We start from the raw sequence: 288358 nt of genomic DNA, 5'->3' as shown, positions 1-288358 counted from the left end.
CTCTTGCCCGACAGCAGCCCACACTGTCAAAGCTGCCAGACTGTTCATTTTGCTTCTGCCTCCCCCGCAGAGCAAAAAATTGCAGCAGAGGTGAATAAGGCCCTTAAGTGGTGGGTAGGCTGCCTGACTCCTTAACTGTCCATCGTAATACGGGAGAAAGGTAAAGGGGGGTGGCGGGGGGAGGTAAGGTGTCTGTCTGGCCACCCGCCGGTTCCCCAGAGGTGGAGAGTGTGCACAACAGGAAACCCCATTGACAACTCCCAAAGCAGAATATTCCACTGCCAGGCAATGGGGGATCTCCCCCATCGCTGCAAAACCCATCGCAGCAGGGGTGGAAAATCCCACCAATCCTTTTGGTTTCAGAAATAGGTTTTACGTTTGCAGCCATCTGATACAGCTGAAACAATAAATTATTCTGAATCTGACGTGTTTTTATCAAAAGAATCAAAAGCTGGAAATATTGTCTTAATTCCACGCACATATTCTACATGCGGGATTTTCCGGCTGTACTCACTCCAAGATCGGAAAATTCCACCCGGGATCAATGGAACATTACATGATCCTATCCCGAGTGCTACGGTTTCCGCGGTGGGTGGGACGGGGAAAATTCCGCCCTACATATTTGGATCAGAAATGCCACATTTTTATCTTGCGCCTCAGAATAGTGTTTATTTTGGACAACTTTAAACAAAAGTACCCTCAGGTAAAATAAAAGTTTGCCAGCCCCATCTAGGCCTTTTGCATTTGCAATTTGCTCTATTACTGGTTAATGTCGGATGTTTATTTGCCAAAAGATGGTGAAATGTTTAACATTCACTTTCAACTCTTTTTCAATCGAATTTTACTCTTGTGGTTCATTTTGCTCTCTCCTGTCTCTCAAACTACTACTTGAATGTTCATTTTGGCCTGCAAACAGTTGGTATGCATGCCAAATTCCACTTTAAAATTATGCATGTTGATGTTACAGATCTAATTGCTTTATTGTCCCTCTGATAGTTCAATTTCCGGGTTGAATGAGCCACAGGAGAGAATTATTTGTCTCTCCCACATGAAGTATTCTTGGCTTAATTAACAAATGAATTCCATTTGGAAGCTGAAGACAAACATAAACCTTCTGGTTGGCAGCAGTATGAGAGACTTTCTTCATTCTCTAATTTGCTTTAGCACACTGCACATTATGCTCATTTTTGTATCTGCACAATATAGTTCTGCCTTGACCTGACTAGCTGCAAAGACACTACAACGGAATAGGCGAGACATTCCTCTCCTGAAAATGCTAATGCTCAGTAGACTATAGTATACAATACCAGCAGTTCTCCTGTAGCTCCTTCAAATGCTCCTCCCAGTGTAACAATGAAATTGACGGATTTTTCAGTGAAAGGGCATCACAGCTTATCCTGCTCACTTCTCACCTATAGAGGGTGATTTTATCAGCTCACCCTGCCCATCGAGCATGTAAAATCGCGCGAGAGCCGAGAAATCAGGTTTGCATCCAATTTTTCACCCATCGCGATCTTACCAGCATCAGATATCCGACGCATTCAGCTTCCCGCCCATTTCCAGCAAGAGGCTGAATAAAAGATTTAAATTTATTTTAAATGGCATATACATGGATTTAATGAGCCCGGAATGGAATTGCCCGGGCTTACTTGCCTTTGTGGACTCACCGGGAGAGGTTCTCTCCGGCGAGGATCATGTATGGTCCCCACGAACGGGCCATGATGGCCTTGCCAGTAGAACCGGAGGCCATTGAGCCCCCTCGGGGAGGTCATGGGCAAGGGGGGGTGCCCCTTGGACAGTGCCAACTTTGCACCCTGGACACCTTTGCAATGCCTTCCAGGCACCTTGGCAATGCTCACTGGGCAGTGATGGGGCAGGGCCTATGGGGGTGGGGCTTGAAGGGATGGGTCCTACAGGGGTCTTATGGGTGTGAGGCCTCAAGGGGGTGGGGCCTGAAGGGAGCTGGGCCAGACAGGGGAGGCCAATTGGGTTGGGGGGGGGGGGGGGGGGTGGCCAGCTGTGACTCTGCATCACGATCGGTGGGGGCATGGTGGAAATTGGTCTGGGCGGCGGGGGTGCCATGTTTCCAGGTGGTGTGGGGCTCATTATTGGCTGGGGGCCGCTGCAATAGCTGGGTTTGGGGGCCTGGATCGAGGCTGGCTGCTGCAGCAGAGGCCTGACAGGTCCCTCTCTCAGACCTGTTAGTCCCCTGCTGGTTGCAATTTTGCATTTGCAGCCACAGAGGTCTGCACATGTGCAATAGCTCCCTCTGCTGCTACAGCAGGCGGGCTGGTGATTCAAGCTCTGCCCACTCCCTCTAGTGGAAAGAAATGGTCTAGTCCAATTTTTACTCCTTTTTTCACGCGAGCTCGGCACTTCTCATAAAATTCTGCCCATAGTCTATTTTTTTCAAGTTGTTCATGGGATACAAGTGTGATTATCTAGTCCAGCATTTATTGCCCATCTCTACTTGACCTGTGGGGTGGTGAATAGCCTTCCTGAATTGTTGCAGACCATGTAGGGTAGGTACACTAAACGTGCTGTGTGGGAGGGTGTTCCAAGTCTTTGACCCAGTGACAATGAAGTAACAGCAATATAGTTCCAAGTTTGGATGGTGTGTGGCTTGGAGGGGAACTTGCAGGTCATTTTGTTCCCATGTGTCTCCTGTCTTTGTCCTGCTAGGTGGTAGAGGCCATGGTTTTGGAAGGTGCTATCGAAGGAGCTTTGTCAATTTTCTGCAGTGCATCTGGTAGATGGTGCATACTGCTGTCCCTGTGAACTGCTGGTGGAGGGAATGAATGTTTAAGCTGGTGGATGGGTGCTAGTCAACTGGGCTACTTTGTCCTGGATAGTGTCAAGCTTCTTGAGTGTTGTTGGAACTGCACTCATAGAGGTAAGTGGGACATATTCCATCATACTCCTGACTTGTGATTTATTGATGGTGGATAGGCTTTGGAGAGCCAGGAGGTGAGTTACTCACCACAGAATTCCAAATTTCAGACTTGATTTGAAACTACAGTATTTATAAGGTTTGTTTGGTTATGTTTCTGGTCAATGGTAACCTATAAGATGTGTGGTGGAGATATTGAAAGGGGAATTAGACTGTTACTCGAAAAGTAAAAATATACAGGGTTATGGCAAGAAGGGAGAGAAGGGCAGAAAGTTAATTTCCCATTTGAAGAGCCAGTGTAGACGTGATGGGCCAAATGGCCTCCTTCTGTGCTGTAATGATTCTATGATTCTGTGACAGCAGGGATTGAGCGATGGAGATGGCCACTGCCTGTCAACAGAGATGAACCAGCAAAAGTCATTGGATAGACATTAAGAGTAGGAATTATAACTGGCTTTTCCTGCCTCCAGACCAGCAGCACTATATCCAATGGTAAAGTCCAAACTAATGCCATTGCTGAAGTCAACAAACTCAGACTAGCAATCAAATATATATAATTTTGACAATATGACAGATGACCAAACTGAACACTGCCCATCCCCTTCTATGACTCAAACTTAACAGAGTGTGTGCAGTCGCTTCTGACTGATTTTTTTTGTCCAAATCACTAACATAAATCTGTTCCATATTTATCACTTCTGCTCTATCCTATTTCAGCTGGTTAGCAGGAATTAGCAGACCGCCAAACCTTCAAAGTCTCTGTTTGCAATGGATAAGCTAATGAGTTTTACAGTCCTGATCCTAGAATACGACATATCCATTTTACAGGTGAAAAATTAGCTCTGAAGTGTCCAATGTGGAGGGCGCTGTATATTTGCTCATTTTGCACTCAGTATGCGGTGGACACCCTATTGGTTAAAGCATCCTAAGATACCCACCTGAAGCAGTTATCCAAAGATCCAATATCCATGCAGATTGAACACCTATACCAGGCCCATTCCCGAAATTCTTTGGTACCTAACCTCAACATGCAACCACTATCACCTGGATTCACAAATGATCCAGCGTTGGTATTCCTGACAGCCAGTTCTCATTTACTTTGCGATAAGCGCAGTGCCTCTTGGTGCTGACGGTGTTCCCCACATGTTGGGTTCATATAGATGATACAGAAAGAGCATTTTTGCATTATCCTTTTGCTCATCAGTCTTGGTTTCCTGTTTGTCACTAGGTTTCTGCCTGAAGAAAGATGTGAACCAATTCCTAGGCCATTTAGTAGCTTTGTATCAGTTCCACCATTACCAGTCATAGAAATCATAGAAACCCAACAGTACAGAAAGAGGCCATTCGGCCCATCGATTCTGCACCGATCACAATCCCACCCAGGCCCTACCCCATATCCCTACATATTTACCCACTAATCCCTCTAACCTATGCATCTCAAGACGCTAAGGGCAATTTTTTTTTAGCATGGCCAATCAACCTAACCCGCACATCTTTGGACTGTGGGAGAAAACCGGAGCACCCGGAGGAAACCCACACAGATTCGAGGAGAATGTGCAAACTCCACACAGACAGTGACCCAAGCCAGGAATCAAACCCAGGTCCCTGGAGCTGTGAAGCAGCAGTGCTAACCACTGTGCTACCGTGCCGCCCACCACTGTGCTACCGTGCCGCCCAAATGCGGTCCTATGCAGATAGCATCTCCTTTGCCAGGAAATGGTAGGATCCACTTCCGTTTCGACTTTGTTGGATCAGATTGTCTCTAAATTGTTGGCAAAATATCAAAATCCTTGATTTTTGGACTGTTGAAAACAAAATCATTAACGGTGACGTATATCATTTATAAAACTTATTTTTAAAATGACATTGCGGTCATTGGCATTTACTGGGCACTGGAAGAGTGGAGAATGTACAAACAGACATAAGTGTGATGTAAACCAGGTTAATACTGTTGTGGGAAAAGTACCACTGGGTCAGGCTTGAAGGTTTCAAGAATACAGTTTTATTTTAACGAAGCTTTGTGGAGAAAAGGCACTAACAAGCAGCAAACCTTCTCTCAATGAGACAATAGGAGCAGTCCATCTTTATACCCTTTACACAATAGATGGACCGGACATCGAGCCATTATCACATCGTTGTAATCAAGTAGGTGATCGATCGTTAGCACATCGTTATAGACAAATACAGACAGATACAGACATGAACATGTTAACATCGCATTGTCTTATGAATGGGTACATTTCCTACGTCAGTGGCTATCAATGGTTTTTAGTTTCGGCCTATTCATATAGTAACTTACAGTAATTGGTTTTCCTGCAGTTATGTATTCCCACCTGTAGCTAATCTCATTATCTACCCCTATTGTCCTTATCCTTAAGCCCTGGCTGGCTTCCTGTTGGATTTGATTCCTGCATGTTTAACTTTGAATAGCTGTCTGTCCTTTATGTTTCAATCTCAGGTGGCTGTCTGTGCTGAAAGTCAGTGCCCGTTTAATGTCTCTTTCCCAGGTGACTGTTTGTGTGCCAGGCAACCATCTTATGTGTACCCATCTGTATATTTTTCCCACTTCAATACATAAGAACATAAGAGGGCGAATGTTACCGCCCCGCCCGCAACGAGAATCAGAGCAGGTGAGGGACGGACCATGGAAAGGTCCGTTAACCTCGAAAACCGGGATTTTCCGGTTTTGGGGCAAGCTCAGCCAGAAAATTCTCCCCAAGAACTAGGAGCAGGAGTAGGCAATTTAGCCCCTCAAACCTGCTCTGCCATTTAATACAATCATGGCTGACTTCATCTCGGCCTCAAGTTCACTTTCCTGTCTGCTCCCCATAATAGATTGGAGAATAATTGATTTTGATGGGCCGAGACCAGAGCATGGGAAAATAAAATGGGAAACTATACTGGCAAACAGCAATGTAGAACAACAACAGGAAATATTTAAAATTGTATTGAACAGAGTGCTGGGAAAATGTATTCCATTGAAATAAAAGAACAAACAAAATACTTATGAGACTCCACAGATGAATAAAGGCATGAGAGTACAAGTGAGGGTAAGAGAAATGGCATACATTATGTATATAGACAGGGGAGAAGAAATGACGAAAAAAATATGAAGAGATTAGAAGAAAATGCAAGAACAAAAATAATTAGGAAGGCAAATGGAAATAATGAAATTATATTATTAAGGAGCATAAACCAAAATCGTAAAACATTTTACTGGCACAACAAAGCTGGGATGGGAATTGGGACCATTAAGGGACAGACAGCATAATACGCCAAATACACAGAGATTTGGCAGGAATATTCAATAATTATTTTGCTTTGATATTCACTGGGAAGATTGAACAGATAAAAATAATATTGGATGATGAGATAAGTGCATTTTAAATTTAAAAAGGCAAGTGGGTAGCTATCATAATGTGTTTATTTAATTTTTTTATATTTATATCTAAAAAGGGCTGGAACATTTCCTGGGAATTATTGTGTGGTCAACTTAACATCGATGGGTAGAAAAAAAAAAGAGTCCCTCCTAATGAAGGGAGTAAAAGAATATTTGGAAACAAAGGGTAGAATTTTCCACTTCAGAGTATATGTGGTAGCAGACAGGGTACACAGTGCATATCTTGCTGGACAGCAGCTCACAATACTGCACCCGATTTTATGCTTGAAAATTCATTATTTATGCATTGGTGAGCAGGTCTCTGAATCACATGGTTGGACATGGCACTGATTTGTCTTCCCCGCTGTTACCTAATGGATTGAAGGTTCTGACACCATGTTTAAACACCACCCAATCATGCATGTTAATGTACTGCAGCCCAGCTGTGTTCACCACCAACCTTGAGGTGCGCCTCCCCCTCCCCCACTCCCCCCTCCCTCACCAACCTCCAGGACAAAGAGGGCTGTGGCACTGAGGTTTAGCCATGAGTCTCTGGAGGCTTTGATGCTCTAGCTGTGGCTGGGATCCATCAGTGGTTAGGCAAGATGCGGGGTGGAGTACCTTGACCTCGCTCCATGAGCCCCTTTTCCACAAAGTATCAGAAAGGGGGCCTTGGGCACCCACAAGGAGGAGGACTATCAGTTTGACACTCTGGGGCCATCCATCTAGGGGTTTCTGAAAATGTCCAGCTGCTTCTAATCCCTCTGCCTGTGACCCTATCATCTCCAGCTCCACAGGCTGGGGAGAGTGCACAGCAGGAGACCCAAAGTAGGTCTCAGGCCTGTAGAGGATACTCACCAAGGTCACTACAGACAACAGGGCATAGTAGTCAGCAGGCTGCCTCCACCTCTGCTCAGATGTCAGGGCTGCACCAAGATTAAACAGTATATCATAGATCATAGAAACCCTACAGTGCAGAAAGAGGCCATTCGGCCCATCGAGTCTGCACCGAACACAATCCCACCCAGGCCCTACCCCATATCCCCACATATTTATCCGCTAATCTACGCATCCCGGGACACTAAGGGGCAATTTAGCATGGCCAATTAACCTAACCCGCACATCTTTGGACTGTGGGAGGAAACCGGAGCACCCGGAGGAAACCCACGCAGACACAGGAAGAATGTGCAAACTCCACACAGACAGTGAACCGAGCCGGGAATCAAACCCAGGTCCCTGGAGATGTGAAGCAGCAGTGCTGACCACTGTGCTACTGTGCCGCCCCGTATAGTTAGATACAGTAATAAACTCTGCAATCACAATGGGGGAATGGGTGTTCACTCACTGCATGTATAATGCAACTTTGTAAGTACATTTGCTGTTCATGACATTGGTCTAATGATTTGATTACATTGTTCAGGCATATCTATATTCCCTCTGATTGTGAATGGGTCCCAAGCTCCCAGTCCATGATTGCCTCCCTTTGTGAGACTCAGATTCATGTTAGTTACTCACCCCTTGTGTAATGTCAGGGAGATTTGTCAAACTTTTTCCTGAAGGAGTTTGCACCTCTAATTTGGAAACTTTAGGACTTACAACATATATAGAGTTGTGTGAGCACTTGTGTCTTGGCAAGTTGCAAGTTACGTTGTTTCACAGAGCCACAGGGTTGCCTTTAATCGTCCAATGAGATCTTTTGGTCTCAGTCCCAAGACGAGAATCATCTGAGACTCTTGAGGACATTGGAGGGTAGCTAATGTAACCCCACTTTTTAAAAAAGGAAGGAGAGAAAACCGGGAATTATAGACTGGTTAGCCTGACATTGGTGGTGGGGAAAACGCTGGAGTCAATTATTAAGGATGCAATAACTGAGCATTTGGAAAGCGGTGACAGATTGTAATTCCATTATTTTAGAAGTTCTAAAAAGTAATACTGAGTAATAAATCTCTCAAAGGTAAACAAAACTGTTTGAAAATAAATTTATTTTCAAAACTAGTTTTGTTATAAACGCACAAAAATTCAAAGAACAGAAAACATACAATAGACAAACACAATACTTCGGCCAAAGGGGGATCTGGTAATGCGACAGCACCTTGAGCTGCCTCCGCAGATCTCCACTTTCATGCTAGAAACTTGAGCAATTGTACAATTTAGTAATCTTAGATACAACCCAGCTTTTAACTTAAGTTTAAAGTTTTTTTTTCAAGTTGATTTATTAGTGTCACAAGTTAGCTTACATTAACACTGCAATGAAGTTACTGTGAAAATCCCCTAATCACCACACTCTGGCGCCTGTTTGGGTACACTGAGGAAATATTTAGCATGGCCAATCCACCTAACCTGCACATCTTTGGACTGTGGGAGGAAACCGGAACACCTGGAGGAAACCCACGCCGACACGGGGAGAACATGCAGACTCCGCACAGACAGTGACCCAAGCTGGGAATGAAACCCAGGTCCCTGGCACTGGGAGGCAGCAGTGCTAACCACTATGCCACCGTGCCGCCCTAACATGATCTCATTTAATATTCAACTTGTCAATCTATTCATGACAGTATTCTTAAATCGAATTACAATCTGACACCTTAAATAGTAGTTGCCATTTGTTCAAATCAACTCCTCAAACAAAATGGCTTCCTGGTTGCTTAGCAATACAAAACTATAATTTCAACTTGTTCAGCGTTTTGTGGAGCAGTCAAAACTGGCTCATTTGCTGGATGAGGGCCCAGTCATCTGGCAGAATTCCCAGGTTGGACTCCCTGTTCCCAAATACAAAATTATATTATTTGTTCCTTTAAACACTGCATGATTTCATAACTATACCAAATTCAAGTTACATTGTAGCAGAGTTTCATGTTTTAGCTAATTTACTGACACAATCAGTTCTTGAGTTTTACAATTTAATATTGGCAGGCTTATTAGCTTCACATTTATTTTGAAAATATCATTTATATATTATTTAAATGCCCATTTCATTCTTAAACCTTATGTTAAAATATTAACTGTATATATCCTTATGTTGGGTATTATATGATAAAATATTCCCTTCATCACTATGTTTCTATGTTTCCCTCGTCCTTAAGTCTCTGTGTAACCGTTCCCTCTCAAGTTTTAACACCCCACCTCGGTCATGAATGTGTGTGCAATCCCTCCCTCTTGTGCTACACTAACCTCCCTCCCCCCCGAGTCTCTGCGCATCCCTTACTGAAGGAATCCCACCCACCCCTCCAGCTGTGTCTGCCTTCACCCCTTCCAAGTCAGTCTCCAGCTCTCCCACTCCTCATCATCTCTGTCTGCCATCTTACCCGCACTCCATCACCACTTCTCCCAACAGCATGGACAGCCCCTCCCTCCTCAACACCCAGCCCCAAACCCCAGTCCCCTTGCTGGTTTATGTTGGCAGAGTGCAGCTCTATCAGAAACCCGCAGCAAACACTGAGTGCAATTCTCCCAGCGAAGGTCAGCACCTCCGTGAGCAGCTGTGACACTCGCTCAGCATGAAGAGCTCCACTAGATAACCGAGGCACAAACTGTGAGCAGCACTACAAGACACCGTCACCATGAGCAGATCTACCACACCATGCAAACCTGTTTCGGCATCACTACCGACTCGATGCAGCCCTGTTGCAGGGAGGCTTTGAATGTTGCGCTCACCTTGAAGTCACAAGCAAAGTGAAAGTGGACAGCTAAGGGAAAGATAAACTTAACAAACTTAGGGCAATGATTTAATAGCTTCAGTTGATTGAACTATGAGTGACAAGGTACAACCTCTCGATCTTTAAAAATGGCAGAACACATTTGGGATCTTTGTTCTGCGGAGACGGGCTGGATTAGAAGTCAAGCTTTGAACACTAAGGGACTTAACATAACCTCAATGTGTGGAATTTTGGGCTGGAATTATCCTGCCGTTTACAACCCCCGCAGTTACCAGAGCGAACAGCGAATTTGGCGCTCAGCCAAATCTTCGTTCGCTGCGATGAGACAGGAGAATCCCGCTGGCCAGAACGGCCGCAGAATTACCCCCCCCCCCGTGGTGTCTACAAGAGCATGTAGCATTTAGTGCTCAACATCACATCATTAGCTCAATAATGCTCCTTCTGCTCTCACCCAAAACTCTTCTGTTCCTTACTCACATTAAGTCCCATTCGTCCACCACCCTTGAGTACACTGACCTTACATCCTGGTTAAACAATGATTTGATTTTAATATCCTTGTTTTCAAATCCCTTAATGTCTTCATCCTTCCGTACCTTTGTAATCTGCTGCAATCCATGATCCTCTGAGCTATCTATGCTTCTTTCATTCCTAAATGTTGGCATTCCCAATTTTCTTACTTCAGTGACTATTCCTTCTGCTGCCAAAGCCCTAAGCTCTGGAATTCCCTCCCGAAACCTCTGCACCTCTCTCTACTCTTTTAAGACACTCTTTAAAATCTACCTCTAAGGCCGTTTCAGTCATGTGTCCAAATAATGTCTTATGTGTTTCACTGTCAAATTTTGGACTTATTATTTTGAAAATGCTACATGAATACAAATTGTTGGTTACATGGAAAAGAGAATTGAATGAACATTGACTTCAAAGGAAAATTAATTGGGTAGACTGTTGATTCACTATTGCTGTATGTGCTATGGTCCATGGTAAATTTTACCCCCATTATTCTTTGTTGCTATTATTAATAGTGAGAGGGAAAGAGTGGCAAATGTGACATTTAGCCAATAATTCACAAAACTGAGGTCAATCTGATAGCCTGCTAATTTGATTGTGCAACTCAAAACAAAACATTAATTATTCACTTTAGTTTGTCAGAATTAATAAATACTTTATAAAATTATGATTTTTTCGTATTAGCAATCAACAGCTCAGGATCATCATGACTGATGATCAAGAAAAGACCTCATTGAGATATATAAATACCAAAAGATTAAATCAAGTGACCCCAAATATTGCATTAGAAAATGAGAATAGGATCAGACAACATAGGGCATATATTTTTCTACTGAGAGAAGTTTGTGGAAAATTAGGTTATGATAGATTACCACTTGAATTGTTCGTTGGCAGATTTTAACTCATTTAAAAGAAAGTCTGAATGTGTTAAGTATTTGTGTGTGGTTTGCCAACCAGAAAACCAATGAGCTCAAATTAGTCAAAGGTAAAATTATGACAGGCATTATTAGGAACTTTAATTCATCAGAGTTCATGCTTGGAATAATCTACTGGGCAAAGAGTAGAGGCACAAAATAATAAGAAAACTCAAAAATGTACCTGAATGCTCAAATGGAAAGGTAAGAAGGGTAGATTTTACGGTGCCTGCTGTCTTTATAGATTCAGGTACCAAAAATGAGGGATTTCAATAAAGTGAAGAGACTAGAGAAACTTGGATTGTTCTCCTTGGAGCAGAGAAGGTTAAAGGGACATTTCAAAGACATTCTCAAAATCAAGAAAGACTTTATTATAATATAAAGAAAAAATGTTTCCACTGGCAAAATGGTCAGTAAGAGTTTTAACAACACCAGGTTAAAGTCCAACAGGTTTATTTGGTAGCAAATACCATTAGCTTTCGGAGTGCTGCTCCTTCGTCAGATGGAGTGGAAATATGCTCTCAAACAGGGCACAGAGACACAAAAATCAAGTTACAGAATACTGATTAGAATGCGAATCCCTACAACCAGCCAGATCTTAAAGATACAGACAATGTGGGTGGAGGGAGCATTAAGCACAGGTTAAAGAGATGTGTATTGTCTCCAGACAGGACAGCCTGCAAGTCCAGGAGGCAAGCTGTGGGGGTTACTGATAATGTGACATAAATCCAACATCCCGGTTTAGGCCGTCCACATTTCCACTCCATCTGACGAAGGAGCAGCGCTCCGAAAGCTAATGGTATTTGCTACCAAATAAACCTGTTGGACTTTAACCTGGTGTTGTTAAAACTCTTACTGTGTTCACCCCAGTCCAACGCCGGCATCTCCACAAAATGGTCAGTAACCAGTGGACACAGATTTAAAATAATTGCAAAGGAGCCAGAGGGGTATTAAAGAGAAATTGTTTTGTGCAATGAGTTGTAAAAGGTGATGGAAGCAGGTTCAATAGTAACTTTCGAAAAGGAATTGGGTAAAATCTTGAAGGGGAGAAAATTCAGGGCTATGGGAAAAGGGAAAGTAAATATGAAGAGTATTTTGCAAGGGTATAATCTAAATGGATGCCTCTTAATGGAATCTGCACAAGCACAGTGGGCCGAATGGCTTCCTCGGTACTATTAATATTTTATATAGCACAAGTGGATAAATGTGAGGTTATCCACTTTGGTGGCAAAAACAGGAATGCAGATTATTATCTGAATGGCTATAAATTGAGAGAGGGAAATGTGCAACAAAACCTGGGTGTCCTCATACACCAGTTGCTGAAGGTAAGCATGCAAGTGCCGCACGTGGTAAAGAAGGCAAATGGTATGTTGGCCTTCATAGTGAGAGAATTCGAGTACAGAAGCAGGGATGCCTTCCTACAATTGTATAGGGCTTTGGTGAGATCACGCCTGGAATACTGTGTGCACTTTTGGTCTTCTTACCTGAGAAAAGATGTTCTTGTATAGCGGGAGTGCAGTGAAGGTTTAACAGACTGATTCCTGGAATGGTGGGATTGATGTATGAGAAGAGGCACGGTGGCACAGTGGTTAGCACTGCTGCCTCACAGCGCCAGGGACCCAGTTCAATTCCGGCCTCGAGTGAGTGTCTGTGCGGAGTTTGCACGATCTCCCCATGTCTGTGTGGGTTTCCTCCTACTCTCCAAAGATGTGCGGATTAGCTGGATTGGTATGCTAAATTGCCCTTAGTGTCAGGGGGTCTAGTTAGGGTAAATGCATGGGATTATGGGGATAGGGTCTGGATGGGATTTTGGTTGGTGCAGGCTCGATGGGCCAAATGGCCTCCTTCTGCACTGTAGGATTCTATGAGAGACTGAATCGGTTAGGATTATATTCATGGATTTCAGAAGAATAAGGGGGATCTTATAGAAACTTACAAAATTCTAACAGGACTAGATGCAGGAAGGATGTTTCCGATGGCAGGGGAGTCCAGAACCAGGGGTCATAGTCTAAGGATACAGGGTAAATTGTAGAACCATAGAATCCCTACAGTGCAGAAGGAAGCCATTTGGCCCAAACTCCACACAGACAGTTACCCAAGACTGGAATTGAACCTGGGTCCCTGACACTGTGAGACAGCAGCGCTAACCACTGTGCCACCGTACTGCCCTTTAAGGACTGAGATGAGGAGAAATTCCATCACCCAAAGAGTGGTAAGCCTGGGGAATTTGCTATAGAAAGCAGGTAAAAGCAAAACAATGTTTTCAAAAAGGAGTTGAATATAGCTCGTAGGATGAAGACAGGATCAGGATATTGAGTTGAATGGTCAGCCATGATCAAAATGAATAGTGGAGCAGACCTGAAGGGCTGAATGGCCTGATTCTGCTCCTATTTGTCCATCATGCCTGTGCCAGCTCTTTGAAAGAGCTGTCCAATTAGTCTCATTTCCTTTCCCTTCATGCCTGACTTATCTCTGTTCCTGTCAACCACTAAGTCTTCAGATCAAGTTGGATGAATAATGAGCATATTAGAGCCACTCACTTTCAGTATGCTTGGATTCCTGTTGACCAGCATTCAGCTGGAACTATACCACAATCTAAGTGCTTTACATTTTTGCCTTCATTTGTCATAAGGCCTGCCACTCATAATTTTCTCACACATAGTACAATAATAAATAAGCAGAATGGCATCTTAGGCTAATTTTCTTGCATCTATCGTAGAGTGGAAGAAGAGGTGATGAAAATAAAAGAAAAAACAGCTGGAAATGTTGGACGTATAAGACGGTCTCTCTACAAAGAGAAAAGGACAGAACAATGTCACAAGTCAGAATTAGAAACTAAGTGAAAAGCTAGATTTTTAATAAGCTTGGGAATAGGAAAGGAAAGATGGAGTGGGGAAACAAATGATCTGGAAAACTACTTAATCCTGTTCAAACTATTTTATAAAGTATGGAAAATTAATTCCCATTTTCCACCAGTTCTTGGACATCTATTTGTTCACACACATTGCACTAAATTTAATTCCTAAAGGGAAAAGTAGTCCTTAAATATACAAATATGGAAGTTATGTCACAAAATGCCCGTAAATAAGGATTGTGGATATGACTTTAGTTTCAACGAAGTGTTTTGTTTCATAACTGATATTACATTGGTATTCTCAACACGAATAAAGTTTAATGAGAAACTTTGGAAGTTATCTTGCCAAAGTCAATACATTTAAAATGGTTTAATTGGGAGAATTCTCACATCTTGTGCTTGTAGAATTTTCTTGGCTGGTTATAATCATCAGTGTTTCCTGTATCAGTGGCATGATCACACTAATTTATATTTTGCTGATGTTCTCCCGTCCTTTCACCAATACCCTGATCTGATGGCTCTAATGCTAAACTGCACCTCTCTGTTGCTCTATCCAAGCAGGAACCTTTCATGTGTGAGATTAAACACTAAATCTTTCCAGGTTATTAAAAAATGTATTCCTTTCTCAGAGTTACAAAGCCGATGTGTAGAGTGGATACGGCAAGTCCCTAATTCATCTCCTCACTTCAAAAAACAATTCATTCATGGTCCCCAAACAAGGGATGCACCAGATCCAAGCTGACAAGAACAGGTAAATGTTTGCAGCCTAATTTAAAAAAATACTCCATTCTTAAAGTTGCAAAGCTAACGCACAGCCCTTAATCCATCTCTTTGCTTGTGCCAAAAACCAATTTAAATTCAAATTGAATCCAATTCATTGTTCCCACAAGAGACAGAGAAGATCCAAGCTGATAAGAAAAGGCATCCGATCTTGGGCTTGATTTGACACTTGAACTTAGCCAAAAAGCTGAGAAATGATGTTTGCAAGCTTTTTAAAAAAATTTTACTCCATCCTTAAAGTTCCAAAGCCAATGGTCAGAATGGGCCAGGCAAACCCAAGTCCATTTCCTTACTCCAAAAACCAAATTCAAATTCCAATTGAATTCAATTCATGGTCCCCACAAGAGAGACAAACAAGATCCAAGCTGACAAGATGAGGCATTGCCCCTATCTTGTGCTTGATCTGATGCTTGATCTTAGTCAAAAGGCCGAGAAATGATGTTTGCAGGTTTTACAATTGTGGAGGGCATCAGAAGCCCAAACCCGTTGAATGTTTCCCATTCAAGACCAGGATACCAATGTCAATTGTAGCATGTTAAATACTGCCCAGCTAAAATCAGCTAACACTGCACATACCAGTCATTGGAGGTGGGACCTTCTGGTGGAAATAGCTTTCTGAGCACGGGGGAGACTTTTAGTCATTAGATTGTCTGGGAAATTAATTTTACAAATTTCTGAAATAGCACAATTGAGGTTGTAACAGTCAAAAAAAAAATACAGTGCCATACAGAGTTTTATTCAAGAAGCTGCTGTGGTTGCAATTTTGAATGTAGCTTTATTGCTGTGCTTTGAAATGACAGAGGTACAATTATTTATTTCAAACAACAGTCTGTCGTACTAACGTGGTAGAATTCCATGGTTGCTGTAGGGTATAAAGATCTTGAGATCGCTTCATTTTGGCTTCAAATAAATCACTTTGGAACTATACTGAGGCCCACAAACATCAAAGAAACATAAATTCCTGTCAACTTTAATGTTAGTCACAATGTTGACAATTGTAAAAAGTGATAGAATTTAAGCAGACAGTGGTAATGGATTATTTATCCATGTTTAGTTGATTCTTTCCTCTCTGAAAAAAGGATTAAGAAAGATTAGCAAACAAAACTGTTTGTGCTTGTTAAACACATAATCAAGGAACATGTTCTTAGAATTTCTGCCCACTGGAAACTTTGCAACGGTTCAGTTTTTGGGCTGGTTTTCACATGCTAGTGGGGGCAGGAATGAAGGCTGGCACAATTTTAAACTACTTTTCTGGAAGGTGGAAATTAATCCTGCTGCCTTCAAAACACAATGTGATTTTCAAAGGTAGGGAGTGCTTCTTTTGGGTAACCAAATAAATTAAGTCAACAATGTGAGGGATAAATCATAAGGCAGCCCCTTGAAGGGACACTGCGTTATAGTAAATGGAATCTCAAAGGAAACTTAACATGTCAAGACAAAATGTGCTTGAAGGGGTTGATAAAAAATTCCAGTCCCCCTGGTGCCAACCGGGCATGGAAGGTCAGGTGAGGGTATGTGTCTGGAACCTGCTACCCTCCAATTAAGTTGACTATTGAGCTAATTAAAAGGTTTCACTTTAAAAGAACCAGTTTTGGATTTTCAATTGGTAGGTGTAGGGAACATGCGTGTTTGGAACGCATCAGAGTTTAGCTAGTATAGACATAGCAGGGAACAGTGAGGAATAATGTATACATAGTTAACTTATTCGAAAAAAGATCTCAGTGCCCAGGCATTTGAGAGGTACTGCTGAAACCACCCCAGGCCTGTGTGTTGGTGGTGGAGTGGAGTGAAAGTTTAAGGTGCTGGATAGTGTGCCAATCAAGTGGCATCTTTGCCCAGGATTGGATTGAGCTTCTTGATATTGTTGGAGCTGCACTCTACTAGTGGAGAGTATTCCACCACACTCCCGATATTGCCTTACAGATGGTGGAGAGGCTTTGGGGAATCAGGAGGTGAGTTGCTAACTGCAAAATTCCGAGCATGTGGCCTGATCTTGTTGTCTCTGTATGTCTGTGGCTAATCCAGTTCAATTTCTGGTCAATGATAAGCCCCCAGGATGTTGATAGTGGTGAATTCATCAATGTTAACACCTTGGATATCAAGTGGTGAAGATTATAGGTGGTCATTGCCTGGCACATGTGTGGTATGAATGCTGCTTGCCACTTATAATTCAGCAGCGTTTCACTTGGGCGCAGGTAATCATGGGCGTCTCAGATGCAAGCAGGTACATTGGAGCAGGTCGCCTCAACCTCATTTTCAGCTACAGGGGGAGTGCCTCATAGGCGTGTATATGAGCACAGGTCAGTCCACAACTCACCTTTCATCACAGAGAGAAATTCTCCAGCTTTCAGACAGATCTGAAACTTTCCATTGCCGCTCAAAGTGGGGTCTCCTCCACTTCCATTTCCTCACATCACAGATCATACAACTACACCAAGCTCAGGTATTCCACCGACATAACCTTCATTTAACCTTTCTCAGTAAGTTTTAAAAACATACAAGGCTGATTGAAAACATCAAGAATGATCATAAATTCAAGATAAATCAATGGAAAAACAGAGAAAACATCATCCAGGTTACCCGTCAAGTGCAATGAATGGTGATGTGCCTCATGCTGATGCGCAAATCCCCTCCAAGCATCTCTGTGCCATCAATAACACTGCGATGAACAGTTTCACTTATTCTGTTAGCATGCTACTCCTGCATCCACTCAGACCAATGTTGTATATGGCTTTCCAAAGGAGTGACTACTCTCTCAATAGAGGTGCTCATGCTGTTAAAACCCTGAGACATGATGTAGCACATGCATTGCATGGACTCTTTCACTCTCTGCCCATTTGCCGCAATGCCTCAAGGATCTCTGACATTCTGGAACTTGTCTGCCCTGATGTTCCAGGAAGACCTTTTTTGTTCTAGACAGCCAAGGTCCAGCATCTTGACTCAGCACAGAATAGTACTCTCCATCCTCTGAGAGGTACTGCCTGGAGCTGAACCAGCCTCACACTTCTCCTCCTGCTCAGTTGTGATGTGCTGCTCACCCTTTGAACCCTGTTCTAACCTTGATAAAGGCCCAACAAATGTGAGTGTGTCTGTGCTAGTGGATGCAGTAGAGAAATTAAGCAATGGTGCAGTCATCATGAAGTCCACCTATCCCCCACTCAACAGGTACGGGAGACCTGTGCAGATCACTCTGCCCTGCCTCCGATACAGGCCTGTGGATGATAGGACAAGGTGAGAACTTGGGCAACTCAGCAGGTGCATTAGCACATTCAACCCTACAGAAGACTGCAGCCAAAGAGCCACAGCGCAGTGGGCAGGGATTTCCTCCATGCCCTTCACCTGGGGCTCAAGTTACCAAATTAGCCTGCTTTCCACAACTTCCAGTCTCTTCATTGCTGATGCCTTGATGACACTTGTGCATTACCATATGCTGCTTCCTCCATCTGTGTGAGCTCATGAAGATCAGTAACTTCACCAACCATTCAAACCATCCTGTGCTTGTTGTGCAGGATAAGAAGAGGGCTTGGCTTCCCTTGCCTATTCACTATGACACTGATGTGAGCTGTTGTGTCTTCAGTGATGCCTCAATTGTGAGGGTGGTTGGCCTCTCAATGATGCACAGAACTACTTACCCTAACAATACTAGATAGAATTAGACTTAATCTGCTCAGCTCATATGCATGCTGCTGCGTATGGAGTTTGAGACTTGTCACCCAAATGCCATCCTTAACATGAACCTTTGGTGACACTGAACCCATGGCCTCCATGTGATGCCTCCATTGCTGATCTCATAGAATCAGAGAACCATAGGATCCCTGCAGTACAGAAGGATTCCATTCGGCCTATCGAGTCTGCACCGACCACAATCCCACCCAGGCCCTATTCCCATAACCCCATACGTTTACGCTGCTCATCCCCCTGACACTAAAGAGCAATTTAACATAGCCAATTAACCTAACCCACACATCTTTGGACTCTGGGAGGAAACCCAAGCACCCGAATGAAACCCACACAGACACGGAGAGAACATGCAAACTCCACACAGGCAGTGACCCAAGCCGGAATCAAACCCAGGTCCCAGCGTTGTGAGGCATCGGTGCTAACCACTGTGCCACCGTGCCACCCTGTGGTGCTTCCCTCCAGGTCAAGAACAAAGAACAATACAGCACAGGTACAGGCCCTTCGCCCCTCCAAGCCCGCGCCGCTCCCTGGTCCAAACTAGACCATTCTTTTGTATCCCTCCATTTCCACTCCGTTCATGTGGCTATCTAGATAAGTCTTAAACGTTCCCAGCGTGTCCGCCTCCACCACCTTCCCCGGCAGCACATTCCAGGCCCCACCACCCTCTGTGTAAAATACGTCCTTCTGATATCCGTGTTAAACCTCCCCCCCCTTCACCTTGAACCTATGACCCCTCGTGAACATCACCACCGACCTGGGAAAAAGCTTCCCACCGTTCACCCTATCTATGCCTTTCATAATTTTATACATCTCTATTAGGTCACCCCTCATCCTCTGTCTTTCCAGGGAGAACAACCCCAGTTTACCCAATCTCTCCTCATAACTAAGCCCTTCCAAACCAGGCAACATCCTGGTAAACCTCCTCTGCACTCTCTCTAAAGCCTCCACGTCCTTCTGGTAGTGTGGCGACCAGAACTGGACGCAGTATTCCAAACGTGGCCGAACCAACGTTCTATACAACTGCAACATCAGACCCCAACTTTTATACTCTATGTCACGTCCTATAAAGGCAAGCATGCCATATGCCTTATTCACTACCTTCTCCACCTGTGACATCACCTTCAAGGATCTGTGGACTTGCACACCCAGGTCCCTCTGCATATCTACACCCTTTATGGTTCTGCCATTTATCGTAGTCCAAAGATGTGCGGGTTAGGTTGATTGGCCAGGTTAAAAATTGTCCCTGAGATGTGTAGTTAGCGGGTAAATATGTGGGGGTAGGGCCTGGGTGGGGCTGTGGTCGGTGCAGACTCGATGGGCCGAATGGCCTCCTTCTGCACTGTAGGGTTTCTATGTATAGCTCCCCCCGACGTTAGTTCTACCAAAATGCATCACTTCGCATTTATCTGGATTGAACTCCATCTGCCATTTCTTTGCCCAAATTTCCAGCCTATCTATCTCCGTCTGTAGCCTCTGACAATGTTCCTCACTATCTGCAAGTTCAGCCATTTTCGTGTCATCCGCAAACTTACTGATCACCCCAGTTACACCTTCTTCCAGATCGTTTATATAAATCACAAACAGCAGAGGTCCCAATACAGAGCCCTGCGGAACACCACTAGTCACAGGCATCCAGCCGGAAAAAGACCCTTCCACTACCACCCTCTGTCTTCTGTAATCAAGCCAGTTCTCCACCCATCTAGCCACCTCCCCCTCTATCCCATGAGATCCAACCTTTTGCACCAACCTACCATGAAGGACTTTGTCAAACGCTTTACCAAAGTCCATATAGACGACATCCACGGCCCTTCCCTCATCAACCATTCTAGTCACTTCTTCAAAAAACTCCACCAGGTTAGTGAGGCATGACCTCTCTCTCACAAAACCATGCTGACTATCGTTAATGAGTTTATTCCTTTCTAAATGCGCATACATCCTATCTCTAAGAATCTTCTCCAACAACTTCCCTACCACGGACATCGAGCTCACCGGCCTATAATTTCCCGGGTTATCCTTCCTACCCTTCTTAAATAACGGGACCACATTAGCTATCCTCCAATCCCCTGGGACCTCACCTGTGTCCAGAGACGAGACAAAGATTTGCGTCAGAGGCCCAGCAATTTCATCTCTCGTCTCCCTGAACAGCCTTGGATAGATTTCATCAGGCCCTGGGGATTTGTCAGTCTTTATATTCCCTAAAAAACCTAACACTTACTCCCTTGTAATGGATATTTTCGCTAACGGATCAACACTCCCCTCCGAGACACTCCCAGTCAACACATCCCTCTCCTTTGTGAATACTGACACAAAGTATTCATTTAGGATCTCCCCTACTTCTTTGGGCTCTAAGCATAATTCCCCACTTTTGTCCCTGAGGGGTCCGATTTTTTCCCTGACAACCCTTTTGTTCCTAATGTATGAATAAAATGCCTTGGGATTCTCCTTAATCCTGTCTGCCAAGGACATTTCGTGACCCCTTTTTGCCCTTCTAATTCCTCGTTTGAGTTCTTTCCTACTTTCTTTGTATTCCTCCAGAGCTCCCTCCGTTTTTAGCTGCCTGGACCTAATGTACGCCTCTCTTTTCTTTTTGACCAATCCCTCAATTTCCCTGGTTATCCACGGTTCTCAAATCCTACCCTTCCTATCCTTCTTTTTTACAGGCACATGCCTATCCTGCAGCCCTAACAACTGTTCCTTAAAAGACTCCCACATGCCAGATGTGGATTTACCCTCAAACAGCCTCTTCCAATCAACAGCTTCTGCCTAATCCCACTAAAGTTAGCCTTCCCCCAATCCAACACCTTACCCTTGGGACACCACTCATCCTTTTCCATCACTATCCTAAAGCTAACAGAATTGTGGTCACTATTTGCCACATGTTCCCCTACCGAAACTTTGAAGACCTGACCGGGCTCATTCCCCAGTATTAGGTCCAATATAGACCCCTCTCTAATCGGACTATCTACATATTGTTCCAAAAAACCTTCCTGTACGCATTTTACAAATTCCTCCCCATTCAGACTCCCAGCCCTACGCGATTTCCAGCCTATACCAGGGAAATTGAAGTCTCCCACTACAACAACCCTATTTTTCCTGCACCTATCCATTATCTCCTGACATATCCGTTCTTCCACTTCCCTTGGGCTGTTGGGGGGCCTGTAGTATACCCCCAACATAGTGACTGCGCCCTTCTTGTTTCTGAGCTCCACCCACAGTGACTCGTTACACGACCCCTCTGAATTGTCCTCCCTCTGCAGCGCTGTAATATGCTCTCTAACTAATACTGCTAACTGACAGGTCCTCCTGTTTCATGAGAAAACTTTCTTCTGCTGGAAGCCAGGAAGAGAATTTGTTATCCCTCAGCAACTGCCTCCATCAATGTCCCATGGGAAAGGCTTGATTCTGCACATGGATGCTGCCCGTACTACTGCTGGCCTGATCAGTACCTTCCTGTGACATGTCCTTAATAAGCACCTAGCCCAGTCATGGCTGCCACCCTCCTTTTCAAAGGCCCACCTACACCTGGATTTATGTCCCAACTCCAGGCCATTGCTAGTGCTGCTAATTGGCCACCAAACTCATCCCTGGTCCAATTAGGAAAGTTACATTTGAAAATAGCATCACGCTACTAACATTGATGGCACAAGGTCAGCACCTGTGCATTATCTAGGCGTTGTGTTCTCAACACTGATATGAAAATCTGGCCCATTATTTGCGATCAGATCTTGGGTAGAAAAGATTTCACACTGTAGAATACTCAAGCCAAGGAAGAGAATAGCTCACAGATCTAATCTGCTGATCAAAAAAATTGGACTTCATGCATACTGTAGGAGGAAAGGAGCAGTAAAGTAAATAAACGTATACATATTTGATTATAGTGGCAAATGAATGGCTATACCATTCCACTTTAAAACAACTAAACTGGCTTGCATAATGTAAGTGTGAGGAAAGATAGATATTCTGCATATTTATCTGATAATGTCGGTATAGATTTTAACATATAGATTACTGCAAATTGGCACACACTCAGTGTACAAATTGAATTAACCCCCCCCCCCCACCCACCCCCACCCCATACACACCTTTCCAGCTACAGTACTCGCATTAATATAAAGTTGAACTTTTTTAAATTAATGTGATTATCACACAAATGATCTGTTCATCATATCTGGATAACATAGCTAATTATGGAATATGCTCAGTTTCAACCATACACTCAATCTGATAAGTAACTATTATATCTTGTCTGTATTTCTTTCCTTCTCGTCTTTCATGAACCTCAAAAGTATTGTTTGATGATCAAGTTGCATGCTTCAAGATTGTCTGCAATATTGCAATGTCGAGATGATAATTCACATTTCAAAATTGATAAGCATGTATAATAGATTGTAATCAATATAAATTCCCTATTCTCTGATATTGTATATCCAGTAGGTATCTATCTGCCTGGTATTGAGAAAACACATTTTTAAAATTCATTTTTGAGATGTGGGCTTTGCTGGCTCGGCCAGCATTTATTGCCCTTCCCTTATTGCCCTTGAGAAGGTGATGGTGAGCTGCCTTCTTGAACCGCTGCACTCCTGTTAAGGAGGAAATTCCAGGATTTTGACCCAGTGACAGTGGAAGAACAGCAATGTACTTCCAAGTCAGGATGATGAGTGACTTGGAGGGGAAGCTCCAGGAGGTGGTGTTCACAGGTATCACTGCTCCTGTCCTTCCAGTTGGTAGTGGTTGTGGGTTTGGAAGATGCTGTCTAAGTAGGCTTGGTGAGTTCCTACAGTGCATCTTGTAGACAGTACACACAGTTGCCACTGTGCTTCAGTGGTGGAGGAAGTAAATACAATAGCAGTTTGATTCAGTGGTATGTTCTTGCATCTGAACCACAAGGTTCTGGGTTCAAACCTGGTATTGAGCACATTAGTGCTGACACATGAGAGAGGGTTGTCTTGCTAAATATGCGGTCTCTCAGTTCTGATGTTAAGTTGCTGCACCATCTGCCATTTTCAGGTAAATTTAAAAGATTCCAAAGCTTTATTTGAAGAAATGCAAGTGTTTTTTTTCCCCTCGCTATCCTGATCCCTTAACCAATTGTCCCAAAAATGTCTTGAGTGTGAAGTACTTTAGCATGTCCCGGGGATGATAAAATAAATGAAATTCTATTTTTCAGAAGCATGTCCATTCAACATGATTTAAGATGAACATTCTAGTGATGATAAGCATTGAAGTTGACTGCCTGGAATTTAAAGCCAGGCTTTTTTTCTACAGAGGTGGGGCCACGTAAAATATGAGGGGTGCCCAGCCCACCCCCTTCATGCCCACTGCCAAGTTATCCCCTAAAATATGGTGGGTGGGCTGTTGCCAAAATTGGCAAACCATCTGCCACATTTAAATAAATAATTAAAGGTCAAGTGAGCTGGTTAATAAGCCAATTGATAAGGATATTGCGCTGTTCATGCCATAATGTAATTGGCATGAGCTGGCAGGCAGGAGTGGAAAGTCCAGTTCTTAAGGGAAAGTTGTAAAAATAAAGTAAGGAAGGGAGGCACATCATTCAGGGGGTTGTCCAGTATGCATCGGGGACAACCTGCCCCCTGCCCTCCTCTACCCTGAGTTGTCACCTGTTGTCATTCCTTGCCGCCTGACCTTCAAAACCCAACCCACATCCCCACCTTCCCTCTCCCTGGGCTCTCGGACCCCTTCCTGTATTAAAAGCCCGGGTATTTCCGATCTGCCACGCCACAGCGATTGCTCTTCTTCCTGCCGTTTCTTGGAGTCCAGGCAGGGTTACTACTGAGCTCTGGCATTACTGGGACTGCTAGAGCTCTTGAGAGTGGGACTTCCTGTCCACTGAGGGATGCAAATCTCCCTGTGAGGGTGTTTGGCCTGCTGGCAGTGTGTTATGGCTGCTTCTTCCACCTGCCAGCCAACTTTCCTTCCAGGGTAGGTGGGTTGGGGTTGGGTCGAGATGCACAGGTGCGAGAAGTCCACATCCTCCGCATCCCAAATACCCACCCACCCACTCCTATACAATCGAGCCCAACATTAACATAATTAGTGTTCAGGCAATATGCTAATAGGGGCTTATCGTGGATAAGATTCCCTGCTGAGAGAATGCTTTCTAAAACTAGTGCTCAGGGAAGAGGGAAATGCCTTGTTGATTAAACTGGATATGATTTTCCAAACACCTAGTGCATCTTGCAGTGTTCCTGTAAGAAAATATCTCATTGGGTGTTCTCATAAGTGTTAAGTGTGCTTTCTTTGCTATTCATATCTGTAGGTTGGAGTTCACTGACCTCGTCCACAGCTGGGATTCTCCAGTCTCGCTGCAGTGAATGGAGTTTTGGCTGAGGGCCAAATTCTCCATTCTCGTTGGCAGCGGTGGTGGGGTGTAGGACATCGGAGAATTCTGGCCAAAAACTTTAAAAATCTGAAGCATCGCCTCTTAATCTAGAGCTGAGCTAATGATTTAAAAATTAACTGAACATTTAAAATTGATGTTCTGAGGCTGGAGGCGTGGGGAGGGGTCATTAATATTGCATTTTTATTTAGCTGAGAAATAAGTAAGCGTAAAAATGTAACAATTAATATTTTTCATTAAAATTCTTCAATCAAACTGCTAATGTAGGCAATGGTTCCAGTGTTCCCAATTAAAAGGAGTGAAATCGATTTACACAGAAGTGGGAAGTGGGCTCAGGGGGAATCAGCGTCCGATTTTTCACTGTGCTAGTTTTATTCTTCATGACTTGGAAAATGTTGTTCAGACTTTTAATTTCAAATCAACAGTGAGAGTAGGAAGCAAGTCTCAAAAACATGTTTAAGCTATCTCTGTGAACTCCAGTGGAAAGATCAGATTGGGTACAAAATCTGTCACCAAATCACTGCAGGCGCGGCACATTGGCACAGTGGTTAGCGCTGCTGCCTCAAAGCTCCAGGGACCCAGATTCGATTCCCGGCTTGGGTCACTGTCTGTGGGGAGTCTGCATGCTCTCCCCATGTCTACGTGGGTTTCCTCTGGGTGCTCCAGTTTCCTCCCACATCCCGAAAGACGTGCTGGTTAGGTGCATTGGCCATGCTAAATTCTCCCTTAGTGTACCCGAACAGGCACCAGGGTGTGGCAACTAGGGGATTTTCACAGTAACTTCATTGCAGTGTTAATGTAAGCCTACTTGTGACAAATAAATAAACTTTTCCTTTTCCTTGGTGCTGGAGTTGGCCGATTTCACCCCCAAGTGTTTATCTCTGCTCTACTTTAGAGTACTTGAATAGAAAAGTTAGCATTGCCATGGGAGACTCAGCACATCAACTAGTAAATTAAAAGGGAATTTATTTTTCTGTCAGCAGCCAGTGTTTGCCCCCATAATTCTTCATTCCAGAGCAGCATGAATGGGTAATTTCGGCTATTTACTTGACTAGTGTCTTCATTTCTTTCTTGACGTTTCTCTCTGCAAATTTCCTTGCAGAATAGAATTATACAATCCCTACAGTGCAGAAGGAGGCTGATTGGCCTGCACTGGCCTCCATTGAGCCTGCACCAACAACAATCCCATCCAGGCCCTGTCCCCATAAATCCATGTATTCACCTTGCTATCCCCCTGAAACAAAGGGCCAATTTACCATGGCCAATCTACCTAACCTGCACATCTTTGGACTGTGGGAGGAAACCGGAACACCCCAAAGAAATAAGCGCAGACACGGAGAGAACGTGCAAACTCCATACAGAGAGTCACCCGAGGCCAGAATCGAACCCGTGTCCTTGGCGCTGTGAGGCAGCAGTGCTACCCACTGTGCCATCATACCGCCCAAATAGATTAATTGACATCTCGCAACTTGCTCCATTCAACAACCATACACGCACACTTAGATTAGTTGCAATGAAAAATGGAAACGGTAACAATGTTTGCCTTCCCTGGTCTAGAACACTGCAGCCTAATCAACACAGATTGGCAATCAAACTCAAATCCTTTCCGGTTTGTATTGTTGAGCGAAATTGCCTCTTAGACATGAAGATAAGCTAATGCTTGACATTTGCTAAATCCTAATGAATGTTGATGCATCAAAATTAGTAGATCCTTTGGTGATACAATAATCTTCTCTGGAATGGCAGAGTGGAGGCTGACACTTTTGAGCATGTCCATTGGAGTTTATTTGCTACAAAAAAACATTGCTATTGCTGAATGAAAGTGAAATTTTTCCATCAAGGACTGGTGAAGAATTGAAAATTCTCAAGTAAGCCCTAACCCAATTTTGTTACTTTAACAGGTTTTACTGAGTCAGCACATAGCCACATGATGGAATATTCTGCTCTTTTGGCAGCTTGCAGCGAAACCCATGAGGGTATGACTCAGCAATGGTAGAATGTCTATCTGCAAAAAGTTAATATTTTAAGTTGTAGAGGTGGAGAAAAATTGGCAGAGAAGTTGCAAACAAATCACTTTTCAACTAAGATTTGAAGAACTTAACTGCTAGAATTTTTCGTAACATCATTCATGTCGCTATGAAGTGAGAAATGATTGGAAGCAGCAACAACCCCGGGCTCCAAACACGGCAGAGCTACGTGTGAGCAAAAACACACATTTATATTGTGTCCTTAGTGTAAAAATAGCCCAAGGGTCTTCAAGCATATGGAAAACGAATCCTAAATCAGAGAACCTTTGCACGGGATGACTAATAACTTCATGGAGGAGGTGGGTTTTGAGGAGGAGAGAAAGAGAAAGCAGAGGTGATTAGGGAGGGAAATTCAGAGAGCTGTACTCCAGCAACAGAAGCAATAATGTGGTGAAGGGAAAAAAAAATAAATAGATAAAAGAATTAAAGTAAGACATGCGAAGAAAAGTTGAAAGAGTTAGAAGGGATGTCTGAAATCGTAACTTTAGAAGTGTTCAGGAATTATTGAAGTTGGAAAGAGAAGTGGGCATGGAGGGAATTACAGAAACTATAATTGGGATGGATGAAACTCTGTTTTCAGTAGGCATGTGGTACATAGAACAGCATCAGAGAGCTAGAAATATTGTAGAACTGGAGGAGATTGCAAAGATAACATGACCTTGAAGGGTTTGAAAATGGGATTGAGGATATTAATGCTTCGGGTAATGAGAGCCACATACATTAACATTATTTGGAATGATGGGCAACAGGGATTTATAGTGTGGGACAAAATATGAGCTGCTAAAATTTAAGCAATTCCAAGTTCGTGGCAAGCAGAATTTTGGAGAAATTGAGCCTAGAATTGACAAAAGCATGGCTAAGGAGAAATACTTTTTGCATTTCCGATCACTGGAAGGAAGTAACACACATTTCAAACATGTAAGAAAGATCTCAGTGTGAAGCTATGGAGGGAGTTTATGACCAGCCGTCAGTGTATCTGAAGGCGGTGGAGGAGGGTTCCATGGAAAATGAAACGGGTGGCCTAACCACCTCTTCCCAACCACCCTCAACCTGTCTCCCATTTTGTGGCAGGTAATAAGGTGTCAGCCAGTCCATCCATCCTTAGGCCTATTGAGGCCCGTAATGTTGCCAATTAAAGGCCTCTTAAGAGGTGGGAGGGAATCAGGAGTACCTCACTTGAGAGGAACCCTATACCCATCAGGGGCACCCACCTACCCTTTGCGCCTCCCCTGTCTTCATTATCCCACTCCCCTCCCATCCCTCTCTAGGGTCCCTGATCCTTCCCAGAACAAAATCTCCGGACTTACCTCGAAGGCCAGTATCCGTGTTGGACTCAAAATGTAAACTCCATTTCTCTCTCCACAGATGCTGACCTTTTTCAGCACTTCCTGTTTTTATTTCAGACCTCCAACATCCACTGGTCTTCTCTTTCTGGCAGGGACTCACCTGTTGTCCCTGTCATAGCTACTACTGTGTTCTGGCACTGCTCGGATGACTCAGTTGCCGGCCAGTCAGATTGGCTGGTAGCTTTCGAGAGTGGGACTTCCTTCCTCTGAGGGGCAGAAGTCTCATTCTGACCTTGTTTCGGCCGCCCAGCGTGTTGTCACCAAAGGGCAGCATTAAGTCAGAAAACTGATTTTCCTACCAGGATGGGGCCAAGCAATAAGCCCCCCTATAAAATTCACCTCTATATGAGTTAGGATTAGTAGTCTAGACAGCGGGAGTTTGAAGGCAGTGGAAAGTATTCAATGGCACACGTAAGACAGCCACAAATATTTGACGGAATTCTCCCAAAAAAATTCTAAGTGTCGAATTCACATGAAAACTAAGTAATTCAAGGTGATTTTTTTCAGTGTGAGTTCAGAGAAGAATCTCCCACACTCTGTGCACTGCCGAGGCCACCAGCGTGAATATCATTAAATTTCAGGGAGCAGGGCCAGTTCCTGCCTGGGAGGCTGATATCAGCGCACTGAATGGGCCACTGCACATGCTCCGATCTGTCAGTGCTGAGATCGGCGCATATGCAATGGCCAGCCCTGCGACCCCCACAACAACGGATCTCCGCACCCCCCACGGCCCGATTGATGACCCCCCAACCATTCCTGGGCCCAGCCTCAACTCCCCTCCTCCCAGCCCGTTGTGATATACAGCACCACCCGCCCCTGCCCCCCCGGACAGTAACCACGCCTCCTTCCCCCACCGATCCCAACTGCAGAGTGGCAGCTAACCCCGCCAATCGGTTGCCACGGGATTCTCCCGGTCCGCTGCACTAGTTTTTTAGCGCAGCAGGATGGGAGAATCACGGCCATTACCTTTGGAAAGTCAGACCAATGCAAAATTTACAACCAATTTTTAAAAAAGCGTCTTTTGTCAAAATTAGACAAATATTTGAAATGACCTTCCAGGTAGTTCTGTGGTACTAAAGAAATTTGAGCAATTGTATTTGGATTCCAGGAACACACTTGCTGGGCTTAAATGAATCTTTTTGGCATTGACTATTTTTTTATGTTCTGAGTTTTACTGTTTTACTATTTCAGATTTCCACCATTTGTGAGTGTAATAATTCCGAATTGTTACAACAAGGTTTCGTTTTCTTTCAATTGTTGGGTGTATTTGTCATTAATAATGAAAAGAAAAAGCAGGGGGGAGATTGCACTTTTGTCAGGAATGTTATACGTTGGAAGTGAAGGGGGGATTGCTTTAACAGTCCGACAAATGATCAGTTGTTAAGCTTGTGCTTTGCCAGTGACATTTCTCTCCTGCACTCGAAAACAATCCAGGCCTGGGGATCCTCAGAGATGTCTCGTGTTGCTCAGCTGGAGCCCAGTCTGCCAGAGACGTGAAATCAGACTGAGACACGATAGATGGCACTTTTGCTTTTGATTGTAATGGTGGGTTTATTTCAGCATCTCGTTACTTAAGGCAAGCACATTCATTTCATAAAACCAAGATGATTGGGTTGGGGGGGATGGTGGCATGATTTACAGGTAACAGTACCATCTTAAATAAAAGGGTATGCATGAGCTTAGATTGTTTCCCGATGACAAAACAGATCAAGATTATTGTCTGAAGTACTGAAAATATTTTACTCAGGTAAAATAGTAGTCTTTATCTGAATTTTGTAAATGAATAATAACATTGAAGCTTAATGACAGCCTATGAATTCTTCTGTATATGCCGAAAACATTCTGTCCGAGAACAAAGAACAGTACAGCACAGGACATGCCCCTCTAATCTTTTCTAATCTAATATTTTCTTGCCTTGACATGGTCCATATCCCTCTATTCCCTGCCTATTCATGCATCTATCTAGATAGATGCCCCTTGAATGTTGTCATAGAATCTGCTTCCACCACCTCCTCTGGCAGCGCATTCCAAAACTTACCCTTTACATCTCTTTTAAACTTTCCCCCTCTGACTTTCGACCTATGCCCCCGAGTAATTGACCCTTCGACTCTGGGAAAAAGACTCCGACTATCTACTCTATCCAAGCCTGTCATAATCTTGTAAACCTCTATCAGGTTCCCCTTCATCCTCCGAAGCTCCAATGAAAACAATCCAAGTTTGTTCAATCTTTCTTCATAGTCCATATCCTCCAAACCAGACAAAATCCTGGTAAATCTCTTCTGCGGCTTTTCCAATGCATCAACATCCTTCTGGTGGTGTGGCAACCAGAATTGTACACCAGACTCCAAATGCGGCCTAACCAAAGTCTTTTACAGCTGCAACATGATTTTCCAATTCCAATACTCACCGCCTTCTTGGCCACCTTGTCCACCTGAGTTGCCACCTTCAGGGAACTGTGGATCTGCATGCCTGGATCTCTCTGTATGCTAATATTTCTAAGGGTTCTACCATTTCCTTCTGCAGTAGACCTTCCAAATCGCATCACCTCACATTTGTCCAGGTTAAATTCCATCTGCCATCTTTTGGCCCAGGTCTCCAGCCGATTTATATCCTGCTATATCCTCTGACACTCCTCCTCATTATCCACTACCCCCCCCAATTTTTGTATCATCTGCAAATTTATTTATCAGACCACCTGCATTTTCCTCCAAACATTTATATATATTACAAACAACAGAAGTCCCAGCACTGATCCTTGTGGAACACCGCTTGTCACAGACCTCCTGTTAGAAAAGTACCCTTCCAGTGCTACTCTCTGCTTTCTATGCCCAAGCCAATTTTGTATCCATCTTTCCAGCTCACCTTGGATCCCATGTGACATCACCTTCTGTATTAGCCTGCCATGAGGAACCTTATCGAAGGCTTTACTAAAGTCCATGTATACAACATCCACTGCCCTGCCCTGGTCAATTTTTCTTGTCACTTCCTCAAAGAACTCAATTAAGTTTGTGAGACACAGCCTGCCCTTCACAAAACCATGCTGCCTATCGCTAATTAGCCTATTCTCTTCCAGATCTGAGTACATCCTGCCCCTAAGAATTTTCTCCAATAATTCCCCCACCACTGATGTAAGGTTCACAGGCCTGCAATTTCCTGGATTGTCTCTTCTGCCCTTCCTAAACAGAGGAACAATGTTAGCTCCTCTCCAATCCTCTGGTACCTCACCCGTGGCTAAAGAGAATACAAAGATTTTGACCAAGGCCTCAGTAATTTCTCCCCTTGCCTCTCTCAGTATTCTGGGATAGACCCTATCTGACCCTGGAGACCTGTCCACCTTAATGTTTTTCAAAACCTCCAATACCTCCTCCCTTTATATTTCAACATTTCCTAGAACATCAACATCCTCCTTTCTACAATCTGACAATCCATCACATCCTTCTCCTTTGTGAATACTGATGCAAAGTACCTATTAAGGACCTTACCCACCTCATCTGGCTCTACATACAAATTCGCTGCACTGTCCTTGAATGGACCTACCCTTTGCTTAGCTATTATCTTCCTCCTTATATACACATAAAAAGCCTTGGCATTCTCCTTAATCCTGCCTGCCAAGGACATTTCATCGCCCCTTTTGCTCTCCTAAGTCCTGTTCTATAGCTTTTCATTTAAATTCTGGAATGTAGAAAATTTAGTCAGTCAACTGCATGTTTTTCAACAGTGAGAAGAGCTTAAAAACATCCATTAATTGGAAATCAATTGGTAATTGGCTGGATATTTAAGAGAAATAAACGTTAGGATTATAGTCATAGACGGGGATTGGGACTGACTGAATTTCTCTACAGAGAACTGGCATAGACACGATAGGCTCAATGAGCTCTGTCAGTGCCATAATGATTCTATGGCTCAGATATTCTGGCTCTGTAGTGGATGGCCTTGGAGGCTGGGAGAAGTGGGCGATTGAGGGTCAGGGTTAGGTGGGGGTGTAAAAGCATTTTGGGTGTAAAGTAGCTTTGGTACAGACCTCCAATGTAGGTGGGGTGGGGAAAGGGCTTGTATAAGATGCTCAGTCAGAGTCAATGCAGACTCAATAGGCCAAATGGCCTCTTTCTGCACTGTAGGGATTCTATGAATTATATTCTATTAATTTTATGAATCATCATGCTGGTTCCATATCTTATGATCATCGGTTGGCAAATCAAGTGTAAACAAGCTGTGCTTGTGGAGAAACAGCAAATGAAAGCTTGTTAAGCTGATTAAACATCAAATGGAATGGGAAGTTTATGGACCAGTTTACGGGGTACATGGGGCATCAGAGCCCCGGCAAGCATTTTAAAGGTGGCAGCTGAAGTCATCGCTGCACTTGCAGCCATGGAATGATGCAGGTTTTCTTCACAGGAAGCTGACCACAGCAATTTTCATTGAGGATGGCGAGTTAATATGCTGGGGATTTCAGGCTGAACTTCCATCTGCTACTGGCATATGTGTCCAGTGAGAGTGGGCTGAGAAGAGAGAGACAATTGAGGATGCAGCTGGCAGAGTAGCCCCTCGGACTAGCAATGCCCAGGTGCCATCGGCATCATCCACTCAGGGTCCTCCAGCAAGAAGGAGATCGAGAGAGAGAGGGAAGAGCGGACACAAGGATCGTGAAAGCAGTAACTTCATGTCCATCTGCAAACTTCGCAATGGGAAATGGAAGAAGATGGTGGAGAGTACAGTGAGCAGGTCTAGCATGGGGAAGAAACATCTTTGTAGTAAGGGTGTACAGACAGAGGACAAGCTACTTCCAGGTGATAAAGTGGGAGTCTCGTTCATTGCATCAAGGTGATGATTGATGCCCCCTTGTGATCTCCTGAGAGATCATCACAAATCTTTATGTAACAATGATGCACAAGCTGAGTTTTATTAACATTGATCATCACCCGATGGTGGTGATGGTCACCACAGCCTTTTGATCTTACACCTCTGGTTCATTTCAGTGGCTCATTGAGACATCATAGAAGAAGCATAGAATGCCTACAGTGCAAAAAGAGCACATTTGGCTGTTGAGTCTGTACTGACTCTCTGACAGAGCATCCTACCCAGATCCAGCCCCTGTCCTATCCCTATAACCCCACACACTTACCCCAATAATCCCCTTAATCTACACATCTTGGGACACAAAGGGGCAATTTATCATGGCCAATACACTAACTTGCACATCTTTGGATTATGGGAAGAAACCAGAGCACCCTGAGGAAACCCACACAGCCACAAGCAGACTCTAGTCACTCAAGGTCCCTGGTGCTGTGAGGCAGCAATGCTAACCACTGTGCAACCGTGCCATCCGCTACCAAAAGAATAGTATGTGTGGCATTGTTCATTGCATCAAGGTGATGATTGATGCCCCCTTTAGGCAGACAATCCAAACATCCAATATCTCACTGGTCTGGACAGTCAGTTTGAGAGAACTAGAGGAGCTGTCACTGGATTCTCTCTGGTTCAAAATGTGACTGACATGTGGCCAGCAATAGGCTGACCAGTAGCCTTCACCAACATGCAACTAGTCAGTGACCACTGGCAACAGCCCTGCAGGTGTGTGTTCAATACTCGGAAGCAGCACAATGGTCTATGTACTCAGGCACTCACAGCTGCCCCAGGATTTCCACTCCCACCATAAGCCTCCAAGGTTGAATTTTTGGCTACAAATGTATCAAAGAGATGGCTACTGACACTGTTGAGGAACCCTCAATGGAATCAGAGGAGAGATATACCAGCCATCATCAAGCAGATCATAAGTCCCCTGAAGCCTGACTCGTTCCATTTAAATACGGCCCAATTCATAGGATCTCCACTGCAGGGGAGGCCCTGGCCCTGAGAAATTAGTGGAGGGAAAGGTCCACAAACCAGGAGGATGCTGCGGAAGCTGATGGGTGGATGCAGCAATCGGAAAGACATGAGGGACCACATGGGGGTGATATGGCTGCAAGAGCGCCTCAGGAGATGCTCATACAAACACCATTCAGGTGGCCCTTCACTATTCCAGTCAAATAAGAGTTCACCTTCCTCATCCACTGTGGCAATTCATCTGACTTTCAAGCACAGGCTCCCTCACCAGGGTCACCTAGTGCTTCTGCACAATCAAGAAGACAACCGTACTCAGTGTGGCCCCTCATAATCAGCTCCTGAGATGTGGTCCAAGATCATCCAATGTGTTTCTTGATTCTTTTATATGCACTCCTAATGATTCTCCCACTTCACTGTCAGCTGGGAGGTGGAGCTGTGCCTTGAGAGGGAGGAGAAGCTACTGCGACGAAAGAGGAGGCACCTGCACCTGTAGAGGAGCACGTCAGCATACTGGGGTCCTTCAGGACTGAGGAGCCAGAGAACCCCTGCCGAAGCCATCCTCTGACATTGTGGTAACTTGAGGCAGTGGCATGATTGGCAGAGGGACTGATGAGCCTCTGTGCACATTCAGAATCCATCCTAGGAGTAGCCCTCAGTGCAGAAGGCAGCCGCTCTTCCTCATTCACAAGGCACACTTGCAACTCCTTGCTAACATGAGATGGACAAGGAGGTGTTGCAGATTCCAGGTGCCTTGTCCCCCTCTTGCCTTGCCACTGCTACATTGAGCACAGGGGCCATGGAATGACATAGGTGTTGCCACACATCTCCAGCAGCCGCTGACTGGTCTGTTGATGTAACTGTTCAAGAGGGTCACCAATCTCTTCAGAGAGGAGGCCATATGCTCAAATGAGAGAGAAATCGCAGTGCCCAGACAAACGTATAAACATACAGACTAGGAACAGGAGTAGGCCACTCGTCCCCTCGAGCCATTCAATAACATCATGCTGACTGAATTGTTACTCAACTTAACATTTTCTTTTACCACCAATAATCTTTTACCACGTTGCTTATCATGAATCTATCCAACTCTGCCTTAAAAATATTCAGAGACTCTGTTTCCACCGCCTTTTGAGGAACAGAGTTCTCCCTCTGAGAAGCACAATTTCTCCTCATTTCTCTCTTAAATGGGTGACCCCTTACTTTTAAAAAGTGGCCTCTAGTTCGAGATTCTTCTACAAGGGAAAACGTCCTCCCTAAACCTACCCGGTCAATACTTCTCAGGATTTTATTTGGTTCAATCAATTTGTTTCTTACTCTTCTAAACTCAAGTGGAAACAAGTCCAGCCTTTCCAACTTTCCTCACAAGACAAATCACCGATTCCAGGCATTAGTCTGGTAAACCTCCTCTGAACTGTTTCTAATGCATTTACACCTATTCTGAAATAAGGAGACCAATGCTGTAGACCATACTCCAGATGTGGTCTCACAAATGCCCTGCATAACCTCCCTACTTTTGCATTCAGTGTCAGGAGAATAGCAGGGCAAATATGTGGGGTTAATGGGATAGGGCTTGGGTGGGACTGTGGTTGGTGCTGACTCAATGGGCTGAATGGCTTCCTTCTGCACTCTAGGGATTCTATGATTCTATTAGCATTGCTAATTACTTGCTGCTCATGGCCCATATGGACTCCTCCACTCTCTGAGCCAGAGGGCGGATATCTATAACCTCCACCAAATCTTCATATTGAACTGTCACCTTGCTGTAGAAGCTGAAGACACACCATCATCCCAGGGCTCTGCATGAACCCGGCATCTCACACTCTTACAAGTGTCTGTGAGTGACCAGAGCTGTCACAGCCTCAGGAGTGTGTGTGCTGCACTCAGCTGGTTATAACCCCAAACCAACACGCAAATACATAGCAACCAAGGGGAACGTATCTGCATTGGTGGAGGTTACGAGGAAAATGTGACGCTACCCCCTCTCGGGTCCCAGATGTAAATGACTTTCACTGCCGTCTGAAACTCTCTGTTTTTAAACGTGACCTGCATGAGAAAACAGAAAAATCATTGGGTTTTGCTCTTCTAAACATGTGTCTCCAGAATTGGCTGCTGTTCAGATTAATGTTTGTAGAGTGGAGGACACGGACATCATCGCTCGTGTTTGCCTAAGGCTCCCTCATGCCCAATCATGAGGTTACTCACCCTTTTGTCTGCACACTCCAGCTTTATTGGTGATGCTGAAGCAGCTGCCATGCTGCCCTGCCAGCTCAAGAATCATCTCTTCCATGGGCATCAGAATGGCTGGAAGTGGGCCAGTCCGGGACCTTTCCTTGGCATTGTGGGCTCTCTTCTTTTCTAGAAACACAGTAGGAATGTTAATCACTCTACAAGAGTATGTATAACTCCAAAGTAGTCAGCACCCTAGCTGCTGACTTTGAGGTCATTGGACTGCATGTGGCTTTGGACCACTGTGGAGAACCTTGTGAGATTGGGCAGTGCCAGGCTTACATCCAAACTACGTCCACTATATTTTTGATTTGATTTATTATTGTCACATGTATTACTATACAGTGAAAAATATTACTTCTTGCCCACTATACAGACAAAGCATATCGTTCATAGAGAAGGTAACGAGAGAGTGCAGAATGTAATGTTACGGTCATTGCAGGGTCCCGGGAGATACTGCAGCCCCATCTCACTGCTATCAATGTGGTTGGGTCATCACCCCCTGCAGCCTCACAGATGTCCATTTACTGACTGAGTAATGGAAGTGAGGTATAGCACTCAGCCTTGTGGCGTGGAGTAGATCATTGCTGTGCTTGCAGCACGACAACCAGGTTACCTAAGCAACCAACGGTTCCGAACCTCCTCTGCAATGTCTGTCCAGGTTTGTTTGGTAAGATAGGAGGTCTCCTTCTTCTATCTGTGGGGAAAAGGTCCTCCTACCTCACTCAAGTAGTCTGGAGGAGAACATATAGAGAATTCCCAATTGGAAAAATCAGTTACGACCAGAATTCTGATTTCCCAGTTTTTACTGGCGTTTGTTTTAAGAATACTGGTTCAGGGCAGTATTCTTATTTGCCCATTTTTACTGTTTTTCTTTCTGGATTTCACAGAATCTTGATGTCACCCGGTATCTTCTGGTTGTCATGCTGACAAGCCCTTCATTTCTCAGGCCTTCGCTATGCCTGACTCGTTGACCTCTTGGCTTTCCCCCACTGGCCAGGCCTGCACTGCTGGCTGAAAGTCTTGAAAGGAAAGGTCTGCAGTAGGTTTGGGGCTGGACAGGTGAATACAAAGGCCTGGATCAGTGTTTCAGTGTCGGCAACGCTCTATAAGTAGCACCACAATCTGGCGGCGTCAGCTGACGATGTGGCCACTGCCTCAGTCCTTGCCTCCGATGAACAAACAGCCACCCTGATTGCTAGCCCTTAATTGGTCGGCCTTACAAGATTCAGCCAAGGATGTGAATCGAAGACCCACCCGCTTTCAGTCCAACTCCCCTTCTTCCTGATTCACAGAAAATTCCACTCTTTAGCCACAGTTTCGAGGTTGCACTAACAACAGGCGGAAAATCCTGTAATGGCTGCTAAATCTCACAAGAAGCAGAAAACGGAATTTGCGCTGACAAGATTTCAGTTCAAGAGCTTCTCCACCCTTGTTGGGGGAGTCAGCATGCCTTTGCAGCGGCGGTGGGGAGGGTGAGGTTGCGTGGGGGGGGGGGGGGGGATGGGGGGGATGGGGGGGGGGGGGGTCGCCCTGGTGCTTATGGGGAGTCCTTCCCATCCTTTGGGGGGGATGGAGGGGAGTTAATTGTTTGTGCACATGCCTGGATGATTGCAGCTCCAACAACATTCAACAAACTGAACACCATCCAGGACCAAACAGCCTACTTGATTGGCACCACATTCACATCCATAAACATTCACTCCCTCAACCATAGACGCACGGTGGCAGCAGTGTGCACCGTATTCAAGATTCACTGAAGCAACTCGGCAAGCCTCCATCGACACCACACTACTCACATTCTGACTTGGAAATATATCACTGTTACTTCATTGTTGATGGATCAAAACCCTGCAAGTCCCTACTCATTATGGAAGTGCCTTCACCACATCGACTGCAGCAGTTCGAGAAGGTGGCTCATAGCTCAAGGGCGGCAAGGGATGAGCAACTAATCCGGCCTTGCCAGCAATGTTTCACTGTGAGAATAGATTAAAAGAAATTTTTAAAAATAAGCAAATAGGTATAATTCCTGAATTTTAATTTCCTTTAGTCATCATCCCAATATGACATGCTTTTTATATAATTGAACTGAGTCATTTTTCAGCTACTGTTCAACATTAGGACAGAAGGACTGCTTACAAAATGACAACTTTGTTTGAGTGCTGTACTGTATCAAATGCTCTTTACATCAGCACTAACTGCAATTCAATATTTAAAATGAAGCAAAGTGCTATCTTCTAACCAAATTGTTTTGGCAGATGTAAAGAATATTTAATTGTATCTGATGATAAATGTGAATGCGACTGACGATGTTGTGTTGACAACAAATAACCAAAATGTTTACATGTCAACCCAGTTCCAGCATTCAGACACACCACTACTCTTTCTGTTTGTTGTAGCGTTTCCCAATTATTACTTGAACACTTCATTGCGATGAAGCACCTCTCCTTGGGAAACAAAATCTGGCATTCTCTGATACCTCACCCAGTGATCATACTTCCCGCTGCCTGATCTCGGTTTAATATGAGCCTCAGCATTCTGAGTAAGTGTCCAAATCGAGTTAATTCTGTACTGCGGCTAAGGAAGCTACGTGAAGAGATTGTAGCAAGAAGAAATATCGGGTGAAACAAAATGTTAATTACTTAGACTATGAAAGATTGGCTGAGCAAAGTTTTCATTTTAATTTGACATCGAAACAAAGTTAATTAAGGTGATCCAATAATTCTACTTGTGAAAAACTGGCAATTAAATTCCTCAGGCTGTGAAGCTGGCAGTGAAGTTAGAACTGTACCTGCCACTTCCAGCACTGATGAATATGAATGTGAGGCATGCACTACAAATGTCACCACATGCTGCCCATCCCATGCAACCAAACAATCAGACACTTTGCAGGAAGAAGGATAGCGCCTCTGGGCATGATCGCTTCAGGCTTCTGTGTAAAGGGGCTAAATTGGTTATATTTTAAGTCAACCTTTTCATCCTCCATTAAGGCCCCTCTTTTACCCAGGTTCACCTCAACTGACCCAGTGTAACAGCATCCGGAATTATATCAAGTCCGATTGAAGCAGGTGGGTGTACTTTCCACTCCTTTTGCCTTACTTCTCCCTCTGGTGATATTTGCTTTAAAGTTGTGAGTGGATTGGGGAGAGATTTCCTTCCTTAGATACATGCCTGTAGTGTAGCTTCCATAGATTTTCAATCCCTCAAACATTATTTGAACTTGTCATCTCTTATTTGGCAAATTTTAGCAAGTTTCAGATAGCATATTGGATGGGAAGTTATACAGTTGCACATTGCTCCAGATTACAAGGGAAAAGGACCTTGTAATCACCTTCTTATTGAATGATCACATCTGCCTCGCTAAGAGTCAGGACATCACATTGTCAATGTCAAAGATGGCTAAGTTGCAGATCTGATGGGATACAATTCTCCCAATAGTTCAGCTGATAAAAGAACATGTGGATGACTAGAGACCAGATTCAATTTCTCATATAAAATTAGGGAAGTTTTGCTACAGTTGTACATGACATAGGTGAGACCACATCTCAGCAATCACAGACCACAATCAGTAAGGGTAGGCAACAATACCACCTCCATGATCATCCTCAACACTAGTGCCCCACAAGGCTGTGTTCTCAGCCCCTACTACTCCTTATCCACCTATGACTGGCCAAATTCCCCTCCAACTTGATTTTCAAGTTTGCTGACGACACCACCACATTGGGTTGGATCTCAAACAATGACAAGACAGAGTACAGGAATGCGATAGAGAATCTGGTGAACTGGTGCAGCGACAATAATCTCTCCCTCAATGTCAACAAAACAAAGATGATTGTCTTCAAATTCAGGAAGCGTAGAGGAGAACATGCCCCTGTCGACATCAACGGGGGCAAAGTAGAAAAGGTCGAGAGCTTCAAATCTTTAGGTGTCCAGATCAGTAACAACCTGTCCTGATCCCCCCATGCCGACACTATAGTTATGAAAGCCCACCAACGCCTCTACTTTCTCAGAAGACTAAAGAAATTTGACATGTCATTGACATGTCAAATTTCTCATCACTTTCTCTCACCAGCTTTTACAGATGCATCATAGAAAGCATTCTTTCTGGTTTGATCACAGCTTGGTATGGCTCCTGCTCTGCCCAAGACCGCAAGCAACTACAAAAGGTTATGAATGTAGCCCAATCCATCACGCAAACCAGCCTCCCATCCATTGACTCTGTCTACACTTCCCGCTGCCTTGGCAAAACAGCCAGCATAATTAAGGACCCCGCACATCCTGGAATTTCTCTCTTCCACCTTCTTCCGTCAGGAAAAAGATACAAAAGTCTGAGGTGATGTACCAACCGACACAAGAACAAGCTTCTTCCCTGCTGCCATCAGACTTTTGAATGGACTTACCTTGTATTAAGTTGATCTTTCCCTAAACCCTAGCTATGACTGTAACACTACATTCTGCACTCTCTCGTTTTCTTCTCTATCAACGGTATACTTTTTCTGTAAAGCGCACAAGAAACAATACTTTCACTGTGTACTAATATATGTGACAATAATAAATCAAATCAAATCAAAAAATGTGCCAGGCACAAATAAAACATCAGTGAGAGTATTACCAAAACCTGCAAAAGGAAAGGAAACAACATGGGGAACGGGATTAAGGTGTGAAATTGTTGAACTTCACTGGGTGGGTTTGTTGTTGGTGCAGACTCAATGGGCTGAATGGTCTCCTTCTGCACTGTAGGGATTCTATGATTCAATGTTGAGTCGGAAGGCTGTAAAGTGCCTAATCAAAAGATGAGATGCTGCTGCTCAAGCTTATATTGAACTTCATTAGAACACTGCAGCAAGACAAGGACAGAGGTCTCAATGTGAGAGCAAGGTGGAGAATTAGAATGATAGGCGACAGGAAGCTCAGAGTCATGCTTGCCTGCTCAATTTTACACTCTCTAAAAATGACACCTGACATGCTGAGACTTTACAACATTTTTTATTTTGATTACAGATTTCCAGCATGCGTGGCAGTTTTTGAAAAGAAATCAGACCATTCTAACCAAGAATAAAGAAGTCAGGCCCATAACCAGGAAGCAGTGATCCTTAATTTTAATTTTACATTGTGTGTGTATATGTGTGTGTATATATGTTTCTGTATATGTGTGTATATGCGTGTGTGTGTGAGTATATATGTTTCTGTATATGTGTGTATATGTGTGTGTGTCTGCATATGTGTGTGTATATATGTATTTATGTGTGTGTGTGTGTGTGTGTATTTGTGTGTGTGTGTGCGTGTGTGTGTGTCTCTGTTTGCAAGACAGCAAGTATTTTGAGATCTCTGCCAAAATAAAGAGGGCGATTTGTGATGATCTGTAACCATGCATGACAACAATGGTCGCTGTCTGCACTATTATCTGCTGACATTTGCAAGGAAGATTAAAGTTCTGGAAAAAAGCAAATGAAAAGCCCTTGACAAAAATTTCTAAAATATTAAATGAGATATACTTTTTATAAGTTATAGGTTCACCATTCTATGTGTATATATGTCAAGAATCATCAGCTACTCCGTTCATGTTCGTTATCCCTTCTGACTTTTTGATTTTGACCTTGGGCGGAATTTTACGAGAGTTTATCTAAGTGTCCAGCTAGCGTGAAAACAGGAAAGTTCCTGATCTGTTTTTCGGGTGAGTTTTCACGCCCAATCTTATGCACTCAGACTTTGAAAATATGGGCTAGACCATTTCTAGCCACTAGAGGCAGTGGGCGGGGCTTAACTCGCCAGACAGCCACCAGCTCAGATCGGAGCCACAAACTGCACATGCTCAGGAAAAGCTAAAAAAAAGCAGCTGTCCTAACAGAAAACACCCTGGCCAGATACAGCCTCTCCCTTCCCCCCCCCCCCCCCCCCCCCCATGGACATCGGAGACAGTTGCGCTCCCACCCCCAGATCACTTGCACATGGCCGCCTCATCACCCCCCTGGCCCCGCCGGCTGACTGACATGACCCTCCCTCTCCCTGTTCCCGATAATGACAGGGGCAAAAATCCCCCTTGGCCTCCATCAGCACACCTGCAAGTTCTGGATTGGCTTCCCCTCCATGGTAACAAGGCAAACTGCATTAAACTCACTGGAATGTTCTAACGGGCACGTGACTCACTCAAACTGCCTGCAGCTGATCTGCCCTAACAAGGGAGAGCTCCACAAAAACCCCAAGGATGGGCAGACAGACAGGCAGCGCAGGAAGAAATGGCCTTCAGGAAGACAGCACCCCGATTTTCTGATACTGATCTGGTCAGGCTTCTGGAGGCGATGGAGGCAAGGTGGGTCACCCTCCTCCCCCCAGCAGGACGCCAGCCCAGGGGAATGGGTGGAAATGTAACCTGGGAGGTGTTGGCAGCCTGCGTTAGTGCCAGGGCACTGGACAGGAGGACTGGAAACAGTGCCGCAAAAAAACTGAATGATCTAATCCTGGCAGCGAGGGTGAGTGTTTCACCTCATCTAGCATCTTCCCCCTAAACGACTCCCAGATCTCCCCACCCCCAGCATCCTGCATGCTTCCAGTCCCTGACCCCCAAGCACCCGCCTCCTCCCCCCGCAAGAGTAGTACAACCCTTACCCTCTGAGGGCCACCTGCTGAGACCCTGCAGACTCGTGCCATCAGATTTGACATGGCTCCTTCTTTCTCCACAGGAGAAGAATGCCATAATTGCTGGGAGAGGGTGAAGACGGGGTGGTGTGCCTGAGATTCAGGTCCTCACCCTCCTTTGATGAGTGGGTGCTGGAGCTTACAGGAGAGGAGGGGATGTGAACCATTTGTGACAGCATGGTCAAGCTGGAGCATAGAAGTGAGCACTTGCCTCCACACATTGGAGATATCTCAAGTAAGTTGCATGCAGTCTAGATTTCTGCCCTTCCCTTGCACTTAACCTTGTGTCCTGTGTTGCAGGAAGGGACCCCAATGCCCCTGGACCATCTGGCATCGTGGCCCCCACTACTGCTCCCACCCATCCTGCCCCTGACAGCTCGGAGGACTCCTTGGAGGAAGCCGATGAAGGGACCCCGAGACCGGCACCAGTTTTGCGTCAGCTTCCACCTCACAATTCACCATCCTGGAGAATCTCACATCAGTGGGTCAAGCTATGGGTCAAGTGGCGAGGCATCTGGGTCACTCCCTGATGCGCACGACACATCTGCTCATGTACATCGGGTGGAGGAGGGAATGTCCGAGGCCCCTGGCACATGGGGGCCTGCCGGAGGCAAGGACTCAGCTGGCCCCAGGCTACATGCTGGCCCTTTGAGATGCAGCAACAGAGCCAGGGAATGCAGAAGGGGCGGAAAGCCACACTGGACCACTGTGAGGCTGTTGGGAGGAGGCCCAAAGCTTTCAGGCGGACTAGCTATTGCCTGTCTTGCGTGGTTCCCAGGCCAACACTGCAAGGGTGGCATCCGCGATGGAAAGCCTGGGGCAGAAAATCCTCATATGAGTTGCAGGCTCCAAGCGATGGCCGAGTCACAACGGGTCACAGCTGAGGGACTCAACAGGCTTCTTGAGATTCTGCAGCCCATGGCTGAAAGGCTCGAGAACTTGCAGGAGACCCAATGGGACAGCGCCTAGACACAGCGGGCTGTGGCTACAGTCTTTGAGAATGTGCCTCACTCACAAAGGGTCATGGCTAAGAGGCGGCAGAGCTTGCAGGAGACCCAACAGGACAGTATCGTGACACAGCGGGCTATGGCAGCAGCCTTTGAGAATATGGCCCATTCACAGAGGGTCATGGCTGCGGGGCTGCAGAGTGTGGCCCAGTCTCAGAGGGCACTTGCTGCGGTCATTGACACGTGGCCCCCGACTCAGAGGGCTATCGCAGATGGCTCGGCCACCATGGCAAGAATGCAGGTGGCCCTCCAGGAACGGCTGGGCCAAGTGACGTCAGAGCTTCTGGAGTTCACTGCAGAAGAACCGCCATCCCATGGAGTGACCCAGGGACCCACAGGTACCCCAAGGGAAGAGGAAGGGCTCGAGTCCATGCCGTGGCCTTCCACCCAGGAGGCTGTGGCTGTGGCTACACCTTCTGACTCCCCCTCCCTGACACAGGGGCATCTCAGAGTCAGCGGGATGAAGAGGGTGTCATGGATACGTCCCTGATACCTGGAAGTTGGCCAGGGCCCTCAAGGTTCAGGCCCTCCAGAGGACAATTGCCAAGGGAATCACAAGCCATGGGGCATGGATAGCAGCTGGCCACCTCCACCTCCGATGTACATCCTGGGAAAACACTGCAACATTGTGGTAGGTGTTGTAAAGTTAAGAAGTTGTAGCAGCCCTAAGATGCCACGAGTGAAGGGCAACACTAGTTAGATAGAATATTTAGGCACTTAACATGTTCACATTTTTATATTATCATTTATTTTGAAGGCACTTTTATTGGCACCAATAAATGGTATTTCACCCCATGCCTGTGACTAATTTGTCGCTTGTTGGCCTCTAACAGGAATGTACTTACCCGAATGATCGCTGGAGGGACCCTGCATGTTGATGTCAGTGGGGGGAGGCCCCTCAGAGCACTGCTACTGTCAAAATCAAGGTCTTCACATCATTCACTGGCTACAGAGGATGGCATGCATTGGTAGCGACTTACAGTATCTGCCAGGGCACCCCCAGAACCCAGGAGAGATTACCTCCCACCCTACCCCACCTGCCCCGAGGGCCTGCATGGGTGTTTAGGTCTCCCTTACCCACCACCGATGTTGGTCCAGGTGCCATCATGCATGCAGAGTTCAGGTATGAGTCAAACTAATTTGCACCAGGGCATCATGACAATGGTGCATAGGAAGTCGTCATTATCCTCCTGCCTGCCACAGAAACTCACTGGTACAGCATATCCAGGCCCACTACTCTGGTGTTACAATGTTGCAGGAGATTATAGGACTGCATGGAGTGGGGGAGATTTGGGGGTCGGGGGGGGATGGACCCCACGTGTGGCACCACAGGCCCCTAGTGACCAAAGCGCGTGGTGGTCAGGGCCTCCCTCACCTCCCTCGCATGCCTGACCCTTGTTGCTGTCAGCCCTCCAGTGCCTGGTGGGGTCTTGCTCGTCATCATCATCCTCCTCCTCCTCTTCCTCTTCCCCCTCCTCTTTCTCCTCCTGCTGTCCAGCCTCCTCTCCAGCGACCTCCATGTCCTCCTTCTCCAAAAGGTCTCCTCGCTGCTGCGCCAGGTTGTGTAGGGCACAGCACACCACCACAATGCAGGATGATATCAGAAGGCTGTATTGTAAGATCCTGCCAGAGTGGTCCAGGCACCTGAACTGCCTTTTGAGGACCCCTATGCACTGCTCCACTATTGAATCGGTGGCAACATGGGCCGTCCCATGGAGTGACCCAGGGTCTCCGCCTCAGACTCAGACCCCTGCACAGGCGTCATCAGCCAAGTCCAAAGCGGGTACCCCATGTCCTCCACGAGCCATCCATGCACCTTGGGCTCCTCCTTAAAGTCCTCCGGGACATCAGAACTCCTCAATATGAAGCTGTCATGTATGCTGCCAGGTTGTCTGGCACCAATATGCATAATGTTGAGCTGATTGTCACACACACCAATTGCACATTTATTGAATGGAAGTTGTTTCTATTCATGAATCTACCTGGGTTCCTGACCGGGGCCTTGAGGGTGATGTGGGTAAAGTCTATAGCCCCCTGCACATTTGGCATCCCCACGATGGCTGCAAATCTTGCAACCCCGGCTTCCTGCTGGGCCTGGTCCAGGTCAAGTTTGATATACTGGCCAGCCCGGGCATTCAGGGCATCTGTGACCACCTTCACATACTTGTGGATGGATGATTGTGAAATGCCACAAAGGTCTCCACTGGCAGTCTGGAACAACCCGATGGCATAAAAGTTTAAGGCAGCTGTCACTTTCACAGCCACCGAGAATGGGTGCCCCCCACCCTGGCCCTGAGATGCAAGGTCCTGCAACAAATGGCACAGGTGTCGCACTGTCTCCTTTCAGAGCCAGAGCTATCGGCGGCACACGATGTCTGACATTGCTCCGAAGGACAGTTGTGTGTGGAACTGCCAGTGTGTCCACTCCCTCCTTCGCCTGCCTCCCCCGCCTTGGGATGAATGGTGACCATGTCCTACCTCCAGCAGCCATCTCCCTCTCCTCCTGTGAGTGTTAAGGCCTGGGCCGTCTCTGCCCAAAATTCACCCTCCTGCTCCTCCTCCTCAGCTCCAGCAGCAAACATTAGAACAGCAAAATCAATGGCTTGTACTGCAAAAGCCATCTCATCAATCTGAAGGGAGGCAGGGGTGGTTGGGGAAGGAGAGAGGCAGATGAAGAGGTTAAAGAACTCTGCTCCCAGCCCAGCAGCACACAGTCCCCATACCCTCTCCAGCCTCAGCAACACACATCCCCATACCCCCCACATCCCCCCAGCAACACACACTCTGCACATACCCCCCAACAGCCACCCAAAATGGCAGCGCAGCAACCCTCTATCCCCCCCCCCCCCCCACTCATAAACACACATCCAGAACTCGTATAATAATGGCCCCAGATAGTGCTACTTGATAAGTCCTGAAGTTGCAGCACTGCCACTTCAGAGGGTTTCCAGCCCATCCCACACCAGCAACAGTGCTTGTTGCTGCCAGCACTAGGACCCAGAGTCAGCATTAAGACCTGAGGTCAGTGCTCAGATCCAGGTCTGTGCAAAGAGCGCGAAGTCGGAACCCATGAGCAACAACAGCCCCCCACGACCCCCCCCCTCCCCCCCCCACACACACTGGCAGGTCCCCCTAACCCAAAACACAACATGGCGCCACGAAACAACCCCACTCCACCACCACCCCCCCCCTTCCACCCCTCCCACCCCCCGGGGCACAGAGCAATTTGAAACCAAAGACTTACCTCCTCACTCACCCTCACTGTTCCAGCGCCCGAATGCAACTTTTATAGAGGAGGTGTTTTCCTCACCGGTTCCAGCTGCAGCGAGTGAGGTGGTTAAGGCAGGTGAACTGGGACAACTGGGAGTGAAGCTTGCTTATTACATTGTGATAAATGCAAAATAAATTAAAATTGATGTTTCGCCCGTCTTGGGCGGTGTCCCAATTACGCCAATGTTTTTTTTTATTGGTAAAATGGGAATGGGCACGAAAATGGGCGCCACTCCTGCTGGTCACATCACACCCGATTTTACGACATTTCCCACCATAAAATAGATGTGATGAGGTTGTAAAATTCTGCCCCTTATCTCCAATGCAAAACCCATTTGCTCATGGTTCTAGGTATGCTCTATGGGCTTTCTGTATTATGCTCAAGAAGAAAGTAGATTGAATTGTTTGATAAAGATACAACATTTAATAAATGCTTGAATCTATTAAAAATCATCAACCATTCCTTGTAAGTAGTTCTCATTTTTTTTTACATTGATTCCATTCTTCAGTTTGACATAAAAGATCCAAATGTTTCTGTTCAAGGTGAACAGGGGAGTTTTCCCAGAGTTCACATCATTTTTTATCCCTGTGAAAACATCAAGTAATGAATTAATTATCCACTCTTCTGATTGATTTTTGTGTGGTGTTATCTGCAAAGGAACAGTGACTACATTTCAGAAGTAATTAGTTCGCTGTATTGGAACATCCTGAGGAACTATATAAATGTTAGTCCTATATTTCTTCATACTAGTTTAGTATACTCACGAAGGTGAGTATCATTTTCTAGACAATTATCAGTCTTCAAACGATTGAGGCAGTTTTGTACAAGCCCAAAGGCAACACTTTTGGTCTCCCTGGTTGTACTTACAGTCAAAGGGCACAGACATGGGACTGACCAAGGGGTTCAGGTTGGGTAATGGTGGAGGGGGTGGGCAGAATGTTTATGGGGGAGGGAGCATTGACCTGGCTTCTTTGAATAAAAAAGGACCATAAGTGGGGTCATCCAGATTGTACTTCTGATAGGGCAGGATATAGGATATGTCGGGGTTGCTAAATACAATTTTTTATGGGGCTTTGGCTATGGATGGAGTGTATGTTTGGAATGGGAGTCACAGTTGTATTCCTACATCATTGAAGACCCCAAAGCCCATCCTTGCAAATTTTGGTAGAGCCAGCAGCATCTCCTGGCAGTCACACTTGCACATTTACACCTGAAAATAATGCATTCTCAGGTCCTTAGCTTACCAGTCATAATGGAGATAATTATTTTATGAGACTACCATCAAGGGTCAAAAATATTGAAAGGAACAATAATAGGTACTTAAAGAGATCAATAAATCAAAGATCAATATCAGAAACAAATGATATTTAGGTAGTATGCAAATAGATAAGTAGGTAATTAACTTGAAATTGCATACAAAGAAACAAGAAAAATTTTGCATTTATATATTTTTCACAGCCTAATATATTCACATGTGTTCATGGTAAAGAAAGTACGATTGGAGTTCAGTTATTGTTCTAATGTGATGAAACATACTGCCAAATTGTGTACACAGAGGTCCCAAAGCAGAAATGAAATAGAGGACCAGATAAACTCTTTATTGGTGTTGTTGATTGAGGGATGAAAGAAACGATTCTACTTCTATTTTGAGTGGTGCTGGAAATCTTTTACATCCATTTGAATAGGCAGATGTGGCCCCAGTTTAATACCACATTCATGACGGGCAATTCTGACAATACATCCCATGATGGGCAATTCTGACAGCACAGATGATGTGCTCATGATTCTAATGATGGGTTTGAATCCACACCTGACATTATATTTTATGGTTTTAACTCAAAAGGGCAAAATCTTATCACCATTCACACTCATGGGATTTTCCCATCCCGCTGCAGTGAACAGAGATTTAGCCAGCTGCCAAATTCTCCGACCTCGCTGCACCAGCAGCGTGGCGGGAACAGCAGGTAAGGTCTCGCCCAAAGAATGACAGCTGAAATGCATGTTCTTAATCATGAATGAAACTGTTCTATACACCTAGAACCAATTGACCTATGTTAGAGACCAGCACCAGGACTCTCCACCTCGCCTGCCACGGAATCAAGGCAACGGAAATCTCCATTGACCTCTGGCGGGAATTTCCAGCCTCGCCCGAGCAAGGCTGTAAAATCTCACTCTAGATATTAAAAAAGTGTAGAAAGAATTTGAAGAAAACATATTGTCCAGAAACTAGTTGACTAATAAAGACTGTGACATGTTACTTGGGTGAGTATCGTTTTGTAGACAATTATCATTTGGAATATATAGGCTTAACAGGAATTAAGCAAAGGAATCTAAGAACAAATTTGAGGACCCAATATCATTTCTAATTATACCTTGGGATTTTGCAAATCTGCCTTAACCAGTTATAAGTTGTATCTTTTTAAACACTAAAGTTCAATGTTCTAACAGAATTTTTATTTACAGAGTGCTCCATCCACCTGATCCAGTCTTTGCATATCAGTCAGATGATGTGAAATTCGGTAGACATTAGACATCTGTTGATCTGGAAGTTTGAGGAATCTGGGAAAGCTGCACAAAAACATTAGAATTGCCACTAAACTACAGTGCCAACCATGAAGAACAGACCAAGCCACATTTAAAGGAATCACAACAAATAATATTATACACTTATTATTTAAAGGCATATTCAGGATCTAAAAACAAATCGCTGCTCACTGCTGAAAAGTCAATCGTGCATGCACATTTTTTACGACCAACATTGAAATTATTTCACAAATTTAATCTACTATAACAAGCATTAATTATAGAAAACCTATGGCTATTGTTTGTTTTGTTACAAATTCAACAAAAACCATGCATCCCAAGTATAATCTGTAAGGAATATTTTTTAATATGCTTGTATTTCGTTATTTGCACATAGTGTAGCATTGTGATACATTCCTTTCATTTAGCAATATGTTCATAGTTAATTGGAAACTAAAATTCAATAGAGTGAAAAGCCAGCCAATTAACTGTAAAAAAAACACTTTTATCATTCTTGGAGAAGCTAAGAAAAAAAATCACCTTGCGTTTTAATTGACTTAAATGCCACCTTAGCTCTTAATGAGTTAAGCATGTGATTGTCTTAAAGACCTTTCCAATTGACATCTTACCTTTAGGGTTTAATAATGTCATGTGTCACCAAACTGTATTTTAACCAGGCATGTGTTGAGGATTGCATCTCAAGGGTATAATTAAGACAATTTGCCACAGTAATAGCTGTCAGGATGACCTTGTTTCTTCACAGGTGGGAAAATGCAACCAGCAAATTTAATAAAACAAATAGGAGCTTGGATAGAAGAGTGAACTCTTAATTAACAAAAAATTCCATCAGCCTTTGACATTAGGATCTGTCATACATTGAATGTTTAATTTATCTGCAGCCTCTGTTAAAATATTCTAGCCCTATTGGATCCGATTGAATAATTGCCAACTACATGTGGATTCTTAATAGTTTTATAGATTATTAAAACTGCAAACTATCAGTATATCAAAAAGCTTCTATCATTATAGCAAAGACCATTTAATAACATTTACCCTAAATATGCAACTTATCTTTCATTATCAAATATAACAGAAAATCAAGGGGCAAAATTGTCCGCCATCCCGCAACCTATGGTGTGATTTGCGATGAGGGTGGTGACCCACCATTGGCCAGTGGGGTACGATCTTCTAATCCTGCTGTTGACTACAGGGTTTTGGTATCGTTTGCATCCTTCATCTCAGAGGAACCTGTGGTAGGTGGGGTGGGGAGGGGTCAGGAGGGGGCGGGAGGGGATACAATACAGTCACTGTCAGTGGGACTGGAAAATCCCACCGGCAGAATGGCCAGAAAAGCTCACCCAAGGATGCTGCATTTACATTTCATAAAACAATTGCTGTAAATAGAGTGAATTAGATATAAATTATTTTCTTTAAAATGTTTGTATTTTGACATTACGAGATACATGAGCACAAACTTATCATTTGACTTTCTGCTTCTCTAGTTTCATAATTGCCTCATTCACAATGTTAATACAAGAGCAAGAATCAGATTACAGTTATTACCAATTCAAATAGCTTTTTAAGCCATAGCCTGATTTATTGGCTTTGCTGTATCACCATGCTTAGTTTGAATTCAATTCGGATTTTACAAGCACCTCTGGAACAATAGCTCCAAAATCAATTTGATGCTCATTTCACTCTAGATCTTGTCGCAATGGGGACAAAACATCTAACTGTTTATCAAATAGCTTAGCAGATTTGATCAGCCAACAAACTCTCCATTAATGCTGTATCTGGTGATTAGCACAAAGATAGAAGGTGAACTATATGCACTGTGGTCATTTTCCATCAAGGATTTCTAATGACCCTATATTCTTTAATCAAAATAATTGGTTTGTTAGAATTATTAAAACACTCGTTTTTTTAACTCCCAGGAAAGAAGTACATGACGATATTAAGAAAAACATTTCCTCTTCCTGCTCCGATGGAGAAACTGGGCCCCTATTCTGCGCTCACAGAGCCTGACACTTAGGGCGGGATGCTCTGGCCGTGTTCGCTCCAGGCCAGACATTCTCGCCCGAGGTCAACAGATCTTTGCATGATCTGCCCACGTGAGTACGATTCCTGTGGCAGGTGGGACAGGAACATTCCACCCTCAGTATCTGCTCACACACAGCCTGACTCTCAGTATCTGCTCACACACGCAGCCTGACTCTCAGTATCTGTGCACAGAGCCTGACTCTCAGTATCTGCTCACACATAGCCTGACTCTCAGTATCTGCTCACACAGCCTGACTCTCAGTATCTGCTCACACAGCCTGACTCTCAGTATTCGCTCACACACGCAGCCTGACTCTCAGTATCTGTGCACAGAGCCTGACTCTCAGTATCTGCTCACACATAGCCTGACTCTCAGTATCTGCTCACAGAGCCTGACTCTCAGTGTCTGTGCACACGTAGCCTGACTCTCAGTATCTGCTCACAGAGCCTGACTCACAGTATTTGCTCATAGAGCCTGACTCTCAGTATCTGCTCACACACAGCCTGACTCACAGTATCTGCTCACACACAGCCTGACTCTCAGTATCTGCTCACACAGCCTGACTCTCAGTATCTGCTCACACAGCCTGACTCTCAGTATATGCTCACAGAGCCTGACTCTCAATATCTGCGCATACACAGCCTGACTCTCAGTATCTGCGCACAGAGCCTAACTCTCAGTATCTGCTCAGAGCCTGACTCTCAGTATTTGCTTACAGAGCCTGACTCTCAGTATCTGCTCACACACAGCCTGACTCTCAATATCTGTGCACATGTAGCCTCACTCTCAGTATCTGCTCATACAACCTGACTCTCTGTATCTGCTCACATATAGTCTGACTCTCAGTATTTGCTCACAGAGCCTGACTCTCAATATCTGCTCACATATAGTCTGACTCTCAGTATCTGCGCATACACAGCCTGACTCTCAGTACCTGCACATACACAGCCTGACTCAGTATCTGCTCACACAGCCTGACTCTCAATATCTGCTCACATATAGTCTGACTCTCAGTATCTGCACATACACAGCCTGACTCTCAGTATCTGCTCACAGAGCCTGACTCTCAGTATCTGCTCACAGAGCCTGACTCTCAGTATCTGCTCACACACAGCCTGACTCTCAGTATCTGCGCATCCACAGCCTGACTCTCAGTATCTGCTCACACATAGCCTGACTCTCAGTATCTGCTCACACATAGCCTGACTCTCAATATCTATGCACACATAGCCTGACCCTCAGTACCTCTCACACAGCCTGACTCTCAGTATCTGCTCACATATAGCCTGACTCTCAATATTTGCTCACAGAGCCTGACTCTCAGTATCTGTTCACAGAGCCTGACTCTCAGTATCTGCTCACAGAGACTGACTCTCAGTATTTGTTCACAGAGCCTGACTCTCAATATCTGCGCATACACAGCCTGACTCTCAGTATCTGCTCACACATAGCCTGACACTCAGTATCTGCTCATATATAACCTGACTCCCAGTATCTGCTCGCATATAGCCTGTCTCTCAGTATCTTCTCACTCACAACCTGGTTCCCAGTATCTGTTCACACACAACCTGTCTCTCAATATCTGCCTACACAGCTCGACTCTCAGGGAGGCGATCTTACCAAAGAAATTCCATGTGCCGAATGAGCATGAAAACAGGAGGGAATCACACCCATTTCTTGGGCAAGCTCCCAGGCGCCATCTTATGTCACTTCGAGAAAAAAAATTAGGCAAAGTGTGATTCTCGCCAGTAGAGGGAGTTGACACTGCGGGGCCGGCTGCCGACTGCTCGAGGGCGCTATTGCACATGCACTCTCTTCTCACAGCCTCGCCCTGAGCACCGGAGGGGGAGGGCTTCAATGGCCTTCAGTCCCATCAGCGAGGTATCATGTCAGGTTCCTGTTGCTGGGGACCATACATGGTCCTAGCTGGTGAAAATAAGCTCATAGGAAGGACGCTGGCAGAACAGGGCCGGTAATATCGCGAGAGGTGGGAAACGGAGTGTGAACCCGATTTTTCACCTCTCGAGGGGAGTTTACTGGCTCGCCACGCCGATCGACCGGTATGAAAAGTCAGTAAGATCTCCCTGTTAGTATCTGCTCACACACAGCCTGGTTCTCTTCCCTGAACAATCTGTGCCTGAAATTCCTTTCATATTCACCATTATTTTCCCTTGCCTGGTCCTTCATCCTTAAATACTACTCTTCTCATCTCATCGGAAAGGATTCTTCTGTTCATGAGAAGACACAAAATTCAACTTGCATTCAGAAGGAGGTAGTCAGCACCAGTCTGAGGGTCAAGACAAATTCAGCTTCGGGTTTGGTTTACATTGAAAACAGTGAGCAAAAAATTAAACCACATGAAGCAATAAAAAGCATTTCCTCACATTTTGTTAAATGTTCTAATCACCTTTGATTAAATACATTAAAATGTCCGTGTCTGTGTTGCCAGAAATGCAAGGCCAATTTCATTATACCAGTTTTCCAGGTAACAAACAGATACAAATCTTTAGCTCCACATCAGTGCTTTTGATTTTTAAATTTCCCCTGAGGTGGCTTAGCAAACTATTCTGTTGCATTAAATCTCTACCAAGGCCAAACAGCATCTTCTTTGTGTAATAGTTTTAGTTTGTTTATTAATATCACAAGTAGACTTACATTGACACTGCAATAAAGTTACTGTGAAAATCCCCTAGTCGCCACACTCTGGCGTCTGTTCGGGTACACTGAGGGCGAATTTTGCATGGCTAATACACCTAACCATCATGTCTTTCGGACTGTGGGAGGAAACCGGAGCACCTGGAGGAAACCCATGTAGACACGAGGAGAACGCGCAGACTCCACACAGACAGTGACCCAAGCCAGGAGTTGAACCCAGTTCCCTAGTGCTATGAGGCAGTAGTGCTAACCACTGTGTCACCATGCCGCCCCATAGGGATGGGTGATAAATGTCTGCCTTGCCAATGACACATGTCCTCAGACTAAATTTAAAATAAAACCTCCTTTCTCCCTCATGCCTTGCATCCACTCATTAGAACTACTTTTCTGACTCTGACAGTCACAGTGTAACCTTGTTTGCCAGCAGCATATGCCAGAAATTCTAATGCACATTGACCACAATTGTCTGATCATTAACTTTAGTGCCCACAAAATCTCAGGGAGTACATGTCTGAATTTCCAATTGTGCACTTCTTTAATTCATTCATGGGATGTGATCATCGCTGGCTGGGCAAGCATGAATTGCTCATCCCTAATTGCCCTTGAGAAGGTGCTGGTGAGCTGATTTTTTGAACCGATGCTGTAGGTAAACCCTCAGTGCTGCTAGGGAGGGGGTTCCAGAATCTTAACCCAGCGACAGTGAAGGAACTTCTTATAATTGATGCTCCCCACTAGAAGTTTGAAGTTGCAAAATTACCCCTCTAATCCCATGGCCCTTTAAAGCACTTTGAGCATCTCTATGTAGGTGAAGAGAGCTGTGGACGCATTGATCACTGTTGATGTCAAAGATGGGCATTTGTTCTATGTATTCAGAATAATTTTGTGAATAGAATATGAACATAAAGACACTTAATTTGTTGAACCGTACCCCCAAATAATTTGTGGAAAAACAACATTCACATGCACTCCATGTATATGTGAATATAAAGTACAATTTAGTTAACTTAAAGTTCAAATCTTGAGTGAGAAGTGATTACATCCTAAAATTAAATTATGGCTGAAATATTCCAGCCATTCGCTGCCAACGAGGATGGAGCCGTCAGCCGGGATCCAGTAGGATGGGAGAATCCCAGCTCCAAGCAAGGTCAATAAAGACTCATGGCTCTAAGGTCAGAATTTTCCAGACCCCCTCGACAAAGGTTTCACCACAGCAGGGTTGGCGAGCCATTGAAATCTCAGCTGACATTGGTGGGATAGGAAGATCCTGCCAGCATGAAGGGCTGGAAAACAATGGGACAGTGGCACAAAGGTTAGCACTGCTACCTCACAGCACCAGAGACCCAGGTTCAATTCCCAGCTTGGGTCACTGTCTGTGTGGAGTTTGCACAGTGTCCCCATATCTGCGTGGGTTTCCTCTGGATGCTCTGATTTCTTCTAACAATCCAAAGAGGGATTTGCCATGGTAAATGAGCGGGGTTACAGGGATAGGGCGGAGTGGAGGGCCTGGGTGGGATGCTTTTTCAGAGAGTTGGTGCAGACTTGACGGCCCGAATGGCCCCTTTTCTGCACTGTGGGGAGTCCATGTATTCTATGTAAAATTCTGGCCTCAGTTCCCACTCTTGCCATCATCATCCAGCATTCACAGGAAGCAGTGTTTGATATTGTGTGAAATACACTGTAACATGTGGAGAACAAAACATTTCCCAGCCCACGTGGGTATGTTCCGAGCATTTACGAGTCACAACTGAATTTGTTTAGCACTCTCAAAATCTACTCGCTGAGGGTTAATATCATGCACTCTGCATTAAGAACTGGTAAAATGAAAACAGTAACTTATAATTGAATTCACAAAGCCAGAGTATTATTTAATATTTCATAAATAAGTGTGTGATGAAATTAAGTTCTACCAGCTCTTCTTTGCCTGATTGTTGCTGGGAGATGCATCCATTGCCACATTTATATTTGCACTCAGTTTGCACCAGTGTTAACCCATCATAACATAATAATCATAAATGCAACAGACCAGAAGCAGAGAATATATCCCGGCATGTACTTACAGAGAAGGTCTGACACAGCAAGTCAGAGAAATGTAGTTAGCTGACACTGATGATTGTTTTAATATAATTTTCAGTAGATTCGCCCCATAACATCCTGTTTTTATTCTTAAGATAAAGGCAAAATACTGCGGATGCTGAGATCTGAAACAAAAACAGAAAATGCTGGAAAATCTCAGCAAGTCTGTGAAGAGAGAATAGTGCCAACGTTTTGAGTCTGAATGACCTTTCGTCAAAGCTGAAGAGAAGGAAAATCGGACAAGAGTATTACTATGAGGATGAGGGGGGCAGGGGGTGCGGTTTGGGGAGGGGTTGTAATTAATAGGACTGGTATAGACAAAAAGACAAAGGCAATCTAAATGGTGATGATAAAGGCTGAGATCTGAAGTGGGAAACTAAAAATATTCTTAGTTCATATATATAAATTATTACTTGAAGGAAAATTGATGAGAATGTTCCAATGCTAAGCACTTACCCAAGGGCATCTCAGTGTGGCTGAAGCAAACCAGAACAAAAAGTTAATTTTATGGAATCATAGAAACCCTACAGTGCAGAAGGAGGCCATCTGGCCCATCGAGTCTGCACCAACCACAATCTCACCTCGGCCCCACCACCCTCAACCCCACATATAAACCCCGCTAATCCCTCTAACCTATGTATCCTGGCACACTGATAGGCAATTTAGCATGGCCGATGCACCTGACCCACACATCTTTGGACTGTGGGAGGAAACCAGAGCATCTGGAGGAAACCCACACAAACGCGGGGAGAACATGCAAATTCCACACAGACAGTGACCCAAGCCAGGAATCAAACCCATGTCCCTGGAGCTGTGAGGCAACCATGCTAACAATTGTGCCACTGTGCTGCCCAGCATATGAATGATTTGCTACCTTTATTATTCTGGATAGTTGTGGGGGGGCAGAGGGAGGGCGGGGTCGGTGGGAAAGGGGGGGGGGGTGGTGGAAGTCTCCAGGCCCACTTATTCCCACCCGGAATCACATTGGCCCGGAGAATCAGGTGTCAGGGGAAAAATGGGTTTTGTGCCAGACTCCAAACCCATCACGATGCTCCCAGCCCACCCCAACGGCCAAATCAGGCTCCCACCCAAAGCGGGAGGGAACCTGATAATTATACAAAAGGCATGTTTGAAATGGAATCATAGAATCCCTACTGTGCAGGAGGCTATTCGGCCCATCAAGGGGGGATGCATGGTGGTACTACATTCAACAGTGAAGGGAAAGATTAACAAAGATAACTACATGCTGTCTAAAAACCATTAAGCTGTCAAAGAAAGGAGAATTATAAGGAAATGAATGGAACCAAGACTTTTCGAAAGGTTTGAAGGTATTTCAAAGGGTTTCAGCTTTCTATGAAGGCTCGAGTCCAACACACCAGGCCAGGCTGTCAGTGCCAGGTGCCAGGGTGCAGCGCACCATTGGCACTGCCCAGAGGGGTTGGTCTGAGGGGCAGGCCTGAGGGAGGTCTAGGGGGCTGAGGGGGCCTGCAGCCATTGGTTTGAGGGGGGGGGGGAGATCTGATTGGGGAGGGGGCAATCACCCTCATGTCTACGTGGTTCAGTGCAGGGTGACCCATTATTTTAGTGGTGTGGGGCCGGATGCTCCTCTCTCCTGAGGGGTTGGTAGTGTTCCCGTTGTCTGTGGAGGATCACCATTTCCATGTTAGGGGGAGGGGAACCTCTCTCTGAGGCCTCATCCTTTAACAATGGCGCCCCAATCTCGGTGAAGGTGGGCCTGCTAGTGTGCATATTTTCACACGCTAAAGGTTGGTGAATCCCACCTGGATTTTCCCGTTGGCGGCAGCTCTTGGTATTTTTTTCTGGATAATCGTGGCCTGTAAGTTTAGTCCTAATATTTTATTCCCCATTTATTTACCTCAGGCTGCATGGGATCAATATTGCTTCGAGAAGGGGTGTTTCACATAATCTTGCAAATGTCACTCAAAATACCTTGTCAACAATGACAATCTTGAGGGAACTATTCACGTACATACACACCCTTTGAACCCTTTAAATTAGAGAAAGGTTGCTGTTACTGAACTTTTTTGCAAAGTCAAACCCACTAAAGTTCTGATGTTGATGAAGTAATGCAATTGCAATCTTCAATTGTATCGACACAAAATAGAAGAAATTAAAAATGTCAGAGATTGAGTGCTTTAATAATGAATATTTTCACACTGATTTGTTCAGTATGTTAAGAGTAATCATTCCACAAATGGTTATTGGTTCAGCAACCATTGGCATGAGAACAAGACTGCTTCACATAAATGCACAGCTGTGTTTAGAGAATTAAAAAAATACAACTTGAGGCCTTGAGAAGCAAACCTATTTAATTTGATCAAGTATGCATGGTCTTGATTCAGTGCTTATTCCTATTTGGCAACAAGTCGAAGGAGGATAGGTTCATGCAAGAGTGGATGATATACTGCTCCAATTTAAACCCAGTGCAGCAACACCCTTAACAAAAGCTTGCTTTCCCAACATAATTGATGACGAGATGGGTCTGACATCCAGTTAGACAACAACTGGTGGGAACAGGGGCAAGTCGATGCCGGAGTGGGCAATTTAAAAGCTCTGCCTGGGTGCCATTCCTGTGCCTGCTGAGCCGATTGCTGTTCAGAGTTCAGGCAAGCATGTTTAAGGTACACTACAAAATTGTCCTGTATTGTCCTGCCGCCCTATATTGTATTCCATTTGAAACACCCTTTTGAATGAACCAGAAATTCTCAGTGAAAACTTTGCACAGTCCATTGGTTTGAATCTTCACTTTTCTTTGAGCTTCCTTCCAGATAAAGTGAGTGAGTGAAGACTTTCTCTCTTCTGTCTTGCACATGTGCACAAACTTTGGGGGTGATCCTGAGTCTGCATTCTCCATCGACACAAATACCGGCGGGGCCTCCAGATCTGGAAATTGCAGTTTTGGCTGACGACATTATCAGGTTCATGCCCTTAATGGATGTGAATCTGCTTTACATTCATTTGAATATATTTAAATGTTATTTACCTGCCCCCTCGCCAGATGTCAACATGCCCACCATATATTGACACGAACCATATATTGAAACAGACGTAGCGGTCTCCCTGGGGGAGTAAAGGTAAGTAAGGTTTAGTTTTCTTAAAGTTTATTTATTAGTGTCTCAAGTAGACTCACATTAACACTGCAATGAAGTTACTGTGAAAACCCCCTAGTCGCCACACTCCAGTGGTCTGTTCGGGTGAGGGAGAATTTGGCATGGCCAATGCACCTAACCAGCACGTCTTTTGGACTGTGGGAGGAAACCGACACAGACACTCCACACAGACAGTGACCCAAGCCAGGAATCGAACCCAGTTTCCTGGCTGTGTGAGGCAGCAATGCTAAGCACTATGCCACTATGCCACCCCTGGGGGAGAGGGACTTGGCCGGGCAGTGTCTTGGCCATGTTCCCTAGCACTGCCACTTGGCACAGGTTAGCACTGTTAGGATGGCACCATGCCAATGCTAACCTGGCAGTGTCATCCTGTGCCAAGGGACAGGCCCCAGTGGAAGCCTCATGGGTGAGGGAGGTGATTCATTTAGATGTGATGGTGGCCAGGAGCAGACAGAGGAGCTGTGGATGGCTGGCTGTTGGTGGGAGGAGTGGGGGGTAGGGGTGGGGAGGAGAGGAGCAGAGGGAGAGGAAATGGGTGCCTGCTCAGACTGTTAGGGGGTGGTGATGATCATGGGGGTGAAAGAATGGGCTAACTCTGATTGGGGGTACGGAGGGGAGCCCCTGAGACCTCCATGGTGGGCTAGGGGGAGAGGTGCCCCTTCAAGATGGTGCCCTTATCTCTGTGCAGCTGGGTTTAGCTGGCATATTTTTATCCCGCCCTCCTGTATAGCAGTGTGAAACATGCCCCCTTGATTATTTTTGGCAGAGTGTTGTAAGGTCTGGAGAGAAAACATGTTGGGCTTCTTGTCGGAAACAGCACACTGCCATTTCTTGGTAAGACTTAGCCCTATAATTTGCAGATAACACAAGTGCCAGAAAAGTGTTGCAATTGAACAAACCATCTACTTGAGGGGTTCACTCCACATTTTTTATTCATTCATGGATGTGTGCATTGCTGGCTAAGCCAGTATTACTGCCCATCCCTAATTGTCCTAGAGGAGATGGTGGTGAGGGGTCTTCTTGAACCTCTGCATTTAATTTTGATTAGATTTGATTTGATTTATTATTGTCACATGTATTAACATACAGTGAAAAGTATTGTTTCTTGCGCGCTATACGGACAAAACAAACCGTTCATAGAGAAGGAAAGGAGAGAGTGCAGAATGTAGTGTCACAGCCATAGCTAGGGTGTAGAGAAAAATCAACTTAATGCAAGATAAGTCCATTCAAAAGTCTGCCAGCAGCAGGGAAGAAGCATGTGGTGTAGATACACAAACAGTTCTATGAGGAAGGGAGTTCCAGAATTTTAACCCAATAAGAGTGGTGGAATGGTGATATATTTCCAAGTCAGGATGTGAATGGCTTGGAGGGGATCTTCCAGGTGTTGGTATTCCAATGTGTCTGTTGCCCTTGTGCTTCTAGATAATAGTGGTCGTGGGTTTGGAAGGTGCTGACTATAAACATTGATGATTTCATGCATTGCATCTTGTAAATGGTACACACTGATCTTCAATGGTGGAGCGAGTGAAGGGGCACTAATGAAGAAATGCCTGGACCTGGAGAGCAGAAACATGAGTGCCAGGGCCTCATGTCGGAGGAGGGGTGAGTGGAGAAGAGGCGCATGTGTGTGTGTGTGTGTGCATATGTGTGCGTGTGAGCGTGCGTGCATGTGTGTGTGTATCTGTGCACTTGTGTGCGCTGTACTCAGTCTCAGGTTTCGTGCACTCACTCGCACCATCATACACTCAAGAACAGCTTCTTCCCTGCTGTCATCAGACATTGAATGGTCCTATCATTTATTAATTGGATCATTCTCTTCACCCTTCCTGTAAATTCAACACAATATTCTGCACCCTTTCCTTTCCCTCACCCCTATGTACTTTATGAATGGTATGTTTTACCTGTATAGCATGCGAGAAACAATACTTTTTAATGTATCCCAGTACATGTGACAATAAGAGATTGTGGTGAACCATAGATGGTTACCACTATGGGTACTGAACCATAGATGGTTATCACTCTGGGTACTTGTACATATGTTACTCTTGTTACTGTTGGGGTTAGGGTTGGGGTGTTCCACCTGTTGGTATTGTTCTGTGGTACACTCCGGTTGGCTCCGCCTACCTATAGGAGTATAAAGGTCACTGCACTGCCTAGTGACCCTTTAGTCTGGGATTGTATTGTTAAGCAGTATGCTCCATTCTTGTTGCTAATAAAAGCCTTTATTTCCCGGGTACGATCCAGCTTCCCGAGTGAATTAATCGCGCATCAATTTTATTAGCAACAATTTTGGTTGAAGAAAAAACAACCATGGAGCAAATGTTAAAACCCGATCGGCTTACCTTAGATCCGCGTGCCACTGGAGCGTCGAACACTTTCGACCATTGGTTGAAGTGTTTCCAGGATTATATCGACGCCTCAACAGCAATTCAAAACGACGCCGATAGATTGCGGGTCCTCCACGCAAGGGTAAGCAACACTGTGTATGCAACAATCCGTGATGCCCAAGACTACAAAAGGGCCATCGAACTACTTAAGAAGCTGTACAACAAACCGCCGAACAAGATTCATGCTCGGCACCTACTAGCCAATTGACGGTGGCAGCCCGGCGAAACGACGGCACAGTACCTGCGCGAACTTCGGCAGCTAGCCAGAGCCTGCAATTGCAAGCCAGTGTCGGCTACTCAATATACTAACGATCTGATCCGAGATGCATTCGTGGCGGGAATCGGCTCATCCTATATTCGCCTGCGGCTGCTAGAGCAAGGTAACTTAGAACTAGCTAAGACGGTGGAATTGGCTGATGCGATGGAAACGGCCTCCAGAAGTCTTGAAACTTATCCCACCGACCACGTGGGAACATCGTGGCAAGTACAGCCACCGACTCAACTCTACCCAGCGGCTCCTAGGAACTGCGCGATCGTGCTTTCAACCTCGGACCTGACGGCGGCGGCAGCTCCAGGTGGCCCGCGGTGCTATTTCTGTGGATTGGCAAAGCACCCTCGTCAGCGATGTCCGGCCAGAATGGTATTTTGCTGCGCGTGTGGGAAGAAAGGGCACTATGCTAAAGTGTGCCGAGCTAAACCACCTTCGAAGCCAAGCAGTGCGGCGTGTGACACTCCAGGATCTGTCTCCTCGTCTCCGGCTTCGTCGAGGTCTTCAACCACGTGCGATTCACGAGCGCCGCCATTCCTGAGGACGACGACGCAAGACACGTGCGACCTGCGAGTGCCGCCACTTTCAGTGCCATCGACCACGTGCGATCCATGGGCGCAGCCATTTTGGTCGACACCGACCGCAGACGACCATCAGGGGTCATCATCATCGACCATCTCAGCTGCCTGCAGTTGCACTCAAGATTCAACGGTGGCGTCAATCATCCTGGACCAGGCCAAGCCTCACAGACTCAACAAGTCCATGATGGACATAGAGGTAAACGGACGCCTGATACATTGTCTGTTTGACAGCGGGAGCACGGAGAGTTTCATTCATCCTGACACCGTGAAACGGTGCGGTCTCCGAGTACAGACTGTCAGACAGACAATTTCTATGGTGTCGAGGTCTCGATCTGTTACCGTTCTTGGGAGCTGCGTGGTAAACCTAACGGTGCGGGGCACAGTTTATGAGAACTTCAGGCTCCTCGTGTTACCGCACCTTTGCGCTCCGATACTCCTGGGGCGAGACTTTATGGTCCACCTGAGGAGTGTGACCCTGCAGTACGATGCGCCACTCCCTCCACTTTCAGTGGGAGAACAGTAGCCTCCAAATTTCCCAGCGCGCTCCACGTGCAGTCTCTCGACACTCAGAATCACCCCGCCATCTTTATTTGAAAATCTCGTGCCAGGCTGCAAGCCCATCGCAACTAAGAGCAGGCGTTACAGCGCTGAGGATCGGATCTTTATTCGATCTGAGGTTCAGCGGCTCCTCAGGGAAGGGATCATTCAACCTAGCACTAGCCCATGGACAGCACAAGTCGTGGTGGTTAAGACTGGAGACAAGCCCCGGATGGTCATAGACTATAGTCAGACCATTAATAGGTACACGCAGCTGGACGAGTACCCTCTCCCGTGCATATCTGACATGGTCAACCAGATTGCGCAGTACCGGGTGTTCTCCACCATTGACTTGAAGTCAGCCTATCACCAGCTCCCCATTCACCCAGAGGACCAAAAATATACGGCCTTTGAGGCGGATGGTCGTCTCTACCACTTCTTAAGGGTCCCCTTTGGCGTCACTAATGGGGTCTCGGTCTTCCAGCGTGCAATGGACCGAATGGTGGACCAAAACGGGCTACGGGCTACCTTCCCGTACCTGGACAACGTCACTATCTGCGGCCATGACCAGCAGGACCACGATGCCAACCTCCTAAAGTTTTTACGCACTGCGTCTCGCCTGAATCTGACCTATAACAGGGAGAAGTGTGTATTCAGCAAGCGCCGCCTAGCAATTCTAGATACGTAGTGGAAAACGGGGTCCTTGGCCCTGATCCAGACCGTATGCGTCCCCTCCTTGAACTTCCCCTACCCACTAGCGTCAAAGCACTGAGAAGATGCTTAGGCTTCTTTTCATATTACGCACAGTGGGTTTCCAATTATGCGGACAAAGCCCGTCCGCTCATAAAGTCTACCTCTTTTCCCCTGGCAGCAGAGGCTCACTGAGCCTTTGAAGGGATAAAAGCTGACATCGCGAAAGCCACGATGCACGCTGTCGATAAGTCCATCCCCTTCCAGGTGGAGAGTGATGCATCTGATTTCGCCCTGGCCGCCACACTTAACCAGGCGGGCAGGCCCGTCGCCTTTTTCTCTCGCACCCTCCAAGGCCCTGAAATTCGGCACTCTGCTGTGGAAAAAGAGGCTCAGGCCATTGTGGAGGCCGTCCGGCATTGGCGCCATTACTTGGCTGGAAAACGATTTACCCTGCTCACGGACCAGCGGTCCATGGCATTCATGTTCAACAACACGTTAAGGGGTAAGATCAAAAATGATAAAATCTTGAGGTGGAGAATCGAACTCTCCACCTACAACTATGATATCATGTACCGTCCGGGGAAGCTCAATGAGCCCTCAGATGCCCTGTCGCGTGGAACATGTGCCAGTGTGCAGGAGGACTGGCTACAGGCCCTCCACAATGATCTCTGCCATCCGGGGATCACTCGGCTCTTCCATTTTGTAAAGGCCCGGAATCTACCCTACTCCGTAGAGGATGTCAGGTCGATAACTCGAAGCTGCCAGGTATGTGCTGAATGCAAGCTGCACTTCTACCGACCTGACAGGGCACACCTCATTAAGGCCACTCGCCCTTTTGAAAGACTGAGTCTTGATTTCAAGGGCCCCCTTCCTTCGACAGACCGGAATGTGTACTTCCTCAACGTGGTTGACGAGTACTCCCGATTCCCTTTTGCCATTCCCTGTTCAGACATGACCGCTTCCACAGTTATCAAAGCTTTGCGGGATCTTTTCACCCTGTTTGGTTACCCCAGTTATATCCACAGCGATAGGGGTTCGTCGTTTATGAGTGACGACTTGAGGCAATACCTGCTCTCTAAAGGGATTGCCTCAAGTAGGACTACGAGTTACAACCCCAGGGGTAACGGGCAGGTCGAAAGAGAAAATGCTACAGTCTGGAAGGCTGTCTTACTGGCGTTGAGGTCTAAGGGTCTTCCAGTCTCCCGTTGGCAAGAGATACTTTCTGATGCGCTCCATTCAATCCGGTCCTTCCTGTGTACGGCAACCTACGCTACCCCACATGAGCGGATGTTTACCTTCCCTAGGAAGTCTTCCTCTGGGACCTCACTGCCATCTTGGTTGACATACTCAGGACCTGTCCTCCTGCGGCGGCATGTTAGGACCTGCAAGTCCGACCCTTTGGTTGAACAGGTCCATCTCCTCCACGCCAACCCTCAATATGCCTATATCCCCAAATAAAGCATATCCTGACGGGTGAGAGGACACGATCTCTATTCGAGATCTGGCGCCTGCAGGGGACCTGGAAACACCCGTCGCTCCCGCACCCCTGGTTAGGGACCCCTTCCCCTATATTTCCCCCCCTGACATGGCGCGGGCAGTATCGGGACCACCACTTAATCCTCTTTCTCCCGTGTACAGCTTGCCTGAGTCCAGGAGATTGTCGCCACCTCGGGGCTTTCCTGAGTCCAGGAGATTGTCGCCACCTCGTGGTCCACCCGTCCGTGAGGAACTGGAAGAGTCACTGGACACCACCTTGGAGAGAGGGTCATCACGGTCACCAGAACCGGCGCTACTGCCAGTGTTGAGGAGGTCGCAGAGACGGTGCGGCCCTCCGATACGACTGAACTTGTGAATATATGGACAGTTCGTACTGTTTTTTTGTCCCACCGGCCTTTGTTTTTAAAGGAGGGGTGAATGTGGTGAACCATAGATGGTTACCACTATGGGTACTGAACCATAGATGGTTACCACTATGGGTACTGAACCATAGATGGTTACCACTATGGGTACTGAACCATAGATGGTTATCACTCTGGGTACTTGTACATATGTTACTCTTGTTACTGTTGGGGTTAGGGTTGGGGTGTTCCACCTGTTGGTATTGTTCTGTGGTACACTCCGGTTGGCTCCGCCTACCTATAGGAGTATAAAGGTCACTGCACTGCCTAGTGACCCTTTAGTCTGGGATTGTATTGTTAAGCAGTAAGCTCCATTCTTGTTGCAAATAAAAGCCTTTATTTCCCGGGTACGATCCAGCCTCCCGAGTGAATTAATCGCGCATCAGAGATCAAATCAAATCAAATTTGCAGTGGGTGTGAGAGCACCCTAAGACTGGGAGTGAGCCTGGTATACACACACAAACACACACTCTGCCCCCTTCACACTCAAGTCATTTTTTATGAATTATTCTTTTTTTAACTTAACCAATTCATTGTTCTGACATTCTCAGCAATTGTTTCTTTTCTGAAAATGCTTTTTTGAAATTCATTTCAAAGTTGTACTAAAGCTTACCTTTCCAAAATTAGCAAAAAGAGAGAAAATGTGCCCCACCCCACCCCCTCAATCCTCAGCCCCTGAATCCCCATCCCCTCAATCCCCACCCCTTCAATCCCCACCCCCTCAATCCCCACTCTCCCAATCCCCACCCCCTCAATACCCCCTCAATCCCCACCCCCTCAATCCCCCCCAATCCCCACCCCCTCAATCCACACCCCCTCAATCCCCCACCCCCTCAATCCCCCCTCAATCCCCACCCCCTCAATCCCCCCAATCCCCACCCCCTCAATCCCCCCATTCTCCACCCCCTCAATCCCCCCAATCCCCACCCCCTCAATCCCCCCAATCCCCACCCCCTCAATCCCCCCAATCCCCACCCCCTCAATCCCCCCTCAATCCCCACCCCCTCAATCCCCCCAATCCCCACCCCCTCAATCCCCCCAATCCCCACCCCCTCAATCCCCACTCCCTCAATCCCCACCCCCTCAATCCCCACCCCCTCAATCCCCCCCAAATCCCCACCCCCTCAATCCCCCACCCCCTCAATCCCTCACCCCCTCAATCCCCCCTCAATCCCACCCCACCATCCCCCAAGTGAAAAGGTTGTGTCAGCTTGATCTAAATATGCTCAATCAGTCCTGACAAAGTAGCACAGATAGAGGAAACATCTCATCACAGTGATCTTCTGATATTTCACCATTGACTAGTGATAGCCAAAACTACATGGGATTCTTCATTGAATCTGTGGTTGTCATTTGGGAACAGTGAAATGTGGAGCTTGTGTACACCAGTTTGTGTGGTAGTCGTGCATTTTAAAGGCAATTGAAGACTTTGTATTGTCATGCAATTAATAACCAAATATCCCCATAACCTCCAATAGTGTCCAGTTTCCCAGACAGGCTTTAGAACAGATTGGGATTCGATCACTTTGACTTTTGAGGAAAAACGTACCTTATCACAGCGTATTATTATTATTACTATTTAAGGTGGTTAGAAGCTACCAGACCACATTACAATGGCTGAGACTGTGATAAGAGCATTAAAGGATATTTTTTCAATGCATGGTTTTTCAGACAAAATTGTTTTGGACAATGGCCCACAGTTCACGAGCGAATACTTCAACAGATTTGCAGAAGACTATGGAATCAATCATGTTTCTACTTCTCCTCTTCACCCACAGGCCAATGGAGAGGCTGAGAGTGCAGTGAAAACCATTAAAATGCTAATGACTAAGAACAGCAATTGGCATTTAGCCTCACTGAATTATAGAGTGACACCCTTAAGAAACGACTTTTCACCGGCAGAGTTGCTTATGGGCTGAAGGTTAAAAAACAAATCCCATTGCTGAAGCATAACCGAAAACCGAATATTACATCGGACTCCCATAAATGGAAGAAATACAGAGAACGATCAAAGAGAAAAACAGAAGAATAGGTATAACACCAGCCAGAGAGTGAAAGCTTCAGCAATCTTAGTGCCATGTCAGAAAGTAGGGCGGAATTTTACAAGATTTTTTTCTAAGTGTCAGCGGGCGTGAAACTGGGAGAGTTCTGTTTTCTGGGTGTGTTTTCAGGCACAATCTTATGCACTCTATCTTTAAAATTTTGAGCGAGTCCATTTCTCACGACAGAAGGCAGTAGGTGGGGCTTAACGCACCTGAAAACCTGCAGCTCCGATCGGAGCCTCAAACTGTGCATGCACAGCAAAAAAAAGCAACTCCCCTGCAGATCCATCCCAGGCCAGATACAGCGTCCCCCTGGACCCCCCAATATTACTGAACCCCTTACCCTCCCTTACCCTACCCACTTTCACATGGTCCCCATCACTCCCTGGCCCCAATGGCTGTCCGACACCACCCTCTCTCTCTCCCCTGCCCCCTCCTCATCATAGAGCCACAAATTCCACCCCCCCCCCCCCCCCACCCCGCCTCTCTGCCCCCCACCTGCAAGTGCTCACTTGCCTTCCCCTCAATGCTAATAAGCAAATTGCATGCAACTTGTTGGAATGCTCTGCCAAACTGCCTGCAGCTGATCTGCCCTAACAAGGGGCAGCTCATAAAAGCACCAAGGATGGACAGGCAGGCAGGCAGTACAGGAAGAAAGGCAGCTCCCAGATTTTCGGAATCTGACCTAGCCAGGCAGCTGGAGGCATTGGAGGTAAGTCGGGATACCCTCTTCCCCCCAGCAGGAAGTCGTCCCGAGGAAGCGACGGAATAACAGCCTGGCAGGCAATGGCCGCATTTGTGAGTGCCATGGCACTGGCCAGGAGAACTGGCAAGCAATACCACAAGAAAATAAATGACCTCATCCGGGCAGCAAGGGTGAGTATTTAACCCTATCTAGCATCTTCCCCCAAATCATCCCCAGATCCCCCCCACCCCCTGCACCCTGCATGCTTCCAGTCCCTGACCCCCAAGCACCTCCTTCTCCTCCCCTCCCCCACGCCACCGCCCCAAGAGTATCACAGCACTTCCCTCTAAGGGCCACTTCCTGGTACTCTGCAGCAGTCATGCCATCAGATTTTACCTGGCTCTTTCTGTCCCCACAGGAGAAGAATGCCCATAACTGCTGGGAAAGGGTGAAGACAGGGATGGTGAGCCTGACATCCAAGTCCTCACCCACGTTGAGGAGCAGGCACCGGAGCTTCTGGGAGGACTGGAGTATAGAAGTGAACACCTGGCAATTCTCCAGTCGATGGAGAAATATCAAGTAAGTTGCCTGCATCCCAGATTCCTCTCCCTCCCTTGCACTTAATCTTGTGTCCTGTGTTGCAGGAAGGGACACCAATGTGTCCAGGCCATCTGGCATCTCAACCCGCAGTGCTGCTGCCACCCATCCTGCCCCTGACAGCTCGGGAGACTCCTCGGAGGAAGCTAATGAAGGGACCTCCAAGGCCGGACCAGTTTGGTGTCTGCTTCCATCTCGCAAATCACCATCCCAAAAACTCTCACATCGGTTGGTGAAGTTAGCGGCAAGGCACCTGGGACGTTCTCTGGTGCGCACAAAACATGTGCTGATGTACATCGGGTGGAGAAGGGAACGGCCGAGGCCTCTGGCATGCGTGTGACAATGATAAATCCAATCAAACATCAATCATCTCGCAGAAAGGCGATCCAGTCAGTGAACTGATTAAAATTATCACCCTCAGTCAAAGGAGAAAGGAATAAAATCAGGGAGAGTCGTGAAGGCACTGCAAAGGCTCAACCTGTAAAGTTCAGACTTTGGGGAAGATGTTGGTAATGTATAAAGTTTAGGAAAATAGTTTAGGATTGTTACTTAAAAAGTTGATGGAATACTTGGGTGGGAGATGTAGATGAATAGCAATGACATAGCGATGTGTATCATGATGTAACAGTGACTTCAGCAGTCATGTACAAAAGATTAAGAGGAGAAATGGAATAATCATTATAAGAGAGAGATGTACCTACTCAGAAGTTAAATATCTGCCACAGTAAATGAAGGAGTTTTTGAAGAAACTTACCGGAGTTCGGCCTAAGTAACTCATAAGAAGTGGCAAAACTTCTTAAACCGGAAAAGGCCACAAGTTACTCGAAGAGAAAATCAAATACTATTAAAAGTGGAAAACAAACCATTAATTCACAGAATGAAGGGGCTTTGTGGATCAGTCAGTTCAGTATCTGAGCACTAAAGGCCATGCAACATGTAAACCATGCAACGGCGGCACGGTAGCACAGTGGTTAGCACTGCTGCTTCACAGTTCCAGGGTCCCGGGTTCGATTCCCAGGTCGGGTCACTGTCTGTGTGGAGTTTGCACATTCTCTTCGTGTCTGCATGGGTTTCCTCCGGGTGCTCTGGTTTCCTCCCACAGTCCAAAGATGTGCACGTTAGGTTGATTGGCCAGGTTAAAAATTGCCCCTTAGTGTCCTGGGATGCGTAGGTTAGAGGGATTAGCGGGTAAATATGTGGGGGTAGGGCCTGGGTGGGATTGTGGTCGGTGCAGACTTGATGGGCCGAATGGCCTCCTTCTGCACTGTAGGGTTTCTATGATTTCTATGATAAAGCGCTATGCAGGTTGGATAAGTCAATTTTGCGGGTGGCTGGGGGAAATGCCAGTTGCGTTCCAGTGCAGGCTCCCTCAAGCCAGCTAGAGCGCCATAAAGGGCTGAGGTTGTGGCAGGAGAGAATGAGGGCACCACACCTCTTCTTTCCCCCTACAAGTTCAATCCTCCCGTCAGCCAAAAAATGGAGGCTAGGTAGGAAATGGCCCTTAGGTGGCCAACAATTGGTCACTTAAAAGCCTCAACTGGAGCAAGGGTAGGCTTCCCATTTGAGGCCTTGACAACCTCAATGTAAAATCAATATGTGGGCAGGTGGGAGCCGAGAGGGAATCCCTTCCCTTCAATTTTACACTCTATCCGCCCCAATCCCACCTCCCCCACCCCCCATACCCACCCCTCCCCTCCCTCACCCCAGAAGCCACCAATAAGGAAATGTAAAATTCTGGCCCATGCCTCTTTTTCCAGGAATATTTGCCAATTCTAATAGAACTTGTATTCCAGATGCCTGATTCACTACCAATCCTCATTTCTGTTATATCTGTTACATCTTGGTGATGCTGAGAAACAGAAAGAGAGTTTTTAGATCAATGCTATGATTTGGATAAGGGTGCTGACCACTTGCTGGAAGTTAGATTAAGGAAATGTTATGAACTCAGGAAATTAATTTTTAAGTGTTGGCTCTCAAAGAACCACAGTGACATGGTGGCACAGAGGTTACCACTGTTGCCTCACAGCTCTAGGGACCTGGGTTTGATTCCCGCTTGGGTCACTGTGTGGAGTCTGCGTGGGTTTCCTCTGGGTGCTTCGGTTTCCATCCACACTCCAAAGATTGTGGGTTAGGTTGATTGGCCAGGCTAAATTGCCCCTCAGTGTCCCGGGATGTGTAGGTTAGAGGGATTAGTAGGGTAAATATGTGGGCTGATGGGGATAGGGCCTGGGTGGGACTGTTGTCAGTGCAGACTCGATGGGCCAAATGACCTCCTTCTGCAGTGCAAGTTTTCTATGATTCTAAGATTCTCTTCTACCCTTTCTGTCTTCTTGACATAGAGTTACCTAGGGTTGGATTTCCCCTCTGAATGCAGGGCAAATGCACATTGCAAATCCCAAACTGGAGGCACTGAGGCCCACAAATTCGTATTCATCCCGCTATTCCAAAGGACACCGTTTTTCCTGGGGTGGAGAATGTGATGGGTTATGGCCTGGCATATACAGGGGCTCACTTTGAAAATGCCTGCTGCAAAGCCAATTCTCCTTGGCATTGGTAGCTTTGGTTGATGGGTTCCTGAAGGCTGTGTGAAACAGGTCAGCTCAGTCACTTCATGAACATTGGGTGGAGGGGGGTGAGGGTGCGGGGTGCCTGCTGCAGATCCACAAACCTTTTAACATTGTAGGTTTAAAAGCTCTTAGCAATTTCAGATGTCATAATTAGATGCAAAGTCAAATATGTTTTAAAATGCAATGTTTGATCATAAGGCTTTCACTTTAAATGGTAAGTTAACATTAAACTGTCCAGATTGTGTAAGCGTTCACATGCATTACAATATTTCATCTTGGGAGAGTGGATGGGATTTTCCTCCCACTTTGCAGTGTCTTTCACAGTGGCGGGAGACGGAGCATGCTCGCTGGCGGCGGGATCTTATGGTCCCACTGTTGTCAACAGGGTTTCCCATTGAGCGTTCCCCTCACCACTTGGAAACTCATGGTAGATGTGCAACATCAGTGGGACTGTAAATCATAGAAACCTTACAGTACAGAAAGAGGCCATTCGGCCCATCGAGTCTGCACCACCGCAATCCCACCCAGGCCCTACCCTCTTATCCCTACATATTTTACCCGCTAATCCCTCTAACCTACGCATCTCAGGACACTAAGGGGCAATTTTAGCATGGCCAATCAACCTAACCCGCACATCTTTGGACTGTGGGAGGAAACCGGAGCACCTGGAGGAAACCCACGCAGACACGAGGAGAATGTGCAAACTCCACACAGACAGTGACCCAAGCCGGGAATCGAACCCAGGTCCCTGGAGCTGTGAAGCAGCAGTGCTAACCACTGTGCTACCGTGCCGCCCACCACTGTGCTACCGTGCCGCCACTGGCGGACGCCAGTGATCCCACTGGCATGAACAGGAGCAAGATTTCAGTGCAAGTGTCTTATTCATTTAATAATACTGAGAATCTGGTTTAAATGCACCATCTGGACTGTGCTTTGTTTTTTTTAAGTCTAGACATCTGTAGATGCCTGGCTTCTTTGATTGAAACTCCATCTGGTGAGCCTTTGAAATGAAGGAACAGGTGGCTCCATTTTGGTAACTTCAAATACATTATTGAACTGAGCTTTGTAGAATTTGTTTCTTCAGTTGTGCTATGGAATCCCATCATGAATGCATGACTGAGTTCCAAACCTCACTAATCAACTTAACTCAGCAGGAGTCATTGACATAGTAGCGAAGGGGACTGCCTGTTTTGTTTAATTAACAGGTTTTTGAGAGGATAATAGGAATAAATATTTTGAAACTGATTTTGAATGGCTGTTTATTTTAACAGGTTGATGAACACTTAAGATGAAAAAGTATTTTTTCAAGGAAGGTTTCCATGACAGTTTTATGAACTTCTAAGATGGACAATTTTTTCAACTGGACTTTGATGGCATGGCAGTTCATTATTACTATTATTTCATGAGCATTTCAAATACTTCCCAGTTTATAATATGGTTCACAAGTTCTGTACATAGTGGACACTGGGTGAGTGGATATGGAACATGGAGTAAGCAGTATGGATATGGAGATGCAGGGAGCATGGAGCTTGGGGTGGGGATCCTGCCTCTGCAAAATATTCCAGCCCACATTTATATTAGAACACAGTAATATATGTTTTGTGTTCTGTATCTGTGTTCAGTAGAAGGATGAATTTGTACAAACTACTTATTGGTGTCACTGGAAGTGTGGAGAGGTTTCACCCTGTCAGTGAGGGTTATACTTGAATTCAGGTCCCCCTAGAGCATAATAGTACTTGGATCCTCAAAACATACCAATTCCCTTGAAAATTATACTTTTTTTTGCGTTCTCCAATTAAAAATTTTAAAAACTTGCTGCTCATTTTTGCCCATTTAAAGGTTACATCTCAATCAAGAAATAGTTTTGGCAAGCTTTCCATTTAATCATTCCAATTTAACTCCTCTGAGGTAAACGTTTTGGAAAAATAAAAGAGTTTCGGAAAAGTAACACAATCCAAAATGAATGTGTGTTTTGAAAGCTGCTGTGGGCATTCGGTTCCCATCAGATTAAATCAATGTTACCAACACATAATGGTGACTCTTATTAAGAAAAGAAAATAAAATAAACAAAACATAGTCTAGCTGGAGCAGATTACAATTTATAATACGCCCTGAAGAAAATTGGATGTAAAGTAGCTACATCAGTCCACAGAGGTGTAAAGAGCTAATGAGAAGTTCAGCCATTGCAATGAGTACATATTCTCACTAATCCATTTGGGTGACTAAATTTCCATTGGATATATTAGGAAGCGAACATCTGGCAGATGAAAATACTCCAGGTGCGAACCAGTTTTGACAGACTGAAGATGTATCATCACGTAGCTGGATCCTCATTTAGACATTTATTACTGAATGCAGGTGTTTAAAGTCTCATTGCATCCAACATACTCTGCCAAAGTCACAGAATGACAGGAAATGCAGGACTCTTTTTTATGTAAAAAAACCATAATGGCAAAATTAATGAATTTTAATTAGAAACCCATCAGTTTGCAGCCACTCATCACAGCTCCATTAAAGAAAATGCATTTATTTCTGTTGCTGTCACTTGCAATGAAGTCACCAGCTGTTTAGATTTATTTTATGTGGCACCCTACCTTTAAAATAACGTTAATTAAATGTATCTTCTTGTGGAGGTGGAATCATTAGGATCATTATATGATGCTACTGGGAATACCATGATTAGCAGACTGGAAAGACAGTGCAAAATTTGACGGCTGGGTGATTGGAAAAATGAATTGTTCTCATTATTATGTTTCTATTTTCTTCATCTCCCTCCACCACTAAAAAACTATGACTCCCCCACCCCCACAGCACATGCAAATACAAAAGAATTGTCCAGCATTCATCTCTCTCTCCTTTCTCTTGCATTGTTCCCAGACAAAACTACGCTGCAATTGCTTGATTGCAGTGTAGAGTTCCTGATATTGGTGATCTCAGTCACTCTTGCAGGCAAGGACAGAAGGTGGTTGAACTAAGCAATGGGAGACAAGATGTGGAAATTAAGTTACAATAACAATGTCAGGCAACTCTGTCAGCAAGGATGGAGAAAGCTTATTATCAAACAAGGCCTCATTGAAGTCAGCGGTTGCATATTCAGGAAAGAGACTAGTCTAACCTTGTGTCAGTTTCATCAACACTGCATTCCTGGCCTTGGCCACAGGATGAAACAAAGACAAGTTATCATGAGAAATACAAAAAAAATAAGATATGTTTATTACACTAATGAAGGAAATGGTTTTCTATTGGATAAGAAAGGGCAAAAAGTTGTGCTATGACTGGTGGACTATCTTTGCAAATGAAGGATTAGAAAGTTGCTTGTTTATCATTTGCTGTAATTAACTATAACTGCTAATTATCTGGATGAATCAACGGAACACTTAGCAGTGCAATGCGCTGAATGTGTGTTCTTCTTGCTAGCAAGTAATAAAGCTTGGAAAGATTAAGTACTCACTGTGCATTGTCTGGTTAATCCTCAACAAAGACACCTCCAGCCATGGCATGGACTGTCAGCCTCAGGTTGATAGGTGGACGGCAGTAGTTAGAAGATTAGTTGTGTGATTAGCAGACAAGGATCATGTTTAACTTTCTAGACACTACTGCCTTGGCATCTGGACCCCGGGCATTTGCAGAATCCCTAGGAGCAAGCCTTATTGCTAGTTTCTTCAGAGGCCCTTAAAATCAAGACTTCAGGTGCAGGAGTTGGCCATTTAGTCCCTCATAGCTACTCCACTATGTAATAAGATCATGGCTGATAATTTTATAACCTCAACCCCACATTTCCACCTACCCCCAATAACCTTTTACCCTCTTTCTTATCAAGAATACATCTAGCTCTTCCTTAAATATTTTCAAAATCTCTGCTTTCACTGCCTTTTCAGGAATAGAATTCCAAAACCTTCACAACCTTCGAAAATTGCGATTTTCCCACACTTTGTCATTTTTTTGGGGTAGGGTGAGTTTTGCATCAGTTCTCAGAGGAGCAGGTCCTAAACATGCCAGCAAGCCTGACTTCATAGGGAATCCTGATCTCAAAGTAAAATTAAACCCCCCACCCCCGCCATTGAAAGCATGTTTTCCCATTCTCCTCCCCGACATAGGGCAGTGAGGTCCTCCCAATGGGTTCCACCTTCATGCCCCCTTCATGACCCCCCCACTTGCCCCCACCTCATGAACTCCAAGCCTCCCCCATCCCCCAGCTTGGCCATCATGCCTGGTTTCCGTTTGTGGAGACCAGTAAGGATTCTCGCCGGGTTCTTGCTGCACCCAAGTGTTGGAGAATCCTGTGAGAAGGGAGAATCCAGTTTGAAACAGGCTAGGGGTATTTAAATGGGTGGGAACCAGACTATGTCTGGGCTTGGGACTGGGAGGATTCCAATGCGGTTCTATGTCTACGCTAAATACACTAAACCTCTCACACGCAATTCTTCCAACTGCCCAGCTGACTAAATTTAAAAATCACTTAAAGTCTGTTCATCATAGAAACCCCAGTGCAGAAGGAGGTCATTCAGCCTATCGAGTCTGCACCGACAACAATCCCACCCCAGGCCCTGGCCCCACAAATTCATCTCGCTAATCCCTCTAACCCACACATCCCAGGACACTAAGGGGCAATTTAACATGGCCAATCAACCTAACCCGCACATCTTTGGTCTGTGGGAGGAAACTGGAGCACCCGGAGGAAACCTACGCAGACATGGGGAGAATGTGCAAACTCCACACAGACCCAAGCAGGAAATCAAACCCAAGTCCCTGGTGCTGTGAGGCAGCAGTGCTAACCACTGTGTGACTGTGCTGCCCTGTTGGATCATTTGACGTTTTATTTTCATTAGATTAGGACTCTTGGATGGAATGTTAGCACCGTTCACACTGGTGGGATTTTCCCATCCCGCTGCAGTGGGTGGAGATTTGGCTGGGCATCAAATTCTCCAACCTCGCTGCAGCGGGAGTGTGGAGTGACTGACCTGTAAGATCGTGCCCAAATATTCTGAACCAATCGCAGTGAAAAGGTCACTTAAAGTTCTCACATTCTTAATGTCCATATTCGCATTGTAACTCTCACATGCACATCTTCATGCTTGGTTCCCTCAGGCATGCAGATGCCCTGTTGTTGTTGACTGACTAAGATTTAGTGGGGTTACTTCAACACATCTGTCCCTTGTTGCAGTTTAATGGTGTCTGACTTCAATATGTACCACGCAATTCTGCTGATCCCACAGTAACACAAGATTTGCCCTTGGTTGTCAGCAGGCCTTTCCCTGGAGGATAAATATCAGTTAATGTTCCTGTTTTGTTTTTAGCTTATAGTTCAATGTCATTTAGCAATCATTAAAATTCTTATAATAATAATGTGTTATTCATATTTCCAGCATCCATAGTATTTTCTTTTTGTATCTGTGTTTCTCCTGTTGTTCAGGCTGTTTAAATTAGATCTTTGCGTGAATCCATTCTCTTGTGTGCCCAACGGCCTCGTCACACTTTCCAGCTCCAGTACAAACCTCAAAAAAGCAGTATGCAAAATACGGATTTCTTGTATATTCACAGCTCATCGCATTGTCAATCATATTAATGAGGAATCCCACTCAGGCCATGGAGGCAGTAACATACGGTTAAAGCAAATTACTGCGGATGCTGGGATCTGAAACAAAAACAGAAAATGCTGGAAAATCTCAGCAGGTCTGACAGCCTCTGCGGAGAAAGATTGGAGCTCACATTTCAAGTCTGGATGACCCTTGGTCAGGGCTGAAGACAACAGAAGATAGGGTGATATTTATACTGTCAGAGTGAGAGGGGAAGGATTGACAGATATGTCATGGACAAAAAGACAAAGGGACTGTAAATAGTGGTGATCATGGCTAAGAAGTGTGCTAATAGCGACACATGTTGCTGCCTGCACCTGGGAAATCAACTGAAGTCCATGGAGTACTGCTGGAAGCAGCGCTAAGCAAACAAGTTTCTTCCCACTCCCCCTCAGGAAATTGAAATGAAATTCAAAAAAGCCATTTCTCTGTGGGATAGTCTCATGTCTGAAAAAAGAATACTGGCTCACAAGTTCCAAGTATCAGAATTTTATCCTGGTCCAAGGAAAATTAGATTTTGACAATGTAATTGGTTAGTTAACCTCAACAATTTAATCCAGACAAATACTGTGTTAACAAAACATAACACAGAAAAGACAAGATAATTAAACTGCACATACTTACAAATAAAAAATAATAATTGGATCATTGTTCCTTGTTGCTCCTCAAAGTATCTTCACAAATGACTGTAGGAATCTTGAATTTAACTGTAGGGAAATAAGAAAAAGGACAGAGGCAGGATTTTTTGGTCCAACTGCAGTGAATGGAGATTTGGCTGAGTGTCAAATTCTCCATCCTCACTTGCAACAGCGGCGGGGCATAATCAGCCGGAAAATTTGTTCAATATTCTTGCGCCAAAGGGAAGGTGAAGTTCCCCACAACATTTGGACTCTGACCAAATTCACATAGGCTTCTTCAGAGACATACATTGGAATTCTACTGCCCTGCCTGCCACAGGATTCGGAACAGGTGAGGGGTGGACAATGGGAGGATTCAGTGACCTCAAGCGGGTTTTCCGGTCTCGGGTTGAGCAAGGCCGTAAAATCCCGCCCATGGATTGAAAACAAATTAGAATTTGAAACTTAAGTAGAGAAGGGACAGAATTCTCTGGCCATCCCCCGTCCTGCACTTCTCCCCTCCCCCCCCCCCCCCCCTCCCCACCCCCCCTCCCGCCACTCTGACCCCCTGGCACCGCTGTCAGCAGGAATGGAGAATGTGGCACTCAGCCAAATCTCCATTCACTGCAGTGGGATCAGAGAATCCCAGCTGCGGGCAAGGTCGAAGGATTCCAGTCAAGGGACCGAATCTTTCCCTTTTCTTCTTCCTTATTTTATCAAAGATCAATTTAGACTCCAGCTCTTCACACCCCACACCTTACGTCCTGTAAGGACTCCATCCCATTCTCTCAGTTCCTTCGCCTCCGTCGCATCTGTTCTGATGATGTCACTCACCAAAACAGCACTGCCAATATGTCTTCCTTATTCCTTAATCATGGTTTCCACCCACTGTGGTTGACAAGGTTCTCAACCGTGTCCGACCCATCTCTTGTGCCATTGCTCTCATCCCTTCTCCTCCCTTCCAGAACCAAGATAGCGTCCCCCTTGTCCTCACTTTTCACCTCACCAGCCTCCACATTCAAAGACTCATCCTCTGCTATTTCCGCTAACCCCAGCATGATACCAGCAACAAACATATCTTCCCCTCACTCCCCCATCAACATCCTCAGGGACCATTCCATTGGGATACCCTGGTCCACTCCTCCATCACACCCAATACCTCAATCTTTCACACAGCACCTTCCTATGCAATCGCAGAAGGAGGCAACACCTGTCCCTTTGCTTCCTCCCTGCTCAATTTCCAAGGCATAAACACTCTATTCTGCGCTTCTTTTAATCTGGTCTTTTTCAGTTGCTGCTCCCAAAGAGGTCTACTCTACATCGGAGAGACCAAACACAGACTGAGTGACCACTTTGAAGAACACCCTTGGCCCACCTGCAAGTATGACCCAGACCTTCCTGCCGCTTGCCATTTGAACACACAATCCTGCTCTCATGTCCACATGTCCATCCCTGGCCTGTTGCAATTTAAGTAAGAAGTCTCACAACACCAGGTTAAGGTCCAACAGGTTTATTTGGTAGCACAAGCCACTAGCTTTCAGAGCACTGCTCCTTCATCAGGTTGCAATTTTCCAGTGAAGCCTAACACAAACTGGGGAAACAGCACTTCATCTTCCAGTTAGGCACTTAGGACTTAACATTGAGTTCAATAACTTCAGATCATGAACTCTCTCCTCCACCTTCGCCCTATTTCCATCATTTTATAAAATTTATTATGTTTTTACGAAGTTATTTTAAATATTTCAATCTATTATTTATTTTCATTTCTTCCATTAATTCTTTTTTCAAAATTCCACCCCCTTTTTTTATCCCAATTTCCATTTTCTTTGCATTACCACTCTCTCTTGTCCCCCTACCTGTCTCCAGTTGTCCTTTGTCACACTGCTTTCCTTTGTTCTACCATTTACATATTCTGATCTCTTAATGTGCCTCTGTCAGCACCCTTCTTATGATCAGCACCATTTAACAAAGAACAAAGAACAATACAGCACAGGAACAGGCCCTTCGGCCCTCCAAGCCTGCGCCGCTCATGTGCCCACTCGACCATTCTTTTGTATCCCTCTATTCCCAATGCTTCTGGCTTGAGCACAGGACATTGGTCAGAAGGTCAGTAATGATTGTTTTTCCTTAACATTATCTCATGGTCCTTGTCTTTTTGTTCATGACATCTTTACCAATCTCTCCCTTGTCTCCACCTATTGCTGATTCTCCATACAACCCCCACAATGCCCCCTTCCCCTCTCCACTAATCCCACCCCATCCCCCCCCCCCGCCCCCACCACCACTACAGCGATATAAATCTCATCCTATTTTCTACTGTCTTCAGCTCTGATGAAGAGTCATCCAGACTCAAAGAGAGTGATTCTCCCAAAAAGATACTAAATGCCCAGCGGGCAGGAAAACGGGAGATATTCCCACCTGTTTTTTGGGCATATTTTGTTTTATGAATCTCCAGCACTCTATCCTCCACAGAGTGCCTAAGGGGGACTTATACCAGTGGGGCCTCATCCTGCTCGAGAGGCCGGCAGCATGGCGCTCAGCGAGCCACTGCACATGCGCTGATCTGTCAGTGGGGAGAACGGCGCATGCATATTGGACCCCCGCCATCACGGCCTTCCAATCGCTGGTCTTCCTGACCCTCCCTCCGATCACTGGCTTCCCAATCACCCTGTCCCCATGGCCTGGGAGGTTCACGATCAGAAAGTCGCGAGTCCCGCTAGAGGCCCCCTGCTGGTGTCTCCCCACCTGCTGCACTGCCCGAGCAGCGCAAAGGGCCAGAAGAATCGCCCCCAAAATGTTAGCAGTGTTTTCTCTCTCCACAGATGCTGTCAGACCTGCTGAGATTTTTCAGCATTTTCTGTTTTTGTTTCAGATTCCAGCACCCGCAGTAATTTTAATTTAGAGTTTGTTCTTCTTAACTCAAGTTACAATTTCTGATCAATTCTAAATTATCGAGACATTAGAGCGTTGGGGAGGAATCAATTGCAAAGCTCAGACTTGCAGGAACAGTGCTTTGTAAATAATCAAATTAATTTGAAATGAAACCACACATTTTTAATTTAAGCTGCATAAATCAGTGGCACTTTTTTCAGCTGCAATCCAATTAAAACAAAATGTTTTGTTGAGTTGAAATTAATCAAATCATAGTGCACTGGTAAGCTTTAGTCAAAATAAATCCACAGCAGTATCCTTAATTTAAAAAGTAATTCAAGCTTTTTACTTTCTGCCTCCCAAGGTTATCCAGAGCCTAGTTCACCAATATTGCTTTGATCTGTCCAAATGCCCAAGCCCCTGTGTGAGTACCTTTTTGTTAGGAATTATTGACCTTCACACTGGGTATGAGTGGTGTTCAATGAAATTGAACATGCAATAACAGAAACATGGAATTGCTGGCTGGAATTTCGAACTGAAAGTCTCAGCTGACATGATGGATAAAAGTGGTTAAAAAACCCTGCTGTGATCTGCAGTGAGCTTTTTCTTGTTCTTTGGAATGAACATCGCTGGAAAGGCCAATGGAGGCACAGTGGTTAGCACTGCTGCCTCACAGCGCCAGAGACCATGGTTCAATTCCCGGCTTGGGTCATTGCCTGGGTGGAGTTTCCACATTCTCACCATGTCTGCATGGGTTTCCCCCGGGTGCTCCAGTTTCCTCCCATGGTCTAAAGATGTGCGAGTTAGGTGGATTGGCCATGATAAGTTGTCCATTGATGTCAGGAGGATTAGCAGGGTAAATATATGGGGTTGCAGGGTCTGGGGTGGGATCATTGTTGGTGCAGGCTTGATGGGCTGAATGGCCTCCTTCTGCACTGTAGGGATTCTATGATTATTTATTATGTCCATTTTTGCCCTTAAGAAGTTTGTGGTGAGCCACCGTATTTATCTGCTGCTGTCCATGTGATGTAGGCACACTCGCAATGTTCTGAAAGGAGTTGCATAATGTTGACTGAATGACAGTGACAGAATGGTGATATAGTTCCAAGTCAGGATGATGTGTGGCTTGGAAGGAAATTTTCAGATGGTCATACTCCCATGCATTTACTTCCCTTGCCTTTGAAGTGTCAGAGGTCGTGGGTTTTTAAATGACCCTTTGCAAATTGCTGCAGTGCATCTTGCGTGTGGTACACACTCCTGTCACTGTTCAACGGTGGTGGAGGAGGTGAATTTTTAATGTGGGATGTCAGTAAAACAGGTTGGTTTTTTTCCTGGATAATGTCAAGTTTCCTGAGTGTTGTTACCTGGAGAATCAAGAGGTGAGTCATTATTTTTTTCATTCCATTACAGGATGTGGGTGTTACTAGGCCAGCAAATATTACCCATCCCTAATAGTGCTTGAGAAGGTAATGATGAGCTGCCTCCTTAAAATGCTGTGGTCCTTGTGATGTAGGCACACCCACAGTGCTATAGGGGAGGGAGTTCCAGGATTTTCATCTGGCGACAGAGAAGGAACGGCAATATATTTCCAAGTCAAGATCATGATTGGCTTGGGGGAAACTTCCAGGTGGTGGTGTTCCCATGTATCTGTCACTTGTCAGCCCAAGCCTGTATACTGTAAAGGTCTTGCTCCATTTGGACATAGACTACTTCAGTATGTGAGGAGTTGTGAATGCTGTTGAACATTGTTCAGTTAACAGCAAACATTCCCACTTCTGACCATATGATGAGAGCAGTCATTTATGAGGTAGCTGAAGATGGTTGGGCCTAGGGCACCACCCAGATTAACTCCTGCAGCGATGTCCTAGAACTGAAATGATTGACCGCCAACAACCAGAAGCATTTTCCTTTGTATCAGGTATAACTCCAACCAGCGGAGAGTTTTCCCCCGATTCCCATTGACTCCAGTTTTGCTAGGGCTTTTCAATGACGTACTCGGTTACATATTGCCTCAATGTCAAGGACAGTCACTCTCACCTCACCTCTGGAGTTCAGCTCTGTTGACCATGTTTGAACCGAGGCTGTGGTGAGGTAGTGATCCTGGTGGAACCCAAACGGAGCGTCAATGGGCAAGTTATTGTGAAGCAAGAAGAGCTTGATAGCATTGTTGATGACCCCTTGCATAACTTTACTGATGGTCAACAGTAGACTGATGGTGTGGTAATTGGCTGGATTGGATTTGTCCTGTTTTCTCAGTTTGAAACTTCCAGTGCCCTTTGACAGTATTCCATTCTTTTGGTGTTTTTCCAGATATGATTATTATTAGCGAAGCATACCTTGACAAAACCCCTCTCCTTCAGGTCATGACAATCTTAACAATTCAGAATTTCAGAGTTTTATATCCAACCCCTTTAAATGGTTTACTTGCCTGTGGTAAAGTTCTTTCTTCTGTAGAAAGTTTTACTTCTGTCTCCAACATTTCCTACAGAACAGAGAAAGCCTGGTGCTGGGAGAGCTTCATTTCTCTTTTACCTGTTTCTCAGGTACAGCTTTTCCCTCTTTTCTGTGAGAGGCACTAAAAACTGCAACTCTAAAGCTCAATGGGGTTCTATTTGACTTTCTGTCCCTTCTCAACTCTCATCCCCATGCAACCAGAAGTCACATGGTCACTTTTCCAAACTGAGATGTTTACCAGGAATTCACCACCTCCCTTTTGGAACTTTCTGTTTTACTTTGAATTAAAGGGGCATTATCAGACATAATCAGACATAATTTTCTTACTATACATGTTAACTATATTTTTAACTAAGCTTTGTTTGATAAAAGTTCCCGAGTGGGTTTTTTGAATCATACCTGAAGTGAAACATCTCGTGTTTATCCTAGCCAAATTCAAGATGCAAAACTTATGATTCAGGCAGACTTCATAAAACACTGTGGAGTTTCTGACCTGAACCATAACAAACTGAGGAATTGTGAATGGTACTAATTATGCAATCATCAGCGAACATCCCCACTTACCATGGAGGGAAGGTTGTTGATGAAGCAGCTGAAGGTGCTTGGGCATAGGACACTGAGGAATTCCTCCAGCAAAGTCTTTCGGCTGAGATGATTGGCCTCCAATAACCATAACCATTTTTCCTTATGCTAAATATGACCCAAACCTGTGGAGAGTATCACCTTGATTCCCACTGCCTTCAATATTGTTAGGGCTCTTTGATGCCACACTGAGTCAAAATGTGCCTTGATGCCAAGGGTAGGCATTCGCATTTCAGTTCTCGAGTCCAGCTCTTTTGTTCATGTTTGGACTGAGGCTGTGGTAATGCCTGGAGCCTTGGCAGGAATGAACCTGAGCATTGGTGAGCAGATGCCATTTGATAGCATTGTCAATGACAATTTCCATCACTTTGCTGATGTCTCAGAGTAAACCAACAGGGCAGTAATTGGCCAGATTGCATTTGTCCTGCTTTCTATGGGATAGAATATATCTGGGCAATTTTCCATATCTTCAAGCAGATGCCAGTGTTGTAGCAGTACTGGAACAGCTTGGCTAGGACCACAGCTAGCCTGTGACACAAGTCTTCAGTACCACTGCCAGGATATTGTTAGGGCCCTTGGCTTTTTCAGTACCTAGTACCTTCAACTGTTTCATAATTCATGTGGAGTGAATCGAAATAGCTGAAGAGTGGTGTCCGTAATACTGGAAACCTCCAGAACAAGGCAAGGTGGACCATCCATTCGACATAAAAACAGAAAATGCTGGAAAATCTCAGCAGGTCTGATAGCATCTGTGGAGAAAGAATGAAACCAATGTTTTGAGTCTGGATGACTTTTTGTCAGAATTTCCTCATCCATTCAACACTTCTGGCTGAAGGTGATTGAAAATTCTTCAGCTTTGTCTTTTGCACTGATGTGCTTAGTCCCTCCATCATGGAGGCTGGGGATATTTGTTGAGCTTATTCTCTGAATTGTCCACCATCATTCATGACTAAATGTGACAGGACTGCAGAGCTTCGATCTGAGTCTGTTTCTTGTCAGATCACCTGGATCTGTCTTTCACATGCTGCTTCTGTTGTTTATAGTCCTGTGCTGTAGGAATGCTAATGTTGTTGAATGTCAAGGGGAAATAATTAGGTTCTCTCTTGCTGGAGATGGCCATTTCTTGGCACCTGTGTGGTTTGAATGTTACTTGCCACTTATCAGTCCAAGTCTAAATATTTTTTACTTTCTGTTGCATGCAGGCACAGAATACTTCAGTATCTGAGGAATTACAAATGGTGCTGAACATTAGCATCAGCGAACATCCCCACTTCGGACCTTTTGATGGAGCTACGGTCATTATGAGGCATCTGAAGATGGTTGAGACTGGGACACTGCCCAGCGGAACTCCTGCAGTGATGTCGTGGAACTGAGGTGATCGACCTCAGTGCCTTCAGCCATTTCTTGATATCACATGGAGTGAATCGAATTAGCTGAAGACTGACATCTGTGATAACGGGACCTCTAGAAGAGGCTAAGATGAATCATCCACTTGGCACTTCTGGCTGAAGATTGTTGAAAATGCAGCTGCCTTGTTTTTTGTATTGATGTGCTCATCCATCATTGAGGATAGGGATATTTGTGGAGCCTCCTCCTCCAATGAGTTGTTAAATTGTCCACCACCATTCACGACTGGATATGGCAGGACTAAATAACCTAGATTTGAGCCATTGGTTGTGTACCCTGTCACATCCTCCTATGCTGTTTGGCATGCAAGGAGCCTTGTGTTTTAGCTTCACCAGTTTGACAACTTTTTTTTAAGCATGCCCTCCTGTACTCTCCATTGTACCAGGATTGATGCCCTGGCTTGGTGTTAATGGTAGCGTGGGGATATGACAGGCTATGAGGTTGCAAGTTCTGATGGAGTGCAATTATGCTGATGACCTAGAGCATGGTTCCCCAGAATTTCTGGCTCTGTACAAATTCTATCTCATTTAGCACGGTGGCAGTGAGACATTGCTTCCAGCAGGACTATACGGTGGTCACTCCTACCGATACTGTCATGGACAGATGCATCTATAGCAGTCAGGTTGGTGAGGATACGATGAGGTATATCTTCTTGTTGGTTCCTTCTCATCGCACACAGAAACTAACATCTATATCTTTTAGGGCTTCATCTGTAATGGTGCTACCCAGCCACTCTTGGTGATAGACGTTGAAGTCCCCCACCCAGATTACATTTTGTATCCTTTCTACACTCAGTGCTTCCTCAAAGTGTTCAACATGGAGGAGTATTGATCCATCAGCTGAGGGAGAGTGCTACATGGTAATCAGCTGGACTTTTCCTTGCCCATTTTTGAATCTAAAGGGATTCCCTGGAATGCCATGGAACTCAAAGGCAGTGGAGGAGGAGGGGTATGGGAGGTGTGAGGGCAGGGGGGGGTGGTGGTGTTGCGGAGTGACCCGATATAACAGACAGATCGTTTCCTTTTGATGTTCAGGTAAAGTGGGATGTCAATAGTACTCACAATGGATTCAGTCGGGAGAAACTCCTGGCAGCCTGGCTCCTTTGCTCTCAGACCTCCAGGATTGCGATCTCCTGATCCTTCACCAAAGAGTTTAGCACAGAGAAACTGGAGGCAACATATCCTGCTGCAGAGTTTACTGAAAACAGTCTCTTTTCGGATGATAGCCAAAATCTATCTCCTGCTCAGCACTTGAACTTGCTCTAGTGCTTCAAGATTAGCTTTAAAGGAGAAATTAACATGATGTAGGAATTAAGCAAACCCTCAATAAATTGAAATGCTCCTTGTCAATTGCTGCTAACATCTTTGAAAAGAAAAAAATGGATTTAATAGGCATCAGAAATTATTTAATCTCAAACACAATTTTAGGCACATGGATGAAAACTAATGTTCACTTCATTTTTGATAGCATGGAGAACTATTACTCCTTAACATAGCTGTCATGAAAACATAGTTATAAATGTTATAATCTTATAGATCTTAAGAACAAGTGTTTTAAAGGTACCGTTTTTGCTTTCAAGCCTTTAAATTGAGTTTAAAAGCCCTTTACTAAATGGACAGACATTCGGTGTTTGTTCAGACCTTGTCAGACTCTATTCGTTTTAGAGCCGGCTACAAAGAATCATTTAAATGCAATGGAGTGTCCACTGAAGCTTCCAAAGGGATGAAGACTCCTTGTTTCTGAGAGAACAGGAGACAGGAAGGAACTTCAAAGAACCCCCACATCATTAATTGCTTTGCCTGTTGGAACAATGAATCATTTGAAATTAGCATTGCAGACATTTTGCTTGGGTTATAATAAAAAAAACAGGCTGCAAAACTATTTTGTGCAGAATCCCCAGGAAGAACTCTGGGGGAAATCATCAGAGAGGGTTCTTGGGGGGGGTTGTGGTCAAAGGATAATAAAGTGGTGGGTATCAATGAAGCAACCATTGTTCTGTTGAAAAGAGTCTAAGCAATTTTCAAGTGTTGTAACCATAGAACCCCTTTCCCAAAACCTGCTTGATCTATTGATTTCAGCTGAAAAGGTAAAGTCATAAGTCATCACAGCTGCTGAACACAATTTTTCATTCCAGGCAACCAACACTTTAAATTGCAAACGGGGGATCTGCAATGATATTTGAAAGGACTGAACTAAACTTCATATTTAAAAGTATCTCTTATCCTTATCCTTATTATCATTTAAACTTTGTAAGTGTTCAGTAGTAACTTTATTACTTGACTTAAGAAGCTGACAACAGTAGTCTGTAATAAACAAACATTTCTCTTTTCCAAGCCTAATGCTTTGCTGCTGGTTATTTTTCACACTGTAACTCTTGCCAATACAAGATGGTCCTTGGCTGGTCTCCTGTTGATCGGATCATGCTGTTAACAACTGGGACAGGAGGGGCTTTTCCAGCAAAGTCTCTGGATGTCTTTTGACACAGGAACGTGATCAGTAAGGGAATTAGGGGTTATAGGGATCAGGCGGGTAAGTGGAACTGATCCACTTCAGATCAGCCATGATCTTATTGAATGGCGGGGCAGGCTCGAGGGGCTAGATGGCCTACTCCTGCTCCTATTTCTTATGTTCTTATGTTCTTAACGTGCAGACATCCAAAGTTGTCACAATGCTGCGCCCAAGCTGCCAGAACTACTTTGCGTATGCACTAATGACATCACCGTGCACAAATGCAGCGTGCACGATTGCGGCTGTCCTGAAACTGGGAGCACATCCATTGATGATGTCACTGACCACACAAGTGGTCAGCGACATGGCCGGGCAGTGCTCATCGGACACTCCGGCAGTGGCCAACAGGTACCCCTGCAATGGCCACCAGGCATCCAGGCATTGTCAGTTGGGTACTGCCAGTGTGCCAGGGCAGCACCAAGGGCTGGGGTTATGATGGTGGTGGGGGGAGAGGGGGCTATGCAGGGGGGCCATGCAGGGGTGGATCATTTTGGGGGTCATGATGGGGGGCATGTTGGGGGCCAGAGGGTGGGTACATTTCAGGGGGTCAGGGAAGAAGTGAGGGAACATGCCACTGATGAGGCACGGCCCCCAATGTTCGTGGGGAGAGGGAGGGGGTCTCCCAGTGCACTGCGAGATCAAGGCGCCCTTGCGAAACGACTCCTGAGCACTCTGAAGCTGGGCTCACTGGCATATTTAGGGCACAAAGCCAATGTCAGCACTCATGACATGCTTTACCTGGCATTAGTGAGTGCCAGGCACTATTGTCTGGGCTCATTTGAATTTATCTCCTCACTAGCTGAGGTCCTCACTGGTCCCCACCAATGGGACCAGGCATGATAGCCTTGCCAGAGAGATTGGAGGCCATTGAAGCTCCCCGGGTGGATGGTGGCAGGGCCAGGAAGTCCCCCATGAGCAGTGCCAGCCTGGCAATGCCCAACAGGCCTGCTGGCATGCCCATAGGGCATCCTGACACTGCCCACCAGGTACCCAGGCAATGCCAGCAGCAGTGCCAAGGGGGCAGGGCCTGATTAGCTGTTTCTTGACTAGGACCATTAATGAATGGCTTAAAGGTGATTATGGAACGAGATGGGTCTTTACAAAAATCTTAAATAGTTCCATGTTCATTATTATCCAGAATCACTTTTAAATTCCAGATTTCTTAACTGAATTTAAATTCCACCAACTGCCATGGTGGGACTCGAACCTATGCCCAAGAGCATTTGCCTAGACCTTTGATTACTAGTGTGGTGATATCACCAGTGCCCCCCCCTTCAACGCAGTTCCTTAATGCAAGTCATTTGCCAGGGCCGGAGGTTGCGTCAGCTTTGCAGGTGATGGTCGCAGTCAGAATGAGCAGATGTTGAGGACAGTAGACACAGGGTATTGTCAATTGGCAATCCAGGCACCCTGAAATATTTACCAGCTGCAAGGGCTTCCACTTCATCGGCGTGTAGCAAGTGTCCAACCACCAGAGGTATTTGTACAGAGATGCACCAGACTCTCAATGAACTGCCATCATTCTTTTCTCTTGCAGCAATTTAAGCTTCCCGCTTTTAAATTAATCTCCACTGTAAATGAAATGTAATGCTTTGTGCGCTTTATGTATGACTTTAGTAACCTGCATCTCTACAATTAGAGGCCTGTTCATCTGTATCCCATGATCTCGTTGCTCCTCTCCTGAGTAGAGTATATTCCATTTAGATGACAATTTTCTGATAAATATGTGGCCTTTTTTATTCTATTTGTGGCCTTTTTATTCCATTAAAATGCACAATCTCATACTCATCTCTATTACAAATTACCCCCATCTGCAAGTTTATTAGCCTTCTCGTATTTTGTCACAACTTTCCTCTGTGTTAATTACACCAACCAATTTGGCTAAAGTTCTGAGCTATTTACATCATTTGTAGAATATTTTAAAACATATTAACATATTTCAGAAGACCACTGACAATAATCATAAGCATTATGGAGATGTTTGAGTAAAGCTAGGAAGAGTTAAAATGAGTTCTTTTAGTTGATAACTTCTTTCAGTTTATTCTATGACGAAAGGTCTGCTAAATTGCAGAATTTAACAAAGTTTAAAGTTTTTATTTATTAGTCACAAGTAAGGCTTACGTTAACACTGCAATGAAGTTACTGTGAAATTCCCCTAGCCGCCACACTCCAGCACCTGTTCGGATCAATGCACCTGATGCGCTATCAATCAGGCAAAGGACTACTTGTGTGCCAATACAACTGTAGGCTTTTATTCATTACAGAACCAGGAGCACATCCCAACAGATAACCGACCCGAACTGAACAAGGGGGAGGAAACAGCCACCTTTATACTAGGTGACAAGGGGAGGAGCCGAGCCGGCAGAGGATGTGTCCAGGCATGACAAACACACAATGGTGGGCCAGGCGGGACAAAGGCACAACTGAAGTCCACCACAGCACCTAACCAGCATTGAGAAACTGCAGCCTCTGTGGGAGCAGGGTTGGAACTGCAGCCCCTGGGGAGCAGGGCAGGAACTGAGGCCCCGGAGGAGCAGAGCTTGGACTGCAGCCCCTGGGGGAGCAGGGCTGGAACTGAGGCAGATTTGTGCTGCTCAAGGTGTATGGCAATAGGTGTATGGTTGGAACCTGACCTGGATCTGCTGGAATTCTACAAAGTCAAGACCTGAAAGTGGATTTGGGATGGGAATGTGCATATTCTGCCCATGAGATTTGCATCCCAAAATCAATTTACATGCTACCTGTGAGGCCTTTAGGAGTTCCATCCACCTCAATATATTTCTTCCCAGCTGAGCCCAAACCTGAGAATTGTGTCACGCTCAGTCTGTCCCATCCATAACTTTAAAACTCTAATCAGTATGGAATCTTCTGAACTAACTTTTCTGCTACAAATGGATATCAAATATACTTCACAAAATGGCCACCGAGAGCCACCTGACTTGTTCTGTGAATTCTGTCTCTACAGCATATATTTTTTTTGCTTTTATCTTCAGCCCAATAAGCACAGGAGAACTAGGAGCAGGAGCAATCAAGCCCCTCAAGCCCGCTCCGCTATTCAATATGATCATGTCTGATCTTGCCTCAGCCTCAACTCCACTTTCCTGCCTGTTCTCCATAGTCACTCAACCTATTACTAATTAAAAATCTACCTATCTCCTCCTCAAATTTATTCAATGCCCTTGCATTTGCCACACGTTGGGGTAGTGAATTCCACAGATTCACCACCCTTTGAGAGAAGTAATTTCTCTTCATCTCTCTTTTAAATCTGCTGCCCCTTATCTTAAAACTAAAACACATTTTTCTAGATTGCCCCACAAGAGGAACCATCTGCTCTAAGTCTACTTTGTCAATAGCTTTTATCATCCTATATACCTCAATTAGATCTCCCCTCATTCTTCTAAACTCGAGAGAATATAGGCCTAAACTGCTCAATCTCTCTTCATAAGACAAATCCCTCATCTCTGGAATCAATCTAGTGAACCTCCTCTGAACTGCCTCTAATGTCACTACATCCTTCCTCAAATACGGGAACCAAAACCACACACTGTACTCCAGGTGCTCTTCCTAACAGTTGACTGAGTATCGCCTGAGGTTGCAGGGTCATAGAAGCAGTGGTGCCTCTGTTGCATCTCTGGAAATGCAAATTGTATATCTCAACCATTCTCATGATCCCTTCCCAGCATATGAGGGATGGGATCATGACATGGTAGTGGGTGAAAGTCTTGCTCCACCATACATTCAGCCCCCTGTGGAGACTTCTCATATCTTTGTGCAGTGAAGAGAAAGACTTCAAGAATGGTGCATTTGAAACTTCAGAAGTCAAGGGACAAGTTCAGAGGAACAATGATTTTTAGTGTTGTTAGAGAAATTTCAAATAATCAGAGATTTAAGACACTGATAAAACTGTTAGCACTAAGTGAAATGACTCCAGGTCAGACTTATAGACTAATAGGGTACTGTCTGCATAAAGACACATATAATCACAGTAACAGATTTAAACATGTAAGAGATTTGAACAAGTATTTGTGATTCAAACGTGTATTTTGAATTTTAAAAGGTATTTTTAAAGTAATCTGTACATTTGAGCCAAAAGCAGGCTGCTCCAGAGCATGATGGGATGAAGACTGAGTGAGACGAATCACATTCTTTGGAACAATGAAACCACAGAATGTGTATATTCTTAGCAGCATAAGTTACAGATAGTATGGGTTCCCAAAGCCATAGTATGAATAGAGCTGTTCAATTTGTACTGATAAACAGTGTTTTTCTCAGACATGGGAATACCAACAGTCTGACTCGACCATTGACGTAATTAAGTTTTGATGAGAACAGGACCATTGAACTCTATAGCTAAGTGTCAGGGGTTGCTAAGCAACAGGGGGAAGAAGCATCCAGATTCTACGGACCAATGAAATCCCATGATGTCAGAGGGTAGAATAAAATTGGCTATGGTATATGACAACTATTAACAATGGTTGATTTGTACTAATGATGACTGGTTCATAAGTAACAGAAAGGCAGGAAAAGTAAATTGAAAATGTATAATTGTCCTGTTGGATGTATTGCAACTTCAGAGTGATATTGGAATGCTCAGGGACTTCTCTTCAGAGAGGTGTTGGACTGCCCAATGCTATCTCTTCCATCGATCGTTGGTCAAATAAAGATACGCCTTTAACCAGGATACTGACTTTGCGAGTCTTTGTATTGGCTGAGTTTTGGCAATACCCAGTCTCAGAAAAAGCCCCGCAACAGGTATTATCACCAATAGTAAAAAAGAAAGTGAAGAGATAGCAGGAGAAAGCCACATATCAAATGACAAATTAAAGAACAGTTCATGCTGAGGAGTATGAGGGGGACATTTCAAAAATCATCATTGATATGGGGGCCAGATTCAACTTTGGACAGACTTAAGTTTCCGACTTATAAAATTTCTTGATGTGACACAAATCAGGAAACTGAATATTTTTGAAATCACCTTTGGCACTGAACTCTTAACCTGATGTAAAACTGAAAGAGGCCATTTAGCTCATCAGCAGGACTGTAATTTTAAAGTAGCTATCAAATTAGTCTCATTCCCTTTCTCCATAGTCCTGCAAGTTTACTCACTTCAAGGTTTTATCCAATTCACTTTGTAAAGTTAATCTTGAATCTTTCAGGCGGTGAAAATTACAAAACATAGCAAGTCACTGCATAATTCTTCCCCCCCCCCGCCCCCTCCCCCACCCCCGGTTCTTTTTGCCAATTGCATTCCATCTGTTTTCAAACCTGGTTCCCTTAGAAGAAATTGTTTCTCCATACTCACTCTACTGAAACCCTTCATGATTTTGAACAGTTTATTTCAATCTCCCCTTAGCCTTTTCTGCCAACTACAGTTTCTTGAGTTTCTCCACAAGTATTTTATCACTTGCACAATTCTGGTAAATGACTTCTGCACCCACCCTCAAGCTTCAATATCCTTCCTCAAATGTGAGGGGGAATTTTCCATCTCGCCCACCATGGGAATCGTAGCAAGTGGGGGGCGGGGGGGGGGGGGGGGCAGAATGTGCAAAGGTCTGTTGACCTCGAGTGGGATTTTCCGTTTTGGGGCGAACACAGCCGGAAAATCCCGCCTTGGTGTCCAAAATGGGACACATTACTCAGTGTGGTGTCTAAACAGTGTTTGGAAAAATGGTTAACAAAACTTCCATGTATTTAGAAACCATAGAAACCCTACAGTGCAAAAGGAGGCCATTTGGCCCATCAAGTCTACGTCAACAACAATACTACCCAGGCCCTATCCCCGTAACCTCACATATTTACCCCACTAATCCTTCTAACCTACATATCCCGGGACACTAAGGGGTAATTTAGCATGGCCAATCAACCTAACCCGCACATCTTTGGACTGTGGGAGGAAACCGGAGCACCCGAGGAAACCCATGCAGACACGGGGAGAACATGCTAACTCCACACAGACAGTGACCCAAGCCAGAAATCGAATCCCGATCCCTGGTGCCATGAGGTAACAGTGCTAACCACTGTTTCTAAGCCTTCTGTTTATAAAACCAAGAATCCCATTTTTTAAAGCGGTTTTCTCATCTTGTCCTGTCGCCTTCAAAGATTTGGTACATGTGTCCCCAGGTCGCTTTGACTCGACACTCCTTTAAATGTATACCATTCAGTTTGTTGTGGGGGGGGGGGGTGCGGTGGGTGGAAATGGACAAATGCCAGTTCCGATTAAGGGGGGAATGGGGGGGAATTATTCCAACACAGATCAAGGGGGGATGGGGGGGGGGGGGTGTAAATGCTGACTCTGATCAGGAGGGAATGAGAGGTAAATGCTGACACTGATAAGTGGGGGATAGGGAGTAAATGCTGACTCTGATTGATGGATGCTAGGGGATAAATGCCAGCTCTGATTGGATGGGAGGGTAAATGCCGACTCTGATAAGTGGGGATATGGGGTAAATGTTGGCTCTGATTATAGGGACGGAGGGAGAGCCACTTGAGACATCCGTGGTGGGGGGGGGGGGGAGAAGCGGAAGCAGGAGGGGGGTTACTTTTTGCTTTGATCATGGTACCCTTTAAACATGGCGCCCCGATCTCAGTGCAGCTGGGCTTTGCTGGTGTGTTGATGCCTCATCCGCTACATGATGACGTGAAACACACACAGCTAATTTTTTGTGATAGAGTGTGGTAAGATCTGAAGTGAAAACCGGTGTGTTTCTCTGCATGGCATTATTCTAGCTGGAACTAACATTCTGCAATTTCTTTGGTAAGACTTCCCCCCACTTCATATCAAAAAGAGTAATGGCGCCCAATTACCTCAAGGAAACACTCCCCTCCCTACCAGTGTGAAGAACCAGCTCTCACCACTACTCTCTGTTTCCTTTCCTTTAGCTTTTTTCATGTCCACACATTCACTGCTTCTTCAATCCCATGGTTTTTAATTTTGCTACATGTGTGATACTTTATCTGTTATTTCATCAAGGAATTCAAATCTAGCTAGTCAAATGTAATTTAGCCTTAACAATTCTGGGTTAGCTGTGGTTTATTACCCAAGTTTATCAAATTGCCCTCAAAAGTTTCCACCCCACGGACTTCTGATTGACTGCCCTGGAGTTGTTGGGTTTATGCCTCATCTCTTTATTGAACGGAGGTATATCATCTCCAGTCCTCTGGCACCACCTGTCTAAGGAGGATTGGAGATTGTGACCAGATTCTCAGTAATTTCCACTCTTACACCAAGGATGCATCCTGGATGACCTTTCTACATTGGGTGTTGTCAATTGTTCCTTTACCACCTCTTGATCTATTTTTTATCCAATCCAACTTCTTTACTACCTCCTGTTTACTGAGAGATTGGTACCACCCTCTCCTTTAGTAAAATTAGATGCAGAATACTTTTACAGTAGTTCTCAGCTTTCACAATGCTATCGTTATTTTTACTGCAAATCAGACTCTTCCTTTGACTACGCTTTTACCATATATATTTTTATAAAAGACCTTTGTGTTACTTTTTATGTTACCCATTAATCTATTCTCACTCTTTGCCCTCCTTGTCCCTTCTTCCATTTCTCCCCACATATTGTCTGTATTCAGCTTGCTTCTCAACTGAATGATAGACTCAATGGGGGCCATTTTACCATTTTGATTCTAAGTGCTGAATCTGGGCACAATTCAGATCCAACTTGTAAACCTGTTCTCAGGTGCCCCCATACGCACTTAGCCTGAAAAAAAAGTCGCGACTCTGAGTCACATTGTGGGTGGGGCTTATCGCACCCGAAATGCTGCTGCTCCAATCGGAGCCTTCAACTGTGCATGCGCAGTGAAAAAGAAATTTGAAAAACGCTCCCCTGTCACATCGCTCCCGGCCTGCAAAAAGCAGATAAAGCGGCCCAGGGGTGCTGGCCCCCACAGATATCTCCCCACCCCCACAACATAACTGTCCCCCTTACCCACCCCACCCCCTGCTACCCAAACCGATCGCGACCCCCTGCCTCCTTTCCCCCCCACCGATCACCTGCAGAGTGGCAGCAGACACCCCCTGCACTTGCTCCTTTGCCCCCCCATCAGAGATCCATCTGGCCCGCCTACCACCTCCTCCTCCTCATCCCCCCATCAGAGAGTGATCTGGGCTCCCTCCCCCGCCCCCCCCACCAGAGAATGATCGGGCCTCTCTCCTCCCCCCCACCCCACCAGAGAATGATCTGGCCCTCCCTCCTCCCCCCACCACCAGAGATCCATCTGGCCTCCCTCCTCCTCCCCCCCCCCTCCCCCACCAGAGCATGATCGGGCCTGCCTTCTACCCTCCCACCAGAGAATGATCTGGCCTCCTTCCCCCCCCATCAGACAATGATCGGGTCTCCCTCCAACCACCCCCCCACCCCCTCACCAGAGAAAGATCGGGCCCTCCCTCCTCCCCCCACCAGAAAATGATCTGGCCCATCTCCTCCACCACCCCCCCCCCCCCCCCCCCAACCCCCACCACCGACGTGAGTCAGAGCCGTTGGATGTTCTGAACTTACCTCTTCAGAAGCTGGAGCGCCCGAAACAGACCTTTGCCGAGCGTGTCCGTTTCGCGCCGAATCTGGACGGGCGAATGCAATGGTAAAGGGGGAAAAGCAGGTAAGATTGGGTGTCCAGCTCACTAAGTCGCGCCCGTTTCGGGCACGGTTCTGATCGCGGCCATTTTCAGGCCTTGGTAAAATGGGAATCTGCGCAGACGTTGGCGCGGATCGCGCTAATCGCCTCACTTTACCATGACTTTACCAAGTTTTTACGGGCTCGTGCAATGGTAAAATTGGGCCCAACGTTTATCATAAATCTAATTTTCTGTTGTGCTTAAATTTCTATATCATTCGACATCCAAAGTATCTCTTTCGTTCATTAATTGCTTTACCTGGGAATTTTGATTTGAATCTATCTATTCACCTATTTCCAATTCACTGAAGTCACCCATGTCCATTTGAAATGCAGATGAGATAATGTGGTCAAGAACATTAATAAATGAAGGTAGGCTAAGAGATGCGCCATCAAAGGCCCAGATGGATAACTGCTGCAAAGCAAGTTAGAAACAAAGAAAGCTAATGGAACAATTATGTCAATAGTTACTCACGACAGTACTATAGAAAAATTCTCCAGATATTTTGCAAGTCTGTTCATTCCTTAGATATTTTGTTAAATTCTAATTATGATAATAGGCTATTTAACTTTTCGAATGTGCAAATAAACATTCTTGCCCCAAATAAAAAACTTCTAACTCTTCCTTTCCATGTGCTGTCCTGCAAATTGAACTACACCACCACAATACTGCAGGTTCGCCATTCCTATTTGTCTCGTAGAAACAAACAAAAAGAACCAAAACAAAATTGAAACTGCTCCTTCTTATAAACTTGATTGGGTTTGACAAAAATGTGGAATATATCATCATTATGTGTTTTATCCTGTTGCATTCCAAATAAAATTGAAGGCATATCTAGGGGTTTGACTTTCAATACTCTGTTGTAAATGAAGTCTCAACGTGCTGTGCATTTTTATTAATAATTCTGACATGAACTTTCTTTCTAGTAATCAAAGATTACTCTAAACCTTAGACTGAGTTACTGTAGTCACATTCTTCTCTTAGGAACATATTTCACTCCGGGCTCCCAGAGAAACTCAGTCTGACAACAGCAGATATCTTTATAAAGCATCAAGACTCGAATTAGACAGCTCTCTGCTCTCTGTTGCTGTGATCCTGGAAGAATGTCAAATAACAAGCCTTTTTTTTGGTTACAAATGTTTGCATGTGCCATAAAAATGTAGCACATAGTGGTAAACAAAAAAACACTATGTCCCACTTCTGTGGTACATGTAAACACTAGTTGGTTATCTTTAACACACAGAATAAAGTCGGATGAACTGGGTAATGTATCCTCCTCATTACTGGATCGTGATTTATGCTGGATATTTACAGTGGAGTTCAATTACATGCAGCAAACAGACACAAATATTTCATGGAAGCATATATGAACAGTGACAAATCCAGTACCTCGCAATTGCGCACTTGGTTAATTTCAGAGCATGAGATCCTGATTTCTACTCTTATGATCTCCATAGAGACTGAAAACCTTTAGAAAGAAATGTTAATAGCTGACGTCAAAAAGTCGTGTTTTAGGACTTTTACTATAACAAAGGATTGAAAGCCCTATTAAAGCATTGGGCAGGATTTTCCATGTAATCTGCTGCATGTTTTGTGGCATTGGAGGCGGCCCACCATTGGGCAGTGGCTAGATCTTCTGGTCCTGCCTTTGTCAATGTGGTTTCCCATTCCTCCACGAGGAAACACATGGTGGGGGTGCACCATCAGTGGGACCGGAAGATCCCACCAGTGAGAACAGCCAGAAAGTTCGAGCCTTGAGCCAGGATTCCCCAATCTCGTATGTCACATAACTGCTGCCAGCGAGAATGGAGAATTTGGCCCTCAGCCAAAACTCCATTCACTGCGGCAGCACTGGAGAATCCCAGGCACGGATGAGGTCGGAGAATTCCGCTCGTTGGCTGAAATTCTCCCACCTTGCCCATAGCGGGCGAGACAAAATTTGGCGGACATTTAAAGGTGAACAAAGAACAAAGAACAATACAGCACAGGAACAGGCCCTTTGGCCCTCCAAGCCCGCACCGCTCCCTGGTCCAAACTAGACCATTCTTTTGTATCCCTCCATTCCCACTCCGTTCATGTGGCTATCTAGATAAGTCTTAAACGTTCCCAGTGTGTCTGCCTCCACCACCTTGCCTGGCAGCACATTCCAGGCCCCCACCACCCTCTGTGTAAAATACGTCCTTCTGACATCCGTGTTAAACCTCCCCCCCCCTCACCTTTAACCTATGACCTCTCGTGAACGTCACCACCGACCTGGGAAAAAGCTTCCCACCGTTCACCCTGTCTATGCCTTTCATAACACACAGTTGAGTTGAGCTCAGGCAGGAATTTCTGGTCTTGGGTTGCATGTGGGCAATTCTGCCCACTCGCTTTACAGCCAACGTATGCTTTAAACAACAAAACAGAAGATTGCCATTTTTCTTTTAGCACAATCAAAAACACACTTTACAGATATCATTGCACTGGCCTCTAAGAGAATATTCAATTCTCCTGAAGCCAGTCCAAAAAGACTTTACACTCCCAAGGGTTTACTTATGTTCTTCTTCTTTCTCAGTCGAGGAATGTTTAATCTCAGAATTGTCCTTCATAGTGAAGTGTTCTCCCCAGATATTCTTCCTCTAGCACACCCCAGGCAAACGTCCCATGATGTTGGTCTTTTCAATCTGATTGCAAACCTCCACCATATTTGTGTGATGAGCCAGAGCATCTTTTCTGCCTATAGCTGCCCTTCCTCTCCCCCATCCTGCCATCAAACTGCTCTGTGAGTTTTCAGGGATATCCTAGATGTTTCCTCTCTCAAAGCCCATCTCTATGGCAAAATGAATCACATGGGTCTTGTATCCAGGTAAAAATACAGATTAGTTATCCTTTATTAGTTAACTCTATTCTGTATTGAAATCAACACGGCACGGTAGCACAGTGGTTAGCACTGCTGCTTCACAGCTCCAGGGACCTGGGCTTAAATCCCGGCTCGGGTCACTGTCTGTGTGGAGTTTGCACATTCTCCCTGTGTCTGCGTGGGTTTCCTCCGGGTGCTCTGGTTTCCTCCCATAGTTCAAAGATGTGCAGGCTAGGTTGATTGGCTATTCTAAATTGCTCCTTATTGTCCCAGGATGCATAAGTTAGAGGGATTAGTGGGTAAATACGTAGGGATATGGGGACAGGGCCTGGGTGGGATTGTGGTTGGTGCAGACTCGATGGGCCGAATGGCCTCTTTCTGCACTGTAGGATTTTTTTTAAATGGATAGTTTCAAGCATGATTGTATACAAGCTGGCATTCTTAACATATTTCTGTGTCTTCAGAGATTCACAGTCTATCCACCGTTAGCATACAGGCTGTTGCCATGTTTCCAACTGTAAATATCTTGCACCTTCTCCCCATTAAAGTCCTTAAATCTCTAACAATAAAACCAGCCAGGCTTTCTGTCAGGCAGACTCCAGAACCGATCACATGACCTCCTTCATTTTTACCCATTCTTATGTTCGCATTTACCTGAAATTAAAGACACTTAAAGCATTAAACAAATCTTAATGACTTCATAATTGTAAAACTCCCAAATTATGGGTAAGATTGTACCATCAGGCTACATATGCAAGTCATTAGTTTAGACTAAATGTAAGCTAAGCTATAAAGGAGACTTCCATTTTATTAGTTTGGGGAAGAAAACAAGAACCAAACACTTCAATGGCCTAAGAAACAATAGGTTTGACTACAGTTTTGTTTTATAGATGTTGAGTGGAAAAAGAAGTGGAAGGTGACATGTGAGACCTGGAGCAAGGGGGGACAAGGCCTGGTGCATGCAAAAAGTGGGACTGTAGTGGGGACAGGACGGTATGGTCCGAAAACATTCAAGTGATAGCAAAAGTGAATGCATGAATACTTTGACCATGTTTCAAGAGTGCAATTCATTGTTAATTACATTTTCATTATAAAGCAACAACGAAGTAATCAGAGTTACAGTTGACTATTTGAATAAGTATATGCCAAACCTGAGGCTAAATGAGAAGACATTTCATTTTCAGTGACTGAGTTCTCAAATTAAAGTTTCTACTAAATTTGTCAACTGGTGCTGAATCACTGAGAGGAATTTTCCTTCAAAAACACTAAAGCCACGATTCTTCTGAATTGGGACTAAGTGCCCACACCAGCAGGAAAACTGGAGAGTTTCCCACGGGTGTTAGCAGCATCTATCAGCTGGGATTCGCCCACCTGATAGATGCTAATTTATTCATATTGGGCAGCCCACCGGCCAGCCCCGCTATTCTGAGGCTGGGCCGCCAGTTTTAAATGGTGACCCGACCTCCTCGCTCATTTATTGGCCACCCATCCGGCCAAAAAATAAAATGCTGCCCCACTCCCAACCAGAGGAGCACCACCAACCCCTCACCAAGAAGGGGCATCCTCCCCCACCACTCACAAATAACCAGTACCTCTTCCTCACATAACACAGGCATGAATGACCCGATCACCCCCCCCCACCACCCCCCCCACCCCCACCAACCCCCCACCACTCAGGCACCCTTCCTCCTCATACACCCCACCATCCCCTCTCAGACAACCACTCAGCCATCCCACTAGAGATGGCAAATTCTCCAGGGGGTGTGGGGGCAGGCGGGGAGTTGTTTCAGTCTGCCCAGCTGTGCACTCAATCCCATTGTATGGACACAGCTTTGATTTGAAATTGCTGTGGCTTTTCAGCAAGCAGAAATTGATTGAAAACCATTTGGCGCCAGGCGCAAAACTGATGTTTAGGCACGCACACCATCTCCCGGGATTGGCGTGATACGTACCAGGAGTGACAAGATCTGAAAATCGCCCCCACTGAGATATCCAGACAATTAGCCAAACTACAATTCCTATAGGACTGATTTGAACTCTCAGGTGTGACTGAAAATGGGCAGTTGTGTATCATCTGCCCAACAAACACCCGACTCATTTTTTTCTTTTAATTAACTGCAAAAAGATGTTTGACTTAAGAGAAAAATATATCTGCCTGTACCTTGTAGGTCCAATCTTCTATTTGAATGCAATAGGCTGAATTTTTTGACTTTTCAGGTACTGCCTCTGTGCTTCTCTAGTCTGCAATCGATGAATGATGCTTCAAAAATCATACGAAGGGGGTCTTTGATGTATACATTCATGCCATTCCAGTCTTTGTATACACATCCTTCAATTCCAATGTGGCTGGAGCAGATGTTACTAAACATTCTGAGTTCCCACATCTCTCAGGCTAATGATTCTGTTTTCATTGATGGAAGTCAAGTCTTGAACAGATACTTTGTCCTAAATATTAAAATAATCTTTAATCTCAGGAGAGAATCCTGGTCATTCCCCTTTTTTATTTGCAGCTTGACCATGCAGTAAAGAATGTTTCACTTTTAGTATAGCTTGATCTTTGAGTTATCAGCTGCTTGGAAAGATAAAGGGACAATGGGCCCGATTTTACCATTACTTCAAACGTGGTAAAGTGGGCGTGAGGCCATTAATGCGATCCGTGCCCATGTCCGCGCAGATGGCCACTTTACCGAGGCCCGGGAATGGCCGCAATCCGATTCACGCCCGAAACAGGCGCAATTAATGAACTGCCCGCCCAACTTTATTCACATTTCCCACTTTACCACTGCGTTTGCTGATCCGGAATCGCGCCGAAATAGACATGCTAAATAAAAGTCTGTTTCGGGTGTTCCAGCTGCTGAAGAGGTGAATTCAGAACTTCCAATGGCTCTCTGACTCAGATCGGTGGTTGGGGAGGGGGGAGGGGGAGGCCTGATCATTCTCTCCTCCTCTCTCCCCATCCCCTCTGGTGAGGGGATGGGGAGAGAGGAGGAGGCGGGTCAGATGTACCTTGGGGGCGTGTGGGGGAATGAGACCAGGTCATTCTCTGGGAAGGGGGGGAGGGAGGCCCGATCGTCTTCTGGGGGGGGGGGTGGTGGGGAGTGAGGCCAGATCATTCTCTGGGGGGGAGAGTGGCCCGATAATTCCCTGGTAGGGAGGGGGGGGGGAGTGAGGCCAGATCATTCTCTGTGGCGGGGGAGGGGGTAGTGAGGCCAGTTCATTCTCTGGTTCGGGGCGGGGAGGAGGGAGGCGGGTAAGATATATCTCTGGTGGGGAGGGGGGAGCTCGATCGCTCACTGGTGGGAGGGGTCAGGGGGGTCCGCTGCCACTCTGCAGGTGATCATGGGGGGGCAGGGGGTCTTAATTAGTCTCAGTAGCGGGGGGTGGGTGGATAAGGGGGACAGTGATGTCTGTGGGGGCTGTGGTGTCGCTCCCGCTTTTCGCTCCTGGGCCGCTTTATCCGCTTTTTGCGGCCAGGGAGCAATCTGACACGGGCGCGCTTTTTCAAATTGTTTTCCAACTGCGCATGCGCAGTTCAGAGCTCCGATCATTTCGGGTGTGCTAAGGCCCACCCACAGCGCGATTCAGACCCATGATTTTTTTTTCAGGCTGAGTGTGTATGGGGGCACCTGAAAGCAGATTTCCAAGTCGGATCTGAATTGCGCCCAGATTCAGCACTTAGAATGAAAATGGTAAAATCAGGCCCAATGTCCTTCATCCCTTCGATGTATTCATCTTCTCCTGTAGGCTTGAGTATTTCTTAATCATAGGATTCCTTTTTATCAATGCCAGCAATTTATAAAGCACCAGCAGTATACATATTCTTTCCTAGTGTCAAAGTGGATATGTATGTAATTATCATTTCTTCAATTGCCTCAATGAGGAGCAGTTGTTCCCTTCTGTCCCATTTTTTCCTGCAGCTGGTAGCAGGCTGATATTTTAAATCTCACTACTACAGAGCTACCTCAATGCTGGAACCTGATTCATATTCTCAGGATGTTTCTCTCCACAGAACTGGTAGTCAATCAATTTATGTCCAGATTTGGCTTCTGTTTCCTGGATTTCCGATCACAGGGTGTTTTCTTGCCATTTTGTATGATATGAGAAGCTCAATGACATCAAGGAGACACGGTCATGTAAGCTTCTAAAACATAATTGCAGCAATCATCAGATACCCTAATCTTTACCTTAACCCCTTTGATTTCTTACATTTAATACATTTCTCTGATGTAAACTGTTCTTCTTCAGATGAAAAATATTCTAACTTCTATCAAAAATTTCTGTATTGTCTTTTCATCATCCTCGGTATAAATATATTTCCCACATCAGCAGCTTCATCATTAATCATGTTAAGGAATGCAGAGAACAATCTTTTGCTTCCTCAGCAACACCTGCAGCTAGATCAAAATGCATCCACCTTTGCTTGAACATTTTCCAGTGCCGCAATGGGCTTCGAGTGGGTAGCACAGTGGCTAGCACTGCTGCCTCACAGCGCCAGAGACCCAGGTTCAATTCCAGCCTCGGGTCATTGTCTGTGTGGAGTTTGCACATTCTCCCCATGTCTGCGTGGGTTTCCTCCGGGTGCTCCGGTTTCCTTCCACAGCCCAATGATGTGTGGGTTAGGTTGATTGGCCATGCTAAATTCCCTTAGTGTCAGGGGATTAGTGGGGTAAATATGTGGGGTTGTGGGAATAGGGCCTGGGTGGGATTGCGGTCGGTGCAGACTTGATGAGCTGAATAGCCTCCTTCTGCACTGTAGGGATTCTATGATTAACGGCTGCAATTATTCAGATGTTGGAAACTCTCGCAGCCATTTTGATAGTTGTTTGTATCTTCCCTTTCAGCTTTAGTTAATACAGCTGACGCTTATATTGAGAAAGGAAAGCAAAACAAAAAAGCAATGAAAGCAGGATTGAATTCAGTGAGCGAGAAGAAGAGAGATTGCAAGAAAAAAATTAAACAACCCATTTAAATTTTATTTTAACAACACTTAAGATCTGAAGGAGTGAAAGTGCACAATTTCCAGAGCCAGAGAGATTGTTTGACAGTCGTTATATTACTTATCACTTCATTAAACGCAGATGTAGTCCTGAAATCAGAGTTTAGGTAGAAAACATATGGGCGGGATTCTCCGGCCTTGTCTGTGGCCAGACCCCTTGTGAGCGAGTATGGATAATTTGATGTTCCAGTCAAAGCTCCATTCACTGTCAGTGCACTGGAAAATCCCAGCCCAAATGAGATTTCAGCCCAGATATCATAGGGGAAGAAATCAGGCATGTCCAGGCTTGACATGTACAAGAGATGACAGAGGTATGTGTGTGTGTAGGACCTGGGAGAAAAACTCTTGCTTTTCCTAATCCACAAGCAGTGATGTAAAGACACTTACCTCACGGATCCAGTTCTTTCAATCTCTTCTCAGCTGTTGGGTTCACATTCTGTTAAATGGAGGCATACATCCTTAGAAACATAGAAACATAGAAAACTACAGCACAAAACAGGCCCTTCGGCCCCACAAGTTGTGCCGAACACATCCCTACCTTTTAGGCCTACCTATAACCCTCCATCCTATTAAGTCCCATGTACTCATCCAGGAGTCTCTTAAAAGACCCTATTGAGTTTGCCTCCACCACCACTGACGGCAGCCGATTCCACTCGCCCACCACCCTCTGAGTGAAAAACTTCCCCCTAACATTTCCCCTGTACCTACCCCCCAGCACCTTAAACCTGTGTCCTCTCATAGCAGCCATTTCCACCCTGGGAAAAAGCCTCCAAGGGTCCACCCGATCCATGCCTCTCAACATCTTATACACCTCTATTAGGTCTCCCCTCATCCTACGTCTCTCCAAGGAGAAAAGACCGAGCTCCCTCAGCCTATCCTCATAAGGCATGCCACTCAATCCAGGCAACATCCTTGTAAATCTCCTCTGCACCCTTTCAATCTTTTCCACATCCTTCCTGTAATGAGGTGACCAGAACTGAGCACAGTACTCCAAGTGGGGTCTGACAAGGGTCTTATATAGCTTGACGAGGGTCTTATATAGCTTCTTGAAAGAGTTCTTGAAAGAGTTCTAAAGACAGACACACTGTGTCTGAGAGTTTCTTGGTCACATATTTGTTGCACACCACCCACAACTGCCGCTCCCCCCATTCAGTCCTTGTTAACACTGACCCTGAGTGGGATATCCATTTACACTCTCGGAGTTAAAATTATTTCCATATGCTCTTTCATAAACTCAAAATGATCTTTATTGTTCAGTGGATTCATTTCTGTTACACAAAACACACATCTTCAGAATTATTTCTAATAAGTAGTTCAGTTTGGTTAGTTGGTTAATTAAATAGAGTTATAGAGGTTTACAGCATCGAAACAGGCCCTTTGGTCCAACTTGTCCATGCCGCTCCTTTTTTTTAACCACTAAGCTAGTCCCAATTGCTCGCGTTTGGCCCATATCCCAGTTGCCTTCCTGGTTTCTCCTGATTAAATTCAGTGGGAAATGGTTGAGAATGGCCTTCCTGCCACAGGCCAACTGAGGTCCTTGAGTGGCCAATTGAAGGCCACTTAAGGGACTCAGATTGCTGCCACTGTTATTCAACTATTGGCATGATGCCACATAGGCAGATCGCAAGATATGCCCTGACCGGGCTGTCTGCAGGCTGCTGTAGGGGGGTGGGGTTCCTTCCTGTTCAGAAGTTTATTTTCCAATGGATGGACTTGCTGGCAACAAGTGTCACTGCGGTGAGAAGAACCCCCTCCTGCCCTTTAAACCAACCCCCTTCCTCCCCTCGCTGCGGCTTACCTGACTGGCCACTGAAAGCCCCCCTAGTTAGCTGAGTTCCAGGGCACCAAATCTGCTCTTTCTCCTGAGCCCACTGTACTACTTGCATGGGCGGCATGGTGGCATAGTTGTTAGCACTGCTGCCTCACAGCGCCAGGGACCCAGGTTCGATTCCCGGCTTGGGTCGCTGACTGTGTGGAGTTTGCACATTCCCCCCGTGTCTGCATGGGTCTCCTCCGGGTGCTCAAGTTTCCTCCCATAGTCTGAAAGTGCTGGTTAGGTGCATTGACCCGAATAGGCCCCAGAGTGTGGCGACAAGGGAAATTTCACAGTAACTTCATTGCAGTGTTAATGTAAGCCTTACTTGTGACTAATAAATAAACTTTACTTTTTACCGCTCCCAGTAACGCTGCTGGTACTGAAGACCTTCCAGCCTTTAATTGTCCAGCTGCTCTCAAGGGCTCAACACTTATCCTGCAGGACTCAGGAACCCCGCCACTGACCAGGTTGGTGCCCACTGGGATGTGCAGGAATGGCTGTGGCAAGGTTGGCTTTCCAGCTGCTGAGCAGGCCCATTGCCATCACCATTTAATCAAGCCCCTATAGTGAGGGCAAATTGTAATGAAACATTTTCCTGAAATGGGATATTTGACCTTGTAGATATTCATAGCTGATTTTGTGACCTGTTAGATTGTTAACTAAGATAAATAACATCAATTACAATACATGTGCTCCTATATTTTGGATAATTATTTTAAACAGAACTTGGTTAATTATGTTTTCCATGTACAGCTCTGTAAATGAAAGAAAGACCAGTACTTATTCAATTATACCACTATACATGGTAATTTGATATTTAAAAATGATTCCAGATACATAACCATGCGCATTTTAATGCAGTTCCAAATTAAATAGACGATAAGAAAATGGGAGAATTCCAACTTAATAGGAAATTTAATATTAGGTTTCAAATTAAACACTATCACATTGGTGAGAAAAAATGAATAACTTCTTCGTAAAGTTCTTAGTTTTACATCAATCATTCTTAATTTAAAAGAAACAATTTTAGAAGCATTGAAACCATACTGAGGCAGTATTCCTGTAGCGTATTATACCTGCTGTAACACCATCCCTTTACAAAAATATGTCCGGTGTTCCACGCCTACTGCTGCTCAATACTTAAATCATTACAACTGTAGAAAGAGCATCTCTTTATCAATAATACATACCCGCGATGGGTCCCAGAGCCTAGTCATTCTTTTCTCCAATTGTTCTTCTCGTTCACTGATTAAGAAGTTCTATTGTGTGTAACTGAGATGGGATTATGCCTTGCTTCCTCAGCCTAGGATAAATGAGGGGAAGTATGATAATAGTGGAAGTGAACAGAAGGGTAAGGGAAAAGATATGAGGTGGACTTTTCCCACCAACGACTGTCATTTTGGGTGAACAAAACTGGTACATACCCACGCGAATTCGATCGCAATCTTCCCACACTTAGTCATTTTTTGGGAGAGGATCGAGTTTTGCACCAGTTCTGAGAGGGGTGGGGCCTAAACATGCCAGCAAGCTCGGCTTCACAGTGACCGGGCGCCATATATAAAGGGCACCCGGTTTCAAAGTGAAATTGAAGACCCCCTTCCCTCCCTCCACAGACATAGAATCGAATTATAGAATCCTGTAGTGCAGAAGGAGGCCATTCGGCCCATCAAGTCTGCACAGACCACAATCCTACCCAGGCCCCAACCCCATAACCCCATGCATTTAGCCTAGCTAGTCCCCCTGACAAGGTGCAATTTAGCATGGCCAATCCACCTAACCTGTGCATCATTGGACTGTGGGAGGAAACCGGAGCACCTGGAAGAAACCCACACAGACACGGGGAGAATGTGCAAACTCCACATGGACAGTGACCTAAGTCAGGAATCAAATCCAGGTCCCTGGCACTGTGAGGCAACAGTGCTAACCACTGTGCCACCGTGCTGCCCCAAACATCAGGAACCTCCCCACACCTCCTCCCCATTGAAGGGGTATTTCCACTCTTCCCTTCTCAACAAGGATCGCTGGTACTGGGGCAATGGGACCCTGCAAATAGATCTTCATGACTCCCTTCATGAACCCCCTTTCATGAACTCCACTTCATGGCCTCCCACTTCATGGCCATCTTCATACCCCACACCCTCAGACCCCCCTCAGGCTCCCCCTTCTTAGCACTGCCCCCAGCACCCTGGCAGTGCCCATCTAATGGTGCCAGTTGGCACTGCCAGGTGGGGACTGCCCAGCCTTCGATACCTCCAACTACTAGGGGCTTCAATGGCCTCCAATTCACTATCCCCCCCTCCCCCATGGGCATCATGTCTGGCCTCTGTTTGTGGAGACCAGTAGTGATTCTTGCTGAGTTCCTGCTGTGCCTGAGGGTCAGGGAGAATCCAGCCTCAAATGGCCTCCGCATATTTAAGTACACATTTAAATATGCCAATGGGTGGGAGCCGGTTTACGCCTGGGAGCAGTGGCTGGGAGAATTCCAACAGAGTTTTGCATTGGCGCTGTACGGACTAAATCCCACACCCTCGATTCTCCAGCCCCACTCTGCTCTAACGCGATCAGCGCCAGGCACAACATAAAAAATCACAGCCATAATGTAAAAGGTTCACCATTATCAAAGTGTTTATGCCCTCAATTGCACCTGAGAGAGAGAAAGAGCAACACACAAACCCCAAAGCTAATTTGCTCAGGCAAATAAATAAATCCTCCCCATTCAGTATTTTGAAAAAGGGAGCTTTCAAAATACAATTATAAGGAAACCTGTAGGAATCTATCAGATAATTAGAGCATGAATATAGCTATCAGTATAAAATAGAATTAGTCCCATGGAAGTCATGGCCCCTATTATTAGAATCAATTAAAGCTAAAACAAACCTCCAATTAGTTTCATTTCTTACATCTTTTCTTTGCAGTCTTCAGGTCAAACAATGGTCAAGTACTAATTCACATTGATTTCTTAATCTAGTTCCACGTATCTAGTATATAGGGAAAGATATTGAGCGGAATTCGCCCAAAGAATTTCTAAGTTGGATTTGTGGGAAAACTGGGATAATTCACGCTGTTTTCTTCAGTAGGAATTCAGGGAAGACTCTCCCACACTGCAGAGGCCACCAGCATGAATATAATTAAATTTCAGGGTGGGGCCTATTCGCATCCTGGAGGCTGAAACCAGCAGGCCTCTGCGCATAGGCAGTGGCCCCGAACTGCGCACCCCCCAATTGCTGGCAAGCTTAATCACTGGTCAGCCCTGGACCACAGGGCTGCCCCTCCAATCCTTCCATAGCCCAATCGCGGGCCCCTCGACCATTCCAGGGCCAGTCCCAACCCCCACCTCCCTGGTCTCAGCCCACCCCGTTTTCCAGCCCCCAGTGCAGCCCCCTCCCCACCCGGCAAACCCCCACCCCATGCTCCCTGGCTGACCCACCGCCAGCCCACCTCAATCTATGGCCCCCCTCCTGCCCCCATCGAACCCTAGGCAGGGTGGCAGCAGGACCCCCCCACCCCCACCGATCATCCCCTAGACCCCATCAGGCCTTGCCCTTATGCCACACCCCATCAGGCGCTGCCCCTGGCACTCTTTGGGCAGTGCCCATGCCCAATGCCTGATCCTCTGGGGGGTCCCGATTGCCCCCCCCCCCCCCTTCACTCTAGCGGGGTCAAGCTGCTAGCTCCCAAAAGTGGAGTGAAACATTCTGGCGGGGGGGGGGGCGGGGGGAGAGGCTAGCGGGCCTGGAGAATCCTAATAGCATCAAAATTAGATGTAAATAAATATTTAAATAACTTATCTGTCTTCCCGCTGGTTTCCAGCACGTATCTGATGGTGCCAGAAATCCGGCGCTGGCAGTTGCGCGAGCAGCAGGAACATATACACGAATCCCACACATCCTCGCCCACAGGATTCGCCCACCTTGCTGCACCAGAAAATTAGCACGGCGGGGTGGAAGAATCCCCCCCCACTGTTTCTGTCCATATGTCTAATCCTGTACATGACAGAAAGACCACTGTAGCTTCCAACCCTCATTCTCCTTGGACTCCTTTCACCTGGTCAGGTTGGGGACAGGATATTGTCTGAAGTGCAAATAGGCTAAACTCTGATTGCAGAGTTTTGAAGTCATCGTAGAATAGATTGAAAATAAATCCTGGTTTGTTGTTGAAGGTTGCAATTTTGATATTCTGTATAATTAAGTAGCTTGATGTTGCAGTGGAGGAGTAGTGTTTTGCTCATCTTTAAATTCATGCTAGATTATAATGGTTACCTTTTTATGCCTTTTCTGTTCTTCTTTACATAATTCATTTTGATGCCTCTCACAGTCAAGCCATGGCTCCTTAAGATTGCAAGAACCTCTTCATTCTATCCTCTAATATCCAGGTAAGTTTTGAAAACATGCACAGGTTAATGAAGGCAAATGCTCCTTTTAGATTCTGTTAGGTCTATCCCATGCTGCGCAATCATTTTCTCACTTTATGACAACCATGGGCATCCAGTCCTGAAGGTCCTCCACTTCATCCTCAAATGGACCCCATCTACCATCACCACCACCCGCCTCCAACTGACTGAACTTGTGTTCTTACATTTAATAATATTGCCTGTAACTCTACAGTACCCAGTTCCTCCAAATAAAAGGTATTCCTATGGGAACCAGGATGGATCCCATCTCTATGCCTTTCCTTGGGCTATGTGGAGCCTTCTTTGTCTCAATCTTATTGGGGTCTCCTCCTCACCTTTATTTATGGTGCATTATTAACTGTATTGGTGGCATTTCCTGCTCTCATCCCACACTTGCATATTTTTTTAATTGACTCCCGGTTAGCGCTCTTCCCTCACATTGTTCATCATCAACTCTTTTCTTTCATGACTTTGCTATTTCCATTGCTGGGGATGGACTATCAATCAAGGTCCACCCCACAAGGCAACTGACTACAGTTGTTTTAATACAGTCTATTACATTCGCCAACTTCTACATTTCCATTGCAGCTGTTCTGATGCTGCCATCTACCATGCTAGTGTTTTCAATATACTTTATTTTTCCTCAAAATGAATTCTCCCCCATTATCGTTGACGTGGATAACTATATTATTTTAATTTCCTGCACTGTCGTTCTCACCCCTACCTGTCCCTCCCAAAATCATAATAGTGTTCCAATTGTCCTCACCTTCCAATTCATCAATCTCCACATTCAATGGATCATCTTCCACCATTTCCATTAACTCCAGTATGATTGCATAACCAAACACCCCTGCCCACTGGTCCATTTCTTAATCACCCGTTATGAGGTTTTTTAAAAAATACACTTTTTATGGATTAATAAAAACAATAAACTGTAATTCTATTAAGACAACCACAATATGCAACTTGCCTTCCACCCAAATGGGATGAACAGACACCCAGACCTACCTCCCTCCCACCCTCTGGGGAGCAGGGATCACACATGGTCCCCAGCAATGGAGAGCAGGCATAATGGCATTGCTGGTGGGATTGGAGGCCATTGAGGCTCTCTGGGAGGTCGGGGGCAGGAAGGTGCCCCTTGGGCACTGCCAGCCTGGCACACTAGCAGTGCCCAGTGGGCATCGGGCAGTGCCAAGGGGGGTGGGGCCTCATGGAGATGGCCAGATAGGGGTGGAACCAGATGGGAGCAAAGGGGAGGGTACAAAGGGAAGGAAGGGGAGAACTCAGCATGGGGGGGTGGGGATTGGTGGTGGGGCCGGCGATCGGAGGCCGGGCACCAGGGGGGGGGGTTCAGTACTGGTGATTGTGGGGGGCGGGGGGGGCGGCATTGATGGGGCCAGCAATGTCTGGGATGGGGGGATAGGTTGGCTGGCAAAGGGGGAGAGGGGATGTGGGGTGGGGGAGGGGGGGAAGGCATGTCAACTGATCTCACAATATACTGGGAGATTGGCACATGCACAGTGGCCTCCTCAGCAGTCTGATACTGGCCTTTTGAGCGCGATTACGCCCCCTTCCCCCATACCAGTGTGAATCACGTGACAGCACAGAGTGCCATAAATTCATTTCAGTAAGCTCGCCCAATAAACAGATGGGTAAACCCTCCATTTCCCCATCCATAGGACACTTATGGCAGAATTTTCCCATCCCACCCACCACGATTGCCATGGCGGGGAGGGGGCAGGGGGGAGGGATCATTGACCTCAAGTGGAATTTTCCGGTCTTGGGGCAAGCATGGCCGGAAAATGCCACCCTAGTTTTTTTTAGGGGAAATTGGCACCCCAGTTCATTGAGACCCACCGAAGGACAGTTAACCACATGTTTGCTTTGGTTGTTTAGCTTCTTCATGATGTCTATCCTCTTATTCTGTACTAGTGTATATGGGGCCCAGAAAATGTGTATGATGTGTTAATGATGGTTGTGATTTACCTGTTTTTAAAAATTCAGAAATAGTTTCAAGAAACACATATTAATCTCTATTAGAATTAGAAAACCTGTCTGACTAATTCTTTATAATCTGAGACTATACAGAGGTGATTCCTGCAGTATTGGCAAAGTACACCTTCTCTAAATGCATAAAAATCATTGTGACGGTCAGACATGGAGTGGTAGGATTCCACTTTTTACCCCTCCTTGCGTGGTCGTAACACCCCAACACTCCCAATTCTTTCCACAGCCAGTTCCCATGCAAGCCCCAGGAGATGGAAAATCTGCTCTTTTACTGCCTCCTTCCTCACTATCCCTGGCCCAAAACGTCCTTCCAGGTGCAAGAGCTGTTTACTTGGACTTCTTTGGAGTTAATATAATGTATTCGCTATTTATGATGTGGTTGGCCCTTAAATTGAGGAAAATAAAATTGGATTGGGTGACTGCCTTGCTGAATAGTTCAATTCAATCCTCAAGAAGGAGCCTGAGCTTTTGGTCTAATATGATTCTTTATCAGAACTTCATCAACTTCATCAATTCTGATGAACAGTCACATTGGACTTCAAAGTTAACTCTGTTTCTCTCTCCACAGATACTGCCAGACCTGCTGAAGTTCTACAACATTCTCTGTTGTTATTTCAGATTTCCAGCATCCAGGGTATTTTGCTTTTATTATCCTGCGCATCCTTTTAATTATCCACCCTGTCCCCTCATTGACCTCTCTATCCCCAGCCTCCTGCATTGTTCGAATGACACAGCACCTCATACTTCATTAAGGCACTTTAAAGCCTTAACATGGAGTTAACGATTTCAGATCATAACAGCTGCCTCTTTTTTTTAAGACAGCAGCTGTTGGGAATGATTTTGCTGTTCCTATTTACACCTCCACTTGACCCAACTTCTGCTTCTTTATCTATGCCATTACCACTTAATTTTGTCTTACATCATCACTACAGTGGTTAGCACTACTGCCTCACAGCACCAGGGATCCGGGTTTGATTCCCGGCTTGGGTGGAGCTTGCACATTCTCACCATGTCTGCGTGGGTTTCCTCCGGGTGCTCCGGTTTCCTCCTACAGTCTGAAAGACGTGCTGGTTAGATACATTGACCCGAACAGGTGCCGGAATGTGGCGACTAGGGGAATTTCACAGTAACTTCATTACAGTGTTAATGTAAGCCTTACTTGTGACTAATACATAAACTGTAACTAATTTCTTTCCTCAGTTAATCAATCCTACCTTTCTGTCACAGATCTTTCCTTTTGCTCTTTGCTTACTATCTTTCCTTTCCTGTCTCTGTGCTTCCTTAAAACCTGTTACATTTCAAATTTAATCCAATGAAAGGTCATTGACCTGTAGCATTGTACAAATGTAATGAGGGTGGTGGGTGGGTGGGTGGGGGAGGGGGATGACAATGTCTACCACTAAAACTGGTGGCAAACCCACTGATCCAATCTCCAGGAGCCCCAAGAGAATTAAGTCCTTAATTGGTGAACAAAACTCCCAGACCCCTCGGAGGATATTAAATTCCAGGGGTCACTATAGTTGAGTGGAAATTGCAAGTGTATTCTGTTTTGATTTGGGAAGTCTCAACCTAGCTTCTAGTGTGAGCCAAGAGCTTCTGGCCAATCAGAGGCAGGCAGCTCTCCTTCACTGGGAGCAGTGGCTGCTATCGGTTATGAACTTGGGTCTTCACCAGTGATTGGCGCTAGATCCCTGGAGAAAGGTAACGAAAGACAGGCAAAATGGGGATCATCAGGAGAGAATTGACTGTGAGAGGTGTGCAGTGATTAAAAAGGAAGTGTGTGCTTGGCTCTCTGATGGAGCCTCCTTCCCATTGCTGAATCCCTCAATCATTGCCTTTGAAAGAGGGACCTCCCCTATTCCTAAATGGACAGCCTTTGCTTCTCTGTCTCCCCACTTGGCGAGTCCTTTATCTGCCACAGGCTAAGTACCAGTGGAGACTGGATGAGAGCCTTGTGTGGGCATAATTGCCCATTTACGGGCAGCATTTGGTGTTTGGGCAGGAAGACTGCCTATATGTCTTCAGAGGGAGACAGAAAGGCAGCTGGATCCTCACTCCACATCCTCCGACCTAATCAAAAATTCCCTCACCTCAGAACTCGCTTCCAGAAAGGTCATTAAATTCTGACTGGTTAAGAAGGCGTATGGTGTGCTGGCCTTTATCAATCGAGGGATTGAGTTTAGGAGTCCGGGAATAATGATGCAGCTATATAAGACCCTCGTCAGACCCCACTTGGAGTACTGTGCTCAGTTCTGGTCGCCTCACTATAGGAATGATGTGGAAAAGATTGAAAGGGTGCAGAGGAGATTTACAAGGATGTTGCCTGGACTGAGTGGCATGCCTTATGAGGATAGGCTGAGGGAGCTCGGTCTTTTCTCCTTGGAGAGACGAAGGATGAGAGGAGACCTAATAGAGGTGTATAAGATGTTGAGAGGCATAGATCGGGTGGACTCTCAGAGGCTTTTTCCCAGGGTGGAAATGTCTGCTACGAGAGGACACAGGTTTAGGGTGCTCGGGGGTAGGTACAGGGGAGATGTTAGGGGTACGTTTTTCACACAGAGGGTGGTGGGCAAGTGGTATCGGCTGCCGTCAGTGGTGGTGGAGGCGAACTCAATAGGGTCTTTTAAGAGACTCCTGGATGAGTACATGGAGCTTAATAGGATGGAGGGTTATAGGTAGGTCTAGAAGGTAGGGATGTGTTCGGCACAACTTGTGGGCCAAAGGGCCTGTTTGTGCTGTAGTTTTTCTATGTTTCTATGTAACTCCATATTTCTTCCTCCATTAATGCCATCTGACCAGCTAAGTATTTTAAATATCTTCGATTTTTATTTGAGAAGTCTCAATCTGGTTTCTAGTGTAAGCAAGTCTACAGTAACAATCTACCTCTGATTTAATCACCTATCAACTATCTATCAACAAATAGTGTTGGAGATTTACAGCAGGGCAGCAACATATGGAAAGGGAACAAGAAACCTTCAGAAGGCAGCATGGTGGCACAGTGGTTAGCACTGCTGCCTCACAGCTCCAGGGACCGGGGTTTGATCCCCGGCTTGGGTGAATGTCTGTGTGGAGTTTGCATGTTCTCCCCATGTCTGCGTGAGTTTTCTCCGGATGCTCCGGTTTCCTCCCACAGTCCAAATATGTGCAGGTTAAGTGCATTGGCCATGCTAAATTGTCCCTTAATGTCCTGGGATGTGTAGGTTAGAGGATTAGTGGGTAAATATGTGGGGTCACGGGTCTAGGTGGGATTGTTGTCAGTGTAGACACGATGGGCCGAATGGCCTCCTTCTGCATCTAGGGTTTCTAGGGTTCGATGATTCTAAAGGCAAAACCCTCATTAGAATTAGTTGGCAACAAGAAAATCTGGTCATGGAAAGTTAACAGCTTGGAAAGCGCTTCTGAAGCTACAGCTAAGGCTGATTGTTGGTGTTGGGGGCTCGACATTGAAGCAAGGATATACAAATAACCTGGGAACCCTTTCTGACAATGCTCAAATGGAAGTGCCTTCTTTCTTAGTGCGAATATCCTTTCTCTTTGTGAGTACAAAACGGTATCAATTTTTCTAATATAAAGTTATTAATCTGTCCTGTTGGACATGACCTAATATTAGATTGTGGTAGATGTTAAATTTAGTGTGGTCAATTGAGTAGTTCACCATGTAGCTGCCAGAAGCAAAGAGGCCAGAACTATATCATGGGACTGGCTTTATTTAAATAGATCCAGTGAGTGTTGTACAAGTGTTTTAACAATGCTGTGGCCTCATTTACACAAGGTACCCCAGGTTATGGCCATGTTTCTCCTGATGAGAAACTAAATGCTGCTGTTGTGTTTCCCGTTGGCTCTGGCAGTGCTAACCAGGTGGGATTCAACCACACTTTGGTCGCAAAAGAATCCCCAATGGGAAACACACTGGCAAGCCCTGCTTCTGATCTCAGAGTACAGTGCTAGGCCCTCTTCCCTCCACGAGCATTGCAACTACCCACAGATGGGGAAAGCACCCCCAATCCCTCACCATAGAAGGACAACTTCCCCGCCCCAACCCTAAATGCTCAAGTCACCACTCCCCCTACACACCATGCAGGTATGAGGATAACACAAACCCCCAGTCATTCAGAGGCATCACCTCTAGCTGCCCCTGCTCAAATCCGAGGCCTCAAACCTCTTTGAGAATCCCTTTGGAGGATAATCCCAGAGTTGTGCCAGCTTCTTCTGTGGTTGAAAACAACCAGTGCAGACATGCTATTCTGGAATTAGAGTTTGAAGATGATCCATTTTGTAAACAAAAACAGCCAGAGTGTGTACCTGCTCTTTCTAGGAAGGTCGTCAGATCAAAGATATAGCCTGTTTTAAAAGAAAACTGCGGGAAGAAACCACAGCAGCTCAAAAGAGGAAGTACTTCAAGTTTAATGGCATGAAATGATCGTAGCAACAATAAAGTCATCCACCTGCTGTGAAGCTGTCCATCAAAACAGTTCAAAGGAGTCAGATGGCACCCGTAGCTTATTCAGGCTACAAAGGGGTTTCCCCCCGGTGAAACTGACATCTTTTGTCCATCAAAATACTTCAAAGAGATCTGGAAACACCTGGAGCTTCTGAAATCAAGCAGGGGCAATCCCTACTGTTGAATGGAGTGCTGCTGTGATTTTGAAGGCTTCCAGGGAGCATGGATTTAAACTGACCAGGCTAATTGATTTACAGAACACAGATGTTAATAAAAAATTTAACCTGAAAATTGGCTGAAATCACCATCCTAAGAGTGCTTTCCACATTTCCCAGGGCAAGAGGGGGAAATGCAACCATGAGACCACCATTCCAGGGGAGAGATCTAACGTCAACTCCTTTCCCCAGCCTGAGTTCCCCCCAACCGCCAGGGCCCTTGAGGAATCCACCCTTTGCAGCTTGGGAGCGACAGAGGGGCACATGTGCACAGTACTTACCTCCTTGTGCACCCCCCACCTCAAGAGTCCACAGCGCCTGGTCCACACGTGCCAGGACCAGGAGAGATTGGTGCCCACTTGTCTTCCCACTGGGAGGTAAATACATGTAGATGAATTTAAATTCGAATTGATCAGGTTCCCTCCAGCCCACCCTAGTTGAAAGCCTGATTGGAGCAGGTACAGCAGGCCAGGAGGCTTGCAACTGGTTTGATGACAAGCGAGAATTCAAATTTTGCCCTCACAAGTTCGTAACATCGTAACACTTGAACAAGCCATCGGGAATCCTGACTGCTGCTTGTGACCCTGGTGAATTGCGCCCTATAACTGACCCCACTGTGTTCATTCAACTATATGAGCATTAATAAAGGGACAACATAATACGGAGACAGCGCCATCTGGCTTGATAGTTAACCTTGGGTTTTATGTTCAAGATAGATTTGTATAAATTACCTAAATTCCCCTCCAGTCTTTGTTCCAAGTCTATCTCCCTTTACATTCAATAATTTGTCCATTATCTTTTTGAACAGTTCAGCTAAATAATGATTTACTTCCTAGATTGCAGTTCATTTTTTAAAAATCATGAAGAAACAGAAGTAAACAATCTCTAAATTTGGTTTAGCCTGTAGTTTTCTTGGCTTTTTTAAACAGTAAACTGTTAGATCTGCTCACTCAACATTCTCGCCCTGATTCTCTGATTCACAATCCCAGTCAGTTCAGTCTCCTGCCTGCAGCATTTAACGCTGGTATTTTTCTAATTCATCACAGCAACACTTTTAAGGATGTTACGATATGAAGACGGGAACGGGTTAATGAACTTTGTAATACTTAGAGATTTGTAAAAAGCATTGTCGAACTTGTTTTTGTGTATCCAAAACAGATAAGAGAAGCAGCTGTCCCTGCTGTTGTACCACAAGCTTATGATTTTCCCAGCTAATTGTGTTCAGGGATGTGGCTAACCCAGCTAGTATCTATTTTGTGTTCTTTTATATTATGTACTTCTGTTTAACACGGTGGAGCTTACATGCATGCCTTCTGTGATCATATAATAATAGATTCATATATATTTATTATATACTATTTATCCTTACCGATATAAATTGTTATATGGGCCCCTGTACTTCAGTTAACTTGTTGTGCAAACTGATAATCTTGTATGCTGGATAAACAAACCACAGATGTCCGCCACATAGAGGTGACAGAACAGACAGTCGCAGCCTTGAGATAGCTACGATTATACAGACTACATGAAGGACGGAACGGCCGAGGCAGCAATAATCATGAGAAAATGCAGACGTGACCAGGGGCGAAAATATATGTATAAATATCTGCTCTTAACTTGTATTCGGGGAGAAGTCTGGAGAACTGCTTTAGGAATCGGACTTCTCCCACAAGCTTGTGAAAATAAACCACTGTACTTTGACTCATGACTAGTCTCAGAGGTATTATTTACCTACAGCACAATAAAACTGTTTTAGGTGCTTAAATGTTCCTGTGTTATATTGAAATATGAATCGGTTGTAATATGTTGATTATATATTGTTTCCTATGGAGAAAGGACATCTTATGGTACTCATCAAGCCGAGGGAGTTCCCTGTAGGAAAACAAAACCTTTTCCTGCACTGTGGACCCTCAATTTCAGCATGAAACATAGCAGCCCATCCAAACTTACTACTCGCATTTAACTGCAGTCCTATGAAATGAAAATGAAGCATTCACTGAAATCTCATCAAATTAGCTATATTCCATCTGTATGTTGAGCAACAGCATGAATTCCCCAAATGGCCAGATGGATGATGTGTGTCTCCAGAAATATAGCTTTTCATTGCTAATTTGATACAATTTTAGTGAACCTTTCACTTTTATTTTCTATGTTCTTCCTGCTCATCTCTTAATGTAAATCCATAATGTGGCATCAGAATGAAATATTGCTATTATACATAATGCTGAGTTATTTGAGGAAAATGAAGTGACATCACAAATTCCCCAAATGGCCAGATGGAAGATGCAGGTCTCCAAATATTTAGTGATTTCCACTAAAATAACATGGAGTCGAACATGAACAGAAGCCCCGTACATTCTAATTATCATAATTAAAAACAAACATCATTACCATAAAGGGAACATATTCAGTGTCATTTATGGCAACTTGAAAACATTGGGAAGAATTACATATGGTCTTCCTGCATTAAGCCAGATAAAGTTCTTAGCTCTGTCTTCTTTAACAGGCACTGAACTCTGCAGCAAATTAGAAAAAAGAATAGGTGTGCATTGATCAGATGAATGCAAATGGTGTAGACAAGGCTTGAAAATTTTAACATCAGCAGTAAACAACAAAAGTTTCATTCTTTTTTTTAATTAATTTGTGGGACGTGGGCACCACTGGCTAGTTAAACTTTTATTGGGCAATGCCATCAAAGTGATTAAAATGTACCTTAGAACAAGCTAGATTTCAATGTTTTCATCGATTGTTTCTGTGTATTTGAATAATTGAAGCACTGAGTTTTTTTTAAACTTGTTTGAATGAATTGGCATTGCTTTGAGCCAATCCATTTGCCATTCTGCATCAATGAAACATAGCTAACACAGAAGTAGCCTGGCACAAACAAATTGTTACCAAATTCCAACTGTGCACCTGCAAAAGGAAAAGAAAAGGTGTTTACATCAAGCTGTTCACTTTCTCAGATTATCCCAGTGCTTTACAACAAATGAAGCCCAGTCACTGTTGTTATGTCAGCAGACACAGCAACATCCCACAAACATCAAATGAATGAAGGTTTGGGTAACCGGTTTTTGGTGGTGTACATCGATGGACAATTGGTGGGCAGGATACTCAGTGAATTGCTTCCTCTCCTTCAAATAGTACCAAATTTTTTGCATCCTCCCGCACAGAAAGATATGCCTTTAATTTAAAAAGCCACTTATAACCATCCTCCCCCCGCCCCACCCCAGGAATGGAATACTACAACCTCAGTCAATCCTGCACTGAAACACTCAACCTAAATATTGTGCTCAGCTGGGGCTCGAACCTGTGCCTGCCAATTGAAAGGCAGCAGTATTATCAGCTGAACCAAGCTGATGCACAGGTGATTTATCCTATATCCAAAAAAACCTTTTCCTGACCATCCGGACCTCTTTCAAGGAAGCTCCCATTCTTTTTACCTTGCATCTGACCAGTAGCCTGCTATGTTGCACCTCAACAGATCCTTTTTTTTATGATTCGTTCATGGGATGTGGGCGTCACTGGCTGGACCAGCAGTCACTGCTCATCCCTGAGGGCATTTAAGAGTCAATCACATTGCTGTGGATCTGGAGTCACATGTAGGCCAGACCAGGTAAGGATGGCAGATTTTCCTTCCCTAAAGGACATTAGTGAACCAGATGGGTTTTTCTAGCAATCGGCAATGGTGTCATTATTATCATTAGATGTTTAATTCCAAATTAAAAGTTGAGATCAATAGCTCTGTATTCCTGTCTCTGAAATCAATGTATTAATTATCATAACCATGCTATCTTTAATCATTGATGTTGCTAAACAATCAGAAATTAAGAGACAATCCATCTTTAACCATATAGATTTTTATTTACTGTTAAGCAAGCTAGAAAACATTATGCACCGGATATGTAATAAACAGACAAATTAGAATACACCATGAATTTGAGAGGACTTATAAAACTAACATTGCAGTTGATATATATTGTACAGTGCTAAAATGATAATGATACATTTTCACTGTGAATAGATGTGATGATTTACTGGAGTGAAAAATAAAACAGGGAACAAGAACCACATCATTTCCAGAATTAGATTTGAATTGAATACAATAATGAAGAAGGTCTCATCCCTCTGATATCTATTAAAAGTGTGAAATGATTTTTTTTTGAAATTGGTCTCAATCCATATACCCATCTGGCACAAGTTCTTAACATACACTCCTCCACATTTAAAATTTAAGCACACTTATTTTCAAAGTAACAATCGCAGCAAATTATCGTTTAATAATACCTTTTTTATGTGTTGCATTGCAAAACGTCTTTAAAAAGTGTATCAAAAATGCCATACCAATGATCATATATAACAGCATTCTCTCATGCATAATAAAGATCTGAAATCTCTCACACCTGTAGTGATTGTAAATTACAGGTCTTACACACTTACAGTAGAACTGGCAGATTAACCTCCACTTATTTCACAGATAAACACTTCTGATTTGGAGAAATTCTCTAACCTGCCATGTCTGATAATTCTTTCACTTATCCCATGATTATAATTGAACAGCAGTAACAACTGTGAGGCAGTAATAAAATTGCAATGGCAGCTGTTGATGGAGTTTGTGTTTATACAGGAAGGTGACTCAATGTTATTCTATCTGTCATAATTGTATCATGCAGCTAGGTTTTTGATTAAAAAAAGGGTCAAGATCATTATATGGCTTAACAGCAATTAAGATTGGTTTTCTTTTTGAGTTTGGCAAGTGATACAAAGTGGTAAGCACTTTGACAGCCCTCAGTGGAACTGAAAGTCCTGGCAATCCGAAAAGGCAACAAAAAAATCATTACTATTCAGAAACATATTAGGCGCCTATCAGAGGGTTTAATTCAATTCTCAGCTTTAAGTTTGGTGCTTTTCTTACTCATGGGATCAGCTGGCGTAACACAAATTAAGAAGGCAGATAAGTATAATGCTGGTCGGAAGGAGGTACAACCATCACGCTGAATTCAGAATCCATTTGTCCAGCCTTTGTGTTAATAAAGGCTACGTCACTTTAAAGAAAAGGTTTGACAATGTGATCAAATAACCAAGCAGGAAAGGAGACATGTTACACATGGTCACAAGTCAAAGCTTCTCCCTCTGATTTTTTACCCCAAGTTTTTTTTTAAATTTCAGTAGACTTCTTTAAAAAAAGAAAAGTAAGTTGCAAAAATAATATCAACAGAGCATTTGTCAGGGAATGGCTTTCTTACATTGAGATGGTGAAAGAGTGAATTGGTTTGTGCCAAACCTGAGTGGCAATTAGACTGAACTACAATTTCATTCTAAGTGTTATCACACTGGACTGGGAGCTCAGGGCTGTTATGTAAGTGTTGCTAAGTCAGAATGTATTCATTGATTACACTTTCAGCATGAGGGTAAAGATAATTTCACAGTTTAGCTTGGGTTACATTTCACACTTTGCACACATCACATTTTGTGGGGTGTGGGCTGGGAAATGGGGTGGGGGGCATAGATTTAGAAGACAAGGTGGGGCGGATAGTCCACTACCTTCCCAACTCCCTGCAATTCACACAGGGAAGATTGTGGATGACCGTCCCACACAGAAGCCAATTAAAATCCAATGATCCACTCATCCTGCCGCTGCTAGTATTCTACCGTGACACTGTTGCCCCTAGCTTTCCAACACACCACCAGGGTCACTGCTGCGGCCATTGAATTCAGCTGAGCCTCTTTCTGCTTTTGATAGGCTATGATTACAGAAACAGGGGCAAGGCAACAGTGATGATTAAGAATACAAATCAGGTTGTATCCTCGATTCTGATTAAGTTCTGCTCCTGGAGCTGGAGTGGAAGACAACCCAAAAGGGATTAAAAATGTTCTCAGGAAACTGTTCATTAGAGGGATTCTTTAACAAGTTTCAACAGTTCCATATTTATCTCCACCTAAACAGAGATGGATGGAAAATGTTATCTTTCTTTTTGAGACACATTATTGAAAATGTAATTGAATTTTTTTATAGAGTTCAAAAGACACAGAGATAATTTATTTTTCAAATTCTAAATGTCAGACTCTATGAATATTTCAATCTTGTGATCAAGTACTACCTGCACACACACATATACACACACACACACCTTACTGGAATCCTTCTATTAGAACATTCTGAGAAGTACACAAAAGGGGCACTATAGTGAAAAGCATATTTGGCTTAAGATGCTTTATGTAGCTTTGATGTTAGAGAGGCAAACACCCCTTACAATTGGCCTCAGTGCCTCTAGGTTAGAAGTGTAAAATCAGGTTTCCTGCTCCCCATCACTATCCAGCCAGAACTTTATGCATGTCACTATTGGCTCAGGACAAGACTGATTTGGACTGTGATGATCAAATAGTCTTCCAATTCCTGCCCAAGGTCAACGGACCTTTGCATGGTCCGCCTCCACCCATTACAATTCCTGTGGCGGGGCAGGACAGGAAAATTCCGCCCATGGTCTACTAACATTTATGAATCTCTACCTTCTCCCTCAACAAGGGGACAATATATTCAGGAGAAGGAGGTGGGAAAGGAGGTGGGAACATTGGGGACAGGAAAATTGGGGACAGGAACTTTATTGTAAAAGAGGGGAACACATAAAGAATGTATTTGGTATCCACAGGGCAACACAATAGTTCGGTAGAAATGTGAGTCACCTGTGGCAGAGCCATTATCTGTGGGCTGTTCAATGATTCATTGTTTTCTTTTACAAAAAACATTGTGCATTTGTATTTCCCTCTATAGTCTGTGTGCTTTGAGCACATTGCACAACGGTATGTAATTTAGGGCCTTCTCACTCTGATTTATAAGACCATCCATCCTTACATGTACTTTACTGGCACATGGGAAAGCATCAAAGCAGAGGAAAGTTGAAGGGGGGAACTAGGTGAAAGAAAGCATTAAGGTGACATGAAAAACAATGATAAAAGAGAGACCCAGGAATAAAAGAAAGCAACATCATATATTTATGGGAAAACATAGAAATCTGTGTGGAAGTTAAAAAAAATGATGAGTCTATCAGAAGTGGACTCCCTGTTTGTCCATTATTTATTTCATATATATTTTGTGTAAACTCGTCTGTTGTTGATCTAATGTGGAAACCACAAACTGCCAAATAAAACCTTATTATCGGCCTGTAACTGTCAAGACTAATTCTAAGCAGAACTGTTTTAAAAAACTGAAACATCTCAGAATTGAGAGACTTAAAACTAACAGAACTGGAACAAAATGTTTATAAAAATCTCTTGTCTTGTGTAACTTCATAGAATCCCTACAGTGCAGAAAGAGGCCATTTGGCCCATTGAGCCTGCACCAACAAAAATCCCACCCAGATCCCATCCCCGGAACCCTGCGAATCTCCCTGACTCTAAGGGGCAATTTAGCATAGCCAATCAACCTAACCAGCACATCTTTGACAGTGGGAGGAAACCAGAGTACCCGAGGAAGCCCACGCAGACATGGGGAGAACATGCAAACTCTGCACAGACAGTGACCCAAGGCCGGAATTGAACCCGGTTCCATGGCACTTTGAGGCAGCAGTGCTGACCCTGTGTCATCGTGCCGCCCTGCAAAGGGAAAGGAGAAAACCACACATCTTTAGACAAATTGGAAGGATTTTGTAATGAATAATTGATTATATTTTGCTATGAATATTACATAGGCTTCAACAAAGGCCTTATTCTCCATCAGAATCAAAGTGGGGTCACTTGCTGTATAGATTGTTAGTTCAGAACTCTCAGTCATCTGAGTGAGTTAAAAATATTCATTTAACTAATGGGGCATGGAAGAAGCTTACCCAATCTGCGATTGTTTTCTGCTGTTATCAACTTACCTTTGTTGGAAATTGAAGAGCAGTAATTAAAATGTATCTGCCATATATTGGATGTAAACTACTGGTTACAGACTTGCAAGATTAGCCTATCCATCAGCCTGCACATGCACACACACATACACAGACACACACAAGGTCTTTCTGTAAGCCTTTTGACAGTAAAATATATTGATGTACAGAATAAGTCACAGGCTAATTTAAACAACAACATGTTTTCTTCAAAGACCACTATTACTGTCAGGCTACACAAGAAGCATATTCTCACAACAAGGATGGCACTGTAATAATATTGTCAAGGCTTTAAACTAAAAGACAGTTAAGCAACGAGATGAGACAAAAGTTGAACTTGTCTCCTTTTTTTGTAATGGGCTTTCTTGAATTCACAGTAAAATGATGAAATTCACTTGAAGTTTGAACTTTCCTTCACCATCCCGCCTACCTCCATTGATTTCCATAAATGACAGGATTATAAAGTAGGCATATTTTAGGAGAAAATAATAAAACAGTGAGAAATCGTTCTCCCTCTTGACCTAGCCTGCATACAGACCAGGAATGAAGTAGCCAATCTCAATGTCGGTGACAGTTGTGGTGCTGTCACTGATCATATCACCAGAAGCAAAAACAAAATCTTAGAATCCCTACAGTGCAGAAGGAGGCCATTCGGCCCATCGAGTCAGCACCGACCACAGTCCCACCCAGGCCCTATTCCCGTAACTCCACATACTTACCCTGCTAATCCCCTTGGCACTAGGGTCGATCTAGCATGGCCAATCAACCTAACCCGCACATCTTTGGACTGTGGGAGGAAACCGGAGCACCCGGAGGAAACCCACGCAGACACAGGGAGAATGTGCAAACTCCACACAGACAGTGACCCGAGGCTGGAATTGAACCCGGGTCCCTGGCGCTGTGAGGCAGCAGTGCTAACCACTGTGCCACCGTGCCACCCTAAAGATCCTTAATGCTCCCACTTTTTAACACTGTCAACTAACTTGTACTGGAAAGCGTGTAGATGTGATGATTGAGAAGGGCTAATAACCTCAATAATTCCATAGCTTGCTCACATGGTCTACAGTCGCAAATAAAAAAATGGGCACTGGACTGAGGTACCACAAGTCAGCCAAAAGCATGGGACTAGAGCTGAGCGTGAATCACTGTCATGTCACAAGTGCTCTGCTTAAAAGGCAGGTCCTTGCTTCAGTTTAGTTTAGTTTATTTATTAGTGTCACAAGTCGGTTACATTAACACTGCAATGAAGTTGCTGTTAAAATCCCCTCATGGCCACACTCCGGCAGCTGTTCGGGTACACTGAGAGAGAATTTAGCCTGGCCAAAGCACCTAACCAGCACATCTTTCGGACTGTGGGAGGAAACTGGAGCACCAGGAGGAAACCCACGCAGTCATAAGGAAAACGTGCAGACTCCACACCAACAGTGGCCCAAGCTGGGAATTGAAACCAGGTCCCTGGCGCTGTGAGACAGCAGTGCTAACCACAGTGCCACCATGCCGATGCTTCATTCTGGGCTGCTTGCTTGGCAGATTTTTTGCCAGTGGTGGTTTGCTATTAACTTTCACTTTCAGGGGCAGGGTGAGATGGCAGATTGCAAGTCTACATCAACCAGAGTGGGAATTCACTCCATGCTATTGGTGTTGTTCTGAACCATATGCTAACTATTTGGACAACCAAGCTAACTGCACCCCCCCCCCCCCCACCCCCCCCCCCCCCCTCCTCCCACGCTATATGCCAATAACTCCAGTCAAGCCATGAGAAGGAAACTGGAAAAATGAAACATCCCATAATTTTGCAATTTCTGTCCTTAGATTTTGTGATCCAGGCCGCCCAAATATCAATTTGAAGTTATGTTGCGTTAGGATCCACTACCAAAAATATCTAAGCGGATGGCCTGACCATATTATCCTTGAACATTAAGTTGGTATTAATTGTGAAAATGGAGCATGAGTGGAATACATTTACCATTTAGTATACCACCACAGATCATATACATAATTTTACCTGATTTCATTCTCACTGGCCAACACTAAGAATGTTCACCTGCAATAAAATTAATTCCTGAACCATGGATATTGTGTTGACATGAAACCATAATTGTACTTCACAAGGTCAAACTGGTCCATTTTCACTATGTTCTATTCAAAAGATGTTTATTCATGAAAACTAGATCTGTAATTGCAATGAAGTTTACCAAAATAAAACATTGGTGACCCATGAGAAAATAGTATTCATACATTTTTTTAAATCAAGTGAATGATTTACAGGCTTGGCTTTTCAACCATACCAAAACTTTTATTTGTTTTTGATTTGCTTCTACAAGAGAGTGGAAGTCTAATGGATATGTTTGGGAATATGGTTTAAAACAAGATTGCATTATGGAATACTGTCAAGCCTGTTACATTTAGATAAAGGTATTTCACGGGCACATAGGCAGCTTCATGTTAGCTGGAGGAATGTTATTCAATAAGACAAGACCAGTGCCTAGCATAAAACTAAATCTGTCATGAGTCTTAGTAACCAGCAAAATGTGGCAAGCTCTTTGAATTTTACCATCTTGGACTCAAGTCTGTAATTTCAGTGATTAACAAATTGAGTTTTCAGTCTGATGCCATGTTGGATTGTCTCACACAGGGAGTCTGCCTGTAAAAATTAAAGCATCAACTACAAAGGGATTAAACACAACTTTAGAATATAAATTATATGTTACTCGGGGTAACACATTTATGTCACATAGAGTCACACTCCAAAACTCATTGTTCTGTTTTTGCATCAGAGCTTGGTTCACTGTTCAGGAACGATGGCATTGTGAGAAATGGTCCATATCAATGAACCGATTTCTGTCAGATTAGAAAGTGCAAAATGATATAAAACATGTTGACCACAATTACCATACCTTGGTTCATACCCATTCAGTTAGAAATTGACCGGATTGGAAGTTATAATAATTGAATGCTGCCCTGAAATTTCTGAATTCAACTCCCAGCAAAGTCAGCTTTGAATTTCTTGAATTCTCACTATTAAAATGGTCAATGTATAAATTCCAAGCCCATGCCACAAATTTCAATTTCAGATCACCAAGACACAGATAATAAAATTAAATTAAACAAAGTCACAGATTAAAATATGTTACAAAATCTAATCACAAACATTGTAGCTTTGATAAGAATTGGGTCAAACCTCTCAGTTCTCGTTAACTGACAAATTGAAAGGAAGGTGAAACAATAAACAGATTTGGGACAGCGTCAACACTTTCCCAAGTGTCGCTGCTCCAAGAATGCATGCAGGTATCAGAAACAATGCCACCCTTTGTGGCTACTATTCAGACCAACATCCGTTATACCAAACATGTTGGTATAAAGTCAACTTTGACAATATGGCGCCTGAAGGCAACATGACATCACCAGCAGCACGCAAAGAACACAGTTCAACAGCTTCCTTCCCATAACTTGAAGCTCATTTGGTTTGAAATTATCACATTAAAAAAAGAGAATATTCAGATAAAGTGCATTGAAAACCTAAAGCAACGTCCAGTTTTCAATATGAAAGTTAAATAATGACAAGAGTAGAGTTGTACATCTATTTCTAAGCATTTTAAGGCAATGTAAGCATATGTAGTATGGTCATGAACATACACACTTATTCCAAATCCACTATGCATTTGTAAATTAATATGTTTTACTCCTTGGTATGATATATCAATTAAAGGAACTAAACTTTAAGCCATTTTTAAATGCATTTAACCTCATTGACAGGTTTGTTAAAGGCAAAACTTATTTGTGAATGTACACACATGTATCCAGTCCAGACAATTTATCACTAATGTTGCAGGCAAACTGTTCCATCTTAACATCAATTGCAGTTAGGGTGTCTTCCTTTAGTTTACAATTTGCCACTTTAAGTCCTGTCTCACTTTGCGCAGAACAGATAAGATGTTGATAACTTTTCTTTCCCTCCAGAGGTCTTTAAAGTGGTTCAAATAAACCAGACAACTCGCATCCAGTATTTGCTTCATACGACCAGGTATAGTCCAGATTAATGCTTGGGACAATGATCCACAATTTTTAAATGATCCTCAAAAACAACATGTAGAACAATCGGTTTATATCAAGAAACTTATGCACGTGGATTCAAAGGTGTGTTGCTGGGATCTACAGAGGGAAAACCAAGAAGCCAGAAAACGTTGAATATTGCCATCCGCCAACCAAGTTACCTTTCTCCAGTTTCAGGTATGCCTTGTCTTCTTTGTCTAAATAGAGCAGGACTCCATTAGTGGCAGCTTCACGAGTCACATCTTTGTCCCCAGCAAAAGCAGAAATTACCGGTTTACCATTAAGCATAAGATTGACCTATGATTTAAAAAGAAACAATTGTTATATTTTAAGTGGATGAAAAAGTTATCACTGCAAGCAAGACACAGCCAAAGGATATGACGATTTGTTTTGAAACTCCAATCCAAGAGGATCTGAGCCAGATCATGGTGCTGTAGTCACATCGGAAGACATGAGGTAGAGAATCCATTGCCTTCCAGACTCACTCCAAGTAAGTTAGGATGGAGAAAGTCAAATTAGACCTTCCTGCCTATGGGTTGATTTAGTGGCCAATTACTAGCTACTTAAAGGCATTATTTTGCTGTTACCGGTTTCCTACGAGGTGCTGGTGGGAACGAGGGTGGGAGGGCAATAGAAGGGAGGAGGGGAAGGAGAGTTGAGGATGGTGGGAAGGGGGAGGTGTGTGGATGGAACACCACCTTCTGTACACTGGTGGCCTCCCTATGTGTTTGGGGGATGGCTCATAAGGCATCCTCTTTACCCATGGGACAACCCCCCCACTCCTCCCCAACCCCAACAGCAAATGCTGCTCCTGCTGTAAGAGTTCTCTCTGCCCAGCAAACCACTAATGGTCCTCCCTGACTTGCCCAGGCAAGCCCACCCCACTTACCTCTCCTCTAGTGGCACCATTGATGCTTCTGATCCAGGACACACTGCAGTCCCACCAGTGACCACCACTTCTGATAACGCTGCTGGAACTGGACAACTGCCAGCCCACTAATTGGCTGGTGGCTTTCAGATGCGGGCTCTTCGCCCTCAAAGGCAGGGGGGGGGACACTTACAGCAGGCAGCAGATTCCCCAGCGGCCTTTCAATCCCATTGGGGCTCATGGAACTGGTTGTGACGGGGTTGCCAGCATCTTTCAGGCAGGTTAAAGGGCATACTGCTGCAACCAGGCCATGTTCCAGCAAAACATTGACTTAACAAACTGTTTGATGGTTAAATGCTGTTTTAATTCTTCTTAATGTCTTGGCATTTTTGTAGGAGATATTTTTCATTTTTAAGCAAATGCTAAAGAATTAATGTAAATTTAAATGTTGCTTTTTGTATTACAAGACAGTGACACAAAGCATCTCATCATTGTGTTTTGTTAAACTGGTGGGGCAATGTCAAATCACTATTACTTTCTTGGATTCATACAATGCACAGTGATGTTCTCTTGGTGAGGTACTTCCAAGTAGCACTTCCTGAAGAATGTTACCTGCTGAAGTATTTTATTACTTGATTTCCTCTTGTTGTATTGGCTTGAACTGTAAGAGACCAACATATATATTGGCACAGATAAAATCAACCTTGAGTTAATCTTATTCAAGCGATTCTGGATAATTTGGATAATGACATTACGTCCAAGACCACTTCACTTATTGAAGAAGTGGATATGATTATATGGGTAGAATTTTATGACCTTAGTCCCTAACCATATGGTGGGACCATTTGCAGGTCAGAACCTGAAGAATTGGCTTTGATAAGGTTTTTTTCCCAGAGCCTTGAGTCCCTGACCAATCAGGGAGGGTGGGCAGGATGATATGGCCATTCTACCAAAATAATTTCTTCTTGCAGATTTGAGGTTATTATCAAGTCAGCCATGGTCTCATCAAATGGCGGCGCAGGCTCAAGGGGTTGAATGGCCTATTCTTGCTCCTTGTTCTTATGTTTGTGTGTACTTATTGGATTTGTGTTCTTAGTTACAGGCGTTTACCAGCATCCGAATGTCTGAGGTTGCAGCAACCACAAAAATGGACAGGACACCTAGCAAGGCTGCTACCCAGATCTCTAACTCTTACCTGGAGTTCCTGCTGTGAGATCTGAGGGGCTGCAGTGAGGTGAACTCTTCGAAGGATGGGAGAAAGAGGACAATCTCCTCACCTAAGTAGTGTGGATGCAAGTGACTGAGGAAATCAGTAGTTGAGGTGCATCTGCAGACAGTGCACCAAGAGAATCCCACATCTCGAGACACGATGGCAGTTAAATGGTTGGCAATGTGACCCCTTTAAGAGGGCGATTCTTGAGGGCCACGTGATTGGAATGGACTTTATGGAGAGGCCATGCGGGCTTGCTGAGAAAGCCAAAACTGAATGCCAGAAAAGTTCATGATTGGCTTCTTTCATACCATAATAGCTTACTTGATAGATCCAAGGGGTGGGATTCCTCCCCTCACTCTCCTGAGGCGTGTTTTCTAGTGATGGAGATGGCTCGCCGGTATCTATGGCATTTTGCATGGCTCACCTGCCGCAAGAGTTGCCTTTGACAGGACCAGAAGATCCCGCTGGTGAGAAGGGCCAGAAAATCGCACTAAGGTATTCGCCCGCTTGCCTTCAGTCCCACTCTTCAAAGACCAGGCTTGGGAATAATGATCTCAAACAAAAGTTAATTTCAGGAGATATTTTTGCCCCAAAATTCACACAAACCTGTCTCCTCTCACCTGGGAAATTTCCCTCCCCCAACTGTTCCCTATCTCAGATATATATTCGCTTCCATGTGTAATACTTAACTGTAAAGGGTTTAATTAATAAACCACTTATGAGTTAATATATATGAATTATGAGATAATTCCTCTAAAACATTTACATTGATAGTTTACTGCACCCTAGGAAATGTAGGATATATCGTTAAACTTGCCAAAAATATGGCAGACAAAATCATATTTGTCAATAAGATAGTTTGTTTGCCTGTGCATGTAAATTAAGGTGGAGAGGATGATGGAGAGTGTGGCAATCAAAGATGACTTTCCTTAGCAAAAATGATAAAAGACCATTTTTTATGGAACTAATTAATGTTATTTTTACCATCTTCACTGTCATTACAATGCAACAGTGAAATTAAAAATAATAATATACACAAATCACACTGACAGCAGCTCTTATGCACTGTCCGCTCCATAAGTTATCCGTCTGCTGTGAAAGGTACTGATTGATTACGAGAAATTCAAACCTAACAATGTTACTGGAAATTATATGAGACCAGTTCTTGTCCATGCTTATGGATAGAAATGAGGAGTAGCACTACAAAAATCAGAGCGCATTCTGTTCCTGATCCGGAACTATCCACTGCCATTTCCATCAACACCTCGACACTGGCAGCCAGTGTGACTAAAATAACCTCCTTAATGTGTATAAATCAGGCTCCTATGGCATCAATATAACTTTCGCCCGATGCACACTCAATACAGGAGCCGCCCAGGTGGTACAGGTTAGAACTAGTCATTTTCAATAGTATTTAAAGAGAGGCTCAACCATAGACACCATCCTGACTTGGAACAATATCAAAGCAGCCAGCACACTGGACTTACTCTCTTCCACCTTCTTCCGTCAGAAAAAAGAAAGTCTGAAAACGTGTACCAACCGACTCAAGAACAGTTTCTTCCCTGCTGCCATCTGACTTTTGAATGATCCTATCACATATTAAGCTGATCTTTCTCTTCACCCTATCTGTATCTGCAACATTATATTCTGCACCCTCTCCATTCCTTCTCCCCGATGTACTCTATGAATTGTATGTTTTGTCTGTATAGCTCATAAGAAACAATACTTTTCACAGTATCCCAACACATGTGACAATAATCAATCAATTCAATTCAATTCATTGCTCCACTGTCACTGGGTCAGAATCATCGAACCCCCTCCCTAGCAGCACTGTGGATATACCTACACCACATTGACTGCAGCGGTTCAAGAAGGCAGTTCACCACCAACGGATGTTGGCAGTGATGTTCACATCCCAAGAACTGCCTTCAGTCAGCAGTCTGCTGGTCTGTGCAGGACACACTCACCTGCTCCAGCTCAGCAGCGCTAATGGATTAACCATTAACAGATGGCTCCAACCCACCCTCTATGTTAACTGGGAACATATATCCAGTTCTAAAGGAGCAAATGATGTTGCATCTTCACAAGTCTGATCCTCCATAACTTGTGTCATGTCGAGAAAGCACAAAGCAAAAGAAATCTAAAACACATTTAGTTTCTCTTCCATATTTTCTTGCTTATTTTTTTTAAATGGACAATTGCTGGATGGATAAAATGGCCAAGTTGGTCACATGCTGATAGTTCTAAGATTCCAAGCTGTTCCAATGGACAAAGGCTAACTCATCATCCTCCTGAAATAAGGCAACCTTTTGCATTAAATAACATCACAGCCAAGCAAACACAAAGCACTAGTAGATGAGACGTCGACACCAGCCAATGTTGGACAAAGGATGAGTTATTGTGATTCCCCACCTCCAATGTTGTGGTAATGGTTCCACAGTTATTTGCTCAAAATACAATCGGTTTTCATGGGGGACCTTAAAGTACATCATTAGCTGAATGTATCGACCCAAAACCATCCTCTCATGAAGATGGAGCTGGAGCTCTTTGAATTGCTTTAATTATGTAGCTCTTGAGTCCTATCTTCAATTGCTGTTTAACCTCAAAAGAGAAAACAGGACTCTCGGTTATGGCAGCCTGCTTCTGACCTCCATCCTCCTCAAAGCCCGGTCTCCAGAAAACAGCCTCTTTTTTGCCTACAATTTGAATTAATTCCCAGAATACAAGAATACTTTGCTGCATTTTCAAATGCCTTAGTCTTCAACCCAGCGCCCAGGAGAAAGACCAGGAGTTCTGCCAAGCAAAGACAACTGAAAGAGCCTTCCTTGGCACTGAACTCTGAACTCATGTGAAATAATAATTCTTATTTTCTCTGTGGTCTTTGCCCCGTACCTCCTTCCTTCTCTTATCCCCCTTTTATTGTTTGAGTGCATGCAAATAAACTAACCCTTTTAGTTCATCCTATTTCAAGTTTGCTCTGGAATTATTAACAGAGAATTGGATGACACCAAAACAGAGGGGTTGGAAAAAAGCATCACCACATGTAAAGAGGGGAATCAAAAATCAAAAACACCTTTCTGTTTATGGACAGGTGGTGAGAGGAGAAATCGGGGCTGTTTAAATTGATCACCCCTCCTCTCCCTAACACTTGTGTAGTCAGATCCAACTCATAGACTTGAGAAAAAGGTAGGAGGCACATTCATGCCAAGTAATTGCTCATATGATACCACATAGTAATGGCACTCCACTACCAGGTTGCCATATTAGCTGAAGGTGCAATTTTTTTTCAAGAAAGAGACGAGAGAAGGGAGAAAAAGCAGAGGTACCCTGCACTGCTTGGCCCATCTCCAAAGCTCCTGCTGCCTAGCTCAATGATCTGGCAGTAACCCCTTTGTAAAAAAATGCTTTGCCTGGTTCTAGACCTCTCCTTTTGAGTTGCAAACTTGTTCTGCAGGAGGATTGGGAGTAAGTTAGTTTGCGATTTTTGCAAGAGTTCTTCTAGATGTTTGAGATAGCTTGTGTTCATACTGAAATAGATAAACAGCATGCTGTGAGCAAAGTGGGGATGTAATATCATGACAGGAAGTTGCTCAAATAGTGGGCAGAAAATTAAAATACTTTCCAGTTATTATCATACAAAAGCAGAATGCTTGTGTCTGCTCTGACGGCAGCAGGGGAGCAGACGAGTAAAATGAGAAGGAAAGTTGGTACAATGTTCCATTGTGTTTGGAGGAGAAGCATGTTACTCAGGATGGAAAGGAAAGTGTTATGGCGTGGTTTGGTGCTGGGAAAAGGAGGTAGTAGCATATCATTCATACATCAGCTGTTGAAGAAAGATCAGAAGTTTCTGATACTGCTCATGGCTTTGGCATGATGTTTCTGCTGTCGACATTCTCAAGCATCTGCTTCCAGCCCTGATGCAGCATCAACTTAGACATCCTCATTCCATTTGTGGAGAAGAGAATTTGTCATCTCTGCTTGATCCATCAAGATTTCCACTGCTGCTTCATCAAACCTGGGACAAATATCATCACTCTCTGTACCCCTTTACACCTTAGATCCAAATGTTCAACACTAGAGACACAAAACATGCTCCCAATTTTTAAAAATTTAATATTTGCTTCACTCTAAGTGGTTTAAGCTCGCTTTAAGTAGACATCAGTCACATTGGAAATCTTGCCTACTAAAGGGTTGGCTTCTAATCAACGCTACTAGTGCAAGGTGGCAATCAAAAAGGTTTGGACCTCTCACTGCGTGAAAGTTGGAACCAGCCATTATCAGGTGAAGAGTCTGAATTTGTTTTGCAGCATGAGTGGATCCTTGAGAAAACACAAAATGTTCCAAGTGCTGATTGTAGTTAAAGGAAATCAGGATGTTTACTGAACATTGCCTGTTAAAATTAACAAGAATTCTGTACAGCTGCATGTATAAATGTAAGGACGCAAATGAAGGATTGAAATTATGCTAAATTCTATTGGTTGAAAGTACACACCAAACTGTAAGCTATTGGTGCTTTAACTGGCATGTTCTCTCTCATTGGTTAAAAAGTGCTATAACTGACATTGTTTTGCGGAACTCTGTTAAAACATCATTGTGAGATCACTGTGTTTGTTCTCCTTGCTAGCAAGTAATAAAGCTTGGAAGGTTGAGTACTCAGCGTGCATTGTCTGGTTAATACTCAACAACTGCAGATAGTGATGGATGGATGTCCTGATTATCAAGTCGGATTTACACCCCATGAAGAAGATTCCTATGTCTCACAAGCTCTCGCTCCATAAAATTCAGAAACAGAAAATAATTAATTATTCTAAAAAATACAGAATAAACTAGCTGAACAACTTCTGATACCCCGGTATCAGACACTTCCATATTTGCACTTATTATTTGCATTCACTAATATCCATAAGCCTGCTGCTGACCACAGCTAATTAATCATTCCTCAACATGATTACAAGATCAAAGGAACACTTTTGCCAAAACATGGTAAAGTGTTAAAATGGTGGGGCAAAAATTGGTGTGTGGATCGTTGGCCTGGGTGGCACAATCCACACAGCAATTTTTAGGTACTTGAGAAAAAAAAATGCCCATGTGAAAATGCCATGGCTGAGACATGAAGCATCTGATTCACTCACCCCAGGGGTAATCTGAGCGCTGCACTTAAATAGCTCCCCAGTACTTGCTCTCATTAATCCAGGATGATGGCAGCGAGGAAGCTTGTTCCTCGATTCACGGAGGGGACCCTCACCCATCTGCTTGATGTCATGGAGCAGCAACCGGCAGCAATATATCTTCAGGCTGGCATTGGCCCTCCAGCAAAACGAATCCTCCTGGAAGGCAGTGGCAGCACTGGTCAATGCCAGCAATCTGACCAAGAGCACAAGGGTGCAATGCCACAAGAAGATGAATGACTGACTCTGTTCTGGCAGGATAAGTTCTCTCTGTCTCCTCACTATATTCCACCTTGTTGTCACCCCACAGAATGACACCATAATCTCACACGCTGCTGCCTAGCAAGAGCAGGATCCCAGCACACAACCTCCCACAAGCTTCCTTTCATCCCCTGGTAATCCTCTTCGCACAGTGCCAACATATGCCAGGTATCATCGACATCTGACCTGCCAGGCATCCAGCTCACATTATCCCCATGTGTGTTCCTGCAGGATAGGCTTGCCCACGAACACCGTGAGTGAGAGATGTGTGGTGGATGCCCGAGGTGAAGATCCTGACTCCATTTGAGGAGAGAGTCCCAAAACTCATAGGGGAGGAGCAGGAGTGGGCCTGCGCTGAGAGAAGAGCGATGAACCATGAAACATTCATCCACATGACCAACCCCAAGGGAGTTCTGTCTATCCCTGGCCATGTACTAATACCACATTCCTTTCCTTGCAGGAACATCACCTGATCAGACTGACCTCTCTACCAGCTGTGTCCCACCAGCCACTCTCGACACCACCTCGGAGAAGATCTCGGAGGAGGACAGCAGTGAAGCATCACAGCTGTCACCTGCATCATCCACCAGCTCACAGACACAAACCTCAGTGCGTGGAGTTAGCAAGCAGGTTCCTGGGTCACTATCTGATGAGCACCATACTGCTTCTGATGCACATCAGGTGGAGGCAGCAACGCCTCAGGAATTGGACAGTCTGCTGGATCCCAGGACAGCTCTCCCCCCAGCCAGATGTCATGCCTCTGGACACATTCATCTCTCAGCGGCTTGGGATGCAAAGGCAGAGCTGGGAATACCAGGAGGCGTTGACAGTGAAATTTCTGCAACATACAAAGGGCTGAAAAATGGGAAATGGAGTTTAACCCTGATAAATGTGAGGTGATTCATTTTGGTAGGACTAATTTAAATGTGGATTACAGGGTCAAAGGTAGGGTTCTGAAGACTGTGGAGGAACAGAGAGATCTTGGGGTCCATATCCACAGATCTCTAAGGGTTGCCACTCAAGTGGATAGAGCTGTGAAGAAGGCCTATAGTGTGTTAGCTTACATTAACAGGGGGTTGGAGTTTAAGAGCCATGGGGTTATGCTGCAACTGTACAGGACCTTGGTGAGACCACATTTGGAATATTGTGTGCAGTTCTGGTCACCTCACTATAAGAAGGATGTGGAAGCGCTGGAAAGAGTGCAGAGGAGATTTACCAGGATGCTGCCTGGTTTGGAGGATAGGTCTTATGAGGAAAGGTTGAGGGAGCTAGGGCTGTTCTCTCTGGAATGGAGGAGGCTGAGGAGAGACTTAATAGAGGTTTATAAAATGATGAAGGGGATAGATAGAGTGAACATTCAAAGACTATTTCCTCGGGTGGATGGAGCTATTACAAGGGGGCATAACTATAGTGTTCATGGTGGGAGATATAGGAAGGATATCAGAGGTAGGTTCTTTACGCAGAGAGTGGTTGGGGTGTGGAATGGACTGCCTGCAGTGATAGTGGAGTCAGACACTTTAGGAACATTTAAGCGGTTATTGGATAGTCACATGGAGCACACCAGGATGATAGGGAGTGGGATAGCTTGATCTTGGTTTCAGATAAAGCTCGGCACAACATCGTGGGCCGAAGGGCCTGTTCTGTGCTGTACTGTTCTATGTTCTATGTTCTAACATACAAGCCCAAATGGAAGAGTCCCACAGCCTTTTGTTGCAGGTGCCAGAAATGCGTGGCACCCAAGCCAACACTGCAGGCATGGCGTCCGCAGTGGGAAGCCTGAGGCAAGAGGTCAGATCCATGACAGGAGCACTCTGAAGCATGGCTGAGTCCCTGTGGACCAAGGCTGAAGGCTTCAACTGCATGGTTCAGACAATGGTGGGCCTCCAGGACTGGCAGCGCTAGGTGAAGTTGAGGCTTCTGGAGTTCACTCCAGCTGCCATTGCACCCCATGGGCCCAGGTTCCCATGAGCACCCACAGGGAAGAGGATCCACTGGAGCACATCCCGCGTCCTTCCACCCTGGAGACCCCTGGGAGTGATCAGCCAATCTGAAGCCCACTTTCCTGAGATCGGTGCAACCCTACCACTGTTGGCAGAACTGGGTGAGGCGACAACACCAGTGACACCCAAAGGTAGGCCGGGACCCTCTAGTTTCGGAGCTCCAGAGGGCTATCATCAAGAGCATTATAGGAACAGGGCATGGACAGTAGCAGGCCACCTCTACCTCTGATGTGCACCCTGAGAACTCTCCCAAGCATAGTGAGAGGGTACAGAAGGCTCAGGAATTGTCGAGGCACAGTGTAGGTATGGGTGAATTTAGGCACTATTAGTTGGGGAACATTGCAACTTGGAACATTGGGAAATGTCACTAAATTAAATATTATTGTTGCTCCGCCACTTTAATGCCTCAGAATCTTTAACCCACCTCCCAATGACATGGAGTTTCTCTCCATCGGGATACAGTTGTTTTCACTGGTCCACCAGACTGTTAGGCCCTCTCAGTGTGAATGTTTCACTCGCAGTGATGGGACTCAGGCATGTTTCAGTGAGTCCTAGACCCTCTCCCCTAATCCCCCTCTAGAGCAAAGGGACAGAGGAATATAGCTCCTCAGACATGAGCCGGGGAGTCAGCGTGCTAGCAACAGACAGACAGGAATCAGACATTAGCACTGTCTGTGAGGAGAACCACATACTATTCCTCACTGTGAGTCATCATCACCGTTCTGCACAGCCAGGGCAACAATAGGTACTCTCGGACACCTCAGCCCAGCAAGCTGATGATCAATATCTCGATCACCTTCGCCCCATCCCCCCATGGCCTCAGAGGGATCAAAGGGTTCCTGGGGAGATGGTGCGGGGTGAGGGGAGGGGCAGAGCCCATTGAGTCTCAGGAATGTCAGAGGGCACAATTGCTTTCTGCCTCAGGCAGACGCAAAGTTAATTGGTGCCCTTTTTACTCAGGTTGCATCATTCAGAGGTCTCATTGCTATCATGCTTCAACAGTTAAGCCTCCTGAGCAGCTACTTCATAGGTTGAACCCATCCCCTCCCCCAACATCACCTAGCCCATTAGGCCTGGCTCCTTGACTCTCATCATTCCCTCCCCACTCCACCCCACCCCCCACCATCCCATGAGCCCTGCACCACCAGCCTCCACTTCCAGCCTGATGCCACAGACAGCAGACTCACACAGCACTAAAAGCAGGCACCAGGACCACTGACACCAACCATGACCCCCCCACTTTGCAAGCGCAGCCTTATGCCCCCAATAGCTGCCCTCCCCTTTCTATCATACCCCCCAACTGCTCGAACCCCCCACACACTCTCGACGTCTTCCCACCTCCCCCCCAACCCCGGAGCCGGCCAGCAGGCTCTGTCCCTTTGGACTCCTTAGTGTTGAGTGGAGACAGCGGTGTTCACCTCCTTCCTCCCTTTCAGAGGCATGCGGCCTGGTTTCTGTTTTTAAAGGGCAGCAGTAACATCATCCTGGGTTGGTGGGAAGATTCAATGATAGTTGAAGATGCGCCATTAAGCTCGCTAAGTAGATGCTAATAGCTTCAGATTCATGCAAAATGGGTTTGCAACCCTTCCTGGGTGTGAACTTGATCATGTCACTGGGGGGAGAGCTCTGGCAGGTCATGTTCTGAAATCGCACTGGTGCAAATCCCGTTTTTGGCCTCTGGTGGTATTTAGTGACCATTACGGGATTTGTGCCTGTGGCTAATGGGCCCGCTACATCGTGCCCTAGATGTCTCAGTGCCATGGGAATCATTGTTATTATCAGTAAATATGTTGAACACCATTTGCCAATTCAAAATACTGAGTTTACCTTTCCAGTGAACATGAGAAGCATGAAAAGTGTTATGCTAAGTTGAACACTGCAGCAGTGTAGGCTGCTTTCTATATAGAGGAGGATCCCATGATACATGACACAGTCCTGCCATTGTGAAATTAACTCTTGACATATCTTGCATTAGTAATTTGGGTGCATTTTAAACCCGGAACTCATGTTGAACATTCCCTCAGAAGTTAGGATGGAAGGGGTTACAGAAGATGATAATAACTGTCTCCTCATGGACACCTGTCTGCCATGGAACCAGAAATTCCCACCTGGAGTCAATGGATAATTTGCTGGTCCGTCAAATCTTCCATCCTGCCCATGACAATCCCTGCAGTGGACAGGACCAGAAATTCCCACCCACACAAAGTGGAGGCGATGGCCTAGTGGTATTATCGCGAGACTATTGATCCAGAAACTCAGCTAATGGTCTGGGGGCTCAAGTTCAAATCCCATCATGACAGATGATAGAATTTGAATTCAATAAAAAATAAATATCTGGAATTAAGAATCTTGATGATTGTGAAACAATTGTCATAAAATCCGATCTGATCCCCTAATATCCTTTAGGGAAGGAAATCTGCCATCCTTATCTGGCCTGGCTTACATGTTACTCCAAAACCACAGCAATGTGGTTGACTGTCAACTATCCTCCGGCAACTAGGGATGGGCAATAAATGCTGATGTGGCGATGCCGCGTTGGACTGGGGTAAACACAGTAAGGAGTCTAACAACACCAGGTTAAAGTCCAACAGGTTTATTTGGTAGCAAACGCCACTAGCTTTCGGAGCGCAGGCTACCAAAAGCTAGTGGCGTTTGCTACCAAATAAACCTGTTGGACTTTAACCTGGTGTTGTTAGACTCCTTAATAAATGCTGGCCAGCCAGCGACACCCATGTCCCACAAAATTAATTTAAAAAAAATTATTTTAATGAGTCTCACCCTTAGTTCCCACTGATCCCACAATCGATTGCAGCCACAAAAAATATTTAATTAGTTTCAGTTCTTAATAAGGCTGATGAAAATTGAGAATGCTGTAAGGAGGGTCCAACGCTGAGGACTGTTTTGCCTCTAACAATATTCAAACAGCTCAATATTGCTATAACCACAACTGTTTAATATGATCAATAATATTGAAATAACCACAACTCTTTAATGTGATCAATAAAATTATTTATCACCACTGCCCTGCACACCAAAGATAAAAATAAAATAATATTTTATTTGGATATACCTCCTCAGTAATGTCTTGGCATTTACTTCAAGGCACCTAATATTGAACTATTTATGGATTATATACATTATTAGACTTTGACATTTATATTTTATTCTTAGTCCTTAAAGCTGCAAGGAATTTGTTTGTTTTGCTTCATATTTCTTTTGTATGCACAAATATTAATAGCTTCTCCCATTGCATAGAGGGCTTCAATTTCAATATTAGTCATCTCCATCAAGGGCTCTTGCCTACTTTTTACAATTTATTTTGATCCAATTACTCTCCCTCTTTATAATATGACTGATAAAATGTCAGATGAGCAATAATTCAGCAGGAAAATAATGTCAGGACATTTTGATGATTACTTAAATAAGCAACTGATATTCTGGAGAAATAAATTTTGTTTTATTTATTTTATACTCTAGATTTGTCCATTAACAAATATTCATAATACTGTATGAATCATGTTTAGCACAATCGGGACTTTATTATTACAAATACTGCACTTAACTAAAATTTATGCTCACAATCAGAGAGAAATGTCTATGCCAAATGATCCCAGCATTTGAGACTTCCCAACAAAAAGGGCTTTTATCAATTATTAAAAACAGGCTAACAATTTATTTGTTCTATTTAGTCTTGGGGAGTGCCTGGCCCCTTATTTTTCTTATCTTTTGTATCAGTGCTTTTTTTTGTGTAAATCCACTTTGTTTAAAGGCTAAACAATTAAATGTAACCCCTTTGCAGTTCCTTTATGTAGAAAATGATGAAAATACCAAAAATGTAACAAACAATTCATGGCAATGATATCAAGTCATTGATATCAATCCACTAATTTATTTTCTGCCATTCTTATGCTAAAAATAAACAGCAATAGGATGGATTTCCTGCAGGCCTTAAAAATGCTGAACCAGAATTGTACCGCCTTGCCTGCCCCAGAATCAGGGCGGGTGAGGCGGTAAAATTCCGGTAGCTGTCTCCAAAGTTCTAGCCATCTAGGAGTGGATTTCTTCTTTCCAATATTAATTTGAATCTCGGAGGAAAGTCAAAGGTTTCTCTCGGAGTCCAGCAACAACCCAGGAAGGTAAGCAGCCAGACACATTTAAGTGCTATCACAGACTTCAAACCAGGAAGTTAAAAGTATTGATTATCTTAAATTAAATTTTACAGACAGTAAAATAAATGAAATGGGATAAAAGTTAAAAACTGAAATCTTCCTCCTCCTTTAGGTACCACGTTCTTTGAGGCCTTTGGTGACCATGGACCTCCATTGGATTGGTCCATGATTATGGTTGGCAAAGTATGGTAGAGGTTTGCTGATGTCTTTTGCAGTATGGCCGACTGGGAAACTCTCCACTCTCACTGCCTGTCATCAGATATAATAAGAAGTCTCACAACACCAGGTTAAAGTCCAACAGGTTTATTTGGTAGCAATGGTACTTGCTACCAAATAAACCTGTTGGACTTTAACCTGGTGTTGTGAGACTTCTTACTGTGCTTACCCCAGTCCAACGCCGGCATCTCCACATCATCAGATATAATGGCAGGATTTACAAGCTGACAAGCAACCTGTTTGGCCACATTATGAATGCACCTTCCATGGCCATCAAGCCTGAAATGGGAATTGAACCCAGAGCTTCTGGCCCAGAGCTAGGGGCCTTACCACTATGCCACAAGGCCTCCTGAAACCTGAAATATTATAATCAATGTTGTTTTTTAATAAAGCACATTGAATTAATTAATTAAAATGGAAAAAATTTACATCCTACAAATGTAGAGAAACATTGAATCACCCAATTGTGTAAAAATGTGAAACTAAGTGGGTGCAAAAAACAGGAGGGGTGGAGAATCTCCCATTTTCCCACCTGTTGGGCTCTTAGTTTTTTTTGGGGAGAATCGCCCCATTAATCTTTCCTGTTTTTTGACTCTGCGGTAAATGGGAATCTCCCATTTTCCCACCCACCATGGGAATCGTGGCGGGCGAGGCAAAAGATTTGGCAGACAATTTAAAAGTTTGATGACCTCAGGCAGGAATTTCCGGTCTTGGGGCATGTGCAGTCAGAAAATCCCACCCATTATCTCAAACCTTGTCTTTTGTTCTCTGTCCTTGCTAAAAACCTATTGCATCTCTAACAGTAGCCAACTCTGACGAAAGATAATGACCTCAATCATCAACTCTTGTTTTTCTCTCTCTGCAAATGCTGTCTGACCAACTGAGTATTTCCAGCAGTGTCTGTTTTTGTTTATAGTTCATTTTTGTTCAAAAATTGACATTTTTAAATCTCCCTTCTTAAATATATTTGTTAACTAACCGCCAGTCTTCTGACACTACACTGCATTCCAGCAAATTACTAACTATGTATGATAGCATCTCTGCTATCTCTTCCCTCTATTCTTTTAAAATGTAACCTGTTGAGACCTGTTTTATCCACTTTAAAGCTGGCATTTTTCAGCCCTGTCATGGCAGGACCCATTGTGGGAGATCCAGCAGCCATGCCAAAGTCCATTGACTTCCGGCAGGACTGGACGATCCCAGCAGGGGGCAGGGCTGGAAAATGTCATCCTGAGTTGATTTTGTTTACAGAGTGTCTTCACTGAAAGTGATGGTTGCATTCTGGAAGATCATCATCTAAAGTGAATCCCTGTAAAGGAGCATGGTTTCCCACAGGGATTAATGTTAAAACCAGAGTTAGGCTCCTGTGGACATTTTTTCTCAGAAAAGTCAATATAAAAATAGAAACACTGCATCATACAATCTGGAATACTGTACAATACAGTTCAGTAAGTGACTTTATCATTGCTGCCTTGCCTGCAGGCTTCATCCTAGCAGAAACCTCTGTAAAACATCAAGTCCATAATTCTCCTATGTTGGATGCCCCTCCCCCACTGCCAGCGAGAACAGATAATTTGGCACTCAGCCAAATTTCCATTCATAGCAGCGGGACCAAGTGAGGTCAGAGAATCTGGCCCCAAGTTTACAACAGGTTCCTCAAACACAGGTACTATACTATACTGGAGAGGGCAGTACTCCTGTACAGCGAAGAATACTTTTAAAAATAGAATCCACAGCAGATCCTCAGGTATGTTGTGTGTAGCAGTACAAAGGTTTGAAAAACAAGGTTTACAGTACATTACAGCAGAGAATTCTTTCATAACAAAAAAGTTAATTGAGCTCCTCAACACGTACAGGATACAGGAAAAAAAATGTTTAAGCATGAAGTTTGGTTTAGTTTGGGGGCAGTGGGGGTGGGGGGAGGGGGGGTTGGTACCTGAAAAGGCAGCAAAATTAACAATGTTTCTGGAATGTACAGAAAGGACAAAATGGAGTCGATCACAAGCCTGACTCGGGAACTGATGTCATCACACTGCCCGCACACTTTAAAACGGGGAATACTGCACTTGAAATGGGACCCAGAGACAAAATATAAAACCCTTTAAACTGAGTCCTCTTTAAAGGGGGACACTTAAAATGGGGATTTGCTGAATTCAATCATAGAATCTTCACAGCGCAGGAGAGGTCATTCGGCCCATCAAGTCTGCACCGACTCTCTAACAGAGCATCTTACCGAGGCCCTTTCCCCCAGCCTGTCCCCATAACCCCATACATTTACCATGGCTGATCCGTCTAACCAACACCTTGGGACACGAAAGGAATTTAGCATGGCCAATCAAACTAACCTGCACATCTTTGGACTGTGGGAGGAAACCGGAGCACCCAGAGGAAACCCATGCAGACACGGGAGAATGTGCAAGCTCCACACAGACGGCCACCCAAAACCAGAAGTGAACCCGGGTCACTGGCGCTGTGAGGCAGCATTGTTAACCATTGTGTCACCGTGCTGTCTTTCCCTTCTTTTCACCACTTTTTATTTTTAATATATAATTTCTAAGCTCATCTCTCAATAATTAACACAATTGCATTAACACAATTCCAATAATTACAGATGATGAAATAATGCATTTATTGCATTAATAATGCAAATAAAGATGCAGCATGTTGGACTTGCTAGGATGCTGTGTCAAATTATCCTCTTTGGGGCAGATAGGACAGCTGTGTGAGCTACGTTTGGTTCTGCACCTGCTGGAAGCTATGTTGTTGAACATAATTTGTATGTTTACTTCAAATATATGATTGAACGTCCAAACATTTAGAAAAATAATTAATCCGTGAACATATCTCATTGCTTGGTTGCTCATTTGAATTTGAAAGTAAGTAGCAGATATATATTACTGCAAATTCAGTTGTCCTGTTTCATGGTTCATGGACTTGTTAAGATCTGGAATGCTGATGCTGAGGTGAGTAATTCCAAAACAAATTTCCATTCTAATTATTAAGGATGCCTTCAGCAGAACTGATATCAGTAACAAAAATATTTGATTCCAAAAAACATTGATGATGCAAATGCCGCGTCAGGAAGTTTGATTCAATGTTAAATTCAAAGGGATCTGAACTTACACAACTATAGACTAAAATTATATACCTTATCTTACAATCTGTGCTGACCAGGGTAATCCCGACTTATTATTTTGGGAAGACAAGTGCCACTGTTTATCCTTCAGCTTGCCATTTGTATCATAGAATCCCTACAGTGCAGAAGGAGGCCATTTGGCCCATCGAGCCAATACCAACAACAATCCCACCCAGGCCCTATCCCCATAACCCCACGTATTTACTTTGCTAATACCCCTGACACTAAGGAGCAATTTAACATGGCCAATCCAGCTAACTGGCACATCTTTGGACTGTGGGAAGAAACTGGAGAACCTGGAGGAAACCGACGCAGACACAGGGAGAGCGTGCATACTTCACACAGACAGTGATCCAAGGCCAGAATTGAACCCGGTGCTGTGAGGCAGCAGTGCTAACCACTGTGCCGGCGTGCTACCCTTGTAGAAAGCTCATTTCCAACATAGTTTTCATGCTTTTCTTGAGTTGCTATTATAATGAACCATCCCCATTTTTAAGCATAACTGCAGCTCAAGCAATGCACCTTGCTTTGTGCCCACACTTTGCATATAGTAAAGTATGTGTGCAGCCATTGATATATCATTGCAAGGTCTAATTTATTTTCCAAACCATTTTCTAGTTCAGTTATCACAAGCATTGTGCATTATTCTATTTTGCCGCACCACTAACGTATAATTAGGAAACGGTACACATTTACTTTTCAATTTGAAATTAAAATTTACCTCCGATTGCACAGGCCACCTGCTCTTTCTATTCTTGTTACTGAAAATGTACCATAGGAAATCCAGCAATACACAACAGCAGACACTTGCAATCATTACTTCCAAGAATGTAGACACTGGAGACACCATCGTGCCATTTTTTACTCAGTCGTACAGAAAAAAACAAGGAGCTGCATTTTACATGCCTCCGCTTGGCATGTTTTCAGGGAGTTGGGGGGGGGGAAATGTTGTATGTAAAGTAGAATGGGTGAATAGGTCGGTACGCACTCCACTACCTTCTCACCCTGCACCAAGTTTAGTTGGTGGGCGTGCACCACAGTCAGCTGGTTGACTGCCACATTTCAATCGGGAATCAAGAGTCAATTAGACTTTTTTCCAAGTCAATTGACATTGAAAATATGCTGCTCACACTTGGTGTGGGCAGTCAAACAGGAGCGGGCAGTTTGATTTTCTAAATACATTCTTCAAAGGGTAGGACAGAAGGTGGGAGGGGTGGGGTTTCTAACCTCAGTGGGGGAGGAGGTGTACCCAAAGATAGAAGCAGTCTGAGAACCACCACCCTGTCCCCATGCCCAAAACCTTCCTGACCAGGAGCCCACACTTGCCGGTTTCTGGGATCCACTGCTTTCTCTTCCCTTTATCAGTCCTGGCAGTGCCTAGTAATGTGCACTTGGCATTGCTGGGGTTGCTGGAGCTGCCAGCCTGCTCCCAAGGGAGGCAGGGGGTGGAGAGGGGAATTTCTGTGCAGTGAGGGATGGAAATGAGCCCCTGTTTAGCACCCCCACACAGCATGATTCAGCTTTGGGTGGGCCGGATTAGAGCGGGTCAGCTCCATGCTGACCTTGCTTCCGGGGAGGGGTGGGGTGGATGGAGTAAGCCCTCTGTCACCCCACCCCGTAATGTTCAGCCCAAGGCATTTTCTGACATCCCTTCACCTTCAACAAGTCATTGATTTGAGTGTAGTTATGCCAACACTATGTACAACAAAAGTTTTGTCAGGTCGTAAAAGGCATTGATTGTTACCAATAAAGGACATATATATTGATTTAACAAGATTAATGCACAAAATGAGAATTAAAGGAAACAAAATTTACTATAAGTCTGGATTATTCTCGTCGAGAAGTACTTCAGTTCAAAAGACTTGGAATGCCTTTGATTTCAAAACTTGCCTGAAGAAAGTTGACAACCCAATCTACTACATTCTGTGGCTTTATTTCAGGAAAAGAGACCATAATCAAGGATAAATATGGCCTTACTTACTGCTTGCTCCATAAATAGTAACGCACAATTACTTGCAGAAATCCTGGAATGCAAGCAACACTAGGTTGCCCAAAAGATGCCCCAAGCTGCTTGCAAGCTGCCAAAGGATATTATCCACGAACATCTTTCATTAGCATTTTGATCATTTCAAGGATTTGAGAAGGGCTTGGTCTCAGAACACTCCATATAAAATATTTAGACCCTATCCTTCACGACATTCTTCACAGTGGCACAGTGGTTAGCACTGCTACCTCACAGCGCCAGAGAACTGGGTTTGGTTCCTGGCTTGGGTCACTATCTGCGGAGTCTGCACAGTCTCCCTGTGTCTGCATGGGTCTCCTCCGGGTGCTCCTGTTTCCTCCCACAGTCCAAAGATGTGCTGGTTAGGTGCATCGGCCATGCTAAATTCTCCCTCAGTGTACCAGAACAGGCGCCGGAGTGTGGCGACTAGGGGAGTTTCATCGTAACTTCATTGCAGCATTAATGTAAGCCTACTTGTGACTAATAAATAATCTTTAAACTTTAAGCATTGAAGCTATTGGCTGCAAATGGCTTTGGAAGATGACTTTCAGCAGCTGTGGGCCGAGAAGGGCCAGTTCTGGAGTGTAATCTCTCAGTGTCAGGCAGAGCTGGCAACCTGATGGGTAACAGCAAGGGCATTGGTGAAGTGGTAGATGTATGAAGATGAGTGCAGTCATCCTCAGAGAGGGCACCAATCATACGCTCCATAAAGGTGCTTCCACTCCCTCAGGGCAGTACCACGGCACTCGTTGCAATTGGAGGATGGATTGCTGTTCTGCTGTGGCACCCTGAAAGGTCATTTCCACATTCAGCCATAGTCACAAAGAGCTCGCACGGCATCGGTCTGAGCTTCCACTGCAGCACTCAGTCATTGAGTGGCTGCCGCTTGTGCTGCAATGGAAGCTGCGACATCAGCCATTGGCCAATGCATCATGGTTGGGTCTACAAAGGTGCTGTTCGCCACTACACCCTTGCTGAAAAGGATGTGCTTAAACTCTGTGCGAAGTCTTGCACCATATTGGTGCTGGATATCTTCATGCTCCTTAACACTGTCATGAAGTTACAGATATTTATTTTTTGAAAAAAATTACTTCTCCTAATCTTGAACTGAAATTCTGCAATTTGAAATCATAGAAACCCTACAGTACAGAAAGAGGCCATTCAGCCCATCGAGTCTGCACCGACCACAATCCCACCCAGGCCCTACTCCCATATCCCTACATATTTACCCACTAATCCCTCTAACGTACACATCTCAGGACACTAAGGGCAATTTTTTTTAGCATGGCCAATCAACCTAACCCACACATCTTTGGACTGTGGGAGGAAACCGGAGCACCCGGAGGAAACCCACGCAGACACGAGGAGAATGTGCAAACTCCACACAGACAGTGACCCAAGCCGGGAATCGAACCCAGGTCCCTGGAGCTGTGAAGCAGCAGTGCTAACCACTGTGCTACCGTGCCGCCCGAAATGAGACAGCGCAAACTGATTTGAAATGCAAGACCACCTTCCAAGGTGAAGGTGAGAAGGCAAACACGGACTGCCTGAAGGGAGTGTGAAGGGAGCCATTTCACACCTCAGCAGACATCCAAAGCCCATTTCCTGCTGATCGATATCTCAGAATGTGGAAATGGTCCGACTTCAAAGAAAAGTGACACTGGAGCAAGAGAGACATGTTGTTAATTCCATTCCAGAATATACAGGGAACTGGAATAAGGAAAAGAACCTCGGCCTGATCAGTGCATACTGGTGCAGGGATGTCTGAGTGTGTGACACAGGAACAAGAAGCGACAGCAGTCAATCATTGCTGCAAAAAAAACTACAGGATAAAGAGATCTCTCTCTCTTTCTGTTGATGGAAGAAAGCTCAGCAAAAGTCACAAGCTAAAGGACAGTTCTTCAGCCACCCAGTGTCTCCAAACTAACGGGTAACCTGCCAAAATTAGCTCTACTGGAATCACCCAACTTAACGGCCACAACATACTCCCATTATACTCATTGACAAGCCAAACTCTGATTGGTATAACTTTTTTACTTTTATCTAGAATTTCAACTTCTCATCTGATCATTGTATGAAAATATATATTGCATTCTTTATTATTTTCTTGGAGTTTAATTTGTAACTAATAAACGGCACGGTAGCACAGTGGTTAGCACTGCTGCTTCACAGCTCCAGGGACGTGGGTTCGATTCCCGGCTTGGGTCACTGTCTGTGTGGAGTTTGCACATTCTCCTCGTGTCTGCGTGGGTTTCCTCCAGGTGCTCCGGTTTCCTCCCACAGTCCAAAGATGTGCGGGTTAGGTTGATTGGCCATGCTAAAATTGCCCCTTAGTGTCCTGAGATGTGTAGGTTAGAGGGATTAGCGGGTAAATATGTAGGGATATGGGCGTAGGGCCTGGGTGGGATTGTGGTCGGTGCAGACTCGATGGGCCGAATGGCCTCCTTCTGCACTGTAGGGTTTCTATGATTTCTATGAAACTTACTCCTTATTTGACTCAAGAAAGCATGGTTAAATTGGCTCCTAAAAATTAAATACATTTGGATTGGGAAAAGGTATCTATGGATGAAGGAGTTCCTTTTGTTTCGAACAACTGAGGGGGGGCGGGGGGGGGGTTAAATAAAGAAGGGAGCCAGCTAATTCCTCCTCACCCGAGAGCCTAACAAATTTGGGGTTCAATTCAGGAAGTTAATCTACTAGGGGACTTCGCCTGGAGACCGGTCGTAATGACATTGGATGCAGTTTTTTCTGGCAAGCATTCCAATGCACCAAGCATTTAACTGTGCATATTTCTTCTTCTTATAGACTGCCCCCATCAAAGTGTTCATCTGAGTCCTCTCCAGCTGAACTCATGTCAACCTCATCCTCCAGTGAAATTGCATTTACAATACCTTTTTCTCCAGTGCTGGCTGCAGGCTACTCCTCTGATACCTCACCATGTGCAGACCCCATCCCAATCTATCTTCTGAATGGCCTGCTGTATCAGCTTCTGAACTGGTTATAGGGGAGAAATTGAGTGAAAGCCTGTGTTTGCCCCTTCTTCATCATTGTTTCCTTGCTGTTACTTACTGGCTGGTGGCATTTGAATATCTGAAAGGAGAAAGGCACAAAGGTAGGGATGTGGTGCAGGAAGCCAGGAGTGAAGAGTTGCATGCTTACCCCATCTGCAGCTGAGAGTGTTTCTATTTATTCATTAGTGGGACATGAAAATCAGTGACAAGTCATTCATTGCCCATCCCTAATTACTCATAAAAAGGTTGTGGCAAGTTGTCTTCATGAACAGCTGCAGTATGTGTAGTACAGGTACACTCATCATACTATTAGGGATGGATGTAAGATTTTGACCCAGTGACAGTAAAGGAACAGCGATGTAGCTCCAAGTCAAAATGGCAAGTGGCTTAGAGGTGAAGTAGTGTTCCCATTGCATCTTCTGTGTTTGCCCTTCTCTAGGGTAAAGGTTACAGGTGTGGAAGGTGTTGCTGAAGGAACCTTGGTGAGTTGTTGCAGAACATCTATCTGACGATACACAGATTGTAGACACTGCCACTACTGTGCGCAGGTTTTAGAGGGAGTGAATGTTTAAAGTGATGGGTGGGGGGTGCTTATCAGGTTGTTTTGTCCTGGATGCTGTCAAGCTTTGTAAATGTTACTGAAGCTACATTCATTCAGGAAAGTAGAGAGTATGTCATCACATTCTTGACTTAAAAGCATAGAAAATAGGAACAGAAGTAGGCCAGTTGGCCCCTCAAGCCTGCTCTGCCATTTAATAAGATCATGGCAGATCTAACACTCATTAAGCTCTCTTTCCTGCCTTTTCTCTGTAACCCTTAATTCCACTACTGATTAAAAACCTATCAATGTCAGGCTTGAAAATATTCAAGGACTCAGCCTCCACAGCTTTCCGGAGTAAAGGATTCCAAAGATTCACCACTCTTTGAGAGAAAAGGTTATTCCTCAAATCCATCTTAAATGAGCAGCCCCTTATTCTGCGACTAGCCCTCTGGTCCTACACTCTCCCATGAGTGGAAATTTCCTCCCAACATTTGCCCTATCTACCCCCCCCCCCCCCCAAGTATCTGACATGTTTCAATCATATCACCTCTCATTCCTCTGAACTCCAAGGAGTATAGACCCAATCTGCTTAATCTTTCCTCATATGGAAATTCCTCCATACCTGGGGTCATCCTAATAAATACTTGTATCTTGTAGATGGTGGACAGACTCTGGGAAGTCAGGAGATGCATTGCTCACCATAGAATTCCCAGCTTCTGACCTGTTCTTGTAGCCGCCAGTGTTTATATGGCAGGTCCTGTAAAGGTTCTGATCAATGGTAACTCCAGAATGTTGATGGTCAGAAATTCAGGGATGAAAGTCAAGGGGATTATAGTTATGTTGTCTCCAATTGGAGTTGGTTATTGTCTGTATTATCGCTGGGATAGCATATCTTATTGAGCCCCACTGGTCCGCAGGCTGCACCATGAGCTTAAAAGTTTAATACACTCATCAAAATGGCCAATTATTTACCTTTGGTGCTGTTAGACCCAAAATAAAAGAAACTTTAACCAGGCTTCTTTCAGTAAATTTAGAATGACTGACAAGTTGCAAGAACTGGTACACACACAATTGTACTCTGGCAGCATAACTATCTTCTTTAAAAAGTACTCCAGTATATGCGATCATGATACATACATACATGTACACGTACACACAAGCAACAAACAGCAGGGTCTCTGCAGAATTGGGCTTTGGAAAATAGACTTCATAAAATAAAGGATAAAGGTTGTAAGGTTTTGACACTGTCGATCTGGAACTTCCTTGTATGGTCCAAGTAAATCTCAGGAGGTTCTCACCAATAGAGCTTTGGCATGAAGGAGTAAATAGAGCTGGGTCAATTCCTCTTGTCTCAGCAGGGTTCCCAAGACAAGTTATACTCAGATGAGGATTCTGTGGATGTAGGTCAATAACCACACAGAATTTCAGGCTAGGCAGGGAGAGAGTGAGAGAGGGTAACCTTCCTTCTTGGCTTATTCCCCAAAATTAAGTTCACAAACAACAAGCTTGAAAGATGCTCTGTCAGGTCATTTCCAATAAACCACCAGCCATCTGCCTTCAAACCAACCTTTTCTCCACCAATTAAAATAATTGCAGTTCAAACAAACAAACAGCTTTTTCCCTTCGAAGGCCATGTTGATCAGAGAGCTGAAATTATTTGATTTCCTTGAAAAGGCGTACTTGTTGACAGTCCAAGCTACACTGACAGCTTTCTTTAAAAATCCAAGTGTCCAAATAATGCATTGTCCTCCTAAATGTTAAAAGAAAAATACAGTTCATGAAGATATGATGTCCCAATATTTGACACTTCGAAGGTGCGAATGCCACTTTGCACACAGTCCAAGCATAAATATTGTCCTGGTCTTTCTGCATGCAGACATGCTCTTCTTTTTTTTTATACTTTTCCAATTCAATCAAATCAAATCCAATTCAGAGTCTCAACAAGTTGAGACATTTCAGATCCAGGCTGACAAGACAGGACGGGAGACCAAAACCACCCTGTCCTGGGCCTGATCCACATGAGTCAAGCTGATTGGAGAAGGGGGAGGATCCTCCTCCAAGACTTGCGCTCATTTGCATCTTAGCCAAAAGGCCGAGATGCCGCTTTTAAAAATTGCTTCATATGAAACACATGAAGCCTCAGTGTAACCTAATGACCTCAACCAAGTGCAGGCGATCCATACTACACTTGATCTTAGCCAAAAGGCCGAGAAGCTCTTATTCAGTATCTGAGGAGCTAAAAATCACATGAACACTGTGCCATCATTGTTAGAATGTAACCAATGATAACATTGGATCTGTTGTTGTGTGAGTAATGATAACAAGCTGTAAGGTCAGCTGATCCAGTAAACTATGTAACCAATGACAAAATTATGTGATGGTCGGCTGCCCAGCTGACACAGTATAAATAAGAATCTGTTGGGAATTGTTGGAGCTTGGAATGGCCCAGGATGAGGCCTCAGTGTTGGAGTAATTACGTTTCTTTATTAAACCTTTTTCTTTGATTTATCTGTTTGAGTAAGTTTTGTTTCATTTTGTTGTCTATAACTGAAGAGTGCTTTCTGCTGGATGAACAATCATCAGTGAATACCCCCACTTCTGACCTTGTGTTGGAGGGTAGTGTGGGATGACAGGGAGCTAGGATAACAGCGATGTGGGAAGGATTAGTTTTAGGATAATGTCATATTTGATCATTTTAGCCCCATTGCTGACCAACAAAGGAGAGAACTATCTCCTCTATGTGGGTTTGCATGTGATGTAGGCTTGTCCCCTTCGAGTAACTTCTGCTGTATCAAGCTGTGTGCCGTCTTTACCTACAAGAGAGAGGAAAGTGCGTCAGTGAGTGTCGTCCAATGTTTTTAGATGATGTGGCTGTCATGATTGTATAAATGTGAACGTATAAGAGCTGTGGGATGTGGGTGTGAAGTTCGGAGCTAAACATGTTAAGATACAATGGAGCATAATAATGTCAGACAAAAGTGGTGACTGATAAAAGCTTGTTGCTAGATGAGTGATGGAGGCATTGTAATTTGAACAGTGTCTGAGGCTTCTGGTACAGTTGGGAGGATATGGCATTCAAGATACATCCCCTGACCTTCATCACTCATGCGAGGTCACTGAACTTCTTGTTGCACGCCATCAAGGTCCTTGCAGCTCAACTCCTGACATTGAGTTACATGGTTATTTGCTTTCACTGCCTTCTGAACATGTGTCTACAGAGCTTCTTGGCTCCTATGGATACTGAACATCTTTCTTTCTTTCCATCTCCTCCACCAAGGCCTCCAGTGCAGTGAAAACCTTGGACTCATTCATTAACTCATGTTGTGCCATTTTTTAGTATTCTCAGATCTTTGCCAACATGAATGCCAGTGTCCGCTCCAGACACAGTGTGCCTCCCTTTTAAGAGTCGCAAGTGGTGTTTAAACAGCACAGTTGATTTTAAGTGGTGTTAGCCATTTGCAATATTGACCCCCTCCACTGACGTGCCCAGCCAATTAACAGCACACTTATTGCTGGCAGAACACTGAAATCATTCCAATCTGCATAGGCAGCATGAAGTTCACCTGCTGCCTGCATTGCAATGAATGGCACGGGATAATTGTGCAGCACTTTCCCTGCAGCCATTTTCAAGGCTATCCAATTTAGCTCCTCAATCTTCACTGAAATGGTCCAGCAAATGAAAAAATAAATATTCCAAGCTTATCAGAAGATATGAGGAGATGTTATTTGTCTCCCTCGGGGAGAGATCATTTTCCCTCGTAAAGTTTGTCCTGCATTAAATCTTTCAGAGCCAGCCCTAATCCTCATTGAGTTACAAGGCATGAATTAAGCCTTGTGGTGACATTTTAAAGAAATACACAAAGCTTCTGTTGTAAGACACGCTGCCTATCAACTTGACGTGATAGACAGCAAAGATCTTTACATGGAAATCCGAAGTAGTAAAACAAAAAAAAAAGAAAAACCACATAATGCATGTTGGAATGAGTTTCTGCTAATAGTCGATCTCTTGTGCCATTTCCCAGGAGAATCGCAGAATTTACTGTTTTACTGCATAAGCCCATTAAGCTGTAACAGCACTCTCCTGGTCCAGAAATTCCCTATGCCCACAATAAGGATTTTCCCATCTGTCTTTGCACCACTCCCGCACCAATCCATTCAATATGATATTGATCTCCCGGTTCTCCAACAGGATTATCCATTCATTGGCTTTTAACTCTCCACCTACAACATATTTTCTACAGTTACTCTATCTTCCAATCTTCTTTTACTGCTTCCAGTTTCTGTTTTTTCTTTCCTTCAATCAGTATATATCTGCCTGTGATTTATGTAATATTTCTTTCCCTCTTTCTCCGTGCTTTCTGTAACGTTCTCTCCTTCCTTTATTTTGTATTAAGACTCAGGCCAGAAATTCCAAGGTGTTTTATGAAGTTAGCCGAGACCCTAGGTTTTACATTTGATTTTGGCGTGAGTGAGCATAAGACAGGGATTTTTCCTGTCCCTCCTGCCACTGGAATCGTAGCGGGTGGGGTGGGGGGAGGGGGGTGGGGAGGGAGGGGGGTCTGGTCGGGGGGGTGGGGGGGCAGGCCATGCAAAAGTCCATTGACCTTGGGTGGCATTTTCCAGTTTTGTGGCAGCCGGAAAATCCCGTCCAAGGTGTTTCACTCCATATATGATTCAAATGACCCACTAGGAAGCTTTTATCAAAAAAAGTTTATTTAAGAACACAGTTGAAACAGAACAAAAATAATTAGCATTTTCTTTTACCAATTATAAGAATTAAATACAACACAGAATGACTTCTCATAGCTAGCTATCTCTGTTGTTCCAAGTCAAACACCATCCCACAGACATACACCCTTCTGCAGACTTAGCATAGAAGCAAGTATGCTTATGTGATGCTGGATTTGTAGCTTCCAAAACCTGCTGTGAATTGATCCTTTGAATGTTGGATCGATTCTCAGAGGCCCCCAGACTTGGATCTTTCAGAAAGTCTGTGGAGAGAGAGCGAGAGAGACAGAAAAACATTGCCTTCTCCCACCAGCTCCTGGCAGCAACTAAAACAATACTAAAAATCTTGGCATGCTCTGATTTAATAAAAAGCTGCTCCCAGGTATATCACCTGACCTGTCAATCATCCTCAGTCAGGCTCCACTCAACAATCCTAAGGGACATTAAAAGCAACAGGGCCCTGCATCAGTTCAGATTAAAATCAGCATAATGTCCATTATATTGCTTCAGTAACAATCAGAGGACACCAGCTGCAGACAACATGGTGCTGACAAAATCCTACAGAGAAACATAATTAAAATACATTTCTTAAAGGCACAGTACCATCACATTTGTCTCTTGCCTTTTCTCTTTCTCTCTTGTAGCTATACTAATATTTTATTCAGGAGATTCTATTTTTATTTGTCTTTCAACAACTTGTGTTATTTTCTCTAACTCCTCTCTACTTCCTTCTCTTGTTTGTTGCAGTTTTTGTGAAATCTTGCTATTTACCTTCTGTTTCTGTCACTATCTCTTTTCTTCTGTCTCTGCTTCTTTCATTTAATTCCAATCACTTGATGTATTCAGAACAGCTTCCCCCCCCCCCTCCACTAGGCTTCTCTGCATCCAAAACTATCTGATGTTCTCCTTTCTTCTCTGCCCTGTCAGGCCCATTGTTCAAATATAATTAAATTAAAAATAAAACTTAAATAGACTTTTTGGTATCTTTGACTCAGCAATAAATGTGCACATTTCAATTAAGTCAGTCTAATATTTCTGGTCTTGAGTCAAGCATGAGTCAAGCAACAGTCTGACATAACCATGGAATCATGCCGAACAGATGTCCCAGACACCCCCATCACCATGCCTACCAGAGGTGCCAGTGCACTGGTATACAGTCAAGAGGTATTTACCCTGAGAGGTCTCATGGCATCAAGTCAAACATGGCCAAGGAAACCTCCTGCTTACCATATACACCAACCAGCGCCCATGTCAGCTCCCCTCCCCCCAACTCAGCTGATCAATCAATACACCTCCATGTTGAACACCACTTAAAGTTTAATGTTTATTTATTAGTCACAAGTAAGGCTTACATTAACACTGCAATGAAGTTACTGTGAAATTCTCCTAGTCGCCACAGTCCGGCACCTGTTTGGGTCAATGTACCTTGGAGTGAACTCTGGGAAGGTGGCAAGGACACAGAATGTACTCTCAGTGGGGAAACTCAATGTCCATCACCAAGAGTGGCTCAGTAGCACTATTACTGACTAAATTGGCTGCGATCTAAAGTACACAACTGCTACGCTGGGTCTGCAATAGGTGGCGAAGTAACCAAAATGAAGAAAAAACATACTTGAGCTCATTCTCACCAGATGCATCTCTCCATGAAAGTATCAGTAGGAGTGACTATTGCGCAGCCCTTCTGCAGACAAAGTCCAGTCTTTATGTTGAGGATACCCTCCATCGTGTTGTGTGGCACGACCATCATGCTACATACAAATCAAGCCACTCAAGACTGGGCATCCATGAGGTGCTGTGGTCCATCAGCAACAGCAGAATTGTCCTCGACCACAATCTGTAACCTCATGGCCCGGCAGATCCTCCACTCAACATTACTACCAAGCCAGGGAATCAACCCTGGTTCAATGGAGAGTGCAGGAAGTGCAGGAGGGCAAGAAAATTGCTCTGGTGTGTTCTGTACACAGGAAACAGGACAAATCAAACCCGGCCCCATCAGTCTATTCTCAACCATTAGTAAAGTGATGGAAGTGGTGGAAGGGCTCATCAACAGTGCTATCAAGCGGCACTCACTTAGCAATAACGTCAGTGATGCCCAGTTTGGGTTCTGCCAGAGTCACCCAACTCCTGACTGCATTAAACCATGGATGAAAGACCTGAACTCCATCCACAAACATTTACTCACTCCACTACTGACGCACTGGCAGCAATACATATCATCTACCTTGCATTGCAGGAACTCACCAAGATTCTTCAGACCACCTTTCAAACCCAGAACCACTACCATCTATAAGGATAAGGGCAGTAGTCATATGGGAAGACCACCACCTGGATGTTCCCCTCCAAGGGGCAGCACGGTGGCACAGTGGTTTGATTCCCGGCTTGGGACACTGTCTGTGCGGAGTTTGCATATTCTCTCCGTGTCTGCGTGAGTTTCCTCCGGGTGCTCCGGTTTCCTCCCACAGTCTGAAAGACATGCTGGTTAGGTGCATCAGCCATGCTAAATTCTCCCTCAGTGTACCTCAACAGGCGCCGGAGTGTTGTGACTCGGGGATTTTCAGAGTAACTTCATTGCAGTGTTAATGTAAACCTACTTGTGACACTAATTAATAAACTTAAACTTAAAAACTTAAAATCACTCATCACCCTGACTTAGAAATATATCACTGTTCCTTTACTGTTGCTGGGTCAAAATACTCAAACTCCCCTCCTTAACAGGACTGTGCATGTACATACACCACATGGATTGCAATGGTTCAAGAAGGCGGCTCACCACCAACTTCTCCAAGGCATGATGTGGAGTTGCCGGTGTTGGACTGGAGTGGCACAGTAAGAAGTCTCACAACACCAGGTTAAAGTCCAACAGGTTTATTTGGTAGCACGAGCTTTCGGAGTGTTGCTCCTTCATCAGGTGAGTGGAGACTTGGGTTCACAAACACGGCATATATAAACACAGACTCAATTGCAAGATAATGGTTGAAATGTGAGTCTTAACAGGTAATCAAGTCTTTACAGGTACAGACAATGTGAGTGGAGCGAGGGATAATGACAGGTTAAAGAGATGTGAATTGTCTCAAGCCAGGCCAGTTAGTAGGATTTTGCAAGCCCAGGCCAAATGGTGGGGGCTACACATAGTGTGACATGAATCCAAGATCCCGGTTGAGGTCATCCTAACATGTGCGGAACTTGGCTATAAGTTTCTACTCGGCGATTCTGCATTGGTGATCATTTTCCAGCCTTCTATCGACTCTGGAAGAGTTCCAGTGGATTGGATGGTAGCTAATGTAACCCCCCTTTTTAAAAAAGGAGGGAGAGAGAAAACCAGGAATTATAGACCGGTTAGCCTGACATCGGTGGTGGGGAAAATGTTGGAGTCAATTATTAAGATGTAATAATTGAGCACTTGGAAAGCGGCAACAGGATTGGTCCAAGTGGATTCACTGATGGGAAATCGTGCTTGACAAATTTTCTGGAATTTTTGAGGATGTGACCAGTAGAGTGGACAAGGGTGAACCAGTGGATATTGTGTATCGGGACTTTCAAAAGGTTTTTGATAAGGTCCCACACAAGAGATTAGTGAGCAAAATTAAAGTTCATGCTATTGGAGGTAATGTATTGACATGGATAACAAACTGGTTGGCAGGCAGGAAGCAGAGAGTTGGAATAGACAGGCCCTTTTCAGAATGGCAGGCAGTGACTAGTAGGGTACTGCAGGATTCAGTGCTGGGACACCAGCTGTTCACAATATACATTAATGATTTGGATGAAGGAATTGAATGCAATATCTCCAAATTTGCAGACAACACTAAGTTCTGTGGCAATGTGTGCTGTGAGGAGGATGCTAAGAGGCTGCAGAGTGACTTGGATAGGCTGGCTGAGTGGGTAAATACTTGGCAAATGCAATATAACGTGGATAAATGTGAGGTTATCCACTTAGGTGGCAAAAACAGGAAGGAATATTATTAGCTGAATAGTGGCAGTATAGGAAAAGGGGAAGTGCAACGTGTCCTGGGTGTCATGGTGGAACAGTTGCTGAAGGTCAGCGTGCAGGTACCGCAGGTGGTGGGGAAAGCTAATGGCATGCTGGCCATCATAGCAAGAACATTTGAGTATACGAGTAAAGATGTTTTGCTGCATTTATACAGGGCTTTGGTGAGGCCACACCTTGAGTATTGTGTGCAGTTTTGGTCTCCTAGTCTGAGGAAGGACATTCTTGCTATTCAAGGAGTCCAGCAAAGGTTCACCAGACTGATTCCTGGAATAGCAGGGCTGACATATGAAGAGAGATTGGATCAACTGGGCTTGTACTCACTGGAATTTAGAAGCATGAGAGGGGATCTCATAGAAACATATAAAATCCTGATGGACTGGACAGGCTAGATGCGGCAAGAATGTTTCCAATGTTGGGGAAGTGCAGAACTAGGGAGCACAGTCTAAGAATAAGGGGTAAGCCATTCAGGACTGAGATGAGGAAGAACCTCTTCACTTAGAGAGTTGTGAGCCCGTAGAATTCTCTACCACAGAAAGCTGTTGGGGCCAGTTTGTTAAATATGTCCAAGAGGGAGCTGAACGTGGCTCTTGTGGCTAAAGGGATCAAGGGATATGGAGAAAAAGTGAGAGTGGGATGCTGAAAATGCATGATCAGCCATGATCATATTGAATGGCAGTGCAGGCACAAAGGGCCGAATGGCCTACTCCTGCACCTATTTTCTATGTTTCCATGTTTAGCACCTCTAAAGATACAAACAAAGAAAGGATATTTCAGAGATTGGGGGAAAACAGGATAAAAAGATAAAGCCGTGCATGGTGCATACCCTCACTTACAAGATACTAGAGACAGAGCCACATAAGCTGGCAATGATTCTATGAAAATAAACCAACTACTGGGTGGGGTCAGGAGGGGCGCAACTTAATTGGGGAGGGGGCATGAAGTCATTAATGGGGGAGCAGATTTGAAGGAGAGCAAGACCCCACAAAGTGTAAATCCACCACTGGGCCAAGTACCCTCATGCTCATACCCCTCACCCCCCCTTACCTACCATGCACTCCCAATGTCACATCATGCTCCCATGCCAGGCTACGCACATCCACCTCCCATTGCCGCCGTGTCTCTTATGCCAAGTAAAACACCCCATGGACATTTCCATGGCTCCTCATTCCCCCATGTCAATCCATTGCCATCCACCTACCCCCATGGCCCCTCATACCCCCAATGCCAAGTTGTGTCTATAAACTCCCTCATGGCTCATCATGCCCCTTAGCCAAACTATGGCACTCCAACCACCCCACATGAGGGACCACTGGGAATGGGTGGAGTACCATAGCTTGGCATGGGGTTAAGAGGTTCCATGGAGGCTGGGTAGCATGCCATGACTTTACATAGAGGTATGAGTAGGAACCTTTGGTACTCTCCTTTTAAATGTCTCCTCTTGCAGATTAGGGTTCATTGCCCCTTTGAGGGTTGTGAACCATGATTCTTTAAGTACCTGGCCCACTCATGAAAATTGCAGAGGAGTAGGACTTGCCTATCCCCACAAAGCTGCTGGCAAAATCAGGAATACCAAGTTGGGATTTTGACAGAAACCAACCATCACCCTTCAAAGTAGCTCCTGAAAATCAAACAGCCCGGGAATGAAAACGGGAATTCCGGAATCGAGACCTACCCGCTATTTATAAAGTTTGATGCTGATGGGAAAGATAGATGCTAAAAGAGATTGAGGTAGACAAAGAATTATTTTTCTGAAGACCCTCACAAATTGGGTGTATGTATCTTCAACAAAGATAATCCACACCTCTAGCATTGGAAGCAATACCCACCTAGGGCATGGTACCTGAAGAGAGCTATTTATAAAGGGCTTCCAAATCATCCCAACTTGATGAAAATTCAGCCCATTGTCTCCAAATGTTTCCCATCATCAACATCAAATAAGATAGACCATAGTTGCTGGCTTTATCTTGCTCCCATTTTTATATCCTGCTGTAAAATTTGCAATCACCCAGTTCTCGAGGAGCACTCCTACATCTAAGGAGGGTTGAAAGGATTGTGGCCCAAATTTTCATCCTTGCTTTTCTTAGCATCCTATGGTGCATCATATCCAGACTGGGTGTTTTTTATACTTTGAATGCTGCCCAAATTTTAAGTACCACCAACTCATATTTTTTTAATCATTCTTTGTCTACCTCAATCCCTTTTAGCATCCATTTTTCCCATCAGCATCAGACTTTCTATATCATGATTTCTTATTGCGTTCCCAATAAATTCCAACCGTTTCTTCTTGATCTTGGTCAGCAGAATTCTTTGATCTCAGATTTTATTCACCCTTCTTCATTGGTAGTGCAACTTGTCCAAGATATATTCATTATTCACCTCAAAGCCACAACTCTGCAGCCTCAATTATTCTCTGTATTGCTTTACTGAGTGTCCAACATTCACTTCCATGTGTCAAAATTGGTGTGATGTAGCATTCCAGGATTCTCAGCTCTGTTTTCATGGCTAACTTTGAGTTGATAATAACCTTTCTCATGTTTTTAAATGCATCTTTGGCCATTCCAATCATTTGCCTTATTTCTTGGTTGCACTTTCCATCCGAGTTAACATACTTCCTGAATAAAACATTTATCTGCCTGTGTGATCTTTTCATTCTTCACTCTGATCTTACATTCTGGTATGATTTTCCTTTGGGACACTACTAGGCATTTTGCGTCCTTAAAATTTAATGTTCAGCTCTTTCTTCTCACTTTCACTATCCAAAATCCTTTACAGTTTCTCTTCATGATGTGGAGATGCCGGCGTTGGACTGAGGTGGGCACAGTAAGAAGTCTCACAATACCAGGTTAAAGCCCAGCAGGTTTATTTGGTATCACGAGCTTTTGGAGCATTGCTCCTTCATCAGGGTGACTCTCTTCAGTCAGCAATAAGAGTGGTGGCATTGGCATTTCTCATACCATAACAGTTGTAACCACCAACTCATAATCCAAGAAGGCCTTCAACCTGGAGAGAAAACACACCCATGCCTGACTTCTATTTTAATCCTCACAAAATCACTTTGATCTTTCTCAACTTTAATGGCTGTAGTTGGTTCCCAATGAAGATTTCTTATCACTCTAAGATCTTTGCCATCAAGGCATTCAAACATTCTCAACACTTATTCATGTTTCATCTTATTAAATATCTTACAATAATCCTCAAAACACAGGAATATATATTTTTTCATCTCAATGGCTCTTTCTGCTAACATGCGTACCATAAAAATAAAATTTCTCGTTCCTCCATCTTCCTTCAAACCACATTAATAAACTGAATTTTCTGTCTTTATCTTGCTTCTGGCCTTATTCATCAGTACTCAAAGAAGGATCTTAGTAATGTGACTCATCAGACTGATAGTGCGACTGGAGTTCACTTTCAATTTACTCTTTGCATGTACACTAAAGACCTGAGGATTCTGCTTCATACTACCCATTAATTTATTCTCCACTGTTTATTTCCGGTTTTAGTTTTCCTCTATACATTCTGTATTCTGTTTAGTGTGAGCTGACAGACATGATTAACCAACTTTTGAATAACATCAAAGTTAAGCCCACTTTTGCTGTCACTCTTTATCAAGATATCTGCATATTACTCCTGAAATCACACAGGGGAACACACAGATGCAAAACACTTTTGGTGATATTTCTTCATCTTCACGCACAGCTAACTCAGCAAAGACAGTACATTTCAAACATGGATCAGCCTGAATGCCTGTCTTTACACTAGACAGTACCTTTAGAGATAAGGGATGGGACTTTCCGGTCTCACGCGTCCCCAAGACTGGAAATTCCTGCCCAACGTCAACTTGGTCTGTCGAACTTTCTGTTCCACCTGTTACAATTCCAGCGGCGGACGGGAGCGGAAAATCATAGTTTGAGGATAAGGAGTAAACCTTTTAGGACTGAGGTGAGGAGAAATTTCTTCACCCAGAGAGTGGTGAATGTGTGGAATTCACTACCACAGAAAGTAGTTGAGGCCAAAATATTGTGTGATTTCAAGGAAGGATTAGATATAGCTCATGGGGCTAGTGGGATCAACAGATATGGGCGGAAGGCCGGGATCAGGATATTGAATTTGACGATGAGTCATGATCAAAATGAATGGCAGAGCAGGCTCGAAGGGCCAAATGGCCTACTCCTTTTTCTAGTTTCCATGTTTCTATGTATTGATGATGTGGCGATGCCGGCGGTGGGCAGTGGAAGTCTCACAACACCAGGTTAAAGTCCAATAGGTTTATTTGGTATCACAAGCTCTCAGAGCGCTGCTCCTTCTCTCCTTCACTCACCTGATGAAGGAGCAGTGCTCTGAAAGCTCATTATACATAATAAACCTGTTGGACTTCAATCTGGTATTTTGAGGCTTCTATGTATTGAGAGGAGGGGGAGAAGGGGGATAAAGAGCCTAATTGACAGAGATTGATTGCTATAACTCGTCAACGATGGTAATCACATGATGTAACAATATTAACAGAATAGTAGAAGGAAAAGAGAATGGAAATTTGGCGATAATTCATCTGGAAATTCCTATGTAAGTTCCAATGAAGTAGACTCTAATTGCAATATTTTCTATAAGTGACATGAGTGTGTAATCCTTCAACCAAAATAGATAGGGTGAGGCATCCAAAGTAGTTCCATTGGACCCAATGATGTAATTTTAATTATGCATCAATGCAAGCGGTAGAATATCTCTGCAATTAAGTTAGCCAGTTGAAATCAAGCTGAAAGGGGAATATCTGAAACTGCATTTTTATGCAAGATATCCATGATAACGTCAGCAGGAATGTACTTTGAGATTTGAATGTCTGTTAGACTACTCTGAAGTTTTCAAATTCCATTTTAAACAATATAATAATAGTCAAAGTGACAACTGTCCTACTGGTTCTTTGTTAACAAAAATGATTACCATGTGGAGGTGGCAGCCTTGACGTGCTTGCACTCATATCTATGAGTCAGGAGGTTCTGGGTCAATAATAATAGGAGTGTTATTCCAGTGTCATGGTTGTGATTTATCCTTCAACTAAAATCTATTTGACATTGGAAGTATGAGGGGCTATGGTGGCACATGGAGAATATGGGGGTTGACATAGGTTGGCCTGGATAGTGTGAGTGTGGGGGTGAGGGAATCAGGACTGAATCAATGTTTTCTCTATTTAAACACAGTGCCTTGCACTGAGGCCTTGCACTCAGCCCACCTCCATTGTGGGCCTTCTCTGCATGCATTTCAGGATCATTTGTCCTGCCTCTTATTCCAGTTTACCACCACACCCCCGAATTTCCAGGTGTGGAGAGGAACCAGCTTCCAGGCAGTACTTTAAATGATGATGTATACTTGGGGACATGGTGGCACAGTGGTATTGTCACTGGACAAGCAATTCAGAGATGTGGGGAAATGCTCTGGGGACCCAGGTTCAAATCTTACCACAGCAAATGGGTAAATTGTAATTCAGTAAAAATCTGGAATTAAAAGTCTAATGATGACTATGAAAGAATTGTCATAAAAGTATATCTGGTTCACTAATCTCCTTTAGGGAAGGAAATCTGCCACACTCACCTGATTTAGCCTATATGTGAGTCCGGACTCACAGCATGTGGTTGACTCTTAAATGGCCTAACAAGTTTGCAACACACTCTGGTGGAGAGTAGTTAGAGATTGGCAATAAATGCTGGCCCAGTCAGCAATGCCCTCAGATAAAAAAAATAAGCAAATACAATCTTGCTTCAGTATTTGGCTTATCAATGCTGTGAACATATAAAGATTTGGGAGAAAATTAAAATGGTGAACTTCATTGGAGAGATATTCAGTGTAATTGCTGCAATGTGTTTTTTCTTGTGAACCAGAAAACAGCTTGAAAGTTATGAAAGTAAAATATTTACAAAGTCCCTCCTGTATGGCAAGTATCCAGGAAGATTTTCTACCAGAGAAAATCATTAATAAAGGAAGCACTTTCATTTATATTACAGACCGAAGAGGCAGAAGCATTTGTTAACTCAAAGTTACCATTATAAATCAAGACAGGTGTATCCTTCAAATCAATGTAGGCATCCATTTATTGATATGGGATCAAAGTCGTTGCATAATGGAGGTCATTTCTTCTAAACCTTACAAATGGACCATATCCATTATGAAATGTAACTGCACGTAAAGTCACTGATATATATATAACTTTCATTAATGCACATAATATAATTAATGTTCTGCATCTTGAAGTGCACTCTTTCCATTAAAGGAGGTTGATATGAGAAGGATGCACCATTTATGGCTAACTAAAGAATTTAAAGATGGTATCAAATTGAAAGAAAAAGCAAACAAAGCTGCAAGGATTAGTGGTAAGCCAAAAGATTGGGAACATTTTGGAAACCTGCAAATGATGACTTAAAAAATGGAGTGAGAAATTATAATGCAATAGTAGGCTACCAAGAAATATAAAAACAGAAAGTAAGAGATTTTACACGTATACAAAAAAGGGGGAGAGTAACTAAAGCAGCACTGGTCCCTTAGAGGATGAGACTGGGAAATTAATATCAGCAAAGAAGGAATTGGCAGAACCTTGAACTAGTGTTTTTTATCTGTCTTCAGGAAAGAAGACATAAATAAGACATGAAAGGGAAAAGAGATGGAAGAACTTAAAACAATCACTGTCACCAGAGAAAAGGAAAACTAATAGAATGAAAAGTTGACAAATCTCATGGACCCGATCACTTACATCCTAAGGTCATATGGACACATCCATTTAGGGGAGGCGATGGCCTAGTGATATTATTGCTAGACTATTAATCCATAAACTCAGCTAATGTTCTGGGGACCCGGGTTTGAATCCCACCATGGCAGATGGTGAAATTTGATTTCAACAAAAAATACCTGGAATTAAGAATCTACTGATGACCATGAAACCATTGTCGATTGTCGGGAAAAATCCCATCTGGTTCTCTAATGGGAAGGAAATCTGCTGTCTTTACCTGGTCTGGCCTACATGCGACTTCAGGGCCACAGCAATGTGGTTGACTCTCAACTGCCCCCAAGGGCAACTAGGGATGGGCAATAAATGCTGGCCAACCAGTGACACCCATATCCCACGAATGAATAAGAAAAAATAAAAGAAGTAGCTTTAGATAGTGGATACATTGCTTGTAAAGTTCCAAAATCACATAGATTCTAGAAAGGTCCCAATAGATTGGAAAAGGTCAAATATACCTTTATTTGCGAGAGGGAAACAGAAAGCAGGAAGCTGTGAGTTAGTTAGTCTAACATCTTAAAAAATGATTGTACAATAAGGCAATGTGAACATGTTTTCATGAAAGGGATGTGGTGAGTAGGCGTGACTTGAGGTCTTGGTGGATGGGAGGTCAAAGTTGCTGCTGATATGAATAACTCTCTGCGAGCGAGGGGCAATATTTAACAGGACTGGTGACCACTGAACTGGAGTTGATCTCAGAGTTCCAGAGATTATCCTCATTATTGAATGAAGTTGTGTGTCAATTAGTTTGGTGCGATGACTTGAGCTCCATATTGGTGCACAGTACTCAGCTGTGGTAGGAGTATGAAGGGTGATGGTTTTTGTACCCTAGCTTATGCAGGTGAGCTTGTGGACAATTTTACTTATGTTTCTGTCTTTTCAACAGCCTCTCAGAGATGGCATTGGGAAGTTAGGGAATGGTCAATGATCACTCCACGATAGGTGGTAATTAGGTCATGCCGCAAAAGGTGATGCCTGAGGTGTTGTGTGGCTTGCAATTTTCAAGATGGAGTTCAGAGAAGGTGAACTTGGCTGTGTTTTGTTGCAGCATTCACTTATAGAAATATTCAGCCATTTTTGAGTTTAGCATGGCTTTCATATCCTGGAAAGATTTTGTCACAGTTGTCTCCCAATGTCACCAGTGTAGATAGGTTTTCATGATGGTGTTATGGGCATACCGCCTATGTAGATATTAAAACATACCTTGGCTAGTTAGGGAACTTTACATGAAAACTGTGATGACAGCCTCTGCTCCGAATTCAATATGAAAGAAGACTGCTGATCTGACTGTGGAGTTGACTCCACTTTCCTGTCTGCTCCACAGAAGCTTTGACTCTTCTGGAGATCAAAGTCCTATTTAACTTAACTTTGAACATATTTAATGACCCAGCCTCCACCTCTCTATGGGGTAGTGAGTTCCAAGCATTAACAATCCTCTGAGAGAAGAGATTCCTCCTCAACTCCATCTTAAATGGGACACCCCCTTATTTTGAAACTGTGGCTTTAGTTCTGAATTTTCCCAGGAATGGAAACATCCTCTCAGCCTCCTCAGAATTTCATATGTTTCAATTAGACCATCTCTCCTTCTTTTAAACTCCATAAACTTGTATGCTCCATCCTTCTTACAGTACAGGTCAACTTTTTGTGATTCATGTACAAGGACACCCCATTCCCTCTATACCTCAGCATTCTGCAATCTCTCTCAATTTAAATAATATTTTTCTTTTCTATGCTTCCTGCCAAAGTTGACAACCTCATATTTTCCCACATTATACTCTATCTGCCAAATTTTTGACCACTCATTTAACCTAGCCATAACCCTTTAGAGATTCCTTGGGCCAGATTCTCGAACCTCGACCCCAACTGGGATTCTCTAGTCCCGCTGCAGTGAACAGAGATTTGGCTGAGTGCCAAATTCTCCATTGTCACTGACAGCAGCGGTTGGGCATGAACAGCCAGAGAATTCCGGCCTTTGTGTCTTCCTCACAGCTTAATTACGTTGCTATTTATGCATTGTGAGCAAATTTAGCTACAATACAGTCCGCCTCTTCATACAAGTCATTAATATAGATTGCAAATAGTTCAATGCCAAGCGTGGATCCCTGAGTCACCCCACTAGTTATTTTGCCAATCTCAAAATGACCCTTTTATCTCAACTTTCTTTTTCCTATTAGTGAGCCAAACCTCTCTCAAGGCTAATGAATTACCAACAACATCATGAGCTCTTATCTCATGTGATCACCTTAGAAGTGGTATTTTCTTGAATGTCTTTCGGAAATCCAAATATACATCTACTGATACCTCTTTATCTACCCTGCTTAACATCCTCAAAGAACTAAATACATTTTTCACCAAACCATATTGACACTGCCTGCTTGTACGATGATTTTCTGAGATGCTAATTAACCGGCAGCATCCTGTTTTTTGTTTCTCGCTTTTCACAAGTAAAGGTTTACTTGACATTTTCCAATCTACTGGGACCTTTCTAGAATCTAGTTGATTTTGGAATTTTACAAGCTATGTATCCACTATCCCTGCAGCCAATTCTTTGAAGACCTTAGGATGCAAGTGATCGGGTCAAGGAGACTTGTCAACCTTTGGTCCTATTAGTTTTCCTTTTTCTCTGGTGATGTGATTGCTTTCTATCTCCTTTCCCCTTGATGTTCTACTTGTGTCTTTTTTCCTGAAGACAAATATGAAATACTTGTTCAACATTCTGCCATTTCCTTTTTTGCTGATATTAATTCCCCAGGCTCATTCTCTAAGGGACCAATGCTGCTTTATTGACTCTCCTTTTTTTATACTTGTAGAATTTTTAACTTTCTACTGTTTTTATATTTCCTGTTAGCCTACTTTTGTATTATAATTTCTGACTTCACCTGATGAAGGAGCAGCACTCTGAAAGCTTGTGATTTCAAATAAACCTGTTGGACTATAAGCTGGTGTTGTGTGGCCTCTCATCTCGTCCACCCCAATCCAACACCGACATCTCCTTTTTTTAAAGTTATCAGGTTTACGAAATGTTCTCAATCTTTTGGCTTACCTTGTATGCCTTTTCTTTCAATTTGATACCATCTTTAAATTCTTTAGTTAGCTACACATGGTGCATCCTTCTCATATCAACTTCCTTTAATGGAAAGAGTGCACTTCAAGATGCAGGACATTAATTATATTATGTGTATTAATGCTAATTCTATAAATATGAGTGAATTTACCTGCAGTTACATTCCATAATGGATATAGTCCATTCATAAGATTCAGAAGAAATGACTTCCATTATGCATAGACTTTGATTCTATATCAATAAATGGATGCTTACATTGATTTGAATGATATACCTGTCTTGATTTATAACAGTAACTTTGAGTTAACAAATGCTCCTCTCTCTTTGGTCTGTAATATAAATGAAAGTGCTTCCTTTATTAATGATTTTCTCTGGTAGAAAATCCTCCCGGCTTCTTGCCATACAGAAGGGACTTTGTAAATGTTTTACTTTCATAACTTTCAAGCTGGTTCACAAGAAAAAAAAACATTGCAGCAATTACACTGAGTATCTTTCCAATGAAGTTCACCATTTTAATTTTTCCCTCAATCTTTATATGTTCACAGCCGTTGATAAGCCAAATACTGAAGCAAGATTTTATTTGCTTATTTTTTTTAACCTGTGGGCATTGCTAGCTGGGCCAACATTTATTGTCAATCTCTAACTGTCCTTCAGCAGAGGCACTTGCAAGCCCACTGGGCCATTTCAGAGGGCATTTAAGAGTCAACCACATGCTATGGGTCTGAACTCACACGTAGGCTAGACCAGGTAAGTGTGGCAGATTTCCTTCCCTAAAGGAGATGAGTGAACTAGATAGGTTTTCATGACAATTGTTTCATGGTCATCATTAGACTCTTAATTCCAGATTTTTAGTGAATTTCAATTTAACCATTTGCTGTGGTGGGACTTGAACCTGGATCCTCAGACACATTACCCTGGGTCGGTCGCTAGATTAGCCAGTGACAATACCACTATGCCGCCATGTTCCCAAGTATACATCATCATTAAAAATCCTGCATGGAAGGTGGTTCCTCTCCCCATCTGGAAAATTTCTGTTCCATGCTGGAGGAACCCAACAATGGCAAATTGTGTTTCAACAACAAAGTGAAGGGACCTAGTGGAATCAAAACACTTCTGAACTTTACTATCATCTCTCCTTCACTCCCTGACCATATCTTCATCCTGCCTGGCAAAGCCAGGAATAAAGAACAATACAGCACAGGAACAGGCCCTTCGGCCCTCCAAGCCCGCGCCGCTCCCTGGTCCAAACTAAACCATTCTTTTGTATCCCTCCATTCCCACTCCGTTCATGTGGCTATCTAGATAAGTCTTAAACGTTCCCAGTGTGCCTAGTCACAGGCCTCCAGCTGGAAAAAGACCCTTCCACTACCACCCTCTGTCTTCTGTGACCAAGTAAGAAGTTTAACAACACCAGGTTAAAGTCCAACAGGTTTATTTGGTAGCAAAAGCCACACAAGCTTTCGGAGCTGCAAGCCCCTTCTTCAGGTGAGTGGGCTTGCAGCTCCGAAAGCTTGTGTGGCTTTTGCTACCAAATAAACCTGTTGGACTTTAACCTGGTGTTGTTAAACTTCTTACTGTGTTTACCCCAGTCCAACGCCGGCATCTCCACATTCTGTGACCAAGCCAGTTCTCCACCCATCTAGCCACCTCCCCCTTTATCCCATGAAATCCAACCTTTTGCACTAACCTACCATGAGGTACTTTGTCAAACGCTTTACTAAAGTATCTCAGAGCCAATGAACTTATTTTAGCAATCTGATTAATTTGGTGCAACTTTAGCTTTTAGTAGGCTTCAATAACAATAGCTTATTCATTTTATAAATAGAGATAGAGACAGAGGTTACAATATAATATGTTCCCTTTAGGTCAGGCAATAAGATAAATCCCGCTGGGTTGGATTTTAGCGGTAAAAATAGGGTAGCACAGTGGTTAGCACTGCTGGGCACGGGTTGGTGCTTGGCCAGAGGAGGGGATGGTCTCTATGCCCTTCGGAATGACCACCAAGGTCATGCCACCTCCCACTTTCACCCCAGATTCTCCAACTTGGACACCCCTCACACTCCTCACAGGGTTGCCTGCAAGTACCCGGACTAATCTTGAAAACCAACTCCATAGTCTCTTTGTGTTTGGGATCTGCCTATATTCCTAACAGTGGCCACCACTTGAACCAAGTGATCCTGGGACAACCGAACTACTGGCCACTCAGATTGCCCAGCAACTCTCTAAGGTGGGACTTCCTTACCAGGCGGGGACGTAACTCAGTTTAGGCTGCTTCCAATGTAAAGTGACCGCGTGGCAGTCGACATTTTGGTTATCGACTTATTAGTCTGGGTGGAGGAAGGGAATATAGCACCATGTTACATCCAACCTACAAAGCTTTTATCTAATCATGAAATACTCAAGTAGGAGTATCTCTGTCCACCATGATACTTTAGTGATAGCGTGTGGTGATTGTGTCTTTAAGGGCAACAAACGGATGGGGTTTTTCTCCCTCTCCACAGCATATTTTGTGGCAGTGGGGAGGTGGCACACAGCTCGCTGGTGGCAGGATCTTATAGTCCTGCCATTGTCAATGGGGTTTCACATTGAATGCACCCTCGCTGCCAGTGGCAGGGGTGCACCATCATTGGAACATTAACGGCAGCGGGATTTCGGTGAATGAGTTAAAAGATTTGACTGGTCAGAAATCACTGTTTATCAGTATTACCATGAAGAGCACATGCCACAGAATATTCTCAGACAGTAACACATCTTTTGTGCTGAGATGAGAAACCCAAAAGTCATGGGGGGGCACGGTAGCACTGCTGCCTCACAACACCAGGGACCTGGGTTCAATTCCGGCCTTGGACATCTGTCTGTGTGGAGTTTGCATGTTCTCCCCGTGTCTGCGTGGATTTCCTCTGGGTGCTCCAGTTTCCTCCCACAGTCCAAATATGTGCAGGTTCAGGGGATTGGCCATGCTAAATTGCCCCTTAATGCCAGTAGGTTGTGGGAATAGGTCCTGGGTAGGATTGTTGTCAGTGCAGGCTTGAAGGGCTGAATGGCCTCTTTCTGCACTGTAGGGATACTATGATTCTACTCTATTTCTATCTACTTAATAATGATTCATAATACACATTAACCTCTCCCTTCTTTGCTTGGAAAGTTCCTTGACATGCGGTTTACAAACTATTGTCAAGATCTGTCTTAGAAAGTAATAATTTTGCTAATAGGACTTTAATTGCCAGAAATCATTTTGGAAATTCAATTGCATTTATATTGTTGACCAAGAGAGAAATTTTTATCTTTTAATGTTAAGCTAGTACAGTACATAATATTAATAATGGATAAAACAGTGTCAACTTTTTGATTTAATGAGAACTGCATCGGGAACCCACATTTCACTGCATTCCATTATGTACATAACTTAGAATGGTTGCAGGTTGGGGTTGACAGATGGTTCTCAGAAACTAAATGTGCTTTCCCTATTAGAGTCTCTGTCATTATCATTAAGTCTGACTGACTTCCTGCTCTCTAGAGGGCACAATCAATAACAAAGCATAGAATCCTCTTTCCTGGTTTCCAAGCATTCTTGTTTAATAGATTTCAGAAAACAAGTTCTCATTTTGAATGGGCAATGAGTTTTGTGCCAATTCAGAATGTTGATATGTGTTAAACTCCCAGCACGCTGCACACAAGGGCTGAGGTTTTGCCAGCCCCCTCGAGATGGGTTGGGTGGGGGGGGGGGCAGGAGGCTCAGAAAATGGTCGTGGAAGGCATCGAGAAGGCCAATGTCTTCCCGCCACAAAGGGATATTTCCAGAATCAGGAATGGTTGTGGCTTGACTGCTCACCAACTGGAGGAGAGCAGTCAATTTTTTTTATTCTTTCGAGAGACATGGGCGTCGCTGGCTGGCCAGCATTTATTGCCCTCGTTGCCCTAGAACTGATTGGCTTGCTAGGCCATTTCAGAGGGCAGTTGAGAGTCAACCACATTGCTGTGGCTCTGGAGTCGCATGTAGGCCAGACCAGGTAAAGATGGTAGATTGCCTTCCCTAAAAGACATTAGTGAACCAGATGGGGTTTTCTGACAATCGGCAATGGTTTGATGGTCATCAGTGGATTCTTAAATCCTGATATTTTTATTGTGGTCAAATCCCACCATCTGCCATGATGGGATTTGAACCTAGCTCCCCAGAACATTAGCTGATTTTCTGGATTAATAGTCTTGGGATAATACCACTAGGCCATCGCCTCCCCTAAATAAATTCAATTAACTGGTCTACTAGGACCATTTAACAACCAGCAAGTATTTTACTGGTGGCAAAAGGGCACCCCCACTAGCTGCGTAAGAAAACCACCAGGTACATCAAAGCTGCCTCCCACTAGCTTTGTGGGATGGGGTGGTTATGGGGATTAATCTTCCTTTCTGGCTGCTCAATGGCCAGAGGGGCAATGGTCACCCGTCACCCTTAGGTTATCCCTCCAATCATCACAGCCTGCTTACCTGCCCCAACACAGAAATAAAAGTTTCAACATGGAGGCACCCTGTTTTTCCCCTGGTAGCCTCAACGGTGGGCACCTCTATCGGGTGATGCTGTCAAGGTTACAGTGCTGCTAGCCCTCTGTTTGGACCAGCAGCTTGCAAAGGTGAGCCACCCTGCTCAATTAGATGGCAGTGTTGATGGTGGCCTCTTCACCGGATGCCATCAGTAAAATAGTTTTTGCAGTCATGTTGCCTGCCATGGTTTGTGCGGACATGCACTTGGTCCCAATTCCAAGGTCCAGAGCATGCCAGTAAAATTCTAGTCAAGGAGTCGACAGAGGAATTGCTTGACAAAAAAAAAGATTACATTCCACTTGGTGCATTTTTCCATTGCTGGTACTTGCATTATACAATGATAATGGATTTGTTGACTTGTCATGGCAATCAATCTCTAACAATTAGTCTACAACAGACCCAGACATGATGCGAGAAAAACTCTTATGGTGGAAAGTTAAGGTCCAAAGTCAGTTTTTCCTTCCTCGCTGCAGCTACTGCGTGACATGAATCTGTCACTGCTCTCAAAATGTTGCTTTTTGAAAGAAACCTGCCTAATTTGTATCTGAATGAATCAATGCTAACTGCCTTCACTCTCTCCCCGGGGAGCCTGTACCATGCATTGACCACTCACTCACTGGAATATTTGAATTTAACCTTCAAATGCAGGCATGTCCTCCACTTCCACTGTTTTCGTCAATGTGAAAAAGCTTGTCATGGTTTGCATTATCTACTCCTTTAGCAATCATACAAAATATCAATGAAATGACCTCTCCAGCTTCCTCTTTTCAATGAGAACACATGGCTTTGCAAATGTAATATTTTTAATAGGATAGATGGTGTAAAATATATATTTTATATCCTCAATATTATTTTAAAGTTGCATTTTATGTCCTTATTCATATACCATTTTAATTTAGTATTTCCATTCGTAGCTGAATAGAAAATCTGACAATGAACTGGAAATTGAATTTGGTTATGGTATAGGAGCTTCCTGGCACTACAAATTGAGAATCTGGAAGACACAAGACTGAACTATCATGGCATCCCAACTGACTGGTGAGTTTTATCACATTGGCAAGTTTACAAAGGCCTTTCCCATTCAAAATGTGGACACTAGATTCTAATGGAAAAAGTTGACAGAGAAGCATGTAGAAAAGATGGCAACAAGAAGGAAAATGTTACAAGCACAAAGAGCACACAGAAGGAAGTTACAATTACAAGTATTCACTACAGCTAAAGGTAAACAATTTCAAAGGATTAGAATTTCCCTCTAGACATCAGGGGCGATCTTACCGTTGCACCCCGCCAGCTGATGTTTGGGGCGAGCCGGTAAGATCGTAAGAGAGCTGAGAAATCAGGGGCCGGAATTCTCCCAAAAAAATTCTTAGTGTCAAATTTGTGTGAAAACTGGAATAATTCATACTGGGTTTTTTTTCAGTGGGAGTTCAGAGAAGAATCTCCCACACTCTGTGCGTTACAGAGTGTACTAGTGTGTATACCATTATAATTCAGGGGCGGGGTCTATTCCCGCTGGAGAGGCCGGCGGAATAGCCCTGAGCGGACCACTGTGCATGCGCCAATCTGTCAGGCACATACACAGTGGCGCCGCACTGCCGGACTCCCGATCGCTGGCCAGCTGAATCGCTGCCAGGGGCACAGACTGGTACTGCCAAGGTGCCAAAGCCCAGGAGGCACTCCCACGCTCTCAGCCCTCTGGGGGGCCCTGATTGCCCCCCTTCTCTCCAGCGGGGCCGGGCTGCTTGTTCCCCGTTAGTGTGGAGCTAGTGTAATCCCCACTAGAGTGAACCACTCTGGCTTAGGGGAGATGCTAGCAGGCCTGGAGTCTTCAGTCTGGGTCCCACTAATTGCACTTAAAATATATTTAAATTGACAGTCAAATCATTTCCGCACCTCCCTGCCGATTTCTGGTGTAAAGCTGATGCCACCGGAAATCCAACGCTGGGAGATGCTATCGTGGTGGGAATGCATGCACGAATCCCGGGCATTGCCCACCATGGGATTCTTCTGGCCTGCTGTGCTAATTGGGAGAATTGCCCCCAGGTTCATTTCATGCCTTTAGCAATCTTACTGGCACCGGATATCTGGTGAGATCAGCCTCGCACCCATTTCCGGGCAGTGCCAAGGAGGTGCAGCCAGAGGGGACGGGGCCTACTGGGAGGGACCAGACCAGTGGTGGCAAGTCAGTGGTGTGGGAGGGGGGGGGAAACCCACTGCTACTTTGCATTAGGGATCGGTGGGGGAGGGAGGGAGACAATCACGGCTGTCCATGGGGGCGGCGGGAGGTGGTGGGAGGGGGGGTGGGGGTGGAGGGGTGTCAGGCCAGCGATGATGGGGTGGGGTCAGTCTGGCAATCAGGGAGGGTGGGGGTTAGTGGAAAGGGGGGATTTGTGTGGACGGGACCCTACGGTGGCTGCGGGCGACATGGTTTGTTTGAGGCTGGGTGACAGTAGCAGAGGCTGAGAGACAGGCCCTTGCTGCTAGAGACTTGCTCATGCGCGATTGCATCTTCTGCTGCTCTCACCCAGTGTTCGGGTGATTTAAGTCCCGACCCTTGCTGCACCTCCTTGGCACTGCCCGGAAATGGGTGCGAGGCTGATCTCACCAGAAATGTTTTTGAGGATTTTTTTGTCTAAGTGCATGAGATTACAGATTTGAAAACAGATTAAAAACTCTCACTTTCCCACCTGTTTTGGACTTAAGAATCTTTTTGGTAAAACTGCCCCTATCATAATCAGTGTGAGAAAATATATTCTGGTAAATCTTCACAATCAGTGTTTAATAACCTCTGTGTCCTTTTTTCTTCCTCAAATGTACCTAGTTGGGGTGTAGGCCTCAGAGCCTGCAGTGAAGTACCCTTTCTCGAATTGGTAAAGTCTTTCAGTCGAGGTAGGGGGCCGAGAATGCTATTTCACTAACAACAACTCAACATTCCAGAGTTGTGTTATTAAAAGTCTGTTAATCCAAAAGAAAGCAACTTATTTTGAAAAGAAAATGTTGAGGCCCTAAAGCGGTAATGTAATATTTGCTGTGAATTATGTGTTGGCTGCCGAATGTGCTTAGAGTTTGGTTCAGATCCAATTTACATCAGCACAGCAGCAGATTTCGCCATAAACATCGATTTGTTATTGAAGTCTACCAAAATAGATGGAGAAGTATAAGAATCCATAAAGACACATGAGTAACTTATTCCATCGGTTCACTTTGTCAATTAGGTCCTTTTTCACAGACTCAGAAGTTGATAGATGTCCGTGAGTCTACATATAAAGGCAATCTGGAGAAGTCAGCAGACAACACTTCCATGAATCTTAACATGAAATTGATCAATTGGTAGTGCGCTTCTTGAATTGCCTGGGTATTTCAGACTCATTGCATGTGGAGGTCCAATCACAGTGAATCTATTTTCAAATGGACTGGATCAAAGGGTGGAAAAAAAAATCATCCAATGGAAAGCATGTAAGTTATCAGCCCTGAGAAATACTGGAAGGAACTTGAGAACTTAAGTAGACTTAAGAGTCAAACCAGAACTACAAAAGAATTGGCTTCCAAACTCTCAGCATCAAAGCATATGGTGGGGGTAAGCAATTATAAAACAGTCATCATTTAATGAGAAAAATTTAGTTTGAGATAATGGGTGGAATTTTCTCTTTTTTTCTCTGTCAACTTGGAGGGTAGCCCATTGACTCCACTGTTGGCTTTCCCCGCCATCTTTATTAACACTTAGACCAAAAAAAATCAAAGAGGCAGGTCCCATCGCCCTGGCGAGGGCGGAAGGGCTCTCAATGAGTTGGCCGCACCAGCATCCCCAGTTCTCAACAGATCTGGGCATCCTTCAGAACAATCAAAACAGATAACAGGAATCCTCACCCCCACCACAGACAACCCCCACCACCAGAGAACACCTCCCCCCACCACTGAACTCCCTCCCTTCCACCACAGGGCAATATCCAGAGAGTGCCAGGTGGCAGTGCCAGGGCAATGCTCCCTCGGGGATGTACTCAGCTATGCACCCACTGCGGGTTTTGTTTGCCAGTTCTCCATTTTTAAAACCTTTTGTAAACCATGCTGATATGATGGGGGGGTAGGGAGAGGGAGTTGACTCTTCTCTGTGGGGGGATGCTACACCGGAAAGGCCCGCTAATTGTATTTAAATATATTATAATGGGCCATTACATCACTAGCAGGGGAAGTGGGGATACCAAGCGGGGAATTTCTACTGCATTAAGAGCCATTTTCTGTTTCCCACTCAATCCTTCGCCCCCTCCAACATTCCATCCATTGAAAAAGGGGGCAGAAAATTCCCCCCCCTCCATTGTTTTTCCTCATGTTTGAGTAGGAGCCCAAGTTTCAGAAAGAACAAATTTATATTTGTCACATCTTACATAGATCCCACATTCCTTCACAAGTAACTTTTGAAGGACACGGCAAATAAATGAGCAGGTAATCTGTTTTTGGTGTTGTTGGCCAGGATTTCAGTAGACAGCGTAGTGTCAAGTGATATTTTACATCTAGGCGAGAAGGCAGATGGGTTTTCAAATCCCATCCAAAAAAATAAGCAGCTCTGCCTTAGCATGTGTTGAAATATCAAATTAGATTGTGAGCTCAAAACCAAACTGGAGCTTAAACCCATATGCTTCTGATTGATAATTAGAGTGTTACAAGCTAACCAAAGCTAATTCTTAAGAAAAGGTGAGCAACATCAGACGGTGTATTTAGAATTTTTTCAAGGCACGGTTTGTTCTTTTTTCAGACTTTGATTTATGTCCAATAATACCTGAATTCTGCTGCTTCAATGCAATCCACTGGCCAGTGGCAGCCAAAGGCAGACATGACATCTGAATTACCAATGTCCCTAACTCAAGCATAACGATTCAGTAACTGCAGAGAGAGAGTGCTCTTCTGTGCAATTGATATTATATATTCCATGCTGTAATAATTTCATACGATAAATTTTTACGTTATTGCAACTTCGCTATTAACATCATTGAGTTGTTTAACTGTCAAATTTGGAAAGAGATAAAGTTGGCCCACTGAGATGGAATCTTATTGAAACATTCATCCATGCTTTGAGATACTTGTTGATCTGTGTACACACTGAACGTTTCTTTTGATAATTTAAAAAAATTATTGATTCCGTTCGGAAGCATGTTTGTTTTTGATGGCACCACATCTAATACTCAAACATGGTTATTTTGTTGGAAACTGACAGGTCGGAAATTTCTTCACGCCAGTGGGATTCTCTGATCCCACTGACGGTGCAATCCTGCCAGGCTTTTCCTGGCGTGAGAGGTACATTCAATAAAAATCTCCATTGACGACGACAGGGCCAGAGGATTCCACTGCTGGCCAAGGGCAGGCTGCCCCAGCGTCATGAAACAAGTGGCGGGCTGCGCAGAAAATCCCACCCTGAGCATTTCCAGCATTTGAGGTTTTTCTTTGCGTGTTACAATCTTTTCTCTAAGAGACCAGTTAGGTGATTCAGCCTTTGACTTTAGTTCGAGGAAGTTGCAAGGTGAAGGAAGGGCATGGCAGCAAATTTTAGGCCTGCCATTATTCTCTGACGTATTGAGAAGCTGATGATTCTCATGAGCATGACTCAGGAGTGATTAAGTACTAGTATTAAGTAATAGTATTAAGCAGATACTACAGGGGCGATCTTACCAGCGCGTCACGCCAGTCAATCTGCGTGGTGAGTCAGTAAGATTGCGCAAGAGGCAAAAAACCGGGTTCATGCCCAGTTTATCGCTTCTCACGATATTACCAGCTTTACTCTGCCGGAGTAATCAGCCTCACACCCGGGAAGGACACGAGGCTGATTTAAATATTTATTATCTCATTTCAATATTATTAGTGATCCCGGGATACTACGGTCCGGACTCACTTGCCTTAACGGCCTCGCCGGTGGAGATCCTCACCAGCAAGGAACACATATGGTCCCAGCAACGGGGACCTGACATGGTAGCCTCGCGCATGGGATTGAAGGCCATTGAAGACCTCTGGGTGGTTGGGGCAGGGGCAGGCAATGCCCCTTGGCAGTGCCAGCCTGGCACTGCCGGTCTAGGACCCTGGCAGTGTCAGTCTGCCATCCTGGCACTGCCCATCAGGCACCAGGCAATGCCAAGTGATGTAGCCTAAGGCAAAGGGCCTGAAGGGGTGGCAGAGCATGGGGAGCTGCTTACTCTGCATCAGGGATGGTTAGGTGGCAATCGTCCAGGGGGGGCTGGGGTGAAAGGGGCTGGCATTTGGCCGGGGAAGATGGGGAAATAGGGTACGATAATTGGCCAGGTGATGGGGGAGGGTGGGGGTGTGGAAATCGGGGTTGGTGATCGGCCGGGGGAGCTCACGATTGGGGATGACGATTTGGGGGGGTCCACGATTGGGATGGCAATTGTGAGTTGGGGGAGTGACAGATTCAAATTGTACTATGTACTCTTGTACCCTTGTACATCGTGCACTGGGACAGAGGGGCACATGCACAATAGCGCAAGCAGTCTGCAGCCAACTTCCCAGCGTGAATTGACTCTGTGTACTCCCCCTACTGACGAGAATCATACTTTGCCTCATTTGTTTTTCTAAGTGCTATAAGCTACCGAGTGTATGGGAGCTCACCCAAAAAATAGGTATTCCTCTCCTGTTTTCATGCTTCTTCAGCACTTAGAAAGCCTAGTAAGATCACCCCCTACATATTTCACAAGTATCCCCATGTGTGCTTCTCTAATCTTCAGCCTGACCAGCTTTAGACACGTGAGTTCCCCTTCAAAAGTTCAAGCATCCTCCCCTGGATTAGGTTGCTGACTGACACCGGTTTGTACCTAAACTGCCAGCATTTATAGGATGTTGAAGGGTGGCAGCAACAGCTCCTTCCCCATTTTGTGATTTGATAGTAGAACTGTCAACAAAATCAACTACTCCCCTCTAACAAAGACACATTCTTCGAGAATGCATCATGCTGGGCTCAATAGAATAGGAATATTGAGGCAAATTTTACCATCTCGCCCACCACAGGAATCGGAGCAGGCGAGGGGGCAGACCATGGAAAGGTCCGTTGACCTCGGGTGGGATTTTCCAGTTTCAGGGCAAGCATGGTCGGAAAATCCTGCCCATTCTCTTCAATCTTTGAATGTTCCTCACTGTACAGAATGTCATGTCAATGTAGTTGTGCAAAAAATTCTAAAGGTTATGTGCTAAAAGAGGGAAAAAGACATTGATGACAATCAGAATATTGGAATAATATGACAATTCAGCACAATACACTCCCTCTGTAACATTTTTAATTGAAAATCATTAATTACATTTTGAATGCTTATGATATAAGTAGAACATGTAATTGTAAATTTTTTTTTTTATTCATTCATGGGACATGGGCATCGCTGGCTGGCCAGCATTTATTGCCCATCCGTAGTTGCCCTTGAGAAGGTGATGGTGAGCTGCCTTCTTGAATCGCTGCAGTCCATGTTCTGTGGGTTGATCCACAATGCCATTTGGGAGGGAATCCAGGATTTTGGCCCAGCGACTGCGAAGGAACGGCGATATATTTCCAAGTCAACATGGTGAGGGGCTTGGAGGGGAACTTGCAGGTGGTGATGTTCCCATTTATCTGCTGCCCCTGTCCTTCTAGATGGAAGTGGTCGTGGGTTTGGAAGGTGCTGTCTAAGGATCGTTGGTGAATTGCTGCAGTGCATCTTGTAGATGGTACACACTGCTGCTACTGTGCGTCAGTGGTGAAGGGATTGAATGTTTGTAATTGTGGTGCCAATCAAGCGGGCTGCTTTGTCCTGGATGGTGTCAAGCTTCTTGAGTGTTGTTGGAGCTGCACCCATCCAGGCGAGTGGGGAGTATTTCATCACACTCCTGACTTTGGGGAGTCAGGAGGTGAGTTACTCGCAAATATTCCTAGCCTCTGACCTGCACTTGTAGCCACTGTGTTTATGTGGTGAGTCCAGTTGAATTTCTGGTCAATGGTAACCCCAAGGATGTTGACAGTGGGAGATTCAGTGAATGTCAAGGGGCGGTGGTTAGAGTGTCTCTTATTGGTGATGGTCATTGCCTGGCGAATGTTACTTGCCACATGTCAGCCCAAGCCTGGATATTGTCCAAATCTTGTTGCATTTGAACATGGACTGCTTCAGTGTCTAAGGAGTCATGAATGGTGCTGAACATTCTCACTTCTGACCTTATGACGAAAGGAAGGTCATTGATGAAGCAGCTGAAGATTGTTGGGCCTAGGACATTGAGGGACTCCTACAGAGATGTCCTGGAGCTGAGATGACTGACCTTCCACAACCATAACCATCTTCCTATGTACCAGGTATGACTCCAACCACTGGAGAGTTTTCCCCCTGATACCCATTGATTCCAGTTTTGTTAGGGCTCCTTGATGCCATACTCAGTCGAATGTAGCCTTGAGGTCAAGGGCTGTCACTCTCACCTCACCTCTGGAATTCAGCTCTTTTGTCCATGTTTGAACCAAGGCTGTAATGAGGTCAGGAGCTGAGTGATTCTGGCAAAACCCAAACTGGACGTCCCTGAGCAGGTTATTGCTGAGCAGGTGCTGTTTGATAGCACTGTTGATGACCTCTTCCATCGCTTTACTGATGATCAAGAGTAAACTGATTGAGCAGTAATTGGCTGGGTTGGATTTGTCCTGATTTGTGTGTACAGGACATACCTGGGCAATTTTCCACATTGTTGGGTAGATGCCAGTGTTGTAACTGTACTTGGAAGAGCTTGGCTGGAGGAGTGGCAAGTTCTGAAGCACAAGCCTTCAGTACTATTGCCAGAATGTTATCAGGGTCCATTGCCTTTGCAGTATCCAGTGCTTCCAACCATTTCTTGATATCACATGGAGTGAATCAAATTGGCTGAAGACAGGCATCTGAGATGCTGGGGACCACTGGAGGAGACCGAGATGGATCATCCACTCTGCATTTCTGGCTGAAGATTATTGCAAATACTTCAGCTATATATTTCACTGGTGAGGATCATTGACACAAATGAGGTTCTCCTCATATGGATACATGTTTCATACATTTTTCTATTTACCATCTGTATTGCAAGCTCACATCATTCCTTAGCTCTTTTTAATGGTCTGAAACCTTTTGGACTAAATGTTAATAAGAACTGAATTGCTGATAATTACTTGAGTGAATCTGATTTCACATTTATCAATAATTAAAATAAATCAATATAATTAATTATTTGACACTTGGAGCATACGTGACATTTAAAATTAACCTGACATGTGAGGATTTCCTCAGTGGCATGCAAGTTTATAATTTCATTGGAATGGTTCATGATGCATGGCTCTTTATGGATGATATTGGTTAGAACTGACAGGCGGTTATACTTCCCCACATTGAAAATAAATTAAATGTATTTCATTTGTTAGGTACTTTGCTATTCAATTGGTTCTGATCAAATGCTTGTCATACAGTGGTGTCATGTAGCTACACCGTACAAATTTTGTTTTCCATTTCAACAATTCTTCATTTCTGAAAGCCCATCTTGCATTTCACCAGAATAAAAAGACGTTACAAATGATAGAATTTAATAGATTTTATTATTGACCTCCTCCACCCCACCAAATTCAATCCATGCCTTTGATGCCTTAACTCTCTTTCATTGGAGAGTTAAGCCTGCCAGAGTCTTGAGTTCTGAGCCACCTGTCTCACCTGCAGGAACTCAGCAAGGTACCAGGAGTTTATGCCATTAATCTCAGTATATTTACTGATCGACATTAAGTTGGGACATTCACAGGGGAAGCCTCAGGTATGTTATAATATGCCTTTACGGATATCAGCATGACATAATTCAAAGGGAAATACAGCATGTGATCCAGTTCTAGTTTCACTTTTAATTTTAATAGAACACACACACATACACACACAGCTGTGATGCCTTCAAGCTTTATACCTATGTATAACTGATAGCATGTGCCTAGTCATAATAAATGAGCCCACAATGTGTCTCTTGTGCAATAAATAAGCTCAAGGTATAAAAATATGATAACATGACAAGGCATGTTGTTAGCAATCCCTAACACTTGCAAAGCAATGAATCCTTGCAAGGCCCCAGGAAAACAGTTAACGAAATATTGTTGAATTGAAAAACACTAGGGCCAGAATCGTACGGTCGTTCAGGCCGACAGGGCTTTCCCATTCCACTACAGTGAACGGAGATTTGGTTGGGCGCCAAATTCTCTGACTTTGCTGCAGTGGGAGCGTGGCGAGAATGGCCGGGATCACCCTGAATGTCTGATCTTCTAATCAATTAGACACAACAATGTAAAGTCGACACAATAACATTAAGATGGCAGCCAAGAAACTGGAGTGCACTCAAATCAAGATGGCATCTAGACACTGTATGTGGCTAAAATGGCTAATAGTTAATACCACAGGAAGGTGGCCCACCTTTTCCTTTGTTTATTACCAGTCAGTTGAGGGTGTCAGTCATGGTCCCAGAGGTATCTTATTCATCAAGGAAAGGCTAATAGACCAAATGAATGGGATACCAGCTGACAACTTAATATAAATCTGGGTAAAGAGTGGTAGATGACCTCGAGGGGAACATGCGTTTTCTGGTTTCCTTTTTATTATGGAGCCAAGGCACAAATCCTACCCAACTTGGCTTCACATTCAGTTAAGTATTAAAAAAAGTGCTGGGGAAACTCAGCAGGTTTGGCAACATCTGTGGAGAGAGAAACAGAGTTAAAAGTCCAATATGACCCTTCATCAGAGCAGTCAGTCTGAACCATTCCAATTCCACAGAAGAGCCACGCTGTGTTCAAAATGTTGGGGGGCCATTTTGAGCCTGTGTTAGTTGTGAGTAAAAATGGCAATGTAGGCTCAAAATCTTGCAAGAGTCAGAAAACGAGAATCTTGCCAGCGATATCTCACTTTTCAATTTCCCCCACCCTTCACTGGTGACGTATCAAGGTTCCCACCCAGGAAAGTCAGGGGCCTCATTTAAATACATTAAATCTCATTAGTAGGCTGTCCCTCCATCACTTCCAACATCAATGGATATCACAACCTAGCCGGTATGACATCATGGTGGCACAGTTTACAACTGCTTTATAAATCGTTAACCTGGGAACCTCACCTCTGAGAGGGAGTTCAGAGGTGAGCACACAAGTCACCACTACCCACCTGGGAGTCCTATGGAGAGGAAGCACCAATGAGGCCATGGCGGACACAGATAAGAGAGACATGGGTCAGTGTGGGGGGAGGGAGTTGCTGGGTGGGTTTGGGGCAGCCTCTGATGCTGGCATTTGTTGCAGGGTAAATTGATTTCCAGTTTGGGCTTAAATCAGGCATTCGACATGTTACTGACCTGTTCAAATTGCCATTCAAGGCTCATTTTAAATATCTTCCAAGAACACTAGCCAAAATGACTTGACTACTCATTCCCTCCGCCACCAGTACACTGTGGCTGCAATGTATACCATCTGCAAGAAGCACTACAGCAACTCATCAGGGCTCCTTCGACAACACCTTTCAAACCTAAGACCTCTGCCACTTTGAAGAAAAGGCACTAGGCAACACCACCACTTTCCTCTTACCCTCCATGTCACACACAATCCTGATTTGAAGCTACATTGATGTTCCTTTACTGTAGTTGGGTCAAATTCTTGAAACTCCCTTCCTAACAGCACTGTGGGTGTACCTACTCCACATGGACCACAGCGGTTCAAGAGTTGACTCATAACCACCTTCTCAGATGCAACTGGAAGTGGATCTTGTCAGTGCCTTTTCTGGAGCATTCCCAATTCAACAGGCAGCCTAGAACTTGCATACCCATGGAGATAAACCCCCATGGCATTCCTGACCACTTTTGGGCCCCGAACCTCACCGCAGTAATGGGCAAGTTAAAACCAAGATGTGCACATTAGGATAGTTCATTCCAGATCAAATTGGAGACAAAAGGCCAAATAAACAGAAGGAACGAAATATGGTTTTAAAGAGAGGGATAAAAGAAATGAAGGAAAGACAAATAAACATTTAAAACTTTTTTAAAAATCTTTGTACAATGACGAAAATCTGAAGGAATTATATTCTATGCTCCTAAAAATTGATTTTCCAATCCAGTAGTTGGGAGTAATGAAGATATATTGCACTCTTAAAAATCCACATACTTTTGAATGGACAAACCTTAACTTCTCTGGTTTGTTTAGTGGGAAAGTAGTCCAGCTTCACACCTTGCATGTGTTTCAATACTGACTCTCTCAGTGAGATACTATTAGAGCATAGCTTCTGGGGAAGCAGGGCAGCACATAGGGCAATGTCCTGATTTTTGCATTGAACTGTGCCATGTTCGGTCACTGTAAGCTGTTGTCAAATTTGCTCTTTAATAATGGTGAGCACTGAAAGGTTTACTATTACTTCATTCATAAAATCCAAGCCAATATCTCTAAACAGCTTGGCAAATTAAATGCTGTCATAAGGAGCGAACCTTGTGCTTTCTGGTGGTGACAAAGGCCTACCAGAATGAAGTACAACTGGTGTAATTGTTATATAATTCAGTAATGGCAAAGCATGTGAATGGACTTATGTTCATGCATGTTGATTTCTATTCCGAGACATTGATGAAGCTTAATTTTGTTCATATGTAGTCCTATTTAAGTTTAAAGTTTATTTATTAGTGTCACAAGTAGGCTTATATTAACGCTTTATATTAACGCTGCAATGAAGTTACTGTTAAAATCCCCGAGTCACCACACATTATCTGAGAAATCATCAACATTGTGTATGTTTGATAAAAATATTACTCATAGGATAGAATTTTCCGGTTCCACCAATGACATGGCGGGTGCGGGGTACAGTGGGTTGGGGGAAGGGATTTGGAAAATTTGGAGAGAGGCCAAAGTTGGGATCTCTTTGATGGGAAATTAAGTTGGCATTTTCCCCTCACCACTTTTGTGATGGGCTATGTGCGGGTCAGATTTCCCATTGACCCATGACAGGAACCCCATCTGCATCAGCATGTCCTGAATACCTATTTAAAATGCAACTCCCCAGAATCACATTCCCCCTCCTATTTACGTGCTACACCAGCAAGCTAATAGACTGGTCTCATTGACCATCAGATATAAGTGGCATGCAGCTCTCCACTCTCACTTCAATCATGCCTTCGAGGTGAGTGCAACATTCAGAGCCTATCAGCAACAACCCTTCTCCCCAGCAAGGCCAGTGTTAGCACACACTGCTGGGGATTAATACTTGGGGTGCTCACAATGGGTGCTGTGGGTACTAAACTGAGTGCTCACAGTGGGTGCTCACAGTGGGTGCTGGGGGTGCTGAGCTGGGTGCTCACAGTGGGTGCTCACAGTGGGTGCTGGGGGTGTTGAGCTGGGTGCTCACAGTGGGTGCTGGGGATGTTGAGTTGGGTGCTCACAATGGGTGCTCACAATGGGTGCACTGGGTGCTGAGCTGTATGCCCACAGTGGGTGCTCTGAGCTGATAGAAGTCTGGATGAGTGTTTTGAGAAGGTGTATTTGGAGCGTTTTAATATGAGACTGCAGCACTCATTGAGGTCACAATGAAGTAGATAAATTTGAGCATTAACAGAGAGGATTGTGAGAATGGAAAATGCACCCATCCATGAAGAGAGCATTGCTGCTGGATATCTACAAGATGATCAATGAAAGTCTCGAAGGTGCCTGCTGCAATCGGCATGGCTAACCGGCCACAGGGTATCCAGTCATTCCAAAAGCGCAGGTTAGGCAGAATCAGTTCACCAAACCAGGGATCAGTACTTAGGTAAGGGAGAAGCCTCTTCTAACTTGTCTGGGATTAGGATGTCAAGCAGCTGGGGTAGCATCTTGGATTACTAGATCTGTGATGTTGCACCTCAGCTGGAACACTGGATCAAGGAAGGGCAAGACAGTGACTTTCTACTTGTGAATGGGAGGTTGATTATACTTGCCCACTACTCATTAATCTGTTGGATCTAACCGTCCATAGTGAAGAGGAGGATTGAGTAATGGAACTGCACACAATGCTGCCTTCTTCATGCGAGTGTCCAAATTGAGGTGAAGAAAGGGCCCGGCGCTGCTTAGCACAGCTTTCAGATGAGGCCAGGCCTGATGTCCATGGTCCAATGGGGCCCCAACAACACCCAGAGGATGAGTAGGTCAGTCTTATCTTACAGAAGCAACTCGCATGACAAAGTGTCTACTGACAATGCCTTTCCTCTCTGAAGATGAACAAGAGACAATGTTGCACGTCTACACTTATCAAGAGATGTGCTGGCTCAGATTTGCCCTGTTTTATGGGACGATCTTATGCCTTGTAGCCTGGAGTTTCAGAGGACATCCTCTGACAGTGCTCTGAAGATCAAAGCACACTTAACTTTGATACCAGAGATCCACAGTTCCAGGAATCCACAGGGGACTTATGTGGCATCTCTCAGTTCTCAACCTATAAATGCATCAAAAGGGAGAGTGATCCCTTCACAGTAAGGTTCACACTGGATGAAATCAGCTGAGCTGCTAGATATCTGGGATTTGCGATGATCTCAGACTTCCTAGTGAATAATCAATTGGACATGTGACTTTGAGAGCTCCATGACAACAGCCCTTGATGCTCATTAAGAGGAATGGGTTCCACTCTATAAATGTGCGGTGGTGATCATCAGAAGCACGTCCGTGTCAGGTACACTGGTAGTTCCCATGACATCCTACATCCTGAAATACTCCCAGGCGTCACAGATATTTGAAGTGTTACAGCACTGGCTGCACTGTGATGAAGGGTATCCACTGAAAAGATGGCTTTTGACACTTGTGCATTGTCCTCAGAGAGATACAATGCCAACACGCTTCTGATGCTTGGACTGCTGAGGCAGGTCTCTGCTGTACCCTCCACAGTGGGTGTCCTGGATCATTGTGGTCTGTGGCACCCTGCACAACCATGCACTTCAAAAAAGATGACTCGCCAGAGGGAGATATGGAGGACGCTGAGGACTCCTCAGATGATGAGGACCTGGAATGGCGAAAAGATTAGCAGTTGGTAGTGCCAACTTGTGCCAAGGGGCAATGCCTGTGAGCATTGCCAGTGCACTGCCTAGCTATGTCCCTGGTCCCTCCAGGGATTATACTTACCTTTGTACTTCTGGGGAGTCCCCCAACAGCAGGTTCATGTCTGTGTTGAACCTGTTGTAAAGTGCGCCGATGTGACCTCGCATCAGCACAATTTAAAGATCTGGCAAGGAGTCAAGATATGGCGAGGGGGTGGGTTAATAATATTAAAATATATGCAAATTCATGCAAAACAGGTTCACACCCATTTTGGGTGTGAACCTGATGACATCACCTGCAAGGGGTGGGGAAGGTCCGAAGATGGATTCTCGCTGGTGAGACGGCAACTTTGGATCTTGAACTCCCGCTGGCAACTTTGCGTCCCATGTTTCTTAACCTTTCTAACCTTGACATCTGCTGCAGAGGTGGAGGCAACTATTGAATTATTATAATTGGTGAATCTTGTGGGTGTCCTTTGAAAGACTTAAACCTGGAGGGTTTTCTGCAGTGGGGCAAGTGCACCCTCTCCAGCGTGTGCAGCCAGAGGTGACAGGGTCTCAGACAGAGAGGTTTTGGATCGGCTGAACATGCTTGGAATCACCTGTGTGGATAGCCCTGGGATGTCTTTGCATCCTCAGAATGTTGGAGACAATGACCCATCATCAGACTCAGGATCAGCAGGTGTCTGTTTTCCAGAAGTCCTCCGAGAGCCAGAGACTTGGGCTGTCCCTGACTGTGATGGTGACATGTCATTGAGGTGTTTTCCAGAATGTGACCCAGAGCCTAAGCTAGATGTGTGACTGACAAAGATATGTATCTCTGTGCTGCTGGAGGGTGCAGGTGAACACAGTAACAGGTCTTCTTCAAATGGATCCTCATCAACTTCCCCTGAGGTGGTGTCAACCCATGGAAGGCTTATCATACTGGCTCATTGGGGAGGGGGTGGGGGTGCAATGAATCCTTCCCCACAGGAGCAATCTCTCTCCATCCTTGCCAACTCAGAGGCAGCCTCCTCAAGTTGGAGAGCTCTTGGATGTCAGATGGCCCTCCTCCAGTCTGTGATCTCTCCCTTTTGCTGTGGGCTAGCTTGACCTGCATGAATAGAAATGGATGAGATGGGATGGAGCAGAGTGATTGACTAGGATTGATTTCATGCGCATAATTTGCATTATGTTATTCTCTTCCACGTTAGTGCATCTTGCAGAGAAATAATCTTGCCTCTATCGGGAGACACTGGGCAGTATTTTCCCAAAATTGCATGAAGTGCTGGATCAGGCGAGAAAAGCTGTGTAAAACTTGCTGGTTTCACATCTGCCTTTTCTAGCCTGACCTAACAGCACCCTGGTGAGGATCACATAGCCAGCTGTCAGAGAGTGGGGCCTAAACTCATTGGCAAACCCACCCAGCCCCCACACCAGTATCTTTGGGTGGGATTTTATGGTTTCCGGATGAGCAAGGCATTTTTTTTGCCAGCGTTGCTTTCTGTCCAGACTGCTGAGTAGCGTTATGGCTCAGGTCAGAAACTCCAAAGTATTTTATGGAGCCACCTGGATCATATGTTTTATATCTTGAATTTGGCTAGGATAAGTATGATATATTCCACTTCAGGTATGATTCAAATGACCCACTAGGGAGCTTTTATCAAACAAAGTTTAATTAAGAATATGGTTAACATGTATAGTAAGAATATTAGCAATAACTTCTATCAATTACAAACAACACCAAAACAACCACGATAATGTGTAACCCTTAATGAATATAGGAGCGGTCCCAATCAAACCAATCCAATTAATAAGACCATTGAAACATGTTTAATGCAGCATAGACTAATGGTCACGTGATACTGGAATTGAGTCCTTGGATGAAGTCTGCAGTTTTCTGGATAGACTCAGAATAGTTTGAAGTCAGAACAGCTTCCCAAAACACCAGGGACTCTCGGAAGCCACCAACTTCCTCCCTTCAGAAAGACAAGACCTTGCATTCAGATGACCCGTAGAACTTTCAAAACCAGGGAGAGGGAGAGAGAGAGACACTTCTTTCCAACTTAATGTCCCTTCTAAAACCAAACTAAATAGAGCTCAAACTGAAAACAGATGAGCTCCTGTCACCTGACCTACCAACCAGTTTTTCTCCTAACAATGCCCTGTCATAAACATCTCAGTAAAAATAAACAAACCCTCATTTAAGCAGCAATAAAAAGACTCCTCCAGACAAACTGGTGCCATAATGAGCAAACAGCTGAAGCCAAAAAGGCCCGTTTACAGCGGCAGAAAACGTGATTTAGAAAGAAAAATCTCTTAAAGGTACACTAACGTCACAGTAGATAACTTGCCAGCTGCTTGTACTGTCATTAAGCTATAATCAAATCAAAGCTCAATGCCTTGCCTGTGATTGTCTGAAAACAGTAAGAAGTCTCACAACACCAGGTTAAAGTCCAACAGGTTTATTTGGTAGCAAAAGCCACTAGCTTTCGAAGCGCTGCTCCTTCATCAGGTGAGTCAGTTGTGAGACTTCTTACTGTGTTTACCCAAGTCCAACACCGGCATCTCCACCTCATTGTCTGAAAAGACAGCTGATCAAAACTCAGACCTCAGAAATCACAGGAATCAAGGCATGTTTAGGCTTGAAAAGTGAAATTGAGGTTAAAATTGACATTATAACATTGAAATAGGAAAATAAGATTCGGAAGAGTTGAGAAAATAGAATAAAACTAAACCACATAGGCAGTGACTCTGAGGTTGTTAAAAGCTATGTGTTTTATGCTCACAAACCTGGACTGATGCAGTTCAGCAAATGTGAACATTCAGCTAGGTGTACACCACTGACTGAAATAATTGCTATACACAAGGTATCAAAGCAACAATTACAATGGCAAATCAAGGTCACAGCATTTTATACCCATTGAGTGGAAGGCACTAGTGAGGCCAGATGTAAAGCATTGTGCCAAAAAATGATTACTTATAAAATACAGGCAGCAAAGTTTGATAAACCCCAGGAATGTGTGCAGGCATTACAACGCACAAAGACTCCAACCTGTTGCCTCGTTCAGGCAGCACAAGTACAAGAGGCACGCAAAGATTGTGTTTTTTTCTTCTTTAAGTTATTGCAGCATGCGGCCAACATTCAGCACATTGCTGGGTGCCTGCATGGCTGAGCAGGAGTTACAAAACCATGAGGGACTACCATAAGTTCCAACTGGCCTATGCTATTTAAAATCAGCCTGCACTTTGGATGGAGCAGCTGCTGGAAGATGGGATAAAAGTGATTTTGATTTGGGAAGAACACAATAATAAATATGGCAGAGGTTGATGCTATGCAAAATGAAATGCTTAGTAAATTTGTGACCACAGCCTTATAGCAGGCTTAATGCCAATAACCATGGAGGTCGCAGCACCAACTTGGCACCGTACTTTGTGCAGAGCTTGGTGTCCATTCTTTCCAGCGTAAGTGGTGGTCAGCTCAATTAGTATTTGCTCCACTACACTTACAGTGTCTGATGCCTCAGCTTTCATTGCAGAATAACAGCAGCCACCAGATCTCTGAGCATGAAGTGGAAGCTCTGAATGGTGCCATGCAACCTCAGCTTACTGCCACAGACAGTAAGACTCCTACCAAGTGCTCAGAGACATTTTTGGGGTTTTACAGCAGTCCAGTAATCTGTCCTCTAAACAGTTTTAACATTGCTGAGACATCTCTTTCCTGGGAGTAGATGTGGTTTCATGGGGCGCTAACCCACTGTCCTGTCTTGGGATTACAACATTTGTCCTTCCACCACTGCCATTTTGCCAGTGTCCTTGCTGTTAATCATCAGCCAGGCAGTTACAACATGGAAGACAGGTGCTAAGGAAATGCACAAGGTTGAATAGTTGATGGTTGTAACAATATGGTAGTGTTTGATTGATATGTTTGCTTTAAACGTTTGTTCTGTGGTGACTTTTCTTTTTGCATCGTGACCAAGAGGACACAATGATTGTCAGTAACAGAGAGATGGCAGATTTCAGTGAAGACATCCTTCGTGAAGTGGAGAAGATGAACTTCAGGTAAGGGAATTGCTCCCTGCACATCATGGCCAGGAATGGCCTCCTGCTGAAAACTCTTCTCTCCTTCCTCTTCAAGCCACCTGTCCTGCTCTGTGTTGCCTCTCTGCAGTCTCCCCATCATACTGGAGATGAAGGTGGATGCATTATTGTACTCATATATGGGAACAAGTGATTTGTGTAGAACCCTTGATGTGAGGCTGAAGTCCTACAGCCACACCACTCCCTGTAGACGTTAGCAACTTTAAAAACTCTGACAAACTACCAATCACTTTTACAATCACACCGAGGGCCAGTAGAAATCAATCAACTGCTAATCTCTAAGTATTGGATGACCCCTTTACTGGTTGGGAGCTGGTGGAGAAATTCCTTCTGTTGAACATATGTCCTGCTGTGTGAAGCTCAGAGAGGGCATTAGGTGGAGTTCTAATTCCAATTCTCTTCCTGTACCTAGTGGTGCACTAAGACAGGCTTTTGCATGTTTCCATAGCTGGTAATTCCTGGAACAGGTCACTCAGCTGTTGCTGGAGGCTTATAGATTGGGGGGTGCCTCTCTAAATCAAACATGGCTGACTAGGATTCTCTCCCACTCTTACCATCAGCCATTGGCATGTTTGGAAATATTTGCCGGTTATGAACACACCTTCCTTGGTCATCAAGTCCTAGGGTGGGACTCAAAACCCAAAGCTACCCACTGTACCACATGACCTCCATTATGTGGAGTGTTGTGCTCCAAAATGTCAGTGTTACATGGCTGATTGGTATCATGTTCTGCCAATGCCCTTACCAAAATTGAATCCAGCATGATTAGCTTTAGCCAAATTGCAGGCAAAAAAGAACTCTTAGTACCAAAAAGCTGGGCTCCACAGAGCCCAATTTCATGATCAGTGTTATTACAAAGAATTCAAAACACAACAAAAGTAGCTCCAAATTTTACATCCTTGGGCTATGTGACTAAAATAATCCCAATTTATTCTTGACGGGAAAATTCCTGATTCTTTTCAAATCATGAAGTGAGATATGAAACAAAAACAGAGAATACTGGAAAATCTCAGCAGGTCTGTCGGCATCTGTGGAGAGAGAATAAAGCCAACGTTTCGAGTCTGGATGACCCTTCGTCAAAACTGAAGACAAAGAAAATAGAATTAGATTTATACCAAGGGTGGGGGGGATGCTGTAATTCACAAATATGTCCTGGACAAAAAAAACAAAGGGAATGTAAATAGAACATAGAACATTACAGCGCAGTACAGGCCCTTTGGCCCTCGATGTTGCGCCGACCAGTGAAACCAATCTAAAACCCATCTATCCTACACTATTCCAATATCATCCATATGTTTATCCAATAACCATTTGAATGCACTTAATGTTGACGAGTCTACTACTGCTGCAGGCAGGGCATTCCACGCCCTTTCTACTCTCTGAGTAAATAACCTACCTCTAACATCTGTCCTATAAGAACATAAGAAATAGGAGCAGGAGTAGGCCATCTAGCCCCTCGAGCCTGCCCCGCCATTCAATAAGATCATGGCTGATCTGAAGTAGATCAGTTCCACTTACCCGCCTGATCCCTATAACCCCTAATTCCCTTACCGATCAGGAATCCATCTATCCGTGATTTAAACATATACAATGAGGGAGCCTCCACCACTTCAGTGGGCAGAGAATTCCAGAGATTCATCACCCTCTGAGAGAAGAAGTTCCTCCTCAAATCTGTCCTAAACCGACCCCCCCTTTATTTTCAGGCTGTGCTCTCTAGTTCTAGCTTCCTTTCTAAGTGGAAAGAATCTCTCCATCTCTACCCTATCCAGCCCCTTCATTATCTTATAGGTCTCTATAATATACCCCCTCAGCCTTCTAAATTCCAACGAATAGAAACCCAATCTGCTCAGTCTCTCCTCATAATCAACACCCCTCATCTCTGGTATCAACCTGGTGAACCTTCTCTGCACTCCCTCCAAGGCCAATATATCCTTCCGCAAATAAGGGGACCAATACTGCACACAGTATTCCAGCTGCGGCCTCACCAATGCCCTGTACAGATGCAGCAAGACATCTCTGCTTTTATATTCTATCCCCCTTGCGATATAGGCCAACATCCCATTTGCCTTCTTGATCACCTGTTGCACCTGCAGACTGGGTTTTTGCGTCTCATGCACAAGGACCCCCAGGTCCCTCTGCACAGCAGCATGTTGTAATTTCTTTCCATTTAGATAATAATCCAATTTGCTATTATTTCTTCCAAAGTGAATAACCTCGAATTTGTTAACGTTATACTCCATCTGCCAGATTCTCGCCCACTCACTCAGCCTGTCCAAATCTCTCTGCAGACCTTCTACGCCGAGTCACTTTTCCACTTATCTTTGTGTCGTCTGCAAACTTTGTTACCCTACACTCAGTCCCCTCCTCCAGATCGTCTATATAAATGGTAAATAGTTGAGGCCCCAGTACCGATCCCTGTGGCACGCCACTAGTAGCCATCTGCCAACCAGAAAAGCACCCATTTATTCCGACTCTCTGCTTCCTGTCGGATGGCCAATCCCCAATCCTCGTCCTGTCGGATAGCCAATCCCCAATCCACGTCCTGTCGGATAGCCAATCCCCAATCCTATATCTCTCACCCCTCAATTTAAAGCTATGTCCCCTCGTGTTAGCCATCACCATCCGAGGAAAAAGGCTCTCACTATCCACCCTATCTAATCCTCTGATCATCTTGTATGCCTCTATTAAGTCACCTCTTAACCTTCTTCTCTCTAACGAAAACAACCTCAAGCCCCTCAGCCTTTCCTCATACGATTTTCCCACCATACCAGGCAACATCCTGGTAAATCTCCTCTGCAACCTTTCCAACACTTCCACATCTTTCCTATAATGCGGCGACCAGAACTGTACGCAATACTCCAAGTGCGGCCGCACCAGAGTTTTGTACAGTTGCAACATGACCTCCTGACTCCGAAACTCAATCCATCTACCAATAAAAGCTAACACACCTTCTTAACAACCCTATCAACCTGGGTGCCAACTTTCAGGGACACCCAGATCCCTCTGTTCATCCACACTACCAAGTATCTTACCATTAGCCCAATACTCTGTATTCCTGTTACTCCTTCCAAAGTGAATCATTTCACACTTCTCCGCATTAAACTCCATTTGCCACCTCTCAGCCCAGCTCTGCAGCTTATCTATGTCCCTCTGTAACCTGCCACTTCCCTCCGCACTGTCTACAACTCCACCGACTTTAGTGTCATCCACAAATTTACTGACCCATCCTTCTATGCCCTCATCCAGGTCATTAATAAAAATGACAAACAGCAGTGGCCCTAAAACAGATCCTTGCGGTACGCCACTAGTAACTGAACTCCAGGATGAATATTTCCCATCAACCACTCTCTGTTTTCTTACAGCTAGCCAATTCCTGATCCAAACCACTAAATCACCCTCAATCCCATGTGTGTCCGTATTTTCTGCAAAAGCTTATCATGGGGAACCTTATCAAACGCTTTGCTGAAATCCATTTACACCACATCAGCCGCTTTACCCTCATCCACCTCTTTAGTCACCTTCTCAAAGAACTCAATAAGGTTTGTGAGGCACAACCTACCCTGGTGGTGATAAAGGCTGGGAAGGGTGCTAATAGCAGCCCACATGAAGATATGAAGGTGTTCTTTCCAACAAGTACAGGATGAAACTTGAGCACAAGATAAGAAACATGCTACTTTTATCATTCCCAGGCAAGGTTTTCCTTGTCCATCACATGTAGCAGAATCATAAATGCCACAATTTATATGTGTTTACAACTACGCTCCTTGTCAATGTCATTACATTATTTTAGAGATTTGCATCGGCAAGTGCACTGCTTACCTAGCTGAAATAAAAATAAAATCTGCAGATCTAGGTTCTTGATTTTAAAAGGCGCCATTTGATAAGTTGCCACACCAAACGTTATTGTGGAAAATAAAAGCTCATCTTGTGGGGAGCAACCTATTAACATAGATTGAAAATTGGCTGGCTGTCAATAAACAGAAAGTACGCATAAATGGGTCTTTTAATGATTGGAAAGCTATGACAAGTGGAGTTCCACAGGAGTCTATTCTGGGCACCAATGTTTTACAATTTCAATTACTTAGATGAAGGGAGTGAAGGCATTATAGCTGAATTTGAAGATGACCGAACGATAACTAGGAAGGTATGTTGTGAAGATGATATAAGGAGGATGCAGATGGATATAGTTAGGTTGAGTGAGTGGGCAAAAATCTGGCAGATGGAGTATCATGAGGGAAAATATAAAGTTGTTCTACTTTGGCAGAAAGAACAAAGGAGCAGAGTGTTATTAAATGGAGAACGACTGCAGAATTCTGAGATGCAAAAGGATCTAGGTGGTCTCATGCATGAATCATAAAAAGTTAGTATACAGGGAACGTAAGTAATTAAGAAGGGAAGTAATTAATGGAATGCTATTCTTTATTACAAGAGGAATTGAAGTGAAAGTAAGGGTGTTATGTTTCAAGTATACAGGGCATTGGTGAGGCTACAGAAAGACTGTGATTATTTCCATTGGACTTTAGCAGAATTAAGGGTGACTTCAATGAAGTATGTTAAGGTACAAGATCAGAAACCCCAAGGTATATTATGAAGTAATTAATGGAATGCTATTTTGGCATTGTGAGGATAAGATAATTCACACCAGGTATGATTCTATTGACAAACTGGGGAGCTTTTATAAAAAGAACATTTATTTAACAATACAGTTTAACTATAACAAATGAATCAGTTTAACATTTAACATTTGAACAATACTCAAACATGACAAGGTAAAATTCATAACTGCTGACCTATCTCTATGAGTTCCAATTCAAGCAATATTCCTCTTACAGACTAAAAACCCATCTTCAAAATCAGTTAGCAAATGACACAGGCTTATATGCTTATATGTGTTCACATTCCTAGAGTTTTTTGAACACCTCTGGAGAGAGATCTTTTTAGAAAGAGAGCGAGCCACCTCTTTTAAATAGCTCCAGTCAGCAACTGCTCTTGATTTTAAAATGAAAATAAAACACCATATTTCCTGCAAGCTTAGCTGCTCTCATTAATCACATGACACTGTCAATCAACCTAATAAAAACCCTACTCTGAAACACCAAGAGAAACCTAAGTAAACAAAAATGCATTAACTCTGTTTACACAAATACCTCCCTAGCTAAAAATCTGTCATTATCCTGTCAACATTTGAACTGCCTGCTGCCCAGACCAATTAAAACAGAGCTGACTTTCAAACATACCCCTTACAAGAAACATGATTTTAAAAAGTACATTTCTTAAAGGGATAAGTATATAAGATCCTGAATACTCTTGACAAGGTTGCTGTGGAAATGATGTTTCCTCTTGTGGGTGAGTCCAAAACTAGGAGACACAATTTTTAAAATGGGGATTGGCCTTTTAGGATGGACATGAGGAGAAATATCTCTGGAACTCTGCCTCAGAAGGCAGTGGGGGGCAAGTTAATTGAATATTTTTAAGGTGGAGGAAGATAGTTTCTTGTTAGGAAAGGGAATCAAAGGGGGTCGATGGGAATGTGGAACTCAGATTAGCCACGGTCTTATCAAATAGTGGACCATGCTTGAGGGGCCAAATGGCCTATTCCATATGTGTGTGTGTAAAGGGATAGAAGAGTATGGGGTTGGAGCAAATAGAGGAAAGCTAAGAATTACCTTTCAACAGGAACCAAAGCTATCAGATCAAATGGTGTAGATCTTTTCTTTCCATTCTTATATGCTTACATTGTTATATCCTGCGAAAACATTTCACATCTTAATCTTCCTTTGATTTATTCAGTGCCATACCTTGCTTTAGTCACGTCTGTCATTCTATTGCCTCTTACAAAAATTCAACCTTTTGCACTAAGTACCTTGATCCTCTGAGGCATTTTGAAACAACATCGCCACAGCTTCTCTTCTGTAAATCTAATTGAAGAGTTCCTAATGCTCAATCCCCAATGCTCTGATTTCAGAGTTCTCACCACTGCTACAAATCCCTCAATGGCATTATTCCAACCTGCCTCCAAAATCTCTTGAAGCTCTACATCATAACTCTCTTCTTCCTTCTTCCAACTCTCTTCATCCTTAGGATGGCACAGTGGTTAGCACTGCTGCCTTACAGCGCCAGGGACCTGGGTTCAATTCCTTCCTTGTCTGTGTGGGGTCTGCAGGTTCTCTCCGTGTCTGCATGGGTTTCCTCTGGGTGCTCCAGTTTCCTCCCACAGTGCTCTCTCAGTGCACCTGAACAGGCGCCGGTGTGAGTCAACTAGGGTATTTTGGGCGGCACGGTAGCACAGTGGTTAGCACTGCTGCTTCACAGCTCCAGGGACCTGGGTTCGATTCCTGGCTTGGATCACTGTCTGTGTGGAGTTTGCACATTCTCCTCGTGTCTGCATGGGTTTCCTCCGGGTGCTCCGGTTTCCTCCCACCGTCCAAAGATGTGCAGGTTAGTTTGATTGGCCATGTTAAAATTGCCCCTTCGAGTCCTGAGATGTCTAGGTTAGAGGGATTAGTGGGTGGGATATGGGGATAGGGCCTGGGTGGGATTGTGGTCAGTGCAGACTCGATGGGCCGAAGGGCCTCTTTCTGCACTGTAGGGTATCTATCTATCTATCTGTCTGTCCTCTGCCCCACTATCCATAACATAGCTGTCCGTTAATCATGGCCCATCACTCAGAAATTCTCCTCTTCAACCCGTCGGATTTTGTTTCATCCTTTCCCATCTAAGCTCCCAGAACCTCTAATTCTTTGATAAAAGCAAATAACTGTGGATACTGGCATCTGAAACCATAACCAGAAAATGCTGGAAAATCTCAGCTAGTCTGACAGTATCTGCGAAGAGAGAACAGAGCTAATGTTGAAAGTCTGGATCAACAGATGAGCAAAAGAGAAATGGAAATGGAATGAGAGTTATACTGCTTTGAGGAGTGGGGAGGGAGGAGCTATTGGGAGGTGGAGTGGTAGGGGCTGGATAGAGAGCCAGCAATGTGTGGATGGTAGGGAGAGATTGACAAAGATGTTATGGACAAAAAGACAAATTCCATGATTCTCTGACCTCCCCATGGCATTTTTCTCCGTGATAGGAGGCAGTGCGCTGTTGGTCCTGCCGCTGTCACTGAGATTTCCCATTGATTCCACCCCATACCACCGGGAAATACACGGCGGCGGTGCACCATTGGCAGGATCAGAAGAGCCGCTGGCATGAAGAGACGGAAGATTGTGCCCAGTGGGAATGTAAATGGTGGTGATCAAGGTTAAAAAATGTGCTGATAGTGGCACATAAGAGATCTGGATAATGGCAGAACAAAGTAAGAATGTGTCAAAGGACAACCTAGTACAGGTGATATTTGCCTCAGTGTATGGAGTAGCGGAGCCACTGGCAAGAGCAAAAAATGGAAAGTGGGATTAAAATATGGGACAGAACAATGAATCAATGGAAGAAATGAAAATAAATTGATAGAAATAAAAGAGGGGGTGAAGGTGGAGGAGAGAGTTCACAGTCTGAAATTGTTGAACTCAATGTTAAGTCTGGAAGGCTGTAATGTGCCTAATTTTTTGAACTGGACTCCACCCTATCTATCCCTATTAAAATCCAAATAGTTTAGTTGTTGACCAGTTTAAAGAGAAAATTAATCATTGTTTAGTTTTCTCCTTCAGCTCTAACCCCGATGAAATTAATAAACAACTTCCCACCTTCACCACTGTGCTTGACTCCTGGTCCTAGAATGCCTTGACTTTAAAATACTCACTTTGTTTTCAAATCCCTTTGTGGTCCCACCCCATCCTATCTCTGTCACCTGCTCCAGCCCTCACCCATCGAGATCTCTGCACTTCTCTAATTCTGGCCTCTTGTACATCCCTTGATAATGGGCTGGACCATTAGTTACCTAGGTCCCAAGTCTGGAAGTCCATCACATAATCTCTCCATCTCTCTCCCCTCCTTAAATCCTACCATTTTGACCGCACTTTTGATCACCAATTTTAATATCTCCCTTTGTGACCCTGTGACAAATACTGTCTAATAACATACCAATGAAAAATATTGAAGGCACTGTAAGTTGTGGTAGTTTGATCATGATAACCATATATCTCCACTGGGTTTTCTCTACACCTGAGCTATGACTGTAACACTACATTCTGGACTCTCTCTTTTCCTTATCTATGAATGGTATGCTTTATAATTTGCACTATATACCAAGTCATGTCACAGTAATAAATCAAATCAAACCTGCTCTGTTGACAATCTGCTTTTCAGAATTCAGTGAGACCGCTGATCATATTGTTCTCACTATGTTTATGACGTGTTTCTCCAAATTTGCATTGGAGAGGAGCAGCTTTTGGCTTCCTCTATCCCTAGAAGAAGGACTTTACCAGCAAGTTTGAGGCTGGAGAGAAACTGATCTTCAGTGTCAATCATTTCAGTTATTGTGGCTGAAATCTTACCAAAAAAATGGCAGAGTGCAGTTTCTGGCAAGAAAACCAACATTTTTCTCTCCAGAGAAACCAGTCAGTTTTCCCTCCAGATTCTACCACTCTCTGCCAAAAAAAATCAAGATGCCTAAACACCCCGGCAAAACCCGGCTGCACTGAGATTGAGGCGCCATCTTTAAAGGGCACCCCGATTAGAACTGCAATAAACTTACCCCCATCCCACCACTGAGGCGTCGGGGCACTCCTCCATACCCCCAATCAAAGCATTTACTCCGACACCCTCTGCCTTCTGCCTTTCCCCTGTGACCAACGGCCCCTTACCCTCGGTCCCGCCCGAGCAGGGGGTCTTATACCTCTCCCAGGAGGCGGAGCCCGACTGGGATGTGCCACAACAGTTACAACCACAGGTGTATCAATCCCACCCTAGCCCAACAACAACATTAGAACAATCCCACAGTGGGAACCAACGATGGTTCACCACACCCTCACCCATGATCATCTGCCCATTCTCCCAAGCCCCCCCAAAATCATACATCACTTCTCTCCTGTTGCAATCATCAGTTCCTTCTCCCCAGCCCCACAATCATCGGCCCCTTCCACCCGACAGTCAGAACCAGCACCCCTCTTCTGCCCACCCCCCCCTCCCCCCGACCCCCTCCACCGCTGCCATCCCCTGTTCGACAGCCACTCCAAGTCCGCAACCACAGCTGTATGGAACCCCCCATCCCCCCCATGAGGCTCTCACTGGGACCCAGCCCCTTGGCACAGGTTTGCATTGCCTGGCAATGTCCCCCACCCCACAGGATCCATACTTAACTTTGCACCCCTGGAGAGACCCTCATGACAGGTTCATGTCTGTGCGAACGACTTTGAGCCTCCACCGGCAATCTCGCAGACGGTGAATGCAGGCTCAAAATTTTTAGCTTGTAAAATGAGGCCGGTCTCGATAAAAGTACATTTATTCATGGCTTTTGATATTACAAGGAGTGATTGGAAATAAGCAAATCTATCCAATGTAACAATGCTCTGTTCATGCATTTAATTAACACAAAATAACTCAATTTTCGAATGTAAACTTCATCTTAAAGATAATAACAACAATGTCATGCCATTAACCCAGTTGTGATGCATTACATTTGGTTTATCGTTTCACAATTGTTGAAATCTAATTTACATGCAGGAAGTTTATGGGCAGAATTTTATGAAAAAATTCTAAGTGCTGCATGAGTGAGCCCTTTAAAGATGGTCCCCGCCCCCTCAGGCCCCAATCCCTCAGATTATGCCACTTCAGGACCCACCTCCCTCATGCCCCATCCCCGATCAGCAAGGGTGTCTGGTGGGCAGTGCCATAGTGCCATGTGGGCACTGCCAGCATTTCAGACTCGATTCTTGGACGAGTTTTAAAAAAACAATCTTATGGCAGATTGAAAGCTGCTGTTTCAAGATGGCCAGCACTCCCTTGGGAACGGAAAAGCTTCCGCTCATCGTGTTTCTCTGATTTTTTTGGTCACTTACCGAAATTGTACGTTATTTTCATCAATAGGTTTTTACAGTCCAACATTTGTAAATGTAGTTTCCAGTTACTGTTTAGTGGCAAATCATTTACTCACCTTTCCCCCTACATTTGCCGATATTTTCAATTGATTTTGTACGATCATGCATTTCTACCTTTTAAAAGATATCTTCTCAGATGTGTTTTCCAAAAAAAATCTATATCCATTTTGTAAGCTTTTTCTGTTATACATTGGGCCCGATTTTACCATTGTGTCGCGCCCGTTTTCAGGCATGAAAATGTGGTAAAGTCGGGCGTGAGGCCATTCACGTGATCCGCGCCCACGTCCGCGCAGATGCCCACTTTACCAAGGCCCTGGAATGGCCACGATCCCGCATGCATTTAAATTAAATTAATGAACTGCCCGCCCAACTTTATCAGCATTTCCCCCTTTACCATTGCGTTCACGCGTCCAGATTCGGCGCAAAACAAACATGCTCGGCAAAGGTCTATTTCAGGCGCTCCAGCTGCTGGAGAGGTAAGTTCAGAGCTTCCAACGGCTGTCTGACTCAGATCAGTTGTGCGAGGGAGGGAGGGAGGCGGGCCAGATCATTCTCTGGTGGATGGGGGGGGAGGGAGGATAGATTGCTCTCTGTTGTGGGGGGGAGGAGGGAAAAGAGAGGCCAGATTGTCGTCTGGTGTGGGGGGGGGGGGGGGGGGGGGGGGGGGGGGAGGAATGGTGGTGGTGGGCCCGATCATTCTCTGGTGGGGGGTGGGGGGAGGGAAGAAGGAGGCTCGATCGTTGTCTGGTGGGTTAGGGGAGGCCCGATCATTCTCTGCGAGGGGGAGGGGGTGGGGGGGGAGGCCCAATCATTCTCTGGGGGGGATGGGAAGGGAGGCCAGATGGATCTCTGGTGGGGGAAGGGGTGGCAGGGACAGGGGGTCCGCTGTCACTCTGCGGGCGATCGGTGGGGGCGGGGGGAAGTGGGGCAGTGGGTCGCAATCAGTCTGGATAGCGGGGGAGGGATGGGTGGATAAGGGGGACAATTAAGTTGTGGGGGTGGGGTGCTGTCTGTGGGGGCCATCGCTCCCGCTTTTCACTCCCGGGCCGCTTTACCCGCTTTTTGCAGCCCGGGAGCGATGTGACAGCGGCGTGATTTTCAAATGTTTTTCCTCACTGCGTATGCACAGTTCAGAGCTCCGATCGTTTTGGGCGTGCTACGCCACAGCGCGATTCGGACTCGCAATTTTTTTTCAGGCTAAGTGCGTATGGGGGCGCCTGAAAGCAGATTTCCAAGTCGGATCTGAATTGCGCCCGGATTCAGCACTTAGAATGAAAATGGTAAATCAGGCCCTTTGTGTTGCACTTTTTTTTGGAGCTCAATAAGATCAAGTTTGTTATGAAAGCTTGTTAACAAAAATGCCTGGATGTGATTCTTCCCAGTAGGTGAGGGGCGGAGCCTAATCTCACTCTGTGAAGCCTGTTGCTGCATTCCAGGGGCGCCATTGTGTAGATGTCCCAAACTCCCTGTGTACTGGGAGATCTTCTGTCACCCCCCCCCCCCCCCCCCCCCACCTGCCGCCAATCACTCTCACCCCCTCGGACATCATGCCCCCGCTGACCGCCACTGCTACAGGACTCCCCTCACCCCCCAGATCGCTGACCTGGACATTGTCCTCACCCCCCGCTTATCACCGCTGCTGTAGAGTTCCCCCCTATTGCCGCTCCGGATATCGTCCGCTACCAACCCCTCCCCGCCCCCCCCAAATGGCTGCCCCCAATAAATCCTCTCCCTGCAGAGTTCCCACCCTTCCCTCCCACCCTATGGAGCCACCCCCACCTCCTGCCTGTCATGCCCCCCGCTCCCTCAGACCCTGCCCTCTCAGGCCCTGCTCACTCAGGTTATGCCACCTCAGGACCCATCTCCCTCATGCCCCACTCCCTGGTGCAGCAAGGGTGTCTGGTGGGCAGTGCCATAATGCCATGTGGGCACTACTAGGCTGACACTGCCCAAGGGGCACTGCCCAGCCTTGACCCCGACCACCCAGGAGACTTCAAAGGCTTCTGGTCCCACCAGGAAGGCATCACATCTGGTCCCCGTTGGTGGGGACAATGCGTGATTTTCACCAGTGAGGATCTCGCCTGGTGAGGAGGTAAGTTCAAGTGAGCCTGGATGATAGTGTCCAGCACTCACTAATGCAAATATGTACTTCTCCGGCAAATCAGTGCTAGTAAGATCACAAGAGGTGGAAAACCTGGTTTTTCACCTATCGCCCGATCCTACCGGCTCACCTTGCCGATCGACCACTGTGACAAGCCAGCAAGATTGCAACCCAACAGAGTCCAAAGCAAAGCATGACTAAAGTCCCTTCGTGGATTCATACTCAACTCCAGTTTCAGTTCAGAGCATGAATCTACATTCAATTCGCATTTACACTATCACTGAGGCATCAGTGTGAAGAGAAACTATATCACTTTTGCATTGCATTTACAAGCGAATACACACTTACAACATGGACGTGTCATTCTCTGGTATTTTCCAGCAAGCTAGTCTGCTACACTAGTGCAACTTTGCCCTTTGTCTGAGTTGTGGTGATCCTCAGGTTAAATCACCACCAGTCAGCTCTCCCCCTCTGGGCTATGGCGACTTTATGTAGAATGTGGAATTCTAAAGCAATGTAGAACTCTAAAATATATTTCATTTTCCTACTTTGAACCTTCACCTTTCTGGTGGATTTGATTGAAGTTGGCTTGAGGTCATACAACCTCATGTAACGTACCCTTTTACTTTACATTTATTTATATAAGCTAAGTTGTTCTTTATTGATATCTTGTACCGATATGACATTCATTTTGTACTTAAGCTATTTAAATATTTGAAGTAGTTAAATGGCTCACAAATTACTGATCATAATGTAAAATTAGTTAGAACAAACACCTAAATAAAGACCAATCATTTAGAAATTGTCCTCATACATTCATTGTATAAAAGACAATCTGCAGTTAGTTCTAGCTGATAGAAAGCACCAATTTTACATACAAAGTGACCTTTTTCAAATCTGAACTGGAAAAATACATTGATTACTGAATCCAATATATCTGTATGCGTCTTTATTACAACTATGTTCAGGTTGGGATTACAAGCATATTGAAGCTTCAAGTCACTGGCTGTAGAAATTTTAATGGACTATCAATCAGTCTCTATTCCTTCGGGTCGTATTACATGCTAAAGGCCTGTGCTGAAACTTCTGAATATGACATGTGCTGTCAGTTAGCAATCAAGCTAAGGTCTTGTCGTGATAAATACTTTTAAACTAAAAGGGTAGATTAAAAATGTTAAAAAATAAAGTTACAAGTTGCAAATGCTGCACTGTGAAATTCTAATGATTGGTCGCAACCAATAATGTTAGCTGGCCTTTTGACATTCGTATTGGCTGATCCAGCACACACTTTCAGCTCCTTACATTAAAATATTTTTTTTATTATTTCAGCCAGAAACAGCTACATGTAAAAGAAATACTTCATAATGCAAAAGGTCAAACTATCTAAACTGATCAAGGAGAGAATTTGACAACCTGTTTAAAATATAATCCTGTTCACTCAAAACTCCTGCTGTGTCTTCAATATTTTTGGATATGTTTTACAGGGTTCATATTGATTGAAATAATGTGTGGAATCTAACTATCTCAGTCTCTGGTGTAACTGCGGAATCAAGAGCACCCGATCAGTAGTCTTCCTGCTGCTCTTTCTGGGAAGCAACCATCATGAATCTGCCTCTGAGTTTGCCACCCAATTTCATAGAATCATAGAATCACAGAATCCCTACAATGCAGAAAGAGGTCACTCGGTCCATTGAATCTGCACTGACAACAATCCCACCCAGGCCCTATCCCCTTAACCCCACAAATTTACCCTGCTAATCCCCCTGACATGAAGGGGCAACTTAACATGTCCAATTAACCATACCCGCACATATTTGGACTGTGGGAGGAAACCGGAACACCTGGAAGAAACCCACACAGACACGTGGAGAACACACAGATAGTCACCCAAGGCCGGAATTGAACCCAGGTTCCTGGCGCTGTGAGGCATAATTGCTAACCACTGTGCCGCCCTAAATTTGGGAGGACAATTAGGATAAAGCGTCAGAAACACATTTAAAGGGGAAGTGCCTGTGTGGCCTGGCTTGCTGAGTGTGAGGCACAAAAGAGATGGAGAATGGATGGGAGATATGAGACCGCTGCCTCCTGCTTCATAGACAATTCTCTGCAGGTGATGCTGGAAGTAGTGAGGTCATGGAGGGCCGGTACTTTTTCCAGAGAACGGCAAAAGCAGCTCAGCCAGCTTCATCAGACAGGTTCCATTGGAGGCTGCAGAGGTGGTGTGGTGCAAAGGATGTGGACGCATTGCTAGAAACATCCTGTTGCCCTCAACTGGTAGCGATCACTTTCTCACCTCCCTGACAGTCTTCAACACTGATGTCCATTGAGGAACACAATTCACAGCCACATAGAGTAATGTCTCCACAGGCTCCACCTTACATTTCCAACAGCACCAAAACTTACTCTCAATATGCTGACCTGGTGCTTCCTAACCCACAGTAATCCCCTTCAAGTGTTGTGCCTACTTCCTGAGCAAAGACTTTAGAACAAAGAACAAAGAAAATTACAGCACAGGAACAGGCCCTTCAGCCCTCCAAGCCTGCACCGACCATGCTGCCTGACTTAACTAAAACCCCTACCCTTCCAGGGATCATATCCCTCTATTCCCATCCTATTCATGTATTTGTCAAGACACCCCTTAAAAGTCACTACCATATCCGCTTCCACTACCTCCCTTGGCAGCGAGTTCCAGGCACCCACCACCCTCTGTGTAAAAACCTGCCTCGTACATCTCCTTTAATCCTTGCCCCTCACACCTTAAACCTATGCCCCTTTACTCTTTACTTTACTCTTCACACTCTTAACTCATTTCAGGAGAAGACAGCCCACAACTCCTAGATGAAATGGAGAAGCTGGGGTCGAGTTGCATCTCTGGTACCAATGGGGGAAGAAGTCCTTGAAATCATAAAAGTGGCCCAAATTGATGTACTTTTCTGCAATAAAAACAGAAAATGCTGGAAACACTCAGCAAATCTGACAGCATCCTTCGCCTGCTGAATGGCCTTTGGGACATATTAACAAAGGCCTGTATTGAAACTATATGAACAGATCATAATGTTATGTTCTAACTTACATCAGATGGCCTGCCAATCAAAGGAGTGCATCAGACCTTTAACTTGAGCTTTCAATGACTGAGTTAGCATTTTTTTTCAATGCAGGGTATTTAAAACAAAATTCATATTGTGAACACCTAAATGTTGAAGCTTTTGCAGCAATCTTCAGCCAGAAGAGTTGAGTGGCTGATCCATTTTAGCCTCTTCCAAGGTTCCCCAGCATCATAGATGTAAGTCTTCACCCAATTTGATTTACTCCACATGATAGTAACAAGTAGCTGAAGGCACTGGATACTGTAAAGGTTATGTGCCCTGACAATAGTACTGAAGACTCGTACGCCACTAGCCAAGCTGTTCCAGTACAGCTCCAATACTGGCATCTACCCAACATTGTGGAACAGTGCCCAGGTATGTCCTGTGTACAAGAAATATGACAAACCAACATGGCCAATTACTGCCCAATCAGTCTACTCTTGATCATCAAATGTTCAAATGCAGCAAGACCTGGACAATAGCCAGGCTTGGGCTGACGAGACAAGTAACATTCATGCCACACAAGTGTCAGGCAATGACCATCTCCACACAAATCTCGCCATCACTTTATCAATATTCTGCAGGTTAACATTGACTGGAAACTGAACTGAACCAGCTGTATAAATACTGTGGCTTACAAGATCCTGTCAGAGACTAGGAATCCAGCAGTAAGTAACTCACCTCCTGACCTCCCAAAGCTTGTCTACTCTGAGAATGTGAGGTAATATTTTCCATTTATCTGGATGGGTGTGGCTTCAACAACACTGAAGAAGTTTGACACTATTCAGGACAAAGCAGCCCATATGATTGGCACCCCATCCCCAAACATTCACTTCCTCCATCACTAAGGCACAGTGACAGTAGTGTGTACCATGTACAAGATGCAGAAACTTACAAAGGCTCTTTAGACAGCACCTTTCAAACCCACAACCACCACCACCTTGAAGGACAAGGGTATCAGACACATGGGAACACTGCCACCTTGAAATTCCCTTTCAACCCACTCGTCATCCTGACTTGGAAATATATCACCGTGTTGCTGTGTCAAAATTCCAGAACTCCCTTACTCACAGTCCTGTGGTGTACAGTGATTTGCAATAGTTCAAGAAGACTCACCACCAGCTTCTTGAGGGCAATTAGGGATGGGCAATTAATGCTGGCCTAGCCAATGACACCCATATTCCATTCCAATCAAAAACAAACCACCTAACTATTGCAATCCTATTTTCCAGCACTTAGTCCATAACCTTGACATAGCAAATGCACATCTAAATACTCCTTAAATGTTATGAGGGTCTCTGCCTCCACCACCCTTTCAGGCAGTGAGCTCCAGACTCCTACTGCTTTTTGGGTAAAATAAGCTTTTCCTCAGTTGCAGGCAGTCAGTCAATATACTTATTATCTCTCTATAATTTTTTTTGCCTTTCAAAGTTAATTCAAAAATGTGTTTATTTTAGTTTGAATATTTATACAAAAAATTCAAATTAAGCTAACTGCTGCTACTAATAGCTTCCTTCAGGGACTTTGTTCGATAGTAAATTTTACACTCATACACAAGACTTTAGCGAAGATGTATTCACAGGCAGAAAGTTCTGGCATACTTAATAAATGTTCAGGCTTACTATCAACCATGAATGAAAAAATGAAATTTGTAGGTACAAATCATCCTAGGAGCTGGTAAGGGTTTTATTCGGATAACCCACAAAATGGGCCAAGGGAGGTACGATTTCTGAACTGGAGTTTTGCGGTATTATGAAACAGTTATTGCTGAAGTTGGGATGGGAGATTGGCCCCCTGAAATGTTTTGATGGATATAGTCTTACATGGACAGCCCATGTCCTCTTCCCTCTTCTAGCAGTATTTCCTGCTCTGTTGGCAACCTCTCTATCAGTCTCATAGTCATGTTTAACTCCTAGAGAAATACTGACCAGGTTAATCCATGTCTGGAAGCAGTTTGTTTCAGCCTAGGATTTGAAATAACCTAGAAAATACTTCAAGACCAACTGGAACTCTCGCGAGTTCAAACATCAGCCAGATTTAGGAAAGCTCCATCAGCACATGGCAGTCAGAAGACACAATCCCACTACTAAGTTGTAAGTAGTTCAGGGTCCCTTTAAACAGTACTGTTTGGGGAGGGGGGTGTGGGGCTGCTGGAGGGTGGGGGAGGGGGTTCATGGTAGTGGTGGGCCGGGGGTTGGAAGGAGGCGGGGTGGGGGGGGGATGGTTGCTGTCACAGGCATGTTCAGCTGTGCAAGGTTAAAGCAGGGCATTGATTGGAGCATAAAGTTTGAAAATGGTCGCACGGGCAACAAATTGGTGCTGCCCACTGATCTGTGACAGTATTATCTCTTCAGCAGCCATTAGGCCAACAAATACAAATCTGTTTATCAAGACGGCATCATGCACGCTTCCCATCAGAAATGTTCATCTGCACTTTGGACCCCATTTCTGATCCTTGTGTGGCTATATAGCACATAATAAACAGATGCGACACAGCCAAGTGTGGCCACTAGCACCCCGGTGATTTTAAGGGCAGTCTTTCTCACATAGACCAGGGCCTTGAAGGAGAGGCAGAGTCATAAACAATCCAAACACAGGCATGTCATTCCATTTATAAGTTTAATCATTTTCCTTTATATTGTATAACTTATATTTCTTTTTATGAAATTTATTTCCAGTAACAAATTGTTAATTTAGTGGAGGATGGGAGATCCAAAAATAATTTTGGTTCACCTTTTAACTAATTGGATTTGTCAATTTATTTGGTTTGAAGTTTTCATTCCTGCTATTCAATTGTGACCTGCGGTTGTTCAATATGTGCAAAATAAAGGCCAACCTGGATGCAAGCATGAGAGAAATTTGACACTGTGATGCCTGAAAGATGACATCCTATGAATAGTGGATAAAATGAAGTTGATGAGTATTTAAGTAGATTTAACCTGCCCATACCCATAAGAGCTGGTCCACATTTTAATCTGGCAATATACTTACTGATAAAATTACTTCGTAATGATTGTTTTTTTTATTAATTACATGTACTATTTTAACTCATCCCTTTTTCAACAGCTAACTCCAAATGTCCCATTTCATTAGCTGAAGGGAGCTTTGTACTGATGATGTGAACTATATGGGTATTTACAACAATGGTTCCGTGGTCATCATTAGACTTTTAATTTCAGGTTTTGAATTGATTCAAATTTCACCATCCACCATGGTGGGATTTGAAACTGGGTGTCCAGAGCATTACCCTGGGTCTCTTGGTTGCTAGCCCAGCGACAATACGACAATACCACTACGCCACTGCCTTCCTATATTGATGTCCTGAGAGATTATTGGCCATCAACACCACAAACATAAAATATGAGAAGAAACAGCTGGGGACTTTTATACTTACACACATTCCTAGCTCTTCACAATATATTTTATAAGTCTACAGTTATATTTGTACAAGAGATTTTATTGCTCACGTGAAATATAATACAATAAGGGGAAAGTTGTGGACTGGAACGTCTGTATCAGTTGCAGCCAGAGATCTGAGTGCTCTCTAACTTGTCTGTTGTACATGCATAGTTTACTTCCTGCCCAATATTTCTGTTGGCTGGTTTGTACAGTAAGAAGTTTAACAACACCAGGTTAAAGTCCAACAGGTTTATTTGGTAGCAAAAGCCACACAAGCTTTCTGAGCTCCAAGCTCCTTCTTCACCTGAAGAAGGAGCTTGGAGCTCCGAAAGCTTGTGTGGCTTTTGCTACCAAATAAACCCGTTGGACTTTAACCTGGTGTTGTTAAACTTCTTACTGTGTTTACCCCAGTCCAACGCCGGCATCTCCACATCATGGTTTGTACAGGAGCAGAGAAATGTTGGTGTTTTGTTCTAGTCTGAACTTTCTGGTTCTGTCTATCTTGTAGCATCTGGCATACTACTAATTTGGTTTTTGTATGCAATACCGTGTCATTGACTGAACAATTTAAAATGTCATTCACACTTTAATAAAACAAAAAAGCACTCAATAAAAATAAAGCAGAGTTTCTGGATGCAAACTGTGAGCTGGTTGGAAGTTACTGTAAATCCTTAATAATATGCTATCATAATAATCCACTATAAATTGACTCATAAAATAAGATAGAGATTGTAAAAGTAAAATTACTTCAGAAGATAAATGTAGCAGAAAATTTGCAGTGTGTAGTTTCTTCATCAAACAATATTATAAGAGATCACTGTCACTTTTTATCACTGTCCCTCTCCTTTAACCAAGGCCAAACATAAGAGGATCATGCATGTATTATTATTGTGTGGCAGGATGTACTGGGTGCACTAGTGTGTGACTACGCCTCTAAAAGCAATTTAAAACTGCAAATTGGAAGGTTGTGGACACATTCTAGTGAACAATTGTTGGAGGGGAAAGCTAATCATAAATAACATTACGGAGCATGATAATTCTGACATTACCTTTAAACCACACTCTCACACTCATGCCGTGGTCCCAAAGCAGTGATGTACCTAGAATCAGGTCAGTGAATGCATGAAAACCAACGAGCACAGCACCACCTCCAGGAGGCATTCACATCCTTTGAAAACAGCATAACTGGCCCTGCTGTTTTATCTGAGCTGCCCTGAAAACATTCAATATAAAACTGAAATACACATTAAAGCCCTGAAAATCTCAGCAGAAATGCACATCCAAGACCATCCATCCATATGTGGTCATGTATAAGTGCGTTGACTGTGTCAATTACTGTTACATTGACAGATTGGAGATAGTTAGGCATTTGGACAATTATGAAAAATAGGTCATTTTTTATCAGCTCTCCATTATAAATTTTTTCCAATTTTCATTTATGTTGACTGAGCCAAAGTTTAAATTGCTGCCTTTGGATTTTTTTCTTTAAAGTGTTGCTTTTGATTCAGTGCAATAGGCTTTCAGCCTACATTTATGCAGCAACAATAGCTTTGACCAAAAATGGTTTTACTTTGCACCAAGGCTAAAGTTTTATCTGGAGTCAGGCCCTCGCATGATTCAAGTACAAAATGATATGAGACTCCCTGGCAAAACGTACTTCATACCCAGTGTACAGATATGAAATCTGTAATGACCTCAACGAGGCCCATGAGGTGGGCTTGTTGGAGTATGAGCTGCTGATTGAGGTAATGATTGCCTGCCTAATCAGGGAGTGTCACCTGTGTATATAATGAGGAATTTCTAGTCTACTACCATTCTGGATACTGTCTTTGTACCTGAAGCATTCTTAGAAGTGTAGATAAGTTTGTAAATAAACGAAATCTGGTGAAGGGACACTGGCCTCTGGGAAGTTATTTCAAAATCCTGTTTCTCCAAACTATAAATGTTCATAAAAGAACATGAGGCTGTAGTCACTATGAGTTGCTGCTATTTAATTCAAAATGCCAATATACGCTATTATGTTATGACAATGGTTCTCAATGTTTCCACTTCTAAAACTCTTTTGCTGTGTTATAAAAATTCCATCAGCCCCCTTAACAGAATGATTTTTTAAAATTTTCTGTATAAAAGTTAGTTATATAACTCAACATATTTATTATTATTATTTTTTGGCTCAGTCAAGGTGAAACATTATTGCTGGGACTTGTTTTCAAATTGCTCTGTGACCTTGCTCCTCCTTGTGTAAATAACCTTTCCCAGACCTAACAAAAGACTCTGGTCTCTGCACTAGTGCACTCATTTAATTCTGGCATCTTGCCTAACCCAGAGGTTGCTTCATTGCTCCAACAGTAGTGGTCTTGCCTTAAGCTAGCTAGTTTTAAAAGGGAGGATTTCCCTTCCTGATGCTTATTGTCTCCGTCTCCTACTCCTAAAGATGTGATTGCACTAGAGAAGGTGCAGAGGAGAATCACCAGGATGTTGCCTGGGCTGGAGGGTTTCAGCTGTGAAGAGAGACTGGTTAGGCTAGGGTTGTTTTCCTTACAGCAGAGAAAGCTGGGGTGGGGGACATGATTCAGATGTACAAAACTATGAGGACAGTAAGAAGTCTCACAACGCCAGGTTAAAGTCCAACAGGTTTATTTGGTAGCAAATACCATAAGCTTTCGGAGCACAGCTCCTTCGTCAGATGGGGTGGATATCTCTATGATATCACTCTATGATATCACTATGAGGGACATAGATAGGGTAAATAGGCAAGAGCTTTTCCCCTTAGTAAAGGGGTCAATAACCAGGAGGGATAGATTTAAGTCAAGGGGCAGGAAATTTAGAGTGGATTTGAGGGAAAACCTTTTCACCCAGAGAGTGGTGGAAATATGGAACTAACTGCCTGAAAGGGTGGTAGAGGCAGGAATCCTTACAGCATTTAATAAGCATTTAGTTGAGCACTTGCAATGCCATAGCATACAAGGCTATGGACCAAATGCTGGAAAATGGGATTATTATCGAATTTTTCAGTGGCCATTACCGGTTATTTACTGAAGTTTCATTGTACTAACCTGCAGTATAATCCCTCACCTTCTAAAATATCAACCAGTCTTTTGGCTCCATTTGTTTCTGCAATTTTTAATTCTTCCCCTCAATAGAATTTGAATTCTCTTGAATTTCTCTCAGATTTTTCTTCATTGCTTTTAGAACCTTGTCCTCTTATTCCCCAAGATCTTGGATTAAACTCTGCTCTTTCTCAATGAGAATGTGGCAATTTGATGACATTTGCTCTGACCAATCCATTCTCTGAATGCTAAGGCTGGGTATATGGAGGTTATTTTAGTTGTGAGAGGCCTGCACTCAGAACCTTGGTTTATGTAGTATAGGGTCTGGCACATGCAGGGTTAACATGGGGCTGTATTGTCACACAGTAATATCAGAGAGCACCTAGTGTGGTGTTGGACAGATACACGTGCAGACCATTGCATGATGCAGCTCCTAGCTTGTACCCTTTACTCTATATTTGTCAGTGGTTCTATTAGCTTAGAAAGATTTACAGTTAGCCCACTAAAGACAATAAAGACTTGATTAAACCTATGGAAGTGTAACCTACACAACATGGTGGCAGTCGGGGGACAAAAACCCAGAACTTCATTCAAATGCAGAGACAAACCAAAATGCCAAAAGATGGAGAAATAAAAATCAATATATTATTCTGACCTGAAAAGAAGCTCCAGAATCAGAGGTGTAGAGGAAATATCACCAGGAAAAAACTTACAAGTAAGGCTTAGAAACTGAAGGTAGACATTTAAAATTATTTAATGTAGTCAAAGGGAAGACTCCACTGAGTCTCCTTTGAAAGCCCAGCTTTAGAGTGCAGAGTAGACAGAACATGCTAGGGTGAGCTAAATCTTTTAAAATTCCAGGCTGCAGCAAGTCCTGAGAAATCTTTAAAGTAATTCAGTGTTACAAGTATAGTTTGAAAGACACCCATTGCTAAAACCCAATCCCCAAGTCAGAACCTAAACATGAATTAATGAAATATTTTTGGAACATCATAGCTCTTAAACTCATTGAAATGCAAGCATTAGTTCAAATTTGATGGACACATGAGTCGCAAAATCTAAACTGCTAAACAAGAGAAGACTTCAGGAAGCCTTCATTAAATTCCTTCTCAAGCTGATCATCATCGTCATTGTTGCAGATCCCGCCCAAAGCACCAATCACTGGAAATCTCTCTGATTGCGGACAACATTATTGCATGACACGGAGTTGATGAATCATCCACAAAATTCAAAGAAATACTAAAATCATTCAATGATTATTTTAATCTAAGAAGTGATAAAATACTTGAAAGTGATCAATTCAATAAGAGTCCCATTTCCAGGAGAACTAGTTGCTTCATTCACCAATGATCTGTGTAGAGTGGCAGAAGGTTGTGACTACCAAGATTTAAAATCTGAACTCAGTGACAGAATAATGGTAGGAGTATCAAATGACACACTCGCTGACAAATAAAGAAAGATGCAACCCTGGAAAAGGCAATCCAGATGGTTAGGCAGTCACAACTCTGTGAGTAGCACAGGACCATTTTAAAGGGAGACAGAATAAACTGATGCAGAGGACAATGCTCCGTCCAGCTAATTAAGCCACAAAGACACAGAAACGCGTTAAATCAGGCATAGCAATACCTGAACAGGCCAACAGAATGGCCATACCAGCACCATGGAGTAAGGTGCCCTCACAGCCAAGATTAATGTCCTGTAAGTTTAACCCAATGTTTCCATTGTAACAGGATTGGACACTACGGCAAACTGTGCAGGGCAAAAACTCTGAAATGCACAGAAAGCCCAAAGATTATCCATGAGGTTGAGACTGCAAGCCCAGAAAGAGGTCAAAAATCTTGGGGCAGGATTTTATGGCCTCACTCGACCTGAGACCGGAAAGTCCCACCCGAGGTCAACGGACATTTCCATTGTCCGTCCCTCGTCCGTTCTGATTCTATGGCGGGTGGGGCGATCGAACTCTGGCGTTGTTGGAATGTGTACATTTCAGTCAATGGCCATTTCACAAATTTGAAATTGGATACAGGAGCCAGCACAACAGCCCTGTTGGACAAAGAAACATTGCTATTGACCAACAGCTGACCCTGCCCATGACCCCTCTATACAGAGCAGGAGGTTTAAAATTCCTGGTGAAAGGCACTATACAGGTGACACTGAGATACAAGAATGAAACAATCCAAGAGACCATCTTTGTGATCCACAATCAGGGCTCTTCATTACTATAATACAAAGTCTATGTTGAACTTAATCTGTTGAAGAAAATGGAAGACAGCCAGCAAGGGCTGGTTCCATGTATAAATGTGAGTTCCCGAAACTCTTCACAGGACTGGGCTGACTGAAAAACACATACTGGATGACACAGAGAGAGGGTGCCAAACCGATCTGCTTAATCGTACCATGGAAGATCCCCAAGCCACTCATGGAACAGGTGCAGCAATAGCTGGACAAGGTGAGAAACATGGACGTTATCTCTCCAGTCACACAATCTACCGCATGGCATTCTGAGATGGTCCCAAAACTAAATGGGTTCATTCATCAACCTAACCCAGTAAAGGCATAGCCAGAGGGAACATCTCCTGTTCAGATTAAACTCTTGAAGAGCACAGTATTTTGAAAACTGGATGCAAAGGGCGGCTTTTGGCAACTTCCTCTTGATGAAGAGTCCAGGCTGCCGACAACATTTATTCCTCCCTTCAGCAGATTCTGCTTTAACTGTCTGCCATTTGGAATCATATCAGTGCCAGAAATATTCCAACGTATGATGTTGGCCATTTTTCAGGGCTTTCAGAGTGCCATTTGCCACATGGATGATGTATTGGCCCACGGTGCAATGATGGATGAAGATGACAAGAGACTCACAGCAGTTTTACAGTGCCGGCAGGATGCAGGGCTGACGCTGAATGACCAAAAGTTAAATTTCTAAAACATCAATTCAACTCCTGAGCCACATCATCAGCAGGAAAGACATCACAGCAGACCTGCAAAAAGAAACAACGTTCTCAGTGTGTTTTCAACCCGATCGCCAATTCCACACCTCCAATGATTGTTGATATGGTGAATCTGCTGGCAAGACTTTTACCAAATTTGGCACAGATCATAGAAACCTTGAGGCATCAACTTAAAGATTGAGCATGGTGCTAGGACTTGCATCAAGAGCAAGCTTCACTTACATCAGTGTGATACTGCTCTTCATGGACATTCTGGGCCACTATAACCCTGCCCTGTCCAGCACCATAGCAGCGAATGTTTTGTTCACGGGCCTGGGAGCAATCCTGTTCTAGGAACAAAGGGGTGGAAGCCACTGATCTGTGTACTACCCATCCAAAGGGCTGTCAGACATGGAGATGAGATACGCTGTCATAGAAAAGGAAGTCCTCGCAGTTATGTGGGTAAGAACATAAGAACATAAGAAATAGGAGCAGGAGTAGGCCATCTAGCCCCTCGAGCCTGCCCCGCCATTCAATAAGATCATGGCTGATCTGACGTGGATCAGTACCACTTACCCGCCTGATCCCCATAACCCTTAATTCCCTTACCGCTCAGGAATCCATCCATCCGCGCTTTAAACATATTCAGCGAGGTAGCCTCCACCACCTCAGTGGGCAGAGAATTCCAGAGATTCACCACCCTCTGGGAGAAGAAGTTCCTCCTCAACTCTGTCTTAAACCGACCCCCCTTTATTTTGAGGCTGTGTCCTCTAGTTTTAACTTCCTTACTAAGTGGAAAGAATCTCTCCGCCTCCACCCTATCCAGCCCCCGCATTATCTTATAAGTCTCCATAAGATCCCCCCTCATCCTTCTAAACTCCAACGAGTACAAACCCAATCTCCTCAGCCTCTCCTCATAATCCAAACCCCTCATCTCCGGTATCAACCTGGTGAACCTTCTCTGCACTCCCTCCAATGCCAATATATCCTTCCTCATATAAGGGGACCAATACTGCACACAGTATTCCAGCTGCGGCCTCACCAATGCCCTGTACAGGTGCATCAAGACATCCCTGCTTTTATATTCTATCCCCCTCGCGATATAGGCCAACATCCCATTTGCCTTCTTGATCACCTGTTGTACCTGCAGACTGGGCTTTTGCGTCTCATGCACAAGGAACCCCAGGTCCCTTTGCACGGTAGCATGTTTTAATTTGTTTCCATTGAGATAGTAATCCCATTTGTTATTATTTCCTCCAAAGTGTATAACCTCGCATTTATCAACGTTATACTCCATTTGCCATATCCTCGCCCACTCACTCAGCCTGTCCAAATCTCTCTGCAGATCTTCTCCGTCCTCCACACGATTCACTTTTCCACTTATCTTTGTGTCGTCTGCAAACTTCGTTACCCTACACTCCGTCCCCTCCTCCAGATCATCTATATAAATGGTAAATAGTTGCGGCCCGAGTACCGATCCCTGCGGCACGCCACTAGTTACCTTCCTCCAACCGGAAAAACACCCATTTATTCCGACTCTTTGCTTCCTGTCGGATAGCCAGTCCCCAATCCACTTTAACACACTACCCCCAACTCCGTGTGCCCTAATCTTCTTCAGCAGCCTTTTATGGGGCACCTTATCAAACGCCTTTTGGAAATCCAAAAACACCGCATCCACCGGTTCTCCTCCATCAACCGCCCTAGTCACATCTTCATAAAAATCCAACATGTTCGTCAAGCACGACTTTCCCCTCATGAATCCATGCTGCGTCTGATTTATCGAACCATTTCTATCCAGATGCCCTGCTATCTCCTCTTTAATAATGGATTCCAGCATTTTCCCTACTACAGACGTTAAGCTGACCGGCCTATAGTTACCCGCCTTTTGTCTCCTTCCTTTTTTAAACAGCGGCGTAATATTAGCCGTTTTCCAATCAACCGGCACTACCCCAGAATGCAACGAGTTTTGATAAATAATCACTAACGCATCCACTATTACCTCTGACATTTCTTTCAATACCCTGGGATGCATTCCATCCGGACCCGGGGACTTGTCCACCTTCAGTCCCATTAGTCTACCCAGCACTGCCTCTCTGGTAACATTAATTGTATTAAGTATTTCTCCTGCTGCCAACCCTCTATCGTTAATATTTGGCAAACTATTTGTGTCCTCCACCGTGAAGACTGACACAAAAAACTTATTTAAAGACTCAGCCATATCCTCATTTCCCACTATTAACTCCCCCCTCTCGTCCTCCAAGGGTCCAACATTCACTCTAGCCACTCTATTCCTTTTTATATATTTATAAAAACTTTTACTATCATTTTTTATATTAATTGCGAGCCTAGCTTCATAGTCTATCCTTCCTTTCTTTATTGCTTTCTTAGTCTCTCTTTGTTGTTTCTTAAATTTTTCCCAATCACTTGTTTCTCCACTATTTTTGGCCACTCTGTACGCAGCTGTTTTTATTTTATTTTATTTTAATACTCTCAAGACAAGAAGTTTTCAGACTATATCATCAGCCTCAAGGTTACAAGCAAAATGGACCATGATCCATCTGTCTTTTTATTCGGTGAGAGGAAGCTAGCAAAGATGCTTCCCAGAATCCAGTGGTTTTGTCTGCACCTCATGAGGTTTGCCTGCAAGGTGGTAGATGTCCAAGTAAAAGCCAAACAGGAGGCAGATTTGCAAGGGGCCTCCTTACAAAACAGGACATCAATCTCATTGAACTACTAGAATTGTTCTCTCAGTGACAAGGAGCCTCCTGCCAGCAACCATAGAATCATAGAAACCCTACAGTGCAGAAGGAGGCCATTCGGCCCATCGAGTCTGCACCGACCACAATCCCACCCAGGCCCTACCCCCACATATTTTACCTGCTAATCCACGCATCCCAGGACTCTAAGGGGCAATTTTTTGTTTTAACCTGGCCAATCAACCTAACCCGCACATCTTTGGACTGTGGGAGGAAACCAGAGCACCCGGAGGAAACCCACGCAGACATGAGGAGAATGTGCAAACTCCACACAGACAGTGACCCGAGCCGGGAATCGAACCCAGGACCCTGGAGCTGTGAAGCAGCAGTGCTAACCACTGTGCTACCGTGCCACCCAACCACAAATAAGCTCCAACAGATCCACCAGGAACAAATTCTCGAAGAGGAATGTGCCTGCATCCACAGATATTGCCAACATGGATGGCTTCAGCAGAGACCAAATGGAGAGATCATGAAAACCTGATTTGAACAACATGGTTATAGATTTATCTCCTGGTGTACACTGAGCAACTGGTCATCGCAGTCTCCCTGCAGCTGAAGATCCTCCAAAAAATACACCAGAGCCACCTGGGCATCATCAATGGCAGAGCACGGGCTAAATCCACTGTCTAGAAGGGACGAGGACCAACCTCACTCCTACCTGGTTGTCACTGCAGAGGGCACAGTCAGGAAAAACTAGAAGGAGTCTCCATCCCATCCCTAGACTGTCTGTCCCCACTGTCCAATGAGAGAACATACCCAGATGCCAGAACAACTGCCAAATCCACAGAAAGAACCAACAATGACAGAGACTACCACCCCTCTGACATTGGTACGAATGAGATGTGGAAAGGTTACAAGGCCTCCTGACTGCCTGAGTCTTTGAACTGAAGGACTTGAAGGGAGGAGATGGGACAGTGATTAGATGGGGTAGTGATAATGGAGCAATGACATGAAAATGTTTAACAGTAATAACAATGTAAGTCATAAGGTAAACCTAATCACAGTGAATGAAGACTTGGGGAGATGTAGTATAAGGATATGGCACACATAAAGGATTAATGTGGGACTGAGTACATAATTGCCCCCACAGTGATGTAAGGAATACATGACCCATGTCCAGGGTCAGAATGGTGTCGGCCACAGCCCGTGCTGACCTCAACATGGAGACAGCTCCGAGCTTGTGCCCTTCACTGTATATTTGTAAATTGTTCTTGAAGTGGGATAACTGAAATAATTCACCATTAAACATTGATAGTTTTGAAATAGGCAAATGTAGTTGTGAGCATGAGCAGTTTTAAATAAATAATTATTCGAGCCCTTTCACAGCATGATGGTGTGGGAAAGTAACAATCACAAACCTAACCTTCACAGAGTGGGTAAACAAAAGTGTGATAAGAAGCACAGACTTGAGCCAGTGAGATAAAGGGAACAACTGCAGCCTTTATAATTCTGTTTGTTAGGATTTTATAATGTATGGGTGATAATCAAAATACATGAATATGTTATGCAGCCTTTGTATCAGGCAGACAGCCTGTAGGAACAGATTGTGTCTCCCAAGCATATTTGTGAATAAAAGTCTACTATGTAACTGCAACTTAGACTTGAGTGGTTTCAATTTTTTACCACAACAGTTCTAGTAGAAAAAAGGCTATGAAGATTACTGAGATGTACCAACCTACGAGATGTACCAACATCCCACAACAGTTTACATAGTTTTTTTTTTAATTGGCTGAATTCATAATCCTTTTGACAAGGTAATTTATTTTGGAGGATCCCTAGAGTTGAGAATCCCTTGGTTAGAATAATCAGGGTGGTTAGGAGAATCGGGAGTGCCAGTCTATGAATCTATATGGTTTAGTTGATGAAAAATGAAGTTCACAATTTCATTTGATTTGTACAAGTACATAGTGAATTTAAAAAATGGAAGTGTGGCAGGTGTCTGCATGGTTTTGACATCTTTACTACTTATTTTCTTTCGATTGGAAATTACAAACAGCTACTGAGCAATGGGTAATCCATGACATGTAACAGAAACAGTTGGAGATTCAGGAAGGGGATTTATAGGCCAGCCTGCAAGTCAATTGCTCCAAGTTACTAATCTGCTGACTTTATTACTTTAGCTGAGCCCGATTTGTTTGGCAAAACTATGCAGCAGGTTGTCATTCCCATGACAGGGTGCAAATATTACAAAGTGAGCTCCTTCAAACCTTTGCCAGGATTGATTATAACATCAGGCTTCTACATGTAATATCTTCACTCGTTCTGTATTTTCCTAACCAGGCCAATGTATGAAATTACTCTCTGTTTCATTATATTTATGAAGGGACACAATTTTGTTAGCCATTTGCATTGTTGTACATTACCTGCCGAGAATAAACATTTAATTACTGGTCCTTACTTTGCTTTGATTTTTTAAGATTCTTTTACTAGACCCATGAATAATCCATAAAGCTTTCCTTTCTGGTTGTTCAAGCTCATGGATATATTTCTTTTATTTAATTTTCAGGCTATGACTGTCACTGGCAAAACCAACACTTGTTTCCCTTCCCCAGTATCTCCCACGAGTCGATATTAGGTCATCTTCTTAAAGCATTGCAATCTGTGTAGTGGAAGCTCTCAGACAATGCTGTTAGGTCTGAATTCCAGGAATTCCAGTGTGACTTGCAGAGGAGCTCTGAGGCAATGAAATTTCATGGAACTCCAAGTGGGATGGTTTTAATGTTTGGAGAGAGAATTCAGGGTGGAATTTTCCCATGTCCTTGCTGGGAGGATCAATGGTGGGCAGTAGCGGGTGGGGGGGGGCAAGGATAGAATTTGATGAGGGGTGCAAAAATCATTTTCACACTGGCATGAATTTAGAGCAGGATCTTCCGATGGTGCCCACTATGGCTGATGAGGAATTCTACTGGAAGCTGACATCAAACCGATTCGCATCCCGCTAATGGGATGTAAATGAAGGCCTGTCCAGAATCTTACCCCTGCCCCCTCCTCCTCTACCTCCAAAGCCTGATCCTCTGCAGCACCACGGGAAAACACGCTGGTCCAGATCACATCTGGACCAACATGGCATGCGGAGGGACTTCGCTGAAGAATGCCTGGGGCTGCCTCCAGAGTTCAAGATGAAAGCCGCCAGCAACACTGGGCTGTCAAACACCACAGCAGTGGGTGGGGGGAGCATCTATAGCTGGATAATCCAGATTCAGTATCATTGAGGAGATGCATTTTCCAGTCTCAGATGGTTCATCATCATTGTTCAGGGGGCCCATTTTCTTTCTTCAATGGTGGGTCAGTGATGTTTGCCACCTTATAAAAATGGCACTCAGATATGTTGATGGGACAAAGAATCCTACAGTGCAGAAGGAGGCTATTCGGCCCATCGAGTCTGCACGGACCACAATTCCACCCAGGCCCTATTCCCGTAACCCCATGCATTTACCTTAGCTAGTCCCCCACTAAGAGGCAATTTAACATGGCCAATCCACCTAACCTGTACATCTTTGGACTGTGGGAGGAAACCGGAGCACCCGGAGGAAACCCATGCAGACACGGAGAGAACATCCAAACTACACACAGAGACTGACCCAAGCTGGGAATTGAACCCCGGTCTCTGGCGCTGTGAGGCAACAGTGCTAACCACTGTGCCACCATGCCACCCACATGTGCCATCAAGCCCGCTGTGCGAAAGAAAACAGCTCAAAACCCCCACATGCACAATTAATTAAGCTGCGGATGGAGACATGGCTTGGTTTACAATTGCCCTCCACAGCAGGAAACACTCCCAATCCCCATCACGGAACTTAGGCCGGGATTTTCCACTCCTGTGTTTGTCAGATGGGTTCGGAAGCGAAAGCGGAAAATGTTGTGAGAATGCCCAAATCGAGTTTCACGCCAAAGTAAATGCATAATGCAATTGTCCCCTACCCCCATCAGTGAGGCAGCACAGTTCCCGATATTAGAACATAGAAAAAATACAGCACAAACAGGCCCTTCGGCCCACAAGTTGCGCCGGTCATGTCCCTACCTACCTAGGCTTATATATAGGCTTTCCTATAACCCTCAATCCTATTAAGTCCCACGTACTCATCCAGAAGTCTCTTAAAAGACCCTATCGAGTTTGCCTCCACCACCACTGACGGCAGCCGAATCCACTCACCCACCACCCTCTGAGTGAAAAGCTTACCCCTGACATCTCCTCTGTACCTACTCCCCAGCACCTTAAACCAGTGTCCTCTCGTAGCAGCCATTTCAGCCCTGGGAAAAAGCCTCCGAGAATCCACCCGATCTATACCTCTCAACATCTTGTACACCTCTATCAGGTCACCTCTCGTCCTTCGTCTCTCCAAGGAGAAAAGACCGAGCTCCCTCAACCTATCCTCATAAGGCATGCCAACCAATCCAGGCAACATCCTTGTAAATCTTCTCTGCACCCTTTCAATCATTTCCACATCCCTCCTGTAATGAGGTGACCAGAACTGAGCACAGTACTCCAAGTGGGGTCTGACGAGGGTCTTATAAAGCTGCATCATTATCTCCCGACTCCTAAACTCAATCTCTCGATTGATGAAGGCCAGCACACCATACGCCTTTTTAACCACCTCCTCTACCTGCGAGGCCGATTTAAGAGTCCTATGGACCCGGACCCCAAGGTCCTTCTGATCCTCTACACTGCTAAGAGTCTTACCCTTGATATTATACTCCTTCATCCCATTTGACCTACCAAAATGGACCACTACACATTTATCCGGGTTGCCATCATTTGAATATATTAACATCAAATAAGCAGGCTTCTCCGCCAGAATCATCCCCTTGCTCTGTCAGAAAATCTATCCAGGTTGGTGTGATGACACAACGGTGTGAATCACGACTAGTCTCACAGGGCAGGATGTGGAGATGCTGGCGTTGGACTGGGGTAAACACAGTAAGAAGTCTTTCGGAGTGCTGCCCCTTCATCAGGTGAGTGGGAGTTGGCTCACCTGATGAAGGGGCAGTGCTCCAAAAACTTGTGGCTTGTGCTACCAAATAAACTTGTTGGACTTTAACCTGGTGTTATGAGACTTCTTACTGTGCTCACAAGGCAGTGCAGGGGGTACTGCCAAGGGGGACTGGGTTCCAGGTGCACTGGGGTGGCCTTTAGAAATGTCTCCCCTATCCTCGACGGACCAAGTTGCAGGCGAGGCAGGCGACTCAGAGGCTGCCCCGCTCGCGTTACATTGTGGTATCTACTCTTTGAGGTTTTCATTTTATGTCTATCACTATTCAAAAGAGAAAGCCGCTGTTGGTGTTGATGGCTTCAACGCCACTTTTCCCCCCGCTATTGACCTTTATCAAATTCTGGGAAAATTCCCCCTAGAATCTTCTAACATTAATGCAACCTGTCGGTGCTGAGTCTCCATTACTGAGAAGCTGGTACCATAATCCAGCTGAGCTGACTGCACATTATAGCATTGCTAACCTTACATCGTTTTAGCAGCGAAGGTCACACTAATGATCAGTGTATTTATCTAAAAGATTTCACCACGAGTAGAGAATATTTGAATGATTACAAAATCCTGTATGACTGTATTTTTCCTTTCTACTTATCATTCCTCCTTAGTTGAACGTTGCAACAGCAATACTACCTTCGTAGAACACCATTAATGTAGAAAATATCTCAATGCTACAAATTGTTGATATGGGTTCAAGTTATGATCATTAATTTATATCTATAAAGTAAGAAAAATAAAGTTGCCAGTGGAACCTTTACTTGGATTTAATGGTTAGTAATTCTAATTTTAAATCATATACTTCACTTTCATTTACTTTGACCCAATACAATCTGCTCACAAAATCAGCAAGCATCGATTTGGAACTAAACAATGGATAATTCATCAAAAATACTTTAATGTTTTCGATTTCCATTAAACTAGCAACCAACAACTAGGGAATGTAATACTGATCCTTGAATCATCACAGTATAAGATTATTCCTGTAGCTTCTCATTATAATCTGTGCTCATTTGGCAGCCATGTGCTAAAGAACTTTACTCCCCACACTTTCAATCCTAACTTTTGATTATTTTCAACTAACAAGTAAAATTTTTATTTTAAGGAAAGGTAATTTTGCTGAGACCCATAAAGGCAAGTTCTAATAAGGGAGGTGATGGCCTAGTGGTATTACCGTTGGACTATTAATCCAGCAACTCAGCTATTGCCTCGGGGGCCTGGGTTCAAATCCTGCCACAGCAGGTGGTGGAATTTTAATTTCAATAAAAAATATCTGGAATTAAGAATCTACTGCTGAGCATGAAACCATTGTCGATTGTTGGAAAAACCCATCTGGTTCACTAACGTCCTTTAGCGAAGGAAATCTGCTGTCCTTACCTGATCTAGCCTACATGTGACTCCTGAGCCACAGCAATGTGGTTGACTCTCAACTGCCCTCTGAACAAGGGCAACTAGGGATGATCAATAAATGCTGGCCAGCCAGCGATGCCCATGTCCTACGAATTAATGAAAAAAAGATGATACTGAATTAATTCAGTGATGTTTTCGGAATGTCAGTTGCTTGATTCAAGCACCATGGCAGTGGTGAATTTTGAAAGCTGAAATAAACTCAATGTTAATAGAGGTACCTACAAGGTACATTCATCCTTCTGAAAGATAGCAAGGATTGCACCATCGGATAAGGAAAGGAATTCAATTCAAACCAACTCTAAAATGAAGCAATAGAGGCAAGAAGAAAAGTAACTAGACTCAAAGCTAAACTTCATAGCAACGTATCTTGCAGATGCATCCATCCCACTCCTCAAAACCATCTTTCTATTTACCATTGAAACACACCCTCATCATTATGCAATGTCATGCTATCTCACCTTCAACAACTTATTTTCATCCAGTGGGTGAACATACTCCATTTGTCTCACTCCCTTTTGAATCCTCCTCTAGGAGGAGAGAAAACACAAAACACCAAACAGTGAGATGGAGAACTGTAGGTAAACCTCCAAGCATCTCACAACTCACAAGTGCAGTAATAGAAATCAGTAGAGTCTCAATGTGCTTGACTAGCTGAGATGGGCTAATAGCGACATGGTGGCACGGTGGTTAGCACTACTGCCTCACAGGGACCTGGGTTCAATTCTGGTCTTGGGTGACTGTTTGTGTGGGGATTGCACATTCTCCCCGTGTCTGCGTGGGTTTCCTCCTACAGTCCAAAGATGTGCAGGTTAGGTGGATTGGCCTTGCTAACTTGGCCCTTGGTGTCCCAAAATGTGTGGGTTAGATGGATTAACCATAGTGAATGTGCAGGGTTACGGGAAGAGGGCCTCGGTAAGACATGCTGTCAGAGAGTTGGTGCAGTCTCAACGGGCTGAATGGCCTCCTTCTGCACTGTAGGGATTCTATGGTTCCATGATTCTATGATAGAGGTGTCAAAGCTACGAGGTGAAGCAATCAAATATCAGACAGCCGGATGGCGTATGCCATTCAATCATGTTGATTTGCTGCCAACTTCGAGTGAAATATAATCTTGTGCGTAAAGATACATTCAAGCACTCTCACCTCAAAAATATCATTCTTGTCTTTTGCTTTCCACAAGCCTTCACTAGTCAGTCAGGTGTAGTAGAGATCACCGGGATGATAATGACTCTCAGAGGAGCTCACTCACTCAGAGGGTACAATTTCAAAGCATTCACACTAACCATGCACTAACTCAGATATGCACACACTGATGGAACTTGTAGGATATTTTGGTTTTCACATGCTGGCTTGCATTTCAGGAGTGGACAAGGTGACATGGTGGAGACAGGGACAGCAATGCATCCGAGCACCCTCAATGGAGGGCACAGCAATCTTCAAGCTCTGCTGGGCTGAATGCAGATACAGTACCTCAGTGGCTGTGTATCAACCCAATACCTCTGGAGCAGCAGCAGGGGATGTATGATTTACTGATAGGTGTTCCAGGTGTGCTGTGCATGACTGCAGAGAGATTGGAGTCATACACCTCAAGTGTGAGTGACGTGTTGCTGCAAAATTTCTCAATGAAGTCTCATTCCATGAAAGAGAAGGTCAATTGTATAGAGCAACAAACACAACAATGACCCAAATGCACTCAGGCCTTCACCAATAGCCTATGCACCACAAATGTCACCTTAAATAGGATGAAAGATACTCTGTAGTCTTCCTTTACCCCACTGATCTAACCTTAACCCAAACCTTAAACCCTAACCCTAAAGAAACCTCACTGCGAGCAGTTAAGAAAGAGGGATGATGGTGAAAAGGACATGAAGTGGCTACTCAGTTCAAAATGATTACACCCCTTACCTGCTGTCCCGTCCTCCCCAGTCAATCCCCGACTTGCTTCATTGTATCCCAATGGCTGGGTCTGCCACTGCATAAGTATAGGTGGAGTATTTTTTCGCAGGACCCTCAAGGGCTCCAAAACTCAAAGGAGCAACAGTTAGTTCAGGAATGTGGCAGCTTGCCTTTCCTTCTGCTGAAGCCACACAGAGTTGCATCATTTAGAAGCACTAGGAAAAGTATGCATGCACAGAATGTGACAAGGCCAAGTGCAACGAGGTATGAGTGCAGACTTCGGAATTTGTTGAGTTTTTCTGAAGCTATAATTTAGATTAGTAGTAAGACTCTTGACTTAAAACTTTAAAACTGCAAACTACTTAAGGAGCCTAGTTAACAGAAATTGTTTGACTGCTAATTGTCAATCAATTGAAAGTGAATAGGTGTTCATTATTGTAGCAGGAAGCTGACTTAGCAGTTGCAATTAGGAGCGAGTCATCAGTTCTCCATAAAAGTCGACATGTTTTGAGTGTAAAGATGGCCGAATGTGACAAGTTATGAATGAGGGGTTAAATTAAGGACAGCGGCTGCACCCTTGATGCTAGAGGGCCATGAGGAGGCTCTACAACACTGAAGAGTGTGGAAGGCTGCTAATGTAGGTAAAGGAGAGCTAGGTAGCACCTCAAGATGGACTTTTAACACCTTTGAGCATAGAAATGACCACAGCTGCGGCCCAGCATTTGTGGAGGGGGAGCATTTCCACAGGTGGCCTGAGGGGCATTAACATGTCCCTTAATGGCCTCAGTTAACTACTTGCCGTTTTCAGACCTGGCCTCCATAAAAATGGCCCAGAGATGGGACCATGCCAGAACTATTGGTTGGCAGCTGGAAATTCGAAGCCAGTCTGCCTCAGTTCCCATTTTCAGCAAGCTTTAAAAATTCTGCCCCAATCTCAGTGTCTGTACCCCTCTACACACCAGACACAGATTGCTCATCTCACTGCTGATTGGAGGACTTTGCTCAGCTTGGCCATTACATTTGTCTGCAAAACAATGACTATTTTTCAAAATGCAACTCATTAGCTGTGATGGGCTTGAGGTATTCCAGCCAAGGAGCGCCATATATGGAAGTTTCTTCATACATTGCAGCTTTTGTCTGTTTGTGCACCTAAAGTTACAGCAGGACCAATAGTTATTGCTGGGTTTAATTGCTAAGCATTTTGTTTCAGTAAACCTTTGCCTGTGCCTAGATAGAAAATTATGATTGATTTTATTGTGTGAAATCCTTGTGCTTTCAATAAGTGCAACAAGTGCTGACATTTGACTGCAGTGCAAGGATCCTTGAGTACTGCAATCAAATGATACATTCAAGGGATGATTTGGGAATACAATGGTTCTTTCATTGAACAATCATACTGGTTTAACTCTCTCAAACCCCTCTTGAGTTGAGTAGAAGTAGTTTTGCAATGGCACCATAGAATCATTCACTTTAGTCAGCAGGTTAACTACCTTGATTTTAAAATCAGCCATGAGTTGTATTCAATCCCAATTTGCAATTCTTTTTATAATGGAGATTACTCTGCTGGCACAGGTACAGCTTGGTGACTGGTAACCATGGATTACAAGTCTATTTTCCACAAGTTCTACTGATTTAATTTTAAAGGTAGGCTGGTAAGAATGGAACTTTGAGAACAACAGCACATAGTGAATAATGTTTTGAGTTTCACCCTGACTTGCCGAGAGAGAGAGAGAGAGAGCGAGAAAGAGTGAAAGTTAATTCAAGGGAAAACAAAGTACAAAGAGAAGCAAAGATATCAAATGATAATTGCGATGAAACTGCTACGAGAAGAGATGGAAGGGAAGTGGTGGGAGATCTTGAGCACAAAATTTAAATATAATTTGAATTGAACTAACTTTTCGATTATGTGTGGATTTTAATAGTCTTGCAAATTTTGTAGTCTTTTATTAACACCCATAAGTAGCACAGCATTATTGGGCGGTATCTTGAGCTCACATCTGCTGTCCATTCGAATGCTGGTGAAGGCTCAAAATCTGGAAGTCACAGTTGTCATTGACGAGAACGCGACTTCAGATCTTCAGAGAGAAAGGGCCGATGATCGCGGGGTTGGAGGGGGAGAAGGAGCTGATGATCACGGTGGGGGGAAGGAGGGGCCGAAGAAGGGGCCAACGATCACCGGGGGTTAGGAGTCAGAGTGAATGCTGGATCTGAACGAGGATGGGGTGGGGAGCTCTTGGGGCCTCAGTGGTGGGGTGGGGGAGGTATATGACGGTTCTGACTGGGGTGCCCTTTAAAGATGGTGCCCCGATCTCTGATTTGAGCAGCTGGATTTTGCCAATGTGTTCTTCTATGATGCTGTGAATCACACCCCCTTGACTCCTTTTGGCAGAGTGTGGGAGAATTTACAGAGAAAACTGACTGGTTTTCTCGCCAGAAGCAACATTCTGCCATTTTTTGGAAAGATTTTGCACCTAACACCAGCCTTTCTTTTTAGTGTTGCTGCCATAAACCTAACCAAATAAAATTGAAAAAGAAAATACTGGGTCTTGATCCTGGAATCCTACTTCCAATCCTACTATGGGGAGGCGATGGCCTCATTGTATTATCACTAGACTATAAATCAGGGAACTCAACTAATGTTATGGGGACCCGGGTTCGACTCCCGCCCCGGCAGATGGTGGAATTTGAATTCAATAAAAATATATCTGGAATTAAGAGTATACTGATGACCATGGAACCATTGTCGATTGTTGGAAAAACCCATCTGGCTCACTAATGCCCTTTAAGGAAGGAAATCTGCCATCCTTACCTGGTCTGGCCTATATATGACTCCAGAGCCACAACAGTGTGGTTGACTATCAACTGCCCTCCAAGAGTAACTAGGTATGGGCAATAAATACTGTAAGAAGTTTAACAACACCAGGTTAAAGTCCAACAGGTTTATTTGGTAGCAAAAGCCACACAAGCTTTCGGAGCTCTAAGCCCCTTCTTCAGGTGAGTGGGAATTCTGTTCACAAACAGAGCTTATAAAGACACAGACTCAATTTACATGAATAATGGTTGGAATGCGAATACTTACAACTAATCAAGTCTTTAAGAAACAAAACAATGTGAGTGGAGAGAGCATCAAGACAGGCTAAAAAGATGTGTATTGTCTCCAGACAAGACAGCCAGTGAAACTCTGCAGGTCCACGCAACTGTGGGAGTTACAAATTTATTTTGTCTGGAGACAATACACATCTTTTTAGCCTGTCTTGATGCTCTCTCCACTCACATTGTTTTGTTTCTTAAAGACTTGATTAGTTGTAAGTATTTGCATTCCAACCATTATTCATGTAAATTGAGTCTGTGTCTTTATAAGCTCTGTTTGTGAACAGAATTCCCACTCACCTGAAGGGGCTTAGAGCTCCGAAAGCTTGTGTGGCTTTTGCTACCAAATAAACCTGTTGGACTTTAACCTGGTGTTGTTAAACTTCTTACTGTGTTTACCCCAGTCCAATGCCGGCATCTCCACATCACAATAAATACTGGCCAACCAGCGACGCCCATGTCCCATGAATGAAATGACTAAAGAGCTGTGATTGAATCGCCTGCATGCATTAAAATTCTTGATAAAGTTTTCTATCATAATTATATAAATTGTAACTGTAATTTCTACATCGCCTGAAAGCTTTTTTTATTGAAATCTATATAAATGCTTTGCGATCAATTCGACTGATGTGGTTCTTAAGAGATTAAATCAAGCCCCAAATCTGATGTATGATAAATATCAGCTGCTACCTAATGGCAAATCATATGCAACTATTTTAATATTCATTTAACTAAACCTTCACAGATTTATTCTGATTTGAAATGGTAAAGCTGTTCCTGCAGCATGTGGGCTCCTAATCGCCCCTGCACCCAACACTTAAGCTCCACAAAAGCAATTGCCTGCTCTGTTGAAGGAGGTGATTCAGTGCCTATTGTTTGATCCACAAACAGCCGTTGGCATGTTTTAGCATGAAATAAATTTTCAGAAATCAAACAGCTTATGACTTCCTACACTGACAAGGATTTCCTTTCTAACTGCAAGTCATAATGAACAATGATTGATTGGCTTGTTGTCTACTTTAGTAACGCTGCTTGGATTGCACATAGAGCTCAGTCAAGTGTATGGACACAACACTGAGGCCATTTTGAAATAGCCCTTCTGTTAAAATACATATTTTTTTTTGCTTAAAGAAATCTTCATGGAACTCTGTTTCATCTTCAACTAATAACAAGGAGATTTCTAGTCCAGTGGGTTTTACTGCAGGATAGACCAAAGCTTATGAGGAAAATTGAAAGGTGACTGATTTTGTTAGCTTGAAGGTTTCTACTATGACAAAGAACTGCACCATTTACTGCAGCTTTACAGGATGCTTTGGGATGATCTATTTCTATGTAACAAATGAGCTGTTTCTTTTCTGCTCTTGGTCTCACAGTTCTCTTGGTGTCTTGGCCAGCATTCCTCCCTCAACCGATTCCACCAAACCTGCTCAATCATTTACTCCAACACTGTTCTCATTAATCTCGACCAAGGCTCGAGGAACAGCGCCTCACCTCTCGACTCGCCACTTTACAGCTTTATGAACTCCACATTGTGTTCAGCAATATCAGATTGTACTGCGAGCTCCATTTTTGGATAGAAAATGCTGTTAATGATTCTATCTTTGTCATTAAATGTGCCTCTGGGCCAAATTTTCTTTTCTTTATTTCTTCCATTATCATCTCCATTTACACCATCGTTCCTTTTGTCATATAATCTTTCCTACCTTCCTTCCTATCACATACCTTCTCTTTTGTTCTTTCCCTGCCTTCCCATTTTCTTCCTCGGCACTTGCTTTAATCTGCTTGGGCCTGATTTTCCCCCCAAAAGTTCTAAGTGTTGAATTTGCATGAAAACTGAAATAAATCACACTGGTTTATTCAGCGGGAGTTTCCAAACACTCTGTGCACTGCAGAGGGCACCAGCGTGAATCATGTGAAAAATCTGGGGGCAGGGCTTATTCCTATTGAAGAGGCTGAAATCAGCCAGCTGAGCGGATCCCACGCATGTGCACATCTCTGGGAGATCGCTAAACAAGTCCTCCCAGCATTGAGATCGCTGGCCTCAACCCTCCACAGACATTGCTGGCCTGATCGCTGGTCTTTCATTCCTCCCACAGACATTGCTGGCCTGATCGCTGGCCTTTCACTCCTCCCTCGGACATTGTTGGCCTCATTGCTGGCCTCTCACTCCCCCACAGACATTGCTGGCCTCATCGCTGGATTCCCATTCCCCCACTGACACGGATGTCGCTGGCCTCCCCATCCCCAGTGACCTGGACATCGCTGGCCTTCCCATCCCTCCCCCCCACCCTCGTTCACACAGAGCGCTGTGCTGTCATGTACATCCACTGCCTGCGAGCATTCCCCCTCGTTGAGTGAGAGCCTTGAGCATTGCACCCCTGGCCACTGTACCCCCTCCCAATTGAGCCCCCCAACCCACTGCTTCCTAACCCTTACTGCCCAGGTGGCAGTGTGCATTCAGAGAATAGGGAGGAGTCAGATTCGAGTGACACCAGAGGCAGGATCCCAGTGTGCCTTACAGCAAGTCATCAACATCCTCCAGCCTTCACCAAAGGCTCGCTACCAGTTCCAGCCCAGGCCCATTAACCGGCTGTGATGTTTCTTGAGGTCAGGGGGATGGGCTGTGAGAGGGTGGGGAAGGGTCATGAAGGTTGAGTGGCCAGCTTTGGGTTGTGGGGAGGTGGCGGCTGCAGTGGCTCCTGGGTGTGTTGGAAGGGTGTTGGGAGCAGCCCCCACACTGGACCTCACCAGCTATGTGAAGCAGGTTGCTTTCAGGGCCTCCCTTGCTGCCCTGCACTGCCAGGCACCTGCCATCACTGCCTGCCCTCCATCCTCCTCCCCCTCCTCATATGGCAGGACATCGAGTTCTGCCTGGAGTCTATCCTCCTCCTCCAGCTGGTCTCCCCGCTGCTGCACAACTTTGCGCAGAATGCAGCAGATGATGATAAAGTGGGAGGCACGCACAGGTTAATACTGCGGGGCGCCCCCAGAGTGATCCCGGCAGCAGAACCGTATCTTCAGCAGGCCTCTACCATGGACCGGGTGGTAGCGTGAACCTCATTAAAACAGGTCTCTGCCTTGGTCTGGGGCCTCTGCACTGGCGTCATCAGCCATGACCTCAGCAGGACCCGATGCCTTCCACCTCCTGAGCTGCCTCCTCCTCCTCAGCCGTCGCCATGGTGGCCAGCTCCAAATCAATAAGCCCGAGATCCATCCTGCACAATGGGGGTTTATATTGTGAGATTGATTGCAACTACCCCAGCACCACCACCACCCTCCCCACCTCCCCCCACCACCCCCCCATCTTCCCCCACCCCATCCCTCACTGGGACCAGTATCCACACTTGCGGATGCTGGTAACACAATACAATCTGTGGTGCCATGTGTCACCTGATTAGGTTGCTTCATTGGCATCATTAGTACAGCAGGCAGGGGGAGCCTGCAGGCGTGGCCATTGTGCACCCTTGAGCTATTGCCGTGAGTACAACTACAACATTCCCTTCAGGCATGTATTGCAGGTCAGGCACACGAGGCAGGGACAGACTCCTAATTATCACAAGCTGGGTTTCCATTCACTGCAGAGTACATACAGTGTGTGTATCTATGTTAACCAGAGTACCCCTGCTTGGAGCACCAGCTGCCTGATTGGTGAGCCCTCAAGCAGCACATGGTACACTTTCCCCACCCCACCCCTCCCTAAAACCCCAGCACTCAGTCCAGTCTCTCACCACACCCCACAGCCAGGATCCGCGGATCCGCTAATTAAATGGTAAGGTATGTATACGCCTGCTAATGTCCGTTTCGCAGATCTTCAGTGTGGATCCGTCGAAGCAAAAACCTTAGGCTGGGAGACACGTTCAGGCCCGGACGCCCTGCGTGAATCACGGAAATCGGCCGCCGCTTGAATCTCCCGGCCCGCTGCGCTAAAAAACCAGCACAGTGGGATGGGGGAATAGCTACCCCCACCCCCTCCCTCCCTCCTCTTATGCCTCCAACTTTTTCCAGTTCTGATGAAAGATCATGGACCTGAAATAATGACTAAGATTTCTCTGAAATCGGCAGAAGTCAATGGCAGGCAGGCAGAAGCAGCATTGAGCCCAGCGACGGCAATGGTGGCTTTGTCCAGCATATACTGGCACTTAGTGCCAGAAAACTTCACCCATGGGTTCCATGCTGTTTCGCTGGTGGAACAGCCTCCAATTCCCCCATCTTGCCATCACCTCAGCACAGCAATCATCGGGATGTCACAGTTAAAGACCGCATAGCAGCCACATTTCACAGTTCGCCAGGAGGTTATGGCTGCCAAAATATCTCTGCCCGAGTTCTCCAATGCCTCCCTGGAAATCCTCCTTGATGCTGTTGAGGCCCATTGTGGCATCATCTACCCACGCTCAGGGTGGAAACCCAGCAGCAAGGTCACAAACCCAACATGGGAAGAATGGTATCAGCCTTGAGTGCCAACACCCTGCAGAAGAGGACAGGCATCCAGTGAAGGAAGAGGATGAATGAGCTCTTCCATTATGCCAGGGTAAGTCTCTCTTCTCATCACTCTCAACTCACACACCCATTATACATTCACAGGGATAGCACTTACTGCCAACTCAAGGGATATCAGCACTCTTGCTCTCCCACACACATCTTCATCTCCCCTGTGGATCACGTCCTCATCACCTCACTGGTCCCACTCATCATCCACACATGCCAGGCATCCTCTGCCCTGGCACCTGTCCTGTTTACACTCTCTCCATCTGTCTTCATGCAGGACAAGCGGGCACACAACAAGAGGGAGAGATCCCAGATGGGCAGAGGGATGCCAGAACTCGAGGTCTTCATGGACAGAGTCATCCAGCTGGCTGGAGAGGACAACAACCCCTCCGGTGCTGATGGTGAAGGTGGCGGTGATAAACCAAGTGAGGATCTAGAACTGCAGCATCCATCCGACAACAATGCTGTTAGTCATGGCTCCTGTTTCTCAAGCCCTGGTCATGCATTAATGACTTCTCCCTTCTTTCGCAGGAAGAAGCCCAGGGCATCCAGCAGCAAGCTGGACCATGACTTTGGTCTTCCTGTAATATTTCCTGCTCCTGTCATCGAGTCTGATGGACATGAGCAGGAGCGAAAAGTCCCAGTCATTAACTCTGTTTCTCTCTCCACACAGATACTGCCAGGCCTGCTGAGTGTTTGCAGCATTTTATTTTTTCATTTCAGATACCCAGCATTTTTGCCTCATTCATCTATTGCGTGTAGGAAACTACCTGTCGAGTTTGCTGATTTAGTAATAGTGATTCTTTGGTTGCAATAAAACAATAGCCAAGTTCCGCACACATGAGGACGGCCTCAGCCGGGATCTTGTGTTCATGTCACACTACCTGTAACCCCCACGACTTGCCTGGGTTTGCAAAATCTCACTAACTGTCCTGGCTTGAGACAATTCACACCTCCTTAACCTGTGCTTACCCTCTCTCCACTCGCATTGTCTTCACCTGTAAAGACTTGATTACCTGTCAAAACTGTTAAGACTCGCATTCCAACCATTATCTTGTAATTGAGTCTGTGTCTATATATGCCCTGTTTGTGAACTCAATTCTCCACTCACCTGATGAAGGGGCAGCCCTCCGAAAGCTCGTGCTACCAAATAAACCTGTTGGACTTTAACCTGCGGTTGTGAGACTTCTTACTGTGCATAAATTTAGTTGCTCAAAAATCACTCCCATAAATTCAGACACTGAAAACATTGTGGGATTGAAGCCTGGCAGATTAACCCGAGTGGATGGGCCACGTGAAATCTTAAGATCATAAAATATAGGAGCAGAATTATGCCATTCGGCCTGTCAAGTCTGCTTCACCATTCAATCATGGCTGATAAGTTTCTCAACATGCGGAGATGCCGGCATTGGACTGGGGTAAACACAGTAAGGAGTCTAACAACACCAGGTTAAAGTCCAACAGGTTTATTTGGTAGCAAACGCCACTAGCTTTCGGAGCGCTGTTTCTTCGTCAGGTGAGTGGGAGATCTGCTCATAAACAGCAAACAGGGCATATAAAGATACAAACTAAATTTACAGAATAATGAATAATGATTGGAATGCGAGTCTTTACAGCTAATCAAGTCTTAAAAGGTACAGCCAATGTGAGTGGAGAGAGCATTAGCACAGGTTAAAGAGACGTGTATTGTCTCCAGACAGGACAGCCAGTGAGACTTTGCAAGTCCAGGCAAGTTGTGGGAGTTACAGATAGTGTGACATGAACCCAAGATCCCAGTTGAGGCCATCCTCATGTGTGCGGAACCTGGCTATCAGTCTCTGCTCAGCGACTCTGCGCTGTCGTGTGTTGTGAAGGCTGCCTTGGAGAATGCTTACCCGAATATCAGAGGCCGAATGCCCATGACCGCTGAAGTGCTCCCCAACAGGAAGAGAACAGTCTAGCCTGGTGATTGTCGAGCGGTGTTCATTCATCCGTTGTCGTCGCGTCTGCGTGGTTGCTCTCACGTGAGAACACCATCCACCAGGTACACGGTACATACTCTTGCAACTCGGCCAACATTGTCTACCTGATATGCTGCAGGAAAGGATGTCCCAAGGCATGGTACATTGGGGAAACCATGCAGACGCTACGACAACGGATGAATGGACACCGCTCGACAATCACCAGGCTAGACTGTTCTCTTCCTGTTGGGGAGCACTTCAGCGGTCACGGGCATTCGGCCTCTGATATTCAGGTAAGCATTCTCCAAGGCGGCCTTCACAACACACGACAGCACAGAGTCGCTGAGCAGAGACTGATAGCCAGGTTCCGCACACATGAGGACGGCCTCAACCGGGATATTGGGTTCATGTCACACTATCTGTAACTCCCACAACTTGCCTGGACTTGCAAAGTCTCACTGGCTGTCCTGTCTGGAGACAATACACATCTTTTTAACCTGTGCTAATGCTCTCTCCACTCACATTGTCTGTACCTTTAAGACTTGATTAGCTGTAAAGACTCCCATTCCAATCATTATTCATTATTCTGTAAATTTAGTTTGTATCTTTATATGCCCTGTTTGCTGTTTATGAGCAGATCTCCCACTCACCTGACGAAGGAACAGCGCTCCGAAAGCTAGTGGCGTTTGCTACCAAATAAACCTGTTGGACTTTAATCTGGTGTTGTTAGACTCCTTACGAAGTTTCTCAACCCCATTCTCCTGCTTTTCCCCAAAACCCTTGATCCCGTTACTAACATCAAGAACCTATCTATCTTTTCTTAAATACACTCAATGACCTGGCCTCCACAACCTTCTGTGGCAATGAATTCTATAGATTCCCCACCCTCTGGCTGAAGAAATTTGTCCTCCTGTCAGTTCTAAAGGGTCGTCCCTTTACTCTAAGGCTGTGCCCTCAGATCCTAGTCTCGCCTACTAATGGAAACATATTCCCCACGTCCATTGGGTGGCATGGTGGCACAGTGGTTAGCACTGCTGCCTCACAGCTCCAGAGACCCAGGTTCAATTCCCAGCTTGGATCACTATCTGTGTGGAGTCTGCATGTTCTCCCCGTGTATGCATGGGTTTCCTCCGGGTGCTCTGGTTCCCTCCCATAGTCCGAAAGGCATGCTGGCTAGGTGCATTGGCCTTGCTAAATTTTTGTACAGTGTACCCAAACAGGCACCAGAGTGTGGCGGCTAGGAGATTTTTCACAGTAACGTCATTGCAATGTTAATGCAAGTCTACTTGTGACACTAATAAAATAAATAACTAATAAACTCTACCCAGGCTTTTCATTATTCTGCAAGTTTCAATGAGATCCCCTCTCATCCTTCTATACTCCATCAACTACAAACCCAGAGTTCTCAGACACTCCTTCTACATTCAGCTTTTCATTCCCGGGATCATTCTCGTGAACCTCCTCTGACCAGGCGATTTTCACAGTAACTTCATTTCAGAGTTAACGTAAGCCTACTTGTGACACTAAGAAATAAACTTTAAACTTAAAAACTGACCCTCTCCAAGGCATCCTTCCTTAGATACAGGGCCCAAAATTGCTCACAATATTCTAAATGTGGTTTCACCAGAGGCTTATAAAGCCTCAGCAGTACATCCCTGCTTTTGTATTCCAGCTCTCTCAAAATAAATGCTAACATTGCATTTGCTTTCCTAACTGCCAAGTCAACCTGCAAATTAACCTTAATCTTGAATCTTGAACTGAGACTCCCAAATCCCTTTGCACTTCCAATTTCTGAATTCTCTCCTCATTTAAAAAATAGTCTATGCCTCTATTCTTTCTACCAAAATGCATAACCTCACACTTCCTCACATTGTATTCTTTGCCCACTCTCATAATCTGTTCAAGTCATTCTGCAGCCTCTTCAATACTACCTGTTCCTCCGCCTATCTTTGTATCATCTGCAAACTTAGCCACACAATGGTCTCAGTTCCTTCATCTAGATCATTTATGTATAGAGTGGAAAGTTGTGGTCCCAACACTGACCCTTGCAGAACTCCACTAGTCACCAGCTGCCATTGTGAAAAGGACCCTTTTATCCTCACTCTCTGCCTCCTACAGTCAGCCAATCTTCTATCCATGCCAGTACCTTGCTCTAACACCTTGGGCTCTTATCTTACTCAGCAGCCTCTTGTGTGACATCTTGTCAAAGACGTTCTGGAAATCCAAGTAGATAACATCCACTGGCTAGCCTTTAATCTGTTCATTACCTCCTCAAAGATTTCTAACAGATTTGTCATGCATGACCTCCCCTTGAAGAGACTCTGTTGACTATTTTACCATGTACTTCCAAGTATTTTGAAATATCATCCTTAATAATGGATTCTAAAATCTTGCCAATGACCGAGGCTAGACTAACCAGCCTGCAATTTCCCATTTTTTGCCTCCCTCCCTTCCTAAACAGGGGTGTTACATTAGCAACTTTCCAGTCCTCTGGGACCCTCCCTGACTCCAGTGATTTACACTCCTCATATGCTCCCACCCCACACATAGTTCACGCCCCATGCATGCCAACTCATGCTGTCACAGGCCTCCCACCCAGCTCCATGGCTCCATATGCTCTCCAGGCCAACCTATGCCCTCTACTCACCTCCTTTACAATTTCCATGATAACTTAGTACCAACTCATGTTCACCCAAATCTCCCACCACCATTCTTTTCCCTTACAACCTCTATGTCAACTCACCAGTATCTGGGGACAAACTATTCTAAATGTATTTACTGTGGGCATTGCTATCTAGGCCAGCATTTATTGCCCACCTCTAATTGGCCCTTGAGAAGATGGCAGTGAGCTTCCTTCTTGAATCACTGCAGTTCATGTGAAGTGGGTGCACCCTCAGTGTTGTTAGGTATGGAGTTCTAGGACTTTCACCCAGGAGCTATGGTGTGATGAAGTAAAATAAAGCTCTAAGCATCCATTATATTTAACTATATTTAAGAAAAACATACAATGATAAAAGTCACTCAATGTATCTGAATTCCTCTCATTACTTAATCCCTAATTTAAAAAAACATTTGTAGCCATAGTCCCAAAATCAAAGACAGATAATCTCTTTGTAACTACATGGGACTACCAATCAAACTGAGAACCTAAAGGCCACCCACCGTGATAATGATGGGTTGTGGAAGTAGGTAAGCAGCATTAATCGTACAATGAAACCCCTCAGGCTTTAAGTCAACAAACAGTTAGTGAAATTTCAAGCACCTTTTCCCCCCAACAGCACGGATTCTTTTCAAAAATTCAAAGAACAAGGGATTTAAATAACTTGACAGATTGACAATTCCACAGAGCTTTTCCATTTACTTTTTATGCACATTCATATCTATTTTTAACCATCTCAAATAGTTTGCTGACTTCTCCAAAAAGGGTACCTGACCTCTGTAACAAATTCTCTAAAGAACTCCAGTAGGTTCAGACATTGTCCTAAAAGTTGTGTTTCAGAAACCTGGGTGACTAAATTGTTTCTTAGTGACTGCAGCAGCACATTTCTCCTGAAACTATGGATAGGTAAAATATGTCCGGTCCCCATTCATTGCCCGCATCCTGAACAGAAATGATGGGTGCCTGGTTTGAGGGGAGTACTGCAAGATTCAAGATTCAGCGCCATATTGGCTAAGGCACGGAGACATCCAACCCTTTGAAAATTCAGGTCGTTAAATGTGTTCACAAGAATTTATATGGCCAATTATTAGTCAAAAGCATTTAACATTTAATTTTAAATAGAATAACATTATGCACTCACTGCAGCAGTGTGCAATTTCTGGCTGTAGAAGTGCCACATTTACAAAGTTAAAACTGGAAATGTCCCATGGACAGGTTGAAAATTTACAATTCCAATACACAGAAAAAGGGATTGTTAATGGCATAGGTACGATTGAGCACAATATCGTGCGCAAGGCATGAATAACTGCAAACCCTATCTGGACAACAAGAATAACAACGAACTCTATCCCCAGAACATAAAATACTGAACCCTATCTCCAGAGCACTAATAACACCAAACCCTATCCCCAGGGTGGCATGGTGGCACAGTGGTTAGCACTGCTGCCTCACAGAGCCAGGAATCCGAGTTCAATTGTGGCCTTGGATGACTGTCTGTGTGGAGTTTGCATGTTCTCCTCATGTCTGCGTGGGTTTCCTCCAGGTACTCCGGTCTCCTCCCACAGCCCAAAGATGTGTAGATTGGTTGGATTGGCCAGGGTAAATTGCCCCTTAGTGTCCAAAGATGTGTAGGTTAGATGTGTGAGGGTAAATGTGTGAGCATAGGACAGGGTGGGCCAGGGTAAGATGCTCTGTTGGAAAGTTAGTGCAGATTTGCTGAGCCAAATGGCCTCCTTCTGCACTGTATGGATTCTAATAACACTGAATCCTATCCCCAGACCACTAATAATGCTTGAATACTATCCAAGATGCTGAAACAGCAAAGCATTTTCACCTGGAATATTTCAATATTATCTCCCAAGCACCCAAATATTATGTCAAGTCACCATAGTCGCAGATGACTATCGGCTGCCCACTACTCTGAGGAGGAGAGCTGACTGCTGGTGATTTAATCTGAGGATCAACACACCTCAGGTGAGGAGCAAGTTGAGAAGGTGGGGCCTTCATGAATAAACTCAGCCAGTACGGGAATTGAACCCACGCTGTTGATATCACTGCATCATGAATCAGTCATCCAACCAACTGAGCTACACTAACCCCCACCCATATATTACAGCATGATTGTCAAACCTCAGATAGTGAAATGTGAGGGTTAGAATACTGGAACCTATTCCTGACTCTGGTACAAGCTTTCACTTGCACAGGCACATATTACATGTCACAAGCCTTCAAAATAATTCCTGCTTTCATTCTATTTATTATCAACCCTATTTATTATTATTATTTATTATTCTATTTATATCAACCCTATCTCTGGGATAGGGTTCAGTGTTATTATTGATCTGGGGATAGGGTTCAGTGTTATTATAGATCTGGGGATAGGGTTCATGTTATTATTGATCTGGGGATAGGGTTCAGTATTATTATTGATCTGGGGATAGGGTTCAGTGTTATTATTGATCTGGGGATAGGGTTCAGTGTTATTATTGATCTGGGGATAGGGTTCAGTGTTATTATTGATCTGGGGATAGGGTTCAGTGTTATTATTGATCTGGGGATAGGGTTCAGTGTTATTATTGATCTGGGGATAGGGTTCGTATATATGTTTATATATATAAACACAGGTGTTTCCAAATAACAGCCACCACCTTAACACGATTAACACCCAACTGATATATAATAGCAACCATCCCCAGAACACTTAACTCCAAAGTGCTAATATATTGCAGTTCATTTCTGCAGGATTATTACAATACCATTTCCAGAGCACTAATATATTGCAGCATAATGTCCAGCTTTTCTAAACAGCATTGATATGTTACGCTCCAAAGATCCAATATATCTCCAGAGCATTAAAACATTGCACCAATAACTCACATTATCATCTCCAGTGTGTAAATATACTCCAGCAATAAGCTCTAATGCATTATAGCACTATCTCCAGATCACCAATACATTACAGCATTTTCTGTATTTAATATTAAAATATTTTCTCCAGATAATCATTGCATTACAGTATCACTTTTACATCTCTATTTCCCAAGCACTAATGAATTATTATACTCTCACAGAATTTATTTTATTCATTGATGGGATGTGGGTAATGGCAATATGTAACAGTATCTCCAGAGTCAATGTTGTAGTATATGTGCTCCTGTAAAGTTCTAATCTTAGCAGTGTTGATTTTTTACCACTTATAAATAATTTAAACAACACTCTTAATTTCACAATAATTTACAAAACTTACCCCCATAATTGCAGGCGGTGACATCTCAAATGGATGGGATCATAGTTATGTCTTTGGATAGATTGCTTCCAATCTTAAGTTCCCATAATCACCAAATTTAATTCATCTACCCACTGGATACCGAGGTGAACTCCACGCCAGCAGTAACACAGTGGAGCAAATGGCCTCCTCCTCTGTGGCAAATCAAAATCTTTCATCAATAAAATGTTTCAAAAGTCAGAAGGTTGCTTAAAACAAATGTTTAGTAAACTTAAATGTGTCAGTGTATGCTTAATTATATATGTATCAATTGTAACATCATTTTCCATCAGGCTGCTATGTTATTTCCAGATGTTGAGACCATCTGTGAAGATATATTTTTAAAATATTTTGCGCAAAATATTTTTGTTACCCACTTAACGAGGTTTGATGCTGAAGTGCTTGATATTCTCAGGCTGTTCCTTGCTGTCCAGAAGTCATAACAGAAATAGAATCACACTTAGAGATCCATTCTATGCAGCAAGTATTTGGAGACAATTCAAAACTAACCAGACTGCTGAGACTTTTATTTGCATTTGGGTTTGGGAAAAAAACCACAACTAAGTTGAAAACGAATGGACAAATGGGAAGGAAGAGATATGATGTGGAGATGCCGGCGTTGGACTGGGGTAAACACAGTAAGAAGTTTAACAACACCAGGTTAAAGTCCAACAGGTTTATTTGGTAGCAAAAGCCACTTTTGCTACCAAATAAACCTGTTGGACTTTAACCAGGAAGAGATATAACAGACAAGGGATCAAACTTTACATTCCTAATGATGAAAAAATTGAAATGCAAAAGATTGAGAAAAGACTGAAAGAAACAGAAAATAATGAATGCTGATAGATCAGCAAAATATGTATATGTTAATTCATTAGTGAATTTTAAAATAAAAATATTTATTGTGATTAAACTGATAGTAAAAGTATTTATTGAACTGTGAATTGAAACAGTATCAGTGTCCACCACACTGAGATTGCCAGTTGCAGAATGCTGCACGTCTTCTGATTAGGCCTCCAGGTTGAATGCACCACCTGCCAGGCTTAATTAGCTACTGTCAGGAAAACCAGGACCGATCATAGAATGTGAGCAGGAGGCCATTCAGCCCATTGAGTCTGCACCGACTCTCTGACAGAGCAGCTTACTCAGGCCCACACCTCGCCAAAAACCCACAACCCCACACACTTAACACACTAATCCTCTTAACCGCACATCTTGGGACACTAAGGGGCAATTTAGCATGATCAATCCACCAAACCTGCACACCTTTGGACTGTGGGAGGAAACTGGAGCACCCAGAGGAAACTGACGCAGACACGGAGAGAACGTGCAAACTCCACACAGACAGTGACCTGAGGCTGGAATTGAATCCCCGTACCTGGCACTATGAGGCAGCAGTGCTAACCGCTGTACCACCATGCCACACCATGATATCCTGCCATGGCACTTATTAGTTCCTGACCCAGAATTGAGGCCAACATTGGTATTATGAACAAATCAGGAAGATTCTGGCCATACTATATGTTATATGGAACTCACTTCCAAATTGTAGTGCAGCTTTTGCCCATTGAGAGGCACCACATATATAATCATCACAGCAGTTCAAATTCCAGAAAAGGCCAAGAAACAGCATCAATCCTGCACATGACCTTTTTCGACCTCACAAAAGCATTCATCTCTTGTCAACCATGAAAGCTTATGGAACATCCTCCTCAAATTTGGCAGACCTTATAAATTTGTCACTATCCTCTTGCCTACTTCACAATGATGTATGAAATTGTCCACACCAATGGAACAATACTGACCCTCTTTCAGTGCAAACTGGGGTCAAACAAAACTGTCATTACACCAACTCACCTCTCCATTTCCTCATTGCTATACTGCATCTCAACTCCAGCAAATTATCCACAGATGTAGAGATAATATACAGAGCAAATAGGAAACAGTTCAAGCTATATTGGCTTCAGACCAAAACCAAAACAACTGCAGCCTCGTCATAAAGCTTCAGTGTGCAGACGATGCTTGTGTGCGCTCACTCAGAAACTGAGCTCCAGGTTGACTTCCTCTCCGAAGAATATGAGAAAATTGATCTTTCACTAAACACCCAGAAAACTAAAATCATCTTCCAACCAGCTCCATCAGCAAATCATCTCCCTCCGTTGATTGGATCAATGGCAAGATCGTGGAACATATGGACCATTTTCCATATCTTGTAGGCCTCCTCTCAACAAAGATATAGATGATAAAATTCATCATTGTCTCCAATATGCCAGGTCAGCCTTCAGCTAACTTAAGGAACTGAGGACCTGGATCTAAAATGTGAGACTAAGGTCCTGGTTCAGGGTGCAGCAGTGATCCCCATGCTCCTATATGTATCGGAGAATTAGACAATCTCAAAACACTGGAGATGTACCAGCAAGAGTGTCTTCTCAAGATCCTCCAAATCTGGCGGCAAGAAAGGTGGCCCTGGAGCAACTTCCTCACCAAAGCCAATTTGCCCATCATCAAGGCACTAATCATTCCAAACCAGTTCCATTAGGTGGGGCATGTCATTCATATACCTGCGCCCAGACTCTTGCAGCAACTACTCTACTCAGAACTTGGTTGTTTCAGGAGACCTCCAGGAGGACAGCAGAAATGCTTTAGGGATTTTCAGTTCTGGTCGCCGCACTACCAGAAGGACGTGGAGGCATTGGAGAGAGTGCAGAGAAGGTTTACCAGGATGTTGCCTGGTATGGAGGGTCTTAGCTATGAGGAGAGATTGGGTAGACTGGGGTTGTTCTCCTTGGAAAGACGGAGAATGAGGGGAGATCTAATAGAGGTATACAAGATTATGAAGGGTGTGGATAGGGTGAACAGTGGGAAGCTTTTTCCCAGGTCGGAGGTGACGATCACGAGGGGTCACGGGCTCAAGCTGAGAGGGGCGAAGTATAACTCAGACATCAGAGGGACGTTTTTTACACAGAGGGTGGTGGGGGCCTGGAATGCGCTGCCAAGTAGGGTGGTGGAGGCAGGCACGCTGACATCGTTTAAGACTTACCTGGATAGTCACATGAGCAGCCTGGGAATGGAGGGATACAAACGATTGGTCTAGTTGGACCAAGGAGCGGCACAGGCTTGGAGGGCCGAAGGGCCTGTTTCCTGTGCTGTACTGTTCTTTGTTCTTTGTTCTTTGTTCTTTGTATGTTCTCTTGCACCTCTGGAGACATTAAACAATCCTGCTTACTCACAAGTGAGCATAAAAACCTCACAGCACTATGTTACACAGTGCTACGACCAATGCTTATCCTTCAGTCAACGACACCAAAACAGATTATGTGGTTATTATCGCATTGCTGTTTGTGGAGTATTTTTATTTGATTTGTGTCTGATTTGCTTGCCCCACTTCCTACATCACAACATATCAAAATGATTTCGATGGTTGTAAAGCACAATGGGACATACTGAGATTGCGAAACGTGCTATATAAATGGAAGAATTTCTTCTTTGTTTCATATGGGGATTTTCACAGTAACTTCATTGCACTGTTAATATAAGCCTACTTGGGACACTAATAAATAAACTTTAAAACTAAAACTTTAAACTTTTATGTAATTTTATGCTGGTGGAATTCGGTAGCGAGTCTTTCTTTGTAACTGTAAACAGAAGAGGATTTTACCTCACATTGATTCTCTTTTTTTGTCTCCCTCTACCTATATATGCCCAGCAAGAGACTGGTGTGTCTCCAACCACAAGCAATGACATTCTATAAGTAAGATGAAGTAATCCGCTGAAGCAGCTTGAAGTGACTGGCTGACGTTCGACTTTTTTCTTGTTTGTTCTGTATGGCTGATAAAGAAAAAACTGCATCGCAGAGAAAAAAAGTGTGTCATCTCATTGCACAATCCTCCAAAATGCTGCATCACTATTCCATCCAAATTGGTAGAACCCTGACATAATGCCCTTTCTGGATTCCCAGCCCCCTTTTTGATTGAACCACCATTCCTCTCTTATTCCAGAGTCTTCCAGTCAACATCTGATCTATGAAGCTTATCAACTGCTCCAGTTGCCAGTTCCTGTACTAGCTACTCACCAGCTAGCCTTCCTTAGTCCATTGTCTGTCAACATCATCAAACTCTGCCCCTATAATCTGAGTCTAATGCTCAAAGGAAAATTTCCTGCATTGCGCATTCTCTTCAGTTTCAGCCCACATCCAACTTTCTCTTCCTGAGATCCTGAAATACTTCATTGTCCCTCATCCAACAGAACCAGCACTCTGGAAATTACATCCCCATAATCGTGTGCCATGGTTTCTTCTCCCATAACAAATTATTACTACTGGTGTGTTCCATGGCCCCATTCTTGGCACCTTCTCCATCCTTTAGACCACATGCCTTGGTGATACTATTTGAGGATGCACAGCCAGTTTTAGAGTACCCGCAGGCACCATTTACCTCTCTACTTCTCTGCTTCTTCCGTCACTTTCATTGGTCTCTTCACCTGCTTTATTCAACATTAAGGGTTGGATTTTCATTCCTCTGTGAACAGCCTAAATGAATGGAACATAGGGAATAGGACTAAGCCATTTGGCCCTTCAAGCCTGTACCCGCCATTCGACTAGATCATGGATGATCTTCCACCTCAGTGCCATTTCCCAGCATTATCCCATTGATGAGTTCACTATCTTAAAATCTGCCAATCTCTGTCTTGAACATACTCAATGACTGAGTCCCCACAGCCCTATGGGATAGAGAATTCCAAAGTTCACCATCCATTGGGTGAAGAAATTCCTCCTCATCTCAGTCCTGGGTGGTCTACTTCTTATTCTGAGGTTGTGCCCCCTGATTCGAGAATCTCCCAGTCAGCGGAAACATCCTTCCTGCATCTACCCTGTTGAGCCCTGTAAGAATTTTGAGATCATCTCACCTTCTTCTACATTCTAGAGAATATGGCCTAGACAATCCCACCATTGTAGGAAATGGTCTGGTGAACCTTCATCACACGCTCTCTATGGCAAGTGCATCCTCCTTTAGCTACAGGAACTAAAGCTGTACATAATACTCCAGGTGCAGTCTCACCAAGGTTCAATAAAATTGCAGCAAGTTACTTTTAATTCTGTACTCAAATCGTCTTCTAATAAATTCAAACATAACATTTGCTTTCCTAATTACTTGCTGTGCCTATATGTTAAATATCAGTGACTCAAAAATATGGGCACCCAGGAACCTTAGGATATCAAATCACTCACCATTTAAGAAATACTCTGTAATTCTGTTTTTCCTGCCAAAGTGTATAAGTTACATTTTTTTGATGTTATTATGAATCTGTTATGTTCTCACCCATTCACTAAGCCTGTCTAAATCCTCTTGTAGCCTCTTTGCATCCTCCTTACAACTCACATTCCATCTAGTTTTGTGTCATTAGAAAACTTGGAAACATCACTGTAGGAGTTCATCAAGGTAGTGTCCTAGGCCCAACCATCTTCAGCTGCTTCATCAATGACCTTCCTTCCATCATCAGGTCAGAAATGGGAATGTTTGCTGATGACTGCACAATGTTCAGCACCGTTCATGACACCTCTGATACTGTAGCAGTCCATGTCCAATGGTAGCACAACCGGGACAATATCCAAGGGGATTTTCACAGTAACTTCATTGCAGTTTTAAATTAAGCCTACTTGTGACTAATAAATAACCTTTATGTGGCAAGGAACATTTGTGCCACACAAGTGCCAGGCAATGACCATAGCCAATAAGAGAGAATCTAACCATTGCCCCTTGACCTTCAATGGTATTACAATCGCTGAATCCCCCACTATCAACACCTTGTGGGTTACTATTGACAAGAAACAGGACTAGCCGTATAAATACTATGGCTGCAAGAGCAAGTCAGAGGCTAGGAATCCTGTGGCGAGCAACTCACCTCCTGACTCCCCAAAGCCTGTCCACAATCTATAAGGCACAAATCAGGATTGTAATGGAATACTTTCCCCTCGCCTGGATGAGTGCAGCTCCAACAACACTCAAGAAGCTGACTGCTGTTGTTCAATAAGGCAGCTCACTATCACCTGCTTGAGGACTATTCGGATGGGCAATAAATACAAGCCGAGCCAGTGAAGGCCACATCTCTTGAATCAATAAAAAGACAAAACAAGTTATTATCCATACACTTATTACCTGAAGTCTCATTTTTACCAATCCTATTGCCAGATTCCATTTTTTTTTCATTCATGGCTTTGGAAGATGTGGTCTAGGAAGGCTTGGTAAGTTCCTGCACAAACCATACCAGATGTTGCATCCTTAGCTACCCCATAATTTGCACTTTCATTACTGTAGTCCTTACTAATATGCATAAGTAACCTTCAGCCTGGAGAATTAACAATATATCTATGTCTGAGAGTTCAAATTATTGCATGCTCTCCTCCAGTCATACATTACTGCCTGCACCCATTGGTCATCCAACACCGACACTATCCCTTTTACTCCACACTCTGCCCTCCACCAATGATACTCCCACTCAGTCTAATATCTCCTCCTCGTCACCACCACCATCCATCTCAATCCAAATCATTGCCTTTGCATTCATTTCCATCAACCCATTTTCCTTTCCCCCTTCTGCTCAATCTATTCTTTGATCAGTACCCTTCATCGATAATTCTTCCTGCAAAAAGGGAGAAAAGTAAAAATAATCAGTCACACTACATAGGCACAAATCAGTCTTCAAAAGTAAGAGAAAGCTACTAAAAAACGGTGGTTTCATTGGAGTGCAGTCATGTATAAATTTAATCATATGCCAATGATTTAATGTTGATGTTAATCAAACCCTTTTGGACTGACTACAATGTAAACACGCTGCCACAGGTAAAGTAAGATTTTGACACTTGGACAGTTGATGTGTGGGTGCAGAACTTTCTCCTTTCACAGATTAATTCTGAAAACGTCGCAGGCCCGTGGGAGGTGGGATGAGTGGAGCACTTTGCTCATAATTATAATGTGCCGCTGAAACAGAAAGACCGATAACATTTTAAAAAATGCATGGTTTTCCAGTAAAATTTCTCACAGAATGGTTAAGGAAGCAAAGATGATCCAAGGGGCTACGAAGAAGTTTGCTGGGCCACGGTGGTTAAGCACATCGTGACAAGGAGACAGTACAGCAACGTCAGGTGATTCAGCCAGCTGCTGTCTTCTGAAATGAATTGAATATCAACCCTGATGGTAATTTAGTTTCCCAGCCGTAAATACTGATCATTGGCTCCTTAACAATCATTTGCAAAAATACCCTTCAACTTATCTATCTTAATACCAACATTTCCGTTTGGAGTGAAAGGGTTGGATCATTGATCATACACACAATGGTGAGAAGGCCAAATGTACTCTGACTTTTTATGTTACATCACAGGGGCACAGTCAAAATACAGCTAAAACAGCCACAAAAATGGCAGAGAGCATTACATGGTCCTTCTGTTGTGATGGACACGGGCGGGGGATCATCAATTGAACGCCTCATTGAATACAAGCTCCCCCGTTAGGTGAGTGAAGGCTCTCCCATTGGGAAAGGACCAGGGGGAAGGGGGTTTAAAACCACCTGGCTCCACTCAGGCTGACATTCGATAGGCTCGGGACTGACCTGCGCTCCGTGGCCATGGAACGGCGTTCAGGCACCACTGCAAATAAATGGGTGATTAGTGATGGAAACTGGCCTCGGTAAGATTATTAACCTATCCTAAAGTATAAAATCTAAAATAATTTAAATCCAGATTAAAGTTTTCTGTGGCTAATCTATGATCCCCGTTCACCGTGTTCTTTTTACATTCTGATTTAATTTTTAATGAGAAATCATCTTCTTCTTTTTGAATAGAAAAGAAAGCTTTGGCAGTTTGGAACACAGCCACAAGTATCGGAGTAGATTGAGTGTCTACAATTGTTACAAGCCCCAACACAGTATAAAGGGAAAATTCCCAACTTTGCTGTGGGGAACCTCTCTAGTCTTCAGTATTTCCAGTCAGTGCCCCTACTATTGACATTTTACAGTCCCTCCTAGTATGTCCATTACCTTCAGCAAGACAAGCAGCCCAAAATTCAATGCTACCAGGGCTGAATATGTGAAAGGCGCCAGCAGCTCACTCAGATGGCATCAGTTTTGTCTGTGTCCTATTTTTAGGTCATCCTCTAGCCTCTTCTTTAGGATACAACCCCATTTCTCCAGTTATGTCCTGATATCATCATAGAACCATATAACCCCTAAAGTACAGAAGGAGGCCAATTGGCCCATCGAGACTGTACTGACCGCAATCCCACCCAAGACCGATTCCCATAATCCCACACATTTACCCTGCTAATCCCCCTGACACTAGGGTCAATTTAGCATGGTCAATCCACCTAACCCGCATATCTTTGGACTGTGGGGGGAAACCAGAGCACCCAGAGGAAACCCACGCAGAAACGGGGAGAAAGTGCAAACACCACACAGTGGCCAATGCTGGAATTGAACCTGGGTCCCTGGCGCTGTGAGGCAGCAGTGCTTGCCACTGTGCCACCATGCCGAATTGTTTCAGAATAAGGTGGGGGAATGCATTGATGTATGTTGAATAATAGAAACCCGCATTATTGTGTGTGGGGTCAAAATGTTCAGAAATAAGCCATTTGACATTCATAGAAAAAGGTGGAATATGACGCCAGGTTTCCTTTTGCAGCTGTAGGTGGCAGTTTCGATAAAGATGTATTTTATGGACTGTGCCATAAACGGCCTGAAGATCTCATGTGAAATCTCTGTATAAAGAGAGATCTGGGCTATTGCTTATCTGCTGGACTTGTGCAATTCCCTCTATCATCTCCCGGAGGTTCACCAGTTCTCAGAGTTGGTAAATGATGTGATATGCAGCAAATCATAATGTTTGAGAATATCAGGATAAATATTATTTGAGAGCCCCCCCCAGATCTACCAAAGTACCTGTGCATACCTTTACAATGCCAGTGACCTATCCTGTTATGACTTTGGAGGCAGCACGAGCTTCACTAGAACTAATGCTCAGCAGGCATTTAAACTGGAGTTGTCAGCCACTGCAGCAGAGGCAAGACTTGATCTCTGAGCAAACCACTCAGATACCTGGGGTTAAAATTAGAACAATGGTGGTACAGTTGACAGCTTTAGAAATAGAAGAATCATAGCATGCATTATTAGCTGCGTATGATCAGTTACCACTTATTGGGTGAAAACCTTTCCAGCTGAGAAAGTTGATAGCTTCTGAAAAGGATGATGCCAGTGCAGTCAATTGTACCTCGTAGGCTATGACAGTTCACAGCTCTCTCACACTGAGCGTTAGATACATTTATAGGAACAAGTAGTGTCTTGATTTTAAAATTCTCATCCTTATTTTCAAATCCATCTATGGCCCTGCCCCTCCTTATGTTTGTAATCTCCTCCAGCCCCACAACCATCGAGATATCTGTACTCTTCTAATTCTGGCCTCTTGTGTATTAGCAATCCTAATTGCTCCACCATTGATGGTCGTGTCTTCAAAGTCCCAAGCTCTAGAATTCCTTCCCAACACCTCTCGGCTTTGCTATCGCCCATTCCTCCTTTAACACACTCCTTAAAACCTACCTCTCTGACAAAGTTTTTGGTCATCTGATATCATATCTCCTTATGTAGCTCAGGGTCATACTTTGTTTTATAGTGCTCCTGTGAAGTGACTTGGGAAGCTTCATTATGTTAATTAAAAGTGCTTTATAAATATAAGTGAACCCTAAAATGCAGCTCAAGCAGACAATGCTGTATTAGGGTCAGATGAGTGACCCATATTGCATGTGTCTCATCATAGTTATCACAATCACTGATACTGTGATGCCTCTGATTATTTTTTCATTTCTTTGTGGGACATGGGCACTGCTGGCTGGCCAGCATTTATTGCCCATTCCTAGTTGCCCTTGAGAAGGTGATGGTGAGCTACCTTCTTGAAATGCTGCAGTCCACATGCCATGGGTTGACCCACAACAACGTTAGGGAGGGAAATCCGGGATTTTGACCCAGTGACTGCAAAGGAACAGCGATATATTTCCAAGTCGGGATAGTGAGTGGCTTGGAGAGGAACTTGCAGGTGGTGTGTTAACCAGGGTTCAGGGTAAACACATTCCTCTTAGAGTGAAGAGCAAGGCTGGGAGAAGTCGGCAACCCTGGATGATTCAGGATATTGAGGCCCTGGTCAAGAAGAAGAAAGAGGCAAATGACATGCATAGGCAGCTGGGATCAAGTGAATCTCTTGAAGAGTATAGGGGGCGTAGGAGAAGAGTTAAGAGAGAAATCAGGAGGGCAAAAAGGGGACACAAAATTGTTTTGGCAGATAAGGCAAAGGAGAATCCAAAGAGCTTCTACAAATACATAAAGGGCAAAAGAGTAACAAGGGAGAGTGTAGGGCCTCTTAAGGATCAACAAGGTCATCTATGTGCAGATCCACAAGAGATGGGTGAGATCCTAAATGAATATTTCTCATCAGTATTTACTGTTGAGAAAAGCATGGATATTAGGGAATTGGGGAAATAAATAGTGATGTCTTGAGGAGTGTACATATTACAGAGAAGGAGGTGCTGGAAGTCTTAAAGCGCATCAAGGTAGATAAATCCCCGGGACCTGATGAAGTATATCCCAGGACGTTGTGGGAGGCTAGGGAGGAAATTGCGGGTCCCCTAGTCGAGATATTTGAATCATCGATAGTCACGGGTGAGGTGCCTGAAGATTGGAGATTGGCAAATGTTGTGCCTTTGTTTAAAAAGGGCTGCAGGGAAAAGCCTGAGAACTACAAGCCAGTGAGCCTCACATCTGTGGTGGGTAAATTGTTGGAAGGTATTTTGAGAGACAGGATCGACAGGCATTTAGAGATGCAAGGACTGATTAGGGACAGTCAGCATGGCTTTGTGAGTGGAAAATCATGTCTCACAAATTTAATTGAGTTTTTTGAAGGGGTAACCAAGAAGGTAGATGAGAGCAGTGCAGTTGATGTTGCATACATGCACTTTAACAAGGTCTTTGACAAGGTATCACATGGTGGGTTGTTGCATAAAGTTAAATCTCACGGGATCCAGAGTGAGGTATCTAAATGGATACAAAATTGGCTTCTTGACAGAATGTGGAGATGCCGGCGTTGGACTGGGGTGAACACAGTAAGAAGTCTCACAACACCAGGTTAAAGTCCAACAGGTTTATTTGGTAGCAAATACCATAAGCTTTCGGAGCGCTGCTCCTTCGTCAGATGGAGTGGAAATGTGCTCTCAAACAGTGCACAGAGACACAAAATCAAGTTACAGAATACCAGAATGCCTGTTACAGTTACAGAATAATCAGTATTCTGTAACTTGATTTTGTGTCTCTGTGCACTGTTTGAGAGCACATTTCCACTCCATCTGACGAAGGAGTAGCGCTCCGAAAGCTTATGGTATTTGCTACCAAATAAACCTGTTGGACTTTAACCTGGTGTTGTGAGACTTCTTACTGTCTTCTTGACAGAAGCCAGAGGGTGATTCTAGAGAGTTGTTTTTCAAACTGGAGGCCTGTGACCAGTGGTGTGTTTCAGGGATCAGTGCTGGGCCCACTGTTATTTGTTTTTGTCATTTATATTAATGATTTGGATGACAATATAAGGGGCATGGTTAGTAAATTTGCAGATGACACCAAGATTGGTGGCATAGTGGACAGTGAAGAAAGTTATCTGTAATTGCAACGGGATCTTGATCAATTGGGCCAGTGGGCTGATGAATGGCAGATGGAGTTTAATTTGGACAAATGCGAGGTGATGCATTTTGGTAGATTGAATCAGGGCAGGATTTACTCAGTTAATGGTAGGGCGTTGGGGAGAGCTACAGAACAAAGAGTTCTAGGGGTACATGTTCATAGCTCCTTGAAAGTGGAGTCACAGGTGGACGGAGTGGTGAAGAAGGCATTCGGCATGCTTGGTTCATCGGTCAGAACATTGAATACAGGAGTTGGGAAGTCTTGTTGAAGTTGTACAAGACATTGGTAACACCACACTTGGAATACTATGTGCAATTCAGGTCACCCTATTATAGAAAGGATATCATTAAACTAAAAAGAGTGCAGAAAAGATTTACTAGGATGCTACCGGAACTTGATAGATTGAGTTATAAGGAGAGGCTGAATAGACTGGGACTTTTTTCCCTGGAACGTAGGAGGCTGAGGGGAGACCTTATAGAGGTCTATAAAATAATGAGGGGCATAAACAAGGTAGATAGTCAATATCTATGGTGAGTGTCTGGAACAAGCTGCCAGAGGTAGTAGTAGAGGCGAGTACAATTTTATCTTTTAAAAAGCATTTAGATAGTTACATGGGTACAATGGGTATAGAGGGATATGGGCCAAATGCGGGCAATTGGGATTAGCTTAGGGGTTTTTTAAAAAAAAGGCGGCATGGACAAGTTGGGCCGAAGGGCCTGTTTCCATGCTGTAAACCTCTATGACTCTATGGTGGTGTTCCCATGCATCTGTTCCCTTGTCTTTCGAGATGGAAGTGGTTATGGGTTTGGAAAGTGCTGTTTAAGGATGTTTGATGAATTGCTGCAGTGCATCTTGTAGATAGTACACACTGCTGCTACTGAGCGTCGGTGGTGGAAGGAGTGGATGTTTGTGGGTACGGTGCCAATCAAACGTGCTGCTTTGTCCTGGATGGTGTCAAGCTTTTTGAGTGTTGTTGGAATTGTACCCACCCAGGCAGTGGGAGTGTTCCATCAGACTCCTGACTTGTGCTGTGTAGATGGTGGACAGATTTTGGGAAGTCAGAAGGTGACTTGCTTGCTGCAGTATTCCCAGTCTTTGACCTGCTCTTGTAGCCACTGTGTTTATGTGGTGAGTCCAGTTGAGTTTCTGGTCAATGATAACCCCAAAGAAGTCGACAGTGAGGGATTTAGTGATGGTAACATCCCTGAATGTCAAGGAGCAGTGATTCAATTGCCTCTTAATTTGTGATGGTTATTGCCTGGGAATTATGTGGCGCAAATGTCAACCCAAGCCTGGATATTGGGCGGCAGGGTACTGGGTGGCACAGTGGTTAGCACTGCTGCCGCACAGCACCAGGGTCCCAGATTCTATTCCGGCCTCAGGTGACTGTCTGTGTGGAGTTTGCACATTCTCCACGTGTCTGCATGGCCTTCTTCCGGGTTATCCGGTTTCCTCCCACACTCCAAATATGTGCAGGTTAGATTGATTGTCCATGGTAAATTTTTGCTTAGTATCAGGGGGATTAGCAGGGTAAATACATGGCAATACGGGGATAGGGCATGGGTGGGATTGTTCTTGGTTCAGGTTCAATGGGCCAAATGCCTTCCTTCGGGTACTGTAATATATTCTGCAATATAGAATCTATGATTCTATACTGTCCAGATCTTGCTGTATTTGAACATAGAATGCTTCAGTATCGGAGGAGTTGTGAATAGTGCTTAATATTGTGCAATCATTGGCAAACATCCCCACTTCTGACATTATGACAGAGGGAAGGTCATTAATGAAGCAGATGAAGATGGTTGGGCCTAGGACACTACCCCAAGGGACTCCTGCAGAGAGATGACTGACCCCCCCACAGCTACAATCATCTTCTTATGTGCCAGATATGACTTGACGTCCAAGTAGACTTCAAATCTGGTGCCTTAATTTCAGAATAGACAAGAATGAAGAACAGCCTTCTGAAGCGTTGCTTAATGCAAAGTTTTGTGGAGTGTCTTGGTGGTAAATATGAGAATGTGTAAGTGACAGATGATGCCTGATTAGCCTGTTCTTCTCATGTACTCCCTCATCTTCCTCCTTTTGCAGAGCACAGGTTGAGGGAATCCCTAAAGGAAGCATCATCACCTGGAGTAATTATCTAAATGTTCAGAAAAACACAGACCCCACTGTACAGTGGGCAATAAAGAACCCATCAACAAGGTTTAGAATGAAAAAAGAACAAAAAGAAAATTATTATTAATCACACCAAAGCAAGAAATATCATTACCAGATTCGCTTTAAAGCCATTTCCAGTGGCATCGATATAGCAACACTGAAACACAGAAGCATTCTAAGCAACAGATAAGTTAAATGAGAGAAATTAGATATTGGATGTTACTGGAGCAATAAATTTAGCTGGCATTGTCAGGCAGTATATCCAAGGGCCCTTCCAGCCACTCACAGCACTATAGGAGGCTTTTGGGGTAGAGATTTGACCCTGTTGATCATATTTCTTTGTCCTGCTCCCTGAGATCCACCAAATCAGCATAGAAAAAAATCTAGCTCACTACAGGCTATCTAAGCTCCACACTTTACTGCCCCATAGGGCGACACGGTGGCACAGTGGTTAACACTGCTGCCTCACAGCGCCAGGGACCTGAGTTCGATTCCGGCCTCGGGTGACTGTCTGTGTGGAGTCTGTCTGTTCTTCCTGTGTCTGTGTGGGTTTCCTCTGGGTGCTCCAGTTTCCTCCCACTCCAAAGATGTGCATGTTAGGTAGATTGGCCATGGTAAATTACCACTTAGTGTCAGGGGGACTAGTAAGGTAAATATATGGGGTTACAGAGATAGGGCCTGGGTGCTATTGTGGTCGGTACAGACTCAATAGGCCAGATGGCCTCCTTCTGCACTGTAGGGATTCTATGATTCTATATCCCCTTAATTTAAGGATCATATTGAAACAATCATGCAACAATTAAACTGAAGTCAACTTGAACAGCAAAGGCTTGCAAAGTTTTTCAGACTCAAAAATTAGTTTTATTGCAATTTATTTTTAAAAGGTTTTGCATTTTATTATGAAGGAAATTGCTTGCTTTTAGAGAAAGCCCTGCCCAGAGGGAATCTGACTATAGCCCCTTCTCTAACCCATACTTAGAGCACAATTTCCCCTCTGGCTGAAGAGGATTTACGTTTGCAGAAACAGAGGGGGGGGGGGGGGGGGGGGGGGGGCGGAATATTGCTCCAGGTGTTTGTTTAAATTAACACAGAGCCAGTGGTTACATGAGCATAAATTCAAAACTCCTTCGAAAGGACTTTTACTTCAATATTGAAATCGCAAGATTGCTGCTACACAACATGAGCTGGGAGGCTGGATCCTGTCATCGGGCGATCTCAGATGAACTCTGGTTCTTAAATAAGCAGTTTCAGGTACTCAAAATGCTACCTTCTGAGAATACACATATTTGCCAATTCTTTCAACTTTTTGCAAATCACTGGAAAATTGGGAATGCTGTGAATCCGATATGCTATCCTCCGTGTCTGATTTTTTAATCGGCAGTCTAAATGAGCAAGGCCCCATATTGCAAATGCAATTTCACAAAATGTGCCCTTGGCATATATTCTAAAATAACTAACAATATTATTTTTGCTGCAACCCCTCCAGTTACAAGTTTTGGGCTTAAAGATCAGACTGAAGAGTTCTGTTTTTAGTCCATTAAGGATAATTCCAAATATGAACCCTTGAACTATGTGCTATTTTGCTGATACTCCTTTTAAAAGAGTTATAATCATTATTATTCTTTGGTATGAAGTCAATATATGATAATGTGTTAATTGTAAGACAAAATAAACAGATTTATACTTTGGAAAAAAAATGTTTTACAAATTGTGGGTTAGTTCTTGAATTTCAGCAATGGTGTAAAATGTGTGTGAAAGCAATGGATACCATTGAAGTCAAAGGAAGTAAAAACAAGGCCTACTGTAAGGGAGTAACTGGCTGGCACCCATTTTACATTACATCTTCCGAGGAGGGGAAATCATCATGGATTACAGCTCCGCCCCATTGAATCAAGCTGGAGTTGATGGGTTTCCCCCCGCAACTTCATCTCTTCCAACTCCCTCCCTCACAAGTCTCCCCTATCTCCCTCCCTTCCAACTCCCCCCAACTTCACTCCCTACTCTGTGTACCAGTATTATGCCAAGAAACGGAACTACTTTAACATGAGCTGCCTTCAGAAACTGCTGAAGATAAGATGGCAGAACAAAATACCAGACACTGAAGTGCCCACCTGAGCTGGCATGCCAAGCATCCACATCCTATTGAGACAAACTGAGTTGGATTGACCATGCAGCCAGATTGCCTGATACTTGCTTACCAAAGCAAATCTTCTATGGAGAGCTTGTGTCTGCAGTGCATTCTCATGACTGTCAAAGTAAGCTCTACAAGGACACTCTGAAGGCTTCACTTTGGAGTTTTGTTCATGACTTTGAGTCCTAAGATAAGCTAGCCCGAGATAATTGCCCCTGACACAACCAAATAAACATGGTGCAGCCTCCTTTGAAAGCAAATGCTTGTCAGAAGCAGTGAGAAAACGAAGGAGAAGAAATCTGAGCCACGATCTTACCTTTTCACCCTGCCAGCCAATGGGCGGGGCAAGCGGGTAAGATCGCAAGAGCCGTGAAATCAGGTTCGAGCGGATTTCTCGCCTCTTGTGACCTTACTGCCACTGGACATTCGGCGAGATCAGCCTCACGCCCAATTGTAATATTTAAATTCTATTCAAAATATTTAAAATTACAACTGAGTTTGGGATAGAATCGTCTGGGCTCAGATGTCTCTGTGGCCCCCCTCCGGTGAAGATTCTCTCTGGTGAGGATCACGTATTGTCCCGCTCAACGGGGATCAGACGTGATGGCCTCACTGTAGAACCAGAGGTCATTGAAGCTCCCCTGGGAGATTGGGGGCAGAGGAGGAAGTGCTCCTTGGGCAGTACTAGCCTGGCAGTGCCAGCCTGGCATCCTGCCAGTGCTGGCCTAGCACCCTGGCACTGCCCACCAGGCACCCTGGCACTGCCAGCCTGGCATCTTGGACTACCCACTGAGCACCAGTCAGTGCCAAAGGGGCATGACCTGAGGGGGTGGGGCCAGACAGGTGCAAAGCAAATGGGGGGGACCGCTGCCATTCTGCAATAGTGACCGGGGGGCAGGGGGGGAACTGTTGCCACTCTGCAGCAATGATCGGGGGGGGTGACCACGGCCACTCTGCAACAGCGATCAGGGGTGTACTCATGCCAGTCAGCAATGGCAATTGGGGAGGGGGGGAACCATTGCCATTCTGTAACCGGTGATCGGCCAGACCATGGGCTGGAGTTGGGGGAAGTTTCGGCTGCAGTGACCTGGGTAGCGGGTTGGGGGGCGGGGGGGGGGGCAATCAGCCTGTGTGAGGGTGGGCGGAGTGGCAATTGGACTGGGCAGGGGGGGCATCGGCCATGAAGCTCTGTGATTTTGGGGGAGGGGTTTCGGCCATGAAGTCCAGCTACCCTAACCCACCTCCGTCCACAGAACACAGAGATCTGCACATGTGGAATGGCACCCTCTGCTGCTATTTGTCAGCTTTTGATGAGCTAGCCCCTGCCCCTGTCCCTTGCTGCAAGAAACAGGTTTGTTTTTGTCTTCATTCTTTTGACAGAATTAGATAAGATTTGATTTTTAACTAGCCCAAAAAAATGCACGCCTTTCTCCCGTTTTTAACACTTGTTTAGCACTTACAATCTTTTTAGTAAGATCGCCTCTCTGGAGCCAGTAACTGGTCCAAAGCCAAATCAATTGCGGGACCTTGTTCTATTTGTAGCAAAACATTTTTGGGGCAGGTCAGCCTTTCAGTCGCCTACGTACCCACCAGAACCCTACCAAACTGATAGGGTCACATTCACCTTTAAGTTTGAACATAAAGAAGTAATTCAACATCTGTCGGATGAGGCCTATAATTGATCCTTAATTGGCTACTGCGGGCCTTAATTGGTCAAAGGGCAGGCAGGATCTACCCTACTAATGGCAAATGCCCAACGTTGGAGGAAAAGCAATGGGCACAGCATTCTCTGATTCCCCCTCCCCCCCTTTCCAGGCGCTAAAATCCTGATCATTGATTCAGACCTAAATCAGGTTAGAGAGGGGAAAAATAATAGATCCAAATCAATACCAAGTGTCTCAAAAAGAATTTGTCTAAACCTACAATTAAACTTCTGATTGCTAAATCACTGGGATCAATTTTCTTCTCAGATTTGATTTGATTTAGTAATCTCATATGTATTGGTATACTGTGAAAAGTGTTGTTTCTTGCGCGCTGTACAGACAAAACATACCGTTCATAGAGTACGTGGGGAGAAGGAAAGGAGAGGGTGCAGAATATAGTGTTACTGTCATAGCAAGGATGTAGAGAAAGATCAGCTTAATATATGCCCTGACGGACACCAAAGAGGCACAGCATAATGAAGGTGCAAGGTCATAAAGATCCTGCTTGCTGCTACACAAGAGCAACGACCCATTTGAAGACTTAGGGAAAGGAGAAAAAAGAACCTTTATGTGTCTTTTCTGAATTTCTGCCTTCATGGCTCCTTGAGCTACCCTTGGGACTACAGGGCTACATGATTCAAAACCACGTTTTTGCTGCACGACCTCTTAATGTTTTTCTCCTCGTTCCTCGCCCAACATCCCTTTGGCTGAGCAATAGGCTGGCTGGCTGCCAGGAAGGCTGCAGCATGATGTAGCAGTACAGCAAGTAGGGAAAGATCACAGTTGTGGTTATTAGTAGGGTGGGGATTGAAATAATGCAAGAAGAAGAAATCACTTTCGAGATCGAGTTTGGGGAGAGGTTGCAGAAGGCTGTGGGAAACTCATCTCCAAACTCTGTGGCCTGGGCCTTGGCACCTCCCTCTGCGACTGGATCCTGAACTTCCTAATTCACAGACCACAATCAGTAAGGATAGGCAACAACACCTCCTCCACGATCATCCTCAACATCGGTGCCTGACAAGACTGTGTTCCCAGCCCACTACTATACTCCTTATACACCTATGACTGTGTGGCCAAATTCCCCTCCAATTCGATTTTCAAGTTTGCTGACGACATCACCGTAGTGGGTTGGATCTCAAACAATGACGAGACAGAGTACAGGAATGAGATAGAGAATCTGGTGAACTTGTGCGGCAACGATAGTCTCTCCCTCAATGTCAACAAAACGAAGGGGATTGTTATCGACTTCAGGAAGCATAAAGGAGAACATGCCCCTGTCTACATCAATGGGGACAAAGTAGTAAGGGTTGAGAGCTTCAGGTTTTTAGGTGTCCAGATCACCAACAACCTGTCCTGGTCCCCCCATGCCAACACTATAGTTAAGAAAGCCCACCAACACCTCTACTTTCTCAGTAGACTAAGGAAATTTGGCATGTCAGCTACGACTCTCACCAACTTTTACAGATGCACCATAGAAAGCATTCTTTCTGTTGTATCACAGCTTGGTATGGCACCTGCTCTGCCTAAGACCGCACAAAACTACAAAAGGTCATGAATGTGGCCCAATCCATCACGCAAACCAGCCTCCCATCCATTGAGTCTGTCTACACTTCCCACTGCCTTGGCAAAGCAACCAGCATAATTAAGGACCCCACGCACTCTGGATATTCTCGTTTTCACTTTCTTCCATCGGGAAAAAGATACAAAAGTCTGAGGTCACATACCAACCGACTCAAGAACAGCTTCTTCCCTGCTGCTGTCAGACTTTTGAATGGACTTACCTTGCATTAAGTTGATCTTTCTCTGCACCCTAGCTATGACTGGAACTCTACATTCTGCACTCTCTCGTTTCCTTCTCTATGAATGGTATGTTTTGTCTGTATAGCGTGCAAGAAACAATACTTTTCACTATGTTAATACATATGACAGTAATAAATCAAATCAAGTCAAATCATATCAAGGAAGAGATTGCTGTAGGGATGGAGTTTGTGGTCAGGCAATATATCACAATCAGGGGCTGGAAATGTTGAGTGGGAAGGTGGTTGAATATGGGTCAGATGGATTACAAAGGTTTCCCAAGGTAAACTTACTCCTGTTCCCCCTAACTCATAAGCAGTGCTTTAAATACAATTATTCTGATGGATGCAGCCTTTATCTCCTTTTACCAGGGAAACAGAGCCCACGACTAAATAATAAAAGGGTTCTTAGAATGAAGGCACTTAGCCTCCTGAAAATGTTTTCTGACTGACCAACCATCAGGTAATGGGTTGGTCACCTGTCCCCACCAGCAAACACCCTCCCCACCCTCCGCCACCCTAACCCATCTCCGTTAAACTCAGAAGTAGATAGATTTGAGGCTGGTCAGAGGTTTGGGAGTTCTTAAATTTTCACTTCTCATCTGTCACAAACTCACTCATATTGGCGGGGGGGGGGGGGGGGGGGGAGGTTAAAATTACCCCCATTGCTTCTCAGCCATATAATTGCTTACAGATGAATTAAGTTCCCAGAGTGCTGGAGAGCTGATGCTCAGATAGGAATGGGTTTAACTATTCAAATAAATTAAAAGCAGTTGAATGAAAGTTTGTACAACTACAACAGGAACTGTGTCAAATAGTGGACCAAAGCTAATTCATTTTAAAACAATGAACAGAATCGACTTTAATCCTAAAAAAATACTTTGAATGGGCACCTGTGATCCACAAGGCAGAACATTATTCTATATGTAATGAGAATGTGAGCATAAAAGTCTATGGGGAAACATTTCTAGTCTCTTCTAAAAGAATATGAGAAGACAGATACCACAGAGGCCCTGATGTTGATCCTAGCTTATCCTTCTCAAATCAAATAATGGAAGGAAGCTAATTCTGGTGGTACTGCTAATTATGTCAAACACTGGAGACTTAAGAAAGTTATGCCCGTGCAATGAGAGATTGACAGAGCTTCAACTCCTACCTGCTCACCAGGGGACTTGCAATGTGCAGGCTAACTGCTGACCGGGAGTAGGAATTTCAGAAGGTAAAGTTGTATGTGGGAGTCTCTAATCATTTTGTACTCAAACGCAGGAGAAACTATGATAGTGGGGCAACTGCTTGATGTGTCATCAGGAAAGGTAGCTGGTCCACCTGAACCAAACAATAGAGTGTTTACACAATGTATTTAAAATGCATTGAAGGAATTAAAATTGGAACATTCAAATTGGACTGAAATTAGAAGCATAGCTAAAATGGAATGAAATTTTTGGAGAATATTGTCTACAGAATATCTCCTCCAGGAAATAGCGGGTTGCCTATGCCTAAACTATTAAATATTTTTGGTGGGCACCTGCCGTCACTTACTTTTAAAGTTTATTTATTCGTGTCACAAGTAGGCTTACATTACATGGCAATGAAGTTACTGTGAAGATCCCCTACTCGCCACACTCCCCTGCCTGTTCAAGTACACTGTGGGAGAATTTAGCATGGCCAATGCACCGAACCAGCATGTCTTTTGGACTATGGGAGGAAACCGGAGCACCCGGAGGAAACCCAGGCAAACGCAGAGGGAACGAGCAGACTCTGTACACACAGTGACCCAAGCTGGGAATCGAGTGGGCACTGTGAGGCAGCAGTGCTCACCACTGTGCCACCATGCCACCCATATTTTCCAAAAAATGCTAAGTAAAATAAAATCTCTGGATAGTGTATCTCAAATCAACACAAGATGTGCTCTTTTCAATGTTAATATTCCGAATAGTATGTAGAACCACCCACATACCATGGAAGAAATGCATCATTTTGACATGTGATGATTATGCTTACGCTGCACTAAGTTGGACTGCTTAAAGAACTATGCAGAGGGAGGTTATTTAAACAAAACAATTGTTCTGAATTGGAATGAATGGCTACAGTGAAAAATGATTTCAAAATTGTTTTAGTAATTTTTACTTTGAGATTCCTCAATGGGATATTTACTATGATTGGACAGAACCATTTATTCGTATGCAATTATAATCAAGGCTGATTAAAATGGTTTTATCAGGATATTACGACTTGTAAGGCAGAATCTATACACAAACGTGGAACAGTTCAAAGACAGCAGTAAACTCAAAATCTTCTGGTCTTGTGATGTTGCTTTCAGATAATTTCATGCTGCAAACTTGCCGCATTGTTGGTGATATAGGCTTTCTACAATGACTGGAACCATGACTGTAAAACGAGAGAAAAATCATGTAATTAACTTGTACTAAAGAAACAAGCAAGAGCTGATTCCCAAAACAGTGAGGAGCTGAGGTTAGTTGGAAAATTATTGGACTGAGCCTCTGATCTTCCAATTATTTCTTTAAGTAGATAGGGTCAGTAGGCTCATTATTTTCCAAGCAGTGTACCCTGCAACCACCAAACTTTATTAGTTTGCCTGATGATGGAATCAGCCAACAGAATAAGCTCAGTCTTTTATAACTACTAATGGATCTTGCATGGTATTGCTCACAGTGTATCAAAGGATCTTCTGGAATATAACAATAATGGTGTTTATGCCATACATTGCAGGGAATAACATCAGGGCTAAGGAATAGAGCGCATTAAGAAATTTAATTCAATTTTGATAGGAAAATAGGAGTAGGAATAGGCCACATGGCCCACAAGTCTGCCCGCCATTCAAACAGATCATGGCTAATCATCTATCTCTAAGCTCTCTTCCTCACTATATCTATATACTTTGAGGTGATTAGTATCCAGAAATGTATATATTTCTGATTTGAACATGCTCAGTGATTGAGTGTCCACAGCCCTCTGCAATGGTGAATTCCAAAGATTCACCAGCCTTCGAGTGAAGAAATTCCTTCTCATCTCAGCCTTAAATGGCCTGCCCTTTATTGAGACTTTATCCCCGATTCCAGAGTTACCAGCCAGGGGAAACATCCTATCTTCATCTGCCCTGTCATATCCTGTTAGAATTTTATAACTTTCAACGAGTTCACCTCACATTCCTTGTAACTCCAGAGAATACAGACTCAGTCTTTTCAATCTCTCCCCATAAAACAACCTTGCCATCCTAAGGAGTGGCCTGGTGAACTTCCATCACACTGCCTCTATGGCAAGTATATCCCTCCTTAGGGAAGGAGACCCAGGCTGCACACAATACTCGAGGAGCGGTCTCACCAAGACACAATACAATTGCAGAAATGCATCTTTCATCCTATACTCAATCCCCTTGCAATAAAGGCCAACAGACCATTTGTCTTCCTAATTCCTTGCTGCACCTCATAAACAAGAACACTTAAAAAAAATAAACAACATCCATGCCCTTTTGGACGTCAATACTTCTCACCCTCTCACCATTCAAGAAACTCTACCTTTTTGAGATTTTTCTACCAAAGTGAATAATTTCACAGCTATTCACATTATATTCCATCTGTCATGTTCTTACCCATTTATTTAGCCTGTCCAAATGCCCTTGAAACATCCTTAATTTCTTCTCACAACTTACATTCCATCCAGATTGGTGTTCAGGAAGCAGGGCCTGCCTGTCTGATGCCACTTGCAAATGCAGGTAGCAGTCACGCTGGGGGGGATGTCACTGCCTTACCAACTAGAGCAGAGACTCCATCAGAGGACATGCAGTGTAGATGCTGGCAGAGTGCTGGAACTGGTGCAAGGAGGTTTAGCAAAGGTTAGTTTAAATGATTGCAAAGAGAGATGCTGATAGCTGCACAGCAAACCTGACAGCTATGTAATAATGTGCACCAGATTGTTCCGGTTCACCAAAGTAAAGATTCAGAAACGCAATTGCAAAAGCACAGGCACCTTAACAGCTTTATTAAGGAGATTACAGGACTATTAGTTGGAGAAATGGTTTTCTCATTTCCTCCCCACTGCCGACCCTTTGAAATTTGAAATCTGTTCTGGAGCTGTCACAATTCTAAGGCCTCCGAGACTGTGATTTTTAAATCTTTCCTGTTCAATCCATTCAAAATCCGACCCCTCTGATGTTTGCCAGCAATGAAGGGAGAGAGACAGCATGATCTGACAGCCAGTAGGAGCAGCCCAGGTCTGACAGAAATGGCTTGTAACCTTTAACCATCAAACATGGTGTTTTGTAATTAGCTCCTGAAAGTGCAGCACTATATTGTGGTGACAAACAGGATTTGGGGTAGAATGCAAGAGGATCATGGTCACACTATCTGAATCATCACTTCGGTAGGAGTCAGCAGATGGATCCTTGTACTCCATTGCTCCTTGTTCTGCTATAGAGTGGACGTGGAGAGGATGTTTCCACCAGTAGGAAAAACTAGGACCAGAGGGCACAACCTCAGGCTGAAGGGATGATCCTTTAAAACAGAGATGAGGAGGAATTTCTTCAGCCAGAGAGTGGTGAATCTGTGGAACTCTTTGCCGCAGAAGGCTGTGGAGGTCAGGACATTGAGTGTCTTTAAGACAGAGATAGATAGGTGCTTGATTGATAAAGGGATCAGGGGCTATGGGGAAAAGGCAGGAGAATGGGGATGAGAAAAAAATGATTGAATGGCGGAGCAGATTCGATGAGTCAAGTGGCCTAATTCTGCTCCTATGTCTTATGGTCTTATAGAGGGAAGAGAATATTAATGATTATGTTGCACCGTTTTTGAGCTGGGTGTGAGTCTAAAAGTATTAGGATGTACAAAGGTGAGTGCCTGGATGTTAAGCATGAATCTTGAGTACCAGTGAGTGCCAGTGGGTGAATTGAGGGGTATGGTGCATTGGGAAGGCTCAGAGGTTATTGGTGTGTGAAGTAGAAGACATCATCTGCAGATGCATTCTTGACCGAGACAATCTGCATGAGGTCATCGACCTCTTGTGGTACTACTGTTAAGCGCTCAGGGCCAGATGCCGGGGATTGACTTTTCTGGCAGTTGCTCCAAATCCCTTTGGCAGGTGGTCCATAAGGGCCTCATGACACACAGTGATACAATGGCATCTCTCAGTCTGTCAATCTCAACCACCCACGAGGCTAAGGAAATTTGGCATGTCTGCTACGACTATCACCAATTTTTACAGATGTACCATAAAAAGCATCCTTTCGGATGTATCACAGCTTGTTATGGCTCCTGCTCTGACCAAGACCGCAAGAAACTACAAAGGGTTGTGAACGTAGTCCAGTCCATCACGCAAACAAGCCTCCCTTCCATTGACTCCATCTACATTTTCCACTGTCTCGGAAAAGCAGCCAACATAATCAAGAATCCCATGCACACCAGACATACTCTCTTCCACCTTCTTTTGTCTAGAAATAGAGACAAAGGTCTGCGATGACGTACCAACTGACTCAAGAACAGCTGCTTCCCTGCTGCCACCAGACTTTTGAATGGACCTACTTCGCATTAAGTTGATCTTTCTCTACACCTTAACAATGACTGGAACACTATATTCAGCACCCTCTCCTTTCTTTCTCCCCTACCTCTATGAATGGTATGCTTTGTTTATATAACATGCAATAAACAATACTTTTCACTGTATACCAATACATGTGACAATAATAAATCAAATCAAATTAAATCAAATAGCTTCCAGCACCACATCCATGGCCCTGGATCACTATCTCAGTATTCAGCAATTGTATTCAGCAGTAACCTCTTGTGATATAGTGCAGCTTCACTTTATGAGGGACAGACTGCCATTAAGAAGAGAACGCTGGCTATGCTATGTATTGTGAGCTTACATTGCTGATTGCTCAGGCAGGCAACAGCACAGGTCACACTCAGCCCAGCTCTCTGCAAATTAGGAAATAGCACCAAATTTGCCTGTTGCTTAACTCGATAGCAGCAGAAATGTGCAAGTCAAGAATCATGACCCCACACCTCAAAAATGGTGAGGAATCATTTCTAGCCCTCTGTTTGCTTTCAATATTCAACATTTTTTCATAAAGACTACTTAACATGTCTTTTTCTCTTCCACTTCAAAATGTTTGTTCATGCTTTGTAATGTATTTGTAAAGGGAACAGCAACTTAAAGCACAAGTTTGTTTTGTCAGCAGCCTTTGCTCTAACAAGAAAATGCTCAAATAACCTTCCTTCAATTATAGTTCTCAAATTTTCCCTTAGACTTTTCTTTCAAATAACTTTAAATGTAACGAAATTGTAATGGCTCAGGAAGCCTGACTGGAAATGAACATATTATTACAGAATACAAAGTAAAACCATTGTCATTGTGTACACACACTAGTCCCTGCCTGGGACAAGTAGTTCAGCAGGCCCAGTCCTGTGCCTGCCTTATAAAATGCTAAGATAATGAGTTCCAGCTGGGCAGGCCACTTCCTGTTTCCATGGGAATTCATACTCAATGAGCCCCAATGGGAGATCAATCACCAATTCCCCGTGGACCTCGTGGGTTGTTAAAGACTGAGAGAAAAGCAGTCTATCATTTGGCTCGTTTAAAAACCACTGATGGATCTGAAAATTGTGTATATTACACATGCTTAGAAATCTTTCGAGCCAAACATTAGTGTGAGATCTGCCAGATCACTGACCTTGCAAAGCTCGAGGCATTCATCTAAGAGCCACTGATTATTGATGAACGCATCTTCTGAGGAGTTGAAGATTTGCATGCATTCTTCTCCAATGACCCATGTATTCTTCCAACATTGAATTGGTATGATGGTGCAGTAATATTCTAGACCCTTCTCTCCCATTTGGGTGGTGTATTGAGATATCCTTACTACTACTAAGTATATTAAAATGGCCCTATCCTTGCAACTCATGATGGGATCTGAGCTTTTCTTCTCAAGCTATCTCTGGAAGTAGAGTGACCCAAAATGAGATTTCAAGGCTTGCATGTTTATCATGTGTCGGTGGCATCAAAGAATACACACTGTATGACAAAGGCAAGGCATTCTGAGGATTTCAGGTGTGCCCGATCGGCAGCCTGAAACTATAAAGATATTTCAATCTGCAAAGTCCCACTCACTAAACAACGAGTAAGTAAACCCTGCTTGACCTAAGATGTTATCTGCTTAATACAATTATATTTTGCAGTCTTAAAGGACCACATCCACATTTTGCATTACTGATCTAACAGTAGGATTTAAGGCTTCAATGAAGTCTCCCAGAATTAAAGATTGATTTGCTGGACATTGCTGCAAGCATTTGAGAGAAATACATTATCCTGACTACACTCAGAACTAATAGGAGGGTCGGAATGCACCCAGGATGCACAACAGTAAAAATGGTGCTCTGACTACAATGGATAAAGCACTTTCTCGGGAACTAAGAATCATCATCGCCATTGTTAACCAACTACCATGCAGGTTGATGTGTGGGACAGAAACAGGAATGTGAAGTTTGGAATGGTTGGTGGCAGGAGGTTGTGTGATGAATAGGCACCCCCAACCTGATTCTTATAAACCAGTAGGGTTTTTCCTTTCATGGGATGTTGAAATCACTGCCAGCATGTGTTGCCTGTCCCTAATTGTCCTTGAATTGAGTTGCTTGCTGAACCTTTCCAGAGGGTAAGAGTCAACTACATTGCTGTAGGACACATATGTAGGCTTGACCCGGTAAGGTCAGCAGATTTCCTAAAGGACATTAGTGAATGAGATGGGTTTTTACAACAAGCGTTTCAAGGTCATCATTAGACTTGTAATTTCAGATTCATTGAATTCAAATTTGCTGCAGTGGGATTCGAACCCAGGTCACCAGAGTAGTACCCTGGGTCTCTGGGTTACTAGTCCAGTGACAATACCACAACGCCACTGCCTCTCCATTACCATTCAATATTTGAAAGCATGTCATCTGTATGATGGGACTATTTCTCTGCAACAAAATTATTTTTGTGGCCCATCAGCCTGGAAATTTAGCATTCATGTTGTATCCTTACACTGGCCCCTAGCCTCAGCCCCAGTCCAGCTGTTTGACTTGTCTCCACACATAAAAAAAGTAAAGGTCTCTCCTGGCCTCTGCTAAACCTAATTGATTTTCTCCTCTGCAATCAATTTTTTGCTAACTTTTTGCAGCTTACTTTTTTCTGAGCTTGGGCCTGCAGACTTCTCCTGCACATGCGAACTCTCACTCCAGCTCAAAGCACCCCGGACCTCCTGAGCAAACTCTGGTGGATTCTTGGCCTCTCTCCACATCAATAAAACATTCTTAGCTATCCTTTTATCCCAGTAATTGATTTTTCTTTTGGAATACATTTCTCTAACTTTTCAAAACCTTTATTTTCTCAAGATCTTCAATGTTTATTTCATAAATATTTATCATGTAATCATCTGCGCCAAATAAATTTAACATTTATATGAATCAATATTTATTGATCTAATAATAAATTGAAATGAATAAAAAAGAAAGTCATTTTATATTGCTCCATGGCTCACATTATCCCAACTTTCCACAGAGCCAAGGAACTGTTCTGAAAGTGTGATCACTGCTGTAGGGTAAGGAATTACCACACATGGTGGTGGGACGATTGAGGTGGGGGGTGGTTTGATGGTAATTTTTACATTAGCCAATTGTGTGAAACAGAGCACTATCAGATCAGCAGCCCATCAACCATCTCACCCATTTTAATTTCAATGGACTTGAGGTTACCTAATAACATGAGCTACATATTGGGAAGACTAAAGCCACTCATATAACCTTGACCTGTGCCTTCGTATCAGGTCAGAGGTTAGAATTTTAAACATATATTAGAACCAGGAACCTAGCCCACCTTGGGCTTGCTCACTTTTTGTTTTAAAGGAGGTGGGACAAGGGGTGAATAATCAGCTCGCAAGAAGCAGTTTGGTTGTTTAAATATTATAATCAGGCACCATGCCTTCCTTTTAATAGTTATTCTATTTCCAAGTCATATTAGCTAGGTTTCCTAGACCTTGGGAAACTGAACAGGTGAAAGGAAGAGAGAAAGGTTGAACCTTTGAGATAAGAGCCTTCACATCAGTCTGCAGACCAGGAGGAGCAGGAATGTAAACCAACTGTTGCAGGGATTCATGTGTTAGGTAACTAAAAACAGGAGAGCGTGGGTTGGAATAGTTCATGTCAGAAGATTATATGATGAATCTTTTCAGGATTATGCTCCAACTGGCATTCAAATATTCTTTCCCTTATAAATAGTATATCATTCAAAACAAGAAATTATTCCATCTGAGAGTATGACTTGGAATTTCATCCCTTGCTGCATTTGTGCTCCATCCTTGCGACAGCCCTTAGCTCCAGTCCAGCTATGCAAAGGAGTAACCTCACCACTAAACCTCCACAAGCAACACTGTCAACTGCATGTTCCCCACCACTATACCTTCATAACCAGCACTGTGAACTATCTGTTCCTCACCACTAGACCAACATGAGCAACACTGTGAACTGTATGTTCTCCACCACTACACCTCCACAAGCAATACCATGAACAGCATGTTTGCCCCACCCCCCGAGCCACCACTGTAACCATTAGAAATTGATGACCACCATCAGATTCCTGACCACCACTGGAACCCTATGTAAAACTGTACTCATCCAAAATTTTTCTGACCTATCTTTACTCCTACGGAGTCCCGTTTAACCACCACCACTGGGCTTTCTGATCTCCATTGGCTCCCGATTCAAGTGTTAAAATCCTCATGCTTGTGATCCCTCTTTGCCCTATATCTTTCCTTTCTTTGTAAACTCATGCAGACCTACATGTCTTCTCAACCTCTGCACTTGTAAAATATGGCCTCTTGAGCATTCCCAATTTTATTCACTCCACCATTGGTGGGCATGCTATCACCTGCCCTGTCCCTCAGCTCTGGAATTTGCTCTCTAAATCCTTCTTATTTTCACCTTTCTTTCTTCCTTTATCCTCAAAACCTTCGACCAAGCTTTTGGTTGTAAGTCCTGATACCTCCTTCAGTGGCTTGGGGTCAAAATATTTTTATCCATAGTGTTCTTGCAAGCACTCTATGTTAAAACTGTTATAAAAATTCATGTAGTTGTTGAACATAACCACTTCCCAGACCACAGACTACTCATGAAAAATACAGGATATCTCATGATTGTTCAATAATGAAAAGGAAATCCTACTATTGTGCCCCAGAAATCAGAAGCCATTGAAAGTTGGCATTGTGTGGCTCTTGGAAACAGTGGTGCAGCCAGTAGGGCAGGTCATATCACAACTGTTAGGAATAACAGTGAAGGAAAGTCAAAATAAAAGAGGAAAGGACTGAAGTTGCTAAAAAATAGAGAATGAAATACTGTTACCATAGGATGTGCTGGACTATATGTCAACTATATGCCAGGAGCAGGGATGAGCTCAGGAACTGGTGATGATGTCAAGTGACGGGATGATGAATCTCTCTCTCAACCTTTCCGCACCAGACGGTGCATAACTTTCATCTGTTTCTGCAGCTAATTATTCCTGGAACAGATCACTAGTCTCACCAGGGGCTTATGGCTTGAGAGACACACTACATCAAGCAAATGCCACATTCACACACAGACAAACCAAGGGGCAATTTAGCGTTGCCAATCCTCCCAACCTGCATGTCTTTGGACTGTGGGAGGAAACCAGAGCACCCACCGAGAACACACACAGACATGGGAAGAACATACAAACTCCACACAGACACCCAGGCTGGAATCAAACCCATGCCCTGCCGCTGTGAGGCAGCAGTGCTAAAACCACTGTGCCCACCATGGATAGGAATATAAATTAATTACAAGAGAAAAAGTTATAGCAAAGTAAGAAAGATAGCAAAAAGCAGCTTGACCAACTAATGAGATGGAAGAATATCCCAAACTAAAAGAGGAATGAATAAAAATAAGAAAACTGAGTTGCTGCAAATCAACATTGGTGAAGCAAAGGGAAAATCAAGTGACTGGAAAGAAATCGACAATTACACAATCTTAAAAATGAAAACATCATCCCATTGTCCTTCACCAGCATAGTTTGTGCTGTAGTATATAAAATTTCACAATCAATATCACTGTTTCCATATCAGGATTGTAGAAGAACTGACATCTTCAGAAAATACTACTCTAAGAAAGTGAATACAAATGACAATAAATCAGGATAACCTACAGATAACAAAGGGACAAATATTGCCATCTCCTTTGTTAATAAGAACCTAAAAGATGAGGAAATTAATAGTGGTGGAGACGGTAATGATGACATAATGGAAGTAAAATGTCCTATGCTGCGATCAATAATGATTCCTGTAACATCAATGTTGAAATATAACTCTGAAGCAGATTAGCTAAGATCTGGAGTTGCAAAAATATACTGCCCATAGTAGCAGGACAACAAAACTTCTGAATGAAGTTGTATAACTCTCAACTCCTACCTCTTGGAGGGAAACTAGCATGATTGGATTCAACACCCATTTTACATCTCTTTGTTTCATTGAAGTCAATCAAAAGTGTGACACAGTGGCACAGTGGTTAGCACTGCTGTCTCACAGCACCAGCGGTCCAGGTTCGATTGCTGGCTTGGGTCACTGTCCGTGTGGAGTCTGCACGTTCTCCCCGTGTCTGCATGGGTTTCCTCCAGGTTTCCTCCCACAGTCTGAAAGACATGCTGGTTAGGTGCATTGGCCATGCTAAATTCTCGCTCAATGTACCCGAAGTGGTGCCGGAGTGTGTGGACGAGGGTATTTTCACAGTAGCTTCATTGCAGTGTTAATGCAAGCCTTGTGATTAATAAATAAACTTAAACTTGAGTCAAACTGCATAGGGTGTAAAATCTGATCTTGTCAACTCCCTGTTGGCAGGTTTAAGCTACCCTGGTTGTCAATATGATCACTTACAATATGGTCATGGACAGCATGAGCCTTATTCACAAGTGAAAGAACATTGTTGAAGAAAATACAGATAGAGACACCAAAGATTAATCTGTTAACAGAGTCCAATGGCTAGTGGTGGGTGGGTGAATGGGTTTGAATAGAGGCTGTTGAGGTTAATTCCAAATGGACGCATTGAACAAGAAGGTTAGGAAAACAAAATGGAGCTGTAAAGAAGCTGTAAATGTTATTCAAGTCCTGTAATGGCCTCACTTTTCTGTGATGAACTCTAAAGAGGGAAAAAAACATACCTTTCAAAGATGGGCCTCAGCAGTCACTATGCATGTGCCAGTCCTGAAGATGCCACGCATGTACAGCTGGGGCATGTTCATGTCTTTCGAACAGTAAAACCTCCCTGTGCACATGCACAATGGGTTTCTTTTATTATCTTTTTGCTAAAAACTGCTTTCCAGCCTGCACAGAAGTGGAAGAAAGTGAAACAATGCAAAAAGGTCAGTTGACCAAAAGGGAATTCCATTCAGAAGAAAGTGCCAGAAGAAGCTGGACACAGGGGAGCGACAGAAGAAAGGTCTCAAAACGGAGAAGGAAGTCCCAAACCAGGAAATGTAACAGAAAGAGGCTCCAGGAAGACAATCAAGTCAAGGAACAAGAACAGGAACCAAAACAAGTCCTGTTTAGTGGAATTGAAAGTAAGGAGCAGAAGAGAAGACTCTGCATTAAAGAGGCAGAGTTGCAGGGAGCAGGCTTGGAATAAAGTGGGCTTGTGAGAAGCCAGAAGATCGGTGACTCCTTACTACAGTCCTTTGAAACAGTGGTGTTGTGCTTGGCATGGTTGAATATCTGGGAGAATGAATGAAAGATGCTGCTTGAATGCGTGTAGAGATCCAGAGGAAAGGAACTTTGGAAAGTGAGGTTGAAACTCTGGAAGTGGATCCTTGTTGGAGACATCCAAATGAAAGCGTGGTTTGGGAGAGAATTGCAAGGTGTGTTCTTCCAACATGGAAATTAGAAGCCCTTGTGAGGAAGATATGGTATTGGTGAGACCAGTTGCTCGTGATGTGACAAGCATCAAGGGGATTGATGAAAAATCATAGAAATATTTTTTGGAGTGTGGAGTGTCTGACTGCATTTTGCATATTAGTTTACATAGACTGTACAGTTACTGTGATAGATTTTGTAATTTGTGTTATGATTACAATTATATATATATACTATAATATATATATGTCTGTAATGGTACAATTGGAGTGAAGGAGTAGTGTAATATAATTCACCTTTTCTTAAATGTTTTACTCTTATGTTAAAAGTTCATGAGCAGACTCCTATGACACTGTTCAGTAGCTGCCCTTCATATTGGGGTCTATCAAGCAAGGTTCCACCCTGGGATCTGACTTGTCCAGGAGCAACATCAGCTGGGATCATAGCTTCCTCTTCTGCAACCTTGTCATCCCACAATTCCATACCAATTATTACAGCACAGTGGCACAGTGCGGGGTGGCACAATGGTGAGCACTGTTGCCTCACGGTGTCAGGGACCCAGGTTCGATTCCCGGCTTGGGTCACTATCTGTGCAGAGTTTGCATGTTCTCCCTGTGTCTGCGTGGTTTCCTCCGGGTGCTCCGGTTGTCTGCATGGGTTTCCTCCAGGTTTCCTCCCACAGTCTGAAAGACCTGCTGGTTAGGTGCATTGACCCGAACAGGCACTGGAATGTGGCGACGAGGGGAATTTCATAGTAACTTCATTGCAATATTAATGTAAGCCTTACTTGTGACTAATAAATAAACTATTCACCCCACTGACTTCAGTCTCTGGTACACCTCTTACTTCCTTTACTCCATTATTTGCAGACATGACTTCAGCCATCTTGACTGTATGCTTTGGAGTACCCTCACTATTTTCCACCTCATTACCCTCCTGTTCTTCTTTAAGATCATCCTTTAAACCCATCTGATTGATGCCTCCTAGTATCTCCTTATTTGGGGCAGTGATTTTTTTGCACCTCTGATGAAGCTGAGGAATTTTTTCTATGTTAAAGGCAATATATGACCAGATGTTGGTGTGAAAACAACCTTATAATCTGTGTAAAAGTCCACCAGAAGCCCAATATATTATTAACCATGCCTTTTAAAAAAGGCAAAATATCCTCCCCATTAAATCTTCACAATGTTGTCCATGCACAGAGAGAAACTAATAACATGATAGGGAAAGGCTCAACTAGAAATAAACAGAGGAGGGATTTGGGTTAGCAGTATGATTTTCACTCTGCCTCTCAACTTCAAGTCCATCCCAAATCAAAGAACTGCTCTCTCTAATGACAGTAAATGCTCCAAATGAAACACATTCAGACAATTTAAACACAATTCCAAGTTGACTTATAGACACTACCTGAACTGTTTGTAATCTGTTAGGAATAGTCTTAAGAATGGAGAGCTAATTGCTGATGTAGTAAATTGCACAGTTGCTGTTAAAGAATACTTCTGGACTAGTACAGGTGAAGTGTGGATCTAAAGCTCACCCCGTTACACCTGAATATTTGACACTGACAATGGAGTGCATGCTCTGTGCTGCATTGATATGCACATTAAATCTTACCAGAGATTTTAAATTTTAAATAGATGGGTTCAATATGTATCTTGCAAGCATCAACGGAAGGGTTCGCAGATTTAGATCTCATACAATGATGGAATTCCAACAACGCAGATGCATAAAGTTCCGCCCTCAAGTCAGTATTAACCAATGAACTGACTGGTAGAGTTGGTTAGTGCTACAAGACAGAAACCATTACATCAGGGCAACTGAAACTGGCTGAAAGGTTGCTTATAAATTTTCCATAACCAGAGTGGCTCTCCTCTCCCACGTGGTAATTGTAAATCTAATTCTAGGCACTTAGTGCAGTGAATCGCTTCATTTTAAAGTTTATCTTTACACAGTCTGTAGGTTATCAATTAAGTTCCAGTGGCAGAGTTAGTCCTCAGAGGAAATTCAAGGTGCGGTTCTGGCCCTAAACTCCTATTTGCGATTTCGACCTGATTCGTACTGAAAAATAACAACTTTACATTTAAAATAATAATATAAGACACTTCTAATGAGATCTCAGTCATCCTAGAAAAGGACAGTGCAACAACAACGTCAACACAGCGTTCAGTGATCCCATGGCTCCTGTGTCAGATTTGCGTCAGAAGATGCATTGAGAATGTGGGGAGTTCACACTTGTGTCAGTCCTCCGCGACTTGGCAGTATTAGTCACACACAACCTGTCTGCATTTGGATAGCCACCGACGGGGCTAAATGGTCACATTGTGGTGATGGGAATTTCAGTAGGCACAAACATTAATGAAAATACAGACCTGAATAGTTTGGCTCTGGTACACTTTGATAACATGAAAGTTGAAACTGTAAATGCCTTTCCTTGGGGCTACAAAGACTGACTCCAGCGTGAAACAGTTACCCACATTTACTAAGATCTGCAAAAGAGAGAAAGAGAGAGAACTCGATCAGTCCATGCTGTCAGCTTGGGGGTGGAGAGGGGGGCAGAATCATTCAGTTCAAAGCGGCTGGGAAATCACGGGTTAATTTTAATCTTATTTTAATAGAATATATTGCAATTATATATATTCTCCCAGCTGGTGCTACTGTCCAAAGGAAAAAACGTATCTCCACAGCATCATGACCCTGTGCGCCATTGATAGCTGATACAAATGATATCTGTATCAATTCAACATTAAGTTGTCTGAAAAGATCTATACATTCCCGGTGAATCGATATTCCTCCTGCCTACATGCCGAGTGATTATTAATAAAGTCACAATCTGCAGCCACCAGCCCCTTCCTAATAATGATGCCTGCAGACCACTGCCCCTAAATAAAACACGGGAAAGTTGAGGAAAATTGAAATAATTAACCACTTTGTGGAGAAAATAATTATTTAAGCTAATCTGGTTCAGGGTGCTGATGACCCTGAGATGTATTCTCTCGGTGGTGAACCGATAACATGCACATTGCACCCATGCTTACATTTGTGTTAGCTAGGAGGTGAGTGAAGTTATTAACGCGTCTGTGGTTCCTTTCGTGACTTAAAAAATACACATCTAGCTAACGCTTCCGAAGTAATATCCTATTACCCGAAACCAGAATCATAAGATCACTTCCCTCCACTAACTTTATTTATTTTACCAAAATGTAAAACCCCCCACGGACATTTACTAAAACAAAACGAGGCTGCGCTAACATTATCAAACTGAGTTCATGACTGTAATATCTCCCACTTACTGGATCCTATGAATATTATAGTGCAGATAACGTTTGATTCGAATGAATTGTTTTCTATTTAGCTTCTTATATATATATATATATATATTGAGTACCAGCGGCTATGAATCCATCCCTATTTCATGGTAATGATTGTGCAATTGCATATTCTGAGCGCATCTTTTTCAGATTTTTCTCATTTAAAATCTTTCCTTATATTTAATCCAGCTCCACCTCATCAAAACCTTTATCGCTTCCTCCCAGTATGTTTAGTATCAGTAATAACCAGGCAGTTCTGTCTAACCGAGACCCACTCTTTGCCTATTAACACTTGTTGCACCAATCGCCAGTGTATCCCGCTCTCAATCCAGCTTTAAAAGAAAATATAATACCGTGTCTGATAACAGACAGAGATATATGTAAATAAATCCATTTTTGGAATGAATATTTAACCCCTCTTACAATGCAGTTCTGCATTTAAAACATCTGTACTCTTAAAGGCACCTCTTTCACTGATATAACGGTTAACATTGGATCACATCTGTCAGCCAGTCCTTTATGTTTCTGGAGTGAAATCTCCCGCCGTGTGTTCTTATTTCTAATCCTGCCGGGTTACCTGGTCAAAGTAAATAATCCGAGTTTTATTGCTCATCTCGGACGGTTCGTGGTTGGTGCTTCTCACGGTGGAGAATGCCACCTTGGAGTTAGCGGCGCGGACAGAGATCCCAAGCGGGGAGGAGGAAGATGATCCCTTGGAGTCGCCAGTCGGATTGGAGTCGCACACCACCAGGCACTTGCCTTCCAGGACGATGGGCTCGGTGTCATTCTGTGCCAGCGCCGGCACCATGGACAGCGCCAGAGCCGCCACCGCCAGCAGCACCATGGACAGCATCATTCTCTCGCCAGCAGACAAACCAACACGGGCAACACTGAGCTGCCAAAAGATCTCCAAACCAGCGCCTCGCTCTCTCTCTCTCTCTTTCGCGCTCTCTCTCTCTCTCTCTCCCGTCCAGCCGAACTCCAGGATATCCCCCCCTTCCTTCTCCTTCTTCCCAGGTTTCTGCTGTAAGGGCGAAAGCAGATCCTCTTAATCTGCTCTACATCTGGATATCCCAGCACGAATCAGCAGAACCCCCTCCTGCAAACATTGCACCTCACAGTCCTCCGTCCCTTGTAAATCTCTCCTCTTGGACTGAGAAAAACCACACACGCACACACTCAGCCCCTTCTTGATCTATAAGTCCGGGTGTGAATTATTGATGGCGAAGTCCATGGTCAAACAAAACATCATTTGACGTTACCAGATCAGTTCATATCCCCCGTCCGATTTGGACGGGATGCAAAGGCGAGCTATCGATTCCCGAGGTTTCACTACTGAAGCTCCCTGCCAGATGCCGAGCTCTCCTGTCTAGTCTAGGTGCCAGAGTGGTTGCAGTTTGGAATCGGTGTCATCGCGAATCCCTCTGGTTTTTTTGATGTCACAAACTGACTCCACTTTCAAAGACTGGCAGGCATGGTGCTAATGAATTCTCCCTGTCGCCTTGTTAAAAATAAAATCCTGCCCGAATTTAAATAATCCTTTCCCAGTAAGACAAGTTAAGGTAGTAAAAGGCACAAGCGAGCAACAATAAGTGCAGCGCCGTTGAAGATGTGATTGATACACAGTGCCTGCCTATCCTAAAACTACTTCCTTATTCCCACTGTACTTCATACAGACAGTCTAACAGTTTGTCCCTGTCCTTCTCGCTCTGTCTAGGCTTCACTGTATCTCTATTTATTTTAATCACGAGTGAATCTGCTTTCAGCCGACAAGAAATGCTGATTATTTTATATATCGAGCATTTTCATGCAATCGTGTAAACCTGGCAATTAGAAACATGCTTTTGGTGGAAACAAGTTCGAAAGTTCAGCTGCGAGCCCATACATAAAACTTAGTGCACCGCACTTGTTTCATAGGTAGGGAATTGTAAACAAGCCTAAATATTGTGTTTTAAGGTAACGTTGGTCTATCCATTCATTCAGTGAAATGTCACCACACTCAGGCTGCTTGAAATCTCACTCTTTCTTTTAATCTTCAATGGCGCCGCCTCGTGGCAGCTCTCGTATTGATCCATTCCCGTCAGAAATGCCCAATAAACATTAGTCAATGGCCCCTTCCATCGCGCATCAATATTGACTACATAACAATGCAAAGTAAAGTTTATTTATTAGTCACAAGTAAGGCTTACATGCAATGAAGTTACTGTGAAATTCCCCTAGTCGCCACATTTCGGGGCCTGTCCGGGTCAATGCACCTAACAAGTGGTTCACCGTTCAGATAGTGGTGAACGTAACTCAGAATGTGTTATAACGTTCGCATCCCAAACCTCAGGATATTGTCACTCATCGTAGCTAGTAGGTTAAGTTACAGAAGTGACAAAGTGTCCAGTCAACATTGGATTAGTGCATCATCAGGCAATGTGTCATTTTAAATTTGTTTGATTATGTTTTGATGAGTTTGTTGATTGCCTAGATTCACCACTGAAGACAATTAGAGATATAAGGACAATGGACGTAGGCTATTCAATGAGATCTGAGCTGATTTGCACATCAGTTCCATATTCCTCCACATTTTCCTCAAAAATCTATCAACCTTGCTCCTGAAAGTTTAAACCTACCTGGCAACCAGAATATTGGAATATTCTGAGTTCTGCTTTCTTTTCCATCAAAACCTCCCTGATTTGACTCTTGAATAACGTGGTTCTAATTTTAATATTGTGCCCTACCCCCATTCTGGATTCTCCCCAAATCATCTCTCTGTAGCCATCCTATCAAATTCATTACAATTTTAAAGACTTGGTTCAATTAGATCACTTGCCCACTTTCATGACTCCATGGAATATACAACAACTTTGTGCAATCTGGGTTCATCCACTGCTGTCATTCTGGTGAATCTGCAATGTACCACTTCCGAGATCAATATATCTTTCCTGAGGTTCTGTACCCAAAGTTGGCTGCAGTTGCCCAAATAGGAGTGTGACCAAAACTCAACAGAACTGAAGCATCACTTCCATGTTTCATAGCACAACTCATTGAGATAATGATCAACATTCCACCAAGCTTTTTGATTACTTTTTGTATTTCTATATTCACATTTAGTGATTTTGTCATCAAATCATAGTGCAGAAGGAGGCCATTTGGCCCTTTGGTGTCCATCCCTATTCTCTGCAACAGCAACTCAACTAGTCCCATTCTCTCACCCTTTCCACATAGCTGTGTAAATGTTTTCTCTTCAGATCCTTATCTGATTCCCTTTTGCCATAGAAACATAGAAACGAGTAAGCCATTCGGCCCTTCAAGCCTGCTCCACCATTCATCTTGATCATAGCTGATCATCGAATTCAATATCCTGATCCCCCCATATCCCTTGATCCCTTTAGTCCCAAGAGCTAGATCTATTTTTTTTCTTGAAGTCAGACAACATTTTGGCCTCAACTACATTCTGTGGGAGTGAATTCCATACATTCACCACTCTCTGGGTGAAGAAATTTCTCCTCAGCTCAGTTCTAAAAGGTTTACCTCTTATCCTCAAACTATGACTCCTCGTTCTGGATTCCCCCACCATTGGGAACGTTCTTTCCGAATCTACCCTGTCTAACCCTGTTAGAATTTTGTAAGTTTCTATGAGATCGCATCTCACTCTTCTAAACTCCAGTGAATATAATCCTCTCTTCTCATATGACAGGCCTGCCATCCCAGAAATCCCAGGAATCAGCCTGGAAAACCTTCAATGTACTGCACTCTAATCCAATAGCGAACAACACTAATGTCTCCAAGCTATGTAACTAATGCCCTTCACACCTGAAACCAACCCTGTAATCCTTTTCCACACCCTCTCTAAAACTACCACATTCTTCCTAAGTGTGATGTCCAGAATGGACAAGCACTCCAGCTGGGGCCAGACCAATGTTCTATAAAGGTTACAGAGAAATGCAGAAACACAGAATGGTTACAGCGCAGAAGGTGGTAATTCAGCCAGTCACAGATCCAATGGCGCTCTGAATAATCAGTTAACTTTGTGTTATTCTCTTCCCTTCACCCGAGAACCCTGCACATTCTTCCTTTTAAATAACTATCTAATTCCCTTTTGATTGCTTCAGTTGAACTGACTGCCACCACACACTTAGGCAGGAAATTTCAGATTTTTAATCACTCAAAGCATGAAAAAGGATTTCATCATGTCACTTTTTGCTTTCCTCAACCAATTACTTTAAATCTGTGCCCCCTCTTATTTGATCCTTCCACAGTTTCTCCCGATCTACTTCATCCAGACCTCTCATAGAATCCCTACAGTGGAGAAGGAGGCCATTCGGCATATCAAGCTGGCACCGACAACTGTCCGACCCAGGCCCTATCCCCGTAACCCCACATATTTACCCTACTAGTCCCCCTGACACTAAGGGGCAATTTAGCATGGCCAATCCACCTAACCTGCACATATTTGGAATGTGGAAGGAAACCGGAGCATCCGAAGGAAACACACGCAGACTCGGGGAGAAGATGCAAACTTAACACAGACAGTCACCTGAGGCCAGAATTGAACCCTGGGTCCTTGGTGCTGTAAGGCAGCAGTGCTAACCACTGTGCTATCGTGCCACCTCTCATGATCTTGAATACCTCTATCAAATCTTCTCTCAGCCTTCTTTTCTCCAAGGCACACAGTCCTAACTTCTCCAATCTATCTTCATAACTGAAGTTCCTTATCCCTGGAACCATTTTCATGAATCCTTTCTGCACTCTCCCTAAAGCTTTCACATCCTTCCTGAAGTGTGGCACACAGAACTGGGTGCAGTACTCCAGCTGAAGCCGAACTAGTGTCCTTCACAAGCTCACCATAAACTCTTTGCTCTTGTATTCCATGCCCCCTTTAATAATAGGGTACCATATGTTTTATGAACTACTCTCTCAAGCTGTCCTGCCACCTTAAATAACTTATGCACATGTATACCCAGGTCCTTCTGCTCCTGCACCCCCTTTAGAATTGTGCCCTTAATTTTATATTGTCTCTCCATGTTCTTCCTAAAGAATCATTTCATATTTCTCTGCATTGAACGCCATCTGACACTTGTTCACCCATTCCACTATCCTTTCTATGTGCTTTGAAATTCTACACTATACTGTTCACAGTTCACAATACTTCCAAGTTTCATATCATCCGCAAACTTGCCTGGATGCATGCAGCTTTCAACAACACTCAGGAAACTTAACACCATCCAAGAAAAAGCAACATACCAGAAAGGCACCCACCCAGCAACTTAAACAGTTACTCCCTCCACCACCAGCAACTCACCAAGGCTCCGTTGACAGTTCCTTCCAAACCCATTACCTCTACCACCGAGAAGGACAAGGGCAACAAATACATGGAGAAACCTTCACCATAGGTTCCCCTCCAAACCACAGCAATCTGACATGGAACCATATCACTGTTCCTGCACTGTCACTGGATCAAAATTCTGGAACCTTTTTCTAACAGTGCTGTGGGTGGACCTCCATCAGGTGGATTGCAGCAGTTCAAGAAGGCACAATCTTTTTTTTTCAAGGAGTCAGTGCTTTATTGATCATTTGATGACTGGTTGAACAGAGTTTGTTTGAGTTTCCTGTACAGGAACAAGGTGATCAATGAAGCAGAGATCAGAGAGACAGCTGTCACAGTCAGGGTCACAATCAGGACCACTTCAGACTCCACACCCCCTGGAGACCTCTCCTGTATCCTTCCCTCAGGCTCATTCCGGGAGGCTGTTGCCAGGTTGGTCACATCAGGATCCCGAATGAGCAGGGGTCCAAGTGAGGCCTCAGCCTCCCACTTCAATCCAGCTTCACTCTCAGCTTCAGCTGCAAGATCTCTCCTTCCTCTGGATCCAAATCCCAAATCCCTTGTGGCCCCACAGTTCCCCACATGGCAACAGGCACAAATGTCAAAGCTCGATTCCTCCAATGGGCTCCAGACATTCTGCATCTTCTGCCAAGAACAAGCTTTGTTCCTGGAATCTCTCCGATCCACTGGAGCAACTTTCAGGTGACAGGTGATGAAAATCAAGGAACGCTCATCTCCAAAGAAACGGAAGGCATCCAGGTCAAAGCGGAGCTTGTCCGGCTCCCGCTCCTCTCCTGGCAACACAAAGGTTGAAAAGGAGTCCTCAACTTTGCTGTCCAGGAGGCAACCATTGTAGTCAATCTTCTCAAGGACAACTAGGGATGAGTAACAATAACATCTGCGTCCGATGCAAGAATAAATAAAATAAACAACATCTGAAATTCCTACCATTACATTTCCCCCAACATTCTCAGACAAATTCCATCCAGTCCTCACAATTTACCAACTGTATCTCCTCTTTATCAACTTGTGGCTTATCCAGCATTTCCAGCTTATCCAGCACTTCAGTTACCTCCTCTTTCACAATGTCTTTGGGAACATCAGGCGGGATTTACCGTGCAATCCATTGTGTGTTTCACCATGATAGGAGGTAGCCCTGCAATTGGCTGATGGCAGGATCTTCTGGTCCCGCCAATATCAATAGGGTTTCCTGCTGAACATACCCCTCTCTGTCACAAAACCCATGGTGGGGATACACTGTGGGCGGGGCTGGAAGATCCACCAGCATGAGTAGCCGGGAAGTTCTAGCCAGCATCTTCCTCAATAGAGACAAATTTCATCATTTAGCAGTTCAGCCATGATCCTTGGCTCCATGCATAGATCCACTTTTCAGTTACCAGTCCCACTCACTGCCCTTTCACTGTTTATAGCTCATTATAGCTCTTTGGACTTCCTTTTAGCTCTCAAGTCCCTTCTCATGCTCTCTCTTAGTCGTTTTTTTCAATTCCCCTCTGAACTTTCTTTCTTCAGCCTGGTGCATTTCGGGTCACCATATTAGAAAAAGGATACAGAGACAGCAGAGAAGGCACAGAAGATATTTACCAGAGTGATAGCAGCAAATGGGTATAGACATCAGGAAAGAACTATCAGGGTGGATCTCATTTCTATTGAAAAAGGAAAGTTGAGGGATGACCCAATAGAGTTATTTAAAATTATGAAAGGTTTTGATGGGGTGGGTACAGAGAGAATGTTTCCACTTGTGGGAAGAACATATCTAGAGGCCATCCATATAAATTGTCACCAAAAGAATTCAACTGGGAATTCAGAAACAACTTTTTTGCCCACAGAGTGGTGAGAATGTGGAATTCTCTACCATAGAGAGTGGTGAAATGAATGTTATAGATGTGTATAAAGAGAAACTAATCAAGTATATTAGGGAGGAGGAAATAGAGAGTTATGATGATAGACTCAGTTGAAGAATGTTAGGAAGAGGCTCAAAGGAAGCACAATCACCAATATGGACTGGCTGGGCCAAATGACTTATAAGAACATAAGAACATAAGAAATAGGAGCAGGAGTAGGCCATCTAGCCCCTCGAGCCTGCCCCGCCATTCAATAAGATCATGGCTGATCTGACGTGGATCAGTACCACTTACCCGCCTGATCCCCATAACCCTTAATTCCCTTACCGCTCAGGAATCCATCCATCCGCGCTTTAAACATATTCAGCGAGGTAGCCTCCACCACCTCAGTGGGCAGAGAAT

General features: G+C 44.2%; 1 protein-coding gene across 1 annotated transcript; it reads right to left on the bottom strand.

Moving 5' to 3' along the window:
• Positions 1-129392: 129392 nt before the first annotated feature.
• Positions 129393-281633, bottom strand: cbln4 (cerebellin 4 precursor). Its single transcript, XM_078236103.1, has 3 exons — positions 281358-281633; positions 279842-279958; positions 129393-129590 (listed from the first exon to the last, which is right to left on the bottom strand). Exons 1-3 carry the CDS (start codon positions 281631-281633, stop codon positions 129393-129395), a joined length of 591 nt encoding a protein of 196 aa, XP_078092229.1.
• Between the last annotated feature and the right edge of the window lie 6725 nt (positions 281634-288358).

The sequence above is a fragment of the Mustelus asterias genome, chromosome 20 (genome assembly GCF_964213995.1).
Source record: "Mustelus asterias chromosome 20, sMusAst1.hap1.1, whole genome shotgun sequence".
NCBI lineage: Eukaryota > Metazoa > Chordata > Chondrichthyes > Carcharhiniformes > Triakidae > Mustelus > Mustelus asterias.
Note: the sequence above shows the minus strand (reverse complement) of the source record. Positions and strands in the feature narration are given on the sequence as shown.

Excerpts from the sequence above, each read along its gene's own strand:
- cbln4 (XM_078236103.1), bottom strand. The coding sequence starts at position 281,633 with ATGCTGTCCATGGTGCTGCTGGCGGTGGCGGCTCTGGCGCTGTCCATG. Across the intron at positions 279,959-281,357 it reads GGATTATTTACTTTGACCAG|ATCTTAGTAAATGTGGGTAA; the intron begins GTAACCCGGCAG and ends TCTCTTTTGCAG. Across the intron at positions 129,591-279,841 it reads ACCAGAGCCAAACTATTCAG|GTCAATCTTATGCTTAATGG; the intron begins GTCTGTATTTTC and ends TTTAAATCATAG.